Here is a 217868-nt window from a genome sequence, read left to right as displayed (position 1 = left end):
AACCTCAATGGTTTGTTTCCCCCAGAAAAATCCAACCCCCACCCCCGTGCTTTTTTTTTTTTTTTTTTGTCTCAAGGTAACAGTAATTAACAATCAGCTATGATATGTATGAGTTTCTCAGTTCTTCCATGGTGATATTTCTCTCTGAATGTTGACCTGTTTTAAAGGTCAGGGAAGAGATACATGATTCCCTTCCTCCTGTGGTCCTCTCTTGATTCAGAGGAAACAGACAAAAAGGTTCATCTACTATCCACCACCATGAACATAACTTAGGCATGACAGCCATGACATTAAATGACAACTTCTCTCTCTGCTTTGGTGGCCTGAGAGTCAGATTTACTGTATTCTATGACAAAGACATTTCCTGGTAGCAAGCTGGCAATAAGATTTCATGACCAGATGTAAGCAATAAAGACTGAGACCATCTGAGACATTGTTTAATACATCTTGCCTAAAATATATTTTGGGATTGGAAAATCCTAGGTCTTATTATACATTGCTCTTAATGACAGACAAGCACACTCCCTCTTGCAAATGGAGAAAGCTCTGCCATTTGACAAATGATGAAGAAAGCCACCAAGCCATGCCCACAGGATTGGCCAAAAGGTCAAATAGCACAGGTAGCTACTGTTCCTATTTTACAGAGGAAGGAACTGAGGCCCTGGGAGACTGACTTGGCAGGTACAAATAGTAATTTAGTCAGCCAGTAAATGATAGAACCAGAATTCACATCCTGGTCTGTTTGATTCCAGAGCCCCTACGTCATTCCACCACACTACCTCTCTGCTCAAGCCCTCAGCAATTGACCAATTTTGTTGAATGGATGAATATTAAAAAGATATGTTTCTCTCCACTTTCTCCATTTTTCCCCTTCTCAGTGAAAGAAGGAAATGAAAGCATTCACAAACATTCTGTAAGCAGAGGCATATGTCAGAGGAGAAAGGAAAGCCTGGAAGGACAAGTTTCAGTTACAGACTCAATGGGCTTATTCAGGAAGACAGCAGGAATTCCCTTTGGACACTGGTTAGTGGAGAAACCTACAGCAGAAGACAGAAGGCAAGCAGAACAAACAAAAACAAAAACAACAAAAACAAAAATCACAACTGCTTTCCTTTGGGGGCCTTTTTGATAATATGTTGCTTCTCCCTGTCAGCAGGAGGGCAGGTTTGGGAAGAAATCTGGCCATACAGTTAAACTGGTCACAGACCATTCACATTTTAGCTCAGGAAAATCTGGATTTCAGTTCATTGTCCTAAGAATTGGAAAGACATGGAATATGTGCCTCCAAGGCATTGATCATAATTGGCTGTTCATTCATCCTAACTGCAGAGCACACGATTCTGGATTTTCCAGAATCTATGGTATCTGTTTAATAAAGGCAGTCATTCCAGACCCCACTGAGTCCTTTCTCTTCTTCTTATCTTTTCTGTGATGATTCTCCTCCTCTATTATTCCCTTTTTGTTCCTTCTCTACTCTACAGTTTCTCTTTTTGCCTTGTCCAGGCCTTTAATTCAGTCAGTGGAAATAAGGGAAATGCTTAGGCAAGTAGTTCTGCCTGTAACTTCACCATTCTGTATTCTGTCCCCAACAAAACTGCTATGTTCTTTCCATGTTTTCTGAGTATTTATGAGGTACAGAGGCACCTGGCATCTAACCACAGGTCACTCGCAAACTAGTGCGAGTGGTGGGTAAGGAATTAAATCCCAAGACAGTGCCACAAATTCAAGGCACTAGAATAGAAGATAGGATGGGGCCATCAATCAGATTCTCAGGGCAGGGGAGTCTTCCTGAAGGTAATACCTGAGCCAAAAGCTGAGTACACACCAGAAGCTAATCTTTTCCCTTTATTGCTCTCATGGTGCGTAGTTGTTGGTGAGGCCATGCCTACAGCAATCAACTTCTAAGAAATCAAGCACATGATCTGTAGTTCTCTTTAACTCCAGTCCCTTCCATACATTAGCAATCAAACTGCATCATATATGAGTGCTTATCAAAGTGATTCTGGTTTGTTGGCTTCTTGCTTGAATGGGATCTTCTTTAAATTGTAAAGGCTTCAAGAGGAATCGCACCGGGAGTTCCTTCCTTCCTTTTTTAAATGGTTCCTAAGAAGTGGCAGGAACTCTCTCATTTCACTTGATAAACAGTGTGCTCTATCACTATAGTCTAGAAGCTACAGGGGAACCAGGACCAGGGTAGGAAGTAAAAGGTTATGTGTTTCAGGCACAGTGTCCCAACTGTTTCTGTCATGTAATCAAACAGAGCACACAAAGGCCAAGAAATTAACAAGAGAATTCAAATAGAACCAACCTATTTAATATTCAACTCTAGGTGGACATTAAGGCTAATCCAGATGAAGGACAGCAGAGAACTAAATTATTTTTATTTATTTTTACCCTTCCTCCTCACACCTTTGCTCATCTCCATGTGAGAGAAACCTTGAAAGATGCCTTTCCTATTTCATTCACATTCACACTGTTGGGGTAAATGGATCTATCAGATTGTTCAGACAAAAGCCATCTTGTGTGACTATGTAATTTTGGAATTATAAGACCTCACTATTAAGTGTTATGGTCAGTGGTGTTTGCATATGTGTATAAGACATAGCTAAAATTTTTCAAGGAAAGCCCCAAGACAAAAGAAAATCCAACCATCTTACCAGGAAAGGGCTCTCTTCCAGGCATTGTTAGAACAATCAGCAATGCCTTGTGGCAGGAAAAGTCTCTGCCAAGAGTGTTTAGGAGGATTGGAGGGATCACTCCCTTTTTAGCCACACCATTAAAACTGACTCACTGGTTTTATTATATTTGATGTATACTCTGAAGGCACAGTGGAAGAGAATTGTGCACCAGAGAATTAGCGTGCTTTAGGGATTTTTTTCTTTTTTCTTCCTCTGTGAATTTGGTACTTGTAAAAGATGCTGGATCAACAGCCCTGCATCTGAAATCCGTCCATGCATAAAACCAATTCCAGCAGTTCAACTGTGCTACTCTATCAGTTTATTTCAAACAGAATAAAAACCTTAACTCGAAAAATACATTCAGGGTCACCTGGGTGGCTCAGTCAGTTAAGCGTCCGACTTTGACTCAAGTCATGATCCGCCAGTTTGTGGGTTCGAACCCCGCATGGGGCTCTCTGCTGACATCTTGGAGCCAGGAGTCTGCTTCGTATTCTTTGTCTCCCTCTCTTTCTCCCCCTTCCCCACTTGCACGCTGTGTCTCCTTCTCTCTCAAAAATAAATAAACATTAAAAAAATTTTAACAAAAATACACTCAGGATCATGACTTCCAAATAGTATGCCATTTGGAGCTATGGATATCTAGACAACATAATCTTTGTCACCTTTTTCATAATAACCCAGTATTTCTTTACCCTCTTTTATAGTGACTGGTCACAGCCCTACAAGTACATGTCTGTATCAGCCAAAGACCAGTCAGACAAGAAAAAAGAAACTATTCTAGGTATTTTGGACAGAGGAATTAATACACAGGAGATTGATTGCAAAGGTATTGAAAGGGCTGGATGAAGAAAGAAGGGGGTGAAGAGCAAAGAGAAAGCAGGATGGATACCCAAGGATCAGGGGCTGCTAATGCCCGTAGGTGGAAACTTTGAGCTTGCATCTGCTACTGCACTATTGAAGAACTACTGCTATTGGTTATGGAACCTTTAAAAAATGCTGCCTCAACCTGGGTGGCAGGCAGCAATCACCCTACCCCCTCAGCTCATGCAGCTGTTGCCAACAACCTCAAGCAACTGCCACACTGTTGGTGGCAGATGCAGGAAGCTTCTCTCTTTCATATGCCTTCTCATCTCCAGCTAGTGCCTCCTGTTGGCAGACACTAACAGAAAGTTCCAGGAAGCCGGGGGAACTGTAGCTAGCTCACTCCCAGCTCCAGTATTGCAGAGCCGAGGACACAAAGGCAGCACGTGTGAGACCAGAGACAATGAGTAGATAACTGACCCAGTGTCAGAATAAAAAGCTATGTCAGGCATTCTTGAAAGCGAAACCAGAAGCTTGTCCTGGAAACATGAGGGATGGAGAACTGTAAGGCTGTCAGATCTTTCCGCTCCTGTGGGACTTATACAAACTCTAGAAAACACAGTTCACATTCACATGGTTCCCAAAAGAGACCATTAACCTGTCTCATGGGCAGCCATCACAACACTGTCGCTAGTAAAGAGAGACTTTTCTATCAAACGATAATGTATTAAGTCCTTACATGATCAGTAGTCTAGAAGACACAGAATTGTAAAATGTGGTCTTAACCCTCAAGGAGTTCACAGTCTATTTGGAAGAACACCCAAGGCTCTCATTGTCTCATGCCTGCTTGCCACTGGAGCCACATTCTTCCAACCCTCAAGCCAAGCCATGCCATCCTGAAACCTTCCCTCCCTTCCACAAAGTGGCACAGGCTCAAGCAACTCACTCCCCATCCCCATTCCACCGCCCTCTTTGGCTAGCTAACATCCCTCATGATTCAGCTGGTTGCCACTTCCCTGCAAAGCCCGTCCTTACCTCCAAACCTGGGAGAGGGACCCATGGCAATCCTATCCCTACTCCTACCTATGGATTCATCACACTGTACCATTTTCCTGAGATTCCAGGCTGGTGTTAGCTGGAGGAAGAGCAAGCTTTGACACCTCTCAGCCTTTCAAGTGGTTGGGTCAGATCTGGGGCAGTCGGAACCCTCCAGCTGCAGGCAGCCTGGGGGCCATGAAGAATGTTACCATTTTCTCTGTATTTTGCTAAGTGAAAACAGCTGGGCCGCCCCAGTATACTCTGCTGACTTAGGTGCCTCATTCACTCAGCTGTTATTGCTTGTGGGTAGGTAACATCTTATTAAGCAATGTATGGCAGGCACAGGGGAGCTACTCTGCAAGGGTTCATTGATGGATTGAAGGAGGACTCTGTGAAACAAGACACACTTGCTCTGAGCCTTCAAGAACAGGTGTAGGATTCAAGCAAGTGTAGGGGGAAAAAGACATAAGCATTACAAGAGAAGGAGCACACACACACAGAGGGCAGTGCACACTGGTTGTTCAGGACACCTGGGTGGGAGGGAGTAAGCAGAGGCACTGTGGGAAATGGGGCAGGTCATGGAGGAGAGTGCAATAGAGTTCTAGCCTCAGGATCAGATAAGAGGAAAGCACTGATGATTTCTGAGTTGAAAAGCAATATTGGGACACCTGAGTGGCTCAGTCAGTTGAGCATCCATCTTCAGCTCAGGTCATGATCTCAGGGCTTGTGAGTTCCAGCCCCACATCAGGCACACTGCTGTGAGTGCAGAGCCTGCTTCGGATCCTCTGTCCCCCTCTCTCTCTGCCCCTCCCCTGCTTGTGTGCTCTCTCTCAAAAATAAATAAAATATTTTTTTAAAAAAAGCAATATTATAGGGGCGCTTGGGTGGCTCTGTCAGTTAAGCGTCCGACTTTGGCTCAGGTCATGATCTCGCAGTTTGTGAGTTCCAGCCCCATGTCAGGCTCTGTGCTGACAGCTAAGAGCCTGGAGCCTGTTTCGGATTCTGTGTCTCCCCCGGCCCCCCTCTCTGCCCCTCCCCTGCTCATGCTCTGTCTCTCTCTGTCTCTCAAAAATAATTTTTTTTTATTTAAAAAAAAATTTTTTAAGCAATATTATAACAAATTCTAATATTCAAGGGTAAAGAAGTTCTCATGTCATTGATACCAACTACAGAATTGCTGTAGCATTTTTATCTGAATTTAAGAAAATGGGGGAACACCTGGATGGCTCCTTCGGTTGAACTTCCAACTTCAGCTAAGGTCATGATCTCACGGTTCTTGAGTTGGAGCCCCACATGGGGCTTGCTGCTGTCAGTGTGGAGCCTGCTTGGGATCCTCTGTCATTCTCTCCCTTGGCCCCTCTCCTGCTCATGTGCACCCTCTCCAAAATAAATAAAACATAAAAAAAAGAAAAGAAAATGGGTCTTATGAGTTTTAGGATTATCAAACAAATATTTACTGAGCTGCTATTATACAGTCCATCTGCACACCTCTACTAGAGGTGCTTAGTAAATATTTGCTCCTTGCCTTGCTTGTGCTTCCTACTTTAAACTTTAAATTGATCTAGGATCAAAATCACAAGGCATATGATAAGCAAAAGGAGAATAGAGAAAGACGGTTGTCTTCAGTAAATTAATGTTCTAATATGGGTGTCTCAGATGCAACTGAAAATGCCATATCACTTCAGAAATGAACTATAGTGAGAACTCAGGTGTCTCTTCAGAGAAAAGAATCTTCCAGAATTCTGAACACTCCATTCAATAGATTTGTTCAGGTCATCCTCATTATAAGGAGTTCGGAGAGGTGGAAACAGTGTAAGAACTTGAGAAGGTCTTCTGAATATAAAATCTTGGTGCATGGAAGTACCAGTTTAGACATTCCAAGACAATCTCCACAGAGTGGTTTGTAAAATGAATTTTTAAGAAATTCTCTAAAAAAAGTTTTTGGGGGGCGCCTGGGTGGCTCAGTTGGTTAAGCCTCCAACTTCGGCTCAGGTCATGATCTCACAGCTCGTGAGTTTGAGCCCCACGTCGGGCTCTGTGCCTGCAGCTCAGAGCCTGGAGCTTGATTCAGATTCTGTGTCTCTCGGCGCCTGGGTGGCTCAGTCAGTTAAGTGGATTCTGTCTCTCTCTCTCTGCCTTTCCCCTGCTTTCACTCCATCTCTCTCTCTCTCTCAAAAATAAATAAACATTAAAAAAAGTTTTAAAAAAAGTTTCTGGACAGCCATTTGTTTTGTGTACTTAACAAATGCTTATTGAGGGTACATGCTATAAGAGTGACCTGCCTCTGGTTCTGTATGAGAAGGGGATGAAGGAGCAAGGTTCAGCTCATACCCTAGAGGTAAGAGGGTGTCAACAAGTGCTTCCCAGGTTAGGGAGCAAGAGAACAGGTCTAACAGAGGTACAAAAAACTTGAACACAGTTGAGTTAGAAACACGGAGGCCTCATTTTAGGTAAACTCAAGTCTTGTGCTAGTTGGGCCCTGTTTCTTTTCCTCTGGGCTCCCAGGCCTGGTTCATAGCCTTGTGTCATCTCCCAGACAGCCAGCCTGGCATTTCCTCAGATGATGTCTTTCTCCAACTGAGTAATTACCCCATGCTTTCATTGTGGAGAACCTTTTGTTCCTGTTGGTTTTCCTCGTAAGCACTCCATGTTATCTAAAGCTTTGCATATCAAACAGGCTAAATATATTGAGTAATCATTTTCCTAGTTTAATTCAATGATATATAGATCTACAGGTAGACAGATATATACATAATCAAGAGTTGTGACTCACAACAATGTGATGGCCAACTCACAGATGTCTAACTATTAATAGACTAGCTAGTGTCCCAGGATACAGAGTCCTAACACTTGTACCCTGCCCTATAGAGGTGATTTAAACTGGACCAAGACCAACAGAACTCAGCAAATCTCTTCTCTGAAGGGTTTTGAAACAAAGACATACTGGGGCACTTGGGTGGCTCCCTTGATTTAGTTGAGCATCCAACTCTTGATTTAGGCTCAGGTCATGATCTTAGGGTCCATGGGATTGAGCACCACCATCCCCCGGCCCTACCCATCGTCAGGCTGCATGCTGAGCATGGAACCTCCTTGGGATTCTTTCTGTCTCTCCCTCTGTCCCTCTCCTCCCCTCATTCTCTCTCTCTCTCTCTCTCTCTCTCTCTCTCTCTCTCAAACAAAATAATAATAATAATAACAATGAAAAGGACATGCAATGTCATGCAGTATCAGGGCAGAAGCTGAAAGACAGAGGATGGAGAAGACAGAAACCTTGAGCAAAAAGGAAGGCGGAGGTAGAGAGGAAAGTAGAGAGAAGAGAAATGAGTCCACAAAAGGGTAAGAAGCAGCAGCCTGAGGGAGAAGCAGACTAAGCAGTGGAGGCACGACTGAAGCAGTGCTGGACCTGTCTATCAGGTCAAGCCACTGTAGGAGGGGAGTGTGTACTGCAGGCAGGACAAGGACAGTCAGACTTGAACTTGTCTAGGAGGCTGAAGGCTTGATTCCTACACTTCTTAAAACTACCCTCACACAACTCTTCATGAAGGGCAGAGCAGAGGGGTCAGGGATTTGAGGAAGGCTGCCCAGTCTTCAAAACTAGGACTTGTATTTTAGATTACCCACAGTGTATATTATGTGCTCTATTATTCCATTCTCCTGTCACCTGTGCATTGAAAAAAGTAGGTAATTTTACTTATTTCCATTTTGAAATTTGAATTTAAAACAATTAGTCATGGGCTGAAGAGATAGAGAGGCCAAGCCACCAAACCTCATCAAGGCAGCCAGAGATCCAACAAGGCCAAGGTTTGATAAGGGCATGACTTATTGATATACAGATTCTAAAACTGTCATACAGAGGATAGAAATAATCTATTTCTGGGGTGCCTGGGTGGCTCAGTCAGTTAAGCGTCAGACTCTTGATCTCAGCTCAGATCATGATCTCGAGGTTCAAAAGTTCAAGCCCCACATCAGGTTCTATGCTGACAGTGCAGTCTGCTTGGGATTCTGTCTTTCCTTCTTTCTGCCCCTCCCCTGCTGTGCGCTCTCTCTCTCTCTCTCAAAATAAATAAATAAACTAAATTTTTTTTTTAATTTTTCAATGTTTATTTATTTTTGAGTGAGTGAGAGAGAGACAGAGCATGATGGGGGAGGGGCAGGGGTGGGGGGGGTGGGGACACAGAATCCAAAGCAGGCTCCAGGCTCCAAGCTGTTAGCACAGAGCCTGACATGGGGCTCGAACTCACGAACCTGCAAGATCGTGACCTGAGCCAAAGTTGGAGGCTTAACCGACTGAGCCACCCAGGTGCCCCAGAAATAATCTATTTCTAATAATGATGATCATAATCTCCACATTCCATTTATTTCCCCAAAACCCAAAACAGGAGATCAGTCAGATAAATCCTCTTGTATTTTAGCATTCATTAGAACTGTCTATGTATGGGGCACCTGGGTGGCTCAGTTGGTTAAGCTTCTGACTTTGGCTCATGTCATGATGTCATGGTTTGTGAGTTCAAGCCATCCATCAGGCTCTCTGCTATCAGCATGGACCTTGCTTCAGATCCTCTGTCTTCCCTCGTTCTGCCCCTCCCCAGCTTGCACTCACCCTCTCTCTCTCCCCAAAATAAATAAAAACATTAAAAAAAAAACCTGCCTGTGTGGTATTATTTTTTTTATCAGCCTTCTAATTTTCCAACCTGAATTGTATCTCACTGGTCACATTTATGTTGCCATTCAGCAATAACACAGAAGATGATATTCAGAAGTACTAGGGAGTTGGACTCCCAAACTTCTAGCACAATGTAGATTTAGCATCATGGACTTAGAATGAAAAAATATAAGAACTGCTCCCAGCTAATGGAAAAATAAATTGGAATTGTATTGGGAAGGTGCCCAAAAGAACTTGCCTCAAATGAGAATTGAGTTTTTAACTAGAAAAATCTGATAAGGGTAAAAAAAAACCCATCCTATAATTCCTCTAATCATCTAATGGTCCTTATAATTTACTGTTTCATTGCTCTCCTATAAAGGGACATTACACTTGAGTGTCTGTCAAATGTTTTTATAATTACGAAAGTACCCCCTGCCTGGCAATGTGAAATAATTTCTGCTTTCAAATGAAAGCTTCAACCTTGCAGTGAAAGTACATGTGCCAATTTCTTCAAGTTCCAAGGCTAAAGGAAAAGTCATCATCTTGGCCTCTGCAGAAAAGAACAAATATTTAGAAAACTTCTTCCCCCTTTTAGCATTTGCCATAGTTGTCATTTGACTACGTATCATATTTCTTTCCTGTTTAGCACATATTTACAGAGTGTTTACTATGTTCTGGGCACAAAGCACTCGGTGGCACACACAACTGAACACAGCTATTCAATTTGTCTGGAGTGTGGGGAAAGGGCAGGAATATAGCAGGAAGTGAGGTTGCATGGAAAGAATGGTGTTTGGGGTCAGGTGGTTGGTGATGGGATACTGGAAGAGTGCTTTGGTGCTAGCAGAAGGAGTATGAACTTTGTTCAGTAGATGAGGTGCAATCATCAGATGTTTTTGAGAATGGCTGGTCAGAGCTGTGGTCAGAAGGTGGGTCCTGATCCTCCTGGTGGCAGCCTGCACAGTGGGGGATGAGGGAAGGAGGTTGGATCCTCTGGGTAAGAGCTTATCAGTCCTAGCTTAGAAGACCAGAGAGAGGAAGTGGAAAAAGTGGCACAAAGATTTTGAACCCAGCGATGGGGCTGATTGCTACTAGCATTCCAAACCAAAGCAGAAGTTACAGTGTTGGAGATGTATGGGAGGAAGATGACTTCAATTCAGGCTCTGCTGCCCTTAGAGTTGTTAAGAGATAAAGAGCTATTGCTCTTTGGCAGGAGTGGGAAATGAACATCAGACTTCAGAAGAAAGATCAGGTGACACCAGCAAGATGGAGAGGGATGGGGGTGAGTAGAAGCCATGGGTTTATCAGCTAGGCCACTGGCCGCCTTCACGAGAGCCATTTCAGTAGAGTGGCTCTCTCTCACTTTCTCTCTCTCTCAAAATAAATAAATAAACATTAAAATAATAATATTTAATTCAATCTTCACAACAACTCTAAAAGGCTGAAACTCTCATTTTGCCTGTTTTACACACAAGAAAACTGAGGCAAGAGACATTAAATAACTTGCCCAAATTCATGCAACTAAGAAGTCACTAAGCTGGGAATCAGCCCAGCTATCCTGCTGGAGTCTGTGTCCTTAATCATGACACTGGCCTTCCCCAACCACTGCTAAGGTATAAAAGGAGTCCTAGGAACTTTGCAGAAACTAAACACAATCATAGAAATCTTTCAAGTAGGTATTGTATTTAAAGGCTGGCTCATTTTAGAGAGTGACTCAGGCTAAGTTCATCATCACTTGTTATGGGGCCAAAAGTTATGTAGGAAAGCTGAAAAATCTGCCAACATCCTGAGCCTAGAATTGAGGACCCTAGGAGCAAGGAAGAACCCTAAAGTCTCTCTGGGAAAGTGCTTTTTTCACATAAAAAGAAAAGACTGTCCAGAGCAGCAAGGTGGCTTGGCTAAGGTCACATCACTGGCTTAGGGTCAACAAAGCCCAGAACTCAATATCCTGAGTCTTCCCACTATACCCAAAGGAGCTGGAGGTGGAGGAGACCGGGGAGAGGGGTGTAGTGAGAGAGGAAGGAAGCAGAAAGGGGAGCCTGCACCCCAGAACCCAGGTCAGGGTGAGGGTGAGTCGTACCAACCTATGCACAGGCTACAGCCCAGCTCAGTCCTTTTCCTGAGAGAGCTCCCTGAGGTTGCATGTTCCAGTCGGCCATTTAGCATGACTCTAATTTCTTTTCTTTCTCTCCATCCTCACTCCCATCCAGGGTCTTACACTATTTATGCCCAGAAGAAAGGGTGGATGAGGCCTGGCACACAAGTGCTAGGTGAATGTTTTAAAATTAATTAATTGACCCACCCATGAGTGAATAGTATAGGAGAAATGTGCAAAGGAATAGCAGCTCCATGGATTTCCCCTTGATCCACTGGGGAAGCAAGGAAATAACTTCAGCAGAAGCCTCTTGGATCCTCAGAGAAAACATGTGGTTTGTACCAGTGACGAGCTACACAGAGTTGGTACTGGTCCTTCTTCAGGTAAGTCCATTTCTTTACAACATTGAGGTTCTCACCATAGGAGCTGCAGTTGGTAACTTTCACCTTTTACTGGCATTTAATTTTGCTGCCAACAGGGATACAGCAATGTGAAAACACTAAGTGAGTGTCTCTCGCAAAAACAACTTTCCACAGAAAAACTCACTGTGCAAACACGGCTGCTCCCTAAATGGCCCTACACATAAGGCCCAGAAACAGAAAGTACATTTTGCAAAATAACGGCCTCTCCCAAAACTGTTAAAAAGCTTTTGGGGTGGCGTTAAATCTCATAAAGAGGGGAGGGCAAAGTCATTACGATCCAGTGATCATCTTCTGTATTTGGCTTGGCAATGCATTATGTTTGGAGACCATTCTATTTGTATGATTAAATGAAATGACTTGAGGAAAATACAAAAACAATGTCCTCATCACAAGAAAAAAACTTTTTTGTAACGATATGTGATGATGGATGTTAACTAGACTTACTGTAGTGATCATTTCACAGTATCTCCAAATAGCAAATCATTCTGTTCTACACCTGAAACTAATATAGTGTTATATGTCAATTATACCTCAAGTTTTTTTTTAAAAAGCCAGAGATAAGAGGTCAAAACAAATGAACAACCCACTTTTTACATAAAAAAATGTAACAAGTTTCCAGCTTGAATTTGAGAGTATGCAGAAATCAGAAGTTATTTATATGGGCTTAATTTTAGGGGAGAACCCCAGACAAAAAATACTTTTCTTGGTGATTCTCTGTTGCCTGAACATTATTAGTATTTTGTTATGACTTATCACTTAAGTATAAGGACTTTCTCTTTGATAATTATCTTGATGTTGGTAATCATTCTACAATACATATGTTTATCAAATCATGTCATACACTTCAAATACATACAATTATGTTTGTCAGTTATTCCATAACAAAGTTGTTTTTGTGGGTGTGCTTTTGTTTTTTTAAGAGTGAATGTCCCTGGAAAGGACACTGCATCACACCAAGGCAGCACAGGCCTTTGGGCCCAGACAGGTCATCAAAACCAGTGACCATAGTTGGGGATGAGTATACTTCCACCAAGTTGCCCAGTGTGAAGGGACAGCTCCTACATGGCTCTGACCACTTATTACCTCCTGGGGATAGAGATCCAGAGAAGCCAGATCTGCTTTTTCAGAAGAAACTGAAATTCTGATTCTAATGTTAATTTTCCATATTTTAAAATAGCAGGTGGACCAAACAAAACACATTTTCTAGCCATAGCTGAACAGTAGATCTTGGCTTCCAACCTCTCCAAAATCTTCTTAGTTCATAATGTCTTCATGGGAATCAGTGGACCTGAGCCTCAGGCTTAGTTTGAATCCCAGATTTTCCATTTAATCAATGCGGTATATAGGAATATATGATATATATTTTAATAAGCTGTGTGCCTCATATTAGTATATATGTTATAAATTATATTATGCATATTATATTAATATATCAAGTAATTAGGCCTAGTTATACTTAATGTTCAGAAGCCCAGTTTTCACATCTGTAAAATAAATATGATATTGGTCACCTTGCGGGGATGTTGTGAGGGTTTACCGCATACAGTCCTTGCCGTTCTGATTGGGGGTCCTGGGGGAGCTACCTGAAACTTGAGGCCTCCTAGGCTTGATATTTTGTTAAATAGCTTGCCCTTAGAGCAGCAGAAAGCAGATGGGAATGGGATCAGGGGACATGGGGAAAGTCTGGAGCAGTCACAGAAAGGATTACTAAAGATTAGACACAATTTCCCATCTTTTCGGTTCTCATCTTTTCGTGACTGGCTGAGCCTTTGTGAACTTCAGTACAGTGTCCTCTCCAAGAGCATTCACCCTTTAAGATGGGACAAAGGGTGGATAGAAAGAGTGCTCTGGCAGGGAGGGGCTGGGGAAACCACACCCAGGGCAGGAAGGGGTGCCTTCTTCTCCCACCATGCTTTGCAGCCTGAAGGCCTCTGCAGCTCCTGTATCCTCAAGTTCTGCCCTAACCCAGACCTGCCCAAACACTATAGTGATCACTTTATGTTCACTTTAATAAAAACAACTTACGGTCAATGTGTGAAATACAATTCCAACAAATTCCAACAATTGAACAAAGAAAAGGTATACACATGTATACAAGTATGGAAACTGTCCTGGTGGAGAACACCAAAGTGTGGTGGTAGTGTTTGGAGGGTGGGGGTGGGGTTGCTAGGAGAGTTCCAGTTGTATCTTTATGCTTGCAGAATGGCCAGTTTTTCCCAGGACCCTCAAATGCTCAACCTGATGGTTCTCAGCCTGGATTTCCCCCCCTCTTCCTTTGAAAAGCCCTCTGCTGTACTGTGCATAGCACTTCACTGTTCTGTGTCCTTTCTAGTTTTGAGTTTATGCCTTCTTCCCACCCTGCCATGTTAATGGGTCCAAGTTCTGCTGCTCAGTGGAGGCCCTTTGTCCTCTTTCTCCCTCTGCTTTTTCCCAGTATGCCTCCTCCATCCCCATCTCTGCCCCCAGCACACTTCTCCGTAAGTCAGCGTAAGGCCTCATGGCCCCTCCTGTATCTCTGTCCGATTGTCTCCCCGCTGTAGACTTTCCAACAAAGAATGAGCCCAGAGGGGACTCCCTTTCCACATATGTTAGCGACCAGCTCTGGTTGTTTTTTCCTTCTCAAACCAAACTCATTATCTTTCTCCACAATACATCTTTTCCTGCCCATGTCCCCATTTAAGGGGTTAGTATCCCCCCTTGCTCACAGTGACTGATGCAGAAGTCTCAGACTCAGCCTTTGCTCCTCTCCCTTTCTCTTCCTGCACTTGGGGTCAGCTGCAACTCCCATCTGTCTGTTTCTCACAACCGGCACAGGCATTTGATCTCATTTCTCCTGCCTCCTCATTAGGACAAGACCTCTTAACATCAGCCTTCCAGCAAAGGGTTACAGAAACCCCTGCCGTCTAGCTTAGACATACAAAAGGGATACATCTGAGCTTCCTGAGGGATGGAACCAAGAACTAGAACCAAAAACTGGGGCACACCTGGCAATAAGTTAGTCTTTATTGGAGAGAAGGACTGGGGAGTGGTTGGGGGTAAGGAGTGCTCCATCCACCGCAGAGGATGAGCCCCAAACTCTGCAGCATGGCACTCAAAGCCTGCCACGGGTGTGCTGTTTCCTGCCTGGCCAACAGTACCTTATCATAGTTTTTCTCAAAAACACATGACCATTTTTGCTTCTCTTTCCTGATACTATTCAGAAAAAAATATGATTTTTAAATCACAAGGGGCCTCATGCAATAAAAATGTCTGAGAAAAGAAATATAGCTCTTTAAGCTGAAGACCTCTTTTTCAATAAGACATATGTAAAAATATGGTTTAATATGTCTTGATCTTTTTAGAAAACACACTTTTATTTCAGTTATAATTAGATTGTGTGGCATATGTGTTTCTTCCACTATAACTGAAGGGGTCTCAGGGATATGAAGAGAACTCTCTTGAATGGGTATCTGTTGGTTTTGTTTCATAAGCAGACTCACAGTAGAAACAGTTGCCTTTCCAATATCAGTTCTCCACTTTTCTTTACTAACAGAACCCTGATCTTTTTGGGAACAGCAATATCCCAACTTAATAAATACATTTCCCAGTCTCCCTTTCAGATGTGGGTGACAATACGATGAAGTTCCTGCCATTGACAGTTACACAGAAATTGTTAAGTGAAGACTTTTACCCTCAACCTTCCTCCTTCCTATTGTGTGAAATAGGGACCCAATGGCTGGGGCTTTAGCTGCTATTTTTTGACTACACCCCCAGGGATAGTAAAGCTCAAGGTTAGGAGGAGTCTGGTTTCTTAATGCTTTGTGAAGCTGCCACACCAGCCTTGAACTGCCTAACTTCAGACTTCTTGTCATGTAAAAGAAAGGTAAACCCTAACTGGTGGTTCTCAGCTTGAGCTGCCCATAGGACTCATCAGAGGAGATTTAAAAATTATTGTTGCATGGATCTCACCTCAAAAGATTCTGATGTAATTGATATGGGGTACAGCCTGGGCATGCAGGGTTTTTTTTTTTTAAAGCTTCCAGATGATTCTAGTGCACAGCAAAAGTTGAGAACTACTGCCCTACTCTATTTAAGCCATCACTTTCCCAATGTTTGTTACATATGGCCAAATGCAATGGTTCACAGATGATCTTTATCCTCAGCCACCCAGCGTGTTTCTAGTCAGAATGATAATTAAGAGCTGTTGATGTGGGGCACACAAACTCTGCATAAAATCAGACCCAAGGGTGGATGTATGACCTAACTGGGACCAGTAAAACAATAAAACCTTGAGAAGCAAACATAGGAGAATAACTTCATACCTTGGGGCAAAGATTTCTCAAACAAAATATAAAAAGCACTAACCATGAAAGAAAAAAATTGGAAGGTTTTCTTTTCATTTTTGTTAAAATAAAAAACCCCTGTTCGCCAAAAGACACTAATAATAGAATGAAGAAGAAAGCCACGTGTAGGAGAAGATATTTGCACCATGTATGTAAGGTGGACTTATGTCCAGAGTATACAATGAACCTCAGTCACTAAGAGGCAGTCAACCCAATAGGAAAATGGGCTGAAGACTTGAACAGACACTTCATGAAATACAGTCTCCAAATAGCCATAAATATATGAAAAAGTGCTCAATTTTCTTAGTCATTAGGAAAATACAAAGTAAAACTATAATGTGATACCATTGGATATCCATTGCATAATGGTATCAAAGAACTCAAATAAAATAGACTGACAATAACAAGTATTGCTGAAAATATGGAGTAACTAGAAACCTTCTATACTGCTGATGGGAGGGTAATTAATACCACTACTTTGGGAAATTGTATCTATAAAGTCTTTTGACAGGAGAAATGTAGAAGAATTTTTGGACACCTTTTATAGCCACCAAAAATCCCACCCCAACCCCAAATTCTGACTGTTTAAAAAAAGAAAAAGGAAAAGAAAAACAACCCTGCAAACTTTGACACAAATCAAAGCTGGAGGGCCAAGTAAATTGCACACTATTTATAGTAATGATACATAGTAGTGCCATCTTGGCCAGGAAGCAAATACCATCCAGTATAAAGTGTCAAAAGGTCTTTAGGAACATACCCCTGAGATAAAATGCAACTTACTGTATACTTGTTTATATTGATTGCACATGACCTAACTTCATTGTAATGATTAGGACAACTTTGGTTGTAAGTGTTGGAACCCAATTAGAACAAGATTTAGCCAAAAAGGGGATTTTATGGACAATTGCTAGGTTAGAAGCTGTAGGAGAGTGGGGATGAAGACAGCCTCAGGAACAGCTGAACCCAAACACCCCTGGGATGCCTCAGCTCTGCATCTCTCCGTGTGTGGCTTCCTTCTTGCTGACTGCATACCTGCCTCTGTCTACATAGTTCTCTGTACAATTTTATCCACTGGGAAGACATTCATTTTTTTCTCATTTCCAGTCTTAAAATTCCAGGGGAGGAGGGTGATTGGCTCACATGGGTCAAGACCCCATCCCAGGACCACTCAACTGTGGCTTGCAGATGGGATCTGACAAAGGCACTGTGAATGTCCAGCTCCAGCCTGGAGCCCAGTCTGTACTGTGACCAGGAGGCATATTTTCAAAATGCCCACTCCTGTGTTATCATGAAGATGAGGTGAACATGAAGGGAAGCAATGCCCAGAAACATGGAGCACCAGATGACTGAAGGAAAGCACATTCAGTTTAGGGAAACATAGATTTTCCTACTGAACACCAAGTTATGTGATTGTGTTTTTCTGTATGACTGTTTCTCTAATATTGCCTCTATGGGGACTGGAATTGGAAGAAAATCAGCCACAGCCCCTAGTCACTACACACCTGGAGATATACCCACAGAGAGCCTGGGATGCCTAAAACAATAGACTGCCACACTCCATAAGCTATAAGCGCTACCTCAAATTATGGGATTGGGAAGCAATGTGTACCCAGAACAGAAAAGGTCAAGCATCAAGACATGTCCTGCATCAGAAAATGTAGACCATGTAGTAAAAACAAAATTTGGAGGCAAAAAATGTGTCCTCAAATACAAAACATGGTCTCTGAATACCCATATCCTCAAAAATGGGGATCAGGCTATTCCCCTGTTCCCTACAGAGAATTTTGGAATGTGTGTGTTGGTGTCATTAGCTGAAGAAATCTAAGGAAGGGCCATGAGCTCCAAGACTGGGTGGACAAAGGTCATAAGGAACAAATTCTGTTTGTGCACTGGATTTCTCTGAAAGTAGTAAAACTTTGCACTCTGTATCACATGTTTCATCTACCAAGTTAGAGTTTCACAGGAAGTTGTTCTTCCTGTATTTTTACCAGTAAAGTAGATGCACTGTGGCAGAACTCAGTCTGATCCCCGCCCCGCCCCCCCTCCCCCCCCACCATCAGCATTGTAACTATCTGCTCGTGGCGTGGCCCATGAGTGCGCAAACATGGCAGACTTCTGCTGTGTGTCTGGGCTTTTGCATAGGTGGAAGCATATATTGCTTCACTGAGTGTTTCTTAATTCATTTCCTGAAAAATACAGCTGTCTTCTTTCAATTCCTTAAAATTAATATCTTTTATAGCTACATTGTAGTTCTCAAAATTTTGGCTTCACAGCATCAGTAAGAAAGTGGTCTGGATTGACTTCCTTTGGACAGAACTCAGTTTGTGACTTTCTCAATACTACAAAACCAAACAAAGGCACAAAAACCAAACAAATGACCTGTTAGGCTCAACATAGCCAGTTACCTAACTGAATTTTACTTAAGGTCTTGTTGACTTATGCAGACATAGCCTAGGCTTCTCTGGGACCTCAGGGCATGTCATCAAAGACAAAGTGTCTGGTTGAATGGGGGAGAGCATTAGGAGGCAGGAGGCCTTCATCCCAAAACAAGTCCCAGATAAGGGAGCATATTCCCAGAGATGGGTGGCCCATGGAGAGCTGGGAATAGGGTAGGGTGAATGGAGATGGGTTAGGCACGCCTTTATTATTTTAGCACTATCTTCAATCAGAAGGAGAGGAATTCTGAATCCTGACCTGGAATTCCTCCCTTCTTCTCTCCTAAGCCACTGCCCCCTGTACCATGCCTTGGCAATGCCATACATAAACCATGCAAAGGGAGTTTGCCCACACTGTCTTACAGATGAGGGTGTATTGTCAGAAAAGACCCATTACTGACTCCTGTTCATACTTCCTCTTCTCTCTTGGTGTCTGGAGAATTTCGAGTAACAAGGAGAAGTATGCACAAAAAAGAAGAATCTGGAACACTAATGATTAAGGTGGCAAATTAGTGTCTAGTCCTGGAAGTCATAATTGATACAAATGCTATATGCAGTGTGCATGGTGTGGTGAGGGGGAGAGAGAACAAAACAGAATATGGGAGAATAAAAGTTACAGTACCTTCCTACAAAGGTCTGCCATTTATATAGGTAAACAAACAAGATCAGAAATTATAAACAGCCTGGTTGAATTGGATCAATTGAAGGATTCCCTTAATCCCCAAGTTTTTATTATTATTATTATTATTTTTTTAAATCTTTATTTATTTTTGAGAGAGAGACAGAGTGTGAGCAGGGGAGGAGCAGAGAGAGAGGGAGACACAGAATATGTATGAAGCAGGCTCCAAGCCCCAAGCTGTCAGCACAGAGACCGATACGGGGCCCGAACCCATGAACCGCGAGATCATGACCTGAGCCAAAGTCAGATGCTCAACTGACTGAGCCACCCAGGCGCCCCAGTCCCCAAGTTTTAAAATCATGAGATTTCCACATTAAAATCTGGGAATTTGACTTCTTGTGAAAAATCAGAGTATGTAACAGCCCCAGTTGTGCATCCTCACAAGGCAATGACCTGCTTGGGTCTGGAGGGCCCGGTATTCTTCACACCACTCCCCGTTGCCTTACTCTTCATCACTGTAACTGCTGGGCACTGTAGCATACTGCATAGGAATTTGTCATTCCTGACTGGGACGTCAGAAACATGGAATTAGAGGACAGTTGTGTAAATTCAACAAAAGCCCACTTATATCATATAGCCACCACAAATTCTTGTGGAAAGAGGAACAGCATAAATCAATTCTATAAATTATCTCAAGTTCCTCGTTCAGGAGTACTGGGCTGGCTGCTGGATGAATTCATCCATCTTCTGGCAGTTGGACAAGTAAGCCTAATTGTAGTGGCCAGTTGCTGGGTCCACTTGGAGGACAGCCAGTTCTAGGATGGGGCACTGACCCTGTACATAGCTGCTCAGCAGGGGGGCCAGAGAGGGAAGTGCAGGTCCTGTCCTGACATTAACCTGCAACAGAAAGGTGCCAGGGGAAATCCATAAATAATTCATATCACGACCAGATAGATGCTCAGTGAGCTTCAATGGCAATGAATTACCCTGTGTGCATTTCCTGCCTACATGTCAGTCCATCTTTTTACCGGCATCTGTGGCAAGTTTATGAATGGGTACATTCTCTAATGCCTCTGCTGTAGGTAAGGCAGTTTCAGGATCTTGGCCTGAGTTTTCAGATTTCTGACTTGCTATTTACAAACTGTACACCGTAAGATTTCGAATAACTAACTCATGACTAAAAACATGCCCTTGCTGAAAAGGAATCTGGATGGAAACAGAAGAACAATGTTCCTATTAAAGCCTCTAGAAATTCACCTATGTCAAAGTCATGACGCTTGGGTGTTCTGGTGAGGAAATGTGGTGGGGGGAGGAACAAAACCATTTATACAACACTTGCTACTTGGGCACTTTACATGTGTTCTCACTGTAAACTTTACCTTATAGATGAAGAGATAGGTTCTGTGACACTACTGTCCAGCTGAAATGTAATGTGAATCCCATTTGTAATTTAAGATCGTCTAGTAGCCGCATTTTAAAAAGGTAAAAATAAAAGGGTGAAAAGAGTTTGAATAATATATTTTGCTTAACGTATCCCAAACAATCATTTAAATATGTAATCAATACAAAAAAATTATGAAAGATATAGTTTACATTCTTTCTTCAGACTCAGTTTTGAAGCCCAAGACAGAGTTTACACTTATAGTACATCTCGATTTGGACCAGCCACACACCGAGTACTCATAGCAACAGTCACATGTGACAGTAGCACAATGCTGTCGTATTGAACAGTACAGCTCTGAGAGATTGATGCACTCATGACCTTGGGCAAATTGCTTAACATTTTTGGTCCCCGTATCCTAATCATAAAATGTGAAGAATAATAGTTGGGCTTCGCCCAACTCAGGCTTGAGTGCACAGTTCCTCCTAGGTCTTACGATAACAAATTAGCAGCACAACAAAGGACACAGTGACCATTGTTACACGGTGGCAGGATAAATGCGGGCGCAGACAAATGGCGAAATGACATATATGACATAATTACAAGTTGTATCTCAAATCTAGGTGACCTCACAACCATATGGACTCCGGGGTGACACATAGGAGTATTAGAGGCCTGGTCAGTCCCCACCTGGGGCTTCCCGCAACCTATCAGGCCTTCACCTATACAGGCAAAATTCTAATGCCAATAGCCACGAGCATCTTCTATGAGGAACTGGGGAGATGACAACCTTCCTTAACCTTATGACAATGAACTGTAACTTGTCTAACATTTGTGTGTTGGATATTTGTTTATAATTATTACCGTACCAAAATAATAAAACACAGGCAAGAATGCTATAATCCAGCTTGTTGGAACATTCATTTGTTCAATTTTATTCAGACCAATCAGGTTGTCTTTTTTTTTTTTTTACTACTTTTTTAAGTTTTAGTTAAATTTTTTTTAAGTAGGTTTCATACTCGGGACAGAGCCCAATATGGGGCTCAAGCTCACAAACCTGAGATCAAGGCCTAAGCTGAGATCAAGAGTTGGAAGCTTAACCGACTGAGCCCCCAGGCAACCCTAGGTTTTTATTTAAATTCTAGTCAGATAACATACAGTATAATATTAGTTTCCAGTGTACAATATAGTGATTCATCACTTCCATACAGCACCCAGTGCTCATCACAACAAGTACCCTCCTTACTCCCTATCACCTATTTAACCCATCCCCCCACCCCACCTCCCTTTCGATAACCAATTTTCTATAGTTAAGAGTCTGTTTCTTGGTTTGCCTCTCTCTCTCCCCGCCCCCCACCCTTTGTTTATTTGTTTTGCTTCTTAAATTCCACATATAAGTGAAATCATATGGTATATGTCTTTCTCTGATTGATTTATTTCACTTAACATAATACTGTCTCATCCACGTCATTGCAAATGGCAAGATTTCATTCTTCTTTATGGCTGTGTAATATCTATATCTACATATAGATATAGTGTATAAAATATACATATCTCGTATCTTCTCCATCCATTCATCAGTCAATGGACACTTAGGCTGTTTCTATAGTTTGGCTATTGTAGATAATGCTGCTATAAACATCAGGGTGCATGTGTCCCTTTGCATTAGTATTTTTGCATCATTTGGGTAAATACCTAGTAGTGCAATTGCTGGATCATAGAGTAGTTCTGTTTTTAACTTTATAAGGAAGCTTCATACTATTTTCTAGAGTGGTTGTACCAGTTTGCATTCCCACCAACAGTGCAAGAGTGTTCCTCTTTCTCCACATTCTCACCAACACCTGTTGTTTCTTGTGTTGCTGGTTTAAACCATTCTGACAGGTGTTATGTGTTATCTTGTGCTTTTGATTTGCATTTCCCTGATGATCAGTGTGTTGAACATCTTTTCATGTGTCTGTTGGCCATCTGTAGGTCTTTGGAAAAATGCCTATTCATGTCTTCTGCCCATTTTTAAATTGGATTGTTTTTTAGGTATTGAGTTTGATAAGTTCTTTATATATTTTGGATACTAACCCTTTATCAGATATGTCATTTGCAAATGTATTCTCCATAGGCTGCCTTTTTGTTTTTCTGATTGTTTCTTTCACCGTACAGAAGCTTTTTATGTTGATGAAATCCCAATAGTTCATTTTTGCTTTTTTTTCCCTTGCCTCAGGAGACATATCTAGAAAGAAGTTGCTACAGCTGATGTCAAAGAGACTACTGCCTGTGTTCTTCTTTAGGATTTTATGGTGTCTAGGATTTTTCAGGTCTCACATTTAGTTCTTTAATTCATAATGAATTTATTTTGTGTGTGTGTGTAAGAAAGTGATCCAGTTTCATTCTTTTCACATTGCTGTTCAGTTTTCCCAACACCACTTGTTAAAGAGACTTTTTCTTATTGGATATTCTTTCCTGCTTTGGTAAAGATTGACTATTTACTTTCTGTATTTTTCTATTCTGTTTTATTGATCTGTGTCTATTTTTGTGCCAGTACCATATTGTCTCGATCACTACAGCTTTGTAATATAACTTGAAGTCCAGAATTGTTATGCCTCCAGATTTGCTTTTCTTTTTGAAGGTTGCTTTGGCTATTAGGGGTCTTTTGTGGCTCTTATAGATTTTAGGATTGTTTGTTCTAGCTCTGTGAAAAATGCTGTTGGTATTTTAATAGAGATTGCATTAAATGTGTAGATTGCTTTGGGTAGTGTAGACATTTTAACAATATTTGTTCTTCCAATCCATGAGTATGGAATGTCTTTCCATTTCTTCGTGTCATCTTCAATTCTTTCATTAATGTTTTATAGCTTTTAGAGTACAGTTATTTCACCTCTTTGGTTAGGCTGAATCCTAGGTATCTTATAGTTTTTCATGAAATTGTAAATGGTATTGATTCCTTAATTTCTCTTTCTGCTGTTTCATTATTGGTGTCTAGAAATGCAACAGATTTCTGCATGTTGATTTTGTATTCTGCAACTTTACTGAATTCGTGTATCAGTTCTAGCAGTTTTGTAGTGGAGTCTTTAGGGTTTTCTATATAGAGTATCATGTCATTTGCAAATAGCCAAATTTTGACTTCTTCTCACTGATTTGCATGACTTTTACTTATTTTTGTTGTCTGATTGCTGTGGCTAAGACTTCCAGTATTATGTTAAATAACAGTGGTGAGAGTGAACATCCCTGTCTTGTTCCTGACAATAGAGGAAAAGCTCACAGTTTTTCTCTACTGAGGATGATATTGGCTGTGGGTTTTTCGTATATGGCCTTTATTATGTTGAGGTATATTCCCTCTAAACCTACTTTGTTGAGGGTTTTTATCACAAATGTATGCTGTACTTTGTCAAATGCTTTTTCTGCCTCTATTGAAATGATCGTATGGTTCTTTTCTTTTATTGATGTGGTGTTTCACGATTGATTTGTGAATATTGAACCATCTTTACAACCCAGGAATAAATTCCACTTGATCTGGGTGAATGATGGTGCCTGAGTGGGTGGCTCAGTTGGCTGAGCATCTGACTTTGGGTTGGGTCATGATCTCACGGTTCGTGAGAACCCTGCATGGGCATGCTGCTGTCAGTGTGGGGCCTGCTTCGGATCCTCTGTCCCTCTCTCTCTGTCTCTCCCCTGCTCATGCTCTCTCTCTCAAATGATTTAAAATGTATTGTTGGATTCGGTTTGCTAGTATTTTCCTGAGAATTTTTGCATCCATGTTTATCAAGGATATTCGTCTGCAGTTCTCTTTTTTAAAAGTGGAGTCTTTATCTGGTTTTGGTATCAGGGTAATGCTGGCCTCATAGAATGAATTTGGAAGTTTTCCTTCCTTTTCTATTTTTTGGAATAGTTTGAGAATAATAGGCATTAACTCTTCTTTAAATGTTTGGTTGAATTCACCTGCAAAGCTACCTGGCCCTGGGCTTTTGTTTGTTGGGAGTTTTTTTGATTACTGATTCAGTTTCTTTGCTGGTTATCAGTCTGTTCGTTCCCATTTCTTCCTGTTTCAATTTTGATAGTTTATATGTTTCTAGGAATCAGGTTGTCTTTTTACAATAATTATTTAAAGAATTGACACTCTTAAGGTATACTTAGCTTAAAAAAGTCAGCTAGAATGAGAATTTTATGCAAAATAGAATGTCTTTGTTATCAAAGGGGAAGTTTATTCTGATAAAACAGAAAGCCCCAGTATAGAATAGATGCAACTTACAAGCATCACAAATAGCAGGGTGCCTGGGTGGCTCAGCCAGTAAAGTGTCTGACTCTTGATTTCCACTCAGGTCATGATCTCACAGTTCATGGGATAGAGCAGGCTCAGTGCTAACATGCAGAGTCTCCTTGGGATTCTCTCTCTGCCCAGCCCCTGCTTTGTGCATTATCTCTCTCTCTCTCTCTCTCTCTCTCTCTCAAAATAAATAAACTTTTTAAACAATATCACAAATAGGGATGGAACAGAGCAGGAACTGGACTCAGATCCCCTCCAACCTGACCACAAAATCCAGCATATAAATAAATAAATAAATAAATAAATAAATAAAAGCTCAAACTCTATGCCTCCTGAGTAGCACACCTTTCAGGGAAGTGGAGAGAGGATACCTACTACAAAGACTGGTGAAGACAAGACCAAACCAGTTTGCACAGAGGTCGACCCCAGCACTGACCTTTCATCAACTTTCCCCTCATTATAATACTAAAAATCACCCCCAGGGGTGGAGATTGAACATATTAATTAGACACAAGACACATGAAGAAGCATGACCTTTAGGTGCACAGATGCTAATAAATCCTCACTTTAATGTGCTTAGATGTCACCCTTTTCCCACCTAAGTGTCTTTAAAAAATTCTCCCTGCCCTCTCCTTGGGGAGTCAACCTGAGGACACTTTCCTCTGTGCCGTCTCCCCTGTGCTGAGCACAAGCCCTGATAAAGCCTTGCCTGAAACTTACATTTGGCCCCTTGTCAACTTCTACTATTCAGTAAACCCAAGGACCCAGTTTGGTATCATATTTTGGGGGACTCTGCCAGGACCCCAGGGGTTATTTTTCCCCAAGGAGAGAGTATGGGACCCTTGGGGGCAGTCAGATGCAGCTGACTAGCCAACTCCTGAACATCTGTTGCAGTGTCCCTGCACAACCTAAGGCTGTCTCCTGTGTCCCGTGGTTCCCACTACTCTCCTTCATGCACACTCTTCCCTTTTCCCAATTTCCTTCCCTCATCACCTCCAAACCTCTCTCTTCTTTTCCAGGTTCTTTCCCCTCCTTCTCATGCTCTGGGGTGGCTACAAGATGGCTACAGCTTTATCCTGATTAGCCTGTGCGAGCGTGCCCTGGGCCCCGTAACTGACCAGCAGAGGTAGGGGTGGCTGCATGGCACCCGCAGACTTGGGTCCCACAGGCGAGACAAATGGATGTGTAACCCTCACATCATGTAGTGGCTGGAAATCTGATAGTCACCGGAAACCCCATTTTCCCCCTCTCCTCTGTGAGTTGCCTGAATAGACACTTGCAGGAAGGTGGGTTGAGGCTGACTCTGTCATAAAGTGCCTTCCTCCCCTGGCCACTGTTTGGTTATTTTGCCTGAATAGACATCCCTGTGGGATGGGTGGAAAGACATTTCCTTCCCTCCCTTCTTTCTTTCTTTTTTTCTTTCTCTTTCTTTCTTTCTTTCTTTCTTTCTTTCTTTCTTTCTTTTTCCTTCTTCCTTCCCTTCTTCCAGCTCCTTATGCTCTGCCCACTGCCCACTTCCAACCTGGAGATTCCCTATTTTGTTACTTTCTTTGAAACTCCTGGGTGGCACAAAAACAGACATGCAGATCAGTGGAACAGAACAGAGAACCCAGAAATGGACACACAAACATATGGCCAACTAATCTTTGACAAAGCAGGAAAGAATACTCAGTGGAAAGAGTCTCTTCAGCAAATGGTTCAGGGAAAACTGGACAGCGACATGCAGAAAAATGAACCTGGACCACTATCTTACACCATACACAAAAATAAACTCAAAACGGATGAAAGACCTAAACGTAAGACAGGAAGCCATCAAAATCCTCGAGGAGAAAGCAGGCAAAAACCTCTTTGATCTTGGCCACAGCAACTTCTTACTCAACACACCTCTGGAGGCAAGGGAAACAAAAGCAGAAATGAACTACTGGGACCTCATCAAAATAAAAAGTGTCTGCACAGCAAAGGAAACAATCAGCAAAACTAAAAGGCAACCAACAGAATGGGAGAAGATGTTTGCAAATGACATATCAGATAAAGGGTTAGTATTCAAAATCTATAGAGAATTTATCAAACTCAGCACCCAAAAAACAAAAAATCCAGTGAAGAAATGGGCAAAAGACATGAATAGACACTTCTCCAAAGAAGACATCCAGACGGCCAACCGACACATGAAAATATGCTCAACATCACTCATCATCCAGGAAATACAAATCAAAACCACATTGAGATACCACCTCACATCTGTCAGAATGGCTAACATTAGAATGGCTAACATAACTGAGGCAAAAACAGATGTTGACAAGGATATGGAGAAAGAGGATCTCTTTTGCACTGCTAGATGCAAACTGGTGCAGGTAGTCTGGAAAACAGTATGCAGGTTCCTCAAAAAACTAAAAATAGAACTACCCTATGACCCAGCAATTGCACTACTAGGCATTTATCCACGGGTTACAGGTGTGCTGTTTCAAAGGGACACATGCACCCCAATGTTTATATCAGCACTATCAACAATAGCCAAAGTATGGAAAGAGCCCAAATGTCCATTGATGGATGAATGGATAAAGATGTGGTATATATATATACAATGGAGTATTACTCGGCAATCAAGAATGAAATCTTGCCATTTGCAACTACATGGATGGAGCTGGAGGGTATTATGCTAAGTGAAATTAGTCAAAGAAAGACAAAAATCATATGACTTCACTCATATGAGGACTTTAAGAGACAAAACAGATGAACATAAGGGAAGGGAAACAAAAATAATATAAAAACAGGGAAGGGGACAAAATATAAGAGACTCTTAAATATGGGGAACAAACAGAGGGTTACTGGAGGGGTTGTGGGAAGGGGGATGGGCTAAATGGGTAAGGGGCATTAAGGAATCTACTCCTGAAATCATTGTTGCACCATGTGCTAACTAACTTGGATATAAATTATAAAAAATGAATAAATTATTAGATAAAAAATAAAATAAAATAAACATTAAAAATTTTTTTAAAAAGATTAAAAAAAAAAAGAAACTCCTGGGTACTTCTCCATCCTCTGTTCCCACATGTGGGGAGAGGAACCATGTGGACTTCCCTGTTGCCTCTCTAGTCAGATTTGTCACCCAGTTAGATCTCATTGTCTCTGTGAAGACCACCTAAATAATACCTGGGCTCCCAAGGAAGCTATACTTTAACATTTACTAAGGTCAAAGTGACTTGACAAAATCTCAGAGCCTGGGCTCTATTTCTACCCTGAGCATACATTGTACATCTGCTTCATTTTAAAAATAACTAAAATGGGGGCGCCTGTGTGGCTCAGTTGGTTGAGCATCCGACTCTTTATTTTGGCTCATGGTCGGTCATGAGACTGAGTTTCGTGTCCGGTTCAGTGCTGAGCATGGAGCCTGCTTGGGATTCTTTCTCTTCCTCTCTCTCTCTTCCCCTCCCTTGCTCATGCTTGCATTCTCTCTCTCTCTCTCTTTCTCTCTCAAAATAAATAAACTTCAAAAAATAACTAAAATGGAACATTAACATAAAGAGTAAAACCTCTCAACTTCCCATGAGACAGAAGCCATATAGCCTTCCACATACTAGAAGGTTAAGATGAGGTCTACAACTTTCTGAAATATCCTTTGTCTAATGATTTGTAACTTTTTATGTTAACCCTGCACCAAACGTTCCTTTCCTGAAGCACTCTCTTCTTCGTGAAGATTGTGTACTCTGAGCAATTATCCTAACTTGTGCTCAAATGGAACTTGTTTCCTTTTACTTTAAAATTGAAAAAAAAATTAAAAATTGAAATTAAAAAATCTAAATTAATTTTTTTTAATTAAAAAAAAGTTTGTTCATTTTGCATTGACATTTCTTGACATAGTTGGCAGGATAGCAGAGCAACTAACTGAGAACACCTGAGCGTCCGTGGAACTTGGCATTCAGTGCCAGCAAAGGCCCTTTGTGCCTCTCTGGCTTTGCAGCATCTCACAGGTGTATTCACATAGTCTCCTGATATCTGGACCTTCTCAATTTGCATTGACAGTCCTGACTTTTATTCTAGCTATTGTGGGTTACTGGTAATGTTCTGTGGGAATAACCCAGAGGGGCTAAAGTTAATGGGTTTATTGTTTTATATTGGCATTATACTAATTGATGTTAGTAATATAAGGCTTGAATAAATTTTTTGGCAAGAAATATGAGTGACTAAGTCATTCAGCTCCAAAGAGGAATAACTCAGAAGTGACTCCATAGACAGGCTGTCCTTGAAGGAGGGGAATCTGTCTGGCTGAGAGGTACCTCATCTGTCTGTCTGTTTCTGGAATCTGTATAAGGATGGGAGGACTTAATTTCGTCCCATGTCAGAGCCACTGGGGTGAATTCTGTCTGATGGGCATACTTACAGCTATGACCCATATCCACAGGAAATGACTTTTTTCATTGTAACACTGACTGGCCTGGGTGTATGTTAAGCTAAGACAAAAGATGGCCACAGAACGACTCTCTTGAATCCCTTGTTCCCATTCGGTTGCCTTCAAATAGGGGATTTTGGGGCGCCTGGGTGGCTCAGTCAGTTAAGTGTCTGACTTCGGCTCAGGTCATGATCTCGCAGTCTATGGGTTTGAACCCCACATCAGGCTCTGTGCTGATAGCTCAGAGCCTGGAGCCTGTTTCAGATTCTGTGTCTCCCTCTCTCTCTGCCCCTCCCCTGTTCGTGCTCTGTCGCTGTCTTTGTCTCTGTCTCTGTCTCTGTCTCTCTCAAAAATTATTAACATTAAAAAAATTTAACAAGTAGGGGGGTTTGGTTTGATTCTATTAGCGTATCAAGAAAGCCGTTTAGTTCACTTAGTGAAGCTCCAACTTTTCAGGAGAAAAAAATGTTAACAGGGGTACGTACTCTGGACTTCATTTATAGTTCTTTCTGAACTTTTGCCTAGGAAGATGGGAAATACTCCTATTCCACCCCCCTCTCAAAATCCATTAGGACATATTTTATTTTATTTTTTAAAGTTTATGTATTTATTGTGAGAGAAAGAGAGAGCGTGAGCCAGTGGGGAAGGGGCAGAGAGAGGGAAAGACAGAATCCCAAGCAGGCTCTGCACTGGAGAGCTTGATGCGGGGCTGAACTCAAGAAAGGTGAGATTGTGACCTGAGCCAAAGTTGGATCCTTTACCGACTGAGCCACCCAGGTGCCCCAGGACATATTTTAAATAAACAGTACAGAAGAAAAGCCTGTTTTGCGGGAGGGAGAGATAGGAGACAGAGGTAAAGGAAAGTTAATTCAAACCTTAAATCTGCCTCCGGCCTTGCCAGCTGCACCCCTACCACCTCTGCCCTCCCCTCTTCTTCCTCCTGTGTCTGCACCACCACCTGCACCACCACATGAAGGGCTTGAGTAGCCAGCTCCTACACAAGCCCTGTGCCTCCTACCCTGTCAAGGAGCACAAAACACCCCAAACTTTTGTGCTACCTCCTTACGAGGTTCAAATTAAAGCACCTCCCAATTCAACATGAAGGGGCCCAGGGGCTCCTCTGGACTTTAAACTGTCTATTTCAGATTTCCCCACAACAGTGCTCAACGGGCCACAAATTGATGACTTTTTAGTGGACGCAGCTAAATAATTTGGTATTAACGCTAATTTAAGTTTGTTGGCTTAACTTAAAGAGGCATGTCTTTACAGTGATCAGCAGCAAACTTAACACTTTTATTCTACCAAGGTTTACGCAAAATCAAATAAGCTCGTATTATCTCTGTTGCGGTTTGTCAACAAAAAGAGGACTGAGGGGCGCCTGGGTGGCGCAGTCGGTTAAGCGTCCGACTTGAGCCAGGTCACGATCTCGCGGTCCGTGAGTTCGAGCCCCGCGTCAGGCTCTGGGCTGATGGCTCAGAGCCTGGAGCCTGTTTCCGATTCTGTGTCTCCCCCTCTCTCTGCCCCTCCCCCGTTCATGCTCTGTCTCTCTCTGTCCCCCAAATAAATAAATGTTGAAAAAAAATTAAAAAAAAAAAGAGGACTGAAAATGATGGTTAATTTTGTCTGTTTCACAAAGTTTTCATGGGTGATTGATTGTTAAGAACAAGTAGGTTGAGTAAACAAAAAGGTTTATAGCTTTTACAATCTTTGATAACCTGAAACTGAAGTTTTGCTAAGTTAGATGATAAAGTGGGTTATATTCATTAAATATCTAAGTCTTTTCCAAATAAGATAGAATACTAGGGCATTGATTACTAAATACAGGTTTATCTGCTTTGGCTTTTCTTTCTTTCTTTTTTTTTGCTTTGATTTCTTATTACAAAGAAACTAAAGATAAATTTAGGTCTGCTAGTAAGCACGTCTTATGCTTTATTGAAAGTTGTACTATATAAAAGAAACCCAACATTTCTAAAAATTATGAAAAGTACGCATAAATTTCCAACCTAAAGAATGTAACAATAGCTGACTGCTTGGTTTTTACTAGAAACTGAGGTTTCTAAGAATTAAAATTCTGGTAAATGTAACTGATATTATAGAAATGATAAGGAAATCAACACTGTAGGCAAGGAAAGAAAGCTATGTTTTTTATAAGAAAGGTATGAGAAATTAAAATATATTTCTGTTGAAGGAAGAGAAAATAATTTTGTCCTAAAATGAGACTGGTTATTTTGAGAGAGAAAGCTTAGGGCAAAATCTAAATTAAAAAAATTTTTAGAAAGCTTGTGGAAAAAGAATCTTTAGAAAAGAATTTTATGTGTGTTAAGGACTAAGATTGAAATAAATGAATTTTTAAAAGTACACTGGTATAAGATTAAAATTTGGCTTTTCTCTCTGTTAAAAAGACAAAGTTTTCTTAGAATGTTGTTCTCCTTTTTTGCAAGAAATTGTAAACAAAGGTATTTTTTTTATCTGCCCAGGATAACAAAGTTTCAATGTTTTGTCTTTATAAGGTCTTTGATTCCTTAATAAGGTTAAATCTCCTCAAAATTAAAGAGCTAAGTTTTGTTGACAGCTATGTACATCTAGCAATTGCACTACAAGAGATTTGTGCAAAGGATACAAAAATACTAATTTGAAGGGATACATACACCCAGATGTTCATAGCAGCATTATCCAAACTGTCCCACATGTCTTTGGACTGATGAATGGATAAAGAAAATGTGGTGTGTGTATGTGTGTGCGTATGTGTGTGTGTAATGGAATATTACTCAGCCATAAAAAGGAATGTTTTTGCCTTCAGAATCTCTTATTGCCACCTCAGTTAAATAGATCATTAAGTTTTGAGTTTTGTAATGATCTGTGATCCTATTTAGGCATGGGCATTGAAACCTTCTGTTTTGTTTTGTTTTGTTTTGTTTTTAACAAACTTCCCAAGACTCAAATTCTAAATAAAGTCCTTTTTGACTAATTAAGCTTGCTTATTTGATTTGTTACATGGAAAACATTATCAAACAAATAATGATAGACCTTCTTAGGTTATATTGTATGTGTAAATGCTATTGTTATAACTGTTCCAGAAAGCACATAAAATTCTTAAAGTTTTAATATGTCCTGTTATAATGTCATCACATGTAATTCTAATTATTAAAATGTTGTGTGTCACAGAAATAACTAGAATTCTTTGTCAATTGCCTTATAATGAGCTGTCATCAGGTTTTTAACCAGGTCATTTTTCCAGTTTTTGTCCTTTATAGTTATTGTTCTGATGCTCTTGAAAATGTGTTTCATCTTCAAGGAGATTAATGAAAAGGACCATTTGTTTGTTTGTTTGTTTGTTTGTTTTTACAAATACAGATTTCTGATATCTTCTTTTTAAAATATTTTTATTTATTTTTCAGAGAGAGAGAGACAGAGCACAAGCAGGGGAGGGGCAGAGAGAGAGAGGGAGACACAGAATCTGAAGCAGACCCCAGGCTCTGAGCTGTCAGCACAGAATCTGACGCAGGGCTTGAACCCATGAACTGTAAGATCATGACCTGAGCCGAATGTTTAACCAACTGAGCTACCCAGGCGCCCCTATCTTTAAGATCATGACGAAATTGGGTAAGAATTTCCAGAACTAATGGGAAAACCACATTCAGACAGAATAAGAATTAGTAGCATGGGACCAAATGAATTAAGAAAGATGATATAGTTTTTATGACTCTTGTTTAAAACATTGCTGGTTCTCTAATTTTTACTCTTCCAGATTTAAGAGGAAACTTTTTCTCTTAAAATATCCATAACTTCCAGAAATATGATAAAATATTCCTGTGTGAACAAATTGAAGCATTTATCTTTTCTCCCTACCTGAACCCTCCAGAATCCAGATACTCTCAGTGAGTATTCTTTCTTTCATGTAACAGGACACCATTGGAAACTTTGGTTATTTTACCAAGGCTTTGACTAGAATGTCATATTTGAGAGAGACATACATTGGCACAGATATGACCAGACAGCTTTAAGGAATTAAGGTTCACTTTATGGTGTCAATAGAACCCCCTGGAAATGTTGGCCTGATACCTTGCTTATAGAGTTCCCAGCAGCCTTACCAGGTAAGTGAAGACGGTCACTTCCTGGCAGGTGCAAGAACTTCAGGATATGTTGGGGAGCTTGAGAAGAGGAATACACCCAAATCTACAGGTATTACAGGCAAATCTGATGGCAGGTATCTGGCTTGGCTTCAATCTAAAATTCCTCAATTCCTTTTAAAAAGTTCCAGCAAAAAAAAAAAAAAAAAAAATTCTAGCAAAGCAGATTTAAAAACAAACTAAAACCTATATGGTCAGTTACTATTCTTGCTGGCTTATGTAAATAATTAGGCCACGTTTGTTAAAACTGTACTTCTTTTAGAAATTAGTTTTAATTTGGCTATCCTTGACAAAAGTGAGGGTAACTTTAGAGAGACAGATTACATTTCAGTAACACACCCCTTTGAATATTAGATTCTAGTTCTGGGCATGTTTGTTTTTTAAATGTCTTTAAATGTTTGTTATTTGCCTATAAAACTGGACTGGATCCTAAATTGTTCTGGTTTCCTCAAATATCTGGTTATGACTCTCCAAACCAAGGCTTCCAATTTTCTTTCATTTTCTTGACTTGGAATCCTTCAGAACAAAGCTAAAAAGGTTCTTTTTCCCAAAGCCCTGAAAACTAAAGCTGGACAACTTGAGGTCAACTTCAGAGAAACTGCCACAATGGCCCATGTTTACACAATCTTCATGCCTGTTACTCTGTGGGGATAATAAAGGGCCCCCAAGGACATACAATTATTTAAACAGCTGAACAACGGGACAGACTCCCCGACAATTGTGTAAGGCTGATATCATCAAGGTCCAGATCAGAATAGGTCTGCCGACTGCCAAAATAGTCAGTTTGGTTGGTTGTTTCCTTGATAGGACTAACCAGGGGTAACAACAATGCTATCATGCAAAATGTGACAGCCACTGTGTCCGTGGTAGTGACCCAAGACAGGACAAGATTCTAAGCTCATACAAAAATCATTAGATTCTCTGGCTTCAATAGTCTTAGACCACTGATTCACTTGGGATGGTACACTAGCTAAAGAGGAATATGTGCTATTACAAATATATTTGGTTGTATGGGACGCCTGGGTGGCTCAGTCGGTTAAGAGGCCGACTTTGGCTCAGGTCATGATCTCGTGGTCCGTGAGTTCGAGCCCTGCTTCAGGCTCTGTGCTGATAGCTCAGAGCCTGGAGCCTGCTTCTGTTTCTGTGTCTCCCTCTCTCTCTGACCTTCCCCCATTTGTGCTCTGTCTCTCTCTGCCTTTCAAAAATGAATAAATTGTTAAAAAAATTTTTTTTTAAATAAAAAAAGCAAATATAATTGGTTGTCTCTTCATTAATGTTTCTGGAGAGGTGGAACAAAGGGCAGACATCATCTTCCAACGGGCTATATGGCTACGTAATTTTAACAACCCCACCACTCAAACCATCTGGGACTCTATTAACGGTACCTGCCAAACATACTTGTTTCTTGCCTTTCCTTGGGCTCTCAGAGATCATTTTATTGCTGTTACTTTTGGGGCCCTGTCTCCTTAACCTTCTGGTACAGTTTGTGTCTTCCAGGTTTCAACAATTCCCAGTCAAGGGAGTCCACCTATACTAATACAGGAGGATCCGAGCCCCTAGAAATCATTAGAACAGTTAGGGAGAGATTTTTACACCTCCAAGTAGGAGAGGGACAACAGCTCCTGCTCAGTAGGAAGCACTTTCAGGAGATGAGACCTTTGTCCCCTTCCCCTTAGAAATAAGGAGGGTAAAATCTCTCAGGGGGGAATGAGACAGAGCAGGGACTGGATTCAGGTCCCCTAGACCCAGATCACAAAATCCAGTATTCCTTGGATAATAAGGAAAAAAAAAAAAAAGCCCAAACTCTATGCCTCCTGAGTAGCACACCTTTCAGGGAAGTGGAGAGAGGATACCTACTACAAAGACTGGCAAAGACAAGACCAAACCAGTTTGCTCCAAGGTCGACCCCAGCGCTGACTTTTCATGACTTTCCCCTTTTTACAATACTGAAAATCACCCCCAGGGGTGGAGATTGAACATATTAATTAGACACAAGACACATGAAGAAGCATGACCTTTAAGTGCACAGGTGCTAATAAATCCTCACTTTAACGTGCTTAGATGTCACCCTTTTCCCACCTAAGTGTCTTTAAAAAACTCTCCCTGCCCTCTCCTTGGGGAGTCAGCCTGAGGACACTTTCCTCTGTGCCGTCTCCCCTGTGCTGAGCACAAGCTCTGATAAAGCCTTGCCTGGAACTCACATTTGGCCTCTTGTCAATCTGGTTTAGTATCAGGGAGAGCAGACAGCAGACACACCTTTAGAGCTGATGGGTCTGTGCTCACACCCTGGTTTCTCCACACTTTTCTTTGTGAATTTGTTTCCTTACAATTAAAATGGGAAAAACATGTCCCTTTGAGAGCTGCAGGACAGAATCAGCATCTTAGCAGGATAAATGTTAGTGCCCCTTTTTTCTACATCAAGGAGAAAGGATGGGGTGAGACAGTTAAGAAAAACATCCAGCTAAGGCCTTTTGTGTTTTGTTTTTGCCTTTCTTGTGGCCTAATTTCTTTTAACAAATAACAATAATTGTTTCTCTGATTAGGAGAATAGCACATTTATTGCAGAAGATTTGCAAAATACAACAAAATATATTTTTTGAATTGCTAGTAATTCTACCACCCAGAGATAAATACTATTTAAAAAGAGAGAGAGAGAGAGAGAAATACTATTGTTTTTGCGTTTGTCCTAAGCATGCCCACATGGAAATATTTTTCTTTCTTCTTACAAAATTGGGATAATACTATTATATAAAGTGGTATATCTCACTTTTCATTTTATATGTATTTTTATTTTTCTAGGTTTCTTCAGAAGTTTTGAAATTTCTCTTATTTTAAAAATATTGTTCAACAACATAACTTAATGGTTATATAATATTTCACTATATTGATGTACCATATTTTGTTTAGTCCTATTTTTGGACAGTTAAGACTGTTTCCAACTTTTCTCAAAATAGAAACTCTGCATGATATTCTTGCACACAAATTTTGGTGCACATCTGTTGATGTCTTTAGGACAAATTTCTAGGAGTGGAATAAGTAATTCTAAGGGTTTTTAAGTGGTCCTGGCACACTACTAAATCACCCTTCTGAAAGACCGTAACAATTGATGAATGATAATTTTTGTACCATCTGGTCTCAGAAATGAATGATCAACTACATTTGAAAGTAATAGATTGAGAATTGATGGATTGTAGGTACATATGGGAGTTCTATTTATCTTTCTATGGAGCTCTATATGTGATTTTCCACATTTTGTAATTAGGAATATAGAGCTGCAGAAATTTGGGAGTAAGCCAGATAGTTTCCAAAGAAGAGACTGGCATGGGCATAGAAGACGGTAAACATTTGTCAGTCCTGGAGATCAAACACAACCAAGAACTAAGACTGAGGAAGGTCCATACAATTAGCAAGATGCTGGGTCAGCCCCTAGTCTTAAAGGGGAACTTGCACTAGACTCGACTTCCGGGCTTGGTGGATGAGGCTTTTGGCTGCCTGCCAGTCAGGAGCAGACAGAAACAGAGCAACATGAGAAACAGTAAGCCAAAGAAGGGGCTGGGAGACAGTAGCATGGGGCTGGAGGAGAGGGGTCACGGTGAGGAGGTGGGGGGAAGCTTTGAGAAGGAGGGGCTGGGTTTGTGTGGGTTTGCCATGCCTCTAGGCCAGCTGGACATCCTGCTGCGGCCATAGCCTGCAGACTACTGGAGACCAATCGCAAAACTTTCCAGAAAGGCGAGGGTACTCCAGTGCATTCTATGAGAATAGTTCTGCAGGTTCCTGGAACTGTTAGGAGGATGTCACTGACTGATATGGGGAACACCTAGGAGGCAGCGTCACACCCTAAGTCTGGCCTGAGCCAGCAGCTGCTACCGCCAACAGTGGGCTCTTGGAGAAGATGATATGGAAGTAAAGAATTAATTCATATTTATTTAAATTAGAGATATGCACAAAACACAAGTCCTGGAGATCTTTAGAGTGCCTAAAATTGCCATTGATTTTGATAACTTTTGGAGAATTAGCAAGGTAACTAAATAAGAAACTGGTGAAAATAATTCTCAGGTGGGAGATGGGTGAAACAGGTGAAAGGGATTAAGACAGAGGCACAAACTTCCAATTATGAAATAAGTAAGTCACAGGGATGAAAAGTACAGCACAGGGAATAGAGTCAATAACATTGTAATAACTTTGTGTGGTGACAGATGGTAACTACACTTAGATTGTGCTGCACATTTCCCATATAATTGTCAAATCATTATGTTGTACACCTGAAACTAATAAAATCTTGTATGCCAACTGTACTTCAATTAAAAAGAAAAAATAATTAGAAAATAATTTTCAGAATTGTCACAAAGGAAAATACCTGACCCTAATAATTGTGGATCCCTTACTACTTAACCCACCCGGGGAATAAGCACAAAATGCTACTCAATGGCTTTGGGAATAACAAATCCTGCCAGACTGGTAAAACTTTGCTGGTTCTAAGTTTGGTAAATCAAAGGCTATCATTTACATGATGCATATTAACTTCAGCAAGGGGTTTATACTCATCTCACACAAACCACTCAACACACCAGAAAAATATGGTTGAACTGTCGGTATTAGGAACACAAAGAGACTGTTTTCATTGGCTGGTCTTGGCCAGTATATCTTAAATTTTCGTCAATGAAGGTAAAAGGTGGTGCATGAATCAATGAATCACAGAGATGACCCTGTATAGGGTTAGAATCTACTAACATACTAACTATCCATCTAAGATGGGAGATAAAGACTTGGAAATCAATAGTCACAGATATATGAAATGGGGTTTGATAGCATCAGTTACCTTTAATAATAAAGAACAAATTAAGCAAATAAAAAAAAATGGAGTGAACACATAGTATAGTAAAGCTTTCACCATCTGGAGTCTCCAAGAACAAATCATTCTAGAAAGCCAAGTTTCCAGCAAGTGAGATACAGTTAAGCATAAATTTTAGATTTTTATCTAATTTTTTTTAAGTTTATTTATTTCGAGAGACAGAGAGAGAGAGGGAGAGAAGGAGAATCCCAAGCAGGTTCTGCACTGTCAACGCAGAACCCGATTCTGGGCTTGAACTCACAAACTGTGAGATCATGACCTGAGCTGAAATCAAGAGTCAGATACTTAACCAACTGAGCCTCCCAGGCTCCCCGGTTTTGATCTATTCTTCATGGAAAATTTTCAAAAAGGTATCATTCACTGTTTCCTTCAAGAATTTGATGAATGTCTTGCCATTTGCAACTATGTGGATGGAACTAGAGGGTATTATGCTAAGTGAAATTAGTCTGTCAGAGAAAGACAAATATCATATGACTTCACTCATATGAAGACTTTAAGACATAGAACAATGAACACAAGGGAAGGTAAGCAAAAATAATATAAAAACAGAGAGGGGGACAAAACATAAGAGACTCTTAAATATGAAGAACAAACAGAGGGTTGCTGGAGGGGTTGTGGGAGGGGGAATGGGCTAAATGGGTAAGGTGCACTAAAGAATCTACTCCTGAAATCATCGTTGCATTTTATGCTAACTAACTTGGATGTATATTAAAAAAATAAAATTTAAAAAATGGGGAAAAATAATTTTATGAGTGTAATGTAGCCTTTTCTTGATGACTCAGGGCCATCATTTGTGATCAATTTCAATTCCATAAGTATTTACTGAGCATCTCTACTTTGTGCCAAGTACTGTATATTGAACTTTAACCATTTTTCATTTACTTTAAAACCAGATTTTGAAAATATGATGCTAAGGGAGAGAAGCCAGCCACAAAGGACCACATAGAATATGATTCCACTCATATGAAATGTTCAAAAGAGACAAATCTGCAAAGACAGAAAGTAGATGGGTGTCTGCCTAAGGCTTAGAGGGGATGGTGGGGGGGGGGGGTTGGGGCATGATGATTCAGGAGTGCGGGTTTCTTTTGGGGATAGTGATGATGTTCTAATGATTCACAGCTTTGTGGTATATTAAAAACCATTGCACTCTACATTGTAAATGGACAAATTCTACGCATATGTGAAGTATATCTCAATAAAGCAATTACAAAGAAAAGCAAGTTGGCAATAGAGAACAGGAAGAGACAACACCTGAGCAAGGATGAGAAGGGACGCCTGCATGGCATGGCTGGGGAGGAACCAGAGATATTAAGCTCCTACTCAGTCTCTGCCCAGGACGACTCTGTTCTCTCCTCTCCCTCCTGTCCTCGTGTCTGCTTGTAACAGGTTCTATGGCATCAGCTGCTTACAATTGATTCTGGTTCTGGAAAGCACAGAGGTTCAAGGCCAGGCTCAGTAGTCAGAAAGATCTGGATTTAATGAGTGGGTTGTGACACCATCAGTGTGATTGTGGGCAATTTTTTTTACCTTCTCCAAGCCCCAGTTTCCTCATCTGTAAGATAGTGATTATAATATCTACCTCATAGTGTTGTTACAAGGATTAAATGAGATAAAGCTCAGATTGTGGCCTTTGTGTCTGACTCATTGTAAGTGTTGAAAAGAACTTTATGTCTGGGAAGTGAAAGTGTCACTATGAAGAAGCCAGTCCCCAGAGCATGACCTTGGTGAGACTCATTCTGGCTGTTGGGCTATTTAGACTGGTAAGCACATCTGTGTCAATGATGTTCCTGCCAGATGAGATGTTACTGAATTACCAGCTTTTCCTAACATAGTAGAAAAGGAATAAACATTAGCTGAACATTACTATGGGCCAGGTGCTTGATATTTAGTATCTCATTTAGTGCTTATAATAATAGCTCCATGTGTAGATGGGGAAACAGGCTCACACAGCTAATCCTGACGATGATGGCTATTGAACACACTTACAGTGTGCTATGGTCGAGTACTAACTCATTTAATCCTCAATAACCCTGTAAGGTCATGTGATACGGTGATTTATATAAAATACATATGTGATCTTCATCTCCATTTCTGGCACAGAGTTACCCAAACCCTCAGAATTTCCTAAGGATGGAGAGTGAGAAAGGTCTTTTGTTATGTTAATGAGGTGAGGTTTTGGGCCACACCCAAGGGCCAGAGACCCACCCTGATTAGAGGAGGGGAACTTTTAGTCCCATCCTCCTGGCTTCCCGAGAGGAGAGAGAGGCTGGAGGTTAAATCAGTTGTCAGTGGCCAATGATTTAATCTGTCATGCTTGTATAATGAAGCCTCCATAAAACCCCAAAAGGACTGGGTTCAGAGAGATTCCAGTTTGGTGAACACATGGAAGATGCCAGGAGAGGGATGCACCAGAGGGCATGGGAGCTCTGTGCCCTTTCCCCATACCTCACCCTCTGCACCTCTTCCACCTGGCTGTTCCTGAGTTATATCTTTTTACAATAAACCAGTAATCTAGTAAGATGTTTCTCTGAGTTCTGTAGACCACTCTAGCAAAATAATTGAACACAAGGAGGAGGTCGTGAAAATGTTTGAAAGCCAGCTATCAGTGATGGGGTTTTGGGGTGATGGTGGGGGTTTGGAGCTGATGGCCAAGAAAGAATTCTTGAAGACATCTTGGAGGCAGAAGGTGATCTTTTTTTTTAATTAAAATATTATTTAAATTTTTTTTTTAATTTTTTTTTCAACATTTATTTATTTTTGGGGACAGAGAGAGACAGAGCATGAATGGGGGAGGGGCAGAGAGAGAGGGAGACACAGAATCGGAAACAGGCTCCAGGCTCTGAGCCATCAGCCCAGAGCCTGACTCGGGGCTCGAACTCAAGGAACGCGAGATCGTGACCTGGCTGAAGTCGGACGCTTAACCGACTGCGCCACCCAGGCGCCCCAATTAAAATATTATTTAATTTATGATTATTTATTTATGATTGAGAGACAGAGACAGAACATGAGTGGGGGAGGGACAGAGAGAGAGGGAGAAACAGAATCTGAAGCAGGTTCCAGGCTCCGACTTGTCAGCACAGAGCCTGACATGGGGCTCGAACTCATGAGCTGTGAGATCATAAACTGAACCAAAGTCGGAAGCTTAACTGACTGAGCCACCCAGGCACCCTGATGTAGTAAGGTGATCTTAATAAAGCATGGGACAGGACCCATGGGCAGGAAGAGCTGCACTGGGGTTGTGCAGAGTGACTGCTTATATACTGTGTAGTTGGGGGAGGCTAAAGAGGATTTACAGATTACTGGAAGCCTAGCTATTATCAAACTAAGGTTGTTTTTCCCTCTAGCAAAGCATTATCATTAAGATAGTGGGGAGTTCCTAGAGATTAGGCTATTGTGAGATATTTGTAAACTGATGGAGACTCCATTTATTTTCTGTCCTTTCTTTTGTTCTTGGGAAGCCAGGAGTGCCTGAGGAATATCACACATATCCCATTTTGGGGCAGGGGTGTGCCAGCTTGTGCTTGGCCCTCAGCTTGCCTTATGGTCCCTCATCAGTCAGAAGCACAGGTAACAATCTGGACTTCAACTGGCACCTGAGGTGGGGGGTGGGAAGTCTTATAGGGCCAAACCCTTAACCTGTGGAACCTGAGGCTTTCTCCAGGGACATAATGTCACAATCAAGTTGAATTGTAAAACATCCAGCTGGTGTCAGAGCAGTGCTTGTTGGTGGTGTGGGGGAAGCCCTACACACACACACACACACACACACACACACAGTGAAATTGGTCTCAGAATACCAAAAGAAGTAGTTATCATTATTATCCCATTTTACATATGAGGAAACTGAGGCACAGAAAGAATTAACTTGCTCAGGGTCACATATATTAAATTGTAGGTCTGGGACACAAACAAAAATAAATCTGATTTCAAAGCCCATGTCTCTTCCATGCTCTTCCATGTCTCTGCTGTCCACTAAGAAGACAGCAGAGGTCCTAGTGGTCCCCATATCTAACAGGAAGGCCTGCTGCCAAAGGCCCAGTGTGTGGAATGCTGCACAAATTAAAAGAAGAATAGTCCCTAGCTTCAATCAGGGAGTCGGCTCTTTTGGGGAACTACGGAATCTTCATCAGACTCTTCTAAACCTTCCTACCTGAGAATATACACAGAGAGTACCAGGTTTTAGCTGAGGGCTACTTGTGGTTTGGGGTTTATCAAATGGCTCTTAACAGTTGTTAGCTATTGCAAGGCTGCCGAGTGGCTGAATTTCTAACATTTTTTCAGCATGTTTTTTATTGTTGTTGTTTCTCACATGGTTTTGATAGCAGAGAGGAAATCCCTGGGGATCTGAGAAGGTAGGTGAGCTCTGAGCATCACCAGCCTCACTTACCTCCCCATCCTGCACTTGAAAGCCCAGGCTGGTCTTAAAATTTGTGTGCAGAGTACCAGGAAAGAGGTCAGGACTCTGGTTAGATCTCCTATTCTTCAAGTCCACTCTAAATGGGGAAAGGAACAGTCCTTCATCTGCTGCCTTTACTCTGTTTGGCCAATTCCATGTTGGTGACCTCTTGAATCTGGGTCAGGGAAGTTTTCTCACTTGTAGACATCCCATGATAAGGATAGTAGCCAGCTCTTCCCAATCTCTGCAGAGCCAGAAATCCAGGCAATAGGTTAGTATCTCCCACCTGCTCCTTAAGCCATCCAGAACTAATCCTCCTCACCTGTCCCACTTCTAGGTCAGGCCTCTTTGACAAGGCTATCCATAGCCTCATGATAACTGCATTTAATTGGTTTAACTTTGGGGGAGGGGTGGGCTTGGTGGAATATGTTTAAAAATGCTTTTTCATGCTGATATGACTAGATGAATACAATTATAATATCCAGAACCCTTCCTGAAATGTGTTTTCTCCAGATTGAGGATTATTTTGTTGGGGTTCAGGGGCCTGCAGAGAGTAAGAAATTCCCACAAAGCAAATAACTATTAGGGCTTTTTCCTTTGCCCTTTCCAGCAGGATGTAGAATATTGTGTAAAAAAAATCCCTATAGGGGTACCTGGGTGGCTCAGTCAGTTAAGCGTTTGACTCTTGATTTCTGCTGAGGTCATGATCTCACAGTTCATGTTCATGGGTTTGAGCCCTGCATCGGGCTCTGCACTGGCAGCATGGAGCCTGCTTGGGATTTTCTGTCTCCCTCTCTCTCTGCCCCTCTCCTTCTCACACTCTATCTCTCTCTCTAAATAAATAAATAAATAAACATAAAAAGAATCCCTATCCATATTTATGTGAAGAGATTATCCCAGCCATGGTAGCAGGGGCAGTGAGAGTGGTCCTCCTAAGCCTCTCTCCCACCCCGCACCAGGGGTGTTTCCAGATCCCCCATTGCAAGAACAGACCCCAATCCCTTTCATTAGGATGGGGTGGCCCAGGACGAGGAAACAACTGGGGGTGGCCTGAGGGAGCACCTGGCTGCAGTTACTATTTGACTCCTTAATCATAGGACCAAAATTCAAAGGGCTTCCAGGGAAGAACAGTGACCACCTGGGACTTCGGATGGCAGTTGTAAACATGCCCTGGGAACAAGGCAGGTGCAAGATATGGCCTTGGGTGGGGACAGGTCAGATGGGTTTCTCTGCTCCCCTCGAATCTACTGTGTGTTCAAAGGCAGCCGATGAGGTTCAAAGTACCTCTCAACCTGGTTTTTCATTTCCTGGTCTGGGTCGCTGCCATCATCAGAGTAATATATTAAGCTATTCAAAGTTTCTTACACTTTAATAATCTCCAAAGCACAGCTGCCCAGAGCCTGTTTTAAAAAAGAGAAAGGAGATAGATCTACATGAGGGCAAGCCTAGGTAGGGACTCCTTGGAAGCAAAGCTGACACACTTATGAGAATACCAAACATGGTAAGGAAGGGGGCCCAGACTGTGTATTAGTTTGTGAAGACTGCCAAGACAAATACCACAGATTGGTGACTCAAACAACAGAATGTAGTTTTCTCACAATTCTGGAGGCTAGAAGTCCAAGATCAAGGTGTCAGCAGCTTTGCTTTCTTCTGAGGCTTCTCTCCTTGGCTTATGTATGGTCGTCCCTCTGTGCATTTGTTTCCTAATCTCTTCTCACAAAGACGTCATCAGGCTCTTAATGGAATGTTTGACTCCTTAACCACAGGGTCAAGAATCAAGGGGCTTCTAGGGAAGAACAGTGTCCACCTGGGGCTGGGGACAGCTGTTGTAAACATGCCCCGGGAACAGGGCAGGTGTTTACAATCACGTTTTAACTTCATGATGTCTCTAAAGGCCCTGTCTCCAAATAAAGTCACATTCTGAGGTACTGAGGGTTTGAACTTCAACATATGAATTTTGAGGGGGATACAATTCAGTCCTTAACAGATGAGTAGGAGGACAAACTCCAAACACAGCGTCCTCCTCCAGTTTGTGAAAAACATCAGGGTCACATGCTCCTGTGGAGAATTTCCTGGGAGTTGTGTTCATTCTTCCATCCAAGAAGATGTCCTAGGCTTGAGGTGCCCTGCAGGATAGGGGCAGTAGCTGTGGGTCAGGGGCTGGCCTCCCCGGGGGTGGGGGGGTGCTGCTGGATGGGCTTCAGTTTTGTCTGAGCAGGAGACCCAGCGGGGAACAGAGGTCCTCTCCCTGCTCCATAGTTACAAAACAGAACTTAGGGGAGAATCAAACTCCATGCTAATTTAATTGTTCTTAATAATTGATAACATCCCTTCCTCAAGGATTGTTTGCACAGTGCACGGAGGCTTGAGAATTTGTGATAATAACATTTCAGCATTAAGATAAAACTGGGTTAACAGTTTCCCTGCCTTCATTTTAAATGTGTGTATATATAAAATATTCATTTTAAGTTATAAACTAATAAAGATGTCCCCCCTAGGCCCCCATGTGTAAAAATCTAATGTGAAATGGTAAATCTAGAAACAGTAATAAAGAAATTATAAGAAAATGATGCTGTGGTACACAATGAATAAATTATTGGAGTAATAGGTTGACACAAAGAATATGAACAGAACGGGAAAGGGAAGGGGATGGCATCTTCTCCTGTCCTGTCACCTGCATTGGTATGAGACTGACCTGCAGATTTAGGTTTCATCTTTACCACAGACAGGCATCCACTGGGCAGGTGCTGGGCTAGGCTCGCCACAGCCGGGAGATGGGTTCCACGTGTGGTCCTCACGCACCTTCTTGCCCTGCTCTTCTGGTTCATAGCACATTCTATGAATGCCAGAAAGAAAAAAGGTAAAATGCAAATACCTTTGGTCCTGAGGCCCGTAGCCCCTTTTCCATTTCAAACCTGTGAGGGCAGTAGATGCAACACCATCTCCCCAGCTTGCCTCTGGTGGGCCCTTCTACCCAGTCTCCAAATGTGGGTGTCCCTCAGCGTTCTTCCTAAAGCCTCTGCTCTTCTCTATATCCTTTTCCTAGCTCGTTTCTTCCCTTCTCTTGGCCTTAAAACATGTTGACACTGACAACTCCCAATTTATATTGTTGGGAAAATAAGTAAAAGTTATGAACCATAAGATGGCCTATGGGACTAACAAGCTAGTCTAGTTCCTAGCTTAGGGACTCCTTCTGGGTTCTTCTTCCTGCCCTGTTTGTCGTGTGAACCAAATTACTAATGCGGAATGCAGAAGTAACAAGACGATAAATTGTCTCCCATGCTTGTGCTGGGGACTCAGATCTCTGGAGAAAGATCTCCTCTGAGCCCGCCAGTGTAAAATAAAACTCCAATCCACCAAGATCTCTGAGTGCCACTTGGTTTTTCTGCCAGCAATCCAGTTCCATAACACTATGTCAAGCCAAGAGCCTCCTCTGAGCCCCAGACACACAGATCTACCTCCTGGACATCTCCACTACAATTCACTCAATTCTCAGGGCTTCTCAAACTCCTCCCCTCCCTTCACCACTCCTTCTTCTGTCCCAGGAAATGGCAACACAGTTACTCGCTTGCTCAAGGCAAAACCCCAAGAAGCATCCTTAATTCCTCTCCTTCTCTCACTGCCCATCGCCAACCCATTAGGGAATTCTTTCAGCTCTACCTTCAAAATCCATTTAGAGTCTGACAGGGTCTATCCATCTTTTTGGTCACCACACTGATTCTAGTCACCATCATCTCTGGATGACATTTCTGCAATAGCCTCCCAATGGGTCTCCCCACTGTTACTTTGCCTACCCAACCAGCAGCTTGAGTGATTTAGAAACAAAAATTATGCCATGTAATGCCACTTCTACTCCCTACTCTGCATAAAATCCTGCAGTGAGTTCCTCTTATGCTTAGAATAATATCCAAGCGTCTTATTATACCCCTAGGTCTTGACTGAGCATGCCCTGCCCACCTCTCCAGTCCTATCTTGAGCTATCCTCACATCTCTCATGACATTCTGACTAGATTGGCCTCCAGTGGTCCCCCAGGACTTTCCCACTATGACTGAAATGTCTGGATCAGCACTGTCAGAATTACCTGGAGCTTGTTAGAAATCTCAAACTCTGCTCCAGACATACTGATCCAGAATCAGGATTTCTACAAGATATCCGGGTGATGTGTATGCAAATAAAGTTTGAGAAGCAGGGGAGCCTGGGTGGCTCAGTTGGTTAAGCCTCTGACTTTGGCTCATGTCATGAACTCACCATTAGTGAGTTGAAGCCCTGCGTCGGACTCTGTGCTGACAGCTCAGAGCCTGGAGCCTGCTTCGGGTTCTGTCTGTCTGTCTGTCTGTCTCTCTCAAAAATAAATAAACATTAAAACAAATTTTAAAAAAAAGAACCAAATTGGTTGGTAGAGTAGAACACAACCAACTCTACCTCAGGGCCCTTGCACATACGGATCTTCAAATAGCTTGTTCCTCGAATATCTCTGGAAATGGAGGTAATAAACCATAGCTGCTTCTAGAGAGGAAATTGGAGTGTGGCATCTGGGATGGGAGGGAGAGTTACTTTTTATAAGATACTTTTACTCACCTTCTACTTTAAAAAGGCCATTTTAAATGGATTTCTCCTTTCCAGTCTTCAGTTCTGTTTATGGCCATCACCCTTTAAAAAGAAAACCTACAATTACTTGGTGTCACAGCATCCTTTTATTTCCTTCATAGTGCCTGCCACAATTCTGTGATTGTTATGTGTCTTCCCCCATTGCTTGTCTTCCTCCCCAGAATGCAGGAGGATGAGGAACATGTTTGTCTCAGTCACCACTGTGTGTCCACTATCTTCGGCTCCATGCCTGCACATGGGCAGCTCTCAGATACTTTCAAAAGGGACTGCTCTAAAGTCTTACATCCAGATACTCTCCCTACCCCTTCCATCCCTCCCATGCAGTTTACTCCCTCATTTTCTCCCATCACTCTGGTGTCATTCCTCCTGATGGCCTTGGGTCTCTTGCCTGGTCTCTTTCTGCCTCCGACCTCTTCATCTTGCAGCCTCTCTGGTTTGGGTCTCCAGTTCCATGCTTCTTTCTTCCTTGGCTCCCTTACACTCAGCCCTTGACTCTGCCCTCAGTCACACACAAGAATGGAAGTCACCAGGAAAAAAGTCCTCACTTCTCTGCCCTGAATCACACAAACCCATCTGTGTTTGTTGCCATCTTTTCTCCTTCTGGTTTGCTACCATAGCAATATGACTCTCCATTAAGTGCTCTCAGGGACCTATGGTGTTCTGGTGAATGCCTAACACCTGGCTCTCTGGGAATCTAGAAAGCTCTGATTTGTACAGTCCACAGATTTCTGTGGTGGGAATACTCCCATATCAAGGCCAATTTCAAGCTACCAGTGTGATATCACTACAACACAGAGTACGAAGACATGCACAGAAGTGTGTCCCTATATAGACACAATAGGGGTAAAATGACCTCAAGAGACTAGCTGTTTGTAAAATGTAGTATAATCATTAGGGAGGGATGTGTTTTGAGTATTTATTACTGTTTTAAAATGTGATTCACTTAATTGTAACTTTACATAATTTTTTTTACATAATTTTTAATACCGACTATATTTTACAACTGGCTCACAAAATTCTTGAAAATGTAACACTCAGCTCTCCTGCTGCCAATCACCCTCACTGGCCACTTTTTCACCTTCCATTCAGTACTCCAGCCACCACAATCTGGCTCTGTTACTTATGTTTACTCGTTTACTATAAGGATACAACTCAAGAATAGCTAAAAGGAAGAGATATGTAGGGGAAGGTATGGGGAAGGGGGTGCATTTTCCAGGCATGCCACCCTCCAGCTCACTAACCCAGAAGCTCTCCAAACCCTGCCGTTTATGGTTTTTATGGGAGTTCTGTTACGTAGGCACGATATATTGAATCATTGACTTTAGGTGACTGAACTCAGTCTCCCATCCCTCAGCCCTTCCTGGAGGTCTGGGGGTGAGGCTGAAAGTGCATGGTTCCTTCCTCTGGCAACTGGCCCCCATCCTCCGAGAGTCCCTTTGCTAGCATGCTCTGGGGACTTTTGAAAGGGACTTATGGCAAATAGCAAAAGACTCTCCTCTCCCCTGTATCAGGAAATTGTAGGGTTTTAGGAGCTCTTGTGCCAGGAACCAGGACAAAGAGCAAATATGTATTTCTTACTATATCACAGTATCATAGGAAGTATCGCTAGGAAGACCAGACTTGTGTGTAGGGAAGGTGTCTAGGTCTCCTGGGCTTCTGGAGGTGCTGGGAAGGCAGATGGAGTTCAGAGTAGCAGTCTGGAATGAAGACACAGAGCTGGGAGTAGTTAGCCTATGACAAAGGTCTTGTCACATGGATTGAAACAAAAACATTGCAGTGATTTTTTTGTGGATTTTAGAATAAACTCTAAACTCCTGAACATTCTCTCCACAGTGCCCCCTCTCCCCTCAGCTAATTCCTACTCCTGGTTTGAGGCTTCGTGCAAGCGCCCCAGATGTGGCTTGACTTCCTCTGCCCTCCCCCGAGCCAATGTCAGGGACACATCTTCTGCCTGCCCCCTGGGGGTCCTCTGTCACCACAGCAGTTGTTACATTGTGTCACTGCACAGGAGGGGCACGCTGTCTCTGCCGTGGGATCTGATTCTTTCCTCTGTGAGTCCTCCAGTGCATATCTAGTACCCGGCTCATGGTGGATGGTCAGTACATACTTATCCAAAGAAGCCGTTAAGAAATGAGTTTCTGAGGCCATGAGCCAGCCTCAAAGAATGCAACTCCCAGTGTTGTTGGTGTTGGAAGCATCTGGTCACTGGAGTCCTGCCAGTCTCTCCTGGGTGCTGTGGACTGTGTACTCAGGGAGGCCTGAGGACTTTCAGAGATGCCAGGCTCCCAGAGATGCCAGGAACACGTGCCCATTTGTTCCCTCAGTGTCAACCTCCCCTTTTCTGGCTACATCTCAAACCTGTCTTGAAAGCCTGACCGTTCCATGAAGCTTGCCCAGGCCCACCTTGGGCAAATACATAGCTGCTACCCCCTGCCTCTCACTCGCGGCTCTCACATGTATTTTCTTCAGAGCTCAAGCAACAACTTATTATTATTTTGATATTGTGCATCCACTTACAGCTTGGTTACACCCAACAAAGTGTTGATCTGCCTCATCGAAGTGTCATAGCTGTTGGGTTATAAACTGCTCTGGCAGGAAAGCCAGACATGGTGGTTGGCATGAGGCCTCCTTGGGTAACTCAAGGATTCTTCAGGGTAGTTATAACAGTGGTGACAGGAAAGAATGTCTCTTCATTCCAGATTTATTACCTGTGGCTGTGGTAGATGCTAAGCAGAACAGAATTTGTCAGGTTCCTGGAAGCCAGTATCAGCTACTCAAATCAAGTAGGAAATGTCTGTACCTGATCTTTTTTTTAATGTTTGTTTATTTATTTATTTATTTATTTATTTATTTATTTATTTTTGAGAGAGAGAGAGAGAGAGAGAGAAAGAGAGAGAGAACGAGCAAGGAAAGGGCAGAGAGAGAGGGAGACACAGAATCCAAAGCAGGCTCCAGGCTCTGAGCTGTCAGCACAGAACCCGACATGGGGCTCAAACCACAAGATCATGACCGGAGCCTAAGACATGCCCAACCGACTGAGCCACCCAGGCACCTCCTACCTGATCTTTATTAAGCTATATACCTAGCTCACTATCAAGGTGCCTCCAGAGTACCCTGGGAGGAGAACAGCCTTGAGACACCAGGAAAGGTCTGGGTACCCCAGTACCCTCTTGCCCCAATCGAGGCCCACACTGGGCAGTCACCTGCAGGTGGCTTTCTGGCAACAGAGAAAGCAATCATGGACTACAGCCCCTCTAGCCTGGCTCTCACAGCAATACTGCAGGGCTGTGGTTTAGTTTTAATGAAGGTATAAGACTCCAACAGCTTGTCATGAGAAGGCCCATGACCACCTGGGTTTTATAGACTTGTGTCACTTCAGGGACCTGGAGGTACACTCTCAGAGAACTACAGTCAGCTGTGTGTGGGAGGGTGGAGGCAGGGATGACAGTCCTGACTGATGCCCTCCTCTTCCCAAACCTTCCTTTTGAGCAGGAGGCAAACCTTTGCACATCCATGGGTGAACGCTTACCTTTCTCCAAGCTGGCTTCTAACCAGAGACAATTCCCAGGTCAAATTAAGCACACAGCCTTGTTCCTGCCTCTGGTTTCAAAGTGGAAGTTATCCAAACATTCTCCCCGGGCCCCTCTTGCTCCCACACCCCCACCCTCACACCTGAATGGGGATGGCTTCACCCTTTAGTGAACACACTTTCTGGTCCACCATGTTTCACTAACTTGTTTCCAAAGCGGGCGGAAATGATAGCAGGTAAATTATCAGTCTGAACAAACATTTCCCAATGTCATTCCTGAATAAAATGTGTGAAGGACAGACAAAATAGTTATTATCCTTGAAATACAACATTTAAATTTTTTTTTAACGTTTATTCACTTTTGAGAGACAGAGCATGAACGGGGGCGGAGGGTCAGAGAGAGGGAGACACAGAATCTGAAGCAGGATCCAGGCTCTGAGCTGTCAGCACAGAGCCCGACGTGGGGCTTGAATTCATGAACTTTGAGATCATGACCTGAGCCGAAGTTGGACACTCAATCCACTGAGCCACCCAGGCGCCCCTTGAAATACAACATTTGAAATCACTGTTAGGTGGTGTATTAGTAGATGGTTTTCCAGAGAAATGGAACCAGTAAGATTTGTTTGTTTACTTCTGAATTTAATCCAAAGTATTGGCTCACGGGATTACGGAGACTACGAAGTCCCAGTCCCACCACAAGCTGGTGGTGTAGTTGCAAGGCCTGGGAGCCAGAGAGCAGGTGGGGAGATTCCAGTCCCAAGTCTGAAGGCCTAAGAACCAGGAGCCCTGAGGGCAAGAGAAGACTGTGGCTCAAGCTCAGCGGTCAGGCAGCAAGAGGGCAAATCCAACCCTTCCTCTGCCTTTTTGTTTGTCCTCAACAGATTGGAAGATGCCCACAGTGGGGAGTGCCATCTGCTTTACTCAGCCTACCAATTCAAATGCTAATCTCTTTCTGGAAACACCCTGACAGAAATACCCAGAGGTAATGTTTAACCAGATAGCTGGGCATCTGGGGATCCAGTGAAGCTGACACACAAAATCAACCATCACAGGTCATGGTGGCTTTCTCCCTCAAAGGGGCTGAAATAAAAGTTAGACAGTATCCATTTTACACTGGTACAAAATGCAAACTCATGAACACCTACACGCTTTGGCACGTTCAAAACAAAGTTCCTTGTCTGGAGTGTCCCTGTGTCAGTACTAGAAGCTGCTTTTTAATCCTCAGGCCCAATTTGCAGACGATATTTAAGTGGTTAATTATAGAATTAAAAAGAAAAAAAAAGTCTTCATTTTTTTCCTATTTCAAGTAACATTCTTGGCAACATGGTCATGCTTTTTGTACAGAGAACATAAGTGAATATTGTGGCAAACACATCTGTATACCTTCTAAGGCCTTAATGATCATGGCAGTTATCAAAGGCTCAAAAAGGCGCCAGCACTAAATCATGTGGCTTCAGAAACACAGTAATAAATCTGTAGTCCAGTCTTTCCAGAAGAAATGTAAACTGAAAATCAACTGACCTCAGACAATTCATTTATTTAATTTATCCTTTAGATTTATGAAGGAGTCCAATTAATTTAAAGATGCCTTCATGACTGCTGGCTGCTTTTGATGGTTCTTCATCAAGAATGTTAAGTTCCTGGAACCAATGACTCACATCTCACATTTCTGTGCATCCTGCTCAGCCCCCTTGTACACAGCTTTCTGTGTCTCAGAAGGTCTAGGGATTAACCCTTTCAACACCTTAAAGGGGATGTGACATCTGGATTGAGATGCTAGAAGGACTTTTCTCCCAAGGGAGAATCCTTCAAGAAGACAGTCCTGGCTCAGAAAATACCCATTCAATTACCAAATGCTCACTGAGGGTTTCCAGAGCCTTTGCTCTGAACACTGTGCACCGGAATCACATGAGCCAGTGTGTGAGCTCAAAGCTCGTATAGGAACAATCAACTTACTCCTTACTTAGTGCAGCTTAGGCTGCTGACTTCGCTTTTAGCTTTCCAGGCTGATAATATGATTAATGATATCAATGCACAGGGAGGAAGGAGAAAACAGTTTTGCCTAAAGGATTAATAATATTCTTTCAAATAACCCCTAAAATATGAAGAACTGTGGCCAATAACTTACTCTTTGGAGAAGGGGAAATCCAGGTTGAACGTTTGTGTTAAAGACATTTAGGCACAGACAAATCTCTTTTTTTAGAAGTACTTATTCCTTATATTTAAACAATGAAAAAAATTTGAGCAATTGTTTTATATGAAACTGTCTAAGTTTATTCATGCTGTATATTTGTATGACTTATTTGGTTTAAGATTTTGCCAAAGGTAAATCTACCTTGTGTATTTCAACCGTTGGACAAATGCACCCCACAGCTTCATGTTTTCTAGGTTGCCTGCTGATGGCTTAAAAGCAAAAGAAGGATAAGATAGAAGAGGAAAACACACATTTACCTTGCTCCTTCCCATAGTTTCACTGAGAAGACTGAGAAGACTGTAAAATGGAGTATGAAATGGAGTAATTCCACAAGAGAGCAGAGAACAGAAGGGGATACAACAGCAGATAAGATTTTGATATAATTCTGGAAGGTAGAAAGTAGATGTAATGACAGAATGAGCCTCAGCTCAGAAGATACAGAAGAGAAATCTGCCTGACAACAGAGACTTTGTCTTGACTCCCAAAACCTCAAGGTTCAGAATTCACAGTTCAGTGCCTGGTCACAATTAAGCCTGCTAGTTGGCCTTCCCTGTCCATGGACTTGGTCTTCCTATTCCAGAAGGGGAATTGGGGAGAAAAGGGCTACACAAGTACAGAAGAACCTGCAACACACACTCTAGATCAACCAGTCTGGCTTTTGTCCATAAATACAAAAGGACAATGAAGATAGCCTTGAGGATAACCAACAGTTTCAAAGAGAAGAACTAAGACAAGAAACCCAAAGAGGAGGTTCCCAGGGAAAGGATAGAGGGGATTCAAAAAATGGCAGTCTCAGAGCTGCATGTGAGAGCACTGATTCTATGAAACAAGAATAGGTTAACCTGGAAAAGGAGCAGAAAACCAGGGATGCCTGTGTGGCTCAGTTGGTTGAGCGTCTGACTTCAGCTCAGGTCATGATCTCACAGTTGGTGGGTTGGAGCCATGCATTGGGCTCTGTGCTGACAGCTCAGAGCATAGAACCTGCTTCACATCCTGTGTCTCTCTCTCTGCCCCTCCCCACTTGCGTGCATGTGCTCTCTCTCTCTCTCAAAAATAAATAAACATTTTTTTAATTAAAAAAAAAAAAGGAGCAGAGAACCAGAGTTTTGAAGATTGATGATAGGATTTCCAGGATAAGACTGCAAACTAAGATGTGATTCGATTTTGAGTATTTGCCGGAGTATAAGAGAAAACAATCCATATGGCTTTGATGCTTGGAACATTCTCTGTGAAGAGATGGATTTAGTACCAGAGAATTATATTTATTTCTCCAATCATAGTACTTGGTTATGTAGTGATTAATATTTACATAATTAAAATGTTGTAAATGCCATTTCTTAGTTTGCATTTTTAGAATCAACTTCTGGCAGAGCACCAAAGACCTAGTTAATTTACAAAATGGAATGCAAACATTAAAACATGGGTACTACAAAGATAACAGGGGAATTGACAGCAGTCGGGCAAGGATGGAGAAGAGCACAAGGTGATGAAGGAATCATATCCTATGGAGAATCAAGAGGAGTGCTATCCTGTTAACAGAAAAAGAAACGAAAAGTAATAAAGGTAAATAAAAGAAAAACTATGAATACATATGTTTATAGAAGATGAATCTTGGGGAGTAGTGGAGGGAAGAGGTAATGTGAGTCACGCAATTTTCTCACATTCCATAAGGGGCTTGGTAGATGCTATGTAAAATTAATAAATCAGGAAATAGAGGGGCACCTGGGTGGCTCAGTCAGTTGGGCTTCCGACTTTGGCTGTCTGCCCCTCTCCCACTTGTGCTCTGTCTGTCTCTCTCTCTTAAAAATAAATAAACATTTTAAAAAATTAAAAAAAAATCAGGAAATAGAGTTATAAGCATATTACCTAGAATTATGGGTGTAATAACCCAAAGAATACAAAACCAGCTAAATGTGGTTATTCTGGTGAGTGGGACTACCTGTGGGAGTGCCAGGCTTTACTTTTTAATTTCATATTATCCTGTAGCTCAGGTGTCAGCAAAATATGGGCTCCAGCTGGCTGCCTATTTTTGTAAATAAAGTTTTACTGGAACATAGTCATACTCCTTTTATTAGCTATGGCTGATTTTGTGTTAACAATAGCAGAATTTATTAATTGTGACAGATATTGTATGGTCTGCAAGCCTAAAATATTTACTACCTGGCCTTTTACAGAAAAAGTTTTCTGGGATTAAGATACAGATTATGATTTTTTAATACTGCATGCATTATCTTTAAAAAAAATTTTTTTTAGTGTTTATTTATTTTTGAGAGAGAGAGAGAGAGACAGAGTGAGAGCAGGGAAGGGACAGAGAGAGAGGGAAACACAGAATCTGAAGCAGGTTCCAGGTTCTGAGCTGTCAGCACAGAGCCTGATGTGAAACTTGAACTCACAAACTGCTAGATCATGACCTGAGCCAGTCAGATGCTTAACTGATTGAACCACCTAGGCACCCTGCATTATCTTTTTAAAATGTTCATTTATTTTGAGAGAGAGTAGGGGAAGGGAAGAAAGAGAGAGAGAGAGAGAGAGAGAGAGAGAGAGAGAGAGAGAGAGAGAGATAGAATCCCAAGCAGGCTCCATGCTGTCAGCAGGAACTGTGAGATCAGGACCTGAGTGGAAATCAAGAGTCTGACGCTTAATTAACTGAGCCACCCAGGCATCCCTCTTTTTTTTTTTTTTTAAAGTAATCTCTACATCCAGTGTGAGGCTTGAACTCACAACCCAAGATCAAGAGTGGCATGCTCTACTGACTGAGCCAGCCAGATGCCTCGCATGCATTATCTTGATTCTTAAAACAAGAAAATTAAAGTTGGGCAGGGAAGGGCAGAGGGAAAGTACACTTCCTACTTTTCTTTCTTTCTTTTTTATATATAATTTATTGTCAAATTTGTTTCCATACAACACCCAGTGTTCATTCCAAGAGGCGCACTCCTCAATGCCCATCACTCACTTTCCCCTCTCCCCCAACCCCATCAACCCTCAGTCTGTTCTCAGTATTTAAGAATCTCTTATGGTTGGCCTCCTTCCCTCTCTCTAACTTTTTTTTTCTCCCCACTTCTCCTCCCCCGGTCTTCTGTTAAGTTTCTCAGGACCCACATATGAGTGAAAACATATGATATCTGTCTTTCTCTGCCTGACTTATTTCACTTAGCATAATACCCATATTCCATCCATGTTTCTACAAAAGGCCATATTTCATTCTTTCTCATTGTCAAGTAGTACTCCATTGTATATATAAACCACATCCTCTTTATCCATTCGTCAGTTGATGGACATTTAGGCTCTTTCCATAATTTGGCTGTTGTTGAAAGTGCTGCTATACACATTGGGGTACAACAAGTGCCCCTATGCATCAGCACTCCTGTATCTCTTGCGTAAATTCCTAACAGTGCTATTGCTGGGTCATAGGATAGATCTATTTTTAAGTTTTTGAGGAACCTCTTCACTGTTTTCCAGAGCGGCTGCACCAGTTTGCATTCCCACCAACAGTGCAAGAGGGTTCCCATTTCTCCACATCCTCGCCAGCATCTGTAGTCTCCTGATTTGTTCATATTAGCCACTCTGACTGGCATTAGGTGATATCTGAATGTGGTTTTGATTTGTATTTCCCTGATGAGGAGCAACGTTGAGCATATTTTCATGTGCCTGTTGGCCATCTGGATGTCTTCTTTAGAAAAGTGTCTCTTCATGTCTTCCCATTTCTTCACTGGATTATTTGTTTTTTGGGTGTGGAGTTTGGTGAATTCTTTATAGATTTTGGATACTAGCCCTTTATCTGATATGTCATTTGCAAATTTCTTTTCCCATTCTGTCAGTTGCCTTTTAGTTTTGTTGATTGTTTCCTTTGCAGTGCAGAAGATTTTTATCTTCATGAGGTCCCAATAGTTCATTTTTGCTTTTAATTCCCTTGCCTTTGGAAATGTATCAAGTAAGAAATTGCTGTGGCTGATGTCAGAGAGGATTTTCCCTGCTTTCTCCTCTAGGATTTTAATGGCTTCCTGTCTCACATTCAGGTCCTTCATCCATTTTGAGTTTATTTTTGTGAATGGTGTAAGAAAGTGGTCTAGTTTCATCCTTCTGCAGGTTGCTGTCCAGTTCTCCCAGCACCATTTGTTAAAGAGACTGTATTTTTCCATTGGATATTCTTTCCTGCTTTGTCAAAGATTAGTTGGCCATAATTTTGTAGGTCCAATACTGGAGTCCCTATTCTATTCCATTGGTCTATGTACCTGTTTTTGTGCCAATACTATACTGTCTCGATGATTACAGCTTTGTAGTAGAGGCTGAAGTCTGGGATTGTGATGCCTCCCACGTTGGTTTTCTTCTTCAATAGTACTTTGGCTATTCGGGGTCTTTTGTGGTTCCATACAAATTTTAGGATTGCTTGTTCTACCTTTGAGAAGAATGCTGGTGCAATTTTGATTGGGATTGCATTGAATGTGTAGATTGCTTTGGGTAGTATTGACATTTTAACAATATTTATTCTTCCAATCCATGAGCATGGAATGTTTTTCCATTTCTTTGTATCTTCTCAATTTCCTTCATAAGCTTTCTATAGTTTTCAGCATACAGATCTTTTACATCTTTGGTTAGGTTTATTCCTAGGTATTCTATGCTTCTTGGTGCAATTGTGAATGGAATCAGTTTCTTTATTTGTCTTTCTGTTGCTTCATTATTGGCGTATAAAAATGCAACTGATTTCTGTACATTAATTTTGTATCCTGTGACTTTGCTGAACTCATGTATCAGTTCTAGCAGACTTTTGGTGGAGTCTATCGGGTTTTCCATGTATGGTATCATGTCATCTGCAAAAGTGAAAGCTTGACTTCATCTTTGCCAATTTTGATGCCTTTGATTTCATTTTTTTGTCTGATTGCTGATGCTAGAACTTCCAACACTATGTTAAACAACAGCAGTGAGAGTGGACATCCCTGCCGTGTTCCTGATCTCAGGGGGAAAGCTCTCAGTTTATCCCCATTGAGGATGATGTTAGCTGTGGGCTTTTCATAAGTGGCTTTTATGATGTTTAAGTATGTTCCTTCTATCCTGATTTTCTCTAGGGTCTTTATTAAGAAAGGATGATGTATTTTGTCAATTGCTTTTTCTGCATCGATTGACAGGATCATATGGTTTTTATCTTTTCTTTTATTAATATGATGTAACACTGATTGATTTACAAATATTGAACCATCCCTGCAGCCCAGGAATGAATCCCACTGGATCACGGTGAATAATTCTTTGTATATGCTGTTGAATTTGATTTGCTAGTATCTTGTTGAGAATTTTTGCATCCATATTCATCAGGGATATTGACCTGTAGTTCTATTTTTTTGCTGGGTCTCTGTATGATTTGGGAATCAAAGTAATGGTGGCTTCATAGAATGAGTCTGGAAGTTTTCCTTCCCTTTCTATTTTTTGGGACAGCTTGAGAAGGATAGGCATTATCTCTGCTTTAAATGTCTGGTAGAAGTTCCCAGGGAAGCCATCTGGTCCTGGACCCTTATTTATTGGGAGATTTTTGATAACTGATTCAATTTCTTTGCTGGTTATGGGTCTGTTCAAGTTTTCTATTTCTTCCCGTTTGAGTTTTGGAAGTGGGTGGGTGCTTAGGAATTTTTTCATTTCTTCCAGGTTGTCCAGTTTGTTGGCATATAATTTTTCATAGTATTCCCTGATAATTGCTTGTATTTGTGAGGGATTGGTTGTAATAATTCCATTTTCATTCATGATTTTATCTATTTGGGTCATCTTCCTTTTCTTTTTGAGAAGCCTGGCTAGAGGTTTATCAATTTTGTTTATTTTTTCAAAAAACCAACTCTTGGTTTCATTGATCTTCTCTACAGTGTTTTTAGACTCTATATTGTTTGGTTCTGCTCTGATCTTTATTATTTCTCTTCTTCTGCTGGGTTTGGGGTATCTTTGCTGTTCTTCTATTTTGTTTAGGTATGCTGTTAGATTTTGTATTTGGGATTTTTCTTGTTTCTGGAGATAGGCCTGGATTGCAATGTATTTTCCTCTCAGGACACCTTTTGCTGCATCCCAAAGCGTTTGGATTGTTGTATTTTCATTGTCATTTGTTTCCATATATTCTTTAATTTCTTCTCTAATTGCTTGGTTGACCCATTCATTCTTTAGTAGGATGTTCTTTAACCTCCATGATCTTTCGAGGTTTTCCAGACGTTTTCCTATGGTTGATTTCAAGTTTCATAGCATTGTGGTCTGAAAGTATGCATGGTATGATCTCAATTCTTTTATACTTGTTAAGGGCTGTTTTGTGACCCAGTATGTGATCTATCTTGGAGAATGTTCCATGTGCACTCAAGAAGAAAGTATATTCTGTTGCTTTGGGATGCAGAGTTCTAAATATATCTGTCAAGTCCATCTGATCCAATGTATCATTCAGGGCCCTTGTTTCTTTATTGATTCTGTCTAGATGATCTATCCCTTGTTGTAAGTGGGGTATTAAAGTCCCCTGAAATTACTACATTCTTATCAATAAACTTGGTTATGTTTGTGATTAATTGTTTTATATATTTGGGTCCTACCAAATTCGGCACATAGACATTTATAATTGTTAGCTCTTCCTGATGGATAGACCCTATACTTATTACATAATGCCCTTCTTCATCTCTAGTTACAGCCTTTAAAGTCTAGTTTGTCTACGTATGGCTACTCCAGCTTTCTTTTGACTTCCAGTAGCATGATAGACAGTTCTCCACCCCCTCATTTTCAATCTGAAGGTGTCCTCAGGTCTCAAATGAGTCTCTTGTAAACAGCAAATAGATGGGTCTTGTTTTTTTATCCATTCTGATACCCTATGTCTTTTGGTTGGAGTATTTAGTCCATTTACATTCAGTGTTATTATTGAAAGATATGGGTTTACAGTCATTGTGATATCTGTAGGTTTCATGCTTGTAGTGGTGTCTCTGGTACTTTGTGGCCCTTGCAACATTTCACTCACAGAGTCCCTCTTAGGATCTCTTGTAAGGCTGGTTTAGTGGTGATGAATTACTTCAGTTTTTGCTTGTTTGGGAAAACCTTTATCTCTTCTTCTATTCTGAATGACAGACTTGCTGGGTAAAGGATTCTTGGCTGCATACTTTTTTCTGTTCATCACATTGAAGATTTCCTGCCATTCCTTTCTGGCCTGCCAAGTGTCAGTAGATAGGTCTGCTACTACCTTTATGTGTCTACCTTCGTATGCTAAGGCCCGTTTATCCCTAGATGCTTTCAGAATTCTCTCTTTATCCTTGTATTTTGCCAGTTTCACTATGATATGTCATGCAGAAGATCGATTCAAATTACATCTGAAGGGAGTTCTCTGTGCCTCTTGGATTTCAATGCCTGTTTCCTTCCCCATATTCAGGAAGTTCTTAGCTATGATTTGTTCAAGTACACCTTCAGCCCCTTTCTCTCTCTCTTCTTCTGGAATTCCTATGATATGGATACTCTTCCATTTGATTGCATCACTTAGTTCTCTAATTCTCCCCTCGTACTCCTGGATTTTTTTCTCTCTCTTTTTCTCAGCTTCCTCTTTTTCCATAATTTTATCTTCTAATTCAATTATTCTCCCCTCTGCCTCTTCAATCTGTGGTGTGGCCACCTCCATTTTATTTTGCACCTCATTTATAGCATTTATTAATTCATCATTACTATTTTTTAGTCCCTTGATCTTTGTAGCAATAGATTCTCTGCTGTCCTGTATGCTTTTTTCAAGCCCAGCAATTAATTTTATGACTATTATTCTAAATTCTTGTTCAGTTATATTGCTTAAATTGGTTTTGAGCATTTCATTAGCTGGTGTTAATTCCTGGAATTTCTTTTGAGGAGAATTCTTCCGTTTCATCATTTTGGCTAGTTTTCTGTCCCTTATGCATTTTAAAAGCTTGTTGTGTAAATGAAATAAGTCATACAGGGAAAGACAGACACCATATGTTTTCACTCTTATGTGGATCCTGAGAAACTTAACAGAAGACCATAGGGGAGGGGAAGGGAAAAAAAAGTTAGAGAGGGAGGGAGGCAAACCATAAGAGACTCTTAAAAACTGAGAATAAACTGAGGGTTGATGGGGGTGGGAGGGAGGGTAAAATGGGTGATGGGCATTGAGGGGGGCACCTGTCGGGATGAGCACCGGGTGTTGTATGGAAAACAATTTCACAATAAATTTCATATTAAAAAAATGAAAGTAAAAATAAAATTTGCAAAAATTAAAACAAAATAAAAAAAAAAAATAAAAGCTTGTCGTGTGCTCTGCACCTGTGAGCACTGCTATATTAAAAGAGGGTCATACACTGTCCAGGGCCTGGCTCTTCAGGAGGTGTTTTTTCGGAGATTGTTACTTGCTCTCTGTTGTGACTTTGGTTATTGTATTACCCTACTCTTAGTGATATTTTGGCCCCTCCACCAGATGTGCTTTGATTTGTTCCTTGGAGTATCCCTGTAAAGGAAAACAGACAAATAGGAGACAAAAACATGTAAACACACAAATAAAAACAAAAAACTAAAGACTAAAAAGAAAAAAACCCCAAAACACCAACTACAAGTAAAGAAGAGGGTGGAGGCGGTGCTGATAGAAGAGCACTTACAAAGAGAGAAATGACAGAAGCGGTGTGGGGGGGCGGGGAGAAAAAATAAACATTGGACTAGGCAGAGAGACTAAAAAGCTTAATCCAGAGAGAGAGAAAGGAAAATAATGGAGGAGAGGAAAACGAAACAAAGATAAAGTTACCCAGACAGAGAAACTATATGGTTTAATTATTCCATAAAGAGAGAAAAGGAGTGTAAAGAAGGAGGTGTAGAACATGTATCAAGACAATGGATTAAATATGTCTGTTTAGACAGACCAATAACCAGAGTAACCAGCATAGTGGAGGGAAGAGACAAGGAGGAGGAATGGGAGGTTGGGGGGTGGATAGAAACTACCTAAAAATCATGGGGCGCCTGGGTGGCGCAGTCGGTTAAGCCTCCGACTTCAGCCAGGTCACGATCTCGCGGTCAGGGAGTTTGAGCCCCGAGTCAGGCTCTGGGCTGATGGCTCAGAGCCTGGAGCCTGTTTCCGATTCTGTGTCTCCCTCTCTCTCTGCCCCTCCCCCGTTCATGCTCTGTCTCTCTCTGTCCCAAAAATAAATAAACGTTGAAAAAAAAAAAAAATTAAAAAAAAAAAAAAAAGAAAATACCTAAAAATCCAGAACTGACCTGGAGTTAATCCAGGCAATGCTGCATCGCTTGTCAGGAGGAGCTGTCCCCAGGATCTGTGCTGCTCCGGTGGATACGCAGTTACCCAGGGCAAAGGGGAGTGGTTTGGCGTAATGTGGACCCACCTCCACTATGGGCCCCGGAGGTGGGGGGGGGGGGGCGGTGATCCCTGAGGCCCTGCCTTTGTGGTGGTGATTGGGGGGGAATGGTGATCCCCCAGTCTCTTTTCCATGGAGCTGGACCCGGTGGACTCCGAGTCATCCTCACTGTGCTGCGGGCGCAGATAGGGCAGACCTTCTCGCTCTGCCAACTCCCCTGACCCTGCGCTTGGTTAGGATTCAAAGTCCTGCTCTGTGTGCTCTGGCACTGGGTAAGTGCCTCTGAGTACGGCCGGCTGGCTTTGTCTGTACTACAACACTTCTGGGAGGACCGCCTTCTCCTACTGTGGACTGAGCCACCGCCCTCGCTGCTGCAAGCCCCTGGGGTGGCGGATGCAGGCAGACTTTGTCTTTTCCCACAGCACTCCAAGGAGATGGTTGCCTTTTCCTCCTGCAGACTGCGCCCTGGGCCCAGACACTGCGCCCCCGGGGGGTGGCGGACTTAGGTAGTTTCTGTGCTATCGCGCAACCTTCCCAGGAGGGAACCACTTTTTCCAACTGCGGACTGAGCCCCTGACCTACCACCACACCCAGAGCTGGCTCCCCTCCTCCCCAGGTGCACGAACAGGGAGCCGGCTCCAGTCCAAAGAAAGCCCTTCAGTTAGAGATCGGATCCCTCTCAGTCTCAGTCGGCGGTCTTTCTCCTGTCCAGATAGGGTCCTGCACTTCCCTAGCCTCTCTTTCTCTTCCCTTTGTCTCTCCACAGAAGGGGGTCCCTCCCCTCCATGCCCCATGGCCTTTTTTTTTTTTATCTCCCCCAGTTTGTAGTTACTCACTAATCCTTTTTCCAGCTTTCCCATTTTCTTCCTAGTAGATTCAGTCTCTTTTCCTCCCAGGCTCTGGTGTTCAAAGTCCTTTGGCTTCTGCCCTTCTCTGTTGGAGAGACGCAGGAAGTACGGATCCTCCTACTTCTCTGCCATGTTGGCCCCTGAAAGTCTCCACTTCCTACTTTTCAATACTTATTTCCAAACCACTGTGAACTTGAACTCTAACCCCTAAGTATAGATCACACTAGACCTGTGTATTAGTTTGCTAGGGGGCTGCCATAACAAAGAACCACAGGAATTTATTTTCACTCAACTCTGAAGGATAGAAGTCCAAGGTCAGGGTATTAGCAGGATTGGTTTCCTCTGAGGCCTCTCTGCTTGGCTTGTAGATGGCGGTCTCCCTGTGTCGTCACATGGTCTTCCTTCTCTCTCTCTCTCTCTCTCTCTCTCTCTCTCTCTCTGTGTGTGTGTGTGTGTGTGTGTGTGTATGTCTGTGCCCTAATCTTTTCTTCTTAGGACACCAGTTATATCGGATTTTGGCTCACCCTAGTGAGCTCATTTAATTTAATTACCTCTTTAAAGGTCCTATCTCCGATTGCAACCACACTCAGAGATACTGGGGGTTAGGACTTCCACCAATGAATTTGGGGGGATGCAGTTAAGCCTGTAACAACTTGCAAGTCCAGTGCCTTATGGGAAGAGATCATAAATAGAAGAGAATGTCTGGAAACCAGCTACGGCCAGTGCAGAAGTGTCCCGTAGATGCACAGAACCATAGACTTTAAGGGCTGGAGCTGCTGGAACCTCCAAGTTCACTAGGTGACCCAGCACATGTCTGACTCCAGCCACTACCAGGAAAGCTGGCTCCTAATTTGGCCACTTCGAGTTTAGTGCTTGGCCCCACATCCTTTGTAAGCTCTTCCTGTGCTCGGAGATCTGAAAGGACATGGTAATTCAGTCAAGGAGAGGGTGGCACTCTGAGAGTCGCTATACTCTGTGGTTGTAGGCATCCAAACTCTCCTCCTGCTCTGGCCTCATGGGAGCCTGGGCAGCCCACCCAGTGGAAGTGTCTGATCCTTACAGACAAGATGGTAGATGAGGTGGCAGGGGTGGGTGATAGTGAAAACAGTCTGATCATTTCCCTCCTCCCCTACCTTTGGGAAAAAAAGATGGGGCATCTAAATTTAAAGGCTTCAGCTTCTGAAAGATTGGCTTTATTTTGTCTAAATGACTCCCTAGTGATTTGCCTCTGGTTGTCTTTGTCTCCGTAGCAATTCTGCATTTTCCTAAGTTTGATACTGGAATTCTTTTCCTTGTGGGGAATCTTTCAGATGCAAGTTGTTCTTCATTGAATAGTGGGCTAAATGTTGAATTTGTTTTTCTGCAAATGTAATAGCAATTGTCAAACTAGGCACCTGGCAGGGAGGGCAGCTCGTGCTCATAGGCGTGCAAGTCTGGAGGCCTCTGGTCTCTCTGCAAATACTTCAGGGTGCTCTTAGGTGATGTTAATAAGCAAACTCCTCCAGCACACCCCAACCACCAGCCTGACTGTTGTTGTTTTTAATAATCTTCTGGGCATCACAAACATATCTCTCCTTTATTTCCATGCTAATAAGGATAATTTCCCTATGGAGAAGGCAGGAAGGAAGCTAGACAATGCATATAAAGTAAGTGTCAGTCACTGCCTGAGCACCTGTGCTATCACCCAAAATGCATGCATTCAGCCTGCATTATTTCTGCTATTTGGTCCTAAAAAGCCTATTCACCAGAGATGATTTTCGTCTTCCAAGGAATAAATATTTCCCTCCACATGGGAGTTAAATAGAACTGACAGGACGATTCAGGAGTGCGGCTGGAGAAGCTGATCTGCATTCCTCCCCCCATCATGTTCATCTGTCGGGAGGGACTGGGAAGGCCCCATCTTCTGACTAGCTGGTTCTGCATGGCTTCCTTCTTCTGGTAATAAAAAGCTTTCAGAGCACTCTGGACAACTACATTCTGCATAAAAGCCCATTTGGATCATTTTATGGATGATTACTTCTTGGTAATAATTAGTATTAAGAGCAATGTAATTACATTACAAAACTAATGTAAAAGGCCCTGCCTCAGACAACTACATGTTGTAAATACAGAGTATCTCTAGTCTGGGGAAGCTGCCTGATCCAAACTCCTTTCCAGGGTGAAGGTCTGGACAGCATCCCAGAGTGATGGCCATCCTCTCTCAGCTTGCTCACTTTGAGTGTTGGGGAGCTCACTCCTGACTGACATCCTGTCCCATGCTGGACAATGAGTTAGAACATTTCTTTGTCCTTCTCTTGAACTTTCATTTCTGGTCCTGGTTTGTTCCCTGGGGAATTAAACAGAATAAGTCAATTCTTTCTTCAAACATCTGAAGATACCTCTCCTGCCTCCCCTTGGTTTTTCTGAGCTAAACTCCTTCTTTCTCCAAAGTCTCTTGCACAGGACACTTCCTTGCCATGTTGGTTATTTTCCCCTGAACTCTCTCTAGAAAGTTAGGGCTTTGTGTGTGGGACACACATCACTGCCACTCAGTCCATTAGCCAGAACTCAACAACAGGGTCCCATGTGTAGGTAGATGTATGTGTTGGGTAGGAGATGGCTGAGGCTGGACATGTAGTCTCTGGCTGGACATCTGTTTCTAGAAACAATTTCAAACTATGCAAGGGTCTCACAGGTCTTTAGTGTAGCCCACTCCCCACCCCAGCTATCTCTGCCACAGACCCTAAGACAGACTGCAATTTGGGAGGCGTTAAGTAAAAATCTCTCACACTGTGCTTATGGTCACATTCTTAACCTCAAGAAAAATACAAACTTTAAAACAATTAGGGACTTTTCACTTTCAGACCCAGAAAAAGTATATGAAACTGCTGTATTAGGTACCGGTTACTATGTAACTTCAAAATGTAGTAGCTTAAAACTGTATTCAACATTTGTCAGCCGACAATTTCAGTGGGCCAGGATTGGGAGCAGCCTCACTAGACAGTTGGGCCTGGGATCTTGCGTGAGGTTGCAGTGAGTATGTCAGCTGGGCTGCACTCATCTGGAGGCTTGACTGGGGCCATAGAGGCCAATTCTAAGGTGGCTCATTCAAATGGCTGGCAAGCTGGTGCTGGTGATTGATGGGCAGTGTTAGTTTCTGGGACTGCTGTCAACACAGCATCACAGACTAAGTGGTTTAAACAACAGAAATGTGTTTTCTCACAGTTCTGGAGGGTGGAAGTCTGAGATCAAGGTGTTGGCATGTTTTATTTCTTCTGAGGCCTCATTCTTTGGTTTGTAGATGGTCATCTTCTCCCTGTGTTGTTACATGGTCTTCCCTTTGTGTGTATCTGTGTCCAAACTTCCTCTTCTTATAAAGACACCAGTCATATTGGATTCGGGCCCACCCTGATTACCTCATTTAAACTTAATTACCTCTTCTTTTAAGTTTATTTTGAGAGAGAGACAGAGACAGAGACAGAGAGAGAGAGACAGAGAGAAAGAGAAATCCAAGCAGTTCAAATCCCAACATGGGGTTCAAACTCATGAACTGCAAGACCATGACCTGAGCCGAAATCAAGAGTCGGACACTTAACCAACTGAGCCACCCAGGTGCTCCAAAATTTAATTACCTCTTTAAATTTCTTGTCTCCAAATACAGTCACATTCTGACATACTGGGAATTGGGTTAGGACTTCAACATACAACTTTAGAGAGATACAATTCAGCCCATAATAGGAGGTCTTGGTTCCTTCTCGATGGGCTTCTCCACAGGCTGTTTGAGTGTCCTCAAGACATGGTGACAGGCTTCTCTCAGAGAGAACAGTCCAAAAGGTAAAAGTAGCAATGTCTTTCATTACCTTGCTTCATAAGTATTACATGCTCATTTCTGCTACATTATCTACAGTTATAAGTGGGCACAAAGCCCATCTCACACTCAAGGGAAGGGGAATTAGGCTCCACTTTTGAAGGCAGAATTTCAAAGAATTTGTAGACATATTTTGAAGCCACTGCAGCTGCCATAGAAATATTTCCCTATTGTCTTCTCTTAGGATTTAATATAAAGAAATTAATTTTTCCATTTTTTGTTTATTCCTCTGTCTTCCATTTAAAACTGTTGCAAATCTAGAGCCCACCTCACTGATTGTATTTTTCTTAAAATTTCACGGGCACATGTATTTATGTATTATGTTTTTTATTTTTTTCTTCTTCTTGATGACTTGTGTCCTATGAAACAGATGAGTGTTCTCCCTCAGTGTGGATGAGGGAGCCTTGGTTATTCTCCAATTGGCAGCCTTACTCAAGCGGAGACAGTGACTGTGGTCTTAGGGAGAGACTTATTCAAACCTATATGAAGTCGAGAGGGAGAGTATCTCCAGGGCTTTATACTGAGTCCTATAATATGGATGCTTTGAGGAGCGAGGTGTGACAACTCAGGATGGGTGGAGTCACAAGAACTTCCCAGGATCCTGCTGCTGGTGGTTTTAAACATTAATCAAAGGATAGGATTGAATGCAGTGGAAAAAAATGTATTCATCAAAATTTCCCTTAGCAAAATGACTCCATTTGTTTTGAAGAAATTCTGTTAAGCCTCTTGGAGTGGTATATGACTGTGAGTGAAGAAGATAGGCCTGATGTGGTTGAGACAACCAAGAGAAATTTGTCCTGATGGTGGGGGTGGACAATGGAACTAGGAAGCTGGGGAGGGGTTATGTCTTCCAGGATTGGTCTACACTGTGTGACTCCACCATCAAATATTTAATAGACGTGACCAAGGCAAAGAATGCCAGGTGTGCCTAGATTTCTTCTGCAGACTGCCAAGAGTCAAGTTCTGGGAAAAGACAACAGAAATGCATGAGTCTCAAGTATGAAGGGGGCTGTGGGAATGGAAGACCAGGGAAAGCAGGGGAAGAACACACCCAGGATATTTCCATCACACTGGGTCTCCCTTGACAGCTGGATCAAAACCTGGGGCTCCTGTTTCTAGGACCAAAGGCAGCCTACAGGTGTAGGCATTCATCCTTGTGGGAAGCGCTGGAAGGCAAGGTGTACTTCAGAAAGACCTGCTTCCACAATATTCCCTTCTTTCCTCCTACACATTGACTCCCATCCACATATAAACACACTCTTGTTTGTCTTTTCTAACAAACAATGAACAAACAAATGCTCTGTTGCCATATGCCCCTCGTCCCCTCTACTTCCATTTCTTCTACCATACACAGTAACATTTTGAAAGTTGAACATAGCTGATGTCTCAATAGGCTAGCTGCCCTTGACTCACTATTTGCGCTTCTGTCCCTAACACTCCACTGAAATTGCTCTTGTCAAGGTCACCTATAACTCTCATTCCCAATGGTCACTCTCATTCCCATCTGGCTGGATCTCCAAGATCCCAGCCTACACAGCTGAGTTCTCCCTCTTCCTTCCAGCACTTTCTTCTCTTGCCTGCTTTTCCTCCTCCTTCAGAGACCCTTCCTGCCTCCTTTGCTGGCTCCTGTCTCTAAATCCCTAAGTGTTGCTGTGTCCTAGGATCAATTCTGAGACCCTTCTCTTCCTCTTCCAGACCCCTGAATTCCTATCCCATCTAAATCATCCCATGCTGATCATTTCCAACTGTATAACTTTATTTTGTGTTTCCATTTAGTTGTTTAATGGGAATCTCAAATTTAAGATGTCCAAAATCATACAACAAAGGAGGTGACCATATAATGGGAAAAAGGCAATCTCTTCCACAGATCATATTGGGAAAACTGAACAGCTACCAGCAAAAGAATGAAACTGTACCACTTTCTTACACCATACACAAAAATGAACTCAAAATGGATTAAATATCCACATGTGAGACCTGAAACCATAAAATTCCTAGAAGAAAACATAGGCAGTGATCTCTTTGACATCAGGTGTAGAAATCTTTTTCTAACAATGTCTCCTCCAGCAAGGGGAACTAAAGCAAAATTAAACTATTGACTACATCAAAATAAAAACTGTTGCACAGTGAAGGAAACCATCAACAAAACAAAGAGACAACCTACTGAATAGAAGATATTTGTAAATGACATAACTGATAGGATATTAATATCCAAAATATATGAAGAACTTCTATAACTCAATACCAAAAAAACAAATAATCCAATTTAAAAATGGGCAGAAGACATGAATAGACATTTTTCCAAACAAGACATACAGATGGCCAGCAGATACATGAAAAGATGCTCAACATCACTCATCATCAGGGAAATTCAAATCAAAACCACAATGAGATATCACATCACACCTGTCAGAATGGCTACTATCAAAAAGACAAGAAATAACAAGTGTTGGCAAGGATGTAGAGGAAAAGGAACCCTGGCGCACTGTTGGTGGGAATGAAAGCTAGTGCAGTCACTGTGGAAAACAGTATGGAGGTTCCTTGGAAAATCCAAAATAGAACTACCATATGATCCAGTAATTCTACTAGTGGATATTTATTTATCCAAAGAAAACAAAAACACTAATTCTAAAAGATATATGCACACCTATATATATTGCAGCATTATTTATAATAGCCAAGATATGGAAGCAGCCCAGGTATCCATCCATCCATAGATGAATGGATAAAGGAGATGTGAGATACACACACACACACACACACACACACACAATGGAATATTACTGAGCCATAAAAAGAATGACATCTTGCCATTTGAACAACATGGATTGATCTACATGGTATTATGCTAAGTGAAATAAGTTAGTCACAGAAAGACAAATACCATATGATTCCATTCATATGTGGAATTTAAGAAAAAAAGCAAACATAACAAAGAAAAAAAGAGACAAAAAACCAGACTCTTAACTATAGAGAACAAACTGGTTACCAGAGGGAAGGGTGATGGGTGAATAAAGGGGATTAAGAGTACATTCATCCTGATGAGTACTGAGTAATGTACAGAATTGTTGAATCACTATATTGTCCACATGAAACTAACATAACACTGTATGTTAATTACAATTGAATTTTTTAAAATGTCCAAAATCAACCTCCTTTTTGTGGCATATCCTCCCTCCACTCCATTTCTGTAAGTGATATCACCACTCATCCAGGAGCTCCAACTAAAACTCTATGTGTCATCTGTACTTTCATCTTTTCCTTCTCACACCAAATCAAATCCACCAGCATTATGGATTTTATACTCTCTTTAAAAAGTATTTTGAATCCATCCACTTCTTGCCACCTCCATCATTATTGTAGACTTGACCACCATGATCCCACATGGACTATGGAATAGGCTTCTAGCTTTCTGTTTCCCTGTGTCCCCATACGGTGTATTCTCACCCAGAAGCTACAGCCATCTTCTTAAAATGTAAAGCACATCACCTCCCATCACTTCTCTTCACTGACTTGCCAAAGCACTTAGAACAAAATCCATCTCCCACATGGTCTGCCAGCCACCCCACCCATAAGTGGTCCGGACTGTTTCCTGATGTCTGCACCTGCTTCTCCCCCTTGTCCTGTACATGCTGACTACACTGCTTCCTGAACATGCCCGGTGGGAGGGCATGGGGCTTTATAGAGCTGTCATCTCTAGCTGTTTTCCCCCAGATCTCTGCAAGGCTGGTTCATTTTTATAACTAGGTCACCTCTTTAGCAAACCCTTTCCTAACCACCCACTCTCAAATAGTTTTTTTCTGCCACAACCAAGTCCCTCTGTTTTATGGCCCACCATTGCAGGTATTGCTGTTTTCCCATGTTTTTCTCATGTTTCATGTTTATTTATTTTAGTGCTCCTTCCCCACAACTATAAGGCCTATTATCCATTTGTTCCTCAGGGGAATGAAAACATCTCATAGTTCATGAAGGTACTCATGATTAAAAATTACAAAACAAAAGAACCCTCATACTCTCTCCAGTCCCTCTTAGGAACTGAAGGATAAGGGTGAATGTGGTCACCCAGGGAAGCATCATGCAGTATGTATGTACTTGTCTCCAGGACACATGCCTTAGTCTGTTATGGCTACTGTAACAGAACACCATAAACTGGGTAGTTTGTAAACAATAGAAATTTCTTTCTTACTGATGTGGATGGAGTCTGGGAAGTCTAAGATCAGGGCACTGGCAGATCCAGTGTCTAATGAGAGCCCGCTTCTTGGTTCATAGACAACCATTTTATTGATGTGCCCTCACATGGTGGAAGGAGCAGGGAGATCTCTGGGAACTCTCTTATAAGGGCACTAAACCCATTCATGAAGGATCCACCTTTAAGACCTAATCACCTCCCAAAAGATCCCACCTCCTGATACCATCACACTGGACATCAGGATTTAACATGAATATTGGGGAGATGAAAACATTCAGTCTACAGCCACATAAGATCCCGCATAGTCCCCTTATCTATATTATGCTTTTAAGGACACAGACTCACCATGCTAATGCTTTTTAAAAATGGGGAGGGGCCCCTGGGTGGCCCAGTCAGTTGAGCACCTGACTCTTGATTTTGACTCAGGTCATGATCCCAGGGTCATGGGATTGAGCCCTGCATCAGGTTCCACACTGAGCATAGAGTCTGCTTAAGGTTCTATCTCTCTGTCTGCCCCTCTCCCCTGCTTGTGCTCTCTTTAAAATAAAATAAAAAATAAATGGGGACATCACTGAAGGGTAGGGTTGAAAGACTAGAGTCATTTACGAGGTACTCACTTGTGAGATCTTGGACAGGTGACCGTAACCTTAATGTGCCTCAGTTTCCTCATCTGCAAAATGGAGACAAGTACTTACTCCCATAGGATTGTGGAGAGAATTAAAAATAACACATATGAAGCACTGAGAGCAGGGCCTGGCACACAGGAGGCACTCAATAATAATTCACTCTTTCTTCTAGGTAAACCAAATTTGGCGATTCCCTGCAGACTACCATCTCTGAGGCCACTCTAGACTTCACACAGTATCTCCATATTTTCACCACTGTTTAAGTTTCTCTTGTTATGGCAGAAGATCACAACTTTCATGCAGGGGGGTGACAGATACAGAGCCATCCCCCAGTGAATTCTCCCAGTGTCTTAACAATCTATACCCTTCTAACTTACCAGGTACCAGAGAGAATGAGACCAAGTCCTGAGACACACAGAGAATATAAACCTCTCTATTTGAATAAAACTGAACCAAATATTTTTGATCTAATGGTAAAATCCGCTGCCTCAAAATTGTTCATCTGAAATGTCCGGCTAATAGGGGAAATGATGGTTTGGGTTAATCCTAGCCACCAAAATATTTTCTAGTTAAAACTATTCATGTCTAAGCTTTTGGAGCAATTCTAGATGGACAGAGTTCTTGTTTAGAGCACACATTCACCATGGCATTCAGTATTGATGTTCTCAGAATGAAATTAATAAATCAATTTGGTTAGGAATAAAGCTATCCCAGGACTTTTCCAATAAAGGCAGGCTTAATCACGTTGTGTAGTTCTAACAGCTAGAAAAATAATTACTCACAAGGATAGAGAATACAATGAAAGTAGAACTTAGGGTGTATAAAATCAAATTATAATACCTATAAAGTCTCACTGATTTTGGTGGCTGAATGCCCCCAGCCGCACATATTCCTATGAAGATGAGTTTGTTCAAAGGAACAAATTGGAAATATTTTTAAAAATAGAGGTATTATATAACTGAGACACAATTCTGAGTTCCTAAATATATGTTCTTCCTCTGCTGGCCTTTCCACATTCTACATTCATGGGTCATCCTGGCTAATACACTGATAACCTAGTTTTCGGTAGAAATGTGCAGGTTAGATTAATTAGATGCTAAAGAATTACAACTTTTTTAGAAATTTTATGTTTTAAGATGTTGCACCAAGTAGATGAAGATAGAAAAAAAAAACCCCTACATTATCTTCTGATTTCCAAAAATAAACACTGAAAATTTTATTGGAAAAAAAGAATCTCAAAAAACCCAAACCCCCAAATCAACCCAACTGAGACTCTGAATGATACATATACTAACTGAAACTCCACACATCGCATTTCACTCACTGCTGGAGGACATTCTCCAAGTGTGACTAGAAAGAACATTTACACATAGGACAGAGGCATGTTTGAAATTTTTATTGAACAGGCAATGCATTGTGCAATGGTTAAGGACACAGATGCCTTGTGGAAAAGTTTAAAAATTATTTTTGGAAACAGTCTATGAATTGATGAACCCGGCTATGTTCCTTCTGCTCCTTCTTAGAGAGACTGTCTTCAGGAAAACTGTTTAATAGCTGCTCTTGGAAACGGCATCCCTGTTTTACCAAAAATGTCATGCCTAATAGTAAACATTGAAAGAAGACAGGATCCACAGGCAAGACCACACCCGGAGACACAAGTTGACCTCAGGTGGAAGCACAGACACACGTTCTCCTGGAGGACCTTCCCCTTTGTCCTTGCAGGAGCTTCCGACTAAGGCTTTCACTGCTCACTTCTGTTTTCTTCCTGCCAAGCCCTCTTTATCAAGGCAATTCTCAAAGACTCACATTCATACCTTTGGGCACAGGACCTTGTGCCTGGCCCTTTTCAATGGTGCTCTTGTTTTAGGGCACCTCTGGCCCAGGATTGTGGCTGTGTGTCTGTCTTTGTTGGCCTGGTTCCTTCCTCTTCCCCAGGCTCGCTCTCCCATAACTTGATAAAATCACTCTTCGGTTTCACAGTTTGTTTGCCTTGATTCACTGGCAGTTTTTAAGTAAGTGACCCGTCAAGGTAGTGGACGTTCTTTAGCAGCAGGCTGTCAGCCTATTTTATAATTTGGGGCATGTCACTCCAAGCTTGAGATTTCTTTCTGGCAAGTTCCATCCAGGATGGCTGATCTGCACTGGCATAACTGGCTCTCTTCAGCTGATGCAATTCTTTCTCCGTCATCACTGCAGACTGAGCCGCTGGAAAGAAGACAAAACAAACAGAAACATGAGAAATGAGTTTGGATTTCCACTTAAGCCTCTTGCGTTTCTTTAAAATATACGTCAAGGTCTTAGCTGTGGTCTCAAACACAAAATCTATTAATGTGTAAACACGTAAAGAAGATTCAAGCATAGAATAATTTATGTAATAAAAAGACTTAAGAACGGTAGGCTCAAAATGGTTCCAGCAACACAGTGAGGTAAGAGAAACTTTCAGAATAAAACTGCAGAAACTCTGGAGGTCAGTTTGCACAACAGTGCAAATATTCTTAACACTGCCAAACTGTATACTTAAAAATGGCTAGGATGGCAGATTTTGTTGTGTGTATTTTAAATCTATTAAATCTATTAAAAATAGATTTAAAAATACCGATGCGATAGCAGAGATGATTCTCAAAAACACTATGCTCGGTGAAAGAAAGCTACCTACAAAAGAACACATATTTTATGACTCTATTTATAAGAAATGTCCCCAAAGGCAAGTATATGGAGACAGAAAGTAGATTAGTGGTTACCTAGCCCTGGGGTTGGGAACGGTGAATGACTGTAAATGGGCATGAGTTTCTTTTTAGGGTGAGGGAAGTGTTCTAAAATTGGATTGTGATGGTTGTACAAGTCAGTAAATATACACTTATTGTCAATATACACTTGCTGAATTGTACACTGGAAATGGGTGAGTGTTATGACATGGAAGTGACATCTCAGCAAAAGCCATTTAAAAAATCAATGTGGCAAAGTAATTCAGAAAAGAAAACAAGAAAAGCAGGACCAGTTCTGGAAACATATTTCAAAGTAAAACCTTGGATTGTAAGTAACTTGTTCTGCGAGTGTCCCAAGTGTTCCACAAGATGAATAAACATTTCTGATAAATTTTAACTTGATAAACGAGCGATGTCTTGCAATATGGGTAGTTCGTGATGCCGAACATCACATAGTCACAACTGAGCCAATGGTTCTTGAAATTTGCTTTGGTATATGAGTGCTTTGGATTACAAACATGTTCCCAGAACAGTGTTCGCAAAACAAGGTTTTACTGTATTTGGTACTGCTTGCAGGTTTCATACCCAAGTTCTGATGGGACAAGGAGATTCCTCTTTGCAGCCCCTCCTGGAGGCGAAGCTTTGTCCCTTGCCTCCGGTCCACAGTGGGTTTGGCAGGAGCAATCAGGAAAGACTTGCTGCGGACAAAGTCAGCTTGCTTCATGGGCTCCTATTAGGACACAAGAGAGACACCCTCTGTCTGGTCACCGACACTCTGAGAGGGGGCAAACATAACCAACAGCAGCGGGGCCACAGAACTTCTCTGCTGAGCTGAGTCATGCCACTGGTACTTTCTTGGCAGAGCTCTAATTTGTGCCCTTGCTGAGAGGAGCCTTTAGAATGTCAGACTCAGGCGAGTGTGGGGCCTTCTGCTACGCCCACACAGATGTCGTGGCTTCTGCCCTGTCCCCACACCTGGCCTCAGCCCTGCGTGTCGGATGGCAGGGATTCCATTTAAAAGTCATAATGAATTGTTTGGAAATAGTTTTGAAATTTTTATGACACCTGTCGGATGGCAGGGATTCCATTTAAAAGTCATAATGAATTGTTTGGAAATAGTTTTGAAATTTTTATGACACCTGGTATGAACATGGATGCCCCAAACCAACATCATTGGTTAGTATTCACTTTAGAAATTCCCTTAGTCTGCATGCAGGGTTTCAGGGCTGGGTACGATGGAGGTTTGGGTTCAAACAAAGGAAAACAGATGCTGTTGGAGGCTGGGGCTCATTTCCTCACATGGCTGAAACACGCTAATGGGTTTATCATGGTGGCTATTAGGGGGAATACAGAAGCTGAGGATCTCGTCCTGCTTCTGAGCATAGATGCCTGGGGTTGAGGAAGCTGTTTCAGTGCAGAGTGTGAAGTGGAAACCCAGGTTCCAGCCCTGCAGTGGAGGTGAGGAACAAGAAGCCCCAGCAGGTGGCCAGCATAGCAGCAAAAGCAGGGCTTGTCCATTACCGTGCAACGAGCCGAGATGGAGCTGCTGACATGGTCACCACACATCTGAGAAGTTATTTTAACCCCATTCCATCTCTCCAGATGCTGAGCTGTGTTGCCCAGGGGGCAGGGCGCAGCAAGCTGCCTAAGCGATCCACCCACTTCTAACAGTCCAGCTCATACCAAGGGCACCCATTAGCAATCATCAGAGGCAAGGGTCTCTATAATGAACATGCAGAATGTGTGGGGTGCTGGGCCTCAGCTCTAGCTGGCTGGTCCCACCCTCTATCTATAGAGACAGAAAGCATTTGCTCTAAGCACCTGGGCTCTCTCGGGCGCCTTGGCTTGCTTTCCTATTTCTGACTTCAGGGTACGGACCCCAGGCTTGTCTTCCTGGTTAGGGGGCTGGTTGGGGGTCCCTCGCCGTTTCTGCCGAGCAATGGTGATCCAGGGTGGTGCAGGCTGGCCCTCGGCTGCAGGAGGTGGACCCTTCTCTGTGGGTAAAGACACAAGATTATGCAAAACAGCCCAGCCCTTGTCGAGTCTCACCTTTGGCTTCTCCCACACAGAGAACACTGCACAGAGGAGCTGGAGGCCAGGGTGTATGAGGGAGGAGGAGAGAGGGTCTGGGAAGCTTCTCTGGTGAGACCATTGCTTTTCTTCAGGGGACTTGGTTTTCTCACTTAAAGATGCATCAAAGAGATGATGCTCCTCTAGTCTGAGCCACAAAAAATTAAATGCAACTGCTCCTATATGCACATTTAAAAGCCACATTCCTCCCACAGGATACTTTCTGGAATGAGATAAAAATCAGTATATAAATGAGATTTCTTTAATATAAGCCTGACATTTTGGGCTAGTACATACTATGTGATTCCTGATTTTCTTGGAAGTTTTGTAGACACACTATTATTATTTTTTTAATTGTAAGCATAACCTTCCTTTTGTGGAGAATGACACCAAAACTAGCCACAGTTGGTTTCCTTAATGTTCTAGAGAGAACAGAAATAGTGACTTTGTTTATTAAAAAATTTTTTTAATGTTTCTTTATTTTTTTTATTTTTGAGAGAGAAAGATAGAGTGTGAGCAGGGTAGGAGCAGAGAGGGAGGGAGAGAGAGAATCCAAGCAGGCTCTATACTGTCAGCACAGAGCCCAAAGCAGGGCTTGAACCCATAAATGTAAGAGCATGACCTGAGCCGAGATCAAGAGTCAGATGCTTAACTGACAGCCACCCAGGTGCCCCTAAAAAAAATTTTTTTAATGTTTATTTATTTTTTAGAGAGAGAAAGACAGTGTGTGAGTATGGGAGGGTGCAGAGAGAGGGAGACACAAAATCTGAAGCAGGCTCCAGACTCTGAGCTGCCAGCACAGAGCATGATGCAGGGCTTGAACTCACAAACTGTGAGATCATGATCTGAACCAAAGTTGGATGCTTAACTGACTGAGCCACCTAAGAGCCTCTATGAGTTCCTCTTTTTATCTCTGTATTTGCATATTTTCTTTGATGAAAATTTATTACCTTTATCCACAGAAAAAAGAAGCAAGCTTACACTCTTCAAGGAAATCTATGACTTAAATAGTGCTTCTCACAGGCATATCAAAAGTACACCGAATCCAGGGTGTCTGGGTGGCTCAGCTGGTTAAGCAGCATTGGCTCAGGTCATGATCTCACAGTTTGTGAGTTCAAGTCCTTCATCGAGCTCTCTGCTGTTAGCACAGAGGCTGCTTTGGATCCACTGTCTCCTTCCCTCTCGAAACCTCCCCCACTCATGTTCCCTCTCTCTCAAAAATAAACAAACATTAAAAAAAAAAAAGTACACCGAATCCACAGGTTCCCCACAAGCCCGCCTTTCTGAATGTTTGCCTGCTACCTCAGAAAACAAAGACAGAAGTGTATCCCCAGATGCCTGGCCCCTGACCGCTTTCCCTTCTACACAGTGCACCTTGGTCAGCAAGGTGAAGGCAGGGCCCATGTTGCAGCAATGCGTGCAGATATCTGTGATGACCTCTCGTTCTCGGTGGCTTGACATATACCACCCCTGGCTCTGACGTGATAGGATATTACTCTATTTGTTCTTGTTTCTGTCTCCGGTTTAACCTGCAGTCTTTCTCTCAGCTCCCCGGTCACCAAAGAGGGGCAGGGGACAGGAGCCCCTGCCCTGCAAGCTTCGGTCTCTCGTCAGAGTTGAGAAGGGCCTCTGGCTTCACATGCTGACCTCTTCCTGGACTGGACAGCCGGGAATGGCTCCCACTCTTCTCCTGGCTGCTCCCTGAAGCCTCCACGCTGCTGGTCCCCAGGGAGCCCTGCTCTATCTCTTTCATTCATCCCTTGCCCCTTCTTGCTTCTTCAGGCTCTCCCTGGCAGCTGACCTCTTCTCTGCTGCTTTGCAAAGTGCTTGGGTCTCCCACAGCTTGAAAAGAACTGTCTCCACTGAGCCTCATCATCCCCTTAAAGCCCGAGTCCTCTGTTCTCCTCCACCCTCCACCTCCAATGGCCTCTGCCTGTGTCTCTTCAGCTAATGCCTGACCCAGCCACAACATGAGCGCTGCTCTCTCCATCCACCCAACCACTGAACTGTAAATCCTGAGGTCTCCATGTTCTCTACCTGCTCTACCCCTCGTACTGATGGAACTGCGTTAACCTTGCCTGGGAGGCTTGTCCTCCTTGGGTGTCTCCCTCCTGCCCCGGGTCCTTGTCGGACTCTTGCTCCCAAACCTGGGAATTCCTCCTAGCTCCTGACCCTCAGCCTTCATCACTTCTTCTTCAAAATGTTCTCTCTGTTCCACGCTTGACTTCAAAACTCAGATTTGCTCAGACTACTTCTAAATGTACAATCATTTCTATTAGCCAGATCTCAACATTTCTGCTCTCCTCCTTCTCCTTCCCTTTGTCCTTTCTCCCTCCCTCCCTCCCTTTGGGATTTCCTATGTGCAAGGACTGTGCTAAATGCTAAGGTGGAAAAATAAGCAGCCAACTGTCCTGTTCTTTCAAAATCTCAAAATCTAGTGCGGGAAACTAAACACAAACAATCAACTGTAGTGGAAACTGGAAGATGCTACAGTTTACCAAGTGCTGGGTGGATGAAGGGCCTAACACTGGTAGGTGGTGGGTGAGGTGCTGTCTGGGTTGGGACCTGGAGAAGGAACCTTCCAGGCTTCCAGAGGGGCACCATAAGGCCTCCTAGGTGGAAGGGGCAGAAGGCAGAGCAGTAGGCAGGCTGGCTGAGAGGGGCTGATGGATCATGAAGGGACAGACTGAGAAGGGTCTTCTTGGCCTTTTTCCTGTCCGTAATGGGGAGTCCTGGGGTTTGAACCAAGGGCACACTCTGAAGGCTGTGTGGAGAGGAAGTCAGACTGGAGAGGGATAGGAGGCTATGAGGTGAGGAAGGAGGCTATGGCCACAGTCCAGGAGGTAACAGGGATTAGACACCCTGTTCCAGAATCATCCCTACTTGCCCATGAAGGGCCTGCCCAGATGCTGCCTTCTCCATGAAGCCTACTCTGGTCAGCCTATCTGGTCAGCCTAAATGAATATGCTCTCCCTCTCCTAATCTCTCTTAAGAGATTTACCCCACTTCTTGGCTCACTGTCTGCCTCACTGATATATGCTTTCAGTCATTAGAACTTCTTATTTATTTAACAGACACACTCTGCAGACTATGCACCATGTAGTGTCCTAATATTAGCTCATTTATGATGTTGTTTTACGTTTTCTATCTCATCTGAAGAACCCAGTGATTGCCTAGCACACAGAAGGTGGTTCCATGTTTTACAGAAAGTCTGCATTTCTCTTACCTTAATCTCAACCTCTCATTCCAGGGAAACCTCATGGTCTTTCTAGACTTTTAACTTTTTTCTTTTATTTTTCAGAGACAGAGAGAGAAAGACAGAGAGAGTGTGCTAGTGAGCAGCAGGGGGCAGGGAGGGGGAAGGGCGGGGACAGACAGAGGATCTGAAGCCGGCTCCATGCCAACAGCACAGAGCCCGATGTGGGGGCTCGAACTCACGAACCATGAGATCATGACTTGAGCCAAAACCAAGAGTCAGACGCTTAACCGACTGAGCTACCCAGGTGCCCCTGGGCTTTTAACTGTTTTTAAAAGAAGATTTCTTTCCACTTCTCCTTTGATATTTTCCTCACACTCAATGACAGTTGTACCCTCCATTTGGTCCTGGCCAGAATGAGATGTGTGGTGGTGCCGTCCTCCCTGCTCTGTCCTGCACATGCTTGCTGCTCAGGAGCCTTTGCCACAGCACAGGCTGACTGGAGAGAGGGATTTTACTACGGGTTTAAACTCATTACCTCAGTCAACAGAATATTCTGAATAATTCTGTCAAGACTACAGATACACAGAGAGAAAATTTCCATCCCAAGTTTTAACCTAGAGGCTGAATGGCAACTACGAAATGCCACAGTGGCCCCGCACCTCCCAGTGCTCTGGGTGGCTCTCCAGCCCCTCAGGTCTGTGTAGGGCAAGTGACACATGTGTCATTCTCACCACGAGGGTACAAGACAGCTCTGAGGAATTTCTATACCCTATTTGGGCCAAAAAAAAGTATTTAAAAACTCACTGGAAAAGGTTATACAGGGGCTATGTAGCATTCCTGGGGACCATGCGGATCAGGGGCCTAGAGCAAGGGCGCCTGGGTGGCTTAGTTGTTAAGCATCGGACTTGGGCTCAGGTCATGATCTCACAGTTCCTGAGTTCCAGCCCCACATTGGTGAGCTTGAGTCTTGCTTTGGGTGAGCCCTGCTTCTCTCTCTCTCTGTCCCTCTCTCTCTTGCTTGCCCCTCCTGTCTCCGACTCCCTTGCATCCTCTCTCTCTCAAACATAAAATAAAAAATAAAATAAAATGGAGGCCTACAGCAAGGCTGGGGGCCCTCCTAGACCAGGCTCAAGGCTGACAGCTCACTGGACCAGAGGCAAATCCTATTCTGTCCAGTTTGGTCATAGGAACTGCGGTCTTGTAAACAATGCAGCTAGGTTCGGCTTGGCAAGAGGTGGCTTTTCTTTCCTTACATGGAGAGCATGCTGGCAGATTTCTTTGCAAGCAAAGAAGGGTCACTGGCCTCGGCTTTGCCTGTCAGTGGGCAGCTGTACTTTGTGTGTGAGTGTGTACACCTGTGTCAGGCATTCATGGGCAGGCTCATGGGACAGAGTGAGCTCTGCACCCACGCCCTGCTGTGCCAGTGTGACATCAAACAACCTACAACGGCAGTGCCACCAAGCACTGGGCCAGGCGCACAGCCGAGATCTTCCAGCAACCATTTTTCTTCTTTGGTTCCTATTTCTTTTCCCTGAGTGGTGGCCTCTCCTTGTATTCGGTATTCGGTGCTGTCTCCTCACCCCTTCATTCCTTGTCATGTCAGGAATGCGAGTGGGCCAGAGGGACCCTGACGGCCTCCAGACCCTTTCACAGGACAGTTCAGGACCAGCCTCATGGGTGGAGGGCACAGGAATGGTGGGAGAAATTCCAGGCACTGGGAAGGAAGCTTCCTACCATGGTTCAGAGAGGCCCGGGATTCCACCTGGAGCCTCACAGAGCCCACATGGAAGTGCCTGTGCCAGGTGAGCGCAGGCAGAGCGGCTGGGTAAAGAGCTATTCTGCTCTGTGGCAGAAGACCCAGCTGCCCAGCTGGCCACTCTGGTCTGCACTCCCATTCCCTGCACATGGTGCCACAGCAGGGGCAAGGACTGTGGGACGTGTGCTATACTCCACAAGGGGAGGCAGGGGAGAGGAATGAAGACACAGGTAATGTGCAGGATAAGGCAGGTTGCAGGTGCCAAGTATCTTACTGTATGACCGCTCTACTACATGAATATTCAGGGTCAAGGTTCAACCATAAAAAAAGCTTCTGAGATTAAACACGTTCAAAATGTCATTAATCCCAGGCTAATATAGATGTGGCAGCAGATTAAATAAAAGGAGCTGAAAACACTCCTTTGTTTACTCCTTTCTGCCTCAATACACAGACAACCTTAATCTTCTGGGGATTTGGCTAAAGGGCTCTGACATCTCAATTTCTCCTCCCCACTTGACAACAGGTTTTTAAGCAGTCGGGTGTGCCTGGGTTTGCAACCAACAGCCCAGGAGAGTTTCTCACGCACAGGAAACCACTGATTCATGTCTGTATCTGTGTGATCTCCTTTACAGAGAGTCTGAAAGAGATGGACTCCCCCAAAAATGTCTCCCCTGGAAAAGAAGACAGCAAATTTGATCTGCTGTACAGCATATATAGAGTAAAACTTCTGGAAGACACAACACTTTCGATGCAGGAAGCTGTAACAGCCACAACGCTTGCCCTAAATAACTTAATTTCACATGAGGGCAACTTTTGATCAGGAAAATTATTTTTGTTGCTGTTATTTTGAGGATATAATTCTGTCAAAGGGGGAGGCTATGAGAAGTTTATACATTAGATTTTCTCCAGATTCCTTCTTTCTTCTTAACACATTCTCCTTCTTCAAGGGTTTGGTTTAAAAAGTATATTTATTGTTCAAGCATTCATTTCCAAGAGAGTTTGTTGTTGTGGTTGGTTCAGTAGGCTGTGGTAATGAGGACTGCTTCCTCCTTGGGGCCAGGAAACGGAGCAGCTACTGATGTGGCCCTGGGGCCTCCATGTCTAAGATTAAGGCCTCGGGCTAGCAAGGTGCTTTGGGGCAAATTCCAGAATCTTTCTGTGACTCAATTTCGGTGTCAAATGAGGAAAGGAGCAGTGTGTACCTCTCCTAATGTGACTGAAGACCGAAAGAGATCATGCGCTGTCTACACCTCCTTCGTGATGGTGAAGGTGTAATGAGATATAAGCCATGGAAGGCACTTAGCACAGTGCCTGGCATCTTGTAAGCTAAAGAGTGTGAGCTGCCCTCACAAAGGGTGCTGTTGTTATTTTGTTGTTGTTAGTCCCACTTGAGAAGAGATGCAGACTTTGGTCAAATCCTAGCCAGGACATGGTGGAGACCAATGAGCCCTTTACCAATGTCCTCTCCCATGATAAGAAAACAGAAGCAAGCACCGGGATGTCTCCCAGCCTTTAACTGGGCCAGGTGGCCGGGCTGACTCTTGGTTCCTGAGGACATGATCTGCAATAGTCCAAGCAGACTAACTCTTGATGCTCTGCGTGTCCTGGTCTCCTCATGAGCCACACCATCAGGGCAGGGGCCTCCTCTAGCCATCTCTGCATGTGCTGTGCCCCACATGGGCTGGGGAGGGTGGGAAGGCCAGCAAGGTCTGAACAAGGCCATGGATGAGCCTGGCCCAAGTAACCCAGTGCCCACTGAAGCCACACTCTCTAGAATAGCACTCTGTTCCTCCCTGTAGACACTATGCCCTGTGGACAGCTGGCTAGCAGACAGGCCCTGATGCAGCTACACACTGCCCAAGATGGCAGCCCAATTTTCATCCATCTGCCCAGGAGCCTACCATATATATCACTCTGAAAATACCCCATCACATACAACTCTAAATACAATGGGGAAGAAAACCACACAGTTTCTGGACACATGTTTGGCATTTTAACCGAGCTATTTGTATACAGGAAGACTTAAAATTAACCATTCAGAAGATCCTCAGTGTGAAACCATTTCTAGAGATATATTCAACCAGCCCTCTGGGAGGCAGATGCTTCTTACTACTTCATTTTGACTTGCTAGTCAGTGATGGGTTCCCCCCCTTTTTGGTGCCTATTACAATTCAGCCTTGAGGTACTGTTTCTTTCATTTGGAAAGACTTCTATAAGGACCCGCTGAGGGATTGAGGCTGGGACTCCAACAGTGGTCTACATCCCATATGACATGCAGGACAGCTGAGTCTGGAAGGTGGGAGTTGTCATGAAGACTGTTTTCTGGGTGAGAGGCAATGAGCTGTACGATGTAAACTACCAGGATTTCCTGCCCTTTGGCTGAGAAAAATAAAGCAAATCTACACCCTAAGCCAACACACAGTGGGACAGCAGGATTCTTACATCTCTTGAAAATTTTTGGAGCCACAATTTTTATGAATCTTTTTCCTCTCACAAAATGTCTTCCTTGTTTATAAAAGTACCCATGCACATTGTACAAATCCAGAAAACAGATGAAAGTATAAAGGAGAAGGAAATTTCCCATAAATCAATAACCCAGGAGAGTGTGCTAACACTTTGGCACGCTTCTTGGAATCTTTTTCCGTTACGCTGTCATTTTAAATATCTTAAAAATATGTATCAATGGCTCATTCCCAGCTTTGCAAAACATTCTTTGTGGAAGGAGAGGCCTGAGTTTACGCTCTAAGATTTCTGATCTAACGTGCATGTATCATTAACATCTGTCACAATTAGCCGAAGCCAGAACAGTGCCTAGGTGTTTCAATAACAGCAAACATCCTCCGTTTCTGTCTCCCCTTCAGGTCCTCTGCCACAGACCTGGTTTACATGGAGGTGATGACGTGTGTAAACACACACTAAGGGGATTGCTGGAGTGGGGGTGGGGTCCTGGGCTCTGGGGACACATGGGACCTCACCTATGTTAAGGGTTTATATAAGGCTTCCTTTTTTTTTTTTTAATGTTTATACACATACACACACACACACACACACACACACACATTTATATATACATATATATATATTTTTTTTTTTTTTGAGAGGAGAGATCAAGAATGAGCAGGGGAGAGGCAGAGACACAGAGGGAGACAGAATCCCAAGAAGGCTCCTCGCTGTCAGCACAGAGTGCAATATGGGGCTTGAACTCATGAACTGTGAGAACATGACCTGAGCCAAAACCAACAGTAGGATGCTTAACCGACTGAGCCACCCACATGCTCCTATATGCCAGGCTTCCTATATGAAAGCTGAGGGTTTGGTGGTTTTTTAAGCATTTACTGAGTGATCATCCATCTCAGCTTACACAGATAGCCCCTGATCAATACATGCCTGCAAAGTCTGCAGTCGCTCTTCACCAGTTCTGTCCACGAGCCAGGCTGGGTGATCTTACAGTGGAACTTGGGCTTTTAATTCTTGTGTGAGCATTTGTCTCAAAACTGTGCTGAGCGTTTGGGGAGTGAGGGCTTTTCACAGAGTAAGCTCCCATTCTGAATGATGTGTGATGGGCTGTGTTCTATTTCCACCTCCAGACTGAACTAATTGCCATTCCTACCTTTCCCATTTAACCAATACAGTCAGTCCTCACTGTTTGCGGATTCCATATTTGTGAATTTGCCTACTCACTATAATGTATTTGTAATGCCCACACCAGTTCTTATGACCATTCATGGTCATTTGCAGACATGTGCAGAGAAGTGAAAAATTCGAGTCTTTGGACAAGCACGGTCCCAGCTGATGAGACTCTGTTTCTTTCCTGTTTCTGCTCTCATACTGTGAACAATGTCCTTTTTGAGGTATACTTGGTGCCACATTTTTTGCATTTTTATGGGGTTTTGGGGGTGATTTTACTGTAAAATAGCCCCCACGTCTAGTGCTAAAGTGCTGTCTGATGTTCCTGACCACAAAAAGGCTGTTAGATGTGTCACAGAGGAAATATGTGTATCAAATGAACTTCATTCAGGCATGAGTTTCAGTTTTGTTGGCTGTGAGTGGGATGATAATTAATCAACAATACATACAATACAGTGTCTTAAACACAAACACAAATAAAACAAGGGTATTGCTGATCATTTGACAAAATGTTGTAATCAGAGGCCCACTAGCTCTGATTTCTACTCTTTCTTCTAGGAGCTATGGTTCAGTATTCACTAATTCACTGTTCACAGCAACTTTATGGAGCATAACTACTACACATAATGAGAATCAACTGTACCTGGTGAGTGCCCACGAGGCACCAGGCCCTTTGGCAAGTGCTGAGTCTACAGACAGGAAGGCTGTTTCTAATCTAACACATCTCTCCAGTGCACTGCACACCGGGTCTCCTGCAAGGGCAATCAGAGATTGAGGGATCCTTCGACAGCTAGCACATATTCCACAGTCTGGGAATGAGTTCCAGAGCCTGCTGGCAGGAAACACAAGGGGGCTCTGGGGTACTGGTCTCATTCTGTTTCTTGTCTGGTGTGTTTGGTGTGTGAAAATTCACTGAGACACACATGATCTGTGTATTTCTCTGCATATGTATCACTCTTCAGTAAAAATTAAAAACAAAAACAAAAACAACCCACAAAAACTACTCTAAGATAACCGGGATTCGCTTGGTGCTTGGATAGCAACCAGGAAGGAGTCCGGGTCCCTGTCGAAATACAGAAACGAGGCAAGTCTGCACTGTGGAGCTATTTCCACACTGCAGTTAGGCAAGGCTACTGCCAGAGGGAGTGAGGGTTCTCTCAAGGATGCCCTCTCCCTGGTCAGTAGAAGCTTCCCATCCTCTTCACTTCCCCTCAGACCTCAAAAGCACCCTGAGGTCCTTGGCCCACTTGCCTTCCTACTGCTGTCCTCCATCACCCCACGAATCTCCCTCTTCCCTCCATCCTCTGAAGGCTTATCCTGAATCCGTTCTCCATTTCCTCTCCTAAATAAGACCCCAAAGATCAGCAAGGGCAGAGAACTTGCCTCTCTAAACACTCTCTTCACAGCCCCCTGGCAAAATGGAGCTCTCAAGGAGGGCAGCTACTATGTCTGGGAGCCTCTTTCCTGGCCACTGGGAACAAACTGTCCTTACCGCTGTTCCCTATTCCAAGGTCAGGAGGCGCTGCCAGGGTCTCCTCCTCACCCCAGCTCCTGAAACCCACCTTCAGACCTACAGATTGTCTCTCTCGTGATATTCAAACCCCCATGTCAGGAAAAAAAATGCCACTGTTGTTTTAAATGGTCCTGGTAGCTTGTTTCTATCATAAGAGGTGAGAGCCTGTGAAGGCCAAGACTGTGCCCTTTACCCTGGTATTGTGGGAAGTCTCTAGGGAACATCTTACACTTGCTCACCCATGAAGGGCAAACAACACTGATAACGAAGTCATGGTTGTATAAGTGATTCAGTCCTGGTGAAAGGGCCGATGGAGTCAGGTTTCTCAATGTCACAGCATATTCACCAGGGGAGAGTGGTCAGTCCTTGTCCCAGGGCAGGGATTTGTGCAGGCCTCCCACATTTGTGGGAACTGATGTGAGTCTTTTTCCCAGGGGGGGTCCTGGGGTCTGCCTGGTTTTTTTCTTGTTACAGCACTAGCTATAACTGCTTTAAGACTCTGTTGCTCATAGGCAAAATCTGTGAGAAAGCATTTATAAACAAAAATCAATGCATGTCGGGCACCAGGGTGGTTCAGTTGGTTACACCTCAAACCCTTGATTTCAGCTCAGGTAATTGATTTCATGGTTCATCAGTTCAAGCCCCTTGTCAGGCTCTGTGCTGATAGTGTGGAGCCTGCTTGGGATTCTCTTTCTCTCTTCCTCTCTCTGATCTTCCTCTGCTCTCTCTCTCTCAAAATAAATAAATAAACTAAAAAATAAAATAAACCTAAACATTTTTAAAAATGACTGTGAATTGTATTGGGATTTGGATGTGTGAGGTCAGGAACCTGGTCACATGCAAGCACATTTATTGGGGGCGCCCCAGGCATTTGATGCTTTGCCAGGCTCTTTGCTGAACTTCAGGTGCAGCTGCCCAGCCTTCACATGTAAAGGCTGGCAGACATTCCCAAGCTGCCCACCCTGATCCCTACATCTCAAAGTGGAGACCCAGGAAGCCAGAGACAGGTTCAAGGACACAGAGTTGTGATACACATGCTTGGACTCAAAGTCCATTTGCTTAACAGCCACTGTCCGTGCAATTAAAACAGCCTCTAAGCAGAAGGCAGTGACCAAAGTCCATCTCTGAGCATAGAGACAGCTGCTGTCCAGTAACCGCCAGGTAATATAACAGGGACCTTACAAGGATATGGGGATGGAAAGGCACTGTTAATTTGAAGATAATTTTTAGCTACAGCAGATGATGGAGAAAAAGTAGCAAAACTATTATATTACATGGCACCCTCTTATAATTCAAAATGTACACAAACACCTCACTTTGGATTCTTTGCGGATCTCCAGGGGCAGCTGGAATTCTGCAAGATCTTTCTCAAGTGGTCACAAGAGAACAAGTAATTAGTTTGAGGGATAGCCCTTGTACAGAGCTTAGATTTTCCTTCCTCTATTACCTCTGGGCTGCCCTCACTCCCCCTGAACACTTCTCCCCACCCAAGAAGTGTTCACAGCTCAGGTTTATTCAGTCTTGATTTTCAGAGCAATACCATATTCCTAATGAACCTCACAACCCTGCTTTCAATCCCCATTTCAGAGACAGGAACACAGAATCTCATGGAGTAAAGGACTTGTCAGGGTCACACTGCCAAACGCAGGCTTTTCCTCTACTCTTCATTCACCACATCACACACCCTCTCATAGTAAGGAGTATGACCCCACAACTTTCTTATATACCCTTCTCTCCCTGTTATAATCTACTCACTGAGTGGCAAACAGTAGTTACTTAGCTTTGGCACTACTGACAGGTGGGGCTGGATGATCCTTTGTTGCTGGGGGCCTTCCTGTGCACTGCAATATGTTTAACCTCTGCCCACTAGATGCTGGTAGTGCCTCCTTCTTACCACAGTCATGACAGTCAAATATGTCTCCAGATACTGCCAAATGTCTGCGGGGGACAAAGTTGTCCTCACTTGAGAACCACCAAAGTATAGCATAACAGTGAAGAGCATCTGGCTGCAGAGGTAGTCTGTGTGGCTCCACACTCCCCTCCACAGTTTACCTGCTATGTTCCCTTGGGCAAGTTCTTTGGCCTAAGTTCCAGCTTTCCCATTTATAAAATAGGATTCTTGTTGCAAATTAAAATGTAAAACACTTAATATGAGCCTTGGCACTTAGTGAGTGCATAATATACGTGAACTATTATTGTCACTATACAGAGTGTGTATAAGTGTGGTGAGTAAATCCACTGTAGACCCTGACTAAGGGAAGCTGATGTAGTGAGGGAGATGGACACACACACACACACACACACACACACACACACACACACAGGTGAAAGTGTAATGATGCTTTGACAGCAGGCACATTTTTGGGGACAGCACAGAGCACAACCCTTACAGGGTGTCAAGAAGATGCTACTTGCCCTGAAAGAGTGCCATCCGTCAGAACTTTCTGCAGCGATGGAAATGATCTCTGTGCTGTCAGCTAGCCATGAGATATGGGGCTGCTGAGTCCTTGAGATGTGGCTAGTATGACTGAGAAACTGAAGTTTTAAATTTAATTTTAATTCATTCAAGTTTACATTTAAATAGTCACGTGCTAGGGATCCCAGTGGGCTCAGTCAGTGAGCATGAGACTCACTGATAGTGAGTTTGAGCCCCATGTTGGGGGGGAGAGTTTACATAAAAAAATAAAGTAACATAAACAGACATATGAGGCTAACAGTTCCATGTTGGTTAACGCAGATCTAGATCCTTGCTACTCAAATGTTGGTCTGTACACCAGCAGTACTGTCCCCATCAGAATCAGAGTCTTCATTTTAACGAGATTCACAAACATTTGTAAGTTTGAGAAAGTGCTGCCCAAGAACAGGTGTTCTCAGTGCTAGCCACACATTAGAATCACTTGTGGAGTCTTTAATACTCCCATTGTCTGGGGCTCACCCTGTACCCATCAACCTGAACCTGTGGGGGTGATGACCCCAATTTGCGTCCATCACTGGGAAGCAGTGATATCAATGCTGCTCCAAACTTCCAGCCTGAGGGAGCCTTGGAGAGCCCATGATGCTGCCTTTTGGCAACACCGAGCACCCGTCTGACCAGGTGGTCCTGAACTGGGCTGATGCCCCCACCCTCCACCCCCCACTGCTCCAGGATCTGGTGAACCCTCCCCTCCTGAAATCAGCCAGTGCCCCCTGCCTTGTATCTGGACATCTACTCCCAGGACCACCCCACTGATGCCCACACAGTCCTCAACTATGGTCTTACTGCTCAGGCTTTTGGCACTCTCTGCCCAGGACACTCGCCCACTTCTGTCATGAAGACGCTGCTGTCTCTCTTCAAGTGCACTCTTCTCCCACCAGCCCTGGGATAAGTGCATAGGGGGCTTCAGTCCCTGCATGAGGTTATGGCTGCCCTGGAGAAAGTGCTGCCGTGCACTCTGAAGTGGCAGCAGCATGCAGATGGATGGTGGGGGGCACTGCCTCTCCACACCCTAGGAGGTGGGCTGCACCTTTGCAGGAGCCTGAATGCTGGGCTGGCAAGTTTTAGACAGAGCAAAGCACAGCATGACCCTGATCTCCTACAGTCCGTCACCCTTCCCCAGATAGAGCCAGAAGATTCTCAGTATCTTCCTAGTCATTCTCAGGTCCTAGCAGTCACTGTGGTCACTTTGGAATATGATATAGATTTTAGGTTGAGTCAGTATTAAGTCTCCTGTTCCCCTGAATGCAGGGTGTCTGAGCTGGGGTGGGAGGTCCTTTCCCAAGTGCTTAGGGTCTGGGAAGGAGGAAAGGTGGGGAGAATAGGCAGGGTTCTCCTGTGATTGGCTCCTACCATTGCCTCAGTGGGCTCCATCCAATCTGGGGCTGGCAGGTGTCTGAGACTGAGCCAGGGATGCTCATCTGCAGCTATGCCTCTCTGGCCGTGACTTAGCTCCTCCTCTGCTCTTGCTGCTGTGTCCCTTTGCCCTCTCCATCAGGCAGGGCTCTGGGAGCACAGGTGTGTTATGTGGCAACCATGGTGGCCTTAATCCAGCACTGGTCTCCCAGCTGCAGGGCACACCTGTCCAGCTCTCCCAGAAGTCCCACACAAGGCCCCTTTGTAGACTCTGGACAAGGGAGGCCTCCTGACCCCACCCCATTGAGCTGGGGGCTCACAGAACTGTAGCTGTGCTCCTGGAAGAAAGTGTTTTGCAAATCCCCCTTCTTCCTCTCCCCTCTCAGGGCCCCTATATATTCTCAGGGGGTGGGGTGGACTCCTCACAATATTCTACGCACACGCTCTCTCTGGGTTCTTGTATCTATGCGTTGGTGCCCTCACTGGTTTCACCAGGGACAGAGAGAATCCCATTCCCATATACTGTTGTTCTATGCAACTCAGATGAGTATATTTTGGTACATCCTTAGGAAGTTATGACTGTACTGTTGGAAACTACATCACATTTTGTAGTTACAAAGCTTTTGCTGCCCTGTGCATTACTAATAACTTCGTCTTACAAAGGAAGAAATTAAGACTTCGAGGTTAAGGAATCTCATTTGCTCAAAATCCCACAGCCCCTGAAAGGTGGACCTTGCAGTAAAACCTCCAAACCCACACTCTTCAATCTTACCACCCAGCCCCCTGCCTTGCCCTTGTACCTACCCATGCAAACCACAGCGGGGTTCTGTGGGGAACCCACTGTAGGCCACAAGACCCCCAAGCACAGATACTCCATAGAGAAAACCAAAAATGTGGATGTTCTCAGGGAGCTCAAGATTGAGTTCAGAAATGCAGAGTGCATTCAGGGCAAGCAGGAGTGTGTGCAGAGTGCCAAGGGAAGCTGGTGACACAGGTGGGGCTGGAGATGTCAGAGGAAGTGAACGAGTGGCAGGCAAACTTAGGAAGGCTGAAATGTCAACCTTGGCCAGAATCCACAAAGCCCTAAATGCACCCCCACCCCCAGGAAGGCATATACAGTAGGAAGGTATAGAGAGTTTTAAAGAGGAAAGCTCCATGGTTAGACCCAGACCTGGGAAGAGAAAGTTGCAGGGAAGTGCTGTGGGCATTGGGTTAAAGACAAAGAGATCTGACTATGCTGACAGCTCAGAACCTGGAGCCTGCTTGGTATTCTCTGTCTCCCTTCTCTCTGTCCCTCCCCGACTCACACTCTGTCTCTTTCAAAAATAAACAAACAAACAAAAAAGAGCTGATGTGGGGGCAAGATAAAGACACTTTACATTAAGATGGCCAGGACCCACTGACCAAGGAGGACCTTTTTCATCCATCAGATTGAAAAAAAAACCTGTGATTTTTTCATCTAGTGCTAATGAGAGGTTCTCTACTCTATGCAAAGAGGTGTAGATTGGTACTACCTTTATGGGGGGGGGGTGCAATCTGAAGCTAAAAACTGCACATGCCCTTGAGCCAGAAAGCCCACTTTTAAGAATCTGTCCTACATGAGCACTGGGTGTCATGTGTAAGAGAGGAATCACTGGGTTCTACTCCCGAAGCCAAGACTACACTATGTGTTAACTTGGATTAAAAAAAAAAATCTAGGGGCGCCTAGGTGGCTCAGTAGGTTAAGTGTTTAACTTCAGCTCAGGTCATGATCTCACAGTTCGTGGGTTCGAGCCCCGTGTTGGGCTCTCTGCTGTTAGCACAGAGCCTGCTTTGGATCTTCTGTCTCCCTCTCTCTGTCTCTTCCCTGCTCGCTCTCTCCCTCTCTCAAAAGGAAATTAAAAAAACATTTAAAAAAATCTATCCTACAGAAGGAACAGTGTAACTCCATAGAGATAAAATAGACAAGAATGGTTACTGCAGCAAAAGGAAAAAAAAAAAACCACCTCAACACACTCAGAATGCCCTTCAGTAGGGAATGGTTAAATAAAATATGGTACAGGCACTACGCAGCCCTTAAAAGGAATGAGGTCAAGTGACTCACTCTGATCAGAAACGAGGCCCATGTCTTATCGTGGAGTGAAAATATCAAATTGTGAGCCAACATCTATAATATTTTTGTGATTAAAAAAAGGGGGGATTCATCTGTGTGTTGTTCATACTGATGCAGCTCTGACTGCTACTGGCATGGGAAAGAGCTGGTTCCTTCTGTGGGTGGGATTTGAGATATTCAGAATGGGTGGAGAGAAGGTCACTGTGACTTTTTTGTATCATTTAAGAGATTATTTAAAAATTTACATGGAGTAAAATTCATTTTTGTTACAGGGTTTTAGGAGTTTTAATACCCTTAGATTCTTACAAAAAGTCACAAATAGGATATGGAACAATGTCAACACCCAAAGAATTCTCTCATGCCTCCCCTTTGTAGGGACCCTATCTTTATCCCCAGCCCATGACAACTACGGATCTGTTCTCTGTATCTCTGCCTCATCCAGATGTCATATAAATGGAATAATACGGTTTGTAATCTTTTGAGACTGCCTGCTTTCACTTAGCATATGCATTTAAGATGTTACGGTGTGTACTGGAAGTTCATTCTTTTTTATTGCTGAGTAATATTCCATTGTTTGGATGACCAATTGAAGGATATTTGGAGTGTCTCCAGTTTTGGGGGATTATGAACAATGTTGCCATAAATATTCATGTACAGGCTTTCATGTGAACCTAAGTTTTCATTTATCTAGGATAAATACTTAGAAGTGGAATTGCTATGTTATAAGGTAAGCGTATTTGATTTTGTAAGAAACTGCCAAACTTTTCCAAAGTGACTGCACCATTCTGCACTTCCGCTAGCAATGTACGAGAGCTCCAGCTGCTCTGCCTCTTCCCCAGCGCATGGTCATATTACCTTTGTTTCAGCCATTCTAATATGTGTATAATGCTATCTCATTATGGTCTTAATTGGCGTTTCTCTAATGGCTGATGATGTTTCACGTGCTTATTTGCCATCTCTGTATTCCCACTGGTGAAATATTTGTCCATGTCTTCTGCTTGTTCTAATTGTATTTCTTTGCTTTGTACTGTTGACTTTTAAGAACACTTTATATATTTTAGATACTAGTCCTTTGTGGGATATGTGGTTTGTAGATATCTTCTCTTATTCTGTAGCTTGTCTTGTTTCATCCTCTTAACGGGGTCTTCGGCAGAGCAAAAGTTTTTAATTCCAGTGAAGTCCAATTTATCAGTTTTTCCTCTTATGGATCATGCTTTGATGTCAAGTCTAAGAACTCTTTGTCTAGTCCTATGTTTCAAAGATTTTCTCCTAAGTTCCTGAAAGTCTTCTGGTCTCACTTTACATTTAACTCATTGAACCCCTTTTGAGTTAACTGTGATACATGATGTGAGACTTAAGTCAAGGTTCATATTTTTGCTTACATGTTCACATGCTCCAGAATCATTTGTTGAAAAGATGAAATAAACGCATGTAAATACAGCTCTAAAAACAAAACAAAAGTGCAAAAGTAATTCACCTGAGCTCCTTGGACTTCTAAATTCAAAAATTTAGGAAGTTTTTAGTCACTATTCCTTCAGATATTTTTTTCTGCTCAAGTTTTTTTCTCCTTCTGAACTCCTATGACATGAATGTTAACGCTTTTTCATATTGTTCCAATTGTTCAAATTGAGGCTTTTTCCCCCCTTTTTGTACTCAGACTATTTTCTATTAATCTGTTTTGAAGTTCACTGACTCTTCTGTCATCTCTATTCTACTAAGGAGTTTTTCTAATAAATCTTATTTCTGATACTGTGTTTTCCTGTTCTAAGATGTCTGTATTTTTTTTCATAGCTTCTATTTCTTTGCAGAGAATTTGTATCTTCCCATTCATTTCTTTAAAAAAATTTTTTTCTTTCTTTCTTTTTTAAATTTACACCCAAGTTAGTTAGAATATAGTGCAACAATGATTTCAGGAGTAGATTCCTTAATGCCCCTTACCCGTTTAGCCCATCCCCCCTCATACAACCCCTCCAGTAACCCTCTGTTCTCCATATTTAAGAGTCTCTTATGTTTTGTCCCCCTCCCTGTTTTTATATTATTTTTGTTTCCCTTCCCTTATGTTCATCTGTTTTGTCTCTTAAAGTCCTCATATGAGTGAAGTCATATGATTTTTGTCTTTCTCTGACTAATTTTGCTTAGCATAATACCCTCTAGTTCCATCCATGTAGTTGCAAATGGCAAGATTTCATTCTTTTTGATTGCCAAGTAATATTCCATTATATATATATACCACATCTTCTTTATCCATTCATCCGTCAATGGACATTTGTGCTCTTTCCATACTTCAGCTATTGTTGATAGTGCTGCTATAAACATTGGGGTGCATGTGTCCCTTCAAAACAGCATACCTGTATCCCTTGGATAAATACCCAGTAGTGCAATTGCTGGGTCATAGGGTAGTTCTATTTTTAATTTTTTGAGGAACCTCCATACTGTTTTCCAGAGTGGCTGAACCAGGTTGCATTCCTACCAGCAGTGCAAAAGAGATCCTCTTTCTCTACATCCTCGCCAACATCTGTTGTTGCCTGAATTGTTAACGTTAGCCATTCTGATAGGTATGAGGTGGTATCTCGTTGTGGTTTTGATTTGTATTTCCCTGATGATGAGGGATGTTGAGCATCGTTTCATGTGTCTGTTGGCCATGTGGATGTCTTATTTGGAGAAGTGTCTGTTCATGTCTTTAGCCCATTTCTTCACTGGATTATTTGTTTTTTGGGTGTTGAGTTTGATAAGTTTTCTATAGATTTTGGATACTAACCCTTTACCTGATATGTCATTTGCAAATATCTTCTCCCATTCTGTTGGTTGCCTTTTGGTTTTGCTGATTGTTTCCCTCGCTGTGCAGATGCTTTTTATTTTGATGATGTCCCAGTAGTTCATTTTTGCTTTTGTTTTCCTTGCCTCCGGAGACGTGTTGAGTAAGAAGCTGCTATAGCCAAGGTCAAAGAGGTTCTTGCCTGCTTTCTCCTCTGGGATTTTGATGGCTTCCTGTCTTACATTTAGGTCTTTCATCCATTTTGAGTTTATTTTTGTGTATGGTGTAAGAAAGTGGTCCAGGTTCATTTTTCTGCATGTCACTGTCCAGTTTTCCCAGCACCACTTCCTGAAGAGACTGTTTTTATTCCATTGAATATTCTTTCCTGCTTTGTCAAAGATTAGTTGGCAAAGATTAGTTTGTGGGTCCATTTCTGGGTTCTCTATTCTGTTCCATTGATCTGAGTGCCTGTTCTTGTGCCAGTATCATACTATCTTGATGATTAACAGCTTTGTAATATAGCTTGAAGTCCAGCTTCCCATTCATTTCAAGAGTGCTCACTTTTACTTCTTAGATCACGGTATAATTGTTGCTTTAAAGTTTTTTTCTAATCATACTAATATTTGAATCACCTCAATGTTGGTGTCTTTTCTTAGAAAATTTTTTAGGTTTTCCGATTCTTTGATATGTTGAACAATTTTTGTTTGTATCTTAGACATTTTGAGTGTTTGTTCACACTCGGTCCTATTAAAATTCTCAAAGGTTCTGCTGCACTGATTCTAGTCAGTCTCATGCAGATGCATGTCAGAGACAAACTCTTGACCTCATGCACCTAGGTAAGGATCCTTCCTCAGGTGTCTCCCTTCTGTGATTTCCACTCCCACCCTCCAGTTTTCCAGCTAGAAAACCAGGGTTTACCCTCTGTGCTGCTGTGTGCTCCAGAGACCAGCACCCCGCAGGGCAGGGGGCAAGAGAAAGAAATCTGCAGGACCACCACAAGCACAACCTGTCACTGTGGCCACTGCTGTGAGGGGCTGTGGCTTCACTACTAGATCTCTGCTGGTGTGCTGCCCAGAGAGTCAAAGGGCTCTGAACCCCACATGCTGCTATGGATGGAGGTGGTGCTCATCTGAGTAGGTCTGGAAGGATTAAAAGAGCTTTGCCCTAAAAGATGCCATTGCCACAGCCACCAGGACAAGAAGTTCCAGTTTGCTGCTGGCATTTGCCTGGCGCAGTGATGAGAGAACCCAAAGGGTTCTGGGGGCACTGAGGAGAGTTTGGTGCACTGAGAGGCAGCCAAGGAAGAGAAAATATATGCAGTTGGAGAAGCACAGGAAAGGTGGAGAAATGGAGGGCCAGGATGTTGACCATACTTGTTCAGGAAGGGACTGTCAAGGGAAGGATAGGCCAAAAAGAGGAGGAGATGTGAACAGACTTTTCTTTTCTTTTCTTTTTTTAAGAATTCAAGATATATAAACACAATTGACCCTTGAACAACACAGGTATGAAGTGCCAAGGTCCATATACATGAGAATTTTTCTAAATACCATATAGTGATATAAACGTATTTCCTCTTCCTTATGATTTTCTTAATAACATTTTCTTTTAGCTAGCTTACTTAATAGTAAAAATTCACTATATAAGACACATAACGTACAAAATATATGTTAACTGTGTTATCGATAAAAAGTCAACAGTAGGCTATTAGTAGTTAAATTTTGGGGATTACAGGTGGATTTTTTGGCTGCACAGGGGGTTGGTCCCTATAACCCCTGCACTGTTCAGTGATCAACTGCATATTTTTTAGCATGATACCAAAAAAAGACTCCTTATGTTCTACTCAAATGAACTTGAATACAACTAAAGTAACTGTCATAGAGTAGGTGACGGTCTCTTTGAATTCCTTTCCTCCAGAAAATGCCTCTGACACCCAAAGACAAGATGGGCATCTATCTACACTCCCCTGTGGCATCCAGCTGCCACCTGGCCCTTTAGACTGGTAAGCTCCTTGAGGGTGAGGTCCTCATGCTTTTCCTGATGGCCTTTTGGGGGCCAGCACAGTGCTGTGTGTATCACAGAAATATATGCAATATTTCTTGCAAGAATGAACGCATGAATGAGTGAGTACCAGAGTCTAGAGAAAGAGGTTCGGAGGTCTGCGTGTGCTACTGTATCACCTGCCCAGTCTGGAGAGAATGAGGTTAGACAGAAGGCTGAGGCTCATTGTCAAATGAGGCTCCTGGGTGACAATGGCAATTTGTCCAACTATTCTCCAAAATACCCAACATGTGACCACAACCAAATGAAACAAAAATTACACACGCACAGAGAAGAATGACTAGAAGGAAAGGACAACAGGGATAACATCTAGAAAGCAGACTCCTAAGTGGTGGCTTTTTTCTATATACTTCCTACGTTTTACCATTTTCTCACACAAGAATCTCTTTTTTCCTGACCTGTCATTTAGACTCTGGGATGGACTGGCTTACCAGGAGGATGGGTAATGTCCTGCACAAGTGAACAAGGCTGGTAACCCCAGGCCGTTAACCTCCTATTAATGGTCTTGTTTGCACTAATGAGCACATACGGTACTGGGATTGCAGAACCGCCCCAACATGGCCCTGTGAGGTCCAGCCCACTTGGCAAAGCTGGGCTCCTCTGTTTACTGCAACAACTGGGGCATCCTCCCTGCCTCCCCCATGGAAGGATTCTTTCATGCCTTCAGAGAAGGAAGGTGGGAATGTGGACGAGAGGAGGAAGAATAAGCAGAGTGCGGGGGACAAAGTGCTTGAGTCCTGAAGGTAGGATTGTGCACCCATCTGGGACACCTTGGTGACCTAACTCTCTGGTGTGTGCGCCCCTGGAAGGCGTATAGGGGTGGCAGCCCATCTAGGAGCTCTGGGTAAAGTGCCTGCCACCACAAGATAATAAACAGCAGTAATTAGGCCTTTCTGGAAAACTGAATAATACTGATATTAAAACTGTTATTATATGTATGTCTTATATGAATTTAATTGCTTCCAGTGGTTATATTTTGGGAGCAGTGAGGATGGCAGTAGAAGTAATAAGAATGAATTAAACCACAAGCAGATCCAGTGTCTGGGGAAGACAGAAGCTGCTTTCACTAATGGGATTTGACAACACAGACCCTGTGATTCTGTTCTGGTCTGCATGAGGCAGGCCCTAGACCCCAAGGTCCCAGGCAGCAGCCAAAACCCAACCTGACACTCGCCCTTCAAATACCACCCACACTTTGAGAGAGATGGTTTCAAGCAGAATGAGGGTAATTCTTCCCTTCCTCTCTCTGCACTGAAATGAAAATTACTACCCCTGCCCTAAAGTAACCTAGATTCTTTCACCTTGGAATTCAACTGGATTGGCTATTTCTGTCACTTAGAGAATGTTAACAAGTGGACAATTCTTTTATACTATACTTTTAAGTAAAGCTGTAATAAATACCATATTTTATAAATTAAAGAAAAAAAATAAGGTCCTTATAGACCAGTCCAGTCATCTGACAATAAACAAGCCTAAACTCTCACAGCTTAGGCTGAGGAAGTTTTAAATTATTAATATGTCAAGCATTGCCCTCTGAAGCTTCTTTTCCAGCTCTGACCATGAACCCAAGTATCCTGTGTTTAAGTTCCATTCAGTCAGCAAGCCCTTGAGAGACATTTTCAATTCCAGGCCATGAAGGTGGATGGTGCTGATGTCAGGGTTTTATCTGCACAGAGCAAACCCCCTCCTCCCTTGATATTTCAATGGGTTTTTGAAACACTCTACAATAGCTTCAATAACCTGGCTGGAAATCTGCAGAGTGGATCATCAGCTACAGCTTGAACCTCTCCCAGAGCTCCCTTGCTAATTAGCCTAATGTAGCGACAGTAGCAGCAGCAAAAAATTACAGCTGAGCCAAGGGGCCTTGGATCAGGAAGGCCATGCATGTGGGCTCCTTCAGGGGGTTCTCCTGGCACTACTCCCTGGAACTGTCACCTTAAGAACTTAAAGCACTATACACACACACACACACACACACACACACACACACACACACACTTTCACTTCCTAGGATGAAAGCAGAAAAGATAAGAGTTTCTTTGAAAACTGTCATTGCTTTCTGTGAGCTAATTTTTTCTTACGTGTGCACTTCACCTTCCTTTTAGGGTGTGGGGTCCCTAGGAGAACAACTGCGTCCTACTTCCTCTCTGTCCACAATGCAGCACTAAAGTGGAGTCCTGGACTTAGAATAGCCACTTAAAAACATCCTGAAAGTTTTGGTTTTTTTCAAATAAAATTTGCCATGGAAAATTTCTCTTTAGGGCCCTCATCACATGCACACACGACTGGTCTGTGTAGTTTCGTTTCTGGCACACTGATTTCCATTAATAAAAGAACCCAGCAATGAAAGATGATTTAGCTCTACCACAAATACCCATTTCCAACAGATATGTTTCATCTGAAACACTATAAATAAAAAGTGACAAATGTCAAAGACATAGAAAGGTCATCTATTTTGCCTCTGCTCATTTTAAAGGGCAGTTGCTTTAGAAGATTCTTCCATTCAGCCCCAATCTTCACACCACCTCCTTTCTGGGACAGGAAGTTAACGCCCACCCGGAGGGGCTCTCCTTTTACATAAAAGGCTCGTGACTCCAATAAATGGGATGCTTCCCGCATGAGGCTGGGCCACATGAGCCTGATTATTAAACAGGAAAAAATTCTTTCTTGGGGAGTGGGGTGGGGGGAAGGTCAGAAGGACACTAAATGACAGAGGAGCCAGATGCTTCATTTATAACCAAGAAGTGCTGTAGGCCCCAGGAGTACCTCCTTCTACCAGAGTACACATATCCCAAGAATCTGGAACTCACTGAGCTTCCGATCTTAAGAAATGATAGAAGCATTTGAATGATCCCCTGAGCAGCCCATCTCCTCTCCGGGAATATGCTGCAAGATGGGTTTTTACATTTTCCTTACTTCTCCGAACTTCCACAAAATCCTGCTCTGTTTCCCCCTTCTCTGGTCTCTATTCATAACTCTGGATGAACCGTGTTAGTGGTACCGAGAGAGATTCCGACGTTTTCGCCCTTAGATCTTGCATACTCTGCGGACGCCCCACTTGCCCACGGTCCTGCCCCTTCCCCACCAGGCGGCGCGAGCTCTTACCAGCTGCCCTGTGCGGCGACCGCGTCTCTGCCGACCGGGTCTCCCGTCTTCGGTCCTGGGGCAGCGCGGCCTTGACCAGCTCCCCGGGGCCCGCGTCCGGGGATGGCAGGGGGCGGCTCTGCAGCTGCGGCTTCCGGGGCAGGGGCGGCTTGGAGCTGAGCGGCTCCGAGGGCCGAGCCTTCCCCTTTCCCTGCTCGTGCGGGGACCGTGCCCCTCGAGGGGAGGGGGCCTTTGCGACCTGACATTTCTCGTCTTTGGGGAGCAAAGCCAGCCCCCCTCTTTCTAACCGGATTTCAGCGCTGTATCTCTTTATCCCTCTTGCTTCGGCAGAGGACGCCTCTCTGTGCTTGAAGGACAGAGACGTGGAGCGCAGCTTGACGGCAAAGGGGCCTCTGTCCTCCCCCGATGTCGGCTCGCGAGCCGCCGGGCAGGGGTCTCCCGGGGCGTCCCGGGGGCTCCGGCCCGGCCCGGCCGCCGCGTCCCCCGAGTCCCGAGAGCCGCCGCCGCCGTGGGGTTCGGGGGGCGCCCGCAGGTCGTCGAGCGCCGCCTCGCTCCTCCAGGCCAGGCTGCTCCTCAGAAGCGGCAGGCGCACCGGCAAGGCGCCCGCGGGGCCCGCGTGCTCCAACAGGCGGGCGCTGCCCGAGCGCGGCCACGCCCGGCCCGACGACACGGAGAACTTCACGGCCCGCAGCTCGCTGCCTGCCCGCTCCACCTTCCGCTCGGGTGCCGGCCTCTCCGGTCCCCCCTGTGGGGGCTCCGCGGGCTCGGCCCGGGGCGGCTCGGCCTCTCCGTCCAGGGGACCGGGAGCGGGCTCCTCCGCAGGCGGCTCGCAGGCGGCCGGCGCGCCGGGGCTCTCGCTCACCGCCGGGGCCTTGTGCTTCAAGCAGCTCTTGGGAGCCGAGGGGCTTGGGGCAGGGGCCTCTGGAGATCCCTTCCCTGCTCCCTCGGGCTCTGGCGCTTCCAGCGTCAGCTCCACCTCCTTCTGGACACTTTGGTCTGGCCCATCTAGACCAGGGGGTGTCTCCGAGGTGATGGCAGGGTCAGTCTCGGGAGGCGTCGTGTCCCCCTCGGGGATGGAGGGGGATAATCGAATCTCTATGTCTCCATAAGCACAAATCACCTCATCAGCTGTTTCCCTGGCTGGGGGACTTGTGCTTTCCAGGGACGGCTCCTCCCTCTGGATTTCACTGTCAGGATTATGGTGGTGATGCGGGGAACCTTCTGGCAGAGATGGGGACTCGGAGCAGGGGACTGGGCCCGACTCGGACTCAATGACCTCGGGGGTGGCTGGGCGGCTTGAGGTGTTATCCCCAAGGAAGCTCTCCTCCTCGGCGCTGGCACTGAGTGCAGGGCAGTGCTGCAGGCGTGCCCGCCTAGCCCGTGGCCCCCCAGATTGCAGCATGGTGGCTAGTCCTCCAGGCTCAGGGCTTCTGTCCAGTCCCACATCCTGCTGTGCAGAATTGGGGTTCTCTTCTGTGCTGATTTTGGGTAAGGACTTATCATCGTATTCCTCTTCCTCTGGGGTGCACGTCAGATCACTCAGGGATTCAGACTGTGCTCGCTGGCAGAGATAAAAAGCACAAAGACAGCATCATCATGTCAAATATGTCAAATGCCTATGACATTCCCATTTTGTATAAGAGGAAACAGTGTGTCTCTAAAGCTGGCACCTAAGCAGGCACTGACACAGGGTAGGGTGTCTCTTAATAACTGCCATATTGGTCTGTTTGGAATCTTGCCTTACAAGTTCAGCTTTCAGCAGAACAATGGCAGCAATGCCCTCTAGGTAAATGGTGCTTAAGGTTCTAGTGGCTGAGCCACAAACACTGCTCTACAGAGCAAAGGGAAGGGGATCAAATCAGCTGGGTGTCTGCCATGCTTTACACTCCACACCTATTATTTCATTTACTCTTGATTCATCCCAGCAAGGAAGAATTATTTCCTCTTTGCACTTGTAGTACTGGGAGCTCAGAGAGGGCCATACTTTGGTTAAGGCTGAGCTTATTAGCTCAGGTGAAAAGCTGGTGCTCTCTCCATGACCCTGTGGTGCCTGAAAGCTAGTTTTCCATCTCAGTGCGCTCTCTCTCTCTCTCTCTCTCTCTCCAGAGATGGGCCCCAAAGTGAGGGCAAACTGGTTTGCCTAAAGGGTAATTTCATATCACATCAAACACAGTCAAAGGCAAACCACAGCTTACAAGATAAAGTCCAAAAGCATAGCTGATAGGATAAAGTCCAAACTTTTCAGTTAAGTCAAAAGTCTTATATTCTCTGGTCTTAAATTATTTCTCCTAGTCCCTGCTCAGGTCAAGCCATGCCCCCACTAGTGAATGTGCCCGACTCTGGGCCTGAGTGACTGGCTAGCTGCTCTTTCCCCACATCTCCAGGTGTTCTACCAGTAACCCCCAAGAACAGTCTGAGATTCTACTCCAACAGGAAGTCTTGCCTATTGCCTGCAGCTTATGGTGCTCCTCCTCTCCCCGAGCCCTACCGGTGTGACAATCAAACACTGCCTTGTATTTTTTGAAGTCTCTGGAATTTAAATTTAGTCCAACTTCCTCCTTACTGTACCCAAAGTCAGTTGCTGCTCTCTTAGGAAGGAAAGGAGATAAAAGTAGCAATGAATCATTCAAAAGCATGAGAAAATGACCAAAAGGTTGAGGGTGTGAGGTCAATCTTTTTATAAAAAAATTTTTTTAAATGTTTTTGTTTTTGAAAGAGAGAGAGAGAGAGAGAGAGAGAGAGAGAGAAAGTAGGGGAGATGCAGAGAGAGAGAGAGACAGAATCCGAAACAGGCTCCAAGTTCTGTGCTGTCAGCACAGAGCCCTACGTGGGGCTTAAACCCACGAACCGCAAGATCATGACCTGAGCTGAAGTCAGATGCTTAACCAACTGAACCACCCAGGCGCCCTGAGGTCAATCTTTTTAAAAAGTTCAGGACATCAGACCTCCTTTCCTTGATGTTAAGAAACCCTCAGGGAGTGTTTGCAGTAGGTTTTAGTTTTTGTTTGCTGTTATTTTAACATTTCCACTGGCATCTGCTTGCTAACAGAACACAGGATAAATGGGATGTCTCTGACAACGCCTAAGTGAACTCTTGCCAAGATGCACAATTCTATTCCCATGGATTTGAAAAGAGGAAGATGTGCAAAGAAATCTACAGAAGAATTTTCAAAAGCTACAGTTTCAATAGGTGTCACGGGCCTTTTGCTACTATAGGAAATCACTGATGTTGAAACCTGTTTAGGATGTGGGTCATGCTTTAAAACTATCATAAGCCTCACTAAATGAGCATAAAGCTGAGAAGCAGGCCTGGCTGGGAGCATCCCACCCTGGGCCACTGGCAGCTACAAGGAGGTAAGGGTGGAGGGCCAGGCAGAACAAAGGTAGTGTGGAATATGGACTCGGACACTGAACAGAGTTTCTCGGGGGAACAAAGTGGCTTCTGACTTGGTCTGGGATCGTCAGCTTGGTCCTGGGATCATCAGGAAGGATGCATAGACCCACCCCCTTGCTGCTGCTGCCTCCTCTCCCCTCCTCTCCTGGGCCCTCACAGCAGCCTCACATACCCAAGAGGGGCCAGGGTACCAGGAAAGTCCTCATGGTTGGGAGGAGGGACCTCATGACAGAAGGGCAAAGGGGGCTATGAATACTCGAAGGAGAGAGGCCCTGCCTTAGGACCCAACAGTGACTCTGGTGACCACTGGCCAGATACCGCTGCCCAGTCAAAAACTTAAGGTATCCGTGCCTGCTCCCTACCAAGAAGGGGAAGCAAAGAAGGAAGGAAGATATGTAAATGACAGAATTTAAATCAAGGAATGTTTACTGGACTGACTAAATGAGAATTTCTGTTACTCTAAAAAATGGGGTTCAAGAGCTAAGTCAAGTTCAAATGTAAAGAAAGAATGAGAGGTACAGCTTTGTCCAGAGGACAGTAAGGCAGGAAGTTGTATTTCCCCCATCTGGAGTATGAGTGCGGCTTCTCTCTGCTACAAAGTCCTGAGCAGGCTGTGGCTGGTTACACGTACCCTTGCAAAGCAAAAGACATCCCCATGGGAATAAACCCTAGACTTGAGGACAGAGGGAGCTGGCTCTGTCCCTGCCCTGTGGTCCTACTCAGTATGAGTATAGGCAGGTTCGAGTTCCTGGTCCTTGCCAAGTCCCACAGCACCAAGCCTGTAAATGCATTGGATGTGCAAGCACTTATACAAGTGTCCAGCTTGCACAAGGGCATACTGGCCTGAGGGTAACCATAGCTGACTTCTTTCTTCAGCCTTAGTCCCCTCTAAAGTCAACCCTGCTGGCCTGAGTTTAAAAAGCACCTACCTTCCACACGCCCAAAGGAAACCCCACTGTCTCCAGGGAGTCCCCGGAATCCTGAGAAGTCCCAGCCCACCATCCCTAGCTGAGCACCTAGCTCATCCTGGGCACTTCATCAATACCCCCACAATACTGTCTCCAAGGAAGGAGGGAGAGAATGTTGGTCTGTGAACATCTCTTTCTCAGCACTCTCATTCTCTGTGGCCAGTCTGGCCCCACACCTGCCCTCAGCTCCTCCAGGGCTGGAATACTGTGGGCATCAGGCAGTGGAGAAGTCTACAATCCTATGTGGACCTCTGACCTATGGGTACTATGAAGACAAAACACTCCACAAATGAGTTCTCGACACCCAGCACTACAAGCTGACAACTACACAGGCAGTGTGACCAAAGAGGGATCTGTCCTCACAGGGGCACAGTCCCCATGCTAATAAGTAGGTCCTTGTCCAAGGCAGAAGTCTGTGCTAGTGTGTCAGCTTATCTGTCATTGGTTCATGTCTTCATTTGTTCATCCATTCAACAAATGTGCACTGAATGCCAGCTGTGTGGTTAGCATTGCTCTAGGGGTGGGAAGTAGGGCTGGGACAAGGTCTCAAGAAGACTGGCAATAAACAAGTGAGCATACACAATTATAAAGGTCACTTATGTGTGTGGCCTGTGCTATAAAGAAAGTGAACGCACTGGTGGGAAGGGAGGGCTGCTTTCCATAAGATGGTCAAGTGAGCCCCTCTGGGGAGAAGACCTCTGAGCTGAGACTCCAAGGCTAAGGAGCCAGCCAGGAGAAGAATGTCTCAAGCAAGAGATCAAGGCCTGAGGCCAGAGACAGGCCAAATCGTGTTGAGTGAGTGAGGCAGAGAATAAGAGTAGGTCTCAGAGGTAGGCAGGGCATGGTCATGCCAGGCCTGGAGTGTGGACCTTACACTCAGTGCTGTTGGAAGGCAAGGGGCCCACAACATGCAGCAGCTTTCACAGGAGGTGCTGCAGAACCAAAGAACAGATGGCATGTTTACGCAAGGAAGAGACATATCTGACGTATAATGAAAAAGATGAGCAACTATAGCTCCTGGAGATGGTCCTACTGACCATGGGGTTTCTCGGAAGGGGCACGTGACCCTGAGGGGAGAGAGGCAGGGGTGGGTGGGAGTGGGGGGCCACCAAGTCTGCCTTTAAGAAAAAGCCTGATTACCGAAGACAGCCGCCTCATTTTGCTGGACCGCTGGTTGCGGGGCTTAACCAGGAGCTTGTGCTTAGCTGCAGAATTGTCCAGGCAGGAGGAAAATTCTGGAGGGTAATTAAAATCAGCCACGGGTGCCACGCTGCTGTCGGAGGTGCGGGGGGAGACACTGGCATCGCTCACGTGCCTGGAGGAGAGCTGGTCTGGAGACTGTGGCCGGGATGAGGATACTAAAGAGACCTTCATGGGAGAAGAAGCAAACACACCAAGCATTAACTTCGCGGTATGAAATGGTCCCACCAGCACATCAACTCCCTTCTTGTATGGTGCTCAGTCTTCTCATACCGTCTCTGGGCTTTACATGGAAGGACAGATTTAAAATCTGGCTCTCAACAGGGAGGGTTCCAGGACACCCCCTTAGAAAAGTGTTCCTTAGAAAAGCTGGTAGCTTTAAAAGTTGGGCCAACCCCTAACAACATACTCATTTCCAAGGCTGTGCAGAGAACCTATGTCCTAGGCACCCTTGATGAGATAACTCTGCCTTCACCTTCCTAAGCAGGTATCTGTGATTCAGACAAGAGCCTCTTTCTCTGGTGAAACAGACCGACCCGATTTCTCTAAGAGCAGCCTTGGTCCTGAGAGGGTGGCCCAAAGGTGTGATTTTACAGGCTGGGGCAAAAGATGTGCCAAGCCCACCACCCAGCACCCCATCGCGGCAGCTGCATTTCATTCATTCTAGAAGGTTCCTGTATCTTCATGTGTCCTCTTAGAGACATAGGGCTTTAAGTTTCCATCTGTAGTTACAAATATTTTACTAATTTATACCTCAGCAGGGAGGCACTAAGTCAGGCAAGGGCAAAAGTGTTGTCAGAGAGGAAGGGGATTTGGGGAGTCACATGGAAGGATGAGTGCAACATGCTGTTACCTGACCACTGAACTTGGCAAACTCCATGACTGAGTGAGGTCTAAGTGGGTTCTGCCACAAAGACATTTGTCAGCATGAAATAGTGTGTGTGTGTGTGTGTGTGTGTGTGTCGGGGGGGGTACCCATTGTGCAAACACAGCCCAGATGAGCGAGGAGCAGGGAGAGAATCCGGGAGGTGCTGGGCTTCAGTTACAAATCTACCACCTACTTCCGTTCTACTGTGGTGCTCAGTATTAGGGTCAAGTTTACATTTTCCCCCCAATGTTTTTTATTTGCCAAATTTTATATGTTATACACACAACATTTACTATTGTGACCACTTCTAACCACACAGTTCAGTGACATTAAGTATACTCATGTTGCTGTGCAACCATCTCCAGAGCTTTTACTCTTGTAAAACTGAAACTGCACCCACTCAGCAACAATTCACCATCCCCCACTGTCAACTCCTGGCCACCACCACTCTACCTCCTGTCTCTATGAACTTGACTACTCTAGCTACCTCACACTGAGTGGAATCATACCGTATTTGCTTTTTTTGTCTGGCTTATGTCACATTGCATAATGTCCTTAATGTCCATCCATGTAATAGGATGTGTCAGGCTTTCCTACCTTTACAAAGCTGAATGATATTCCAGTGTATGGAAATACCACATTTTGTGTATCCATTCATCCATCAATGGACACCTGGGCTGCTTACACATTATAGCTGTTGCAAATAATGCTTCTGTGAACATGTGTGTAGAAATACCTCTTCAAGAACCAGCTTTCAATTCTTTCAGGTATCTACCCAGAAGTGGAACTACTGGATCACAGAGTAGCTTTATTTTTCATTTTTTGAAGAACCTCCATGCTGTTTTCTACAGTGGCTGTACCAGTTTGCATTCCCACCAGTGTACAGGGGCTTCAATTTCTCCACATCCTTTCCAACACTTGTTATTTTCTGTTTCTTTGATAGTAGCCATCTTAATGGGTGCTGTGTGTTCTTTGGAACACACATTTTAACTTAAGACCATAATTTTATGCACCTCACAATGATTTAGTAAGCCCCCATGAAAATGGTCTCCTCAGGGGAGGCAGCAAACAAGATGTGGGCAGCAAGTGGACTCACAGGGGTCTGGGTACATCCTGCTCAGCTCTTCCACAGCCCTGGAGCCCCAGACAGAGCAGGCTCCAGTAGCCCCTGCTAAACTAGGGGGGCACCAGACATGTGTCACTATTAGAGAGACAAGCTGAGGCAGGGATTGTCCTGCAAGGGAACTTCCTCAGAGAAACGTATTTTCCCTGTTAACAGAAAGTTGTATTTTCTCCTGCAAGTATTAAGTTTATTCCTGCCAATTAGGAGAAGACAATTACTAAAATGAAGGGGAAAGCGTTATAAATGGACCTAATCTATTTTAGTTCTCTTGTTTCAGCGACTTGTGTTCTTACAGGAATAAAGCAAGAAAAATTATTTAAAAAAATAAACCACAGGGCTCCCGGCTTCCTCTGTGCCTGTGGCTTTGGCTTCCACTGCTGTAGCTGATGACTCAGGAAGTCACCTAAGATTGGGCAGATGACACCTCTCCCAGGCAGTCCTCCCTCAGGGTCACTGGTAGAATGGGTACATTCCAAAAAACATAGAGAAGGCTTCTTCATTTTCACCCTTGTCTAGAGGAACAATGTATATACACTTGGTAAAATTTTGGCTCTTGTTTTTGTGTTTTTCTGACCGTTGTTTTTTTCTGACTCAAGAGACCAGGCAAGATGAGCTGCTTTGCAAATGCAGTGACTCTCGGGTGAGAATGATGACATCTTCTGTGAGGACATGAGATGTGGTCAACGCCCCCGCCACACACACATCCCATTAACCCAAAGGAAAAACCTTCCCTGCCTCCCGTCCACTAGCTTTGCACTGTTTGAGCAGACGGTCCTGGGTTCAAACCCACTCTGGCCCCTGCATGGGTGACGGTGGGGGGGGGGGGGGGGAGGCAGATCCTGGCAAGGAGCTTAACTTCCTAGAAACTCTGACCACAATGACCTCTGTCCCCACAAAATCCCTGCACTGGCTGTCACGGTTGGTCTTCCTACTAGGGCACTGAACTCTCACTTCTCAGTCTTTGCTGTCATTCGGAGAGTTCTTAGGGCCTGAAAAGACCAACATCTTCATGACTGAGGAGAACGGTGAGTCCAGTGTTTGATCAGAGAAGCAACTATGCGACTTGGGGTAAGGTCTGTGGGTACAGTACAGGCTGGGAAAGCTGACCTGGATTTTTGTCTGTGGGCCGGAAGCATTCACACTTGCATTGCTTGCCCCAGTTGCCCAGTTTGACCTGAAATCTGTGCTTCTGGATGATTCTGGAAGTGAATGATTTAAAAAGTCTAACAGGAGGCCCTTCGTTGGAGGAATGTGACTCACATGGGAAAATGGCCTGGAGTTCAGAGGCTTTTTTGGGGGTGAACCTGAGTGACAGCTGCTTTACAGTGTTTGTCCTCAAAGAGAGGGGTTCACAATTACCTCACCTGTTAAATTAGTCAGTAACACCTTCCTTACAAGACTATTGTTACACATGGAAAACAGAAATTTCAGTCCTGGCACATGGTACTTGTCCAACAAATAGTAGCTATCAAAAAAAAAAAAAAAAAAAAGAGAGAGAGAGAGAGAGAGAAGGGGGGTGCTCAGCCACTGAGGAGTGGGCTGAGGGAGGCGCACGCAGGAACAGGCCACAGACGTGAAGTAGAGCCAGTGGGACCTTTCTGGGCAGGAGAGGCCTGCTGGCTTTGCACTCCAGCTGGCCTTTCCTGGTGAGGGAAGGGGAGGCACTGACCTACCTGATCTCACGAAATCCTCTCCAAAACCCTCTGAGGACAAGATTCCTACAGGTGACAGAACCTGCCCATTGGTAGCACAGCAGTGTGTGTGTTTCCACCAGAGACATGCTGTCTCTCCATGTTACCTTCCCTCATCCCCCAGGATAAAGACAACTTGCCAGCTTGCCACCCTCTACCCAGTGTTTCCTACTTAATGGTAGGACACTTAGCAGATGGCTAGTTTGATGTAATTTTACCATAAAAATCACCACGTTTCACCAGTTGTTACCTAATGTGGCAATGAGATTTTAAAAATAATTCCATGCATTTCCTGAAAAACTCATCCATCAGGAAATACCACCTTGGTCTTATCATGAAATACTTGTTCCTGGAAACCTTGTATCAAAATAATCGTTAAGTTTTTCTGTCAGGCATGTGGGCTTGTGTAAGGAGTCATCAACAGGAAAAAAATTAAACAGCTCACAGTCCCATCCTGGTGGGATTTAAGGTACCATTATATCAAATACCATGTGTTATGTAAAAACACTTTAAAGGCTGCATTGTTTCCCCATCTCAGTCAGTCCATTGTGCCCAAAAAACTTTTAGGGCATAAAATATGATCACCGTGTCTTCAAAATCTTGATAATAAAGATTATATATATATTTTTTAAGTCTTAAAGCTTCCAATTTTAGGTTCCTGTGAAGCTAGTGGCTTGTTCATACTCAGAGCACTGTTTTCTCAGTAACATAACCACCATAGGAGGGACACTGAGAAGGATGAGGCCATAGCCCTGTCCAGTGTGAGTGGCTCCCAGGCAACTAAAGATAGAATTTGTGCATCATGGTGCTTTGCAGGTTTGGAGTTGGGCTCATGCCCTAATGAATGGAATTAGAAACTACCTGTTATTCTGTACTTTCCCAGTTCAATGCAGAGAACCATGGTGCTGTGAGAGCCAGAGAACTGTGGGATGGAGTGAGGGCAAGTCAGTCAACTATGGCTCGTGAGGGTCATCTCCCCAACACATGGCCCTAAAACATACAAAGTCACATCTGGTCCTGAGGCTGGGGACCCTGAAGCTGCACATCTCAGAGTACAAACATGGGTCTTTCACATGTCACCATAGGCAGCAATAGCCTGTCAAACCTTCCCTTCCAGTATTTTAAGGTATTAAGGGGTACAGGGTTGGCTCAAAATCCAGGAAATAGGCCAAATCATCTTCCTTGTCTTCTCTTCCTTCTCTTCGACATGGGAGAGCAGGTGTGGGTAGCTCACTGTCCTCAGACTCTGCTCATGGAGAAAGCAGGGACAGGTTCACCCTAGAGCAGAATTCCAGAGAAGAATTCTCTAGCCAGCCCTGAGTAAACCCCCAGCCCTGGGGCTTACTTACATTCAGCTATACCACAGTCCTTCCTCTGCCTTTCATCAGTGATGCTCTGGGAACCCACAACTACACATAAATTAGGTAAATATTCTTTCCCTTGTTTTTGGAGGGGGGCTTCTGGATGTCCAAATTGAAGTGACCACTGAGTGTATTTCAGATCAGCACAGAATCTGCAAGATGATGGTTCACAATGAAACCCGGAGATTTACTGGGAACAGCTTTTGACCAGGGCACAAGTGTAGCTCCAAGAATGCACAGGGCAGGTGGGTGGCTATAAAACATGGACTCTGGCCTTAATTTGTTTTTCAAGTGTCAGCATTACACATAGAACTCCAATTCTATCCAGCCCTCAGCAAGTCTTGTCTAAAGGGAAAAATGATCATTTATGTACAAGCACATTGTATGGGCTTAAAATGGTGGCACCGTGAGCAGGGTGGCTTATACAGGAGAAGGAGCTCAAGTTTTCTACCTGTTTTCTAATGGGGAAGGGTGTTATCCATGATCAACTCCCCTGCCCTACTGAGGTCATAAACACCCCTCCTGCTTGTCAAACTTTCCCTGCTTCCCTGTTTACCTACATCACACCTCACATTCTAACCCTAGATCAACAAGATCTCATGGTCCTAAACTCAGATCTGAGAGTCTAGATGAAGTCATGAATGTTCACCACTCCCTTCTCCCTCCAGCCAAATGTCATGACAACAGAAAACAGATACAAAGGTATTTCCCTTGTTTGGAGATAGGATGCCCAGTCCGGTCATCTGCCCAGACAGGAAAAACCAGGTAAAGGGTTGATTGTATCTGACCTATAATCATGATGAAAAATGTTACCAACACTATATCTCCTGACAAAACAGGAATTTCTGCCAAAGAATGAAAACAAATACAGTCCAAGGACTGACGGTGAGCTCCCACTGTTTGGGTCTGGAACACCTCCTAGCTGCATGGACCACGGCCACACCCACCCATGGGAATCTTAACAGGGGCCACCAGAGTTCCCGACTGTCCTCTGCAGTGGGTGCAGACAAAGCTGTGAGGTGGTTCAGGCTGTCACTTGCCTTTATGGTTGTGCCGGGACCAATGTCATGCAGGGACATCTCTGGGGGGCTCCTGGGCAGACCATCATCCTCAGAACTCATGCCGGTGTCATCTCCTCGCTTGGCAGGAAGACCCCCTGGAGGAGGGGGTGGCCCCATTTTCACATTACACTGTATTTTTAACTAGATTGGAATAAAGAACATTTGCTCTTATTTCCATCAGCAACTTTTTATCAACAAATCTTCTTGCTCCAATTCATTCCTTTCAGGAGGTACTTTCAACACCTCTGCCTGGTGTAGCCTGGTGTAGCAGATGGAAGCACAAGAGTGTCTGCTACTAGCTCTCTTGCTCTCATCTTGAAAATGAGTGCTTATAACTAGGCATGAATCAAGATCCAATTGTAATTAACTTGGTGTGTCTGGAATGCAAATATACTTTAAGATACGTTAAATAAACCAAGCAGAAATAATTTTAAAACTTATTGATACATCTTTGACATACATACCAAGTGTCACTGCCAAGGAAAACTTTACCTGTAGGGCTTTAATCCGGTCACACACATTTTCTTGGGAAAACACCCGCACAGGTCGAGTAGGATCCTGTCCAGACTCAGGAATGAAAATACTGTCATGTGACAGGGCCCGGCTGCCCAGCGCACCCCTCGACTCCCTAGGATAAAAGAGGCACTGTGAAACTCTGTTCTCCTCCATCTCTCCCTCTGGGTGCTCAGGATGAACAAGGGGGGTGGGGCTAATGGCACATCATACAATAAGCCTTCGGTTACATTTCTTTTTTAACAGCTTCTGACTCCAGTTTATCCCAACCCTGTCAAATACCACAGTCAACTATTAAGAGCATTGCAGAGATAGGAATTTTCCTAACAGATCTGAAGACTGTGTGAATTCTTTTCATTAATGGGAAAACCAGGGTCTGACGAGGTGTGAGGTCCATGACAGCAAGCCTGTAGAAAGGAAGGGTTGGCAGGGCTCCTCGGCTGGCTGGGGGGTTGCACAGAAGACTGGCATGGATGTCCAGGGAAGATGAAATCATTCCTTGTGGGCCAACATGCAGCCCCTCAGTGGGCTAGAGGCTGTTTTTGCACAGCAGGCTGAGGGCCTGTCTGACAGAGGCATCCTTGCAAGGTGGTCCAAAACACACATCCACAGGCTGGGTTTGAAATGAGAATTGCAAATCTGCTAAGCCATGCCCTCTTTTCATTACCTGATATGATCTGTGCAATCCAGCCTGTGTGCCTAGGTCCTGGAATACAGATGGTGGGCATTTCTGTCATCATCATCTCAGCCTCTGCCACAGCTCTGAGCTCAAGACTCCAATTCAGAACTGAACCCAAAGGACTCATTTCACAAAATGTCCTAAGAGGATGTGAGAATTGGTTGTCAGATTTTCCTACTGGCAGTGACTGCCTGAACAATAGATGGAAGGAGATGATTGAGATCCGATGATGAAGGAAGGAAGGCCCGCCCCTACAGGCACTGACCATCTTGTGCTCCACACTCCCCCACCTCCAGGCTGCCCCAGGCATCCTGTCCTCTGCGAGGCATTGAGCACTCTTAGGGGCGGTCCTGCTCCACTGCAGATCACATTGTGTTGGTTAATGATGCTTTCCAACTTCTTTCTAGCCCACAGTTGTGAGTCTGCAAGTGGGGAACCTATGGCTCCCAGAAGGATGTGTCCTTACACTTCTCGGAAGGCACCAGGCCAAGTGAAAGAACTAGATGGGCCCTTCCTGCCAATGGCAGCTCTTGTCACAAAGATCACAGGCACACCTGGGTTTCCTTCCTACAGTAGGGTAGCCCATGGCCACGCCCACTGGAAGTCATAACCACTGCCTGAACACCTCCACTCTGGGGGTGTAAGTAGGAGTTGAGACAGCATGAAAAGTCCTCTGCCTTTTCAACGATACACTGGCAAAAACACAAAATGTCATACGTTCAAGGCCATTTGCTACATTTATAGAAGCAAAAGACTATCATCAACCCAATGACCTTCAGTAGGTATCTGTATAAACCATGGAAACTTTGCAGCTGACCAAGTAGGTAAGGGGGAGCTCTGTACATAGGCAGCACCAGACTGCACTAAGTGAAAAATACAGCAAAGTGCAGAACAACATGTCAGCTCTATGTGGGGAAGGGGTGTATGACTATAGGTGAACATATGTGAATAGATGTGTTGTTTGTGCATATTTTAAGAAATAAAAATAGAGAGATAAGTAATAAATGAATAAAAATAGTTATCTTTAGGGGGAAGGACAAAACAAGATTGGGAGACAGGGTTCCCAGGTACTTACTTGTACATTTACAATTTTGTCTTTGAAACTATGTAAACATTTTATGTAGTTAAAAGACAAAATCAAACAAAAAGGGAAATAAGATAATCTCTAAAACTAGAAAACAAACGGAAACAAAAAAGCCTAATTTTATATCACATTGTTGGCATAACTGTACAGAGAAAAGAATTAGTTTAAGTGATTTTAATTCAACATCCAAGTGGCTTTTGACTCTACGTTCGTAGGATAAATTCCAAGAACAACAAAAAAACGAAAACAAAAATCAAAAATAAGAAATTGTACTCAGTTTTATTGGTAGCAATATTGATTTTTAAAAACATTTTTAAAGTTTATTTATTTATTTGTTTTTGAGACAGAGAGAGAGAGCAGAGAGATTGGGAGAAAGAGAATCCCAAGCAAGCTCTGCACTGCAGAGCCTGACACAGGGGCCCTAACCCACAAACTGTGGGATCATGATCTGAGCCAAAATCTAGAGTCAGGCATCCAACTGACTGAGCCACCCAGGCGTCCCAGTAATATTGATTTTTAAAAAGAGTAGAGGACAATCCTTATAGAGTGTAACCTATACTCTAACCTATAACCTAAAGCGGGGTAATGAAATTATTATTAGTATACTGTACAATAAAGAAAATGAAAAATTTTGTTAATATCACTAGGAACCAAGATTCCTAGTATAGAAAATAGTGAATTCAAATAATCAAAGTAAAAATTTTGTCTTATTAAACTTGAACTGGAAATACCAGTGAGTTAGTGATTTATTTTTCTCTTAAAACATATTTCCTAATTAAAAGCAAAAGTGAATTACTGGGACCTTATGAAGATAAAAAGCTTCTGCACAGCAAAGGAAACAACCAACAAAACTAAAAGGCAACCAACGGAATGGGAAAAGATATTCGCAAATGACATATCGGACAAAGGGCTAGTATCCAAAATCTATAAAGAGCTCACCAAACTCCACACCCAAAAAACAAATAACCCAGTGAAGAAATGGGCAGAAAACATGAATAGACACTTCTCTAAAGAAGACATCCGGATGGCCAACAGGCACATGAAAAGATGTTCAGCGTCGCTCCTTATCAGGGAAATACAAATCAAAACCACACTCAGGTATCACCTCACGCTAGTCAGAGTGGCCAAAATGAACAAATCAGGAGACTATAGATGCTGGAGAGGATGTGGAGAAACGGGAACCCTCTTGCACTGTTGGTGGGAATGCAAATTGGTGCAGCCGCTCTGGAAAGCAGTGTGGAGGTTCCTCAGAAAATTAAAAATAGACCTACCCTATGACCCAGCAATAGCACTGCTAGGAATTTATCCAAGGGATACAGGAGCACTGATGCATAGGGCCACTTGTACCCCAATGTTCATAGCAGCACTCTCAACAATAGCCAAATTATGGAAAGAGCCTAAATGTCCATCAACTGATGAATGGATAAAGAAATTGTGGTTTATATACACAATGGAATATTACGTGGCAATGAGAAAAAATGAAATATGGCCTTTTGTAGCAACGTGGATGGAACTGGAGAGTGTGATGCTAAGTGAAATAAGCCATACAGAGAAAGACAGATACCATATGGTTTCACTCTTATGTGGATCCTGAGAAACTTAACAGGAACCCATGGGGGAGGGGAAGGAAAAAAAAAAAAGAGGTTAGAATGGGAGAGAGCCAAAGCATAAGAGACTGTTAAAAACTGAGAACAAACTGAGGGTTGATGGAGGGTGGGAGGGAGGAGAGGGTGGGTGATGGGTATTGAGGAGGGCACCTTTTGGGATGAGCACTGGGTGTTGTATGGAAACCAATTTGTCAATAAATTTCAGAAAAAAAAAAAAAAAAAGAAAATATCTGTCCGAGGTGCCTCGGTGGTTCAGATGATTATCATCATCTTTACCACTGTCTCAGAACACAAGGTGGTGACATTTCAGGTGACTTTTCTTTCTCTTATATGTTCTTTACCCATATCTATCTGTTCTACTCTTCTTGTACAGTTATAATTTTTTTGTTGTTAAGGTTATATGGTTGCCCTGACTAAAGAGTATACTTTTAACCCTCACAAACAACTGTAACAATATAGTTACATGACTAAGTTCAGACCAATGAGACACTGGCAAGAATGTCATATGCAACTTCTGAAAACTATTCTGAGAGGGTACGAAGGGATTGGCCTTCTTCACTCCTTTCTCCCTTGTGTTGGTTAAAATATGAGTGTGAGGGCCAAAGCTGGAGTAGCCATCTGGGACCATAAGGTAGAAGCCTTATGTCAAAATGTCTCAGCCACAAGACAGAAGCAAGTCCCGGAAGACATGGAGTTACCATATACCACAGACTGTCGACTTATATGTGAGAAAGAAAAAAACTTCTGTCTTGTTTAAGCCACTGTTAGTTTAAGTTTTCTGCCAATATAGCCACTGATTGTAACTAATATAAAACCAAAATAAAGAACTTTCTTATCAGAACAAAAAAAAAAAAACAAACAAAACAAAAAAAACCATATTTCCTAATATACCTACTGAAGAAGTCTAGAAGCAATGACAGCCAACTAGCAATCATCACCCCTAGCAGCCAGAATGGTCTCTAAAGACCATTTCACACCAAAAAGAACCAGGACCATGTGAAGAGATGTCTGATACTAGGTCTAGGATAGGAAACGCACAAAATAAACCTGGGATTTCTCATTGTACAGGAAAGCAGGGGAGATTCAAAGACAAATGGGGTCATGTCAAAAAAACCCAGGAACTAATTTGAAGTGACTTCCAAAGTGCAAGATGAGACACTATGAGCATAAAAATGAATAAAGGCTGTCATGGTTTAAAGCAAATCAAATCTATAAAAATCCATGCACTCACAATGATGTAAAAAAAAAAAACAGAAAAGATAAAAAACAAAACTCACTGGTCAGTGTTGGAAGTTAGGGTACCAGCTCGGGTACCAGGTCAATACTCTGAAGGTAGATTGGTAAAAGGAGAACAAGGCATTATTCTGCCTTTCCTGCATGTCAGAGAAACCAAGGAATTTATGGAGGAAAGGTCTCCTTCATGAAAAAAATTCCAGCTAATACATGCAGAATGCATGACAGGATTAGAAAAAACACCATTGTGCAATAAAAGAATGGATCCAGGCAATGACCATAAGCAGGTGTTAAAACCACTATATGAAGGTTTGTAGAGCTATCACACTGAGAGAGACCCCCTGAACCCACTGCTCAGTCTTAGTGTCATGAGAAGTGGGGCAACCGGAGAGTATGTGCCTCATGAGGTGATGTGACAGTAAGTATCCAGTACCACCTTGAACCTAAATCTAATTAAATATCTAGGCCCATCTAACATTTTGCAAGAGATTCAGAGACTATAAAAATGAGTTCAATCATACCAAGAGAAAGAAAATACAGAATGTGGGATATTGGCCAGAGAAAATTACCCTGCTTCTCCATCAGATCAATGACATGAAACAAAGCAGGGTGGCAGGGGAGGAAGAGGGAAAATCGTTACAGATTAAGAGGCTTAGAAAGCTTAACGACACAGACACAATAAATGGGTGTCAGCGTTCTGAAACCACAGGGTCCCATGTGGTTTGCCAGCATTAATGTATGTTGGCAAATGGAACTATTTTGCCCATGGTGATGGATGAGAAATTGCTGTAGAGTCTAGAAGGCACTCACACAGACTCTCAAAGGGGCTAAAGACTGCCCCTAAGATTTTGTCCCTTACATAGTCAATTAATTTATAACAAAGCAGCCAAGAATATACAATGAAAAAAGGATAGTCTTTTCAATAAATGGTGCTGGGAAAACTGGATAGCCACAAGCAAAAGAATGAAATTGAACATGCAATTTCAGTTTCAGTATTTTTTCATTCTACCCCATAAAAAAATAAAAATGGATTAAAGACTTGCACATAAGACACGAAATCATAAAACTCCTAGAAGAGTTACCACATAGATAGTAAGTGACCTTGACATTGGTGTTGGCAATAACTTCTTGAATTTGACACCAAAAGCAAAGGCAACAAAAGCAAAAGTAAACAAGTGAGAATACATCAAATTTAAAAGTTTCTGCACAGCAAAGGAAACTATCAACAAAACGAAAAGACAACCTACAGAATGGGATAAAATATTTACAAATAATATATCTGATAAGAGATTAATATCCAAAATATAAAAAAAGCTCATACAACTCAATAGCAAGAAAAACCAACAACAATCCAATTCAAGAGGATTTAATTGTTTACCCAAGAGGAGTCAAACAGACATTTTCCCAAAGAAGACATATAAATGGCCAACAGACGCATGAAAAGATGCCCAACACCACTAATCATTGAGGAAATGCAAATATCAGGCCCGTTAGAATGGCCATCACCAAAATGATAAGAGATAAATGTTGGCAAGAATGTGGAGAAAAGGGAACCCGTCTGCACTGTTGGCGGGAATAGAAGTTGGTGCAGTCACCATGGAGAACAGCATGGAGGCCCCTCAAAAAATTAAAAATAGAACTACCACAGGATCCAGAAAGTCCACTGCTGGGTATTACCCAAAGGAAATGAAAATAGGATCTTGAAGAGATATCTGCATTCCTATGTTCACTGCAGCATTATTCACAATAGCAAAAATATGGAAACAACCCACGTGTCCATTAACAGATGAATGGAGAAAGAAGATGTAGTTTGCATGTGTGTGTCTACATATATGTACCTGGGATATTAGTTAGTCATGAGGAAGAAGGACATCTTGTGGTTTGTGACAACATGATGAACACTGAGGGCATTATGCTAAGTGAAACAAGCAAGACAGAAAAAGACAAATACTGTATGATCTCACTTATGTAAAATCTAAAAAAGTCAGACTCATAAGAACACATAGTGGATGGTGGTTACCAGGGGCTGTAGGCTGGGGGAAATGGTACACACTTCCAGTTATAAGACAAAGAAGTTAGGGAGATCTACAGCACAGTTTGTATAGTACAGTTATAGATAATACTATTGTATTATATACTTGAAATTATTAAAAGAGTAGATCTTAGATGTTCCCACCTCAATAAATAAGTAGTAATTAAATGATGTGATGCAGGTATTAGCTCTACGGTGGTAGTCATTTTTTAATATGCTTGTGTATTAAATCAAAACATCATCCACCTTAGACTTCCACAATGTTATACATCTATTATTTTTCAATGAAGTTGGGGGGAAAACAGATCTTGTCTCATCCTCTGTGCTGTTCTCTAAAAACACTGTACTTCCCGGGATTCATCAGACCCCACCACTAAGCCTCCTATCCTAGCATCACTCCAGTGAACTTTGACCAGTAATTGAGGACCTGGCCCCTGGTGGGAACATAAAGATAGAAGGGAAACTGTCCCCATTTTCCATGGGCTCCAGTGACAAAGAGGAGACACACAAGTGGACAGGTCATTTCTCACACAAACACACACACACGTATGCACACATGCACACACCATGCTCGCCTCTCTGCTGTGTTCCTGTTCCCTGGATGGAGCAGCCACTGTGTGTTCTGGTAAAGAGACAGGGTGTGGGTGGGGAAAGTATTATAATTTCCCTGGGGCTGGCCCAGTGAAGACATTTAATAATTAGCAATATGATCATGAAAACATCTCGCGACCCAAGGATATAGAGCACCCTGCCTAATAAAATGTGTGTACAGCCCTTCCTTGGTACTATTCATAGATTGCTATGTGGGTCCACCCTGCTCCTTGCTAGCACCAGGAAAAACAGAAACGAAAACAAAAACCCTGAAAGAAAAACCTTGAATCTTTCCTCTTCAGTCATTTGGTGCCACCAAGTGGTCAGTGTAATTTCTACTCCTCTAAAAACAGGCAAGGAACTCTTAAGAGTGTATTATGCTAAACAAAAGAAGTCAGTAGGAGAAAGACAAATATCATATGATTTCACTCGTATGTGGAATTTAAGAAATACAACAGATGAACATAGGGGAAGGGAAGGAAAAATAAGATAAAAACAGAGAGGGAGGCAAACCATAAAAGACTCTTAAATACAGAGAATAAACTGAGGGTTGCTGGAGGGGAGATAGGTGGGGGGTGCTAAATGGGGATGGATATAAAGGAGGACACTTGTTGGCATGAGCACTGGGTGTTGTTATATGTAAGTGATGAATCACTAAATTCTGCTCCTGAAACCATTATTATACCATATGTTAACTAACTTGGATTTAAATAAAAAAATTTTTTTAAAGTTTGCATAGCAACAAAATTTTCCCCCTTTTATTCACAGAAATAACTGCTGGAAGCATGTGTATTATAACTATATTTTGATGAAGTACACGTTCTAAAAATAAGGATTTCTTCACTAGATTTCCCCAAATTTTCATACTTATTGGTTCTGTTATATCTAACAATACTTCTGGATGATTTTTCTAAGACTGAACAGCAAGAAACCTTCCCTCCGCCCCTCTCTCCTTCTAATGGAGAATTTTTAGGTCAAATAAAATAATGGTGTATATCCTAATCTTGCCACTTTCAGTTGCAGGACAATGGGCAAGTTCTCCAAAATGTCCCTAAAGCTTGGTTTGCTCATTTATAAAGTGGCAGATCTGACCTCCTATCCCATAGTGGTTGCAGACTTCTAATAAATACAGCACCTGGGACATAGCAGGTACCTGTTCATGTTTTCCCCTAACTTTCTCCATCCCTATGTAAGAAAAGACAGAATATACAACCTCCTTGGAAGAGCTTCCAGTGGAATTCCCTTGGAAGGAAATATACTCACAAATCCAGTCAATCTTCAAGACCATGAGACAGAGTATTTGGGTCCTCCTATGCTCCCCCCAACCCCTGCTTATTGGGCCACATGTGCCTGAAGGATGGACAAGGCAACTTACTCGAGCTCATCCTCTGAGTCATAGCCCACTGGCCCTGACTCAATGGCAATGACCTCACTCTTCGCCTGACTTTGTTTCCAGGTGCTATTTCCTGTGGAAGATGGTGATTCCTTTCTCTTCTTCTTCCCGAAGAACTTCTTAAATGTTTTGAACTTGGACTTTTTCTTCCCTGTGCAGAAAGAACACATGTGAGTACTTATGAAGCATGTGCAAGGTGTGTACCAGAGAAGGGCAGAGAGCAATATTTCTGTCTGTGCGTCAATTATGCACTCCTGGAAAGTTCTTTTACTACACAGAAATACAGGAACTACAAAGAGTGCCATTTTTGCACACCTGAAAACAATCCTGATTTGTTTATTTTGGACATTTCATAAGAGAGCCAAGAAAGCTCTGGAGCATGATCACAGAATCAAACCACAAGCAATCATTCTCTCATTTGAAACCAGGTTTCTTTCTTTCTTTCTTTTTAAACAGATCTTTCACCTTCTTGGTTAAATTTATTCCTAAAGAGTATTGTTTTTTTAATGCTTTTTATTGTAGAGAGAGAGAGCAAGAGTACAAGGGAGGAAGAGGAGCTGAGGAAGGGAGAGAATCTTAAGCAAGCTCCATGCTCAAGCATGGAGCCTGACGTGAGGCTCAATCCCACAACCCTGGGATCATGACCTGAGCTGAAATCAAGAGCTGGACATTCAACCAACTAAGCCCAAGTGCCCCTAGTTTATTGTTTTTGATGCAACCACTCATTTCTTATCACCACACAGTTGTTTTGCCCATTCTTGAATTCATATAACACATACTGTATTGCATGAGTGGAATCATACATACAGTAGAATCATCTTGAATTCATATAACACATACTGTATTGCATGCGTGGAATATACTCTTTGGTCTGGCTTCTTTCATTCCATGAACTGCTTCTGAATTTTGCATTGATGATACATGTGTTAGTATGCATTCTTACTTTAATTGTTGAATAATATTCCACTGTACAAACAAAAGTAAGTTTTAATATCTAAATATACATAGCCAAAAGCAAAAAGTCCTGGTGAGGTAAAGGCCATGTGATAACTCACATTATTGTTTTCCAAATAGTCTTCAACTGCTTCATTTAGCATGAACATGCACACCAGGGACAGAGGAGGGCCAGCCTCCTGGTGCTCACTGGAGTGCCCGATGCCAGGAGGAGCTAACAACTCTGGGTGAAAAAAACATGTCAAACTGTGGTGGAAACACTGAGTCCCACTCTGCCACGTTTCCTGGATTGTTAGAATTTACAACACTTTGAAACATTTCGTTATCTCTTCTCTGATACCTCCTTTAGTCTCAACCACAAACTCTATCATCTCCAGGATCCTGTGACATCACATTAGCAGCTCAGGGATCTTCATTCCTCTCCTTCTGAATATTTATGAGAACTAACAGCAGAAGGATGCAACATCAGAGATCACCAGGGTACTGTCTAACATATTCTGAACATTTGCTGAAACAATTTATTAGTTTTATAAGTAAATAATTTTGTGAGCTGAACTCCTTTTTAACTGCCCCCCACCCCAGGATCTTTACATTTATATGAATGTCCCCTTAGGAAGTTTACATGATCTTGCCTTAATGTGCAGAATGACTTAGGATTACTCTAGCTGGGGTCCCTATATTACCTTAGGGGGAGCAGATCCCTGCCCAAAGGGAAATCAATCCTACATGTAGCCAAACTTTCTTTTTTTTTTTTTAATTTTTTTTTCAACGTTTTTATTTATTTTTGGGACAGAGAGAGACAGAGCATGAACGGGGGAGGGGCAGAGAGAGAGGGAGACACAGAATCGGAAACAGGCTCCAGGCTCTGAGCCATCAGCCCAGAGCCTGACGCGGGGCTCGAACTCACGGACCGCGAGATCGTGACCTGGCTGAAGTCGGACGCTTAACCGACTGCGCCACCCAGGCGCCCCAAACTTTCTTAACTTCTAGTGGAAGTTTCCTTACCTTAATAATCACATAATGCTTATGTTGTTAACTGATGGTTCTCAATGACAGTTTATGATTTGGAAAGACTCTTAAGAGTTTTCTGCATTTGCTAGGATACCATCTGACCTTTGCCTAGCTGATAAATAGGTTTGCATCCATGAAGGTCTGAATACACAGTGCAGCTTTATTACCCTATGCAGTCAAACATGGTATTTCTGGGTTAAAAATGAGTGGCTACAAAGATCCAGAAGGTAACACTCTTGTCTGAATTGCAGTGGTTGGTTAGTCAGCCATCCAACTGGGGCCTGTTCGTGTTAGGTTTGTTCACTGCTAGGCTGTTAAATTCAGTTTCTCTAGTGGGTTATAGGAACTATTTGGATTTTCTACTTCTTGAATCTGTTTTATGAGGCTATGTTTTTCTAGGAATTTGCCTATTTTTTCTAAATTTTCAACGTCACTATATTGGCATATAGTTATTAATAATATCCTTATATTGTTTTAGCATCCACACCACCTGATATAAAACCCCCTTCCTCAGCTCTGGTATTAATTGTTTGTGCCTCATTTTTCCTTGATGAGTTCACCAGAGGTCAACTTTATTTGCCTTTAAAAAAAAGTTGGCTTTGTTAATTCTCTCTACTTCATGTTTATTTTTTGTTGTGTCAATTTCTGTTCTTACTCTTGCCTTCCTCCTACTGTCTTCAGGTACTGTGTTTTCTTTTTAACTTCTTGAGATGAATACTTAGCTAATTAATTTTTAGGCTTTTTTGTTTTTATATTTAAGGCATTTATTTATTTTATTAAGGCATTTTATATTTAAGGCACATTTAAGGCAATATATCTCCCCCTAAACCTCGTTTAGCTGCATCCACATGTTTTGATAGATTTTCATTGTTGTTTGGTTGAAGTATTTTCTAATTTCCATTATAATACCTTCTTAGACCTAGAGGTTATTTACGAAAGTAGATCTTAATTTCCAAACCCTTGGAGATTTTCTTACTATCTTTCTGTTATTGACTTCCAGCTTAAGTGCACTGTGGTCAGAGAATTGCTCTATATTATTTGAAACCATTCAAATTTGTTGAGATTTGCTTCATGGCCTTTACCATAAATTGGTAAATGTTCCCAGTGTGCTTGAAAATCATGTATTTCTGCCAATGTTCTATACATGTCAATTAGGACAAGCCCTTTACTTTTTGTGTTGTCTAAATATGTTTCATCTTTATTAATTTTTTAAAATACATTTGTTCTATCAATTACTGATGGAAATGTATTAAAAATAATCCTCTCTTGGGGGTGCCTAGGTGGCTCAGTTGGTTAGGCATCTGACCCTTGATTTCGGCTCATGTCACAATTTCATAGTTGTGAGACTGAGCCCCACATCAGGCTCCACTCTGGGCTTGGAGCTTGCTTAAGATTCTCTCTCAACCTCTTCCCTCTGCCCCTCCTCCACTCATACTCTCTTTCAAAAAAAAAAAAAAACAAAACCCACTCTGATTGCAGATTTTATTTTTATTTAACTGTCAATTTCTTCTCCATAACTTTTAACATTACAATGAGTAGAGAAAGTTGCAATTATTATCTCGCTGGGAAACTGAACCTTTTGTGAAATGGCCCTCTTTATCTTTAGTGATGCTTTTTGCCTTAAATTTTGTTTTGACTGCTATTAACGCATCTATCCAGCTTCCTTTTTCCCAGTGTTTACAAGATACATGTTTTTCTATCCTTTTACTCTCAGCTCTTCTGAATCTTTATATATAGGACTTAGAGTTGTAGAAATCCAATCTGATGATCTTTAAGTCTAACTGGAACAATTAATATAATTAGCCTACTTATACTTACTGTAATTACTGATACGTTAATAAAAACAAGACTACATCTTATGTGTTTTTTTCTTACTCTCCTTTATTGCCATCCTTTGGATTAGCTGACTTTTAAAAGTTATTCTGTTCTTCCCACTATGAGTTTGTAAGCTGTCTTTAATCTCTGTTTTTTTCAGTAATTGCCCTAGAAATCATACTATGTATTCTATTATGGGACAAAACAAGGAACTTAGAATACTTTAATCCTATTTATATGTCCTATTTTGTTTTCACTTTTTAAAAAACTCTTCCATGTTCATTCAGATATATCTGTTTGTTTCTCAGTTTCCTTGCTCACCATTCCTTCTTGTATTCCAGACTTTCCATCTAGGACAATTTTCCTTTACAATCTGATTTGGAGAGGGTCTACTGATAACAAATTCAGTTTTTGTTTGTTTGAAAACGCCTTATATTTCCTTCATTCCTAAAATATATTTTTCCTGGGTATAATTTTCTAGGTTGGCAGTTAGTTTTTCAAACTTATTCTTTCAATAATATTGAAAATATTATTTCACTGTTTTGTGGCTTCTGTTGTGTGGTTGAGAAGTCAGTCATCAGCTTTTTGCTTCTTTGAAGGTAATCTTTTTTTCTCACACTGATTTTTCATTTTGTCTTTGATTTTCTATAATTTCACTCTGCACGGATTTTCCTTTTACGTATCCTTCTTGGGGTTTATTCAGTTTCTTGAATCTGTGGATTGGGTCATCTTTTTCTAAATCAATTCTAGAATATTCTCTGCTACTCTCTCCTCTCTTGAGACTGCTCAGATGTACATTACATCCTTTCACTTATCTCTATGCCTCTTCTCTTCTGTACCTCCCATCATTTTACCATTCTATTCTATATTCTGTATGCTTTTTAAAAAATTTTTAAGTAATCTCTACACCCTACAGGGGCTCAAATTCATAACCCTGAGATCAAGAGTTCCACATTCCACCCCCTGAGCCATCCAGGCACCCCTTTTTTGTCTACTTTCTTATGATTAATCTATCCTGAGCTGATATAATCTGCTGTTAAACTCATCCAATAAATTTCTAATTGTAACAGTTATTCTTATTTCTCTTTTTAAATAGTTTTTTAAGTTTTATTTATTTTGAGAGACAGAGAGAGCAGAGGAGGGGCAGAGAGAGAGGGAGAGAGAGACTCTCAAGCAGGCTCCATGCTGTCAGCATAGAGCCCAATGCAGTGCTCAAACTCACGAACTATGAGATCATGACCTGAGTTGAAACCAAGAGTTAGATGCTTAACTGACTAAGCCACCCAGGTGCCCCTAGTTTTTCTTATTTCTAAAAAAATCCATTTGATGGTTTTCAAATCTGGCATATAATTTTTTAAGCTATTTTAAATATTACAAGTTAAATTTACTCTTTTTGGTACACACAGAGCTGCATAATGATCTCAAGATACAGAATTATACCATCACCCTTCAGGCTGCCCTTTTGTATCCAAACCCTTCCCCGGTCTTTAACCCCTGGAAACCACTGATATCTTCTCTGTTCCTATAGTTTTGCCTTTTCCATAATGTCATATAGATTGATTCATACAGTATCTGTCCTTTTGATTCTGGCTTCTTTCACTCAGCACAACAATCCATGTAGTTACGTCAAGCAGTAATTTGTTCCTTATTACTACCGAGCCCTATTCCATTGTAGGGATGTACCACTTTATTTAAACATTGAGCAGTTGAAGGACATTTGGATTCATTGCAGTTTTTGGCAATTATGAATAAAGTTGGTACAGGTTTCTGTGTAAATGTAAGTTTTCATTTCTCTTAGGCAAATACCTAAGAGCAGGATCGCTGGGTCACAGACTAAGTGTATGTTTAATTTGATAAGAAACTGTTGAAATATTTTCAAAAGTGGCTGTACCATTTTGCATTCCCAACAGCAGTATGAGAGTTCCAGCTGCCCTGCATCCTCCAGCACTTGCTACTGTTGGATGTGTTGTTGTTTTGCTTTGCCATTCTAATAGATGTACAACAGTATCTCATTGTAGTTTTAATTTGCATTACCTAATGGCTACAGATGTTGAGCACTTTTTCATGAGCTTATTTGGCATCTGTGTATCTTCTGGTAAAGCATCCTTTAAAACCTTTGCCTATTTTTTATTTGGGTTGTTTGTTTTCCTAGTGTTCAATTTTGAGAGTTCTAAATACAAGTCACTTGTCAAGGGTGATTTATAAATATTTCCTCCCAGCCTTGGACTTGTCTTTTCATTTTCTTTTTTCTTTCTTTCTTTTTTTAATTTGAGAGAGAGTGTGTATATGAGCAGGGGAGAAGGGCAGAGGCAGAGGGAGATAGAGAATCTTAAGCAGGCTCCACGCTCAACATGGAGCCCAATGCAGGGCTCAATCCCACAACCCTGGGATCAGGACCTGAGTTGAAACCAAAAGTCAGACACTCAACAGAATGAGCCACTCAGGTGCCTCTGTCTTTTCGTTTTCTTTTTTTCTTCCTTCCTTCTTTCCTTCCTTCCTTCCTTCCTTCCTTCCTTCCTTCCTCCCTTCCTTCCCTCCTTGCTTCCTTCCTTTCTTTTTTTGTCATTTTTAAAAATGTTTATTGATTTTTGAGAGAGAGAGAGAGAGGCAGAGCACAAGTGGGGAAGGGGCAGAGAGAGAGGGAGACACAGGATCCAAAGCAAGTCTTTTCATTTTCTTAACAGGGTCTTTCATACATAAAAAGTTTTAAATTGTACTGAAGTCCAATTTAGGCATTGAAGTGTCCTAAGAACTCTTATATAATTCCAGGTCACAAATATTTTCTGTTTTCTTTGAAAGGTTTAATAGTGCTGCATTTATGCCCTTGATATATTTTAAATTAATTTTTGTATCATCTGTGAAGTAGAGGTCAAAGTTCTTTTTTTTTTTTATATTGGATGTTTAATTTGCTCTAGCACCATGTTGAAAAGATAATCATGCTGAAAAAATGTTCAACCATGTTGAAAAGATAATCCTCTTTCCCTTGAATCACTTTTGCATTTTTGTCAAAGATCAACTTACCACATTTGTATGGGTTGATTTTTGGACACTATTGTAGCTCTACACATCCACCCTTTTCATCAATATTACCACGCTTGGCTTCATTATTGTAGCTTATGAGTAAGTCTTGAAATCAGGTAATGTGAGTCCTCCAATTTTGTTCTTTTCCAAAACTGTTTTTACTATTCTGGTTATTTTGCATTTTCATGTAAATTTTGAAATCAGTTTGTCAATGTTGGAAAAATATCCTGCTGGGATTATGACTGTTTCATCTTTACTCTTTCTTCTCCTCCTCATCCCTGCCAGGTTATTTCAAAGCAAATCCTCCCAGATACTATTATCACTTCATCTATACAGATTTGGCTTTGTCCTAAATAAAAAAATCTCTGACTTTTCATGGAAATTAAATAAATGATCACTGGTCAATATTCTTGCTGTAGATCACTGATCTGGGTCCAGCCTTCCACAGCAGACGTAGCAACAGTATATTCTACCCCACATGTACTAACACACCATTCTGCAGCTCAGTGGGGGGAGAACTGACATTTTAGCAACACAACTGTCCAATCTGTAAATGTAGTTTTAGTCCGTTCAGGCTGCTATAATAAAGTGCCATAGACTGGGTGGCTTATGAGTAACAGAAATTCATTGCTCACTGTTCTGGAAGCTAGAAGTTTGAGATCAGGAAGGCACCACGGTGGGCTTCTTTTGGGGCTCTCTTATAGGTTGCTGATTGCAACTTCTCACTGTGTCTGTAAGTGGCAGAAAGAAAGCAAGTAGCTCTCTGGTCTCTTCTGATAAGGGTACCAATTCCATTCTTGAGGGTTCCACCCTCATGGCCTAATTACCTCCCAAAGGCCCCACCCTCCTAATATCATCACATGGTGGTATTCAGATTTTAACATGAATGTGGGGACACAAGTATTCAGTCCACAACACATAATATATCACTCCATGTATTTAGGTCTTTGTTGACCTAGGTCTTTCTTTAAACAATTTTTTTTTCAGTACACAGGTCCTGCATACATGTTGTTAGATATGTGCCTAAGTATTTTTTTTTTATTTGTGCTATTGTAAATTGTACTTTTAAAAATTTCAGTTTTATAATTTTTCACTGCTAGTTATACAGAAATACAATTGATATTTGTATATTGACCTGTATCTTGCAATCTTGCTAACCTTGCTTAAGAGATCTAAGTACTTTTTTGATATTTTGTATAATCATGTCATCTGCAAATAAAGATAATTTCACTTCTTCCTTCTATCTGTATCCCATTTACTTATCTCCCTTAGAGCACTGGCTGAGTGTTATGACACTTTTCATAGTTGTCTGTTCCTTCCAAATATTTTCAAACTTTTTAAAATTATCTTTAAACATAGTTACTATGCACAATTGCTTTATAGCATATATTTGATCATTCTGGTACTTGATTCTTTTGTGTATCTTTTATGTTTCTCTTGTTTCTGCTGTGTATTTATTAAAAATTTTATCCATTTATTTTGAGACAGAGACAGCGTGAGTGGGGAAGGGGAAGAGAGAGAGGGAGAGAAAGAATCCCAAGCAGACTCCATACCGCCAGCGCAGAGCCTGATGTGGGGCCCGAACTCACAAACCACAAGATCATGACCTGGGCTGAAACCAAAAGTTGGACACTTAACCAAGTGAGCCATCCAGGCACCCCGTTTCTCCTGTGTGCCAGTTTGTTAGGGCTGTTGTCACAAAATAGAACAAACTGAGCAGCTTAAACAACAGAGGTGTATTGCCTCTCAGATCTGGAGGCTAGAAGTTTGAGATTAAGGTGTTATTGGCATGGTTGCTTCCTTGAAAGGGCCATGACATCTATTCCATCCTCTAACTTCTGGTGGTTTGCTGGCAATTTTTGACATTCCATGTCCTGTAGATGCCACCACCCTGATATGACTTCATCTTCATATGGTGTTCTCCTTGTGTACGTGTCTATGTCCATATTTCCCCTTTTCATAACAGCATCAGTCACAGTAGGTTAGGGGCCCACCATATTCCAGTATAACCTTTTCTTAACTAACTCCATCTGCAATGACCCAACTTCCAAATAAGGTCATATTCTGAGGTGCCAGGGGTCAGGACTTCAATATATGACTTTTGGGGAGACCTAATTAAACCTAGAACATGTTGCTTCTCATTCATGGTGCCCTATGGCTTTATATATGTGGTTATCACTGACTGTGTTTGTCATGGAACTTTTTGAAAATATTATTTTCTGTAATATTTTGAAGTCTAGGTAGAGGTACTGTTCTTCAAAAAAGATTGTCTGATTCGACAAGGCACCTATAGTCACATCCAGTCTAGGAATAATATTAGCCAAGTTCAAGGGTTGAGATTCTCTAAATTACCTAAGTGATACAAACTCAAGCTACAAATCCATAAAGAGGTGCTTTACCTCTTATTCACACTTACTCTGATTTTATTGCTCCTTGGGCTCCCACCTTCGAGTCAAGAGGGTCTTCTGTTAGACAGCCCACCGTACAGACATGTACTTTGATATCTGACCCTTTCTCTCATCTATCACTCCATGAAGACATGAAAATGAAATTCAAAATTTCCAAGATTGATCAATGATCTGAGGGCAAAAGTGGTTTCTATGACCACTTATCTCTGCAGATCACCATTTCTCTTTCAATTCTGGCTATCTTATTTCTTACTTTTAAAAAGATTTTTAAGAGGTAAATGGTCTTACCTAGAATTTTTTCTCATTTTTTTTCATCATGATAAGTGATAAATTTTTTCTCATTTTATTTTTTTTTCCATCATGATACTCTTTTATCCACATCCCCTATTTCCCCCATCCCCTCTCCCACTTTCCCTCTGGTAACCATCAAATTGTTCTCTATAGTTAAGAGTCTGATTCTTGGTTTGTCTCTCTTTTTTCCCCCTTTGCTCATTTGTATTGTTAATTAAATTCCACAAATGAGTGAGATCACATGATTATTTGTCTTTCTCTGTCTTATTACACTTAGCATTATACTCTCTAGCTCTATCCATGTTGTTGCAAATGGCAAGATTACATTCTTTTTTATGGCTGAAAAACAGTCCACTGTATGTATGTGTGTGTGTGTGTGTGTGTGTGCACATATGTGTGTATATGTGTGTGTGTATACCACTTTTTCTTCATCTACTCATCTATTGATGAACACTTCAGCTGCTTCCATAGTTTGTGTATTTCAAATAGTGCTACAATGAACATAGGGGTGCATGTATCCCTTTGAGTTAGTGTTTTTGTGTTTTGGGAGTAAATACCCAATAGTGTGATTTCTGGATTGTAGGATGGTTCTATTTTTAATTTTTTGAGGAAGCTCCATACTGCTTTCTGCAATGGCTGCACCACTTTGCATTCCCACAAACAATGCAAGAAGATTATTTTTTCTCTACATCTTCACCAACACCTGTTGTTTCTTGTGTTGTTGATTTTAACCATTCTGATAGGTGTGAAGTGATATCTCATTGTAGTTTTGGTGGGCATTTCCTTGATGACGAGTGATGCTGAGCATCTTTTCATGTGTCTGTTGGCCATCTGTATGTCTTCTTTAGAGAAATATCTATTCATGTCTTCTGTCCATTTTTTAACTGGATTATTTGTTTTGTGAATATTGAGTTGTATCAGTTCTTTACGTATTTTGGATACTAATATTTTATCAGATATATCATTTGCAAATATCTTCTCCCATTCAGTAGGTTGCCTTTTAGTTTTGGACTAAAGGAAAGGACTATTTCCTTTGCTGTGCAGAAAATTTTTATTTTGATGTAGTATCAATAGTTCATTTTTGCCTTTATTTCCCTTGCCTCAGGAGACATTTCTAGAAAAATGTCAGAGAGATTACTGCCTATGCTCGCTTCAAGAATTTTTGTGTTTTCAGGCCTCACATTTAGGTCCTTAATTCATTTGGAGTTTTTTTTTTTTGATTTTATGATTTTTTTAGTTTATTTTTGTATATGTGAAAGAAAGTGATCCGGTTTCATTCTTTTGCATGTGGCTATCCAGTTTTCCCAACCTCATTTGTTGAAGCTTATCTAGAATTTCAAATTTTAAATGGGAAGGAGTTGACCTGAATAACTTAACTTACTATTGTTCAGAAAAAAAGAATATTTAATTTCTCTCTTTCTTTTTAAAAATTGATTATAGGGTACCTGGGTGGCTCAGTCAGTTAAGAGTCTGACTTCAGTTCAGGTTATGATCTTGCAGTCCATGAGTTTGAGCCCCACGTTGGGCCCTGTGCTGACAGCTCAGAGCCTGAACCCTGCTTCGGATTCTGTGTCTCCCCCTCTCTCTGCCCCTCCTCCATTCATGCTCTGTCTCTCTCTCTCTCTCTCTCTCAAAAGTAAAATAAACATTTTTAAAAAATTTATCAAAGGGGCACCTTGGTGGCTCAGTTGGTTAAGTGTCTGACTTCAGCTCAAGTCATGATCTCAAGGTTTGTGGGTTCAAACCCCTATCAGGCTCTGTGCTGACAGCTCAGAGCCTGGAGCCTGCTTTGGATTCTGTGTCTCCCTCTCTCTCTGCCCCTCCCCTGCTCACACTCTGTCTCTCAAAAATGAATAAATGTTAAAAAAAATTGTTTTTAAAACTGATTCTTCATGGTAGCCTCCACAACCATCCCAAACTAGCATTTGTGGAGGTTGTTTCAGACTAATGACTAATGAAATGCTTCTTCAAAGAGTATTTTTTGTTTAAAATCAGAAATAATTCAGTATCCTGTAATATAAGAAATTTTGAAATTCCATTTTCTCTCTCAGGATTTATTTTTATTTTTTTATTTTTATTTGAGAGAGACAGAGAGTGAGACAGAGGGGCAAAGGGACACAGAGAGAGAATCCTAAGCAGACTCCATGTTCAGCACAGAGCCTGATGTAGGGCTCTATCTCACAAACCTGGAATCAAGACCTACACATCCAAGCTCAGACCTAAGCCAAAATCAAGAGCCAGATGCTCAACTGACTGAACCACCCAGTTGCCTCCATCAGAGTTAATTTTTAAAACCTCACCTTATATTTAGGCTTATTTGTTGTCTACCAAAATGTGACAGAGGAAAAGTAGTTCTAATATGGAATAATAAGGAAAATCTACCTATAATATATGAAATAGACTCTTTAATGAAATTAGTATTTGAAGCTAAGGGTTAGCATCTAGGATTTAATATTATTGGAAGCTGTTCCCACTAAAGTACAACAAAGAAAATCACTACTAGCATTTTAACTTTATTTTTACTTTTTAGCATTTTAACTTTAAACAAGAAAGTGATGGAGATCTTTGTTACTGAGATAAGGGGAGTATAAATGGCTAACCTAAGAAAAAGGTACATTGTGGGGAGATCAAAAATTTTAAGGTCAATTTTGCAACTCTGTCTAGACAAATAGCAATTTATGGAAAACAGTGAACCAATTACCTAATCAGGTAACACTGAGAACATGTAATGAGATGATGGAATTTGGCTTGGTAGGGAGCCTGGTATTTAGCTTGGTAGGGGGTATAATAATGTTCTCTGAAGGAGAATCAAAGCCATGAAAGAGAGACAGCAAAGGCTCTGTCTTGACAATATTATTTTTTCTGCATGATCAGGCCATATCGTGCTTTTCCCAACATCCTACTGATTCTTTGGATGTTCTTGGATGATAAGTGACTCCATTGAATTGTTCCTCCTTACTTTCAAGTCAGCCAAACATGGGGACGGATTTGCCTCCAGGAATGAGGAATATGACTTTAAAACCTCCCTGTGTGTGACAGAGAAGCAAAGGAGTACTGCCCTGAGTGGCCTTAAATAATATGGATGTGCTCTCCAGTCATAGTGAAGGGTGTGGGGTGTTTGGACACATTGTGAACTGAACCCCCACTCTCCACACACAGAACCCCAAAAGCTTGGCTCCATCAGCCCCTCTCCCTGCCCCACAACCAAACATGGGTTCTTCTCAGAACAGGGGAAGTGAGGGCCTTACCCGTGCTGTCCTCCCCAAGGCCTTCTGCAGCTTCTCGAAGCTTAATGTCCATCACCCTCGTGGAGATCATATCCAGTTCACTAAAATCAAATGGAAATTCATGTTAAAAGGGACATGCTTAACAGAAGTCAACAATGAGTAAAATGGTTTTGGTGATTGCTTTTTGCCCAGGACCTCACCTGCACACACCCCATCAAAGACAGATTCCAGGGCAGAGTACAGGACAGTATAGGCCAAAACCATGCCCACAACTCAAGATTAATAGCCACATAGGTGTTTATCTAATCACTGATCAGAGTTCATGGAAAACATTTAACTGGAAAAAATGTTTGACCAAATTATACAATGCAGATTTGATTCCTTCCCTTCAAAAAAGCTTTTTTGGAAATTTTTTTTCATGGGTGAAACAGATAAAGGAGATTAACAGTACACTTATCATGATGAGCACTGAGCAATGTACAGAAACGCTGAATCATTACATTGTACACCTGAAATTAATATAACTCTGTACGTCAGTTATACCTTGATGTTTTTGTCTTATTCACCTTAACCAAGGTTACTCCAATTAATGTCTGAATTTCCTTCCAATACTTTTGTCTACACAGATATGTGTGTGTACATGCACACATATACTTTGTTAGGAAGACTGACTTCCTGGTTTTCTTATATCATATCATTAAAATTCTTCATAAGTGTTAACTGTAATGGCTATGAAGTATTTCCATATAAAGCTGCAACATCATCATTAATTTACATTGAGTTTCTTTTCTGAACTTTTTATTATGAGAAATCTCAAACAGATACAAAAATACAGAGAATATATAATGAACTTAACATATTGTCACTCTTGTTTCATTTTTACACCTTCTCCCCCTCCCACTCCCACAAGGTTATTTCAAAACAAATCATCCCAGATATTATTATCATTTCATCCACATAGTTCTATGGTTTCTTCCTAAATTAAAAAGCCCTGACTCTTCATGGAAATAAAATTCAAGCTGTGTCCCTGCCTCTTTCATAGTTGACTTCAAAACAGTGTCCTTTACCCCACACATACTAACTCACCATTTATATAGAAAGCTATTTCTTATTGGCAGTTACTATGAATCTTCAGACTTTAAAAGGGGGCTCAAATATCTAACTAACCAATTAACATTTAGCACTTGTACACAGTGCATAATGGGAAATAATAGGAGAAATACAAAGAAAATATTTAACAGAGCAAAGGACTCGTTGGTTTTTGCCAGAGTTGGGTCTAACATTTAGGTCTTTAATAATAATGCCAAAATGTCCATCTTCTGACCAGCCAATTCCTGAAAAGGTGAACAAAGCTCCACTGGCTTTGTTTCTTAGTTTGCATATAATTTAGCTCCCTAAAAATATCTGGTCAACAGAATCAAGGGAAAAAACCCCACATGATCACCTCAATTGATCCAGAAAAAAATATCTGACAAAATTCAACACCCTTTCATGATAAAAATACTAAAAACAAAACAAAACAAACAAAAAAAAAAAACAAACCCAGGAATAGAAGGAAACTCAACATAATAAAGGCCACATGTGACAAACCCACAATGAACATTATCCTCACCAGCGAAAAACTGAAAGCTTTTCCTCTAAGATCAGGAACAAGACAAGAGTACCTCTCACGACTTCTATTCAACACAGTACTAGAAGTTCTAGCCAGGGAGATTAGGCTAGAAAAAGAACTAGAAAGCATCCAAATTGAAAAGGAAGAAATAAAGTTAAGTAAGTCTATTCACAGATGACATGATCTTATATGTAGAAAACCCTGAAGACTGCCCCTTCCCCATACAAAAAACTGTGAGAACAAACTGAGGGTTGATGGGGGGTTGTGGGGGGAGGGTGGGTGATGGGTATTGAGGAGGGCACCTTTTGGGATGAGCACTGGGTGTTGTATGGAAACCAATTTGATAATAAATTTCATATTAAAAAAAACTGTTGGAACAAATAAATGAATTCAGCAAAGTTGCAGGACACAAAATGAACACATAAAAATCAGTTGTTTCTGTACGCGGACAATGAACAATCTGAAAAGGAAATTAAGAAAACAATTCTATTTACAATAGCATCAAAAAGAATAAAATACTCAGGAATAAACTTAACCAAGGAGACAAAAGACTTGTACACTAAAAACTATACACAGTTGTTGAAAGAAATTAAAGAAGATACAAAAAAAAAATGGAAAGATATCTCATGTTCATGAATCGAAAGACTTAATTGTTATGATGTCCCCAAAGCAGTCTACAGATGCAATGCAACTCCTAGCAAACTTCCTGATCCCATAATGTCCTGCTGTTCTCTGATACTATGATGGGAGCAGGGGGAAGAAGCTACCACGGCATTTGAAAGAAGAGGCAGCAGAGAAGGAAAAGCAGGAAAATGTCAGAAGTAGTAAGGAGAGTGAAAATGGTAAGAGTTGCTTAAAAGTAGCCAATGATTACCCTCGGTGCCATTGTTAAGGCTGCCACTGAACTGGAAAATACAAGAGCAAGAGCTTTCTACTGCTTGAATTTGGAGTTAACCACAACAATTGTAATTAATTATCAAGCATGTAGTGTATCATTTGAGTTACTTCATTTAATCCCCAGGAATCTTTAGTATTCACATTTTGGGATTGAGAACATATATCAAATAAGCATATTAACTGGTTTAAAGTAGCAAAGCAGTATACACCAACCTGTATACTCGTGTTCATCCACCAGGGGGAGACACTTTTGAGGCCTGGGGACACAGTGACAGGTGAGATCGATGTGCTCCCTGCCTGTTGCAGGTGCTGACCCACTGAAGGGGAGAGTCCTGAGCTGTCCTCTGAGGGGCTTACAGGAAGCTAGGAAATCCAAAGGACATGAGTAACCACCTGAAATGGCTCTGTCTGTCAAGCAGCTCCTGTGCGGGAACATGCCAGGGCCCAGAAGCTAAAGGGGCCTCAAGGAGACCACCCACTGGGTCTTAATTTGGGGGGAAGGGGTTTGAGGCTGTCATTATATGTCTACTGTCACTCTTGAGAAGTCATGATGTGCAGGTTTCTGTGAGAGTGCGTGCACATGCCCCACGGGTTGGGGTACACAGAAGGGCGCCACATCCCACTGAGTGTGGAGCAGAATGGCTTGAATGATGTGGCTGTGATGAAGTGACACAGGGCAGAGGTTCAGGAGTAGGTGGGAGGGGAGAGGCCCAAGAGAATGACCCAGTCCTCACCCTGCTGTAAGGCACATCCTGGTGGGGCCCAGATGCAGACAGCACTACCAGATGTCAAGGCTGCTAATGGACTGATGGAAGCAAAAGTCACTCCACAGATGAAGGGACCACATGGGAATCAGGCTCACCCCACATGAGAAGTTTTAAAACCTGCTCATATTTTCTGTTCCAAACATCTTCAAACCAATAAGAATATAATATAGTACAGGGGAAAAGGGCAAAGCCTGGGACATTAGGCAGTCCTGGGGTTGAAGCCTCACTCTACCACATACCAGTGCTGAGCCTCAGTTTTCTTATATACAAAATGGGGATATTAATACTTTAATTAAATGGACTGAGAACACAGCACACACAAGCCCTTGCTGAGAACAGCTGTCAGTTTCTGAAGCTTGTTCCTCACTGCATGCTTATGTAAGTCTTTGCATAAATGTAGATAAGAGCACACACAACCAGCACATCTGGTAGCAGGTGAGTTCGATTCTGTCTCACGAAGATAGTCTCCTTATGCAAGTAGCTCATTTTAGAGCCAACTTTATCAGCCAAAGATCCTGGATTCCCAGATGACACCTGTGCTTCCCAAAGTCCTGTAGCCTGAAGGACCGTGTACAGCAAGGTGAATCAAACCACTGCCAGGTAACTGGTAAGAACACACTCCAGGCCACAGAGGAATGTCTGCCCTCTGAGACTGTGGAGTGTGCAGACCTAGGACATCCTCTTCATTGACACTCCAGGGGGAAACATTCCACAACCGTCACCATGGAATGTCTTCTCTACTGGGCCCAAGGACTTGCCCTTCTAAACACACAACCTCCCCCACCCTCCCTGTAAAATTCAATGACAAGCCAGAAAAAGTAAAACCATAATGAGAAAGGCAATGTGGCAAACACCCCATAACTCCCAGCACCCCTTCTGCTTGAACTCAAAGTTCAAGTCAGGTTACCCCAACACCCTCACTAGCTTTCTTTTTTTTCCCTTAAAAAAATGTTAATTTTAGTTAGTTAACATACAGTGCCATATTGGTTTCAAGAGCAGAATTCAGTGATTCATCACTTACAACACCCAGTGCTCTTCACAAGTGCCCTCCTTAGTACCCATCACCCATCTAAGGGTACCCATAGTACCCTCCGTTTGTTCTCAATCATTAAGAGTCTACTGTGTTTTGTTTCTCTCTCTCTCTCTCCTCTCCTTTTGCCTCTTCCAATATACTCATCTATTTTGTTTCTTAAATTCCACATATGATGAAATCATACGGTATTTGTCTTTCTCTGATTGACTTATTTCACTTTCACTTAGCATAGTACATTCTAGCTTCATCCATGTTGTTGCATTAGGCAAGATTTCCTTCTTGGTGGCTGATTAATATTCCATTATATATATTTAAATTTATTTATTGAAATTCAAGATAGTTAGCATTGTGTAGTATTGGTTTCAGGAGTAGAACCCAGTGATTTATCACTTACATACAACACCCAGTGCTCATCCCAACAAGTGCCCCCCTTAATGCCCATCACCATCTGGCCAACCCCCCAACCCACCTCCCCTCCAGCAACTCTCAGTTTGTTCTCTGTATTTAAAAGTCTCTTATGCCTTGCCCCCTCTCTGTTATTATCTTATTTTTCTTTCCCTTCCCTTACGTTCATCTGTTTTGTTTCTCAAATTCCACATATGAATGAAATCATATATTTGTCTTTCTCTGACTTATTTCACTTAGCATAATATAATCTCTAGTTCCATCTACATTGCTGCAAATGGCAAGATTTCATTCTTTTTCATTGCTGAGTAGTATTCCATTGCGTGTGTATCCATACAGGTGTGTGTGTGTCTATACACACACACACACACACACACACACACATCTTCTTTATCCATTCATCAGTCAATGGACATTTGGGCTCTTTCCATAATTTATCTATTGTTAGTAATGCTGCTATAAACATTGGGGTGCATGTGCCCCTTTGAATCAGCATTTTTGTATCCTTTGGATAAATACCTAGTAGGGCAATTGCTGGGTCATAGGGTAGTTCTAATTTTAACTTTTTAAGAAACCGCCATACTGTTTTCCAGAGTGGCTGCACCAGTTTGCATTCTTATCAACAGTGCAAAAGGGTCCCCCTTTGTCCACATCCTCACTAGCATATGTTGTTTCCTGAGTTGTTAATTTCAGCCTTTCTGACAGCCAGAAAGGAGTGGCAGGAAATATTCAATGTGTTGAATAGGAAAAATATGCAGCCAAGAATCCTTTACCCAGCAGGGCTGTCATTCAGAATAGAAGGAGAGATAAAGAGTTTCTTGGACAAACAAAAACCAATAAGGAGTGCCTTAACACTAAACCAGCTCTGCAAGAAATTTTAAGGAGGGGGGGCACTCTTAGTGGAGGAAAAAATAAAAAAGAAGACCAAAGCAACAAAGACTACAAAGGACCAGAGAACATCACCAGAAACGCCAACTCTATAGGTAACATAATGACACTAAATTCCTATCTTTTAATAATCACTCTGAATGTAAGTAGACTAAATGCTCCAATCAAAAGACATAGGGTATCAGAATGGGGGGGAAAAACGAAGATCCATCTATATGCAGCTTACAAGAGATTCATTTTAGACTTAAAGACACCTGCAGATTGAAAGTGAGGGGACGGAGAGCCACCTATAATGCTAATGGAGTCAAAAGAAAGCCAGAGTAGCCATACTTATATCAGACCATCTAGATTTTAAAACAAAGACTGTACCAAGAGATGAAGAAGGGCATTATATCACAATTAAGGGGTCTATCCATCAAGAAAAGTTAACAATTATAAATATTTATGCCCCCAACTTGGAAGAACCCAAATAAATATATTAATCACAAACATAAAGAAACTCTTTGATAATAGTAGGACTTTACTATCCCACGTACAATAATGAACAGATCAACTAAGCAGAAAATCAATAAGGTAACAATGGCTTTGAATGACACCCTAGACCAGATGGACTTAACAGATATATTCAGAACATCTCATCTTCAAGCACCAGCATACACTTTCTTCTCGAGGGCACATGGAGCATTCTTCAGAATAGATCACATACTGGGTCACAAATTAGCCCTCAACAAGTACAAAAAGATCAAGATCGTACCATGCATATTTTCAGATCACAATGCTATGAAACTTGAAATCAACCACAAGAAAAAATTTGGAAAGCCCTCAAATACATGGAGGTTAAAGAACATCCTACTGAAGAATGAATGGATTAATCAGGAAATTAAAGAAGAAATTAAAAAATACATGGAAGTAAAGGAAAATGAAAACACGACAGTCAAAACCCTTTGGGACGCAGCAAAGGCAATCCTAAGAGTAAAGTAGATTGCAATTCAGGCCTATCTCCAGCTTTCTGCCTTCTTGCACCAACCCCAAACCTGTTGTTCTGACAGCTCAAGTCCAAATAAAGGAAAACTTACTCTTTAAATCTGGACCTGAGGGGGTCTCTTCAGGGGTTTTCATTGACTCAAAAGGGGGCTGAGCCTCCAGGTCCCTCTGTAGTTCACAGCATTCATCAGTGTGATCTGGGCACCTACAGAATCTAGGGGAGTTCTACATCCAGTGAAGGCTCCCTGTGGGGGTTGCCCCACTCCCTCTCTATGAAACCTAATTGTAACCACAGGCTTCTTTCTAGCTTATAGAAGAATTTCATCATTAGCTGCAGCTTATATTGAAAAATTCTACAAAGGTTTATTCACATGAAGAATGAGAATAGATTTTAATATGGTATCTTAAAGGTTCCAATCTATTATATTTACCTATACAAGGCAAAGAAAAATATCTATAAACTGATTGCATACCCTGATCACATAATCATGCACATCCCTACAGACCTATTAATCCCACAATATCTTTCAGGCCATATTCATATCCCAGTGGTATTTTTTCTCAGCACTTGTACCTTTCTCCATAATGCCCACCCACACTGGGGCACCTGGGTGACTCAGTTGGTTAAGCAGACGACTCAGCTCAGGTCATGACCTCACAGCTCATGAGTTAGAGCCCTGAGTCAGACTCTGTGCTAGCAGCTCAGAGCCTGGAGCCTGCTTCAGATTCTGTGTCTCCATCTCTCTCTTCCCCTCTCCCACTCATGCCCTGCCTCTCTCTCTCAAAACTAAATAAACATTTAAAAAATTAACACCAACACTGTTAACAAAGACTTGTTTATAAGATATCTGTCTAGCATTCCCCACCCTTCCAAGACTTCAAGTTTGGTAGGGTGAGCTCTGTGCCTGTTGTGTCCATTGCGGTCCTACCAGCACCTAGGACAGTGCCTGGAGCAAGGAACTGAACACAACATAGGAACAAGACAGTTGACAAAATGAGAGAGGCTTCTGTAGATGACTGACACAGGGGCCAGTAAAATGAAAAGCAGTAAATCATCTGGTTCCTGAAATATATCTATTTTTATAACCCAATTTAAGGCTGGGGAAATTCTCCAGAAAATTATTGAAACCTGACTTTGTAAAAAATAAATAATCCTTATTGAAGGAAACTATATTTTATTTACAGAGCAACATGACTTTGAAAAGATTAAAAACAGAGCTAAATTTGGCCCGGGTGATGGTATTTCATAAGGCCAAATCTATGTGTGCTTCTCTTGTACTTTTTCCAGTGTCTGTGGCTGCTTTGATTTGGAGTCACCATGTCCTGGAGAAAGCTGACTCTACCTACACCTGTGTGGTTATACCTGAGATTCTGAGGGTGAGTGATGACAATTACAATGAAGTAACTTTAAAAAAAAAATTAAAGTCAATAATCACAGATCCACAAATGCAGTTTACGTTGTTGGTTTTTTTTTTTTTTAATTTTTTTTCAACGTTTTTTATTTATTTTTGGGACAGAGAGAGACAGAGCATGAACGGGGGAGGGGCAGAGAGAGAGGGAGACACAGAATCGGAAACAGGCTCCAAGCCATCAGCCCAGAGCCTGACGCGGGGCTCGAACTCACGGACCGCGAGATCATGACCTGGCTGATGTCGGACGCTTAGCCGCCTGCGCCACCCAGGCGCCCCCAGTTTACGTTGTTTAAAAGCAAATGAGAACAAGTCTGAATACCAGTGTTCATGTGCCAAATCATTTGAAAATCTTAGAACCATTTCCAAATATATGCCTTGAAAGTATCATCTAATCACTGGAGTCTTTTACTTTTCAATGTCCTAAAAATGAGATAACACTGAGAGAGACTTCAGAGTCTTAGAGCTAGCTTTTCTTCCTTAGATGATGCAAAAACTGATGGAAATATAAAATTCAAAAGTAATAGCTGAATATTCTAATATCCTGCTCTCAATAACTGACAGAACAACTAAGCAGAAAATCAACAAAGAAATGAAAGATTTGAAAGAATAACATTAACCAACTAGAAATCTATAGAACACTCCACCCAGTAACAGAATAAAAAGTCTCCTCAAGTGCACATGAGAGATTTTATGGGATAGACCACAGATAGGCTATAAAACAAGCCTAGAGAGATTTAAAAGGCTTGAAATTACAGAAAGTATGCTTTCTGGCAATAGTGGAATAAAATTAGAAATAAGTGAGAAGAGGTTTGGGAAAGTCACAAATATGTGTAAATTAAACAACACTTTCCTAAGTAACCAATGAAATGGCTATATTAATGTCAGGAAAAAAAACAGGTTTTAAGAGAAAACTATAACCATAGATAGAGTCATTTTATAATGATAAATTGGTAAATCCATCAGGAAGACATAACAGTTATAAACAGGTATGTACCTAAAACCAGAGTCTCAATATACATGCAACAAAAATTGATAAAATGAAGACAGACAATTCAATAATAATACTAGTAATTTCAATAATTGGGGACCTCACTTTCAAAAAAACAATAGGCAGACATTCATCAATGACGTAAAAGACTTGAGCAATTGTATAAACCAATTTGAACATATATATATATACACACACACATATATCCATGAAAAAAAAAGCATATTCTCCAATCACAATGGAAATAAATTGAAAATCAAGAGCAGAAAGAATTTGGGGAAATTTACAAATATGTATAAATTATGCAATGCACTGTAAATAACCAATGAAGTCAAAGAAGAAATGACAAGAGAAATTATAACATACTTTGAGATGAATAAAAACACAACATACCAAGACATGTAAGATACATGCCTAAAGGAAAAATTATACCTATAAACACCTATATAAAAGAGATCTTAAACCAATATCATAACTTTCCACCATATGAAACCAAAAAGAAGAGCAAACTAAACTGAAAGCAAACAGAAAAAAGAACATAATAAATATCTGAGCAAAAATTAATGAAATATAGGATAGGAAAACATTTTGAAAATCAATGAAACAAGTCAGTTCTTCAAAACATCAACAAAATTGATCAACCTTCAACTAAACAAAAGGAGAGAAGATTCAAATTACTAAAACCAAAAATCAAAGAGTATCACTACTGACCTTATAGAAATAAAAAGGATTATAAAGGAATATTATGAATAATTATATTCCAAAAATATAGATAACTTAGATGAAATGGACAATTTCTGAAACCACTGAATTTGAATCAATAAGAAATAGAAAATATGACCACACTTACAGTAAGAAAAGGGACTAGTCACTTAAAATTTCCCACAAAGAAATGCCCAGGCCCAGATATCTTCATTGTTGCATTCTATTAAACATTTAAAGAATTAATGGCAAACTTTCCTTTCCCAAACTGTTCTCCAAAATACAAAAAAAGGTAACAACTCCCAATTCATTCTATAAGGCCAGTATTATTCTGATACCCAAACCAGACAAAGACCTCACAGAAGAAAATTACAGACAATATCTCTTATGAGTATAGTCACAAAAATTCTCAAGATAATACTAGCAAATCAAATCCAGCAAACATAAAAGTGGGATTTATCCCAGGAATGTGGGTTGGTTTAATATATGAAAATCAATTAATTTAATGGCTGATCCTCGGCACAGACAGCCTACAGCAATCGAAAAAATAAAAATAAAAACAAAATACAGCAAATCCTAAGGGAGAGAATCTGATTTCCAAAGTTACCACATTATTAGAGTCAAATATCCAGTTTTGAATCTATCCCTAAAAAAAGGATCCAAGGCAGATCTACTAGGCAAATACTTTTTTCAGTTTATTTATTTTGAGAGAGAGAGAGACAGAGAAAGCAAGTGAGGGAGAGGAGCAGAGACAGAGGAAGAGAGAGAGAACTGCAAGCAGGCTCCATGGTGTCAGTGCAAAGCCCAATGCAGGGCTTGATCCCAGAACTGCAAGATCATGACCTGAACCAAAACCAAGAATTGTACACTCAACCAACTGAGACACCCAGGTGCCCCTAAACAACGACTTTAATACAAGTGTCTTAAATATGCTCAAAGAACTAAAGAAAGATGTGGAGAAAGTCAACAAAACAATGTATGAACAAAACGGAAATATGGATAAAGGAGAGAACCTAAAAAGAAACAACAACAAAAAAAAATCTGGAGCTGAAAAATACAATAACTGAAAGAGTCACTAGAGGGATTCAAAGGCAGATTTCAGCAGGCAGAAGAATCAGAAAAATTGAAGACAGTGGAAATTATTGAGTCTGAGGAACAGAAAGAGAAAAGATTGAAGTACAAAGAACAGAGCATAAGGGGCTTCACCAAAGAGACCAACATATGCATTGTGGGAGTCCCAGACTGAGAAGAGAGAGAGAAAGAGGCAGAGAGAATATCTGAAGAAATAGTGACCCAAAACTTCCCAAATTTGATGACATGAATATAAACATCCAGAGAGGTCAATGAACTCCAAGTAGGCTAAACTCAAAAAGACCCACACTGAAATACATTATAATCAAACTGTTGAAGGCCAAAGACAAAGAGAATCGCAAAAGCAGCAAGAGAGAAGCCAATCAACACACACAAGAGATCCTCAATAAAGCAGATTTCTCTCAGAAACTAGAGGGCCGAAGGCAGTGGGCTGATGTACTCTAAGTGCTAAAAGGAAAAAATGTCAACCCAGAACCATATACATAGCAAAACTGTCCTTCAAAAGTGAAGGATAAATTAAGATATCTCCAGATAAACAAAACCTGAGGGAGTTCATTACCACTAGACCTGCCCTACAAGTATTGTTCAAGGGTGTCCTGCAGGTTGAACAAAAGGGCACTAGACAGTAATTTTTTTAAAAAACTTATTTATTTATTTTTGAGAGAGAGCGGATGGAAGAGAAAGAATCCCAAGCAGGCTCTGTGTTAATAGTGCAGAGCCCGATGTGGGGCTTGAACTCACGAACTGTGAGATCATAATCTGGGCCAAAATCAAGAATCAGACATTCAACCAACTGAGCCACCCAGGTGCCCCAAGAGTAATTTGAAGCCATATGAAGAAATAAAGCTCTCAGTAAAAGTAAACACATGGGCACATGGGTTTGCAACTCCACTTTTTATTTTCTATGTGATTTGAGATATAGATCTAATATATCTAATATAAAATATTAGATTTATGAGACATATATATATATAATTTGGCAGATAAGGGTTTGTTTTATTGAATGATGGATCTATATAACTGCCAAGGCCAGTATGTATAAACAAAAGAGGGGGAGTTTTATTTCTTGGCCTCTTCCTCCTTGGACACAGCCATGATAATTTCCTCTTTTTTGGCCTGGAGCCACTCTTCAAAGCACTTGAGGTGGTCAGTCTTCCTAGATTCATACTATCTTCTGAGCAGTCAGTGCAGAATTCTTATCCTCCTCATCCAGCACTGGCAGTACCCTTTCACTTCCTTATGCCCATATGCCTGACCTTCTGGCAGGGCCAAAGTGTTTTTCTGCCACTGAGCCCAGGAATGGATAGTCACAGGCTCCCGGATGACCAGCCCATCTTTGATCAGCTTCCAGATCTGCTAATGGGAGTTGGCATTAGCACTTACATTGTTCTCATGGGGACCAACCAGACCTTTTTGCCACAATGGAAGACACCAGAGGTAAGCCTCTTCTAAAGCCTAATCATACTCATGGAAATGGCCACAGTGGCAAAAGGAAAGAACTTGAATTTAATACATTTTTTAAAAAGCAATTAGTAGCCTAAGAGCTAGCAGTATTGTAACTTTGGTTTGTAACTCCACATTTTGTTTTCTATATAAGAGATTGATACATTTTTTAAAATTATTAGGTTATGTTTTAGGACACATAAAAAATATAAAGACATTATTCTGTGATATAAACAACTGAAAAGAATGGATACAGACATGTAAGGAGACAGAGGTTTTTGTGTTACTAAAGTTAAGTTGGTTTAAATCCAAATTAAAGTGTTACAACTTTAGGATGTTAAGTGTTATTTATCCCCATGGGAACCACAAAGAAAATAGCTATGGAATATATACAAAAGGAAAGGAGAAAGGAACTGAAATGTTTCACTACCAAAAAATCAGCTAAACACAAAAGAAGACAGTAATGCATGAAATCAGTGATTAAAAAAAACCTATAAAGTATAGAATAAAAAAGCAAATGACAGAAGAAAGTCTCTCCTCATTAGGTAAGCCTTAAAGGGAAGGCGATTCTGAAATAAGCTATATCATGGATGAACCTTGAGGACATTATGCTAAGTGAAACAAGCCAGTCACAAAAAGACAAATGCTGTATGATTCCACTACTTAGAAGAGTCAAAATTATAGTGAGACAAAGTAAATGGTGGTTTCTAGGGGCTGAGGGAAGATGTAATGGGGAGTGATTGTTTAATGGCTATATACTTTGTGTTTTACAAGATGAAAAGCATTCTTGGGGCACCTGGGTGGCTCAGATGGTTAAGTGCCCAACTCTTTAGCTCTGGTCATGATTTGACAGTTCATGGGTTAGAGCCCCACATCAGGCTATGCATTAACAGTGAGGAACCTGTTTGGTATTCTCTCTCTCCCTCTCTTCCTGCTCCTCCCCTGCTTGCTTGTGCAAGTGTGCTCTCTCTCTCTCTCTCTTTCTCTCTCTCTCAAAATAAATAAACTTAAAAAAAAAAAGATGAAAAGCATTCTGGAGATGGATGGTGGTGATGGTTGTACAACAATATGAATGTACTTAGTCCCATTGAACTGTACACTTAAAAATGGTTAAGATGATGAACTTTGCTGTTATGTATATTTTATAACAATAAAAAAATGAAAAAAGTGTACATTAAAACTTGTACACCAATGTTCACAGCATTATTTATAAAAACAAAACATAGAAATAACCCAAATATTCACCAATTGATCAACAGATACGAAATGTGGCATATTCACATAATGGAATATTTTTTCGCCACAAAAAGAAACAAAGTACTGATACATGCTGCAGTATGGATCAGCTGTGAACACACTCTGCTCAGTTAAAATAGCCAGACACAAACACTATGGAACATTCAGAACAAACAAAGCCCTAGAGACAGAAAATAGATTAGTGATTGACTAGGGGCTGTGGAGTGGGGTGCCGGGGCGGGGGGGGGGGGGGGGGGGGAGGGGGGGGTGCGGTGGAGAGGTGGAGTAGGAAGTGACTGCTAATGGGCACAAGGTTTCTTTTGGGTGAGATGAGTATGTTCTGAAATTAGATTATGCTCATAGTTGCACTACTAGAAATATATGTTGATGGTGTACTTTAAACAGGTGAAGTTTATGGTATATAAATTACATGTCATCAAAACTCCTGGATAAAAAAAGTGTTACTAGAAAAAAAAAAGGTGAAACAAAGAGGTTTTTGGAAAAGAAGACATGATAAAATTTGTCTCCAGCAATTCCACACTAAAATATTAAAGAAGACGGGTGTGAACTTAGATGAAAGCTGGAGGTGTGGGTAGGATTGGAGGGATGGAGAGCAATACACATGTGGGTAAATCTCAATGTGGACAAGAGGGGGAGGCAGTCTGGATTTCAGCCACAGGCCCTGAGTACAAGTAGCACAAATGTGTGCCCTGGCCTGCTCTCCCTCCCTAAAACATTCCATTTCCTTCTGGCCCAGGGCCTTTGCAGATGTTCCCTCTGCTTCAAACATGCTCTTCCCTGCCCTCACACCCTACCTTTTTCTTATTAACTCCTACTTATCCTTGCGATGTCAACCTCAATTCTGCTTCCCCAAGAAGACTGATGTGCCCCTTCAGGATGACCTAGGACCTCCGCAACGCACCTTTTGTTCATAGAACTTGCCAATTTTAATCCTAACTGTGTTTGCATGATTCTTTGATCCAGTTCTGCTTTATAGATTTAAGCCTGCTTACATTCCTATACGTTTAATCAATTTTTCCTTTTCTTGGGGAAAAAGATGAAAATAAACTGTGACTTAACTATTGTTCTCTAGTGAGTCACACCAGGATCTGCCTGTACCTTTTTTAGAAAAATAAGTTTCACGTTACTGAGGCAAATGAGATGTGTAATGCTCGCAAAGTTCCTGTGAGAAATCACTCTTCAAAAATTGTGGCAGCTTAGTGATTCATGATAGATATTATTATCCTCCAGAGCAAAGGACTTGACCACTGCATCCACCCCAAAGTGACAGGGGTGTCAATGCTGGACTCACCACAGCCAGCCATTTCTCTTGAAGTGCTTAGAGGACCTCCTACCCTTTAAAAAAAAAAAAAAAAAGCAGACACCTAGATATGAGTGCGCAAAACCTTCTCTGTCTACCGTCAGAAAGGACATGGAGGAGAAAGGGATAGCTCTAGTTTGACATTTGGGGGGGAAAGAAAGCCAAGAAGTCTTATAAGCAAAGGGCTAAAATCAGAGAACTCAGATACTGAGTCATACTGCTCTGAATGGAGCAAGAGGAGAGAGTAAAAGAGCATACTGGGTGGTCAAGTTTTGAAGTTCCCAGTATCCTGGACTCATTTATCTCATGAAAAACTAAAATTAGGCTTGACCTAGAGAGGCAACTCATCCCCTGTCTTGTGAAGTGTGTAAAACTTGAAGACTAACTCCTTGAGGATAAGGAATATGTACCGGGATGGTACTGCCATACAATAGGTACTCAATAAACACTGCTGAATGAATGAATGAACAAATGAACCAGAGGCACTTATAATAGTCACTAGACAAATGAATCTGTCTAATCTCTGATAAAAATGAGACAGCATCAACTACCCATTCAGATCCCAAGGCCATCTAGCACTCCACTTAGCTAAACTATGCCACATTTCTCCAGCCTGGGTTCTGCTTGTCCACTGTCTTCCTTTAGACATTTCTTAGGGACAACCATGCAGAGCTGAAGTTCAACGGTCTTCGGGAGTAAAGGAATATGGATACAGAGGATATCCCTGCTCCAGATGCCTTGTTCCCATCCTCAAGCTTCCCTTTGGCTATGGGCTGGGCAGGAACAGCAAGGGCATCTGGAAAGAATGAGGCAGTGAACCACAGTTCACTGCGCTGTTTCTTTACAAATAAACAACAGAGCTTCATCCAAACAAACTCCATCATCAACACGAAAAATAGCACAGTTTATAAGCATATAAACAAGTACCTTACGTAAGATAAACTACACCGTTTTCTGAAACTTATATAACAGTTGATTTCACGGTATTCTGAATTCTTGTAAATGGGCAAGCTGATAAGCTACTTAGCTGGGAATGCATACAGTGCTGTGTATATACGTAGATACGTGCACATGCACCTGTGTTCACACATGAAGCCTGAGCCTACACAAATACTCAATAAATCTCATGCCTCAGACTGTGATGCATGACGGCTCTCACAGGAGGAACCTATTTTCACACATCCAGGAGTGAATGCTTTCACAGGAGATTTGAAGAACATTAGTTTAGAATTCTCAGGTTATTAGAGTAAAAAAAATTCTATTAGGGACTTTTACAAAGCCATTATTTCAAAAATAGGTAAGCATAAGAGCTTCGAACTTTGCAGCCTTAATTTAGAAATTGTATTTGCATAATTCTTGGAAAAATATAATACAAATTCACTCTAGTGCTGGGGATACCTTGCCAGGATGTAACTTATGTAACTTAAAACCTTCAGTCTTGGAGAGGTGCACCTTGTGCAGACTACTGCACACACACCTGACAAACGGGGCACTGGATCCCAGGCTGGTTCATGTTTAACTTCATCAGTTTACTGAGATAATAAACTCTCTTTTTAAATGTACATATACCAAGAATAATGACACGAAGCAAATTCTTACAGCTTAATTTATCTGGGATGTTACATATGTGATTGGCACTTCTGCAGCATGGCAGATGCAGAGTTGAGATTTTTTTTTCTTTTGGTAGGAAGTCATGCTCCAAGGACTATTAATAAGGAGACATAACACCACCCCTCATTCTGGCCCACGCAAAATAGGCAGACTCAGACACTGAGGTTGAGTAATTATCAGTAAAAAGATTTTTATGAAACAGTAATGATGAGGACGTCCATGTGCAGGGCTTTACACAGCACAAAGGCCTGGGTTCACAAGGAATCCTAAATTGCTGGGTTGCTGTCCCTTTGGAACAAAGGAAGAGAGTGAGGCTCAGGGCAGGGGCAGGGGTGGGGCCACAATCCCAGGAGATAAATTAACATCTGTAAGGAAGGAGGTCATAAACTTACTAGAACACGTGATAATAGACTCTGAGAGTCTATTCTTTGGCCCCAGGGGTGGTCCCTGTGGCACTCCCCTCCCCCCATCTCTCTGCGCTCAGAAGCCCACCTGGGGGCTCAGGCCTGAGGCGCTGCTAAAAGGAACCCACCCTCTGGATGTAGAGTAAGCCTCCTGCACTTTCATCCTGCTGGAAACCAGCAGCAGGGAGAAGAGAGGGACTTCCCTGTCCCATCCCCCACATTCCACAGTGGACACCACTGGGTGCTGATCCAGAGCCTTCTTCTCTGTCTCCCCAAGCAGCGTCACTGGGCCTGGCAGCACCCCCACCTCCTCAGGCACAAGAAAGTGGGGCCTCTGCGGACCACAGCCACTCCGGAGGGAGGTGTGAAGCACAGAGCAGTAAAAGCTAAGAAACACATACACTTGCTTCCTTCACCCCAACTCTGGAAGGCCACGTGTGGAGATGACCTGACACGGCAGGCAGTTGGTCTGGAGCTGTTACCCGCCTCCCTCTGAGTGGAGTCGCTGCCAAATTGCTGAGGATGAAAAATGACAAACCTGGGCTTTGTTTTACTGGGTTCGCCCCAGAAGCAGGCAAAGGGCAATGACGGGATAAGGTTGCATTTCCTATCTAGGTTAAGGGCTGATCCCGGGGAGAAATAAGATCTGATGCTGAAAAAATCCCAAATAAATTCTGAGCCTAACACAGCCAAGTCCTATGCTTCCCTCTCCTTCCAGCACCAGAGACACACAGCACATCCACTCAGTCCTGCCCTCCCTGAAGTGCACTTACTACCTGTGGAGTGAGGGGTCACTGTAGGGGACACACTCATCTCTGCCACTGAACATGTGCTCCTTAGCTCTGGCTTTCTTGTTATTTGTTCTTAAAGGCTTATCATGTTATCCTGGATCCATGATATGTTTTGTGAATGCTTTCCTGGGACCTTCCAAATGCTTCTGGGAGTGGGGCACCTGCTCACCCTGCTCCCTGCAGAGTGAGAGGATTCCCAATACTCCCTGCTAGAGACCACACCTGGCAGGTGCACAGACCACACCACTGGAGAGAAATCACCAGTTGCAGCCTGTGTGATGAGGCTCCCCGGCCTCTCCCAGGCACAAAGTTGCCCTCCCTGGTGATGTCCTCTCTGATACCTTCAGTTGAGCCATTTACAAGTGATGGACCCCAGCAACCCAGCTTCGCAATGCCACCTGCCTCAAATCTGTCCAGAGTCCAAAGGCTGTTAACCCAGAACAATCAGCAGTTTCCAGGCAACGCCTGGAGGGCTGGCAGAAGGCTCTAGATGACAGGTGTGATTCTGTATTATCACTGAAACCAAGGAGCAAGTGGGCAGCAAGGGGGAGGGGGTGACTTCTGAAGATGGTTCTAAGAATGTCCTAGCTTGCTTTTCTTTTTCCAAAATGCATCTATATAAGATTCTAGTCAGATGGTTCATAATTTAAACATTAAAGCCTGACCACTGTCTGTTGATAGTGATAAAAGAAAGTAGTGAGTTTTAGAGAACTTGGAAAACAATCACTAAGACCTTTGAAGGTTTTTATATATATACTCGCCTTTGTGCACTTTAGAGGCTGAAGGCCAGCTGCCTCAATGCTGGCAGGAGGAGTTGGCTGCTAACAGAATAGTCTTTTCCCAGAAGAGGGACAACATGGGGGAGGGGTCTCCTGTGTCTCCTGTAGGCAGTTCAGGGGCCCAGGTGGTAAAGTGAACTACTGAAGGTCAGAGACAGCCTCAGGGCTGATTCTCTGATGTCCCAGTGAGCAGCACTCCTCCACAGGCATGAGCTTGGTCAAACCCAGAGGGACCCACCCACAGCAGCAACCCACTCATGCTTGAGGCTGGCATCCATCAGCCACACTGAGATTGGAGCCCACCCTGCCACTTGCTATGTGAGCCCATCATGAGGTCGCGGTGCTGGATGTCTCAGGGACAGAGAGGTACACTGAGGAGCAGGCGAGAAAGATGCACTCCAGCCTGCTTGCACACGCCCGCCTCTGCACCTCCTCCCAGTGTGCTCTCCACGGCACAGTTTGTACCTCTTAAATCTCTGCTCAATTTCAAGAAAAATGCTCAGGAATTTCCTTTCTTTGACACTCTCCTTGTCCTTCTTTGGAGTGCCCAAGCCATATACCCCTTGGGACATGGGAGAACCAAACTAAAAGGTCAGTAACACTCCTGATGCATTCCTATTACAATGCAGTTTAGAAATCCCAACAGAAAAATTTTCAAGCAAGGAAACCAAAGGGCTTTGTGTCAGGCCCCTGGGCTCATTTCATTCAGAAGGAAGAGAATAAAGCAGCTCCCAGGTCCCAGATGGTTTATATTCTCATTCAAGGCTCACAATCCCCTCTGAATTAAATGGTAAATCTCCTTTTTGCAGGCGAGAAAACAAACCAGTCCACGATCACAGAACCAGGAAGTGGAAAATCTGACTCAAATCAAGGCCTGTACCTCACCCAGGTGTGAGCTTTCCCCCTGAGAGCAGTTGCCTCCTAAGAAGCATTCGAGAGTTCAACTGACAGTCAAGCTAAATCCTCTCTGGGCTGGCAGTCTGGTGGCCCTCAAAACCCTTGCAGATCCAGTAACTGTGCTTTGGGGAACCTGCCTTCAGGAGATCATCAAGCATCTGTTAATGGCAGCACCCTGGGAACACTCAAAAGGCTCATCAACCCGAGATGGGTGATGGTGTTGGGATACTGCCATATGAGGGAATTCTCCATAGTCACAAAAAGTCACATTACAGGAGAATAGTGATTGACATAGGAGAGTGCCCCCAGTGCACTGCAGCCTGGGGGTGAGCGGTGGGGAGTGGCCGATGGCAGTGCTTCCACAAGCGGCTGCGCAGACCTGTCATCTGAAGGCTTGTATAACAAACTCTGCTGAAGTCTGGGTTGGGGCCTGAGAGTCGTGTATTTCTTTCTTTTTTTTTTTTTCTTTTTATAAAGTTTATTTCTTTTGAGAGAGACAGCACACAAGTAGGGGAGGGGCGGGGGGGAGGGAGGGAGAGAGAGAGAGAGAGAAAGAGAGAGAAAGAGAGAGAGAGAGAGAATGAATCTCAAGCAAACTCTGTGCTTTCCATGCAGAGCTTGATGTAGGACTTGAACTCAAGAACCATGAGATCATGACCTGAGCTGAAAACAAGAGTCGGACGCTTAACCAACTGAGCCACCCAAGTGTCCCAAGAGTCTTGTATTTCTAACAAGTCCCTTGGTGATGGCAATGACGCTGCCCATGGACTCTCTTTTGATGAGCAGCATGCTATAACAAATTGCGTGCAGTAAAGCCCATTATTTTTTTAAAGTCTCTGGGTGCATAAGAGAAATACAAAAAGAACCACAGAAAGATGTGACCTGCAGCTTTTTCTGGGTCACAGAATTATATGTATTTTAACCTTCCCTTTTGTGCTTTTCTAAGTTTTACAGTTTTTCTGATTGAAAATGTATTTTGCTCGTAATTAGGAGAGGTTCCAATAGTTTCTTTTGAAGACAAGGCAGAGGCTGTAATTAGACCAGGACTTGGGGCCCGGGGTCTGGAGCTATGACCTCCCCTCCCTGAGTCTCGGTTGTCCTGACTTGACAGTGTGAGGAAGGGGAGTGTGAGAGCCCGGGCAGCTCTGAGGGAAAGTTCCTGCTCTGCAAGATCTCATCCCGCCAGGCCCTGCCTGCTGGGCCACTGGAACCAAGAGCTTGTCTGTGAGAGGCTGTTTCTGTCATTCCTGAGGTCTTGTTCCCCATGTCTCCACATCATTTCTGTGTCAGAGCTGGAGGACCACCGTGGATCCTACAGAGCATGGAAAAGCAAGGAAGACAAATGTCTCAGCCAATGCTGCAAGGCACGTCAGTGCGGGCTGGCCCACAGGGAGCTTCTGTCACAGGATGCTCTGGCTCTGCTACCTCTTACACAGGGACCGCCATGCCGTGCCCCAGGTGGGGAACAGTCCCCCGCTGAACTGGCCTGGGACAGGGGTACAGAACCGGGGTCTCTGAGGGCTTGCCGGGAATCTGCCTGGATTCCCACACGACATGCCAGTTAGTCTCTCCATGCCTCAAGAGTAACCCTCATGACCTCCTGGGATTTTAAAAATATCAAAATGTGCTTTTCCTCATGTACTATTTTAAAACTCAGGCTGTTTAAACACCAAATAGAAAAGATGGGTTCACCATCAATAAATTATTTTCAGCCACAAAGGCAGTCAAACCAAACAATTAATGCCCCAAAGTTCAACTGAGCCCTTAAATTACTTAGAATAGCTACTTTCCAGGGTCAGTAATAAGTTAGGCAACTCCAAAATCTTTCCTTTGCTGTGTGTTGTTCAGAGTTAACCTTTACAAAGCGGTAAGTGCCACGTTTGTGATCTGTTATTTGCTTGCTATCCAAGAGTGACATTATAAAGAATCCAACCCCCATCATGATTTACATTGATTTTAACCAAAACCAAAAAACAAAACAAAAAACAAACCCAGAAGAGAGCAGCCACAGATCTTGTTGCACCACTGAAGGTTCTTCACAATTCTTTCCAGTTGAGCAGAACTCTGTGGAAACTGCAAATTGATACCCGAGGGCAATACCCTGAGAGTCAGGAGGCATGCATTCTGTGCGTGCTGCTGGGAAGAAGTCACTCCACCTCAGGCCACCTGGGGCTGGTCACCTTCAGCATGCCCTGGCCCATCCTCCCAACTCCCAGGGATACAAAGAGAAGCCGCTCAGCTGTGATGAGGAAGGTCCCTGCTATCTCTGACAGAGGGAAGAGAGGAAGGTCCCAGCCGAGAGGGACAGCACAGGAAAGAACAGAGAAGCCCGGGAGAGTGAGCTCTTATCCCATTCATGCTAGCAGCTGGAAGGCACTGGGCAGACCTTGCTCAAGGACCAGGTGACCTAAGAAATAACACACATAAATGAATCAACATGGGGCATCAAGAATCACTGGAAATAACACACCACTAAAGACGAAGGAAATGGGCTTTGGCTGTGCTAACAGAAATAAAGAGGTGCAAGTATCTGCATTTATAAAAATATTAAAAAAAAAAAAACCAGAACCAGACATCCAATGAAATTACACCTTTGCCCCTGATAGGCTTGCACTTCGGAGACCTGAGTGGCCAAGACTTGCCCTCATGGGCATGCATGACACCTTTTGTCACCACACAAATGTGTTCTGCTGGCCTGTTCACTTGCCTCGAGGTCAATTCTCAGATAGTCCATCAGCCAGCTTGATCCTGGGTTAAGCCACAAGCCCCAAAACTAGCTTCTTGTTCTTAAAAGCAAAAGCCAGAATGCTCCAGCAATCCTTCTGAATTGGAGAACATTCAGGTTTGGAGTTGGATGTGAAGATCTGAGAATACTGTAAAATTAGTGAAAACAAATTCTATATGTGGACTTGTTTGCCTTTATTTTTTTTTTAATTGAGTAAAGATACAGATATAATATTATTTTAATGCCTCTATAGGTCTAAAATCACCTTGCCAGTTTAGCTACTAAAAAGGTACTAACTTAATTTTTAAGTTAACTTAAAAAATTATTTATTTAGACAACCAGTACAAATGCACCACTGAGCATAAATCTGTTAAATTACTTTCCCCATTTTTCCCATTCTGTTGCAAGCTGCTGCCACTCCTCATGAAACACGGCATTGGCCCTGAGACTGTGAGCTTAGTAATATGGGCCAGCCTATGTGGGATGAGACTTTGTGTTTACAAGCACTGAGGGCACATGTTAGATCCCAATGAATGGTTACTGACTTACATGAATGTATTGGAAGTCTAACTGTTTAAGTTATCACTAACCACAGTTTCTGCTTTTTCTGCTACTTCCTTTTTATCATCACAAAGAAAGATAAGGTGGAATGGCAACACTGGGTACTCTTGCTGCCACTCTCCCACCGCTTGCCCTTGGCAGACATCAGTAATCAACCACAGCATCATTATCAGAATTGCTCCCCACACAGGACTCCAGGAAGCTACTGCCAGTTGTTTGGGGCAGCAGCACCACTGGCAGATATGGCAATAAATCTACAGAACAGTGCTAGCCTTGGTTCAGCCACTAACTAGCTGCTAACCAGCTGAGTGACTTGGAATGAATCATTTCCCTCTCTGGGCCTCAGTCTTGCTTACGACATGAGTGGTTTGGACTCATGTCTGATACCTAATAGTCCATTAAATTACTTCTGGAAAAAATAAAGGTCTGTAAAATTGGCACAAATTCCTCTTTCTGTGAAGGTGTGTTAGTCAGACAACATAAAAAACACGTTTGAGCTGAGGACAAAGCATACTGAAAATACATTTTCAGCATCGAGTTCTCAGTGTGCTGCTTATTTGTGATCCAGAAACTAAAGTGCAATGGTAACACCACAGAAGGCCCCTCCTGCCCCAACTGCCTTACCTCCCACCTTCTCCGCACCTGCCCACACACAGTCACACCGGAGACTCTGCACACCTGCAGGGAATTCCTGCTCTTCACCTCCCACACGCAACAGCAACTTCTACCACCACCCTGGGAACCCTGGGAAATCTCTGTGCTTGCCGGGCACCCTGCATCCTTCCTCAGAGCCCCTGGCTGGTCATCACATTATTCCACACACATCTCCACTCCTGGACCTTGTGCTTCTTGAGGGCAGAGACAAGATCTTTTTATCTCTGTAGCCTTCCTACCTACACACAGTAGGTGCTTGGTAAATATTTTCTGAATGAGTGAGCCTCACCCCCGATATACATAAAATCCAAAGGCAACATTCCTGAGGTAACAAGCCCATAATCACTTTGAAGAAGGCCCTTCACTTTATTAACTTTCTTTGGAATGTCTAACAAAACAAAATTACTCTCAAGTAGTTGATTTTATTGAGCCATTTGGGAAGATCCTCTGACAAAGTGCTCCTGTGTGATTCAGCTGTGGGGGCTGGTTGGGTCTGACGTAAATATCTTCCCATGCTGTAATCTGGAGACACGACACTTGGAGAGTAAGGACATGCAGCAATATGAACATACATTTGGCTGGTTACGTGAAGACGTCTAATATTCCAAATTATTCCAGCCTCTCTGTATTTGGAAGACCTTAAAAAGGCAGCAACATCCGCATTTTCTGAAATATCTCCAGGGCGTTGGCTATAGTACATAGAGGCCCCGCAACATTGAACAATTAATGACTTTTGCAGTCTCCTAGGTCAGAGCTGGCTTCCTCAATCAGAATTCTCTGAGAACAATACCAATAAATGTGGTTCCTTCTGTATATCCCCAGGTGCCAAGTGTGCAGCAGGTGCTTAAAAGTGCACTATGATGAATACGGTGCAGCATGTAAACCATGTGCTCCTCCTACTGGCCAGGGTCATTTGCAGACACAACAGTGAGCACAGCAGTGGAGTCATTAAGGGAGCACTGCACGCATTCCTTACTTGGCTGATGAATGGGAAAGTGACCACAGAAAGGCAGGCATGCTGATGAGGCAAAATCTCAGGAACAAGTGAGGACACTGGGGATTTCTCAAACTCCACCTTCCAGGGAGCCAAAGCCTAATGATGACGGCAGCTTAGCATGTGCCAAGAACTGCTGTGATTATTTCATATATGTTTACTCTTTAAATGTTAACTGAATTGATTACTATGAGTATTTCATCCATGCCAGGCAACTCTGAGTCGTTAATCAAAGAAAGAGTCACCAGAGGCAATTGGCAAAAGCAGGAAGCACCAGCACAGGCATGGGGCAGAGGTGGAGCCCCAAGGTCTCCACACCTATGAGCCCACAGACCATGGGACTGCTGCTTCTGAGTGTGTTTGCTGGGTACCTGCTTCTACGGCCCTAACAGGGTCCCAGTTCTCTGGCAGCACATCGGATGGCTGCATAGCGAGGAGGCTCTGCTCTGTCCTCGCCTAGTTTCTCTCCAAGGGTAAAAGTGTTGCAGCAAGAAGTGACCCAGAATGCCTGACAGACCGTCACACTGGGGTCTGAGAGAGGACAGAAGTGCTGGAGAATTCCCTCACCAGCGCTCTCTCTGGGACCTGCATCAGCTCACCATTTGGCCATGTTTGACATACCCACTGCCAAGGGAAAGACCCACCTATACCTACTGACTACCCCTGGGGACCAGCAACCTCAGCACTACCTGAGAGCTGGTTAGCAGTGCACACTCTTGAGTTCCACCCAGATCTATGGGCTCAGAATTCCCACTGGAACCAGACCCCCAGATGATTCCTCTGTGTGTCAAAGTTTGAGAACCACTTAAGATTGGTTGTTTTCGACTTTGGTTGCACATCAGAATCACCTGGAGGGCTTTTTAAAATTCCTGATACTCAGGTCATGCCCCAGCCCTGCACTGACAGTGGGACTCAGGTATCAGTATTGTCTTAAAATGATTTCCAATGCAGCCAGGGTAGAGAATCACTGCTCTGGAGGTAGGTCAAGACCTCTGGGTGTGGCCCTCAGATCATTAGGTGAGCCTTCAGCTGAGACATGTAAGGATATGGTGTTCGCCCACAAGGACAAGGAACTGCCACAAGCGTGGTGCTTAGACCATCCAGGCAATGGAAATGTTTATGGCCTCCAGTGTGTCCTGGTCCATGACCTCATGGTGGGAACTGGACACACAGCTTCACTAGTTGGGGGAAGAGGGCTTTTCATATGGATGCAGCCCCCTTCCTCTTACAATACAGGCTTAGGGGAGCCCAGAAAGATCTACCTAATCTATCTAATCATGGCTAGGCTGCATTCAGAAGGGCTGGAAAACTGGACTTCTAGAGGAAGAGACAGAATGCTTCCCAACCCCAAGGGGACTTCCAACCCCTGGGAACAGTAGAGGCAATGCATCTAAAACCAGAATTGGGGGGGGGGTGGAGTGAGAGGCACATGGTTCTGCATCCCGTGCTCCAGCCTCCATTAACAAAAGTTTCTCCTTTGAGTCATTGAAGTTCAAACAAAGGAAAAAGGAGGGACTGCAGCCTCCTTGGAACAGAAGCCCAAGCAGGGGAAGGTTAAGACCATTTAGGCTGCATGCCACTTCAAATGATCGGCTGAGGCAGCAAGTCCATTCCCAGGCACTACTGAGCAGAGGGGGCTACTCTTCCTTCAGGGGGTGGAAACTGTGTTCACTCGGGGACTTGGTAAGAACCTGCCAAGGTCTGACTCTTAATACACGGTGTGGCCCAAGACAGGAGCTACAGCTATGGCGCAGGCCTAAGCTGATCAATGAATGTAGTTCTAGCCCCTGGCAAGAGTGGTTGCTGCAGGGACAGGCACATGACTTAATTCAGGCGAAGGAGAGTGAGGCTCAGGGCTTTTATGGAATTGTTGAAAATATTTCTTTTCTGTTGGGTCTGGGAGGATGTGAGTCTAGAGAGGAAAGAAGCACCAAGACATGAAGAGAGAAAAGCAAATGCACCTGGGAATTCTGTTTAGAGGCCTGGATCCAGCTGTTCCTAAAGGCAGCTATCCATGATGTTCCAGTTACAGGGGCCACAAAGTCTGTCTGATTTTTAAATGCCAGACAAGCCTTTGCAAGCCTCATTTACAAAAGAAAGAGTCCCAACTAATACTCTGAGCAAACAGGGGCTGGATGAATGATGTCAAGCTATTTGAACCCTCTGAAGTCATGGACATGCTTTGTTTGGCTCTACTCTTAGATCTATAAGACAAAGGGATTTGGTATACTTCAAGACAGCTGCACCCAGGATAGGTGGGGCCAAACGACATGCTAGGTATCAGTAAACACACTGTTTCGGCGCCTGCGTGGCTCAGTTGGTTAAGTGTCCGACTTCAGCTCAGATCTTGTGGTTTGTGAGTTCAAGCCCCACATTGGGCTCTGTGCTGACAGCGTGGAGCCTAGAGCCTGCTTTGGATTCTGTCTCCCTCTCTCTCTGCCCCTCCCCTGCTCATGCTCTCTCTCTCTCTCTCTCTCTCAAAAAAAAAAAAAACACATTAAAAAAACTGGAGACTGTGTTCATTGTGGATTTGCATGGGGCAAGTGCATGATCCCTCTGTGTCAGAGTCACCAGTGAACAACTCAGTCACCAGCAAAAGCAAATTCTAAGCTCTGTGCCATTCCCTCTACATGCCCACTGTGTCGTGATAGCCTTGCCTCTTCCATCTGGTGGAAAACAGTCTGGCAAAGAATGAAGGGCAAGGGCCTTACAATGACCCAGACTCAGGACCCAAGCAACGGCAGCAAGATCTCTGGGTGAAAAGAGCCACGAGGGGTGTTTAGGAAAGCAAGGCTTAGATGTGTCATGTGGCATCCTGAGCCCCAGCAGGAGCAGGGCAGAATAACCCCTGTGCTTCAGGGGTGGCCTGGGGTGGGTCAGGTCACCAAACTCAAAGGGACTACAACAGGGGAAGTCTCAATGCCCACCCACAGGAACCAGCACAGAAGCAGAAGGATAGAGGTCTTGATGGTCAGGCAAATGTACTAGGCCAAGCACCAAGCAGCATTTCTCCCATCCAGATATCAAGCACCACAGGAAATCTCCCAGAACACAGGTGCTACTCGCTGGGTGCCAACGGCTGGGAGAAACATCCCAGTGGCTGAAATTAAGATTGGTGGCCATGCACCCCAGGAGCTCAAAGCTGAAAAGAAACAGTTGTGGGAAAACCAAGTTTTTTTCTCAGGCACCTACACTGGGGGCTGAGACATGCCCCTGGAGAGCCCAGCCTGGGGCAGAAGCAGCTGCACATTGCTCCCACTGGTCCTGCACCACTTTGGGACAGCACATTTGTTCAATGCTCACACCAAGTGCAACTTGCACAAAGAACCAGAAGTAATAAAATTCTACCTTGAAGCAGAGGGAAGCACTTGTGATGAGCACCCGGTAATGCACGGAAGTGGTGAATCACTACATTGTACACCTGCAACTAATATTACACTGTATGTTAAATGGAATTTAAGTAAAAACTAAACAACAACAACAACAACAACAACAAAACAGACAGAGGAACTTGGGCTTGAGTAGAACAGAAAGAGCACCAAGTTGCTGTCTGCACTGGGGTCCTGGTTGTCACCTTCCAGCCTGGCCTCAGTTTCTCACTTATCCCAAGACTTATCGCACAGGCTGCTGTGAAGGACAGAATGAGATGATGTAATGCATAAAGGAAGTATGGAGCTAATGGGAGGGATCATTGCTCACGGTTATTTTTGACATCTCTCAGAATGCAGCACATGGGCGCCCACCCACACCACCTCCACACAAGGCCTGCTCTGGCTGTCCCGTCCCTAACTTGCTGGGATGTGGAAATAGTGCCGCCCACAGGAGATGGGCTGTGGCCGGGGAGCAGTCTGCTCCCCAGGTGCAGGATCCACCTGGAGACACAGGCCAGCAGAGGGCGTGCGGGGAACCGAACACCTGCTGCTGCCTGCCAGGCACTAAGCAGCTCTGAGGAGAGAGAGACCGGGTCAGCAGCAAATCCCCTGCACAACTGGCCAGATGACTCAGAGGCCTGCACAGCTCACAGAGCCAGGGTGGGGCTCAGCACAGACACGGACACAGACCTGGCAATGGCCAGATGGAGCCAGGGACCAACCACAACCCCATGTGCAGGGCTTAAACAAAGAAACATGCAGGGCTGGAAGCAGGTGAAAAAAGATGTAGGATGGACATGAACATCACCCACTCCCACAGTGACTGACAGCCAGCCTGCCCAGCCACACCACCAGGACATCCCTGCCTCATCACTGCCATCCAGTCCACTTCAGTGGGAAGACAAAAACAGGGGTGATTATCTGATCGCCACCTGCAAAGGGGAAAATGAGAGGACTAGGCCTTCCAGAAAGTAGTGCCGAACTCTGTGCCCCTTCCTTGAATCCCAGACACAAGAGACCATGGAGCTGACTTCACCTCACAAGGAGGACACTGAGAGGGTGCCCGGCAAAGAAAGGCATAAGAGGGTGGGGAGGGTGGATGTGCCCATGTCCATTAGGCATCTGTACCACAGGACCAACAAAAGGGAGCTGAAGCCCAAGAACAGGGGCTGTACTTTATGGAGACGATTCAGTCAAGGTGGTGACGGAAAATCTGTGGCTGGACAGTGAACTCAGTGACAATTCTTCAGCAACTGTAAGAGAGGGCTCAGGTAACATGGCATCTTACTTCTAGACCTGAACATCATCACCCCTCACACCAGGGCCAATTTAAAGGCCTCTCCTTCAACATCATGCTAAGGAGCTGCTAAACCATGATGTTGGTGGAAAGAACAACTGCTTTTTTCATATATATATTATAGTAGAATTCATAGCAGCTGCATTGTAGCTTCTCAGGAAGAATAAAAGCCAAAAGCAACAGCGATGCTATTGGAAGAATATTTACAATTCAGAATAAAATAATTATTACAAAAATATGATTGACAGAGTGTGATAAAAGTTAAAAAAAAATTAACTCAGTAAAGCTGCATCAGAACTGAAAATGTAGATGAAAATATAGCCTTTAGAAGCTCAGAATTTCAAAGGTGGTCAAAACTGGCATCTTCACTGGACAACTAATCATTTTTCAAGCAATGGAACTGAGGCTGACAGGTTCCATACTGTAACTCGCCTCGGGACACAGTGAATTAGTACCAAAACTGAGTTCTCTTGGATAACCAAATATGATGATGCCAAGTATTCAATGTGATTCAAAATACTTCTTAATAATAAAACCATAAGCAAGTGACATCACTAAAAATGGTGGAATAAGGACCTCCCCCCCCCCCCAAAATCTCTCCTCCACAAAAGCAATGAGAAAACTGTGAAAAAAAAAATAGAATCAATGTTGTCACAACTCTGGAAATGAACTAAAGGCTTGCAGCACTCTGTGGAGTATTAACCAAGAGAAATGACTGAATCTTGGTATGAAGTGAATTTTGCAGCTTATTCCACTCTCCTGCTCTCTAGCTCCTTGGTAGCCTTTAAAGCCAACAGCTTCACAATCACTCTGTAGATCAGCAGCCTGGCAGCCACTAGAAGAACCAGGATGGAACTTCATCTAAGCTCCATCCCCAGAGAACTGTCATTTGACCTCTCCAGTGGTTCCCTAGAAAACCCCAATCTGACCTGAGTCAGAGCTTGCTCAGTGTGAAAAGCCTTTTCCCTCTACTGAAGTGTTTATTTAAAACAATTAAGGGGACATATTTACATTAAAAAAAATGGATTAAGTATTTCAAATAAAAGTGACTGACAGGATGGAGATGTTTAAATGATCCAAATAGGGGCACCTGGGTGGCTCAGTTGCTTGAGCATCCAGCTTCGGCTCAGATCATGATCTCAAATTCGTCTGTTCCAGCCCTGCGTCAGGCTCTGTGCTGACAGCTCAGAGCCTGGAGCCTGCTTCAGATTCTGTGTGTCCCTCTCTCTCTCTGCCCCTACCCTGCTTGCACTCTGTCTCTATCTCTCAAAAAAGTAAAATGTTAAAATTTTAAAATAAATAAATGATCCAAATATATGCTTTCTACAAGAGACACGCTTTATTTATTTTTAAAGTTTATTTATTTTGAGAGAGACAGAGAGAGCATGAGCAGAGAAGGGGCAGATAGAGAGGGAGAGCCTGATGCAGGGCTTGAACTCACCACGTGTGAGACTATGACCTGAGCCCAAATTAAGAGCTGGATGCTTAACTGACAGAGCCACCCAGGCACCCCAAGACACACTTTATTTTTTCTTTTGTTTAATTTCTTTTTTTAATTATTTTTTAATTAAAATCCAAGATATTTAACATAATCTCAGGAATAGAATTTAGTGATTCACCACTTACATATAGCACTCAGTGCTCATCCCAAAAAGTGGTCTCCTTAATGCCCATCACCATTTAGCCCGTCCCTTCACCCACCTCCCCTCCGGCAGCCCTCAATTTGTTCTCTGTATTTGAGAGTCTCTTATGGTTTGTCTCCCTGTTTTTATATTATTTTTGCTTCCTTTCCCTTCCCTTACATTCACCAACTGTTTTGTATCATAAACTCCACATATGAACGAAATCATATGATATTTGTCTTTCTCTGACTTATTTTGCTTAGCATAATATACTCTAGTTCCATCCACATTGTTGCAAATGGCAAGATTTCATTCTTTTTGATCGCTGGGTAGTATTCCATTGTACATATATACCACATCTTCTTTATTCATTTATCATTTGATGGACATTTGGGTTCTTTCCATACTTTGGCTATTTTCAATAGTGCTGCTATAAACATTGGGGTCCATGTGCCACTTTGAAATAGCATTTTTGTATCCTTTGGATAAATACCTACTAGTGCAATTGCTGAGTCGTAGGGTAGTTCTATTTGTAATTTTTTGAGGAACCTCCAAACTGTTTTCCAAAGTGGCTGCACCAGTTTGCATTCCCACCAGCAGTACAAAAGGGTTCCTCTTTCTTTGTATCGTTGCCAACATCTGTTGTTGCCCGAGTTGCTAATTTTAGCCATTTTGACAGGTGTAAGGTGGTATCTCATTGTGGTTTTGATTTATATTTCCCTGATGATGAGTGATGTTGACCAGTTTTTTAATGTGTCTGTTAGCCATCTGGATGTCTTCTTTGGAGAAGTGTCTATTGATGTCTTTCGCCCATTTCTTCACTTGATTATTTGTTTTTTGGGTTTTGAGTTTGATGAGTTCTTTATAGATTTTGAATACTAATTCTTTACCTGATATGTCATTTGCAAATATCTTTTCCCATTATATCAGTTGCCTTTTAGTTTTGCTGATTATTTCCTTTGTTGTGTGAAGCTTTTTATCTTAATGAGGTCCCAATAGTTCATTTTTTACTTTTGTTTCCCTTGCCTCTGGAGACACGTCAAGTAAGGTGCTGCAGCCAAGCCCAAGACACACTTTAAATTCAAAGACACATAAAAGTTGAAAGCAAAAGGATGGAAAAAAGATACCATGCAAACAATAAAACAGAGCTGGAATGGCTATACTGATAAAAGACAAAATAGACTCCAAGATAAAAATTACTGGAGACAATGTGGGAAATTATATAATAGGGTCAATTAATAAAAATTTAACAATTATATACATATATGCACCTAATAACAGAGCTCCAAAATACACGAAGCAAAACCGACAGAATTAAAGGAAAAAACAGATGATTAGGCAGTAATAGTTGAGGTCTTCAATGCTCCATTTCAACAATTATGAAACAACTAGGGGTGCCTGGGTGGCTCAGTTGGTTAAGTGTCTGACTTTGCCTCAGGTCATGATCTTGCAGTTCCTAAGTTCAAGCCCTACGCTGGACTCTGTGCTGACAGCTCAGAGCCTGGAGCCTGCTTTGGATTCTCCCTCTCTCTCTCTCTGCCCCTCCCTTGCTTGTGCTCTGTCTCTGTTTCTCAAAAATGAAAATTAAAAAAATTAATAAAAAAATTATGGAACCTAGACATAAGACCAATAAGGAAACAGAAGACTTGAACACATGATAAGCCAACTAGATCTAAAAGACCAGAACACTCACTCAGTAACAATAGCATGCACGTTCTTCTCAAGGACATATGGAACACTCTCCAAGATAGGCCATTTTTTAGGCCATAAAACAAGACTCAATACATTTTAAAAGATTAAAATCATACAAATTATGTTCTCCAACCACAACAGAATTAAGTTAGAAATCAATAACTGAAGGAAAGTTGGGAAATTCACAAATGTCTGGAATAAATTAAATAACATATTCCTAAGCAACAATAGGTCAAAGAAAAAAATCACAAGAAACATTAGAAAATTCTTTGAGTTTACTAAAAACAAACACTTATAGGATGCAGCTAAAGCAGTGCTTAGAAGGCAATTTATAGGTATAAATTCCTATATTTAAAAAGAAAAAAAGGTGTCAATCTCCAGGTCTCAATAGTCTAATAATACACCTTCAGAAATTAAAAAAAAAGAGCAAACTAAACTGAAAGCAGGGGAAAAATAATAAAGATTTGAAAAGAAATTAATGAAATTGAGAACAAAGACAATACAGAAAATCAACAAAAACAAAAGTTAGTTATTTGAGCAGATCAGCAAAATGGACAAAACTATAGCCAGACTAACCAAGAAAAGAGGAGAAAAGATTCAACTTACTAAAATCAAGAATGAAAAAAGGGCCATTACTACTGACCTTACAGAAATAAAATTGATTATAAGGGAATACTATGAACAACTGTATGCCAACAAACTAGATAAGCCAGATGAAATGGGCATTTTCCTAGAAAGACATACCAAAAATGACTCCAAAAGAAATTCTGAACTGACCTATTACAACTAAAGAGACAATGAGGAATTTTGAAACCTTCCACAAAGAAACTCCCAGGCTCAGAAGGCTTCACTGGTGAATTCCAGTGAATTCTTTTGGGATATGATGAAAATGTTTTGGAATTAGACTGTGGTGATGGTTCACAAGTTCATTTTGGCGTATGTAAATTATATCTCAATTATTTAGAAAGTAAGGGGGGGAAACAAAAGCAATCTAGTACATTTGTAACAATGTAATTCCTGGATCTTTTTTCTTATTTGGTAAAGTTGAACATTATTTGAATGGTTATAATGAGAATCACAAGCTCCTACCTTTTTCTTTCATCTTAAAAGTAGGTGACATTCTATTTCATGTCTTCCAAACCTTTTCTACTCGGTGAAAGCTTTCTATAGAGTTGAAAGATATGAGTCAGATTAGGAAGAACTATATAAACAGTATCTATGAGAAAGAGAATATATATTCCTGATTTATAAAGCAATATGGAAAATGCAAACAATTCCATTGAAAAGTGGGCAAAGGATATGTAAAAGCAACTGGCATGATAGGCAATAATCAGTAAGTGTATAAAAATGGCCAACTCCACTAATAACTAAACGTAACAATCAAGACTATCAGAAATTTTCAAAGGTAAATATTCTTCACTGTTGGCAGAGTGTGAAAAATGGCATTCCCATATGCTGCTGGTAGGAGTTAAAAAATTATGTACCTTTTTAAAATAAAAGCCATTTGGCAGCTTTTATCAAAATATTAAATGTAGCATAATAGTTCCACTTCTGGAAATTTATTCTATAGAAATATTCAGAAAAATGTACAGATAAATGAGCAACTATGTTCCCTGCAGCCAGATCTGTATTAAAATTTACATATATTATAAATTTTCCTTGGTATGGGAATGGTTATCTGAATTATTTAGAATACTAAGGAAAGAAATGGTTAAAAGAAATGAAATAAATCTATTTGCTGACATGGAAGTATTTATAAAATATATTATGAAGTTTAAATAAAGATCTGCAGGAAAATACACATAGTATTTCATTTTTGCAAAAAATGTGAACCCCAATACATGCACGTGTACGCACGCACGTGTATGTGTATGTGTGTGTTAAGTGTAACTACTTATAGACCAAGCTGGACTCCTCAGAGTAAAAGCAGAAACCTACGGCATCCTTCCTCACACTCTTACTAAACGCACTCTGTGGACCTGTTCCTGCCACCTCCACACATCTCAGCCAGAGCTTTTCCAGGCTTTCTGAAATAGATGAATAGACCATCTATTTTTGGCATCAAGCACTGCCAGTTCCAGTCGACTAGAAGGTAGAGTCCTTTCCACAAGAAAGTGTCTTCACTCCCTGGCTAATGGAGGCCCAGCGGCTCATGGGGGATACGGTGTGGGCACTTCCCTGCATGGCCCACAACCTGGCTAGGACCCAGACAAAGGGCCCCCCCAAGGACAGGCCCAGGCCAACTAGGGCCGGGGCCCTCCAGGTGGTCTGAGATCCCCCTCTCCACCTTCCTCCACAGTATTGCCCCTGACCTGGGTCCATCTCCCCTCTACTGGCTCCCAAACTCTCCAGGAACCCCTCTGGCTCTGCAGGAGCCTTCAATCTGGCCACACCCCTGGCAAAAGTGCCATCAGTTCAGAGACATCCTTCCCGAGTGCTTCCCTCTGGGCCCACAGTGTCAGGAATGCACCTTGCCTCTCCAGTGTGAAGGTTCAGGAAAGGAAATGGGCTCACTGATAATGTCTCCAAAAAAATTCTCCCCACCTGATGTTCTAGGTCTTTGGCAGGCTGGAGGTGGCTGGGGTCAATGTGGCCTCTCACTTCACCATGCTGTAGAAATAAGGGCTGTGCAGCACCACAAAAACTGTCCTCAGTTAAGAATGCAGAAGAGGGGCGCCTGGGTGGCTCAGTCGGTTGGGTGTCCGACTTTGGCTCAGGTCATGATCTCGCGGTCCGTGAGTTCGAGCCCTGCATCGGGCTCTGTGCTGACAGCTCAGAGCCTGGAGCCTGTTTCAGATTCTGTGTCTCCTTCTCTCTCTGACCTTCCCCAATTCATGATCTGTCTCTCTCTGTCCCAAAAATGAATAAACGTTAAAAAAATTAAAAAAAAAAAAGAATGCAGAAGAAGCTCTATTTTCACATTCTGTTGTGTAAAAGTATAGAAAAGATCTGGAAGGATACACAATGGCTTATCTCTGGAAAAGAGATTATAGCTTTTTACTCTATGTGCTTCTGTAGTGTTTGATTTTTTTTTTTTAATTACTCATGTAATTAGAAGATAACTAAAAAGAAAAAGTCTCCTGAGACTACTTTTATGACATTCTTAGTCTGAACAGATGGTCTTTTGCTGAGGACACCGAGGCCATCAGCAGGAGCCTGGTGGCCAAGGTCTGAATCCTCATGCCCACCTGAATCTACCTCAGTTCTCACGGACTGCACAGAGTCACCTGGGCACCATCCCCAGAGGTTCTGATGTAATTGGCGGGAAGGGCTTCAGCATCAGAATGTGTTAAAAACTCCTCAGGTGACTCCAACGTGCAGCCAGGGTTAAGAAGCAATGGGCCTGCTCTTTTCATCAGGGCCCAAACCACCCCCAGCTATCCCCGTACCCATCTCTTGCTCTCCTACCTGTGTTAGCACCACCTCCTTCTCACCTAGTAGAGCTGGAGAGACACTGCAGAGGTAGAAGCAGCAGCATTTGGTGAAGAGATGAAGACATGGGAGCCAACAGGTAGACATGGGAGGGCTGACATTATGCCCCAGTATCACTCACTGTCCACCAAATGGTGTGGACAGCCCACTGGAAACCCTTTCAATTGGACCTCAGAACCTCAAGAATCAGAGTCTATTAAAGCATTTCCATTTCTCTTCAGCTTTCTTCACTTGTTCTGAATCATCAGCTGCCACTGTTTCATGCACACCATGTAATCCTTGTATTTGTCTTTTGGTGTTTGGGGGGGGGGTTGCTTTATCTGGAGGGTTTTTTAAAAGACTAATTTTTTTTTCCACAAAATGGAACGTAAAGGTAAAGTTCTGAGCTACTCCAGGAATGAAAATATATCTTTACTGGTCCTTGCACTTGATTAACAGTTTAGTAGGAAACAGCACTCTAGGCTGGAGACCATCTTCCCCAGAATGTGGCAGATGTGACGCCACTGTGGCTTCCAGTGGTGCCGACAAGAAGTCTGCTGCCAGTTTGAGGCTGCTCTTGTGGGCAACCTGATTTTTCTCTCCAGAAGTTTTAACAAAATTCCTTACCTTTACAATCCTAAAGTTTTGCTGGAGTGTATTTCCCTCAGGCCTCTCCTTTGAATGGGAGGCTGGCCTGGGGCTCTGGCTGGGTAGGTGGGACAGGCCAGCAGCCTGGGACTCTCTCACAACTGCCAAAAATAAGACAGCTTGATCCTGGGCAGAAAGCAGGTGATGTCTTTTACTCCTGGACAGCATCATCTTTCACTTTTTTATTCTCCTTGAGGTCTGAAGTCACCTCAGGCTGTGCAACAATTCTCTCTCAGACCCCAACACCACTGCCAGGAGCCCACCCAAGCAGACTTCCCAGTCTCTTCAGCACTGTGGAGAGAATACTCTCAGGGTTCTACCCCGGGGTCAAGATTTGCCCTGGCTGCTCTGCAGTATGTTTCCGTGAAGACTCTTCTAATTCCATTTAACACTATGGTGCTTGGAGCATCTCCAGGGCTCCCGTGAAAGACTCATGTCTAGGGTTTTGGGCTGTGGTGTCTTCTGCTCCAGTTTCCTTGTCAACCCAATCTGTTTTTACCTTCTAGGGATTCCTCTGCATTCCCACTTTGCTGAGGGTATTATGACTCCACTTCTCTTTGCCTCATTGTTTATTGTTTCATTGGGACCAAGGAGGCAGGAAAGTGGATGCGTGCGCCTAGTCTACCACCCCAAACTCATAACCCCCGGAACAATACCTTTATTACATCAAACTTTTGGAGAGAACCCGTGGTCAACTCATCTAAACCCCTCATTGGGGAGGTGAGGAAACAGAGACCTGGGAAAGCCAGTGACTTGTCCATGTCCCCCACTGGGTGGTCACTGGGAAGCCAGGACAAATCAAGGGTCCTGCCACAAAGGCAGTGGTCATAACCCAAGACCTCAAAAGTTCCCAGTTCCTGGAGGTCTGTTTTTAATCAGGAAATCAGACAAGGCTTTAACAAGAACAGGTATATGCCCTTGGCCTTGTCAGAACTGTGAAGCCAGCAGAGCTTCTCAGCAATCTGTGGATGCCCTTCCCCTTGATGGCTGTGAGATGCAAAACAAAACTTCCTCAAAGGAATGTTAAGACCAGGAAGGCAGGCTGGCTCACCTTAGCACTGGATCCAACTTCAGAGATGGCTGAGCCAGCCCTGTGCACAAGGTACACCCACCATCCTGCCTAGGGGCCCAACAGGGGGACTGAGCAGGTTCACCCAGCCTAGCTCCCCACAATCACCTCGGTCTCGAGCCTGAGAACATGAGCCAGACACCCAATCCCAGAGCTTCCAGAAATCCCTGACAAACAGAGCTACACACAGGCACTTCCAGCAACAGTTCCAGGACAGATCAGAAGACAGAGACTGCTTTGGGAACCCATCATGGATTCTAACCAGCAATACGTGTGCTCAAACTCTGATTGAAGACACTGTGTTTCTCAAGTGGAAAGCCATCCTTTTAGGTGTAGGATGAGTACAGAGGAGCAGGAAGAGGGAGAAGGCAGAGAATGCTCCCTCCGCACCACATCTCTATGGAAATTTGGCTCAGGACACTCTAGAAGAGGGGGATAGCTCACCAGAGGCCAAAATGCAAAGTGTTTCCACATTGATTAGAGCAGAGAAGCAACACCACAAGAACACCATGTAAACACAGTGTGAAGGAGAGAGAGAGATGCTGGGCACAGTGGCCACATAACAGAATACTGGATGGGATTCCCCCTATAATGTGACAGAAAAACCCCTAAAGCCACACACAGGGGGCAAGGGGCAGGCCCTCTTGGCTCAGTGTTAGTGAGCGTGAGAAGGAGGGGGGGTCAGTCTATGGAGAGAGGCAGACACAACAGGCAGAGAGATGTAGGGAGAGGAGCTCTGGGAAGGTCCCCAGCCACCTCAACTCCTTCAGTTCCTGTGCTTTCCTGCAGTGACATCAGGAGTCTGTGTCACATGGATTAACAAACAGTTACTCTTTCCCTGACCAGACCATAAGCAATTCAGAAAACAGGCACTGGCTCCTCAAGGTCATTAGATTTCTGCTGGTCTGCCGATTCTGGGATTTACAAATGACTCTGTCCACCACTGTAAAAAATGTTCCTTCCAGCTGTAAGCACTGTGCTCAGTACCAGGGACACAACAGTGACAGCACAGGGAGGACCCTGCCTGCAAAGATCTGAGGGCAATTATGATCCAGTTTGGCAGGTGGCAGGCAGGACAGAACAGGCAACTCTGAGGCCAGGAAGGAAGGATGCTCAGCACAGAAGAGAGCAGATCTAGGCTGAGGATGGATAGATGAATAGAAAATTTGCCAGACAAATACTGTGTGTGGTCAGGGGTGGGGGGCACAATTCAAATACAGGGAATGGCATTCTGCACAGAGGCCCAAGTGAACAGAACCTGTTCAAGACACAGTAAGAAGTGTGACCTCTGGACTAGGGAATGGTAGGGACGTTGACCTAGAAAAATAAGCAGGGTAGGGGCAGCTGGGTGGCTCAGTCGGTTGGGCGTCTGACTTCGGCCCAGGTCACGATCTCGCGGTCCATGAGTTCGAGCCCCGCGTCAGGCTCTGTGCTGACAGCTCGGAGCCTGGAGCCTGCTTTGGATTCTGTGTCTCCCTCTCTCTCTGCCCCTCCCCTGTTCATTCTCTGTCTCTCTCTGTCTCAAAAATAAATAAAAATGTTAAAAAAAAATAAAAATGTGAACCAGGAAGAACACCAACCTGTTAAGAAAAAAAAAAAAAGAAAAAGAAGCAGGGTAAAGCTAGATGATTCTAGAGTATTAAGCCACATTGGGGTGTTTGGTTTATATATTTTGACAAGATTTTCATCAGGAGAATGATATTTGAGGGTCAAAAAGATCCTCTTGGTTGAAGGGTTGAGCCAGGAGCAGAAGGGTTGACAGCACAGGTCCATGGAGAGCAATGGACCGATTTGGAGGCTATTAGGAAGACGGAACATATAAGACATGCTTTACATGGTGTAAAGCAAGGCTGCTAAGGAATAATAAGGATCAATTCCAGATTTCAGAATCAGGCAAGTGAGTGGGTGGTAGATCACTCCCTGAGACAGGAGACTCAGTGGTGCTGGACAGACAGAAATGAAGATGCATGCAGTCCTGGACACAGGCATGTTTGCAAAGAAAGAAAAACATTAACAGCCGAAAAAGAGTAATTGTTCTAAATCTGTCGATTCACATGAACACATTCCTGTAAATGTTCATATAAACCCTTACAAAAGGAAATCCTGGGAGTGATCAAAAAACTCACTCAAATCCGCACCCTACATACACCCTGGGGGGTAAGTCTGGAGCCGAGGTGCAAACGCCACCATCTTTCACACAACAGAGAAACACAGATCATAACCCTGGGAACACCCTGACAACTGTCCGCCAAATGACATGACACAGACGTGAGCCCTGGGATGGAGATCTTTCTAAACTTCTCAGCACAGAGGTAGTTACTTCTGGGGGAGAAGCAGGGGCTTGAACCTACTGTCAGTGACCACACAATTCAGGCACTGCTCACCCCTCTGTTATTATTTTATTTTTAAATTACCATACAGTAAATCTGATGTGGTTTGGGGCACAGTTCAATGAGTATGTCAATATATAGATTTATGTATAGATTTATGTAGCCACCACCACAGCTAGGATACAAAACAGTTCCATCACCCCCCAAAAATCTTCCCCGTGCTGCTCCTTTACACTCACACACTCCCCCTCCCCCATCCCTGGCAACCACTGATCTGCTCTCCGTCACTGTAGTCCTGTCTTTTCGAGAATGTCACAAAAATGGAATCGTACAGTATATAACAATTTGAGACTGGCTTCTTTCACTAAGCATGATGCTTTTGAGATTCATCCCAGATGAGGCAGAAATCAGTAGTCGTTCCTTTTACCCTTCTGGTATTAAACACAAAATCACTGATAGCACTGCAAATGTATATTTGCTCTGCTCCTTTTATCACCTGCACTTTCTCCTTCATAAATGCCAAAGATGTTGTCTCTCTGCCACAGGTGCCCCAATAGCAGCAAATCAAAACCATAATATGGAGTACGCAGAAAATCAGTGACTTCTGCTGAAAAAGATTAGTAAAACACTAAAGCCCTGAAGGTTCCATTGGATATAACTTTTTTGATCATTTTTAGCTCCTAAAGTTAGGGATGATCCCTGTAACCCAGTGAAAAGAAGAACAATTAACCTTTACTTTGATTCCTTCCATACCTAACTTGGGAGATACAGTTAAGCATTAGTTACCAGTTTTCCTTACCATTCTTACAAAACGAGAGAGAAGGAGCACGGGCACTCTTGTCTTCAGCTATTCATAGAATTCTGAGCTACGAGGCAACTCTGGAATGGCATGCTTGTTTGACAATCTATTCCCCAAACTTTACTGAGTGCCTGCATGCACACAGCACAGTGCTGGGAACAGAGAGGTGGTGCATCTCTCTGCCCTCAAGGGACAAGTTTCCAGATGGTCCCCAAACTGTGGAGCCCACTGTGAGGTTTCCTTCAGCCAGTAGACTTCCCCCACCGCAGCTTACTTAGGTGTGATTTAAGTCACGGTGCTCCTCAAGCTTTCATGATCAACGAGGTGGGTCACAGAGCCCCAAAACTTGCTGAGCAACTTGGGGAAGCTAATATGGGATGTACCATTTGTCACATATATTTCCCAAATGGTGAATTCACATACAGCTGATGAAGAATTGATCTATAAAGATCAAGATACAAAGACCACGGAATCAGCTGAAGGAAAATTCTCTATTGGTCACTTGTCTGGAATGTGGAGTTTTATTGCTGGCTGTTGGAGCTCTACTGCACCTTTTTACACAAAAAAGAAAAAAAACAGTCAACAATCGCTACTCGTTTAAAGGGCCATGTGCAAGTTAACTTGGTAGGCAATATGGGGGGGGGTCTTGAAGAGATTTGAGAATTAAGTCCTCACTTCCCTGCAATCATGAGGGAAAAAAGGTGTGCCCACAAGAAAAGCATCAGAGCATGGCATCATGTGATGAGTGCCAATGTGATACTCAGATAATAAATGTCATGAAGTTTGGGAAAGGGACGCCAACCAGCTCTTCCAGGATCTTGATCAGGTAGGGCACAGCTGGAGTCCTTTTACCTCGCCACAGTGAGCATGCTCTGGGCCCAGGACGCATGCACCTTATTCAGAGGGGCTTGCTGCAGCCAAGAGCCTAACTTCCTGGGGCCAGGCCTTGTCTACCCAGACACAGCACCTGCCTGTGGCCACCACACTACACTGTCCAGAGCTCGGCAGGGCCCTCCAGACACCAAACACCCTCCTGCTGCCTCCTCCACCCCAGCAGCACAGCATGGAGCCTCTGTGGATGCATGGAAGGGAGGCCTTGTGTCTTGTCACCACAAACCAGAAAGACCAAATGCTACATAAATGCCACCATGGTGCTCAAATGGCTTAAGGGCAGACTGTTTTCCTGTATAGGACAGCAGAAGTCTGTTTTACACACTTTTTTTTTCCTTCTTAAATAGAAGAATGCACTAATTTCTGCCAGAAAGGGTGCTTTTTTCCAAAAGGAGGAACACAGAGGCTGAAATCCAGAAAGCAGTCACAATCCAGGCCCTTGTGGTAAGTGGAAAAATCCTATGCAAGTTCATGGCTACCAGGCCCCCATAAAGCCAAGACACCAGAAATATGCCCTCCGTTTCATTGAACCTAAGAGAGGCCCAAGTACAGAAGGGGTAACATTTGCTCCAGGCAGAGTGGTGGCAGAGAACATTAAATGCACCTGCTGCCACATGAGCCAGTCCGTTCAGCCCACGTTCCAATTCTATCAAAACTCCATGCAGCCACTCTTCTTCACATAGCCCGTCTGTCCACTGACAAGAAATGGCCATGGGCCCAGCATGGCACTGGCCACTCGGCAACGCAAAGGGGTAAGACAAGACTCCAATCCTTTCTTCAAAGTTAAAAATCTCTAGTAAGCACCCAAGTATGACAAAAATTACAAAACAGGAGTCCTCGTACAACCTTATAGTTTTGTGGAAAAGACAGACATAACAAGTAAAACAAGTCTCCAGGAGAAAGAAAAACTGTCCTTAAGGCAGAACACAATCAGGTGCCAAATGGATGGTCCAGTGGCTGAGATGGCTCTAAGTCTGGACCACTTGGGGGGACACTCTTAAGCTGCACCACAGCCGTGCTCTGAGGACAGGTGAGGGTGTGTCCGGGTGAAGAAATGGGGGTTGGGGTGGCAGTACAAGCACAGGGGAACACCTGAGAGCAAAGGGCAAGATATGGTCAGCAGACAGACTGTCCCAATCAGACTGGAGGAAAAAGTGTGGCTAAGGAAGAAATGAAAGAAAAAAGGCTGAAAAGCCAGGGCAGGCCTGATGACGGAGGGCCTGAGGCTGGGACCCCCACCCCACCCCCCGAAATGTGTTTGGCAAAATCTTGGCCCAATGGGAAAGCAAGGGCTGGACCGGTGGCCCAGTGTATAGGGTGCCCTGGTCCCCTTGGCAGCCAGAGCCAGGCCACAAAACCCGGGCGGCAACAACTCTTCCAGTGCCTGTCACCTCCCCTTGGCTTTCTAGAGAGGTCGCAGAAAGTCAGGACAGAAAAAGAGCAGAGGTGGGACTCAGGGCCTGACTGACAACTGTGTGCATGTGGGGTAGGGAAGGTGGGCTGTTAACAAAGTTCTGAGGAGGGCAGGCCTCCCAGGAGAACCACGCACACTGTCCCATCCTGACTGGCACCCAGAAAATGACACAAAGGCTCAAGCCCAGCCAAAGAGAGATCCAAACCTCCTCCCAAAGCCTTGCTGGGAGGAGCTAAGCAGCCAAGGAAATGATCAGATGGTTTTGGTTCACCTGTGATGGTGGCTGCCAGGACAGAGCTTCGTCTGAGGAGGAGCCTGGCATCCAGCTCCACCTTCTGTGACAGGAGCAGTCCTTAGGTGAAGGAATGAAGTTCCCCAGGAAGAAGAACCACACCCCTCTCCTCACTTTGGACTGGAAGTGGTTCAACAAGGAAAGAGGTGGGTGGGGTGGGGAGGGGAGGCATTGGGTTAGGGCTTTAAAAGCACGGGGCTTTGCAGGCCCTGAGTTTCGATCTTGGCTCTGCTGCTTAGAACAAGGTGGCCTCTCTTTGCTCTCTCATCTGTGAAATGGGGCCATGCCTCCTTGCAAGGTCTCTGAGAATTAAATGAAGATGTGTTGACATGGGGCTTGGTCATAGAAAGAGCTCAGTAAATGGGGACTATTTTGACCATGAGAAGTCCTTGGAGCCTCTGCTGCAGCAGGAAAGTTGCCAGCACAACACAAATGGCTTTTTGCTTTGGTTCCCACACAGCAGAGAAAGCAGTCCCCTGACGAAGGGTCTGCCTATCCCGGATGCTCAGGGAGACCCTGATGCTACATACACATACAGTACACAGGGCATGTACAAAAGCACAGTCCCAGGGCTCTCCTTCTCGAGAGCTCAGAGCCCTGGAGGGCGAAGTGGACATCCCACACGGCCTGGGGGTCCTGACACAGCGCTGGCACCTCAGTCAGGGGGCCCGCAGGCTGACGTCACATCCGCTGAGCATCTTATCCAAGGTGCTTGCCTATGTATGATGCAATCACACATAAAGCCATCACATCAGACCACAGGGGCCATACCACATGAGGAATTCTTCCATATTTTCTTAAAGTCCTGAATCACCAAGGTGACACAGTCTAGAGGTTCTGACTTAGAGTTAGGGGCTAGGTCTTTACTAGAGTCCAGAATGGGCAAAATCGGTGAACCCTGTGTGGGTGCACATCATCAGCGAGTGTAATCCAGCATCAGCACATATGAACGACAGTTAGCTGAGAACATGCTGTACCCAGCAAGCAGCACAAGGCAAAATCAAATCCAGCCCCTCCTTGCAAGGAACCCAAGAACTAGTTGAGAGTAGTAAGGCATGAACAGCAGAGAAGCCAAGAAACAAATCCTGGCAAAATGTTACCTGACTGGACACCAACAGAGAAAGGTATGAAGATCTGCAAATGATGGAATTTGCCATTGGAGGCTCAAGGATCCAAAACTGTGACTTGGACACCCGTGCAAATGAGATTTGGATGTCAGTTCCCATGGGCATCACTGAAAGGAGTCAGGGCAGATGCAGTCACCCAAATGGGAGTGGGCTTACCTCTCTCAGGATGTCACCCGTCCTATGGTAAGGGGGTCCCCAGATGCCTTCACACAGGCTCTGGCCTGCAAGGCCCAGGGTTAGGCCTGGGAGAAGGCAAATGATGCCCCATGTCCCACAGCCAGAAAAAAAAAAATCCCTTCCATAATATGGTGAAAAGCCCTCACTGGAGAACTTCATGCACAGTTTATCTTATGAATACCAAATAGAGTCCCCAAGTGTGTGGGTGCTGAGAAGGTGTCTCTGGAGCCACAGACATGGGTGTGCTGGTCTTCAGAGTAAACATATCTGCCATCCCAAATTTGCAAACCAGGCTTTGGGCTTTCAAAGCAGTTTTGAAAGAGCTTGGTGGGGGAGAGGTCCCTGGTTACTGCCATGACCCGATCATCCATCAAGTTGGAGGGAAGGTTCTGTAGGACCAAGAGTCTTGCACTAGATAGGGGTCTCCCCACTGGGCAGAAGCACCCTGAGAAGGCCAACACTAGGGTCTTACCATGGCCTGCCTTCCTAAACCATGGAACCCCAAGTCACCCCCTAACCTATGGGTTCAGTATTCCTGGGTCAACTGTCACCTCTTCATTCGGAGGACACACGCTGCTCTGCAGGTCAGCTCCGTGTTTCCCAGACCTATTTAGGAAAATGTACTAAATGTCCCAGTGTCCACAATCAGCTTTATCACGGTGTCCTCTGGGAAGTCTGGTGTCCTGAGATGACAAAACCCTTCCCCATGCAGTGTCCCTCTGCAGCTGCCCTGGCACACTCTCCCGCCTCATGCACGGCAGATAAGGGGCACCGTACTCACAGACGGGGGTGCTTACTCCTATCTTCTCTGTGGTGGGCTCAGCCTCCCTCCCTCTGGAAACCCAATCTCCAGGACAGCACACTGCAGGCAAGAGTTCCCCGAGGCTTCCTGCAAACCAGCAGAGGCAACACCCCAAATCCAAACAGCCTGAAGCAGAAGCAGCTCCATCCCACCCGTTGTCTCCCTGAACTGTGCACATTCACACAAGGACAAGTAAGCCAGCAAGTGCCTGGCAGTGACTAGGCAGAGGGACCGGCTTTCCTTAACCTGCCAGGTGCCCACCTCTGGGACACATTACTTTCCAGAATTCCATGATTTGAAAACCCACTTCATTTTCCCTCTCCTTTCAAAAATCTCACCTAACAAAAGCATAATGGAGTCCTATTAGGATTTCTCAATGAAGTATAAGAGAGGACATAATGCTTCACTGTATAAAATAATTCTGCCTGTGAGAAGAAGCCACGTCTCAGTGGGCATGGGGACCCAAGAGGAGTTTTAAACTACTGCAAACCCTTAAATCAAGGAACAAATTTTTTTCTAAAGCAAAAATATACCAATGATGAAAAACATTGGCATTTTGATTAACCCCAAATTCCTACAATGAGCTAAGCATCCTAAACATGCCTCACTCCATAATTGTCAGGAAATTTATCTTAGTAGTAATTTTTTTATTTCTGATGCATTACTAAGTTATGAAGGAAAAAAACATTCTTTCCAGCATTGTCCTTACAAACACACACACACACACACACACACACACACACACACACAGAGAGAGAGAGAGAGAGAGAGAGAGAGAGAGAGAGAGAGGTATGTAGCCTTGCACTTAGAAATGCTGCTGCAGTCAGAAATGCTAAAAGCTTTTTCGGCCCTCAGTCTGGGTGGCACTCTTCTGTCCATTCTCTGGGGCCAAGAGTGACATCTGCAAAACCCAGGGCTGCAGGCTCATGTAAGGGAGCCCCAGCCGCTCTCCATCAGGACTGTCAGCAATACTCCAAGCTCCTGTCAGCTGTCAGCTCTGTGCAGACCAGAGCCTCATACTGGTGAGGACAAGGTAAAATGATCCCCAGAGAGAGAGAGAGAGAGAGAGAGAGAGAGTTATAAAAAGTGAGAGGCCACTGAGGAAAGCTAACATAGAATATATAAGTAGGTATTGAGGTCCCTACCTACTCACACATGCCTCACACCAGTTTATTTTAATCCCTTTCCTTATTTTGGGTCCATACTCCTTCATCCTTTCCTGGAGAACAATCTTTGGGAAGCCTCCCTGCTGCAGTTTTTGTGGTATTACAGTCATGATATGACGCTCTTTGTCCCTGTCACTCTTGGCAATCTGTTGAAAGTTCGAGGCATCTTGGGTGGAGCCCTCCAAGAGAGCATTTGACTTGGAGTTCTAAGACCTGGATCCTTGTCCCAGATGTGCTACCTAATATGGAAATGACCTTGGGAAATCCACATGATTTCACACTGCCTATTTCTTCATCTGAGAAGACAGAGAAGGCATTTTTCTTGTCTATTTTGAGGATCCAATGAGATACCACACACAAATGCCCAATCCCCCTTCATTTGGCAATGTACCCATGAATGTCTATTGACACGAATTTCAATCAGAGAATAAAAAGGCCACCTTTATTTCTTCCCATTGGTACCTAGAGAGCTCAGGCAGCATATGTGACAAAAGCCAGGTCCCAACAGAAATGCTCACACCCACAGGCTCCTCCAAAAGTCTCCCTGGGCTCTCCACCTCGTAGCTGAAGCCAACCCACATTCTGGAGTCCTTAGGGCTTGGATCTAGGAGGCCCTCACTCAACCCCAGGACTATCAGGGCCCTTCCTGTGCCTCTTTTCACAATGAAAACATCTGTGTTGTTGCTGAGTTGACCCCAGCCTCCATTCTCACAGATCCTGTCTTCAAAACAGACCTCGACAAAAATATGCAAAATTCTCTTGCTCCACCTGCTGCCTCACCTTCTGCACATGTGCACAAAACAGACATACCAGAACATTTAACCTCATGAAGATGGAACCTGGGCGGGGCGGGGGCAGGGGTGCCCTATTCACAAGTGACGACGCAAAAACTTTGTTTCAGGGACTGTTTCCCATGATAGGATGCAGTGGAAAGGAATGTGGGATTGAAATCCAGGACTTCTGGTTTTAGCAGCTCTGTCCAGCCTAAGCAGGTACCTACATCTCTCTGCCTCACCATCCTACCCACTGCATCACTGGGCCCTGTGTGGCTCTGGTGTGGCAATGTTCAGAAAGCACTTTGCAAATGATGGAGTGCCATGTACACAACAGTTGCCCTACAGATGTGCCCTGTCCTGCTTTAGGACTCGGCAAGACATCGCAATTTTAAACTTTTTCTTTCACACTAAAATCACAGATTTTTCAAAAAAAGATAACAGCAAACTCAAGAGCCTACCACACCAAGTACTTTCATTTTTGTGTTTACCCCCAAGCCCCATCCTTACCAGCACATTTTGTTCTCAATAACTCATGGAACAAATATTTATTGACTACTGTTAAGTTCCAGGCACCGTGCTGGGCATTTCAGATTCAGCAACAAACAACCACAAAAGATGAAATCTTTGTTCTAATGTTCGAAGGGGGGAAGAGACACAATAAACAAAACAACCAATATGCCAGATGGTGATGAGGGAAAGACCTTCCTTTAAAAACCAAATGTTTTACAAACCAAACTGAGGTACGGAGGTGCTATTTTAAACAAGGTGACCAGGAAGGCATTCTATGAGAAGGTGACAGGTGAGCAGACACCTGAGTGGAGTGAGGCAGTGAGCCATGGGTGTATGTAGGGGATGGGCATGCAGGCACAGAGGAGTGCAAAGCCCTGAACACAGTCAAAAGCCCTGACACAGCAGAGGAAGCCAGGAGGGAACACAGCAGAGGGAGCCAGGAGGTAACAGGGACAGATTAGAGACATGGTGGGTGCCAAGGGAGAGGAGCACACATGGCAAGAGGGCCTTGTTGCACACGGGCAAGACTTTGAATTTTATTCTGAGTGAAGTAAGTTGTCATTAGAAGGTTGCAAGTACAGTGCTGGCACAACTGGGACACATTTCAATTTCATCTTCTAATCACTCTTGTTAATGTGAAGAAACACAATCAATTTTTGCAAATTGACCATATATCCTGTGACTTTGCTAAATTCAATTATTAGTTATGATTATAGAATTCTGTCTTCTGCAAACAAAGATAATTTCACTTCTTCCTTTCCAACCCTTATGGCTTTTATTTCTTTCTGTTGCCTGATTACACGGACTGGGACTTCCAGTACTGTGCTGTATGGAGTGGCACATGCAGACTTCATCACCTTACTCCCGATTGAGGGGGAGAGCATTCAATGTTTCACAGTTTAGAAGGATTTCAGCTGTGGGCTTTTGAAAGATGTCCTTTAACACATTGTGGAATTTCCCTTTTATTCTGAGTTTCCTGAGAGTTTCTAATCATAAATAGGCTTTAAGTTTTGTCAATTGCTTTTTTCTGCATCTACTCACAGCACATATCATATAATTTTTTTTGTTCAGTTAATGTGGTGAATTACATTCACTGAGTTTCAGATGTTAAACCAACCTTGCATTCCTAGGAAATCCCACTTGGGCATGAGGTATCATTCTTTTTATATACTGTCGTATTCAGTATGCTAGTGTTTTGTTATTTTGTGTGTGTGTGTGTGTGTGACCTTATGTTCGCCAGAAATATCCGTCAGTAACTTCTTTTCCTCCCTTTTAACTCATGGTTATGCTGGCCTTGTGAAATTATTTGCAAAATGTTTTCCTCTTTCCTTTTCGTCTCTGAAAGAGGTTGTGTAATATGGGTGCTATCTCTTCCTTAAATATTTCCTAAAATTCACTAGTGTAACCATTTGGGCCTGGAATTTGCTTTGTGAAAAAGTCTTCTTGTGTCAATTTCAGTAATTTGTGCCTTTTGTGGAATTTATCTATTTCATCTAATTTACTGAATTTACTGATAGAAAGTGGTTCATAATACTCCATTATCTTTTTTTATATCTATAAAATGTATGTTATAGGCCCTCTTTCATTGCTAATAGTGGCAAATTTGGTTTCCTCTCCTTGATTAGTCTTCTCAGGGGTTTATCAATTTTATTCATCTTTTTAAAAGCCAACTTCTGTTTTTATTGATTATTTCCTATTGCTTGTCTGTACTCTTCATTTACCCTCTTGTCCCTTGTACACACTTTTTACTGTCACATATATTATAAACTCCTCAATAAATTGCTACCATGTTTGCTTTAAACCATAAATTGCGTTTTAAGGAAATTTTAAAATAAGAAAATGAATTATTTTATGTTTACAACATATCTCTCATTTCTGGCACTTTTCATTCCTTCTTATGGATCCACAGTCTATCTGGTGGCACTTCCCTTCAGGCTGAAGACTTTCCTTTAATGATCCTTATTCTGCGAGTTCACAGGGAACAGCTTCTCTCAACTTTTGTCAATCTGAAAATGTTTTTATTTCACATTTATTTTTGAAAGAGATATTTTTTTCAGAATGTTAAAGACAATATCTTATTGTCTTCTGCTTTGCATTGTTTTCATAAGAAGTCAGCCATATCCTTACTTTTGTCCCCTTACATGTAATACATCTTCTTTCCTTTGGCTGCTTTTATTTTTTATCTTTTGTTTTTAGCAAAACAAAAAGCAAAACAAAATTGTTTTGATAAGAAGTCAGCCATATCCTTACTTTTGTCCCCTTACATGTAATATATCTTCTTTCCTTGGCTGCTGTGTGGAAGAGACTATTTAATTCCAGTGCGCCTAGGTGTGGTTCTCTCTGGGTGTACTCTGCTTGGGATTCCTTGATATTTGGGAGTCTATAGACTGGAATTTCTTTCCTATCAAATTTGAGGAAATTTCCTCAAATATTTTTCTGCCCCAACCTCTCTTCTTACAGAATTTCAACTACACATATACATGTCACTGAGGCTCTGTTAATTTTTTTCCTATGGTTTTTTTTTTTCACTCTGTGCTTCAGTTTGAATTGTTTCTATAGATCTGTTTTCAAGTTCATGGATATTTTCTTCTACAGTGCCCAAACTGCTATTAGAGTCACCCAGTGAATTTTTCATTTCAGATACTGTATTTTTCAGTTCTGGAATTTTTATTTGGTTGTTTCTTAAATTTCCATTTCTCTACTGAAACCCCTGGTTGCCCATTATGCTTAGATGGGTTTATATCTATTGACCTTCTTTTCTTTGTTATCAATCACACTATCCTGCATGTCTAGTGACTTTTTATTATGTGCTAGATATTACAGATAATACTTTAGGTAGTGTTGAGTTTTATTCTACCAGGCAGTTGACTAGCATATCATCTTATCCTAATAAGGCTTCTTTTTAGGTTTTGATACAGTGGGTTTAGTATGGTCCTTAGTCCAGGCTAGAGAACCCCTACTTTTAAGGTGTGGCTTTTTTGTGGCCTCAGGTAAAAGATCAGGGAGTGCATAAGGTCTCCTCACTCCAGCAGGTTAGAACTCTACCTATCCCAGCACCATGTGACCTCCAGAATCCCCATTCAGCTCAACACCCAGCCCCCAGGAGTTGTTCTCTGCTCAAAACCTCAAAGAGTCTTGTCCTATGTAAACATGGATTAGTATTATGTAAGGGTCTGGGGGGCCACTGAAGGTTTCTGAATTCCTTGCTCTGCTCGGAACTCTACTCTCCACTCTCTGCTCCACAAACTCCAGCTGCCTCAGCATCCCAAAATTCTGATTTCTGTTTCCTCTGATCAGCTCTCTGTTGGTATCCACTTCCCTATGCCTTGGTTGCAGAGGTACTCCCCAACAGAAAGCCAGGATGAACATGGAGCCTGACTCCATCTGGATCACAGACTTGAACTGAGTGATGCTCCATTCCTGGAAACAGTTGTTTCATATTATTTTGTCTGATATCATAACTGTTCAGGAAAGGAGAATAAATCTAACATTTATTACCCCATCATGGCTGGAATGGGAAGTGTGATTATATTTTAAAAGGTGACTCTGGCTGCTGTGTGGAAGAGACTATAAAATAAATTACCTACCATGAGACCACATAAAAAGAACCGATGATAAAGTTTTTCTTGAAGCAGAAAATACAAATGCTTTGACACTGGTTAAACACCTGTGCAAATCTGGCAAGACTTCAGGAATAAGATACATACCTTCAGATAAACCCATGGGAACATGAGGCCAGTTCTCAGGTCTGACACCAGATGCAGACCTGCAGTTTGAAGGCTGGAGTAACAGGACCTTCTCTCACAGCTTTCTGGACAAGCCCAGCTACAACTGTAGCAGGAGCTCCTCCTGTGTTCAAAGCTGTAACCAGTGGACTGACTGGCCATATCATCTGGAAGACTAGCCATGAGGGCAGAGGAACCCAAATATATGGCCTGGAGAGCTCTGAGGTCAACCTCAAGTATCAGGTCTCTTCTAGAGACTTCCAAATCCTTGGCTGAGGGGCAGGAATGGGTCACACACTATCTCTCCTACAAACGCAGGACAAAGTCAATCCTCCAACTAAAGTTATTTTCCTAGTAAATGCCTGGCCCTGGCACAGCAGTTAGGGGTCTGAGTAGGGGCGAGGCCAATAGTCCTTCCCGACCACCCAGCTAGATGATTCCACGGCTTCTCCCATTTACAGCCTACGGATGGCTTGTCAACCTAACTGTTTAAACATGAACAGAAAGATTTTATCAGCCCAAATAAAAACTCAAACTCAAACTCACCCTATCACCGTGAATGTCTATCAGGCAGATAAATACCTGAAAAAGCCGTCCCCTCCCTTCCCTGGTACAAGCTGCCGCTTGTCCCGGACAACAGACAAAGGCTCAGGTTTCCAAGGCAGCTTACAGATCCGATGACCTTCTCCCTCTGGCACTGCCTCCATCAGAGAAGTGGCAGAATTATGAAGTATTTAGAATCTACAAAAGGCCAAGGTCTGCCCTGGAGAAGTGGACTGAGCCTCACAATTTTTACTCAAAGTCCATTTACACAGAAATTAATTTCATTTACACCTCACCCATTTTCTCTCAGCTGGGTCTGAGTCCCTGTTTTCTTCTGTACAACTAGCAGAATAGTCCTAAAGGTTCAGAGGTCAAAACAGTAAAAGCCCACTACCTGAAACTTGTCTTCCCCACCCCTGTGTTTAAAAGCCTAATCCGAGGGGCACCTGGGTGGCTCAGTTGGTTGAGTGTCTGACTTTTGATACTGGCTGGGGTACTGATCTCGAGGTCGTGGGATCGAGCCCCATGTCTGGCTCTGCACGGAGCATGGAGGCTGCTTGAGATTCTCTCTCTCCCTCTGCCCCTCCTCTGCTTGCACTTTCTCTCTCTCTCTCAAAATAAATATTTTTTAAAAATAAAAAGAAATAAAAGCTTAATCTGAACTCTAAGAGTACAGGCTGCATAAATGTGTCCCAATTTTAAGCCTCACACAGCAAATCAGCATTTCAGAAACCCTGGTCCCTCAGAGAGTCCCATGAGGATTCTCTAATGAAGACTAAGGAGAGACTGGCGGAGGGCTGTCAGGCAATTTCTGTGTAAGGCTTCTGAGCACACCATGAAATTCATATTTTCCAGAGCCCTAGACAGCAGTAGCCAATTCTTAAATTCCCCTTCATGATATTTGCATTAGAGCCCCTGTGCTTCTCAGGGGATCCTTGTTTGTTCATAAAATGATTTTCTGTACTGGGTTCAATTTTCTTCTGATTTCCATGTAACAGCTGTGCAAGGTAAACTGCTGTGCATTATAAGAGGAGGAGGGCAGGTATGGAAAAATCCCTATGAAATGTCTGAGAAGGCAGTCCTGATTATTAGACCAAGGATGCCAGAGGAGGTTCAGAATGTTTCCATTTAATTTGGACCCAAGAAAGTGCCATCAAACTACCATTCATGAAAACGGCAAATGCAAGCTAAAGGAGCCATCAGGCTGCACGACATGAGCAAACACTGGCCATGCAACGTGGAATTTCCTCCCTCCCGCACATTCCTGCTGCTGCTCTGCTAAGGCCAGGTGAAATCTAATGCCCAGACTGACTGGTATCCCAAGGGAGCAGGGGTCTGGCACTGAACACTCCACTGGGGAGCACGCCCCAAGCCACCTGGCCAGCTGCTCCTTTTGCCTTGTTCCCTTTTGGCCAGAAGAACCCTGTTCCAGTGCCACCTGTAATCTCAAAGAGCCTGTCCCCAGGTCCAAAACCCATGAGAGGGCATGGCAAAGGGCCAGCAAAGGGGCTGAGGGAAGACAACAACAAAAGAAATGGGTAGCAGAGCTCTGGCCGCTTTCATAGAGGGGTAATTTAATCCTGAAGGAGGAAACTGCCGCATGTTGTACAGATCTCAACCCTCCAGCTTAACAAAACACCAAGTAGTCTTCCTCATTGGGTCCTTTCTCCCCGACAGCACACTTGTGGGAATTCTATTCCCTGTCCCCCCAGGCTAGCATTGCCCCCTGCCTAAGCTCCATCCCCTCCTCCAGCTGCTCCTATGGGCAGGAAGCAGATTTCAGAGACCTCTCACCAAGGGGGCTGTGGGACAGACCAAAGCTCAGGCAGGAAACCTCACATGCCTTTTGAGGAAAGCAGTCAGCATGTTTTCTCTGAAAATGTACTCTGAGAAGTTCCTCATTTCCCAAACTACTGCTCTGAGGACCCCACAGAAGCAGAATCAGCTCTGGCTCACAGTGAAAACCGAACATTTCCCTCAGACAAGGAACAGCCTCAGAGCCTAGTGTGTCAGAGTTAGGGCGTCCCTCCCTCCTACGTCCACCCGCTGTCAGGGTGTGGGCTTCAGAGTACGCCAAGCCTGGGTCTGCTTGCGTGGGTGACCCTGGCAAGGCCATGTTTCCTTTTGTTCAAAGCAGAGCTCGTCACTGCACCTACTCACTGGGGTTAACAGGAGAATTAAATATGGTGATACAGATCAGCTGGTCAGCTCAAGATCGTACACAGCCACCTCTTAGTGAAAGGGGCAGCTCAGGACTCAGGTTTCAACAAACTTGGCACAGACAATCAGAACAATCTAAGAAACCTTCTATTTTTCGAGAAAGGTTGAGAAATTGTCCTCAAACCCAGATGGCTGCCACCAAGTGGAGTATCCAGCTAAGATCCCAGGCCTGCAGCATCTCAATGTTAAGAGGAGCTGTGACACAAATATACTGATGTTGCTGGCCAAGAATTAGAAACTTGACTGGGATTTTTTTTTTCTTTAAAACTTCCCAAAAGAATTCTTTCCAACATTCAACCTACTGCAAATTACTTCACTCTTCTTGGCTTCGGTGTTCATATTTGGAAAATACAGAAGTTGTCTGATCTCTGGATCTTATTTTTCCTCCAAGATTCCCCAGTTTGAGGCTCACCAATGGGGTCACTACACCCCAGAGTTCTGGGTGCGGTCTGGCAGGACATCCTGGTGGGACAATGTTGGGCAGCAGGTGGGCAGCAGGCCCCCAGGCAAGGTGCTTACGTGAGAGGCGAGAGAGCCTCTATGTTGGTGATTCTGCTCCCAATACACACACGCGCCCTTTCCACTCTCTGGGCCTCAGGTACTTTGTCCTTCAAAGAGGGACATTAACCCTGGACCTACCCACCTCACAGGTGATATGGGGCCCAAACAAGACTTCTGGGTACACACTGTACCTTGAAAAAAACATATGGCTCTATCAAGAGGAAAGTTTCTTCAGACTTGTGGGACCCTTGCACAAATGTCCCCAGGGACTGGCCCCAGGTACCAGGAGAGGGACTGGAAAGGGTGTGAGCCCACAAGCATGTAGGAAGAGTCCTGGACCTCTGTGTGGAGAGCCCTAGATCAGGCACTAATGGGACAAAGCTAGGTGTGCTGCAGAAGCATGGTCCCTGCTCTCAGACTTGCCCATTCATCTGCTGGGTCTGGGTGTGGTCCATCACATCCCTTCTGAGATCCTGCTATGTCCAGCATTGATGAGGCTGGCTGGATCAAAGCTGGTGCAAGGGCAGAAGTGGGGATGCACCTTCAGGGATGGGAGCACTGATACTCTGCAGGACAGGACACTGGTAGCAGGCTCTCTATGCTCAGAACCAGCCCACTGTGGCCTCCCGAACACAAACACAGGCAATCGAGCACAGGCCTGGGCTCCGAGGCAGAAATCACTTGCTGAGCTTCTAAGCTGGGCCACCCTGAAAACCTTTGGATGCTTTGCTTTCTTCTCCAAACTGTTCTACAACTCACCTAATTAAGCCCACTGAAATCTCAAGCACACCAATCATTCTGCTCGCGTGCATTTCACATGGCAGTGGGGAAACCACAGAGGTGACATCGGGTACCCATACTGCATACCAGAACCTCTGAAAATATTTTTTCTAGAACAGTGCTGACAGACATGTGATTAAATACTCCACCGTTCCACCTAGCTGATTCATTTGGTGGCAACACAAGTGCCAGGCCCCTCCCTGCTCCTGGGAAGCCTGAAGCCTGCCCTTGTGTTTTACACTTGAACAGTAGGAGCGGTATTACTGCCCTGTTGTCTCTGGTGACAACCACTGGCGTCCTGGGCAACACACCTATGCCAGAGATTGGAGAGAACAGGAAAAGGGGCAAGGGAAAACAAAGCATTTTGCAATCTATTAAAATACCCATGCTAACCACTCCCGCCCTTTGAACAAAAAGGGTGCTTGTGAAGAGTAAAAGAACGCTAGACAGAGAAGGAGACCTTCCCTTCTAGTGGTGGATCAGCTTAGGTTCAGCGGGGCTCTGCCTGACTAGGTGTGCTGCAGACAGGTAAAGGCACTGAGCTACCAGAATGTGACCACAGCGAGCACAGTGATGCCCACACCTGTCTGCCACTCACTCCTCAGGAATGACCTGGCCATGCTCACCCGGCATCCACATTTTTTAAAAAAAAATTTTTTTTAACATTTATTTATTTTTGAGACAGAGAGAGACAGAGCATGAATGGGGGGAGGGCCACAGAGAGAGGGAGACACAGAATCTGAAGCAGGCTCCAGGCTCTGAGCTGTCGGCACAGAGCCTGATGCGGGGCTCAAACTCACGGACCGTGAGATCGTGACCTGAGCGAAGTTGGACGCTCAACCGACTGAGCCACCCAGGCGCCCCTTCCCGGCATCCACATTTGTCTCAGCTGTGCTGGGGCTGCACTAGTTGTGGTTGGTTGCACGGGCCTCCTTTTCTGACCCACTGTTCACCTGCAATTGGGTGTGTGCCAAGCACAAAGCAGGCTTCCCCCCACTGCCTGGAGGCCTGTGATGGCTCCTGAGAGCTGACCTCTGTGTAGCTAAGGGCTGCCTGCCTCTCGGCCCCCAGCCTGGCACAGCCACCTCCTCCCTGCTGCAGCCCTGCTAAAACACAGCTGAGCTAATTCTGGGCTCCCTGCCACCCGCACAAGCCCACGCTGCACATGTTCTGACTCATTTCTGAGGCACCCAGAAGCAGGGGCCAGGAGAAAGGCTGCAAGGTATCCACTGGGCACGCCATCAGTCTAGGGCCAGGGTCCCCAAACCTGGCAGTGGGACCCAGAGGCAGATCTGAGGCCTTTTACCACACCAACCAAATCACACTGGTAGTAAATGAGCCCAAATTTTAAACTCCATTAATTTCTTGACATTCATACACTCATATGCTCATAGCCATATACTCATAGTACACATAGCATGAAGTTAAAATTTGGAGTTAAAAATTAAACCTGTCCTACGCTTACCACCAGGACCCATTTTGGCACATGGAAAATTCTCACCCTATTAAACATCAAACATAAAAAGCATTAGATCAGAAAAGAAGAACATTTACATCTAAAAGCTTAATTCTACCTAATTCATAAACCATTTACTGAACACCTATTATGTGTTATTCTTCCGCATGTTTCCAGAACCTAAGGCACAGTCTCTTCCCGCAAGAAATCTGTCTGTCAGGGAGGCAGACAGCCATTTCTGTGGTCTGCCTGTAATGGAGGTATGTACAGAGTGACAGAGGGGAAGTGACAGGGAACAGTCACTTCTGCGCAGGAGGTGAGGGAGGAGAAAGAGTGATCTTGTGGCCAGGCCACTGGGTAGGCCAAGTGGGGAGCCCGTGGGCAGCAAGGACATAACTCTGATGTCTGCAGCAGGATATGCGGCTGTCTGGAGGAGTATAAAAGTTGCAATCTGCAGGCAGTGAGGGGAGGGGCAGGTATCAGAAGTGGTTACCTGGCCAGACGCCAAGCCTCTGGGTAAAGACAAGACCGCACCTCCTATCGAAAGGCAGGTGTGGGCATCTAAGGTGTCACAGAGAATGTGGCTTTCAGGAGCAGAAAGACCCTCCCAATGTTTGCAGCAGGGCAAGTAATTCACATGCTCTGAGACTCACAATGATCAGAATAAACCATCAGAACAAAACCTACCTCGCAGAGCTGTTTTGAGGATTAAATAAGCTATGTAGAAGCCCCTGGCAAAACTTCTGGCCTGTGGCCAGTGATCCTGCAGTGACCTAGTAGGACACGATGGGCAGAATACACAGTTAGGAGCCAGACAGGCTCCAAACCCCAGCTCCACCATTACTAACCAGGACAACCTGGGGAAGATTACTTAGAGCCATACTAAGTAATAATATAGGAATAATATGTGCCCTGTTAACAGGCTTAGAAATCATCTCTGTACTGCAGACTTTTATTATCGTCCTGTTGCCCGTGACCCACTGGCCAGTGTGGGGCTGACAGGCTAGTACACATGCCCTGCTCATGGTCAGGAGCCAGGAGTCAAAGTCAAGAACAGGCCAGAGGGAAGGCAGCATAAGCCAAAGAGCCTTGGTAACTGTGTTCCTGGAATTCCTCTAACGAACCTTCCACTTCAGAAGTTGGTCACCTCCCCCGGTCTCCTCCAGCAACCATACAGCAACCCAGCCAGTTCAAACAGCAGCATGGAATTTACTCAAGGTGGCCTCTGAACCTCCACCCTAGGCAGAAAGTGTCACAGAGCCAGATTTCCAGGGGGAAGGTCCCCTCTCTACACAGGGCATGGTACCCATGTGCATGTGGGCACTGCTGGTATAAATATGCGTAAAAGGCACACCTGGGCATCTTCAGACACAAAGAAGGGCTCCCTGAGAAACCTAGCAGGGTCCTGCCCACCCTGAGGCTAAGGGCAGCCCCTGGCCCACTGGGTTGGCTTCCCCATGCACAGGCCATCTCCTCAGGTGCCCTGAATGTCCTGGCCCACAAGGCTCCTGAGTGTGTAGGTAGGCAAGCAGCATCACTACTCGGTAGAGACAAAGATATCCACGGGAACCTGCTGGAGCATCCCCAACCAGCTGCCTCTGAGTGGCTCCGGGCTCGGGTTACAGAGGCTGGCTCCTATCACCGCCACCCACGGTGGCTCTAAGATTACAGGAGCTGGACATGGTCCAGGCAAACCTACTGTTTGTTTTCATCCTCTTGAAGGAGACTTTAAAAAAAATAGGAGTCCCTGCTGGAAAGAGGGGAGCCCTGCCCCCACCCCTCCTCCACCTTCTGGGGAGCTGTGCCTAGTTCACAAAGGCAACTGTTCACCAGGAGGAAACCTGGGCCCTCGCCACCAACAGGCCCCTTGTTGTCTCCTAACAGGAGGGCCCCTGTGGGAGGAGGCAGGGTGGTCTTGAGTGCAGGTGTGACCATTAGCCAGCACCCCTCCACGAGGAGGCCCTGCACAGCCAGCCACCCATCCTCCTGGTGTTTGTTTGCCCATCTCATGACTGGAATGTAAGACCCCTGAGAGAGAAGGAAGGGGAGGGTGACCCTCAGCCCCTGATGCTGCTCCCAGAGCAGGGCCCCAGCCCCTTGAGACATGTCTGCTGACTAGCAGGTGCACAGTGGGCAAAGGGGTGCAATCCACAGCAAGGGACCCAGGCATCTGGGGATCAGCTACCTGGTCGGTCATAGGTCTCTTTCAGTGTGGGTGGTTTTGGTAAAGGAGTTGTCAGGGGGCCCTCAGGATAGAGTAATAATAGGGGGAAGGAGGTCAGCAGGATGGGAGGGTCCACATCCTGGCCTAGCCCAGGGACTGGGTCTAACCCTTACTGAGAATGATAAGAAAAGAAAAGGATATCACACGACAGACATTAGGAAACTCAGGCCCAGGGACAAGGAGCTTTACAGAGTGTAGAAGAAGGGCTGCCCTTTGCTGTGTCTCCTTTTTGCATGGAAACAGAGGTAGCTAAGTCCCTTCTTTGGGCCTAGAAGGGTCTAGAGGAGGCCAGAGCAGAGTATCACAGTAGACTGGCTTCCAAACACTCTAGAGGCCCTTCCAGGACCCCCAGTGACGAGCACAGCAACGAATGGGGCGAGAGCATGCCAGTGTCTGTCACTGTGCCCACAGGGACTAGTGATGACTAACAAATGACTGTCCCAAGACCTCGGGGAGTCTGGAGTCCTACAGGAGCTGTGTAGGTTTGTGTTAAACTAGGAGACAGGGAGACCTTGCAAAAATCACCCGTGAGCAGAGGGAAGAGGGCTGTCAGCTTTGTCCGAGGGAAGGACAGGAGCGGCAGGGAGACGGGGTGGGGGCTGCACTGAGCAGGTGGGGCACAGAAGGGGCTGCAGGACCTTTTGGGATGAGCACTGGGTGTTTTATGGAAACCAATTTGACAATAAATTTCATATATTGAAAAAAAAAAGAAGGGCTGCAGGGACAGGGGGAGAGCGGTCATTGATGAGTAGCGGCACAGCCAGGGTCCATGGACATGTGAAAGTTACAAACTCAACGCCAATTTGTGACAAGAGGTCAAGCTCCTTCAACAAAGCTTTCTCCAACTCTACAACTGAGGTGAAGCACAAAGGCAGGTCTTTAAAATGTTTGCTAACCAGAACTTAGTCTCCTTAGAACCCAAATCAAACTCTGACCATATACAGCACAAGTGTTCAAAGGCTTGGCCAAGCCTTTGTTTGGCAAATGATAGCATATGGCCCCTCGGGGCTTACCAGATTGCTGCCCTTAAAGTCACTGTGTCAGGACTGGAAAACTGCCCCAAGCTTCCAGAGAGGGATGGATAGCAGGAACCCAAACTCCCACAACACTATCCAATCTCAGGGTACGCTTAGAAAAATGGGGCTTTTCTTCATTACAAAAGTAATTCGCTGGGCTGTAAAAAACAAAACAAAACAAAACAAAAAAAAACCAAAAAAAAACCTGTCGTATCCACACAATGGAATATTACTTAGCAATAAAAAAGACTAAATCACTGATACCCACAATAATATGGATGAACTACAAAACAATTAGAGACTCAAAGAAGCCAGACAAGGAGACTACATACTGCAAGAGTCAATTTACATAAAATTCCAGGGAATGTTAATTGAATAACAGTGGCAGAGAGTGGATGGGTGGTTGTCTTGCAGGAGTAGAGAGAGGAGATTACAAAGGGCATGAGGCACTTCTGGGGGTGATGGATATGTTCATTGTCTTGACTGTGGTGTTGGTTTTATGGGTGTGTACATATGTCAAAACTTATCAGATTGTGCACTTAAACGTGTGCACATTGTGTGTCAATTATATCTCCATACAGCTGCTTTTTTTTAAAAAGAAAGTCATCCATGCTGATTATAAGAGAAAATACAAAAAAAACTATTAAATCTCCCATAATTCTGTCAGAGCTGACCAGAAACATTTTAATAATGTTTGCTTCTAGTACTTTCTCTATACACATACATAAATAACATGTAAATTTTTTTTTATGTAAACGCAATATCTTTTTCAGAAAGATTTTTTTTTTAATTTAAAATTGTACCTCCTGAGTTTTTGTTTGTTTGGGTTTTTCAGATTTTTTTTTTTTTTTTTGGTTTTAAACTCCCATCCCTGAGGCACACTGAGAAGAGGAAGTAGGAAAAAGTAGCTCCTGGGGAAGGGGGGAGCAGCCAGGAGAGGGGTAGAATAGCAGAACCTGTCTGGAGGGGCTGGGTGGACACGGGTCTGTGACCCTAAGTGAGAGCCTGCCTGAGCCTCTGAGAGTATCACCACCCCTTCCTTTCCATCAGTCCACCCAAACTTTCTTGTGCTCTAAATAGAACCAAAATGACAATGCCATGCACCCAGTACCTGTTCAATCAAAAGTCGCTGAAGGGAATGTAAACAAATGTGAAGGCTGGCCTATTCACCCAAACTTCTCCCTTCCTCGTTCTGGCTCTCTCCCTCCGGGGTCCTGCACACCCATCATCTCTCAGCTCTGGATGCCATCTTTCCTGCCTTCTTCATTTAGCCTGAGACCATGAAATTCCTTTGACTAAACATCCTCAGAAACACTCTCAAGGGCTCCACTGCTCTCTGGCATGCGAATGACTCATTCCCCATTATTGGATGTTTAAATTGCTTCCAAATTTTCACCTTTATAAATAACATTGTGAGGAACATCCTTGCATAGAAACTTTTTGACTACATATTTCATTGTTTTCTTGGGGAAAATTCCTAAAAGTAGAATCACCAGGATAAAGGATGTATTCCTTTACAGGTTTTGGGACATTCTGCCAAAGCTGCTTGGCAGAGCACTTATACTTTCCCCTCCTAAAGGCACAACAAAGCCCTTGCCACACATCTCCACTTGTGCTGAGCACCATCATTCACAAAAAAAAAAAACAAAAAAAAAACAAAAAAAAAAAAACACACCCAAAACTTGCTCATTTGATAGCAAAAAATTAGTATCTAATTTTAATATGTACCTATTTAATTACTGTAAGATTGACCTTCTTTCTCACATTTGCTGCCATTTAAAACAAATTCATATCCTTTACCCACTTTCCTACTGGCAACTTTATTCATAATAACACTTCTCCATATCAATGATGATTTGTTCATGTAAGAGGGTATGTGTCACACACATTGCAGGAATTTTTTCTTAGTTTATCAATTGACTTTTGATTTTGCTTTTGGGTTTCTCCTATTGGTGTACTACAGTTTTTATTCTCCCCAATGAACAAACAAAAACAATTCTAGCTTTGTGCCTCCTGTCTCTGGTATTACATGTAAAAAGATGTTTCTCATCTGATAATTTCTCAAATACTTAGCTAAAGTGAATTTCATCATTTCATTTAAAATTTTTTTTAATGTTTATTTATTTTTGAGACAGAGAGAGACAGAGCATGAACGGGGGAGGGTCAGAGAGAGAGGGAGACACAGAATCTGAAGCAGGCTCCAGGTTCTGAGCTGTTGGCACAGAGCCCAACGCGGGGCTCGAACTCACGGACCGTGAGATCATGACCTGAGCCGAAGTCGGACGCTTAACCGACTGAGCCACCCAGGCGCCCCTCACCATTTCATTTTAAAATTTATATATTTCAGGGAGTATATTTTGAGGTTTGATATGAATAAAGGACCTGATGGTTTCCCAGGGGTTAAATATTAACTAAATCTATTAACTTCTATTTTCCAGACTTTCTAGTCTGTTTCATGGATATGTTTACCATGATATTATCATCCCAATATCAAAATGTTTCATTTAAGTTTATAATGTTTTAATATCTGGTAGGTTATCCATCCAGGTTCTGGCTGGGAGTTGCATTAAATCCGTAATTTGGGAACAACTTAAATATGTAAAATATTGACCCCTCCCTTCCAGAAGCATGCTGAACATTTTTATTTATACAATTGCTCTTTTGTGTCTCCAGGGCAACCTTATCGCGTTCTGCATACAGGTTCTACACATTTCCTATGAGTGCCTTTCCTAGGTGTTCCATCTTTGATTCTATAGTGAAGGGAACAGCTTCTCCATCACATTTCCTGACTTTTTTTTTTTTTACAGGCAGAGAGGCTTCACGGCACACACTTCTGTGGGTAAGCACTGTCTCTACAACTTCCCCTGAGCCGAGCACAGCTGGTTCCAAAGCCCTTACTGAGTGGTCGCCTCCACAAGCCCCCAGGGACATGACCACTCAAGAGTGCCAGCACTTTCCTGTGGGATGCCCAGCCTTCCTAGTCCAGCCACAGCCCACTTCTTTAAACTCTGCTGCCCTCTTCAGCCCTCCATACCGTCCGTGTCCTGTACCATCAGACACGGCCTTTCCTACACATGCCACACTCTCCCTCCAAGTGGACATGCTACCCTGACTGTAGAAGTGGCATTCACTCCTCCAGATCCATCAATGCTGCCTCCATAATCTCAATTCATTAATCCCCACAGGGTGTGCACCTTGTGGAGTAGCCCTTACTTTAGTCTACTTTATGATAAGAGGCACATATCTGTGTTCTATCAGGTGGTGCCATGAAGGCCTGGCCCACATCTAAGCTGTCCTGCCTCAAATCACTGTGCCATGCACATGGCTGCAACAAATGTGTGTTGACAAAGTAGATGAGGGAAACTGGAAACGTCAGTGTGGAGAAAAGCCACTCAGCTCTGCTCATTCCTCAAGCCAAAAGAAAGAAGTACTCCAGGAAGAAGGGGAGGCCTGTGGGGCCGAGGACAAAGGAGTGCCTGTGCCTCTTCAGGGTGGATGGGACCCAGGCCAGCCCAGCCTTGCGCTCTTGGACTCTCCCCACACGAGGCCTCAGGCTCCTCCCTCCCTCAAAAAGGTGGGAGCCTCGGTCTTGGAAATCAAATCTACCAAACTGTGGCACAGACGTGCTCAGGTGAAGGCCAAAGCCCTCAACCCTGGCCACACAGCAGATTCACCTGTAAAGCTTGTTAAACACAAACTATGGTCCCACCCAGACCTTCTGAGTCAGCCTGGTAGGTAAGGCTAGGGCAGCCACAAGTGGTGCTGGTACCAGGCCAAGGCACGGCCCAGGTAAGCACACCTCCATCTCCTTGGCCTGCCCTGAATGAGGCCAAGTATACAAGGAAAGGAGAAAGAAACCAGCATTTGACAGTGCCTACAGGCCAGACACTGGGCTAGGAAGGCACTCGACATGTGCTATCTAATTCCCTCAGCAAAACTGTATGAATTACTGCCCCAGCTTTCATATGAGGAAACGTTTTCAAAGGTGTAAGCCTCAACTCCAAGTGACCAGGGTGGGACTAGAACCCCGCCCCCCGCCGCAAATATCTCACATTTGAGAAATACAACCTTTTCTGGGTTTAGCTAATATTCTGAAGGTCCTAAAATTCCCTTGCATCTACCTCTCAGTGATGCCTAAGGCTGAGGCACCCAAACACTTGGTCCTGAGCCTGCAAAACCAAGGGCTGTTTGCCTTCAATGAACAGGCTGTGGCCAAGGTTGAGACGGTCTTTTCAGGGTCCCTGCTTTTCCCCCAACCCAACTGCATTGCTAAGCCAAGCCTCTGAGCGGTCCCTTCCTAACCTGGGTCATCCCTGCCTGTGTGACTCAGCTCAGGCAGTTCCCTGGGTCAGGAGGTCACTCTGCCATCCCACCACATTATGACTGTTTTGGGCTCTAGGCACCTTTGCCTACATAGGCCCCTTCCTCTATTAAATAAAAATTTAAAAAGTACATGTTACAGTTGCATCAGCATAAAGATGATGTTATTATATATTAACACATTTTGTTGAGCCTAAAGTTCATGTTTTCCTTTGGATTTTAAAGGAAATTAAAACATTGTTGTGGGCCTTAAAACTATTATGGACTCTCAGCCTCCCACACCTACTGGGCCAGTCAGCTCCATCCTACCATGAGCCCAGCAGGGTTCCCTGTAAACTCCCTGTGGAAGACCCAGCTCAAGCCTGGCCAGTGTCTCTACAACCCAGACCCTGCACAGCCTGCCTCAGTGGAATCCACTGCCCTCACCTGTCACATTCACTGAACTTATGCCTTTATATCTAGAGCTACTGTATAGACTGTGAGCTTCACAGGGGCCTTGATAAGTGTGTCCTGAAGGAACACTGAATAAACAGACAAGGACTTTAACCAGTGGTACTGGTTAAATTGATAAGTTTGTCTCAGGGACTTTTGCCTGGTTTTCTTCTGGCTATAGATTTTGTATTCAAATTAGCTCAATACCTGGCTATCTCTCACAGGTAGACAGGAGGTCAAGGCACCCTTTGAGTCTGGGTTACTGAGGGAAAGACATGGCTGCAAGAGTCCCAGAGCCTTCTGTTAGAGTCCATGTAGAAGTGAGGGGTCTCAGGTGCCTCATGATCCCTAAGTGGCTAAGACAACCTGTGTATTTCTTTTTTTTCCTTTTCTTTTTTCTCCCTTTTTTTTAAAGAGAGAGAGAGAGAGAGAGAGAGAGAGAGAGAGAGAGAGAAAGAGAGAAAATGAATCTTAATCAGGCTCCATGCTGAGCGTCAGCTGGATCCCACAACCCTGGGATCATGGCCTGAGCCATAATCAAGATTCAGATGCTAAACCAATGGAGCCACCCAGGCGCCCTGATGACCTGTATATTTCTAATACTAAAGCTATACTGAGCAGTGACACTTCTTGATGGTTCATGAAAATACAGTTACTGTCATGTGAAAGGTTTCCCAAATTGTTCAATGTTACAAAGGGACCCTCATTCTCAGAAAGACCAGGCACTCTAGCTTTAGGGGAGAACCAACAGCCTTTAAGAAACCAAACACCATGGCAGCCATCTTGGATACTGCTCCTTGATGTGAGTTCAGATGGGAATTCCAGTTTGGTTGGCCATGAGGGGTTTAAACTGCCACTTTGCACAAAAGACTCTGTCTATGTCCATCAAAACAGCAAAGAACTGGGAGAGCATAACACGATGCCACAACAGCAGTGTTTATCTGGGAATGGGGGAGAAACGAGAACAGATGATTTGGGGGGAAGTATTTGTTCCTGCAGTTAATCATGCTGGTACATGGTGAACAGTTCACTTAGAATAGCCCATAGAGCCAGAAAGACTCGGGATGCAGCCCTCTGGGTCTCCTGTGATGGGGACCCACGCATCACCTTCACCTCCCTGAGCTTTAGTTTCCTTACCTCAAAAGAGTGACAATCATTTCTACTTTTAAAGGTTATTCGCAGAATTAGTGAGGTCATATAAGTGCCTAATAGTGCCTGGAAGACATAACCTGTTCAGCCATTGGTGGCTCCAATCCGTTCTCCCCCACTGTACCACTTCGGTTTTTATTCTCACAGATGGCAGCCATTTAACTTGCAGGCCTTCAGGTGAGCAAGTACTTAAGAGCTGGGGCTAAGTACGTGCTTGCCCTGGGACATTAGCACTCCAGCCAGTCCCCACATGAATCCTCCGAGGCCGGTGCTAGTCCCACCCCCATGGGGAACCCAGGCACTGAGAGACCATGAGGCTGGAGAACAGGAGAGTTAGGTTTTGTGCCCAGAGCCCCCAGTCACGAGGCCTTACTCTTCCTAGAAATGTATTAATAAAAAGGGCTAAATTATAATAACAATTAAAATAAAATGTCATTTCTAACTCACTCTTATACACTGGTTACAGCATGTCTGCCATTTCCACATAAACTATTGCCTTTTCTTCTCCCAACAACCCTGGGAGGCACGTATCTCAATCTCCCAGTGCGTGCAGTTGGAAAGTAAGCCCCAGGCTGTCCTCAAGGTCACCAAACAGCCAGGGGTCTGCCAGGGTGTGGTCAGCCCAGCCTTCAGCCTGTGCCTGTGCCCTTGCCACCTCCATCCGTGACGTTCCCCTCCTCTCCTTTCCTGCAAAATCTGCTGCAGGCAGCCGAGAGAAAGAGAGGCAGGAGAAAGGTCTCCACCTAGACTCCAGTTGTGGCTGGAATGTCAGGAGGTGGGCTCAGAAGGAATCTGGGGAGTAAAGAGCCCCTCCAGGCTCTGTGAACACCAACAGGAATGATTTTCCAAGAGTGTTCCCTCCCATTAAGTAAAACCCTGGGGGAGTTATAAGGACACTTCCCAGTCATTGCAAGTTAACAGTTCAAGACAGGTTAAAAGCAGGGCAACAAGGAAAGGACGCTGGGTTCAAATCCCCGCTCCACTGTGTACTGGTGATTTAGGTAAGTCCCATAACCTCCCTGTGCCTCAGTTTGCTCCTCTGTAAAATCGGGATAAAAACAGTGAGGGTAAAGCAATCATGACAGCATCTGGGCATGTTCGCTAAATAGTAACAGCAATAAAGCCAACAACTACACAGCACTTGTGTGGGTAAGCACCTCGGTTGCACACTAGAGAAACAGGTTTTTTTTACTATAATTTATTGTCAAATTGGCTCACATACAACACCCAGTGCTCATCCCAACAAGTGCCCTCCTCAATGCCCATCACCCATTTTCCCCTCTACCCCATCCACCCTCAGTTTGGTCTGTGTATTTAATAGTCTCTTGTGGTTTGCCTCCCTCTCTCTCTGTTTGTATCTATTTTTTCCCCTTCCCTTTCCCCATGGCCTTCCATTAAGTTTCTCAAGATCTACATATGAGTGACAAATATGATATCTATATTTCTCTATTTCACTCAGCATATTACCTTCCAGTTCCATCCACGTTGCTGCAAACGGCATGATTTCATTCTTTTTCATTGCCACGTAGTATTCCATTGTATATATAAACCACATCTTTATCCATTCATTAGGTGATGGACATTTAGGCTCTTTCCATAATTTGGGTACTGTTGACAGTGTTGCTATAAATATTGGGGTACATGTGCCCCTATGCATCAGCACTCCTGTGTCCCTGGGGTAAATTCCTAGTAGTGCAATTGCTGGGTCATAAGGTAGTTCTATTTTTAATTTTTTGAGGAACCTCCACACTGTTTTCCAGAGTGGCTGCACAAGTTTGCATTCCCACCAACAGTGCAAGAGGGTTCCTGTTTCTCCACATCCTCGGAAACAGAGGCTATTTTCAAGGGGAAATCATCTTCTGAGAGAAACAGGGGGAGCGGTGAGTGGAGCTGGGTTCACAGCTCTTTCCACTCACTAGCTGAGGAACCCTGGCCAAGTTACTTCACCTCTCGGGGCCTCAGTTTCCTTATTTATAAAATGCACAACGTGATCACAGGCTTCAGTGAGATGATGAAGGGGAAATACCCAAAATGGTGCCCAGTGTTCAACAGGTAGTAAGTATAGTACTGGATTACAAGTAGCTTGTTCTGAGAGTGTTCTGCAAGATGAGCAAATATTTCTATAAATTTTAAATTGATAAATGAGCAATGTCTTGTGATATGAGCAGTATGTGATGCCAAACATCACATGATCACAACTGAGCCAATGGTTTCTCTCTCTCTCTCTCTCTCTCTCTCTCTCTCTCTCTGGGATTACAGGTGATCTCCCATGTTAGGATGCTCTGTCTCAGGCCCCAGTGTTTGGCAGAAATCAGTGACTTTTTAGAACGTTGGAGAGTGCCCACAACTGGCACTAGTGTATTTTTTGTCACTTCAAAGCACCAATGAACTGTCCTTTGCTTTCCCATACACGAGTGAGCTTGGGATGCTTTGTTTCATTCTAGGTCAGGCTTCCTGCAGATATAGACCCTTTCCTCTACTGCCTATTGCCAGTTACATTAAATACAGTATATGACAAGTGCTTATTAATATTGTACTGTAGTCAATATCAATGTGAGACTATCCAATTGCCTCCATACAGAAAAAGATTCCATTGAGCCAACAGACAGCAGTGATTCCGTTAGTGATAGTAAAAGTCATCCTACACAATAACCCTCCTCTCTCATCTCCCTCACATCAGCCACGAAGGTTTTCAAAGGTAACAGCAGCTTAATTTGTTTATTTCTCTTTATATTTTGTATTTTCTTTATATTATATTACAGTATTGTAATCATTTTTACATGAATATTTTTGGGTTGTGGAACAAATCATCTGAGTTTCCATTATTTCTTATGGGGAAATTCGCTTTGATATACAAGAGCTTTGGATTATAAGCATGTTTTCCAGAATGAATTGTGTTCACAAACCAAGGTTTTACCATATAGTGACCGGCTCTGTCAAGTTCTATTTTTAATTTACAGAAGGAAGGTGCTGTTGAAACCCAAAGTGAATCACTTGGGATATATCAAATCACCAATACGTTCTCCTTTGTAAAAGATATGGGTTTCTCTGATGGGTCTCTAAAATAATGATCTTTTGGACCCTCCAAGAACTGTTCCCAAAAGCTGTCACATCCCATCTGGAGTTGGGAGGAAGCTGGGCTCCTTCTTTCCTCACCCCCAACATCTCCCTCAGAGCTTCGAGTTAGGGACCATCAGGTTGCTTTAAATAGTCAATCTCTGAAGGGTAACATTTACTGTAAGGAGTGGAGGGCCTGTTTAGGGCCAGAAAGGTGTGCACATCAGGTTGGTAGCTGACCCCCACAGTCACCAAAACACCCTGGGCCACCCATGGGCTGAGGGTTGCTAAAGACACAGTCTTTCCTGGAACCCTTCCTCAGCAATGCTTTTCCTAAACAACTGAAAATGCAGTAATCCACTCAGAGGGGGAACTTGGCACTATACAAACACCTGAATTCACAGTAATTATGCACAAAAGCCTGTTTGGAGAGGCAAGGAGAAATATAGTTCATAAATGGACTGCTGATCAATTATGGCTCATGAAAAAAAAATCTGAATCTTAACTTGACAGTACGCTAACTCCTGCTTCCTCCCCATGCCTAATAACAGGGCTGTTCAACATTAACACGACACCACCAAGAAAGGGGGAGAGAGAACAAAGGGTCTCCAATATCAAGAGAAAACAACTAGACAACCCACACCCTTCCCACTGAGGCAGGTCTCCGGGGATCTGATTTTCAAATACATGGTTCATAGACAAGGCAAGTCTGCAGGAACTATTGGTACATGGCTTCATGTTGTTTTGTCACCTATCTGAACAAAGCTCAGGCTGGAGAAGCTTCTAATCTGGTTTCTAAGAGTGAGTAGGAAGGGGACTGGGGCTCATGTCCAAGGCAACTGAAATGAAAACCTTATCCGTGGAAGATTCTGGGCCTTCTCTGAGAGCAGAACAACTGATTCTGTGAGACAGGGACCAAGGCCCATCACCATACCTGTGGCTACATTCTGTGAACCTCACCTCTGCCTGCTTCAGATACAACACTAAAAGGACAACATTAGAAAAACAAATAAAGGCTGAGATTCTGTTCACACTCCCTGGTTTGTTCACTGCCTGCTAAAGGCTAGAAAACCAAGGAGAAATATAGTTCATAAATTGACTTCCTAGCCTCCCTCCCTGCCAGGCTCCCCACGTGGAAGAGTCTCCTATGCATCTCTGCTAACAGACACCACCACCTCCGCAGAAGCATCAGGTTTTTCCATGGGGGGAGAAGGGTGTGGAAGTCCCACAGCCTTGTCCCCAGCTTCATGGATGTACACTGAGCAGGAGGGACCCTCCACGGAATGGGTCTGGGGTTGGAGGCAGCAGCTCCTGTCCAGCCAGCCCTGCAGTGTTGTTCTGGGGGTCACTCCTGTAGGTCTGGCCAAGGGCCAAGCTTCTAACGATTCTGCTGGCCCTGAATTTCCTGCATTAAATCCTCTTCTGCCTAAACTAACTCGAGCAAATCCTGAATAACACAGATGTTGAAGACACTGTCGGCCAAGAGGAGGGAAATTTCTCTCTCTCATACATACACACACACGCACACACGCGCGTGCGTGCGTGCACACACACACACACACACACACACACACCTTGGTGTGAAAAAAAAATTATTCCAGGCAGGGCATATTAAAGGAGGAGGCATGTACATACACAGGAAATCTACTTATGAGATAGTACTTGGAAGGAACCAACCAGACAAATGTGCAAAAGAGCGTGGACAAAGATGTTCACCGTCCTACCATTACTAAGTGGCTAAGGGTTGAAAATAATTTAAGTAGACATTGATCCAACAGAGGACTTGGGTTAAGTAGGCTCGGCCTGCCCATCCTATGGGAGCTCCTCACAGTCACACAACCAATACTAAGAAAGAATATCTAGCAATGTGGAAAAGAAACTCAACATACAATACTAATTTTGAAAAGGCAGGGGCGCCTGGGTGGCTGAGTTGGTTAAGCATCCGACTCTTGATTTCAGCTCAGGTCATGATCTTGCAGTTTGTGAGTTCAAGCCCTGCATCGGGCTTTGCACACTGACAGTGCAGAGCCTGCTTGGGACTCTCTCCCTCCCTCTTTCTCTCCTCCTCCCCGACTTGCGTGTGCACTCTCTCTGTCTTTCTCAAATAAAGACATATACAAGAAAGAAAGAAAGAAAGAAAGAAAGAAAGGGCAGCACGAAACAATGTAGATATTACCTCTTCATATTAAACAGGTACTTTTGCGTGCACACACACACATGTACACACACATGAATATTCGGTATAGCACAGACAAAAATTTGGGAGGACATGCCCCCAGATCTAGCAAGACGCCCACTCATGTTCCGCCCCCGGCTTTGCCTCGTGGTGGAGCCAGTCTGTTGTGCCGCACCTGGCCTTGTGCCACACAAGGGAGCAGCCAAGGAGCAGCCTGACTGCGACGAGCCAAATCACACGTCTGGTCGGCATTCTGGGCGGCTGGCAGGCCTGCCCCACGCCAAGTTCACGACCTTCTGGGCCTTCCCTGCCTGCTGGCCTGGCAGAGTCTTGCCTGCAGTGGTTCCTTCACTATCGAGGGATGCCTCTGGGCTGCCCCAGGGCCCATGAAACACAACCTGTAATTTCAGCTCTAAACGTGGTACCAGGGAAGCCTTGCTAGCACGAACACCTCAGCTGAAAGAACCATCTCTGCTCATGGAGGCCATGATGAAAACAAGATGACACAGGCCAAGCCTCAGAAAACAGTGACTCAGATCTACAAAATGTTTTGTGTTTGTACGTGAAGAGCCTGTTTCACCCAGACAGTATACTGGAAACGCTAATACATGGTGATTTAAAGATCTGATTTCCAATGGAGCATGCAGCTGCCACCCAGCAACCATCCAAACATACATGACCACTTCAGTTTCTGAGGAAATAAGCCCAGTTCACAGAGAACAAAGCACCAGGTGAAGTGGTACGATGTCCAGTGTGTGGGCCTGACCCGCCCCCAAATCCCATCCTCCTCCCCGTTTCCATCAGCAGGGTTCGCGCTTGTCGCTTCCATGTCACAAATTGTCCATGCAGAAAGGACCCATGAAAAAGTTCCTGCTACCACTTTTCAGGGAATAGAGGGGAAGAAAAGGGGAGTAATTAATGTATTAAAGCAAGATGATGGAACCTCTGGACCAGGAGTGTGGTATTAGACACAGGTTGGAACAGCAGGTGCAGAGAGGGGATGGTGTTCCAGAGCAGCTCACTGCATTGCCCACATCAGCTGCAGACCAGGGAGGAGAACTCAAGAGGCCCAGGGCTGAGCCTAGGCCCCAGGTGAACTGTGACCCCACATCCAATGCTCCCATCCCTGTCCCTGCTGGTGCAGATGTTGTGCCTGGCCACACAGCTGCACCCAACCAAAAAGAGCTAAGAGTTGAGACCAGCTTGCGCAAGGCTCAAAACAACAGGTATAGCCTCTCGGATGGACACTCTCCCATGGTCACTTCTTTCCTGAGGAGCCAAGAGCAGAAACCAGCCCCGAGCACACAGTTCACTGTCCATCTGCAAACCTGAAGTGCACATGAGCAAGTTTTATCAGCCTATACAGACCTACACCCGGTCCCAGAGGCCCCCACACACCTCAGACACCCATCCTGATAGGACAATGGCTTCACAAAAATATATACAACCTGGAAATTTATTTTAAGAGACTAGGCTGGTGTAATGTACATTTGTCATGTTATTTGAGAATATTCAATTCTAAAGAAAAGACAGCAAAGGGGATGGATGACTTATAAGATATGTTTAGTATAGATAAAACTCAGTAAAGAGAACATGTGTATATCAAACAGACAGAAAGGTGTGGAAGGACAAGAGATACCTAATATTCATGACGTACTAAATATACCCAAAGCAGCTGGGCAGTAAATATTCATGATACACTAAATGCTGAAAAAATACTAAATATTCATGACATATTCTTATGTATAACATTAAATATATAAGAGGAACCTAATATTGGTTGCAATTTGGTTACCCATTGGTGACACCCATTCTGATCTTCTAATCCATGGCTGTTCATCAGGCTCGCTGAGGAGCCACAGATGTGGCAGGGCAGAATTGTCCCTACGAGTCTCACCAATAGAATGTGTGTGTGTGTGTCCCATCTATGGCCCTTCCGCTAGTACTTTAACTGGTCCTTGTAACCACATATTAGCAGGGACAGCTAATGCTGTAGAGAGAGATGGAGCGCATGACCACAGTGTACCCCACGACCCAGATGCTGAAGGTCTTCCACCCACTTTCACCCTATCCTAACTGTGCTACCCTTCCCATCGCTTTCCCCTCACTTCTCACTGTGTGCTTTAAATTGCATCAAGGCCTTTCCCCACATGACATCTATCACTAACTTTTCTCAGGGGCACTCTGTAGCACATTTGCTCATTTTCCTTAAATGCCATCAGATCTCAGATGCAGAAGGACCCTTTATTGCTGTAGGGTACTTTATTAGGGGTCCTAATTGGGAATTATAATAAGTACCCTTCACGTTATAAGAAAGGAAATGGAAGAATAGTCATAAATAATTTATGAAGCATTTCTTCTGCAGATACAATACCTCAAGTGATGCTTGTGTGTGTGTGTGTGTGTGTGTGCATATGAGTAAACCCCCCCCCCTTTCTCTGGGGTGCCTGAGGTCACAGGGACTCTTAAGTGCCACAGCTGAAACCAGCACCCTGACTGCCCCCCTTGGCTGGATCACTTACTTTAAGAAAGCAAAACACCTCTGACATTTTCATATGCCACATTCAGAGAGCAGTTTCTTGGGAAAATCGCACACCACAGCTAATGCTTCTATTGCCTCCCACAAACATGAGAATTTGGGGGTCAGAAAGGATGCAGAGACTGGTGAATGGACCTCAGACGTGAGGCCAAGTATTCCAGAAGTTCTCAAATTTCATACATTTACAAATTAGCCTCACACACCAGGGATAGGAAGAGGCTTGAGCAACTAAATAACTGTCTACTCCTCACCTTTCAAAAAGATCTTCTGTAATTTCTTTTCACAGATACCTTAATCATAAGAAAAATATTTGAGAGTCCTTCCTACCAGGAATCTGCATCTGAAAAGTACAAGTGTCTGCATGGAATCAGGCGTTGACACCTGTCAAGGAGCCCCTGGGTGCATGTTCGCACCTGTCTCACTGTTCCCTGTCTATTAGCCACTAAATTCCATGAGTACTCACATGGCATCTTCTGGTTCATGACCCACTGAGCTCAGAATTATGGGTTATAGCACGTTAAAGCAATACAAAGAATTCCAAGGTAACTAACTCATCAGAATCACAAACATATCTCAAGGACCACTGACCTGACCCAAAAGTTTGAAATTATTTTCCAGATGCAAACATCTAAGAAAACAGGGTAGATTAAAACACATCTGATTTCCATTAGTTTGGGAAAACACAAGGAATTTAGAGAGCTGACCATTCCTGTTGTCCTACCTACAGATGACAGTAACTGTGCCAGTGTTTACAGGTACCTAGACAACAAAAGGGATAAACATGACACCAAGAAGGGTCAAGCCACGAGCACATCCTGAAAGGCCACCCCTGGGAAGGCCTTTCTGTCTCTAGGCACTCAAGAGCTCCTTCTCATGGAAAGCTCTCTTTCATCTCACATCCATGTGGCAAAGTCTTAATGTTACTTAAAGTCACCCCCTCCAAGAAGCCTTCCCTGACCACTTCACCTTCCAACCACTGAGTGTGAAAACAAAACCCAGAGCTTGGGTTTACAGCTTTAGGCTTCCTAAAGGCTAATCTTATTCTTCAAATAATTCTTAAGCACCCTGAAGAAGCAACTAATTATGACTTGGATTTTTCTGTTTCTCTTATGCTTTTAGTAAATGCAAAGCACACAGTGGATCATTCTGATGATGAAGAAACAGCAACATAAATAGGGGGTAATGGTTTGAAAGACATTAATCCACCTGAAACTGGTTTACTGGGCTGGACTCAGTAATGTGTAGCAGAAAACTAGTCTCTTCTCCCACCCACCAACAAAGCTTCAAAGCTGCTCTTTCCCCATTTCCTCCCAGCCTGTGACTGGTATTTCCAGCAGGTTCTATATCTTTCCCAGTCTTTTTCATGTATTAAGAAGTCCAGTGCCCATAACCCAGATCAGTGTGGCCAGAAAGATGGAGAGCAGGGAGAGGAAGGGAATTTTTTCCCTATTTTCCCAGTTTGTTCTTCCCTGCCTCCTTCCCACCTCATCAGGATGCATCTGATTTTTCAAAGCTGGGGGGGGGGGAGGTGAGATGATGTTTAATTCTTTTTTTATTCTAAGTCATAATGCACAGAGAACAGAAGATATGACTTAAGACTCTTGCCCCACAGGTTAAAAAAAAAAAGCTCTTGGGGTGCCTGACTGGCTCAGTCAGTGGAGCATGAAACTCAACCTCAGGGTTGTAAGTCTGAGCCCATGTTGGGTGTAGAGATTATTTAAAAATAAAATCTTAAAAAAAAAAAAACACTCTTCCAGTACTAAGAAAAGGGGAAGCTGAAGGGACTGAGCACCCTCCCCCCTCCCCACCGCTTTGCACCACCTAGAGAAGAGGTGGTGAGGGAAGAAAAATCCATGGAAGGTTGAAGGGAACACAAAACACGGGAAGTTTTTGTCCTGCTTCCTATTGGGAACACTGAGGACCACTCAAGTGGGGCAGAAATGGAAGCCTAACATAGTGCCACATGATCCGGGCAGTTTCTCGGGTGCCCAGGAGAGACCTAGAAGAGAGCCAGAGTGTGCCGACCTCACAGCCAGTTGCAGGAGCCAGGTCCCAGCTGTAGCTCACCCCAGTGACACCCAGCTGGACCACACTCAGTGGAGGAGGGAAAGAAGGCTCAGTGGTGGTGATGGGAAATGCATCAGCAAGAGGAATAGAAGGCCAGCAAGAGGCCACTCTCCCACACACCTTTACATGATGCCAACCTTGTCCTGGTGCCCAGAGACCACCTGTGGGGAGAAGGGGCCCCCAAGAGTAACCTAGAGAGACTGAGAGACTGACTCTCAAGGGACCAAGTTGCCTTAAGCTAGTGACTGAGATAATATCACTTGACTTAGGCTCAGGAAAATCACAATCATAAACAAGGACTAAATATACCAAAAGGGAACCAAAGTCGTTTGTTTGGAGTAGCAAAATTAAGTTCATTTATAAAACATTTTGCTAACTACAACTTGTGGCTGGTGAACTTCACCACTCCAAAATAAGTCCTGGGCAAGAAACATCTCTACTTTGATTCAAAAGCTTCTGTGGGGTCTCAATGCAACACAAACAGAATTTATGAGTGTCTGTGCATGACAAGGCACAAGGCTAACGTCCAGAGGGGAAAGCAAGTGGTTGTGACCTTGCAAGGCAAATCCGGGGCCCACCAAGCCAGCACAGAAAACTTACCCTCCAGGAGGGCCAGCGCCTTCACCCACATTCTCTCATTTAACCCTGACAGCATCCCTGTGAGCTGGCTATTATTACTCCCATTTTGCTGAGTGCAAACCAAGACTCAGGAAGATTCAGGGAAATACAAATAGGACAGCCACCCTTTCATGGTCCCCATATGCCTAGTCCTGTGTAAACAGCCAGATGCTATGCTTTAGCTGTACAACATCCATGGAGAGTCTACTTTTTTTTTATTTTATAGGTGAGGAAACTGATGCTTGCAGAAGTTAAGCACCTGGACTCACAGGCAAGTCTAGAACTAGGGTGAGGCAAGTGAGGCATTCACCTCAGACGCAAAATTTCAAGGGAGACCAAAAGCTCCACAAGGCAAACGTCTTAATGCAGTGTTTTAAAACGTCAAAATAAACACAAAATCTATGTCGTGCTAAATATTACAATTTTAACTAAAGACAGGATCCAGATTAGTGATTTTTCCTTTTGCCTCAGGCTCCAACATGGCTCAGCACAGGACTGGGGCAGAGCCAGGAAACCAGCCAGTTCAACCCTTCTCCACCAGCTCCCAAAGGCAGGGATCCCAGACACCACTGCGGGGCCCTCTCCAGATGTTTCCCCTCACAATTTTATAACCTCAAAGGGCTCTCAGGAGTGACCACCCTGCTCCATAATTCCAGGTGTGTGGGGGATGAGGTGACTGAGTTCCAGATTGAATACCAGGGGTCTAAATAGATTCTATTCCATGGTCCACTGCCTGCGTTATGTAAATGAAGAAAGCTTGCAGGCTTGAATAAGGGAGGATATTTTAAGATAGCTTGAGAAGGTATGGGGTGATCCTCTAAAAAGATCACAGAGCTGCTTGTCTCCCATTGGAGAGATTTCCTGGCTCAAAATTAAGTGTTCAGCAGTGACACGATGCCAGCTGTCAGCCTGTACCTACACAAGTCCGATTCAAACGGTGGCATTCCTTTTTCCCTGCATTTCAAAGCCAAATGTTGGCTCATTTGAGTAACTACCTATGCTGTTATTAACCTCAAATTAAAGCCCTGCCAGATATGAAGCATCTGTTCAAGATATATTTTGTTGATTAAAATTTTGAACACTGTGGTGAGTACTGCGTAACTTATAGAACTGTCAAATCATACCCTGGAAACTCATACAACGTTGCATGTCAACTATAATTTTTTTAAGACAACGCCCCCCAACTTGAGTATTTCTTACATGGAACCCAGAATCCCTTACTGGTGGCTTGTAACCGAAGCCTAAAACCTGCCTACAAATAAACCATTAACTAACACATAAAAAAGGCATTTAGTGACTTTGTCCACTAATTTCTCCTGCAATGGCCTTTAGAGACAGCAGGCACAAATACTTCGTATACTAACGATCCAGACCCAGCAAGATCGACTTCCCTCTTAAAGCTTGAAACTGCTATGCTTCACCTCACAATTCAAAGTTAAGTCCAGCAAAGTGAGCAAAGGGAAACTTTGGGCACTTGCGTGAGCGTGTCTGGCTCATCTCCGCCCAGGCCCGCGCTGCCCCACGAGGCGGCCGCGCGGGATCGCGCCCCCCTCCACCCCATCCCCCCCAACCCCCAGTCCGAGGGGCACCTGGCCGCATGGGCTCTGCCCTGGCCGGCCACACACCTGGGCAGACGTCGGGGCGCTACTCGGTCCGCGCCGCCCCCGCCCAGGTCTCCCCGTGCCACCGGTCGCCAGCCCACGCACGCTTCGCGGCCAGCCCGCCGCAGACCGCCCGGGTACCTGGCTCAGGAGCGTGGCCCGGGCTCGGCGAAGCGCTGGAGGAACACCGTCCGCAGCGTGCGGGGAACGCTCCTGCCGTGGGCGCGCGCGCCCGGCGGCCCCCGCCCGAAACCGCTCCGGCACCCGCGCGGGAACGCTGCGGCCCGCGGCCCGACGCAGCAGGTGTCAGCTGGCCTCGCCACGGCCCCGGTCGGGGTCTTGAGAGCGGGGCGCGGGCGCGACGCTCCCGCGGCCGGCCCTCAGCCTGCCTCGGCGCGCGCTCCCAGCCCCGGGCGCGCCGGCTCCGCTCGGCTCCTCTCGGCTCGGCGGGGGCGGACGCCGCGCGGCTCCGCTCGCCCGCGGCCGCCGCGCGCACCTCCCCCGCGGCGCGCCGCTCCCGCCGCCGCCGCCGCCGCCGCCACCTAACAGCCGGAGTCGCTGCCCACAGCTCGTGGGGGAAGGCGCCGGCGGGCCCAGGCTGTCCCCACGCGCCGGGCGGGGACCCCTGCGCACCCCGCGGCTGCTCCCGCCGCCCCGCCTTGGCTGGCCCACTCGGCGACGCTGTCGGGGCTCCGGGCCAGGCCACCCCTACCTTGGCGAGGCCGGGGTCCACCAGCGACCCCGACGGGCCTGGAGGACGAGGCGTCCACGTTCCGGCTCACTTGAATACCCTCAAGAGGGATTCGGCCCCAACTCCAGCCTCAACCTTCCAGGTCACCAGGGGGCTTCGCGGCCCAACGGCGCGGGGCCTAGGGGGCTCCTGATCCGCCCGGCAAAGCAGGCGGCCCGCGGGGCTGGAGGGAGTGGGCGCAGTGGGTTGGAACTGTACATTTGAATAAAAGTAAAAGTTGTTTTTTTATAACCGTGTGGGTCCGGAGCGTCTCCAGGCTAATTAGGGAAGCTGCCGCCCTGTGTTGAGGTGAATCATTGTTGTGATACCACAAGTGTGGGAAGAAAAGCTGCTGATGACTTCTCAGGCTCTCTGGCTACCCCCTGCCCCCCTCCCTTTTTTTTCCTTTTAAAGACAGGCTGGTCCTTTTAAGGAGATCGTCTTAGGAAACGTGCTGGCCTCGGGTGGTCGCTCAGCTAATCAACTAAAGAGCCCTCATGGAAGTCTTGGTCTGCTGATTGCAGGGAGCAAGAGCAGGGAGCTTTTCCTGCAAGGAGGAAGATGAACGTGAACTGTATCCCCGCAGAGACCGAGGCCACTACAGCTTACACGCGAGAAACTTTCACACTCCAGCTAGAAGAGAAAAAGTTAACGTTCAGAGGGTGTTATCTGACGTCTGAATTATCATTGACGGCGCTGTTATGTGGGGACCACCCGGAATCTGCACCACATCCTGGCGGACAACTGAGGACCCGAGAAGCCAACGTCTGCACGACTCGTTGCAGAAGAGCCAGGGTAGAACCCTGGAAGAGGCATTCTACACCTTTGGCTTTAAGTGGGATCAAAATCCCAAATACAAAAGGAGACAGGGAAAAAAGGCTAAAGACACATCCCAGTCACTTGAGCATATAAAGAGAAGTTGCCTTTAAAATTTTTTTATAATCCTTTTAGCACAAGCTATTTGCTTAAAGGCACCGTTTTGATGGTTAGGAGCTTTATAAATTTCTTGCATGAAAGCAATAAATATATATTGGGAATCAGTCTACAGACCCCAAGTTAATCACCTGCATTCGAAATAGACAGATGACTCATCACCCTCAGGACAATGACTTTGGTGTGTGTCCTCTTTTCAAAATCCTCAAACTAAACTGAACAACTATAAGCAAATCTACACACCCTTCTCTCACCTTAAGTCTCTGCTCCTTCCTATTCAAAATCACATTTTTGGGGGTTGTAACTACTAAATATTTATTGACTCTGTAAGTCACCTTTCCACCTTAGAATTTTATTTGTTCCAGACTATCTTAAGCCTTTAGCTTTATTTGCGTGCACTGTGGGTGGCTTTTGAAGTTACTGTCGGTTTTGAGAGAACAAAAGCCAAAGTTCTTGGTGATCAGCTAAGGCTGAGAAAGAACATGGTGTCAACATCCAAAATAGAAAGTGGTAGGGAGGGTGCCTGGGTGGCTCAGTTGGTTGATCTCATGATCTCATGGTTGGTGAGTTCGAGCCCTGCATTGGGCTTGCTGCTGCTGAGCCCACTTTGGATCCTCTGTCTCTGTCTCTCTCTCTCTTGCTCTCTGACCCTCCCCCACTCGCACTGTCTCAATAATAAGTAAACATTTTTTAAAAAGTGGTAGGGAACTATGTGAATAGGTTAGGAAAATGGGAAATTATCTGTTACCTAGTAGAGCAGTCACCTTCATCCTTTAAAAATGTCCCCTCTCCCACCTCCCAGGCACTTGCACCTTCTTGCTGAGAACTCCAGTCCCCAGGGCCCTGCCATGTGGCTCAAGAGAATTCTTTCCCTCCTAATGCTTCTTGGACCAAACCTTGAAGCTGGGTGGAGAAAAAGCTAAAAATATTAGCAAGGCTTTCCTAAAGGTTCAAAGGAAAACGAGAACCATGTACAGTTTCTAGAAGCCTGTACAGACAACCATAAAGCTAAGAGCATAGCTGTTGTTTTATTTCTGTCCCTCCCTCCTTCCCTCTCCAAGTCTCAGGAAACCTTTCACAGCTATCCCTGAGAACCTCACTGATCTGGCAAAAGAAAGACTATACTATTTCTAAGTATACTGCACCTCATCTGGGGACATATTTTTATCAAATGCCAAGCGCTGTTCTAAGCCATTTGCAATTAATCACTCGTTTAAATCATTCAGTTCCCAGAAGAACCCTGAGCTGAGACCAGCCATTACCCCCACTTTACACATGAGGTTCTGCTATTATCTCCATGTTGTGGATGAGAAGTCTCAGGCATGAAAATGGCAAGTAATGTGCTCATGCAGGAAGTAGTGGCAGAACTAGGATTTGAACCCCCAGTCTGCACCCTCAGCACCAAAACAGGCTGCCTTTCTAAAAGTGGCAACTAATTCTGCAAACTGAAAACTGCCTTTTAGTTTAGAAAAGAAAGGAGGAGTAGCCCTTCCCACACTCCAGAAGAGGAATCCTTTGGAATTATCAGAAAACAAGAGTATTTAAGTCTAGTGTTTCATCCCAGGATTCTGCTCTTGGATCTTCATAAGACAAACTGCCTGTCTTTCTTCGGGTCCCAAAAATTCAGACCCCATAGGTGTAGGCATCCCTACCTGGGCAGAGAATTAGAGCCAAGGAACAGCCAGGAACCATCTAGGAAAAAACGATACTATCCTTCTCATGACAAGAGGCCTATTGCCTGGTGAGTCTTGGTGACAGGGGTCAAACTGAACCACCTCACAGTCAGAGGCCACATGAACCCTATTCCTGAGGGACTTTCTCCACTGGCTGGCTGTCCAGCAGTATCCAGATCCCAGCCCCTGTCCCTCCCAGTCTCCTCCAGTAATAATGAGTGACCGTGTCATTTCCCTCTTTCAAAACCCTTCTGTAGCTTCCATCCAGTCAGGAGAAAATCCAAATCCCTTAAGAGGGTCTGGTCTGTTCCTTGCCCATGTCTTTCATAGACTTCCTTTCAGTGCCACCATCTGCTCACCGCACAGCAGCCAAACTGCTCTTCTTCCAGTTTCCAAAAAGCTCAACTTCTTACCTCCTTTGATGTGCTTGCTTGAGCAGCCCCCTCTCCTGGAATGCTTTGCCCCTGCCCTTCACGTTACCCTCACCCCTTTCATCCTTCAGGTTTTAACTTGAGTGTCAGTTCCTTTGGTCTTTTTTTCTGGCCTGTATTTCCCACTTGCACCTCTTCTTTAGAGCACATATCACACTTTGTAGGGGGTCATTTTTGGTTCCATACTGAACTGCCCCAGCAGAGCATGATTCCCAGAGGGCAGAGTCTGTATCTGTTTTGAACATTTTTGTTGCGTATCCAGCATTTAGCACAGTGCTGCTACATAGTAGTTGCTTGATAATATCTTAATCCATCAACTCCCATCATGATTCGTCACAACCTTGGATTGCTTTATCTACCTCAAATGCATTAATCTACAGTACCCACTCTCTCTTTTCATCTCTTTCCCACCCTGGTCTTGCTCCCTGTTTCCCGAACCTTTTGCTCTTTCGCCTTCCAGGGACCTTCTGCTCTTTGTTCTCTTGTCCTAAGAGTCATACCTGCACAGCATGTATCCTTTGCAGCCCTGATCCCCATGGATATTACCCCAACTATTCTCTTCCACACCCCCAGGGCTATCATCTCTTGGTCCTCCTGCTCTGCCTTCCTGGTTGAAACCCCACCTATACATGAGACTCCTCTGTTCTTACAGCAAGGCCTTTCCATGCTGCCAAGGAAAATCACAGAACCATGCAGTCCAAAACCACAAATATTTGGGACGCCTGGGTGGCTCAGTTGGTTAAGACTCCGACTTTGGCTCAGGTCATGATCTCACAGTTCATGGGTTTGAGCCTCGCATCGAGCTCTGTGCTGACAGCCCAGAGCCTGGAGCCTGCTTCGGATTCTGTGTCTCCCTCTTTCTCTGCCCCTCCCCTCCTCAGTAATTCCAATCCCAAAGGAATCACTGTTGCCATTTTATTGTTTTCCTTCCAGTTTCTCTTTTATAAAAAAAAAGGCATTGGAGTTAGCCTGCAAAACCAAATGTCTTCTGCATAGTTGAGATGAAGCCAAATACACAATTCTGAGTCCCAATTTTTTTTTTTGCAACTACATTATAACACAAGTATCTTCCATGTGATAGCTAAGTATGTTAATCAAGTATATAACCAAGTAAAAATAAATTTTAATAACCGGCTAATAGTCCATTATGTAGATATATCATAATTTGTTTTACCATTTCCCTGGTGCAGTTTCCAACTTCAAAGTATTCCAAACCACTCTTTGACAAATATCTGTGTACATAATTTGTCTGCATTCATAATTATATCCTTAGGAGAGATCCAGAGGAGGAATTCCTGAGTCAATGGCTATGAATGGGTCTGAGAGTCTGATTGAATCAGAGGTAGAAGACCCAAAGGACACAATTGGACAATACTTTCATTTGTTTGTGGGCGGCTTCTTCCCCTGTTCTCCAGAGCAACTAGCCCTGACTGCTCTCATGCGGCGTGTGTTCTCTGTCCCCATCATACTCTTTTGAACAGATGGTTTTGCTTCCTTCTTCAGAGAAAATTAAAGTTATCAGGACTGAACTTTCTCAGTGTCCCACCCCCACCCCAACAACACTTATCTCTGTACCAAGATGTAAGATGGTATCTCCCTGACTCTTAAATTTTAAATAAGATTGGCTTGCACCTCCTTCCTCCAAGATTAGCACCTAGGAAGATGGATCAAATATGTAAATATGATCATGATACCTATCATTTCCTGAGTACCTATTATACATAGTACTATACTAGTTGCTTTCCAAGATCCCCATTTGAATTTCTCTTGTGACTAAGTGTCAGAGCCCAGATATGACTCTAAAGTCTTGACATTTACATAGTATTTCTAAGTATCTCCTACATACAGGGCTGAATTTTTACAAATTTGAAAGGGGGTCCATCATAATCCCATTTTTCACGTGAGTCTGGAAATGTGGTCTAGAGATCAGGGATTCTCATCTACATCATTTGATGTTGATGCTTTGTTTTAAGAAATTCTATTAACATTTAGTCAGGCATTGAGCACCTGTTTGCTTTCTTTTATATTTCTTACTTCCTTACCTGTTATTTACATGGCATCATCTGTCACCACACATCCAGGCAGGTACAGTTTTGTTCACACAATCGAGCAGCAGTGTGCATTTCAGCTCTAACTAGTGATTAACTCTTTTCAAGACAATTCTAACAGTCATGAGGCTCTGCACTGAGATCATATCTTTATTTCCATCGTTCTGAATGTTTTCTCATAAATCTTTACAACATTTTTTAATAGGTGGCAGAT

The 217868-nt window shown here is 43.6% G+C and overlaps 1 protein-coding gene and 1 pseudogene across 3 annotated transcripts; both read right to left on the bottom strand.

The window, feature by feature from the left end:
- Positions 1-72984: 72984 nt before the first annotated feature.
- Positions 72985-212228, bottom strand: CRACDL (CRACD like). Of its 3 annotated transcripts, none has more exons than XM_047854571.1 (10): positions 211864-212228; positions 133847-133926; positions 121081-121249; positions 112459-112594; positions 111946-112107; positions 105803-106030; positions 100301-101861; positions 76118-76290; positions 74882-75026; positions 72985-73796 (listed from the first exon to the last, which is right to left on the bottom strand). In XM_047854571.1, the coding sequence occupies exons 2-10, from the start codon at positions 133914-133916 to the stop codon at positions 73654-73656; spliced, it is 2787 nt and encodes a 928-aa protein (XP_047710527.1). In that variant the 5' UTR covers positions 133917-133926; positions 211864-212228; the 3' UTR covers positions 72985-73653. The 3 variants fall into 3 exon arrangements, with proteins under 3 accessions (XP_047710527.1, XP_047710526.1, XP_047710529.1); XM_047854570.1 differs by having other exon boundaries at positions 211981-212228; XM_047854573.1 differs by lacking the exons at positions 121081-121249; positions 133847-133926; positions 211864-212228 and adding an exon at positions 113147-113327.
- On the bottom strand, positions 145665-146074 carry LOC125163030 (60S ribosomal protein L19-like; annotated as a pseudogene).
- Positions 212229-217868: the final 5640 nt, after the last annotated feature.

Source organism: Prionailurus viverrinus, chromosome A3 (assembly GCF_022837055.1).
Source record: "Prionailurus viverrinus isolate Anna chromosome A3, UM_Priviv_1.0, whole genome shotgun sequence".
In the NCBI taxonomy this organism is placed as follows: Eukaryota; Metazoa; Chordata; class Mammalia; order Carnivora; family Felidae; genus Prionailurus; species Prionailurus viverrinus.
This window is presented reverse-complemented; position numbering and strand designations above follow the sequence as displayed.

Coding starts and splice junctions, on each gene's coding strand:
- CRACDL (XM_047854571.1), bottom strand. CDS start 133,916: ATGATCTCCACGAGGGTGATGGACATTAAGCTTCGAGAAGCTGCAGAA. Junction 101,862..105,802: donor AAATGAGGCGGCTGTCTTCG/GTAATCAGGCTT, acceptor TATCTCTGCCAG/CGAGCACAGTCTGAATCCCT. Junction 73,797..74,881: donor CTTGTCCCATCAGAACTTGG/GTATGAAACCTG, acceptor TCTTCTTTCCAG/CGGCTCAGTCTGCAGTGATG.